At 46.7% G+C, this 219,818-nt stretch overlaps 5 protein-coding genes across 17 annotated transcripts; 3 read left to right on the top strand and 2 right to left on the bottom strand.

Moving 5' to 3' along the window:
- The first annotated feature begins 27,191 nt into the window (after positions 1-27,191).
- On the top strand, positions 27,192-44,405 carry LOC309881944 (high mobility group protein HMG-I/HMG-Y-like). Its single transcript, XM_082768506.1, has 6 exons — positions 27,192-27,457; positions 34,847-35,056; positions 35,245-35,331; positions 35,799-35,846; positions 38,954-39,038; positions 41,468-44,405. Exons 2-6 carry the CDS (start codon positions 34,967-34,969, stop codon positions 41,551-41,553), a joined length of 396 nt encoding a protein of 131 aa, XP_082624632.1. The 5' UTR covers positions 27,192-27,457; positions 34,847-34,966; the 3' UTR covers positions 41,554-44,405.
- A 726-nt stretch (positions 44,406-45,131) lies between these two features.
- On the bottom strand, positions 45,132-56,656 carry LOC309881873 (uncharacterized protein C3orf18 homolog). Its single transcript, XM_082768374.1, has 5 exons — positions 56,617-56,656; positions 53,791-54,197; positions 52,355-52,380; positions 50,569-50,698; positions 45,132-48,152 (listed from the first exon to the last, which is right to left on the bottom strand). Exons 2-5 carry the CDS (start codon positions 54,022-54,024, stop codon positions 48,072-48,074), a joined length of 471 nt encoding a protein of 156 aa, XP_082624500.1. The 5' UTR covers positions 54,025-54,197; positions 56,617-56,656; the 3' UTR covers positions 45,132-48,071.
- A 207-nt stretch (positions 56,657-56,863) lies between these two features.
- On the top strand, positions 56,864-88,344 carry HEMK1 (HemK methyltransferase 1, mitochondrial release factors N(5)-glutamine). Its single transcript, XM_082768330.1, has 11 exons — positions 56,864-57,150; positions 57,827-58,266; positions 58,740-58,831; positions 59,645-59,738; positions 76,522-76,677; positions 78,748-78,812; positions 82,246-82,295; positions 83,685-83,790; positions 84,785-84,880; positions 86,682-86,795; positions 88,211-88,344. Exons 2-11 carry the CDS (start codon positions 58,012-58,014, stop codon positions 88,251-88,253), a joined length of 1,071 nt encoding a protein of 356 aa, XP_082624456.1. The 5' UTR covers positions 56,864-57,150; positions 57,827-58,011; the 3' UTR covers positions 88,254-88,344.
- An 862-nt stretch (positions 88,345-89,206) lies between these two features.
- MAPKAPK3 (MAPK activated protein kinase 3) lies at positions 89,207-218,290 on the top strand. Of its 13 annotated transcripts, none has more exons than XM_082768311.1 (15): positions 89,207-89,343; positions 109,736-109,812; positions 119,151-119,411; positions 120,060-120,189; positions 123,936-129,917; positions 168,515-168,850; positions 202,578-202,717; positions 203,551-203,615; positions 205,711-205,790; positions 207,940-208,066; positions 209,573-209,648; positions 209,827-209,951; positions 212,027-212,112; positions 214,863-214,943; positions 216,451-218,290. In XM_082768311.1, exons 6-15 carry the CDS (start codon positions 168,626-168,628, stop codon positions 216,607-216,609), a joined length of 1,164 nt encoding a protein of 387 aa, XP_082624437.1. In that variant the 5' UTR covers positions 89,207-89,343; positions 109,736-109,812; positions 119,151-119,411; positions 120,060-120,189; positions 123,936-129,917; positions 168,515-168,625; the 3' UTR covers positions 216,610-218,290. The 13 variants fall into 13 exon arrangements, with proteins under 13 accessions (XP_082624437.1, XP_082624438.1, XP_082624447.1 ...); XM_082768312.1 differs by having other exon boundaries at positions 119,151-120,189; positions 123,936-126,914; positions 129,681-129,917; XM_082768321.1 differs by having other exon boundaries at positions 119,151-120,189; positions 123,936-129,239; positions 129,681-129,917.
- CISH (cytokine inducible SH2 containing protein) lies at positions 153,294-159,848 on the bottom strand. The gene is made up of 3 exons (XM_082768331.1): positions 159,348-159,848; positions 154,661-154,887; positions 153,294-154,183 (listed from the first exon to the last, which is right to left on the bottom strand). The coding sequence occupies exons 1-3, from the start codon at positions 159,392-159,394 to the stop codon at positions 153,681-153,683; spliced, it is 777 nt and encodes a 258-aa protein (XP_082624457.1). The 5' UTR covers positions 159,395-159,848; the 3' UTR covers positions 153,294-153,680.
- Positions 218,291-219,818: the final 1,528 nt, after the last annotated feature.

Below are 219,818 nucleotides of genomic sequence, written 5' to 3'. Positions count from 1 at the left end.
CCAGCACCTCTGCCCTGCTGCCATCAGCCTCTCCTGAGGGTCTGGGTTACTGGGAAGTCCCAGGCAGCTACTGCAGTTTTCCAGCTTCCCTTCTGCTTCAACCAAGGGAGAATCACCAACAGTGCCATGCAGGAAAAGAGAACATCTCTGGCAGTTTCTCTTCATGTAGTGCTGCCTGCCATCTCCTCCTATTTTCCTGCTTAGTAAGAAGGGCCATTCTTTGAAATGCCAGGAACTCTCCTGCTGTGACAGTAATTAACAGGGATGGAGATGGAGCTGGGAAGTAGATGACAGGAGTACTAATACAGCGTGTAGCCCATTGAAGATGAAGAATGGTTTGGGTCACTCCATGAGTCCCTCTTGCAGAGCTGTGGACATGCTGTCTCCTTCTCTGTGCCTAACTGTGTGGTGTCAGGTCCAGGTCCCAACAGTGCTTGGTGCAGGCTGCCCGGGTCTGGGCACTGTCCCTGGGTGCTGTGTGGGCACAGAGCACCACGGGCTGAGCAGCAGAGGTGAGAGTGGTCTGCTGGCACCTGCCAAGGGACCACGAGAAGGGGTCCGGTGGCCTGGCCTTGTTGGCACGCTTGATCTCCTGATGCCAGGGTGAACTCTGAGCCAGATCCCTGTAAGTTTTTTGCTGTAAGCTTACTTGCAAGCCATTTTGTGCTAAAGAATAATATTTTTATATGCTGTGTGAATGATTCCTTGTGACTGAAATGGCTGCAGCTTCCAAAGCTAGAAAATTATGCCAGAGGTGCTAATATTCAGATGAATATACTGAGATTTACAAATGTAGCTCTTGTCACTGCTGATAGCAGAATTGTATCTGAATTCCAGGCTTACTGGGTCAAACTTCATGTAATCAAAGGATTGTCTTCTTTCTGCTATAGTTTCTACTGATCTCTGCCTGGCTCTCTATCGCAACCCATTGCCTGTTCTATTGCTGGCACTGAAATGCAGTCTGTTATCTTCATCTGCCTGCCTTTGGACTTGAAATGGCAACACAGCTGATGTTTGTTGATCTAATCCACTGGCGATGATCTGCTCTTGCCAAAGAGTTATGAAGCTGGACACATGGCGTTGTGGCCAGTGGATGTTACAGACGGCATTGCCGGCCAAAGCGTGGATCGCATCTGAGAGAAGGACGAGGTAAATTTGTCACCCTGGACCAGAGCGACGAGCTGTAACACTGCAAGTTAGCAAAGTGGTTCTCTGAGGGTGCAGCGCTGCTGGTCTCTGCTTCTGTGCCTGTTGGGAATTGCTGTACTGCATCTTGCTTACTTCAGGCAGGATTTGCAGCCGTTAGATGTGGTCTGCTTTGCCTTTCTTCCACCACTTTCAGTTCCCTCCTACAAATGCCAGCTCTGACTGCAGTTCTCTGCAGCCGCACGTCTCAGTAACTGCTTAACCTAGAAATCCATTGCTAAAAAGATCTGACACCATAACACCCTGGAAAAGACTCCTCTCTCCTCCCTCCCCCTACTCTGCTCCTTCTCTTTTCTTTTCCCAGGATATATGAAAAGCTGTAACTACCAAATCAAAATCTATTTGATTTTTGTACTCCCTTGATAACCGGGCAGCTGATCTCTATCACCTGGCTAAGGCTTATCTGCTGCCTCCAGCCTCCCTGCTGCAGCAATTGGTTCCTGCGGGGACAGCGCTGGGTTATAAAGTGAGACTGATATCATGGTCAGGGCCCTTTGCTTTCTGACTGTGACCATTGTTGCAGAGATGTTCCTGAGCAAGCGGCTTTTTCTGGGAAGAGTAGAAGGAAGAACTGGGCCTCTGGGATTTAGAGGTTCAAAGGTATATTTTTATCTCGATCTTTTTTTTCCCGTTTAAGTTGTGAAGTGATGCTAGGGAACATACAGGGTCAACAGCATGAGCTAGAGCCAAGGTAATGGGTTGGTGGTTTTGCGTTAGCTCTTAAACTTCCCAGGTGAGAGCCTGTTCTGAAAACAGTTTTTGTGGAAAAAATGACAGCTGCTGTACTTAAGTATAATTCTGTCCATTTTTAACTCTAATTGTATTTTTCCTGTAACTCAAGGATGAGGTTAGCAGGGTGGTGAAGAGGCTATAGATCCTTATCTGCACAGCTGGATTCAGGCAGCTCACCCCAGCCATGTAAAACTAGCAGGATGTGGGAATGAGAGTGATCCCATCCCTTCTGGCTAAATCACGTCCTAACTGTAGTAATTTGGTTGTCTGGAGCCACTGGTAAGGCTGTACCCAGGTAAGCACCTTGTAATACCCAAGGTGGGAGATGAGGAAGCAGAATCCACCACAGCTGTGTTGATCTTATGGTTCAGCTGTTGGGTGTAATTGTATTTCCTTTAATAGAGCACTAGTTCAGGGTGAGAGGGATTAGAGTTAAAACAGATTGCCTTTCTTCCCTAGAACTGAGCAGTCTGGAGAGCACATGCAGCTTTTTGGCAGTTTGGTTAAAGATCTTTTGGCAGTGCAGCTGCAAGAGCATTTTGCTGCCCCAAGAACAAGGATGCTGCAGGGCAGTCCTTGTAATGTGTGGTGACGGAAACAAGCTGGGCTAGCTGGGGTGGGGCAGCTGATAAGCCTCAGCCAAGCCCCAGAGATGAGCTGCAAGGAGCATGAAAATAAAAACATGAGGTAGTAATTATAGCTGCTTTGGAGAAGGGCCTTCCCTCCACATGCTCCTTCTCAGAAGCCACTCAGGGTTTATAGGGCTCCAAGAGAAAACTGGGTCTGCTGCTTGTCGGCTCTCCTGTACGGCTGTAGCTCTGCTGAAGCATTAAGCCATCCCTCCACCCCTTGTTCTGCAATGCTGTCTTTAACGCTAGCACAGCCAAGCAACAGAGTGTGCTAATGTGGCTATGCTCAGGGAGGAAGCTCAGGTGGAGGCGTAACTCCTCTTTTCAGCTTTGCCTTCTTTAGATCTGTTCTAGTTGCAATACTGTCACCCATTGCTACCAATACCCTGGTGCAGCAATGGCCAGGCACTGGTTAGTTGGCTCCATTTAGTGGCATCTGCTTGATGTGACTCCTCTCTTTGCTAGGGTGGCCTGCCATGGGCACACCCTTAAATGCTTAGGTCACAAAGCAGCTCATTTTTGAAGCTATTTTGACTATATCTAATAACTAATAGAAACAAAATGGTGTAAGAACTAGCACGTTGAGTATTCCCAGACTGGCCGCTTGGTGTATCAGGGTGTTCACCCTGATGTGAACGTACTCAGCTGACTTATGAGCCCTTCAGCCAGGCTAAGAAATACTGCTTTGGCATTGCTCCCAAGCACTCACATTGACCACTGAGATAAATGTAGGGTTTCTTTGCTTTCAAGTGAACAAAACTGTTCCGGTTAGCGGTCTTTGTTTGCAACAGCCTAAAGCAAGCCAAAGTCCTAATGCACTGTAGGATGCCATAGTTTGGCTCCAATGCAGCACTCGGACACCCGACAGCATCAGCTGGATGCACCCGAAACGCTGCCTGCTGCTGAGCATGTTACTGTGCCTCTTCTTTGCACCTGGCAGCTGGACACAGAGCCCTTGTGGCCTTGTGGTTTGGTAAAGACTGGCGGTTTTATGGGATGAAATGAATTCAGGAGTAGGTGTTTGAAGCAGTACTGTATTCAGGGAGGAAAAAAAAAAAAATCATAGGCAGTGGTTGTCCATAGTCTGGGTAGGTTATTTTATACTCCAAGGCTGTATAACTACGAGTGGTCAAGATACCAGAGCTCAGCTGCAGGCAGTGGATGGCCATGGGCAGTTATCCTCACTGAGCAGTGAAGTGCTGTTGTTCGAACCACCAGAATGAAAAGCAACTACCTTCATACTGAGTGAAGGTAAAATGTTCTGTTCTGCATTAGAGTTTAACTAAAGGAGTGTGTATAACGTGCTACCTCAGCCCAGCGGACATATGCTAGCTTGCTAGCCAAGGAAACTGCACTGTTTGCAACCACACGGCCATGCCCTGCTTGTCCCCTGCTTGAATTAAAGTGGTTTGAGCACAGCCGCATAAAACTGAAGTCTAAAAAGGCTTTTAAAATGCGGATGCTTGTATTTATTTGCATATAACAGACCTTAACAATTAAAATAAATAAAAATGGTGATAGAATCACTCTTCCCTGTGTGAATATTTCATAGTGACTGAGAGGAGGAAGAGAACAAGCACTCTTATGGCTTTGACACAAGGAATTCCCTGTTATAAATCTTGCTTTTCTGTGCAGTAATGCTTCTTAAAATACCACTTTTCTTCTCTTCCCACTCCTAGCAGAAACAATATTCCTTTATTCCTTCTAGAATACATGCACACAATTTTTCTTGCAAAGTGTGCAATCTTTCCTTCCCCTTACTAAATTGAAATTCAAAATTTCAGCCTGGCTTCCCAGAAAAGGTGGTGATGCTCAGTATAAGACAGTTTATTCCATCTGATGGCTTATTATCATTATTCACATCACTTTTTTCCTTTATATGAAAGCAGTTGTTAAAGGAACCAGTACACACTTACCACCAGTTAGCAAGAAAACTCGAGTCTCTTCTTGAGAGACTTCTTTGGCCGCACAAGCTTTGCTAAGACTCATTCTGGGGCTGTGTTTAGAAGAACTGGACATGTCATTGGTTTTGGATACTAACCAAAATGTATTTAGATACAGCCTGTATGTGTGCTCAGAACAGCTGTGCAGGGACATCCAGGTGAAGAGAAAAGGACTGGGATAGTGATAAAAGATCTGTAGTGTGACCCAGTCAGTGGTGGGTGCAGAGTTGCAGCTCCTGACAGAAATAGAGGGGAGCTAAAGCATGGGAAAGGTGACACCCTGCTTCTTATCCAGATGAAAATATTCAGGACACTACTGTTTTCATGCTGTATGTGTGTTCTTTCCTGCCTCCTTCAGTAGGATGAAATGCTCAGATCATTTCCTAGATAGAGGATTACTCTGTGTGTCTGCATGTGCATGTGTGTAAATGCATTATCAGTGCATGAACACTTCCAGTGTTCAAGAAATAAAATAAAAGTAAAAAATGTTACTCAGGTAGCAGTGATGGATTCTGGATTGCATGAATGAAGCTCAGTAGAGCCTGCTGCAGCATAACCTTCCCCTCGGCAGGGGGGAAAGCTGAGCAATGAAGATGAGGTGACTTGCCTGAGACAATGTGAGGCTGAGTTAGGAACAGAAATCAGGAGATTTGTACTTAAGTCTAGCTTTCTGACAAGGTCACCTATCTTTCATCAATGAACTGGAAATGTGTGAGCTGTGCATTTGTCTTTAGGAAGAAGAGATTTAATCCAAGTGGGTAATTTCAGTTTGGTCTGAAAGGCTTAGGTGGCAGGTGAGAACTTTCTGCTTCCCATCATCCAGCTCTTAATTGCAGTTTTTGTTGTTGTTGTTTCTAGTTTGATGCTGTATTCTGAATCTCAATGGCATGGTGACAGCAAGACCATATAAACATTGCTCTGCTGCTGTCTGGTACCAGATTTGTTTTTCAGGATGGGTCCATCACAGTGTGAACTGCTGAGCCTGACAAAGTGTCAGGGCTCGACTGCAAGTGACTGGGGACGTGGCATAGCCAGAGGTGTGTCATGCCAGGACTCTTGCTGCGTGCAAAATGGGTGGCTTTAGGCGTGTGTGGCTACTGCCCTGTGCTTTCAAGGAGACAGGAGGTCACATCCCCTTTCCTTCCCTCTCCACAAGTGAAAGGAGGTTTGAAATGCAGGTCCAGGTTTGCAGTACAGTCTGTCTGGCTGAGTCAGGTCCTCTCTGACAGAAAGGTATAATAAGGAAGAGCAGAATGCAAGAACACTTCATTGATGATTTGGGGAAAAGAGAAGTAACGGAGAAGGAAACAAGCTGTTCTTACAGCTACAGGGTCTGTGCGGGTCCCACCATGGCCTAATGCAAGCAGTTGCTTTGGATGCATTTGCTGCCTTATACTCCCTGAGAAAACAGGAGTGATCCAAACAGCAGCAGTCTCTATGCCTAATAAATGCTGAATTCTTTTTGATCCTGCAGCCTTTGTCTTCTCCATTCCTCATATGCTCTGTGTTGCTCAGTGGGACAACTTTTCTGGTCAGTAAAAAATGGGGTGCTCCTTGCTAATGCTGCTTTTGAGCACAGGGCTGCTGACGCTAGATACCCCACCGGTGGCTGTGTCCCTGCTGGCTGCTCAGGGTCCCTTGGTGTTCCTAATCTAGAGCATCCCACAGTGAGACGGGGCTAATCTCCACATAAAACAGATTTTAGGGTTGAAGCAGCTCATTAAGGGAGCCTGAAGCAGCAGCAGGGGCCCTGACTCCCTGCCCTGCCCCAGCAGAAGCTGGTGAAATGTGCAGTGGCTTCAGGAGAGCTGGCCTGGCCCCAAGGACTGCCAGGACGCTGCTGTAGCCTGAGGCGTACAGCTACAAAGGAAGGGGGAGAAAAGCTGTGATAGAGTGAACGGGAGGAAAAAGGGTAGGAATAGGGATTGAATCCAGCTCCTTCTTCTACAGGGGAAAAATTAACATTTCTTTTAAGCCAACGAGATGGCAGAGCCTGGCTGCACAGAGATAAGTGTGTACAGCAGCTGCCCAGTGGGATTGTACGGGCTGACAGTGTTTAGCATGCTGCACGGAACAGCCTCGGAGCCAACTCTGCTCAGAGAGATGTCCCGGGGTGAAAAACCCACGGCAGGCAGGGGGGTGCAGGTGCTGAGGCCTACAAGAAGCAGCTTCTCCACTCCGGCCTGATGAGCGCCTGGATGAAAGAAGAGGTGAAGCAAGTGTGTGTGAAGGACACGTAGCTCGTATCACTGCTGCCTGCTGAGGTGACAAGGAGTTTAATGAGGATGCCCTGACCACCGAGTGTGGCTGTGCTGCCTGTGCAGGTAGGCTGGTGCTGTCGGGGTGGCTGCTGTGAGTATGATGGGGCCAGGCCCTGAGGAGGAGAAAGAAGCTCATGGTGAGCAGTGGTGAAGTCAGCTTACATATTCCTGCCTTATTGCTGGCCATGTCTCACATTGCCACACTGCAAGCTGGGATGCTGGCGTGGTCTGGCTTAAAGCAATGCTTTTCTTGGGGGGCTAAGAGCAGAGTTATTCTGTGTTCTCTGTAACATCTGGAAAGTGGGCTTTTGTCTTGGTGCACCTGAGGTGGCTCTTCAGCAAGGAGCTGGCACAGACCACTTTGAGCACATCTCCAGGAATGGCCAAGAATTCATCATGGAAGCTTTCAGGAGGAAGCTGTTTAATACTGAGCTGTAGTTTAAACCTGTTTTATCACTACTAGCTTGCTGTGTAAGGAAATTACAAGATGAGGAACTACCTGCTCAGAGTAAAATAAGAATATTTTGCATGTGCTTTTTTTTATACAGAACTGCAGGGCAATATTGACAATACGAAGTTAGTCTGGGCAGAGGAAATGAACCATCAAATCTCTGCAGAGAGGATGAGGACTGTAATGCTTGCTGCTGAGAGCAGTACAAGATCCCTCTTGAATATCAGTGGAAAATGATGAGATATTTTCACAGGGTGGATATGCAAGACAAAATAGATACATGGTTCACGGTGAAACACTGGCAGGACTACCTTGGAATGAGGAAATCATCTTCATATCTTCTGGGATTCTCCTAAATTAAATGGCTGATGTTTTAGAAAATTGACATGAGTTATTTCAGGGATGTATCCCCCAAGTTCTTATTACCATGCTGTTAGGAGAATGTCCTGATTTTCTGCAATTAAACAAAGATAGGTAACTGTTTAACATTCTGTGACTGCAGCCAGTAGCTGTATTAAATTAGTGTGTGTGCAGAGACAGATAGCATCCGTAGGAATGCAGTTGGCCAAAATAAGATAACAAGGAGGAATGGAGTGGCTTACTACCTCTGCTAGATTAGCAGCCAAAATATTTGAGGAAGAAAAGGACCAAATGGCATTTTTTTTTTTTGCTTTAACATTTATAATCATAGTACTCTTTCTTAGCATCTTACATCTCAACTCTTTTGTCTCTTCTTTCTAATTCTCTTTATGTGTAAAAATGCCTTGTATAGTCAACAACTCCATTGCTCTTTAAAAACAGGTACCATGTAAAAGGGACTTGTTAGTCTGTTCTGCTGCAGTTGTTAGTGCTGAAAATGTGGAATTGTGTTTCTGGAGGTAACGGGCAGTCTGGATATTTCCCTGAGACAATTGCTCCTCCTGAGTTGATGTTCGTTGCCTCTCTGCATAGCTAAAAACAGATCTTAGCAGAACTTAGTAGTATTCTTCCAGTGTTGGTCTGCCCGCATACATGATCACCAATAATCAGCTGCACAGTAGCAGCTTGTTTTCTGCTATCTGGCTTGTTGGAGATGATATATGAAGTATAAAGAATACTGTGAGATGTTTTTCTTAAGCTACGTTAAGCCCACTGTGCTGACAGCAGCAAAACAGAACTTGTTTTGACAGGGAGTTGAGCTCATGTGACACATAAGCTAAATGCAGGAAAGATGAGGATCTCTATCAGACCCTGGTGATTTTTTTCTTTTGTGGGTCATTTTAAAAAGCCTTTCCCCAGTGCTTTCCTAGCCTCCCAGCACTTATTTTCTGAGCTGTCACCTTCTCCACAATGTGAAAGACACTTTTTTTCCCCCCGTTGGTCTTTATAGCTTGCAGCACAATTCAAAGGCTCGAGATTTATTTTAAGATTTATGGATCATTACAATATTGGTAGTGTTGCATCTTTATATGGTGGTGATATGTCACCGTGAGTTGTTGCTTCCAAGGAAACTGATGCAGTTCGACAGCAGGAAGACAGTGTCGTGTCTCATGACATGGTTCTTCTGCACCAGGGGGCACTTCTGAGGAGTTAGGACCCCAACACAGATGGCGTAAGCCTGTAATCACTCTGTCGTCTCTGAGGCAAGCACCGGGAATTCAAATCATCTTCAGGGCATGGATCAGATGGATATTTTTTTTCCTGTAACCATCAAGGGGCAATTGCTACCCCAACAGGTCATCGAGCCAGCTCACTCTGCCACAGTCTGAAAGATAGATTGCTTTAGGTCTGGCGTTTATTCATGCCGAGATGGATATGAATAAATCCTGTGCTCCAGTATGTAAGCTGTTTGCATAGCAGGGGTCGGAAAGGTCCCATTCCTCTTTTCCCTCTGTACAATGTTGCATTATGAGGGCTTTGCATTCTTCTGAAGGATGAAATATTTGAGGTTGCAAAAATCAGAGTGCTGAAGGTTAATGGACCCTAAGGGTCTGACAAATATCATTAATGCTCCTCCATTAATCACCTAGACTGGGGGAACCTACTGGTCTGTGTTGGGTTTCCCCCTGGGCCTGCCCTATTTCCCGTACTAAAGGAGGGGTGCATGTGCTCAAGGTCTCTTGCAAGCATGATGCCAGGAGGCAGCCATGGTCTGCACCCTGTAACCAGGATTACAGAGTTTACCTATCCCATGGTTTGGATCTAGTGGGTTCATTCATCAAATAACTGGATTTCTTGTTTCAATGGGTGTTTCCTGCTGGGTTGTCCTCTGGATAATGGGCTTGCTGCTGCTGTGAATATAGCAGAGAAACCACAATGGTACATGGAGCTTGCCTTAACAATAAGGAACTGCTCAGATGTTTTCTGGTAGGTGAAGGTGACTTGAAAAACTGCTCACTCATAGAAGTGTGCTGCCAGAAGTCTTCCTCCTGTACTTGTTGTTCTGTGACCAGCCACCAACATGCAATAACTAAAAACCAACATTACCTGATAACTGTGGGGTCAGATGGCAGTCCAATTTCCAGGGGCCCGGTAACAAGTGGGTGTTACATCAGGAACTGGAGCCCTTCTCCAGGGCTGCATGAGCCATGGAGGCCTTGTGGAGGCCATCCTGGCCGTATTGCAGTGAGGTGGGATGAGCTGGCAAAGTTCCTCCATGTGCTGCATCTCTTCTCAAAGTGCTGGTCCAGCAAAATACTAAGTAAAGCGATGAGCACTGGTAAAATACTCTGGGACTGGAAGTTGGGAGCAGCATTAGGGTCATCAGAAGAATTTAGAAAACTCTTTGACCTTCCTAGTGCCAAGCCTCTGATTTCATTGAAGTCAGCGGCAGAGCTCGCAGTGACCTCATCTGTGCAGGACAGAGTCAAGAAACACAGCACTTGTCTTGCTGCCTTGCCCATGGCAATGTCACCAGCTGTCACCAGCACTGAACCTGGTCCTGGCAGGTAGATGAAGGATGAAGGAGTCCCTTAATATGTAGGAGAAATGATTAATAAGTTTTCTAATATGTTGTTATAACAACCAGCTGTTTGCTTTTGCCTCTGCTTGTCTATGTGCTAGGGTTGAGCAAGGGACAGAAGTGAACAGCACAGTGCATGCAGCCCACAAGGTGTTTGTGCAAACCCCTTTTGCTCACTGTCACCGCCGTAAGTAGGATCTGGGGAGAAGCTGAAGCCTTGGGGAGCCAGGAGTAGGGTGGCTGCAGAGAACTGAAGGGCTGTGGCAGTTGCACTGGGATGTGGCTTAAATGGTACAAGGAAATACAGCCAGGGCTCTGCTTCTGCAAGCGGGGCCAGCTCTGTAGATCAGTGAAGTGCCAGCGATTTACTGTAAATGAGATATAATATGCTGCAGTGAGTGTGTAGCCTGAATGCTACCCATTATTCCCCTTGAGAACCTCAGAAGGCATCACAGTCTCAACTGAAGAGCTAAAACAGGGAGGAGTGTCAAATAGCCCTCAATGGTAAGTCTTGCTGCTGGTGGAAGAGCCAGCCTCTTGTGCAAAGCAATGTGTGTGTACTCCATTTGGCTGGAGTCGGTCTATTATTTTTCATTTTGTACCATTTACTCTGCAGTCGTACTTTGTAACACATCATTCTGGTACAGTTTTTATTACAGAGTATAGGAAGTGCAGAAAGTAGTTTATCTACTTCTCTCCATCTCTAGCCTAGCAGTGATAGCATAAACAGAGATGTTTCTCACACACAGGAGCTGTGGGGACAGGACTGCACCCTCACACGGGCAGGGCTCAAGGCAGTATTGCTCTAGACTTTGCACAAGCACATGGATATGCCGTGTTTGGGTAAAAGAAAACATGTTCAATAAGATAGAGATCCTACAGGCCATCACTTCTGAATGCAGGAGAGCAGCTAATGTTGCCATAATGGCTCGAGTCGGGTAGCGGCTCTTCTCAAGCTGCGGGTGTAATGGAGATGAGTGTCAGGCACCGACACTCATTGTTACAGGCGAGGGACCTGCATCATTTGAGGTGGCTGACTTTGAACGTCCTCTGTGTGTGTCTGAGGAACTAGATCTGCTCTGCAGACTTCTAAAGGACTGCTGCACCCATCTGGTGTTGCCCTGCATGGCATGTAGCTTACATGAGTGGCCGAGGTTTATCTCTGCCCCTTGCTTCCCAGTGTGGTAAGGGAGGGCATGAGATGCAAGGCACTGGATCTCCCTGTCAGATCCTTGTGTGCTCCTCTGTGAAGGATCTCAAGTTCAGGCTAGAGACGGATTATTCCTCCTCTGTGGCTATCATAAACCCATCAGTGGCCAGCATAGTCTTATATTTGATAGTTGCTGCAGTATCACACACAGTGTCAGTGTTCTAGTCAGCCAAAAGCCAGGTGATAAGATAGGATGCTCTTGGCCTCTCTTTCAAAGAGACTTCTGCCCCTGTCAGAATCACTTCAATCTCCCAAGGCACTTTCAAACAGCACCTGTGTGCATGAACAGAGGTGCTGAGCCACATCTCCAGTCTTGCTGAGGGCTACTAGCTGCACACTGGAGTTTGACACTGTAATAATAAATTTCTTTTGTCAGATGAAATTAATCTTGGATTATCTGCTTCACCAATCCAAATACAGGCTTCTACATTAGCATCCACTTTCCTTAGGCTTGAATCTTTCAGGAAATAGATGCAAATTGGAAAGCCTACGTAAGTTAACCAAGGTTGTAAATCCAGCCACATCACACGTGAGCCCGGGAGGTAGAGAACAGCTTTCAAACCACTTCCCACAAATTGGGAGTGAGCACTGCACTCTCATACATCTTATTAAAGCTGTGGTGAGAAACAGGCTGCTAATACAGTGACCCTGTGCTTGAAGCAACCACTGCCATCTAAGGAACAAAAAATACTGTCACCTACCTCCAGCCAATACAATCCAGATTAATTTCTACCCCCTGAATTAACACACCAAAGCCTTGTAATGAGCCCCTCAGGGCTGTGCTCAATAGATCTGCCCCAAGCCTGCTGTGTGAAGAGCTCTGTGGTAAATCAGAGGAGCCCTCTGCCATCACCTGCCTCGTTTGGGTCCCTGCATGCATCACCTGCACCTGTGAGATTTGGGTGTCGGATTTGGCAGGTAGGTTACTCCTAGGGAAAAGGTGTGAGAGGGTGCACAGTGGCAGCAGCAGCGCTGTGCAGTGAGGAGGTGTCTGAGCTGGCAAAGAGCCATTTGCTTTAGGCCTGGAAGCAGGATTGCCAAGGGGAGATAATTACATCACAGCATCCTTTAGCTGAGGGGCTCAAGCACAAAACTTTCTGGACTGGACCAAGCCAATATATGGAGGTGTCCTGTGCTGTGTGGATGTTAACCCCTTTGTCTTTACCCCAGTTGTTTGACATTTCATTTCAGGAAACACTTTTGTTTTCTTGTTTGTTTTGTTTCAGGGTTTTTAGGTATTTTGATTTTTTTTTTTCTTCCCAGAGTACATGCTTACAACTGAAGTATTAGAAACCTCAGAATTGTAGTCAAAGCATAATTTAAAAACATGCTAGGAGTGGAAATGCAATTAAGGTGCCTTAACGGCCTTTACTCTGCCCTGCAGCAATGCAAAGGAAAACAATTTGTTTTTAAAGGTTATTGTAATCTAGAGCTTTAAAACCTTACATGCCTTGATCATTACTAAATGGTTATTGGAGAAGTTTACCTTCCTCAGCCATAAACAACTGCTAAGTAAAACGTACCCTTTACATCTTCACTAGGCAAACAGCACAAACAATTGTCACTGTGGCCATTTCATAAAAGACTGAGCCAAATATCAGCAAATGAAGCCATGTCAGGTCTCAGCTGACTATTGAATAGCAAGGGTCATACCAAGCACAGCTGTGGGCCTCCCTACCTTTTTTTGGCTTCATGTGAAGAAGCAAAAGCTATTTATCAAAGCTGTATTTCCATACAAAAGGCATGTTTCAGTCTGGTCCTGCAATCACCCACTCCGGTGCTTAAATTGATATTCCTGGGGACTACTCACACATTTCATGTCGAGATTGACATTTGGTTTTCTAGCATGAGGTCCTGTTTTCTCAAAGCTTCAATTTCCTTGCATCTTGAAGTACAAAGATGAGGGGCAAAAGAATGATCTTTGTCAGGCGTGCAGCACAAATGACTTGTTCTGACCAGCAGGACTGTGCTCTGGGAAACTGCTACCAGCCTGTCCTCACCTGGGCTTCCACCATTTTGCCCCTACGATGTGTTAGGTCATAGGGGACCACAAAAGAGAAGTAATCTGCTCCTTAGACTGATTTATCTTAAGGTGATGGAGAGCTTGGAGTACTTGTTTTTTCCATTTTTAAAATCTTTCAAGATGAAAAATCTGCTGCCTTTCTCAAAGGACACTTGCAATATTTGGTTGAGCAAAGTACAATTCTTCATACTGTATGAAGGTTTTTATCTCTGTGTGCATCTTTGCCGTTATATATCCTCACGTGAGCCATAGGACGAGGATTTCAAAAGCTGTAACTTCTGTCTTTTCCTCACACCAGAAACTACAGTAAGGTTGAACCAATCAGGTATTTGGACATTTTCCACTTTCCTGGGAAGGGATGGGCAGGATCCTCTGTAGACATGCATAGTAGCAAACCTTTCTGGCTGTGTTTGAGATGGACTTGTACATCTGCAGCTCAGCTGTGCTGGGCACAGGGGTTCATTATACACTGCCCTGCTTATCAGGTGCAGTTTAGAGTTGCCATAATCTGGCACTACATTTGGAAAGCTATCGCTGTCCTCTCCTGACAGCAGTCTGTGATCCATATTTTTTTACGGCTGGTATAATCTGAAAATCAAGTACTTCTGGCAGTTTTTGTAGCTCCATATAGTACACTACATTCATCTGAACAACTGTCATTTGCCTTTAATCTGTCCAGATCCAATTATTTTAAGTATTCACAGGTGAAACATTAGAGACCACATGTCCCTTTTTAAATAATAATGATAATTTAAAAAAAAAAAAAAAAAAAGGAACTTTGTTTTCTCTGCTATGGCTGAAGGTGGCAGCTCTTTACCTGGTCACCCACTGGCCTGTGATGTGACAAGCACTTCACTGTGCCTCAATTCCCTTGTAGCTGCAGTAATCCTGCACCACTCCTCCATTTAAAATATGGTTTGAAGTCTACAATGTGTTTAATGTGAGCAGGAGAGACTCCTTCTCCTGAACCCTGTCACTTGTTCAGTCCAGTTTCATTGGAGAACAAACATTTATTCGGTATTATCTTCCTCTTGAAAGTAAAAGCAGTGATACTGGAGTCTTCTGTAGCAGGAATGGTCTGAGCTATGACAATGTATGAAAGTGGGGAAAAAAACAGGAAAAAAATGGTTGTGTTTGTTAGCTCAGTGTTTCTCAAATGTTTCATGTTGCCGATGCTATCTGAAGTGATAATAAAGTCTAAGCTTTCCCCCCTTACACTTGCTGTGCAAGTGCACAAAGGTACTAGTGCTGGCGGTGTTATGCCAGCGTAATTACTTTATGTTGTGTTTTAAGAGGCTGGCAAAGAGCTCTTGGCTGTAAAGGGTTAGGGTGTGCAAGGAATACAAGAGCAAGATTTCTTTAGCCTGAGATCACAGCTCCATGTTCAGCATCCCACTAATCCTCTTTTCCTCCCTGGACTGTGTTTCTTGAGCTCCTTGGAGGATTTTGATCCATCAGTAGAAACCCCCAACCTATTACTGAGCCGTAACTGCCTGTGGAAATACACCAAACCCAAACTCTATTGCCGGCACCTCGAAAACCTTCGGGCAGTCAGGATTTGAGAGAAGGTGGGTTAGGATGTGCTGGGGCTCAGTGGGATGGGGATGTGGTGCTCACAGCGCAGAGGAGGCATCAGGCTCACTATCAGGCAGGGAAGCAGCTCCCTGCTGTGCTGGGACAGCTCTGTAGTGGTGCTGGGGCAGCGATGCCCCTTGGAAAACACTGGCACTTCTCTGTGAAAGTGGAGCGAGGTCCGGAGAGTGACACCCAAGCAATGGACTTCTTGGCATGGGCCCCTCACCAAGAGTCACTGCGTACTCTTGGCTGGTAGTGGATTCCTCTCTGTAATGCCTGAGCTAGCAGCAGTTAATTCTGTCTCTTTTGGGAATATTTGGTGATATTTAGCAAAAAGGTTTGTGTTCTCAGATCAAGCCAAATAGGCCATTTACCCCATCGCAGAGCTGCTGCCACAGCTTCTGGCACCAGCAGAGCTCTCAGCCAGCACCTCTCCCCTGCCCCGGCTATTGCCTAGCAGAAAGGAGCCACCTGCAGGAGCTGGAGGATGGCGAGGCAGCTGCTGGACACGCTGCTGCCTCCCTGGCTGTCCACGAGTGGGCACAGCAAGTCCCCGATGTGGGCTCCGGGCTGGCTGAGGGCAGCACCCTCCTGCCCAGAACAGACAAGGCCCATTAAGAGTTAATGCCTGCAATTAGAAATGAGCCGCGCGAGTTGGAGGTTTCAGAAAGATGACAGTGGGTGTGAAACGCTGTAACGTTCCCATTAATTTGAAATGTCTCCTTTCTGGCCAGAAAGAAATGCCCAGATTTTTTAGTCAATATTAATTTTACACTTGGCACCACAGGAGAGTGTGAACTGCTGAGTTCACAAAGGGTCCATCTAATAAACAGACAATAGAAAATCAGAAAAGCGAAGATTGAGTTCACTTGCCCAGGCGATGAGAGTATAATAACCATGAGGGCTGCAGAGGGCAATGGAAAATTCTGAGCAGTAATGAGGAGCCGCAGCGAGCGCCTGCACCTTGGGTCTGTGGTGGGCACAGGTGGGAACAGAGGGAGAAGGTGGGATGGAGGGGACCTCAATCGGCAACAAGAGACAGAGGAGGAGGAGGAGATCACATCAGCAGGGTGCTGGAGGTGTGGAAGAGCCAGAGAAGGAATGCCAATTGTTCCCCTGCAAATGGATCCCATGCCTGATCTCCACATGATTTCCTTTAGGAGAGTTTGAAGTTTTAGATGGGCTCCCACATGCACACCTGCAGCCTGGCAGGTTGGCTCTGCCCCTCCCTGTTTTGATTGCCTCTCCTGCTAGATTACTTCGTTAAGCAAGCCATCCCATCTCCTGGCAGCCTGCACAATGTGAGGCATCAGGCTCTGGAAGGTGTGGGGACTAGCCAAGTCAGTACTGCAGGAGTAAGAGATGATCTTGGTTCCAAAGAGCCAGATGCTACCGGCTTCCTAATAAACCCAGAGGAAACTCCATGAACAGGAGATAATTATCAGAAAAACAGATTGCTTTGAGGGATATGTTTGCCTGCTTTCTTCAGCTTTCAAGCAGTCTCCTAAGCAGGTTTCTTTTATTGTCTTGATACCAGCACGGGACTTTCCAAAGCCAGAATTGCTTAATTTCACTCATTCATAGGCACTTGGAGTTTACAGACATCCTTGTGCTTCATGCCTTGACCTCTGCTTTCTTCACGAGATAGCAGGGTCCAGACCTGGTTAACATCCTGAAGACTCCATTCCCTGCTTTAGCTGAGATGATGTTTCAAAATAGACAGATTTTTCTGCAGGATTGTCCTTTTAGTCCCCTTCCCTTTTGTTCTTAACGAACACTTTTGATATATGTGGAACCTGAATTCTACCTTGATTGAAACCATACCCCAGTATCAAAATTCAAAGTTGAGGTGAGCCTCGGTATCACCCCAAGCACTGAAATCACTCAGAAGCCTGGCACTTAGTTAATTCGAACATCTTGGGGAGCCCAGAGACTTTAGTTCCTGTAACACTGTTAGCATTTTTAATCTGGCCATTAAAGAAGCAAGGTGAAAGAGTAAGGAAGCACCTGGCTCTGCATTATCTGTCTGTGACAAGCCAGCAGTGGATGCATCTGATTATCTTTAATGCTCAGGACTGGTTTCTGGACAGAAAACTACAGATTTTGTTGGAGAGGGAAAAGAGGTTCAGCCTTCTCAGCATAGGATGCAGATGTGATCCAGGCACTTTAAGATTTAAAAAAAAAAAAAAAAGAAAGAAAAAAAAAAAGAAAGAAAAAAGCTGGACATATTAATTCCTTGTCAAGGGGGTAACTTCAAAGCCCAGGTGAGAAACTGCAGAGAACGAAGTGCACTTAGACTAAGTGTAGTAAAGGGAATATGTGTGAAGTGTGAAGTGCATGTGTTGAGAGAGGAGAGAAATGGGGCAAACAGAGTCCTCTGGAGGAGTGAAGAATTTCCAGAGCCCCTGGTGTGAAAAAGGGACAGGAAAGTTTGCAGAGAATCCCTAAAATACAAGGAGGCTACGGATGGGAGGTGAAGAAGGCCCATGGGGGTGTGGGAATAGAGTAGCTGGATGCAGAGACCACCTGCAGAATGAGAAGTTGCCTTCTCTCAGGGGTGGCACAACACCAGACACAGGAGAGGAGGCCTGCAGGTGGGCAACGCCAGCAGCCTGTGTGAACACCACGGACAGATGGCAGAGTAAACCAGGTCCAGGTCTATGGACTTAGCTGACATTGCTGCTCCTCAAATCTGTTTGTTTTCAAGGCCACGGGTGTATTGCTGAAGTTTTCTAGGCTACAAATCAGAGGTGAAAAAATCTCATGCAATCCAGAAGTATTATTGGGGTTTTGCTCAAGCTGTAAATATTTTAATCACATCTTATAAGCCTTTAACATTAAGCTCAGTGTTTTCTGTTCTTTTGGCACCCAAATCTGTAACACCGGATACAAGCAAATTGCAACATCTGTTCTGAGGTATGCATGAGTTTATGCATCCCTCTGCAGGTGTCCTGCAGTGGGTGTGTGCCCTTCCCCTGCTTTCTGCAACCCAGGAAACTCCTCCTGGAGCCCTTGGGGTGTGACAAGGCTTGGACCTACAGCACTGTGATCAGGAGAAGTGGGGGTGCAAGCCATTTTGCCCCTGGCATACCAGCAGGGAATCCCAGTGTCAGGAGCAGGGTGCAGCACGGTGAGACTATGTTTTACCTTCTTTCATTTCCTGTTAATAAAATACCTGCATAAAGATGACTATTTTGTACCATTGACTGTGGTGCTAGCTGTGCTGATAGCACCTATATCGGGGGGTGATGGAGGCATAAGGAAGGCCAGCAGAGCTCAGTCATTGCATCTCCTGTCCCGGCCTTCTTGGTATCTAAGTGGAAAAGGTCTTCCCATCCATGTTTCTGCAGTGAAGTACCTCCTCCTCTTTCATCCCTTAATAATGTGAATGCTTCACAAACACAGCCTCTGTTATTTTTTTTTCTTTTTTTGGAACATGCTCCTGTGTTCATTCATCCAATCAACCCAGTTTGGTGGTTAGCAAAGACCCTACCAGGGCTCTGCTGTCTGATGGTCAGGTGTCCTTGATCAGGCTAAATGGGTTAACCTGAGTGATATGCATCTGTTCCAAGATAACCACCCAATTAGTAAAATGCTCTGTTTGGCAAATGGATGGACAATTAAACTACTTGAAAACATATCCATTTCCTGAATCATGAGTACATAGCAGTTACTAGTGCAAGATGGTCAGAACAGGAGCTCTTGGTACGGATTGGTACTGGAGAAGTGTAATTTAGCTTCACTGTTACTTCTTGAGCACAGTGATCATTGGTATGTTTGTAACGAGGCCACCCTCCCATGTAGGTTTGTGAGAGGGGTTGGTGTGGGAGGATGTGCGTGTAGCTCTGTATCCAGCTCTCATAAGCCTCCTGTCCTTGAGCTCTTTCCCCTGGCTGTTTGGTGAGGATGTTGAGAGCTCCTTCTTGTTCCTCTACGCTGTCATAGAACATAAAATATTGGCAAAACAGACTTGTGATTTGGATCCAGAATTGAACATTTAAGCAGTCTTGAGCGCTAATGAATTGCCAGGACTGGAAGGTTTCACCTGAGGTCTGAGGAACTCAAGGATGAAATAGCTGAATTGCCAAAGGCAGTGTGTAACATTTCTCTTAAAATTTCTTGGCACCTGAAGCATGGAGGGTAGGTAAATATAACATCAATCTTCAAAAAATGGTTTGGGGAGGATCCAGGAAACTGAAGGCTTGTAAGCTTGGCATATATAGTATATAAACTAGTAAAAGGTGTAATAGAAATAGTCAACAAAAGGATAAATAAAATCCGTTTGGGGAAAGTCAACATCCCTTCTGTAGAGGCAAGAGGTTTGACCTGCAAACCTCTTGGAGTTCTTTGAAAAGTATGTAGATAAGGTCAATCCAGATGATACTGGATTTCTATAAGAACAATTTGCCAGAAGCCTTAACAAATCAAGAACTTGAGCAGGCATTGCCTAGGAGAGACAGTTTCAAGATGTATAAGTAATTGGCAAAGAGGCTGGAAGCAGAGGGTAGGAGAAAATGAGAGAAAAGTTACCTGAGTAGAAGGATGTTTCCAGGGGAGTTTCAGGCATCTGTGCTTGGATCTGTACCATAGAACATGGTCAGAAATGAACAGTGGGCTTCAAATTTTGCTGATAAAATTTGTTATTCAAGACTGCAAAGATAATGGTCAACAGTGGAAAAACTGTTGAAAGACTTTGAGACTGAATGACCAGACAATAAAATGACAGATGAAATTTCATGTGAATAACTGAAGTGAGGCATGCAGAGAAAAACAGTCCTTGTGCATATAAAGTGATGGGATTTGAGTTCCTGGAATGGCTTCGGTATAGGACTGAATGAGAAGTTGTTTTCAGCTTGGAAAAGACATGACTGAGAGACTATACTAAGGATGGAAGAGTGTGGGTTGGGGTTGACTGTCCACTGCATCTCAATCAAAACGAAAATTTTCCAAAGAAAACCACAGCCTGAGCTAACATGAATGTGCTTCCCTCATATGTTCTAGAGTGATTCTTCTTATATAGAATGGAATTGCCTCTCCTAAGGAATGTTGCTCTCCTACCCAAGCTTCTTTCCTGAAAAGGGTAGGCAAAGTCACCCGAGGTAAAATCCTATGTGATAATTGTTGGAGTCACTATTCCAGCCCAGCCTCCAAACAGAGGTTTGGCTCTGGAGAGAGCTCCCTCACCCAGCTGAATTGCTGTCACTGGTGTTTATAGCGTACACACATGATAATCTTTTTGATCTCTGTAGGCATCTGGAATTCTTCTGCTTGGGTAGCTGGCAGCTAGCCTAGCTCATCTGAACTGGCAGCTGCAAAGGTGGAGACTGATCAGAAATAGCTGGAAATTGATAGGACCCTTTCTGGAGACCCCTCTTCCCTCTGCACCTTGAAGGTACTGCATGCCTTACTGCTGCAATTCACTGTCACTTACAGACTCACCTTTCACTTTTGTCAGCAGAGCACAAGGCCTTTCATAAGGGCTGGGTAAATGGGGGAGTGAGGGTGGAAGCAGGAAAGGACAGGGCTCAAGGCAAACTTCAGGGCATTGCTTGGGCTACAGGTATTCAACCTTACTGGAGGACAAATACACCTGAGTTGCTATCTCCAGCCACCCAAAAATACAATCTATGACTTACAGTTGGGGGAGAGTGTTGGGTAGACAGCTTTCATCATGAGCAGGCAGGCTCCTACCTGCTGTAGCACGTGGCCCCATCCTGAGATCAAGCAGGAGGGCAGAACAAGATTTTTCACATCATGTAGGATTCCTCTCATTTGTGTGCATCAATACAAATATCAGCCTTGACACCTTGTCTCTGTGCAGAGCATGCAGTGGTTAGGTCATAAAGATCAAAGCCTGTGTTTGTCCCCAGGACCAATTAAGAAGAAAAAACAATGCCAATCAGGAAAGCTGGGGTGAAGGGCACTTTTCCAGCTCATCCCTGCTTCTCCCTCACTCTGCCTTGCCTAGTGCAGTTTTCTGCCACAGTCCTATCCAACTCACCATTCTCACCTTGAATAAATCCGCGTGTGACTAGTAGTGGTGATTGATTTGATGGGTGTGTGTTTTCCTTGGGAGTCTCTGGGGCTCTTCCTCAGGGGAAGGCAGGGCGAATAAATGATTTGCCAGAGTTTATTGTGGTGCTGCCCCAGTTGCGGAAGACAGAAGTGGCATGAAGTGCCTGAGATCTCGAAATGGTGAAGCCAGACAATTGAAATGCAAGGGAAGGGTGTGTAGAGAAGAGGGTGGGAGGAGAGAAAAAATATATTTAAAATAAAATCAAATCTTACGAGCAGATTTACCAGCAATTTTAAAATCCAATTTTCCTAGTATTTGGTTTCTAACAGCTTGTAATCAGCTAATATTTGTTTTGTCGATGCAGGTGTTTGACCATCTCCGCTGATTCCGAGCCGCATGTGTTTCTGTTACCACTGCTTTCTGAAACCCGTCTGCTCAGTGCCATTTACACTCACGGATACGTTGATAATGGGGTGGGGGGAAATGCAGTTTACCTCTGGGAAATGTATGGGGAGAGTGCCACTGTGTGGTAACACAGAGAATTTCACCTGCCCTTCTCGGAAGGTGTAAAGAGCATCTCTGAGGTTAACAGCATCCCCGATTTCTCCCCAGGACACGGGTTGTTCCTAGTAAAGGAACAGGAGCAACCCTTCAGGCACTTCCATTTTGCTGTCTTTTTCCTCCCCTTCTCTCTCTCGGTAGCTTTTTGACATCGGTAAGACAAAATGTGTCCTTCTGTCATACGTGTTAGCATGCCTTTCCTTGAGGGAGAGTGAAATGAAGGGTAAAAACAGGACAAACATGGAAAATACACAGTGCCCTGCAATTCTTTCTAAACAATCTGCTGCAAGCTGTGTCTCAGCCATGGACAACACAAGTTGCTTTCTCCATCTGTTCAGGGAGTTAGGGCTGTGCTGTCTTGCGCCCATTATGACGATGGGGCCTCACCGTAATCATCCTTCAAGTACAGAATGCATTCTGCACCCAGCAGTTGTAATGCTGAGACTAAAGCCTTAGTCCCCTGCCCTGGCATCCTCCTAATCTGGTCATTTGGCTTTACTCAGTGGGTCTCACACTTTAGTGATTGCTTCTCGATGCCTTTTAGCTCTAGGTCTTTACATATTACACCCGTGGCTAGCAAATTTGCTTTGGTTCTGTTCTGGGGAAGGGAATGCTTCCTTCTGAAGCTCAGTTGTTTGTTGTAAGATTGAATAGAAAAAAACAACAGCAAGGACCTTGCCAGGGGCATAGCCTGCAGGCTGTCCCTGTGCTGTGCGCCTGGCACTGGCTCAGCAGCCAATCCATCAGTATGCTCCTTCGTTCTTTGCAGACAGCTTTCCTAAGGATCCTGACTTCATGAACACTTCAGCCTGATCATAAGAAAGTGGGTGACGTTCAGTAGTGTATGTGAGCTTTAGCTTCTTTCAGTCACTTAAGACCTAGAAGGACTCCAGTAAATGTCTTGAAGCAGTATACAGGATACCCGCTGCAAAATCAGGGAAGGGAGCATGGTGCACGCTGCTGTTCTCCTTTGGTGTGAATGTGCTTGACATAGTCTGGGACGTAAATCTGCTTCTCTTGCTGGGACATGCAAGAGAACTTTCTGATAATTTTCTATGGAAACCTTGGAAAAAGGACACAATCACTCCAGGAGTCCTCCTGAGATGAATGTTGCAATCTTCTGGCTGGCCCTTACTCAGTCATGGAGCAGATGGATTTGTCCATATTACATCCCATCTCTCTTAGAGGAATCCAACCCTTTAAACTGGAAAACCAGTAAAATCCCATTGCCAGCAAAGCACCTTTGGGTAGCCATAGGTATCCATTCATGAGGATACTTTCCTCGTTCCTTTCAAACATTCTGCCTTGCTCCTTGGGATGGGCACCAAGGGGATAATTTTGGGTCTGAGCTGTCTCCCACACAAACATGCATCTCCCTCCATATGTATGCCTGCCCCCCAGGATTTGGGACACTGCTTGCTATGCCTGCCAGTCTGCTCCTCAGCCATAGCCTTTCTACTCTACCTCTTAGCCAGGGGGTGGTCCTCTGATACAGACAGCTTGCTGTGGAGTCCTCTGGTGATGCTCTTGGTTCCCTTTGGTCAAAAATTAGAATTATAGAATTATAGAATTATTCCTTTACTTTCTCATTGTGGTCCGGTCTTCATTCATACTCAGCTATTCTATGATTCTGTGATCTACTGGCAGAAGGTTGATTTTTACAGAGGCCCTTTGAGGCCATCTCCAGGCCACCCTTCACAATGTCTCCATGTGGCTGTACAGAGCAAGGTGGGAGCTCTTTCTAATTCCACCTGTACCTTCCTTGCCTGCGGCAGAGCTGCTCTCTCTTCACTTCTCATTCTCACCTCTCATTTCTAGGCCTCTGGTTTTTGGAGGCTTTCCAGCAAGTCCACAATTTTCTCAAAGTCAGATTTTGCAACCCTGCATCATCCAGAGAGTTGGAATTGCTGTTGAACATAATATAAAAGAATTATGAAATATAGCATTATGAGGCACACTTCCATTACAATGATAAAATAGGGCATAGCAAATCTATTTATTATCTTGTGGAAATCACAGCTCAGCCTAATCTCCATTTAAAATATTCATTAATACAACCTGAATAATAAGCATATATAGAACAATTACTACGAAACTAGTTTTCATTATGTTTATAAGATACAGGTTTGTGCACATGAGAGGTTCTGACAAGATCAGGATAGCAGTGAATGAAACTCTTTATATACACCTGTCTAACAGAAAAGGATTATACACAAATGAATCTACAGCTGGTGTTAGTCTATGTATATCGTACTATACCATGGTGACCAGCCTGGTTTCTGGAAGAGTGAAGATAAGGAATAGGAAGGCAGGCAGAGACTTGCACTGCATTGTGGTGAAATCTGGATGGTTCCTAGAGGAAACTGGGAGCTATCTCACAGACACAAGCTAGCCCTCGTGTAGGGCAAGTGTCACTGCAAATGCACAAATCCATCTCAGGACGTGCATATCTCAGCAAGTCACTCAAGAGTAGAAACCTTGCTAATTTTGTTTCGTTTCATTTTACCTCTACGGAGAGGGAATTTGAAGGATTCTTGTCCTCTAGATTTGGCAGCTGCTCTTTTTCTGCTGATTGGTTCAGTTCACGTTCGTTCTTCCTTTATGGGGCCTCTGCAAGAGAAATTTCCTCAGAAGGTGCTGTTGTGACCGTGCCTCAGCCCTCGGCCAGAAGCTGCACTGCTCTGTAGCAGCTCCTACAAGGAGTTCCAGGTGAAGCAGGGTGGACAATGTCCCCGCAGTTCTGTGCTGCGTCTGGTGACCAGGATCCAGGTCTCTGTTTTAGCACAGCTCTCTGCTTGTTTGATGTATGCTGAAAATAGGGAGCGCCAGTTTTGTGTTTCAGAGCTTACCTCCTGGCACTGAGGCTGCCCAGGGGAAGATACCCTGGGATCTGAACGCAGGGGTAGAGGGAACAGGGACCTGATCTGCCAGTGTGCCCAGGGGAAGCTTTGATGGGATCCTCACGTACCTAGCTGGATGGAATCAGCACGTGGTAAAACTGTTTTGCTGGCAACTTCTAACTTAGCTACTGATATCTAAAATACTGATCTTAATTCCCCTGCCCCTAAAATATACGACTACTATCATATCATATGGCAGTGGTGAACACAGCAGTTAATTGGTTGTAAAGCCGTTAAATGGTGGGATAAGGATTGCCACTAAAAAGTCCAGGTCAAAACAGATAATTCTGCCTTCTGAAAAAGGGTTGCACAGTGTAATAAAGAACTGGCCAACAAGGGTAGAAAGAAACAACAATGTTAACTGGGTGGAAGGGACAGCCTGTGAAGTGGGTGGGAGTGCTGCAGAAAAAATCATGCTTTATGTTGCTTAAAGGGCTTGTATGATCGTTGGCTGTTAAACCACAAAAGTGGTAAAGGGGAATTAATTTTACCTCTGGTTTAATGGGGGTCAAGACAGCTACCAAAGGAGGGCATTCTGCTTTGGTGTCCTCCTTCTCAAATGGTATTAATATTCGAAGTTGAGGTAAGGGACACAAAAATGATTTTAGGGAAAAGAAAAAAAAAAAAAAAAGAGAGAGAGAAAAAAAGAAAGCTTTACAATGTGACACTTGAGAAGCTCACTCAATTTAATTTTTTTGGGGGGAGGAAGAATAGTGAGTGGACTTGATAACAGTGTAGGAGTATCGCTGAGTAGGGGAGGTAGGGAATAGGTAGGCTGGGTGGTTATCTGAGAAAAGTATGATAAGAACCAGCACCTGCAATCTGAAAGCACAGGAATCGAATTGTAAATTAGGCATCCTTTTTAAAGGGGATTAACCACTGGAACACATGTCCAAGAGTAGTGGCACATTCTCCATCCCATGCTGTCTTTAAATCAAGAAGACATAATTTTCTGGGAGAGATGCTTCAGTCAAATACAAAAGTTTTGGACTCAGGCCAAGGTAATGATGAAATGACAGTCATTTATATACAGAATGATCTAATTGTTTCTCTTGGCCTTAAGTGCTAATGAAATTATGAAGTGTGGATATGAAATTAAAGATGCTATCATCCAATATATGCTCAATAAGGACGAAGTAGAACTGCATGTGCCAATTTAGTCATCTGACACTTTCTAACTAGAAATTTAATCGCTACAATATTAATAACATTCCTTAGCACTGTTAAAAGTGGATGGTCAACTGTCTCTGGTTTAGTGCTGTAGGATCAAGTTCTATATTTCCTTGCCACATAAAGATTTTTTCATTTCATACAATGGATAACAATTCAGGTTCTGTCATAGTTCTTGTGGTTGCACTATATTCATGCAGTAGGCATTCAACTTTGTCTCTAGTGATATATATATTAAATAAATAATATTAAAATTTAAAAATAAAATGTATGTTTCAATAACAATACAGTAGTGTGTATGCAGTAAGATTTTGGGTAGATTTAAGCATATAAAATAAATAATAATTTTCAGGTACATGAATATGTATACTAGTTTGATTTTTGGATTTAGCATTGTTGTAAGGGGGTGGTCAAAGGCTTTTCTTAACATCTGTGTTGACTTGGTTTTATGAGTGGCTAGGAGCTATGACTGAAGTCTTGAGCTACTTTTCCTAAGACCTGTGTAACTGCATCTCTTCTCCCCAAAAATGTTGTCTGATTAAGCAAAATGCTACCTGGTTTGTGTATTATCCCTGCATTGCGTGGAAAATTGAGTGCAAAAAGAAGGTGACTTTCCTGAGGTCATGTAGGAAGCATGGGGCAGCCCCAAGAACTGGACACATTTCCATGGCCTCTGTCTGTTGTTAACCAGGACATGAGCATTCCCATGTCCGTAAGGTTGAGACTGATATTTTCCAGACTACAGTTAAGTGATATAGGTGCCTTATGTTTTCAGAAGTTACTTAGGAACTCAAGTCATTTTATTTTATTTTTAATATATGGGTGGCTCTGAGAAGAAAAAAACAAACAAACAAACAAACAAAAAAAACAAAACACTTCAGTTTATTTAATTTTACTGTCAGTATATCAGTATAAGCAATTTACTCTTTGATACAAAGAATCTCAGACTTTTGTCTCTAAGATGCTGTAATGGGTTTTATACAGGTAGAGACTGAGATATTTTAATTCTTTGTTTTTGCTAATAACAATATGCTGAAAACCCCGATATGTGCGTCTGAAAAATATTGAGTCAGTCATATGAAAAGTCTGTGTTCTCCTCTGCTAAATAGTTTTGGGGACTTCTGCCAGCTCTAATGATTGTTCGTGTAATTAGTCTAGAATACCGAACTCAGAGCCATGCAGCATCTCCTTTCTAAATGTGCTTAATCTCAGCTGAAGTCAGCTTCCATTTTTATTTGTGGCTTATAGTAAATGCCCCAAGCATACTTTGCACTCACATTAATAACCACTTTGTCATCACAACCCTTCCTGAGGCTACCTGTTTCTGTGGGTTTTGTTCGTGCAACTGTTTTCACAAAACAGAGCCAAGCATGATTCTTGCTAGCCTCTGTAAATAGGGAAAGCTGTGAAATGATCTGTCCCCTTTATTCAGATCATTCGGAAACCGGTTTTATTTTTAGTAAGCGGGGCAGTGGTACAGCCTGCCTGTTGTAAGTGGTCTGGTTTGGGACTTTTTTTTTTGTTCTTGCCAGTTCAGTGTGAGATTCCAGGCAGGCTGAAGTGCGCTGGGTTTCACTTGCTGTCAGTGCTCAGGACTGCCATCAGAAGGAGAGCGCTGGCAGTGCTCACACTGCTTTCCATATCACTAACTGGGAGCGCAATAAATAGCGTTCGGCTCGGTGTACGGCTCCTGAAATGAATGTGTGCAGAGGCTTCGGTTAGCTGCTTCTCTCCCGTGCAGAAGGGGTGTCACTGCTGGATACCTCTGTCTTTCTCTCCTGTCTTCATTGCTAGGTCTGCTGGGGCCGGGTCAAGTGGCGCTGCCCAACTTCTCACCAGGTAATCGCGTTCCTTTCCTACCGCATCAGCAAGCCTGTGTTTCAAACGTGTATGCAGAGCTCCTCTGCAAGACACTGGGGTTTGTTCAGCCACGGGGATTAATAATCTTGCTAATTGAGACCTTGTTTGAAAGTAGGTTAAGGCACGGCACTTGCTTGCCTCGTGTATCCCTGTTTTGGGTTGCCGAAACGCCTCTCCTTGCCAGGAAACGCAGAGGGCTATTTCCTGGTTTTGTGCATGTGGACAGTGTTTTTTGGCTGTCAGTAGCCAAACTGAACATGATAGTAATTCTGCAGAGTAGTGAGGCTTGATGCTATCTCAAATAAGACATGACTGTGATTTGATTTTTATTTCAGGAACCACGCTTTTCTCCTTACCTTCCTACTTCCCTGTAAATACTGCTGTTTTTCTCCACTGTTTTGACCCTGCATGTCTTGGGAGCTTTTTTTATTATTATTATTTTTTGGTGCTAGGGTCTGGACAGAAACTTTAAGAGACAGGAGAATGCTTTAGTGAACATTTGGGGCTTTGGACAAATTCTCTAAGGCAGCATCTTTACGTGTTCCTCGTGTGTAGTGTTAGGGGATCTACAATCAGCACGGAGGCATTAAGTGTCACTGTAGCTTGATAGCTTTGGGAGAAGTGCTGGAGGTGCATTTAAGGCTTTAGGCCTGGCCTCAAGACTTGGGGTCTTGATTTTGGTACATGTTTCCTTCGATGGAGACAGCAAGCTGGGTCCTGTATCCCCTACCTGCCTGGTTTGGGACTGTGTGAGAGCAGCGTGCAGCACCTCTGCAGAGCCCCAGCTCATGCTCAGGTGCTGCTCTGTGCCGGGGTCCCAGGGCAGGGAACTGCAGCTTGGGGTCAAATCAGTCCCACGAGCCTTCAGCTTCCTGGGGAAAGAGGGTGGAGGTCTGTTTTGGTGCTCAGCAGGATGTGGCTAATCCTGGGCTGTATTTCTTCAGTTGTGACAGCCTCTCCCTTGTGCTCCTGAACGGCACATCAGCGAGTCGATAGTGCCGTGCCCTGCTCTCTCCTGCTGGAGGTTCTTGGTGTTGTTCTACAAATGGGAAGGTCCTCAGTCCTTCCACCTCAGGCTGAGGGCAAGCGCTAATACTTCACATTTTCTGTCTGTAAGATTATGGAATCATGCTGGAAGTACGGGAAGACTCGCTCAGGATCAGAGGCAGGACCAGGCTCCAGGCCACTTGTTCTTGTCTGCTCTTGGTATCCAGCTGTGCTTTCTGTGTCCTCTCTGGGCTGGTTTAACTGCCTCCTTGCTCTGCCTGCCATGCCCGTGGCTTCTTGCCACGGCTTTGAGACTGATGGCCCTGAGGCAGGGCTGATGCCAGGCCTTCCACTATGAAGCTGTGCAGCATCCCTCAGGGCAAGGCTGAGGGATGTGAGCGGACGGGCCCACAGTGCAGCTAGGGTGTCACATGTGGCCTGACTCACTCCACAGGCCCCACTTTTCAGAGGAAGGAATGAGACTTTTTAGGCTAGCTACGACACAGCTTGGTGGTATTTCTGTGATTTGTTGTGGTATGGATTAGGGCAGTCAAGGTGCCTCTCAGGGTAGTATCTGGCTCAAGTATCTGGACACAGAAGGCAGGCACTGCAGCAAGCATAGGTTCTTTATGAATACCCTCTTGCAACGTGCTGACACTGTGCTGAGGATGGATACTTCGGATCTGAGAAATGGGGAACAGAGACTGTCCATGTCTGCATCATTGCCTGAAACTTGGTTATCAACAACCCTCTTCTCATGTGGCTATGTGTGCCTCTAATATGAAAAAAAGCTTCTGATATTGTCTCATAGTACATAGGTCTTAAGCCCATAAGCTCTTATTCCAGCTGGAAGCACCTGCCTTGCTTGCTGGCTGTCCCAGAAGAACAGGCACCGGGGGGCCTCTTCCTGCGTTACTCAGGTTTTTCCCTTCATCCTCACTGCCAGCATATCTAGCAGGCAGGGAACTACGCACCATTTTGTGGGTGCGGAACTGAAACACATGAAGGCACTTTCATTAGGGCTGCAAAGAGAAATCTGTAATGAAGTCGGAAATGTAACTTTAGACAGAAATACAGAAGTTCCCGTTCATGCCTTGAGCTGGTCTCTAGCACTGATGTGAAGCATGGAAGCCTGTATGGTTCCTGTATTTGTTGTCCTCTGTAAGCTTAAATACTTTCTGTCTTCTGAGCTGGATATTTTAGCAGTCAAGATATGCTGGAGGAGGTGGTGGAATGGCTTGCTGGTCGAATCAGTCTGGAAATTCATGCTAATAACATTACACAGGAGCTGATTTTTTTTTTCCCTTCCACTGAACTGTCCTGCCCATGCTTCTCAGATAGGTGAGTGGTTAAGTTAGTCAGCTGTCCTCAGTGGAAATGTTTTTGAGTAAGAATCTTTTCATATTCAGAAGTGTTGAGCTCAGGTTGGAAAAGATGAAAATGACAACCAAAATTATCAGGAGAAACAATCACATGCAGAGAAACTGGAAGATTTTACTTGTTCAGCCTCTCAAGATGGAGGAGATCTGGTTCATCTGTGAAAATACATCTGGTTGAGTGGGCTTAAAAATGGAGGAGAGAGAAATACTGCTGCTGAAGGACTGTTGATGCGAGAATAAATGACACAAATTGGCCATTAAAATGGAAAATAGCGGGCTTTAAAGCATAAGACCAAAGAAGGCTTAGACCAGACACCCAAAACAGTTAGGGAAATAACCTACAGAGGTTATTTGTGTTTTAGATGTGATTTATGCGACTATGACAGTTACCTGCTGTTGCCACAAGCTTGATTTAGTAGCCCAGAAGTTCCTCATTTCCACAGAAAAATCTGCCAGATAAGACTTGCTTGCCAGTGCGTTATTGCCACTGCCCTTTCCCCAGGGAGATGCTGCAGCACTTGGCTGTCCTGCCTGCCTGGTAGAAAAGTCCATGGAGAAACATGACAAGCTGTGGTATTTCTTGATCTGCTGCGAGATCTGAAAAGACGTGAGCATTTGATTTCTCGGAAGGTGAAAGTAATTTCTCATAATGCGAGCACAGATCGTTACTGCTACGGTTATTGGAATGAAAGGTTTCTCTCCGCCCTGCCTTCTTAGTCCCCTTCTTTAGATGTCTTTGCTAACAGCCTGTTATCCTCCTCTGCTTGATGCGGGGCTCAGGCCAAATTCTTCCCTCCCTCCTGCACCAGAGGGACCAAAGAGTGGCCACGCTGCTGTCAGTGAAGTAACACTGGCTTCACTTTGTCACATGTGACAGCAGAACAATAGCGCTGTGCCACTAAGTGGGAGCCGTGCTTTGTGGATGGTTTTTCCTATTATTTTAGAGACAGCAGCAGTGTTAAGTCTACAATGAAGGGTCTCATAATCACACTCTCATTATGCTTTGAAAAAGGCTTTAAGCTTTGTATTTTGTATGTGGGCACTGCAGCTAGACGCTCATTCGCTGGCAGCATTTGCTGTGAATCATGCTCACAGCTTGAGGCATCGCACTAAAACCCCCAAGCATCCCCGTGTCATATGGCATTTCTCCCAAGGACATAGCCAACAGTTTATCATCCCCAAGGAATCAAGGGGAAGGGGATCTGCCATTTAATTTTCCTGTCGAAGTCAGCAGGCCAGCTCCCTCTGTAGTAATTAGAAAGGGAAAAGACCCTCAGGTACATTACTCAGTACTCTGTTAGTCTACAACTGCATTGCCATCAGGAGGAGTTTTTCTCTCCTGAGAACGTGTGTATGGTAGAAAAACTGGATTCCTACAACTTAACACGTAAGTTGGGTGCAAAGCATTAGGCAATCAGTATCACTGGTCCTCTGCCAGGTGCCGGGGAATGCTTCTGGGCCATGAGGTGCTTCGTTTCAGGAGAGGGCTCCACAGCTTATGGGTCTGAATACTGCCAACATCATGTTTTCACATATCTGCATCATTTTCAAAGCTGCATACACAGCTGACATGAAGAAAACCTAAGGCACACGGACACTTGGATGGCTTTTTTTTAGATTATTTTTTTTTAGAGTTTCTTTTTTTGGATTTATACATCATCCCTTATGGATGGTATATAGGATGGATTTCAGCCTTGCTGGCTGCACTCTAGTAGTGAGCACAGTGACCCTAGAAACATGCTTGGTGTTTGGTCAGTGGGAGTCAATATTGATGTGTTTACACATCTATCTATCTATATATATGTAAAGCTATCACTGAAAAGTTTGAAGTAGAACCTCAGTGTGTGCTTTTCCTTTGTACGTTCCTCTACATTGAGTCACGTAAAGCATACAAAAGCTAAAAGGACTGATACTAGGATCGTTTTGCTTGCGTTTTTCTCCTTCTGCACCAGGCTCCAAGAAGTGTGTACCTGGTGGGTGACAGAAGGGAGACCTATGCAAAGACACTGATATTTCCCAGCAGCCTCTATATGTTTGTGTCCAGTCTGTGGAAGGCTTGCCAGGTATAGGAAAGGCATTGCAGAGTTCATCAGTCTAGCATGGTTTAGAAAATGATCATCATGCAAGAACTGACTTTCTCTGCACCTGGGGAACAAATAATTCTGCACACAGTGGTTGCTCCCACTTGATTATTGTCACGTAAAACTTTGATTTAATGCAGGCTTCAGTTAGAGCAAACTCTTGAGAGAGGCTGTGTCACTAAGAGCAATGGCTTTGGTGTCTGTCATGACCGCATATGTTTTGTTAAAACATAGCACAAAGGCTGGCAGGTTTTTTGCTGCCTCTGCCAGTGATGTTTCCAGATTCTGCAGTGTGAAGCGACCAAGCAGACAGTACAGAAAAATAAATAACCAAAACACTTAAGTGTCCTATCAGCACAGCGCCGTTAAATCATCCAGATGCAACTCTGTGTGTTATCTTTGACGATACCTGCCATACCCCATCATTCATCCTGCCCCTCGTGCTTTGGCAATACCTGGATAAATGGGGGCCAAAATGCACATCTGATATTTCCCAAGGACGTGTTTGTTTCCTGCGTAACTTTTCCACACGTTAGCATTACAACCTGAATTCAAAGAGGCACTGAGCCTGCTTTCAAATGACTGTGATCCAGAGGTAGAAGCCGTGTCAGAGCAGCCTAATCCCCTCTCAGTGCACTGGTGAGGACGGCACTTCCACGCTTGTCTGTTCTTATGGCAGCGTCTGCTCCCTTTCTGCAGACATCAGGGGAAGACGGGCTCAGGAGGCATCAAACCACCCACACAGCACCCTGGGCTCTACCTCAGCCATGTCCACCTCTGAGCTGCCCTTGGGAGGAGGTACCGAGGGTCCTCAGCTCCTTGGGCAGTCTGGGGTCACTGTACTGCTGGGACTCCCTCCCAGGTGCCAGCACCAGCACGAGGCCATTTGAGGCCTAGGTGTGACTGGCACAAGCTGGCAAAGCAGAAAACAGTAGGACCAGAGGGCAGAATGTTTGTTGTACCTTTGTAACATGAACATCTGATCAAACTACAAAGCTCCAGCAGCGGTTTCTAAAAGCACAGCTCCTCTCTGAAAGAGACTGCAGAAGTGTTTCATGTTCATCTGAGAGACTTGATGGCAACTGTGCATGGCTTGCAAGTACAAAGAAATGTTTTTTTTTCCTAACTGTCTACCCTCCAGATGCAGCCTGAACTCAAAACTGAGCTACGGTCTTTCCATCACTCTCTGATAAGAGGTTTTGATAGAAAAGCTGAGTGCAGCAGCCTCTACAAGCTGGGTCCCAGCAGCATACCCAAAAGGACTTCCAGGGGTTCACTAGCTTGTGTGTCAACTGGAACTGAAGGCAGCTCCTGCCCTCCACCATTAATTTGGAAATAGCCACTCTTCTACATGGGGTTGCTGTGCCCATACTTACCTTGATGCCCTTACCGCCTCAGGCGGAGCCTGCTGGAGGGACTTGGGCACCCAGCAGCACTAAAGGCCGATGGGACAAAGCCCCATGCATTGTTACAGAGCTATTTAAGGATGTTGCTAAAGTGAGGAAGGAGAAATGAACAAGGTGGAAGAAACAGCTGCAAAAATGGTCCTCAGGTGGGAGTAGAAGAGCTTCTATAGGCAAGTCGGATTAGGCTTGCAACCTCTAGATGAGAGGAGAAGACACGTGCTTCACACAGAAGGTAGAAATGCATTGTTCATGTTCATATCCCTGCTTTCCTAAGCAGGCAATGATGTTGCTTTCCCAACCACACTGTTCTCAGATATTTGTTTTGTGGTAAGAATTACAGACAAAAGAGAATTCAGCCAGCTCTGCCAAGCCCTGTCTAGCCAGGCTCAGTTCCCTCAGTGCCTCACACCTTCTTGAGCCCTTCCTCCTTCTGTGCAAGAAGAAAGGGAAGCCTAAGGTCTGGGGGAGGTTGTACATGCATTTTCCAAGCAGATCAGCAAAATGGGAGCTGTACACAAATCACTGGCTGGGGTTTACTTCAAATGCAAGGAAGACAAATGACTCCACATCCTGTAAAGTGCCAGCTGAGCTTTTGGTCAAGATCTCTTCCCTCCTGTTCCTGCTCTGGGATGTGAAGCTGTAAAGCCTTACAGTCAGACTGCCACCTTCTCTGGCAGCAACACCAGAGGAACTTGCAACCTCAAGCAGAAGCAAGGAAAGCCATTGGTTTCCTATGTACCCTCAACAGCTCATGATCTTGGTTATTTCTTAGAGCAAACAAGGCAGATCAGGGCTTGTTCCAACCACAGCAGGCACTAAATAGGGCATGGGGACTGGTGATCCTGCTCACGCGGAACTTGTGTTAGACAAACCAGTGCTCAGGACCAAGCAAAATCCATGTCTGGGTGACTTCTTCTACCCTATAGGAAATAGTGAGTCTTGTGCAGGACCAGAGGCTGTATGCTGAAATAGGGTCAGGCCATCACTCCTGTGGTCCAGACGGTGCCTGTTCAATTGGTGATGGGGAACAAACTCTAGAGGAACAGCTCCAGGGCCAAATTCACTTGTACATACTCTCCTGGTATAAGGCTCTCTTTGCTGTGGATTTGGTTCTCAGGATTAGCTTTGGTATCTGATAATATAGGAGCTCTAACTGAAGCTTTACCCTTGACTGTGGTGTTTATAACTCACTACTACCATTTTGTCTTCCTCCTCAGACAAGGGAAGCCTCTAAAGAGGGGAGTTCAGGGAGCTGAAGACATCATCTTGTCAGCTTGGATAAAGTTGGCTAACGAGAGAAAGGTGGATGCAGATATCAACGTGCTTATGCACCTGGAGCAATCAGCTCCTTCAGCTAAGAACCTCAGAAAGCTGAGGAATGGGCTGTGAAAAAGAATGGTCCATTAAGGTTTATAAAACGTAATTATGCTTCTGGATGTCTGCTGGGTCCCAAGCTCTCCCAGCTGATAAAAACAATAGCAAGCTGTCATACCTGATTCTTTCTCATCATTCTAGACTTGCAGGTGGAAGAGAATCTGTAACAAGATTGGGAAAGAAAGAGGAGACAATTTTTTTTTTCCATCCCATGGGAAAATAACGTGTTGAATTATCATCTGGAAACTGGGAAGAACCAACATGAGCAACGAGAGGCCAGTGAACCCTAGTTCATCTCCACTGACTGAGGGCCTGAAGAGAAAGAGAGGAAGACCAAAGAAGCAGCCACGGGTAAGTGTGCATCATCCAAAGAGTCTGCCTGAGGTTGCTGTGATACTAGCAGGCAGTAAAGAGCAAGGGAAGGGAAGGCATGCTGTGGTAGTGCTGCCTATCTTCTAGTTTGTTTCAGCATCTGGAAAAGCAGAGACAACCTAGTAAGTTATTCTGGGGATCATCCTGCTAAATTTTCTCTCTTTCAGGAGGAAGCTGGGGGACAATTGCTGGTGAAGAAACCACGAGGAAGGCCAAAAGGAAGCAAGAAAGTGAGCACTGTAATTGGACAAATGGTGAGAGTAAATGGCTTATATGCTTTTATGAGGAGGAAGAGAGAAGCTGGCTGTCCCTTCTACGAGCATTACTAGAAGGACAGGCAGGGAGGGCTCTCTTAGATTAAGGATAGGCAATGAAATTTGCCCCTCATTCAGTTCAGTTTTAGTTGCCACTGTTGTTTAGTTGTCACAGTTATCATGGTCTTAGTCCTAATTCACTTTCTGGCCTTCCTGTGCTGTCGTTGCCTGTTCAGCAGCTTCCTTCTGGAGTTTCTCCTTTGCCATTGCAACATAATTACAACCAGCACAGTCTGGCAGGTGTTTCCTCCTCAACTGTCTTCCATCCCCAGCTTTAGTCACCTTCTGCTGTTTGGCTCACAAAACCTTTATGCAGAGGTCACTTTGGGCAGGTTCAGTGTATTTAGTCACAGTGTGCAGCAGATAGGAGAATTGAAAATACTTTTTTTGTATTGCTTTCAATATAGGTAGAACCTCCCGCTGGAAAAAGGCCAAGAGGGAGGCCCCGCAAGTGGGTGAGTACAGCGTTCAGTCCTTTTCTTATTCTCCATCCACAGAGCCCAGGCTGGAAGGGAGGCTTCTCTTGCATTTGTTCTCAGGCTCTCTGTTGGCAATGACATTCAGCCTAGCTGGCCCAGGAATCCAACACATTAGGGAAGCTCTGACTGCCCTCCCAGTACCTCATTCCCAAGATTCAGTTCTTGAAACATCCTGGGAGCCCAGGAGAGCTGCTATACTTAAGACGTATTAGTCTTCTACAGTCCTTCCCAGGCTGGGAGGTCAGACCAGAGTTCCCATCCATTCTCAAGCAGAGAGATTGTCTTCCCAAGAATCCCGACGAACTGGAGTGATTGCTTAGCATGTCAGTTTGCCTCAAAAGAAGAAACTTAGAGTTTAGCCAAAAATAAATAAATAAATAAATAATTGATGAATGACAAAACTTTGAATCCTGCCAGCAGGAGGCTCTTACATGCAGCAAACAAAGGATTAGTAAGAATCGGTAGTTAGAAGATGAAGATAGAATATTTCAGGACTTGACAGAAAAAGTTTTAAATCAATAAGGGTATTCACTCCTGCAAGTAATTAATGGCATGTTATATATCATTAGGGGTGATTAAAAACAAGCAAACAACCAAAACAAACTAACAAAAAAACAAAACAGACAAACCACAAACTGTTATTTAGTGTGTATTTGTTGACACAAAGAATTCTAGACCAATCCTAAGCTGTGCACTTACTGCAGGAATACAAAGGTTTGCCACACAGCTGCAGTGCTGCAGGAACACTTGGGATGGAAAGAGCTGGATCAGCAGAAACAGAGGGATAGTGCAGTCTGTGAGGGCTACAGAGGAGGCTTGGAAGGAAATCTTCACTAGGGAGGGAGTACCAGCATGTGAGAGAGATGAAAAGACTTTTCTGACATGATAATGACCTTGACAGACAAATGTTTCTTGGATGGAAATGGAGGGAAACTTGCAAACCCTCTGCAGAACTGAATCTCAGAAGAGGGACTGGGGAGAGCAGAGCAACTTCAGGCAGTGTACTCACCATGTAAAAGCAAGGTCAGGGACTGGCATCCAGGTGGTTGCATGCAGACTAGCAGACAAAGACTGGTGTTAGTTGTCCCTGGGGACCAGTGGAAGTCAGGGTTTGGTAAGTAGCTTGGAAACAGTCTGGATATTGCTGACTTTGAGACTAGTATGAGGGATATTCATCTGCAGATGTGGTTTGACCTGGTCAGGTGCTTGACGGGAGGCAGAAATTCGGAGAGGAGGAAGACCTCAGGTGATACAGAATTGAGCCTTGGTGGAAAGTGCCTGGTCACCAGGAGAAGGCATGTGAATACACAGGCCTCTAAATTTCCAAGGGGATGCAAGATAGAGTAATTTAAATAAATTATTTCTTAAACTGGTGGAGCCTACAGCTATCACCTTGTCTTGGACAAAGGTACAAACTGATGTGTCCTGTATGTGTAGCTGTGAACTCCAGTGGGTGAATGCAAATGCAGAGGCCAAAGGACTCCAACTCTCATGGAGTTTCTGGTATTGATTTATGCATTCCTCGTACAATCTGAAACAGGCAAGTTTAACCTTCAGGAGTGCTCAGTGCCTTTCAGCTGTCAGCCTGGTAAGGGAAAGCAGGCAAGGAAGTTCTGGGGGAGGAATAAATTCAGTCACAGCTTCTGCTGTTACCGTGATGCAGTCTGAACTGTGGTAGGGAAGCCTTGGCTGCGAAGCGCTGTTATTGTAGGGTTTACAGTGGAGGAGGCAGCAGGAGCAGCCAGGCAGCGTGATGCACGTGCTGCCCAGCATCTTTCAGGGCACAAAGACCCGCGTGTGTGTTGTCAGAAGCTAATACCTGAAATAAAGCTAGCTGGAGTAGGTTTCCTCACCAAGCTTCCCTTCTTTTGTTGAAAGAAGATTCATTAAAAATAAATAAATCTTTTTTTTTTTTCCATGGAAATTCTTATTTTTCAATAATAATAGCCTAAGTGAAACATTTCCTTATAAGTTCAGTTGGCAGTTTATTCTTCCTTGAGACCTTATTGATGCACAGAAGCAAGCCAACAGATTGGAGCATCCTGATGGTTCTCAGGATATACAAATAGTTGTGTCAGGTGTCCAGGATTCCTTGGTTCTGTGTGTGCCTATGCTCCTTTCCTTTTTTAGAACCACAGAGTAGTTCAGGTTGGAAGGGACCACCAGAGGTCCTTTAGTGCAAACCACTGCTCAAAGCAGGTCTAATTAGATCAGCGTGCTCAGGGATTTGTCCAGCCTGTAAACATCTATAGCATTCTAGAAATCATTTACAGCTATCTGTCATCTCTGACAGGGTACAAATGAGGTCAGGAAAGACTCTTCCGGCCATTCTCTGACGTTACAGATTGCAGTAGCTGCCATTCTAGGGATAGGATAGAGGGTTTGTGGTTAAATTAATTAAGTTGTGTGCCAGAGCTGTAACTTAGGTGTTTCTTGTTATAAACAAAAGAGATATGTAGCAATTTGTAAGAAAAAACTTTCTGCTTTGTTACTGCCAGTTTACCGAAGCTAAAACTTTTTGCACACTGACTTTTTTTGTTATAGAGATTCAAAATATTTCATCCTCACTTTGGTTAATGAAGCATTGTGATGCTTCAGTTCAAAATTTGTTCAACATCTGAAGAGTTTCTGGGGGGCAAAGACGAAACAGAAGAAACGGAGCAGATCCTGGGATTTGAATTTTCAATGGACAAAATGTTTTGCTTTTCAGGACAGGAAACTGTGTGCTCAAGGATGAAAAAAATCTCTGTAGCTGCATAAAGGGGAGGTTTTTCAAGATGTGGGACTCATGTCTCATAAAAGACTGAAAATGTGGGGGCTTATTATGTACTCTGACAGCCATTCAGAGACTCTTGTGAATACACATAGGCACTACATGCACTGGCACATGCTCTTGAATGCAGTTGGACACAAGAAGTGGTGGCAAGTCAGCATAGTTTCAGCACTGCACGGTCTTATGTAAATAACATAGATGCCAAGCCAAAAGCTTTTAATCAACTTTGTGCATTTGCAATTTTGTCTCCTGATACTGATTCCATGTGGGGGATTTTGTTTGTTTCTGGTGTTTCTCTTCATAGCCCCAGCTAGCGATCCGAGAAGGAACGTCTGAGGAAGGAAGTCCTCAGGGAAGCAGTGACTTGAATTTGAACTCAGCGCCTGCCACACAAGGTTTGAAATTAGATAATTGTAATTACACTGGGCTAAACTGTGGAACCATGCTCCTAGCAAACCATGCATGTACCCCCAAGGCTGTAGCACTGGCTGCAATCTTTCTGGTAAACCCTACAAATAGAGGAGTGTTTGGAAGGCTTCCAGAAACACAAGGAGGAGTAGCACATTGCTTCCATCTAATTTGGTGGTGGCTACTCGAGCAGAAGCAGAGGCAGAAAAGAGGGGTGGGAGAAGAGTCTATATATTTATCTTTATAAGATGCCTTTTATCGGAGGTGATAGTTGCTGTTACAGTCTGAGTGAAACTCATACAGTATGAGTGAAACCGCCTGGCTGTGTTACGATAGTGTATATTCACTTTCTGCATGTAGGTCTTACTTAAAACTGTGAAGAGCCCCTAACATTTGGGATATGCTAGTGCTGATTCCAGCCTGCCTCCGGGATAGCCTTGCCCTCTCCTCCCTGGTCGCACCCGATGGCAGCGCTCCTTGTTAGTGGCTCGCGCCCTAGCAGTGAATGACGACACTGGCAGGTTTCTATATAGGGCTGCAAAGCTATCTAAGCTTCTCTGAGATGAGATAACAAATAGCAGTTATCACTCACGAGAGCATGCAGATGCACCACCCACAGCTCCGGTAGCACTGCAGATGCAGGAAAGTGCAAGTTCTGTGTCACGTAGGACTGTTCCTGAGGTAGATGCCAGCCAAACTCGTGTGCAGTCGAGCCCGACCTTCAGTGAGTGTTGTAGGAAGCAATTCATTACAAAGATTCCCTTGAGCGGGAGGTGGAAGGGGGCCAGCAGCCCCGGAGAGGCAGATGTTGCCTTGTTTTGCTGTGTGGTCAGCACAGCTGCTCCCTCGTCCCGCTGCCGTTAGCGCTGTGGAGCATGGTGTGCGAAGCGACCTAACTGACACCGGGCAGCCGAACCCAACCTCGGGTTCTTAGAAAGTCCCTGGAAATGCCACATGATAAAACGCCGGAGCAGTTAACCTCAGCTGCTCGATTCAGTTTCCTCTCGGGCCCCTGCTCCCGTATCACTTCCTGCCACCACGCTGCGCGCTCAGCTCAGCAGAGCCGCAGGCCCGCGAGTGACGAGCTCACCTCCAGCCCCCCGCTGCCTCCGGCAGTGCTCACGAGCGTCGCCCAAACCACAGCCCACGTGGGCACTTTCTTCTTCCTTTTGCTCTGAGTGGGACCCGGGGCGGTGACATGAGGAATGTTTCCCTCGTGTCGCAATGAGGTAGAGCCAGACGTGACGGGAGCAGCGGATGCTGCGGCCGGCAGGAGACAGCTGTGAGGCACACGATAGTGTGGCATCAACCGCCCTGCTCCTGCACCCAGCAGTGCCAGGACAGAGAGGGCAGTTTTACCTGGTGTGCTGCTGTAAAGGAGAAAAGCAGCTAAAAATCAGTAGGGATTGCAAGCACGGTATGAAACCTGGCAGTCCTCTGGAAAACTTCATAGCCGTTGTTACTCACTCACGTGCTTGAGACTGGGTGGTGAGCTTGTCTTAGAAACTGCTGGGTGAAAAGGAGAAACGAATTATTCTGGAAACTAGAGGTCCTGTGGCTTGTTTGGAAGTGAGATGCAGCTGTGGCAGCTTTCAGATGGGAAGTTTGTGGATGAACCCGTTCTATGGGTCTGGGTTTAACTTATATATTACGGCTTTTGTGCTACTCATGTAGGAGGCTACAGCTCTGAGATTTGTTAGCAGGAGTCTGCAGTCACATAATGATCTTCTGCTATGGGCACAGCCAGAGCTTTTGATTATTGTGGGGTTGGTTAGTTTGCTTTTTCCTTTCAGGTGAGGATTTTTGAGATTCTGTGCTAGTGGGAGGGCATAGGGGGGACGCATGTGCTTGGTCATGCTGCAGGTTGTATTCTCTACAGTTCTGAGTGGGAAAGGCGTCTGCACTGGACTTCATGTCTGCAGTATTAAGAGAACTGCTGAAACGGACAGTGACTGATTCCTTGCTTTTCTGTCAGCCCTGTCTGGGGAGAATAAAGAACCAGCAAGAACTGAAGGAGAAATGTGCCAGACTTGCAAGCCCGCCATGGTGCAGAGAAGAGAGGAGAGCTTCTTGAAAGCTACCTGTATATTTTTCCCATGGCCTTTGTAGCTGGGGATCCAGCTCTTCTTTTCCCCTGTATGTTTGCATTAGCAGAAGCCAGAAAAGTTCACACAAACTATAGCTTCTGGGCCCTCAATGGCCCCATTCTGAGGCATGCTGTCAGGGGAAGCTGTTCATGTTGGCTTTAGTCTGAAAGCCAGTACAAGAACAAGAATCTTGCTGTGAAGATCTTCGGGTGTCTGGGAAGGACCTATGCCTTCTTTTAACCTTGCACTGACTCTGTAACTGGGCATTTGGGCAGCAAGGCTCCTCGACGCAGAGCTCTAACTCTGTCTCCCATGATTTCTCCCTTTAGGCATCACTGGAAAAGACGGTTCCAGGCCCAGCAAAACTACTGGTCTTAGGAAGTCTCTGAGTAACATCCCTGCCACAGCTCAGTAGTATACCACCTGCTCATGTCTTGCTGAAGCCAGAGGACTGGAAAGCAAATAGCATTCTTATTGTCATATTTTGAATTCTTCTTTTGTGATAATCTTGCCCAATCTTTCTCTCCTGCTGTCTGCTGGCTTACCCCAGCCATCCAAGCAGGGACTTAAGGGACAAAAAGAAAAATGCTTTCTCAGGGAGTTGCCTTTGACAGTTTGTAGTAGATTTTTTGGTAAGGATATTATCTTTTGTATCTTCAGTAACACGGTGCCTCGTGCTGCCACAGATAGCAATAGTTCAACAGAAAGACAGTGTTGACTCAGTAATACAGATACGGGAAAGGAAATCTATTTATATAGCTAAATTCTGAATTTATGCCATACCAACTCTGGTAGATGATGGAGTGGTCCCAAGAGTTAAATTTTGCTCATTTGCTCACAGGGACTCTATCTGAAAGATACTTTGAGTCCTTCCCTCCCTGTATCGGAAAAAAAAGCCTTCATGGCATTTCCAGCTTACATAATGTGGTCAGGAATTTGGGTGCTTTAGAGGAAAGCTCACACCATGGCATCTTGAGGACTGACTCTGAAATTTTTATCCTAGTGCTATCAGCTCAGGCCATCTTCCATTAACTAGCTTTTGGCCTGCTGGCACTCCCCATGAATTTGATAGCAACTCTGAGTGAACAATCTTTACAAGCTTAGTCACAACCACTGGATTTCATCACTTCCAAGGAGTGCCTCTAAAGAACCAAAGTAACCACAGGTTGCTTCCTTCAGAGCTGCAGGATTCAACTTAAATCACTGTCGTACCTTCATCTATAATGTGCGTTTGTGGGGTCCTCTAGTGTTGCAGCTATGCAAATAAAAGCTTGCTGATACAGTTTAGTTTTGGGAGACAGCAGTGTCCTGTAGCTCTGGGACAGGGACTGAGAGCAGCACATTGTATGTCAACTCTACTTTCAGCATCGGAGCTGATCTTCCTGAATTCTGAGGAATGAGGGTATTTCCATTACCCACTTGCAAACAATGAAATCCTGTGGTTATTTTCCATCTGGTGGATGCTCTGCCTGCCTATTAAAGGGACAAAGTGGGTATTTCAATTATCTTTGACAAGATGTAAAATTGGCTAGCTTTACAGTGTTAAATATTTAACCAGAACATAATTGGCTTTAAATTTATGGCAGTGCATAGCAGAAACCCGTGAAATGTCAGTATATATTGAGCTCATTTATTATCCTTTCATCAGAGGTCTGTTTCCTTAGCAGGCATGTATTTAACACAAGAAAACGTCTGCAGGATTAAGAGGAAGGACTGACTGGAGAAAGAAAATAGAAGAACTGTTTTTTCCTCCTCTAGATCATTTTGTCCAGTCTGCCATTTAGTAGCGACCAGGGTTCTTATTATGTTAATTCTGTGTTGTCAGGTTTGCCCTAACAGTAGTTTCTTGTACATGGACTTTGGTGGTCTCAGCAGAAAAACTGCATCATGTTAACCCTTCTTGCCTCCTCTACCATGTATCGGAAAATCAAGGATTTAATGGATTGGATCACAGGGTCTGACTTTATGCTGTAGAATGAGGCATGCTGGATAAATCCAGGTGGGACACCATGCATTCAAGTCTATAACTATCAATAGTTACAGGAGAAGATCCAACTGGTGTTCCTCCAAGTTCAGGTTAGGGCAAGACGCAAAATTTCCTCTTTATCATTTTTTTAGACACAAAATTTCATCTGCAGTTCACATCTGCATTCAAAGGGCACCCCAGTGACACACTAGGATATTTCACCAACTTCAATACCTGATTTGTGAGTGGATTGGCAAATTCAACATTTTCCTTCAAGACTGTACTGTAGATTTAATTGAGTCCTATTACCTGAGAGTAATAGCTCTTACCATGTGAAACTGGAATTTCAGCTTCTTCTAAATGGATTAGGCATGGCATCTGTAAGAGTCTTGAGCTTTTCTTATGACACTAGTGAGTCCTTTCTCAGCTGGTAACATGCAGTAGGGATGGAAACTGCCTCAGTTAAATAGTAACACTGCTGACCTAAATCAAATGGATTTCTTCTGGGATATGCACTCAAAGTACTCCTCTTAGGGGGGAAAAAAAAAAAATCTAGTCTTTGCTACCTCTTAATATTCTATTGGGAAACCACAGCAGAAAACAGATTTCTGTAAAAAATGTAACTGCTTGGGAACAACCAGAATTCCACGCTATTATGAGCCACTCTGCATGTAGTTGAAATCCCAGTCCACCAGTCCATAACTTCAGCTTCCACTTTTATGCAGAGACTTGGAATGAAAGTCAATGTCTATTAAAAGCAGACAAAATTCCAGTTGTCTTCAGAGAGCTAGGCTGGCTCTCATGCTAGTTTTTCTTATTTGAGAGAGAAACACTTCTTATTCCTCATACCTTTTCTGTGTAGCCAAATCCTACCTCTAAACAAATGCGTTTCAAATGTTTCTAAGCTTAGGCAGTGGGTCTGAGTCAAAAAACAGGTCACTGCAGTGGGATCAGAACAGTGGAGATGACACGGTGTGTTTCCTAGCAAAGTTTGGAAGATTCTCATAAATGGTTCTCATTTTGGTGTAGGCATAAACAGTTTTGACAATTTGAACTTAGCCTCAGTGTTTGTTTTTAATAAAGGTATAAAATGTAGCACCTCAGGCTTTGGCTTTGCCTCCTCTATGTGCAACAACCTGAGATCACACACATCTCTAGGCTCTCTAGGCAAACATTTTTCTCTTTCTTTACTGGAGTTAAAAAAAAAAAAAAAAAAAAAGTTTTGGACATTCTAAAACACAATTTGGTCACTCAGGAGCACCTGCAGACCTATGTGAAAACAAGGAGTAACAAGCCAGGAAAAAAAACAACAACAAGTGTTGGTACCTAATAGTAGCCTCTTGTGTATCTTACAGTACCTTGGAATTGGCTTGACTACAATACAGGCTAATTCTGCTTCATGTCTATATCTAGAAGTCTCCACAGTGAAGTCTGTATGTGCCACAGCTTTTTGTACAATTAATTCTGTTCCTCTGTATAGCCTCTTCAGTTCATCTGACAGCTTTCCTAACCAGTCCCAAGTTATGGGTTTGTGGGCCAAAAGGTGAGTTAGAAAGCAAATTTGTTTTCTGAAACAAAATATCACCATGGTGCTGCCCACAGTGTTCCCCCAATGTGGGTGAAGCTGTCTTGGACAGAACTGCAGGTAAGCCAAGAAATCCAGAGTTTGTCTCAGAATTCAGCTGGTTTAAGGAAAATATGGCCAACAGACAAGTTGAAATTTGTCCTTCTGCACTCTGGCTGCCTGGGATGTGCTAGGCTGGAAGCGCCTGCCTTCTCTGCTAAGCCTTCCCATACGGCTCTGAGTTTCCACACAGAGGAATACTAAACCTTTAACTCTGCAGAGCTTGTCGTTTGAAGTTTTTGATGCTTGCTTCAGACTTTGAAAGATTAGGGGAATTCACTGTGTACAAAGTTACCAACAGGTACCAAGGGTATACTCCAGTTTTCCCTGGAAAATGTAAATAGTAGGGAAAAAAGAAAATCACACAACATTTCATGTAAATACTTTAATTATATTTAAATGCTTAAGACACAGAAACACTTGAATTAAATTACATCATAATGCTTCTGCTAAGTTGTACATATACGTCCAAGAACTGTGAGTGAAGGTGCTATTGAACTAAAAGAATACTCCAGTACAAGCCCAGCAAACACCCGTAACATTCTTTTAGTCTTATTGTCTGTACTTTTTTAATCTAAGGGCAGTCATCACATGACAAAGCCTACCATTGCAGGAAGAATGGTTGAAGAGAATTCCTCTGCAGGTGTGTTTGTTATATGAGAGATCTCAGCATTAACGTGGAACAAGGTGCCTGTTTTTATACCCGAGCTGGCAGATGCACTGCTTGGCAGCTGCCTGTGCAATACATGGAGTGGTCTGAGGCAACAGCCAGCTTATGGTTGCCTTTTATAGAGTGTAAAATGACGATAACAACAAAGTTCAAGTACTAAGAGTTCTAGGGGTTGAATGCTAGCAGCTTAGGGCATGCACCATTGCCACTGCTTGTGTCCTCATCCTGCTGCAAAGCACAGGAGCATGACGGGCAATGATGTGTCAGCTGCTGAAGGGAAAAATCTGACATCTCTGTGGCTGGCTGTCCTCAGGGAGCACGCAGAGGAGATAAAGAGAAGGTAAGTTGAGGCAGGGGTGGGCTGGGGGTTGCTTTTTTTAGCTGGTCATGTAAGCATAACCTCTGGGAAGACCCACAGATGGTGGCCTCCAAATTCTAAGGACCTACACCAGGTAACACCAAGTATTTGTATCCACACCCCCTTCCAACCGTCTCCCTGGAGAGCAAACCTCAGCAAGCTGGGAATGCCTCCTGCCGTATCTACCAGTTATAAAGGATGGGCCATTTTCTACACGTGCTGACACTCCTAGCCTTACTACACTTTCAGAATTCTCTGGTTTTAAAAAGGAAGAGGGATACTGAAAGAATAAAACAACTCAGTCCTGCAAAAATGCCATGAGGGAAGCTGTGTAGTGAAGGCAGAGCTGGTGAGAAACTGTTCACTGCGGCAGGGGTCAGTGGCATGTACACGGGAAAGTGTTTGCATCTGTAAATAGCAAAAGAAAATCACAGTGGGAAGCAAAAAAACAAGATCCGGGAGAACAAAAGCTAGCTAGCAGGCCCAAACTTGCAACAAAGCACATGATACCTGAATTGCCACTCAGTGAAATACTTCCTTGCATAAAGCTCACCTTTAGATCTGCATTCAAATTTTGGCTGGCCCTCATTCCCTTTTAACTGGTGCTGTGGATGGAATAGGATTTGACAAATTCACGTGCTGCAGAAAAATCAGTAGGCAAGTAGTATACAGCCGGGGACTGATGCTTGCACACCACTACCACAGCAGTGAGACAGTTTGATTTGTGCGTTCACCTCCAGGGATCTAAAGCCACCACCCAACCAGGAGTGAGGGTCGATCCCTGGCAGCAGGTTAGCAAAAAAGAGCACCCTTTCCCCCAGATCATGATGTCTGAACAGGGTGGACAGACGCACATCCCTTCTTTTGATTTTCCCTGCAGTTTCATGGCTGAGGAATGGGGCAGGGAGGATGGGGCACCTGCCTGGTGCTGTGGTTGTACTGGACCCTCCTCTTGTCCTTTCTGCCATGCTCTTGGTTTGCAGTGTGAGAGACCAGCCTGGACCCTGCCACCAGCCCCTGGCCACTGTGCTGGCCAGCAGCACTCTAGGCTGGTGGCCACCAGAGGCTCTGAGGAGGACAGCCCTCATGCTGCACTGCAGCATGCCAAGGTGCCCAGAGACCCCTTCACACTCTTCTCTCCTGCAGCCCTGAAGGATGTGCAGGCAGCAGGGGGCTTCAGGGTTACAGTGGAACTGCTGGCTTACCTGCCCAGACCCACCTTCTGCACTAGCAGGTAACACGAGCAAAGGCTAACACAAAACTCTGTTTTCTTCAGCAGGGAGAAGACTGCAGGTCCTAGCAGGTAAGGAAGCAACCAGATGTTCAGCCACCTCCAGGCACACCTGTTGTAATGTGGAGCCAATACCTGTTAATCCTCATTCAAAAGGAAAAAAAAATCAAGGCTTAATCTTCTCTCTGCACTGTAAAAACTTCCCTGAGCTGAAGCCCAGGGGATACGTGGTAGCAGAGCCCCAGTTCTCTTCAGTGCCCAACTCCTCTCTCTGGCTCAGGTACTGGTGTTCCCAGGTCAGTGGCAGGGAGTCATGTAGCTAGATGTGACAGCCCTGCCTCTAGCTGTGTGAAATCCCCTCTCTACATATGGCAGCCCTGATTTGGGATATTCACAGATCATCTCCTCACTTAAGAAGTTACCAGCCAAATGTTCACCATTTCACTTGTTAGAGCTAGTGAATTCCCCAAGCTGCAACATCAGCCCAGGCTCACATTTATCAGCATCACCCGTGCCACAATGGGATAAGCCCCTGGTATGCGTTTTCCCTTGTGTGCCCCAGATCACCGCTCAGCTAGGAGAGTCAGCTTTCCCAGCTCAAAGAGGCTTTGCCACCGGTCAGCCCTCCAGGATCTGCCAAAGCTGCACAGGGAGGCTCATTCACCACTTTTCCGGCGATCTGGTGGCACAAAGCCAACAGGGAAGCCGTGTGAAACATGCACCTCTCCTCTCTCCCTGACCCAGAGCGCTCACACGTGTGCTCCGGTAAGTTACGCTACAACGAAGTGGGCACTGATCCTAAGCATGCGGCCTGGTAGATGGTGTCAGCACCAGCCCAGAACCCAGAGCATGGCAGCTCAGAACCCTTCAGTAGTAATGGACACATCGAAAAATGCTACTGCCATCACAAAGGGTTTTCTTCCCAAAGTGACGACTGTTCCCAGTGCTTGTGCCCATCTGTGCCGCACACCAGCAGAGTGACCAGCTGGGCTCCGGGACTCAGCCACGCTCGTGAGAAGTCAGTGGTTTGTTGGCTCCATCCTCCCCAGTCTCGGCACAATCCCAGAGCAGGGGCAGGTATTGTTCATGCATTGATGGCATTGGCAACGTCTGTGAACACAAGACGGCTGGGTCTTTGGAGGGCTCCTTGATTCGTCAGCAGAATCTGCATTGAAGCAGTGAAAGATGAGACCCAGCAAGTCTGCTTTTTCTGGACCCTGGGCACAGACTGCACAGTATCATAACTACATTCAGCCTCTTACTAAGGGAAGCAAAGCTGGTAGAAGGGCTGGAAGGCATGTCCTGTGAGGACACCTGGCTTGTCTGGTTTGGGGAAAAAGAGGCCAGGGGCGACCTCACATCTCTCTGCAGCTCCCTGGGGAGGGGAGATGCAGGGGGCAGGCGCTGGTCTCTTCCCCCCCAGTAACGGATGTCAGGACGCGTGGGAATGGCACAAAGCTGCAGCAGGGGAGGCTCAGACTGGTTATTAGGGAACATTTCTTTATTGTGAGGGTGGCCAAACACTGGGACAGGCTTCCTGGAGAGATGCTGGATGCCCCGTGGCTGTCAGTGCTCAAGAGGCATTGGATAATGCCCTCACTAATACGCTTTAATTTTTGGTTAGATCTGAAGCGCTCAGGAAATTGGACTCAATCTTTGTAGGTCTCTTCCAAGTGAACTATTCTGTTCTGTTCTATTCTATTCTACTCAAGGTGGGGCTGATAGACTAACATGATACTACCAAGGCTGCAACAGAAAAATACAACAAGCCACAGAGCAAGTCAGCACAACCATGCCAATTTAAAATCCCCACATCATTGGATTACAGAGTGTAGCTTGTCCAAGACTCCACAGATTTGCCATGTGTAACTCACTGTTTTATATACTCAAGGCAGCATAAAAAGGCTTGAAAGCTCAAGAAGGCCTGGAAACATGCCACAATCTGATCTTTGGCTGCTGGCTTAGACTCCCTCTCATGTTCCATAAAATCTTTAAACTCGCGTACTTTCCAAGCAGAGGTGTCTGTGCATTAGCAAGCTCTGGAGGGATCTAAGGTATCCTGCTGGCCAGTCACTATGTAGAAAGGATGCACTTTTACTGTGCTAAGTTTAACTTTGGCCTTGTCATTTCCCCTCTTTATTACCTGAAGGGAAGTACTCAGTGTGCACTGGTAGAGGGCTCTGATGTATGTGCTGCTCAGAGAACAAGATCCTTTGCTTTTATTCAGCATTATTTCTCTACTTTCCCAAACCAGTGTATAGAATATGCTGATTATCATCCATATTCCAACACATCTGCTGTGTGCTCTTTGTCAGGCTGGGAAGCATCCTTCAAGGTAAATATTTTATAATTGCAGTTGTATTTATTTTCTTCCTTTCTGCCCACACCAAGCTTGCTACAGGTTATCTGAAGGTATAAAGTGTATGGAAACCAAGACATGTTTGGGAGAATTCATGTTCCTAGAGCTGGAAAAGCAATGGCAATATAGAACAGCTAGAAAGGAATTCAAGAAAGGAGAGATGTCTACTCTAAGGGGAGGTTGCATCACGGGCTAAGAGACGTACCTGTTCCAACCATCCTTGCTGGCTCTGTATTACAGAAAGGCTTTTTGTGTGCAATAGTGGTGACAAAGGAAACAAAGAACACTATGAAACTGGCTGCAATGGTGAGAAGCCCTTCTTCCCTATTTCTCCTTCCTCTTGGTACAATGGGGAAGGTGACAGCCTCTTGACAAAGACCCATCTGGACCATTAACCAAGAACAACTGGCATCGAGCTCTCTCCTAACTCACAAATGTAGGAAGCCACTGGTCTCTGCCGACTTTATCATTTCTCATCACACTCCATGCCTTTGAACACTCAGAAGTGGTCAAAGCCAAGCCTTCCTCTCTTTTCCCCAAATTCAAATAGAGAACTCTCCTCCCTTTTCTCTTTTTGAGCCATGCCTGCTCTGTGCCCAGCCAGGTTGGCCTGGAGGTGCTGACAAGATCAGATGTGCCAAGCCACAGCAACGCACAGGCTTTCTGCCTGCCTTTCTCAGGGCTTGCAACACAGTTCAGTGTTAACAACTACAGGCTTTCCCTTCACAAGACCTTGTTTCACACTCATAGCTTTAGGCAAAACAGATGCCTTAAAATTGGGTGGAAATGTTTTTATGTTTAGGGACAGGATGAGGGAGCCTTAGCACCTTGTGAGCATTGAAGCTCCTTCTCCCAGAAAACAGCATTGATCCTACCATTCCCCTGTGGTGCCCTAGGTGGTAAACTGTAATAAACTCACCCTTAATTGCTGAAATTGCCCTGTTCTCTCTCATAGCTGAGTAGTGACAGCACTTACCCTCCCCAGGCTCTTTGTCCTAGTTGCCTTACTCTTCCTAAGCACTAAGGATGTTCCTAAACACCCTAAGCTCTCCAAAATGCTCAAGATGACTGTTTCCAGGGCTGGCTGAGATGGGGAAAGCCCTCACAGAGTCTCGTATGGTTTCCTTACAGTACAACCCTACAAAAACTTCTTAGCCCTGTAACAAAAGCAGTGCAGGTGCCACTGGCTGTGATAACAGACTGGCTGGCCACTGCTGCCTACCTTGCTCTGTGATGCCTGGGAAGATGCTGCATCTCGCCCATGTTCAAGCAGCTCCTGCTCCAGTTCATCCTGCTCTTCGGTGGGATCAAAGTTGTACATTGGCATGAGCTGGTGCCGTAGCTTCTCCAACCTGCCGCAGGAGGGAAGGCAAAGGGTTGGAAAAAAAAATAATAATCAAAAGACAGAAGGACAGACGCTCAGGCTGCCTTCCCTGCTCCACAGATAAAGCCTTCTGCATACTGTTTCTCATTCTGTATGTGGATTCAGCTCTTGTTGCTGCTTTCTGGATAATGGTCATGTCCCTGTCCTGTGGGGAGGAGGATAAGAACCTACTGCACTACAACTGGAAGATGCCCCGAGTGCAGATCCAGGGATTAATTGCCTTCACTAATCTATGTTGGCAGGCATTATGCAGGCAGGAATCAAACGGGGATTTTAAGTACCTGCAGACCTAATAAAGCTCAGAACAAGCTTTATTTCATGGGAAAAACAAGAGGGTGGAATATACTGACTGGGCATTTTGCAACTCCTCCCCCTGCCCCTCTGCCATGACAGCCAGTCCTGCCACGTCACAGTATGCCTGCCAGCACAAGTCTGCTTTTAGCTCCAGCGGCCTAAGAGCAGTACTTCAACTATATTTGTCAAACCATATACTTGACTGGAAGTATATGATAATAAATAGAAAATAGTAAACAGAAATATAATAGAAAATAGGAAAGAGAGACTCGTGGGAGGCTGATGCATGTGGACAGGTTGTTCTTACTCTTGTATTGTTGCTTCAAGTGACAGAGCTATAAAGCATTACCACAAAGGGTCTCCCTAAATAGCAGGTAGGTTAGCGATGGAGGATGGATGGGTGGCCATGCTCCTGTGAAAACACTTAGGCTGTAGCTGAGTTTTGGGGGTTGGGGAAAGGAAAAACCCGAGCTCTTACTGGCAGTGTCACCACAAATATCTATTTTGGCAAATGTTAGGATGACACATTCCCTCCCTGCCTCTGTACAGGTTTGCCAACACAGCCATTATCTCCAGCAGCACTGTTTACGGGCCAAGCTTTAGCTTCTCTTGTGGCAGTACCCAGATCTGGGCTGCATGGGTAGGCTTGGAAATTTCATAGTGGGCAGCAGCACTTCTTGAACATCTGTGGCCCTGCCACAAGGAATCAGACAGGGATCACCACAGCTAACAGATCTTCAGTGCCTCTGCTGTCAGAGATGGAAAAATTGAGAAGTGCATCTCCCTGCATGCTGCTGTCTTCTCCACTTTCAGATGGGAGCTTAACAAGGAAATTAAGACACTAAGTCTCAGGCTAGAAAGCTGCATCTCTGCACTATGCTGCTGGCATTGCTGTGACTGCAGCTAAAGAGGCACTTGTAAGGCCACTGTCATTGGCTTGGGCTATTGGAAAGCACAGAGATCTGGGAACAGTTGAAATGTGAGACCCATGCCTCTCACATCAGTTTCCAGCTTCTTTATACACTCCTGATCCTTTCCTCTTTTTTAGTGCATTTCACAGATGAAGCATGAAGAGCTTACAGGATCTCCAACATCCTCCTGCTCAACAATGTTGTCCTTCCCAAAGCTGCAAAGGAGCCTTGGAAGCTCTGCTGTTAGAAGGCAGAGTGCAGAGTCCCTGCTCCTGCCTCATTCACGTGCAGCTGGCTGCCCGTATGCTTGCTCTCAGACAGCCGTTCCTTATACTCTCCCCATCTTCTGCTCTACTTCCTAGCCCTACCTGGATTTTGAAACACTGAATTCCCTTCAGGTACCAAGAGAAGTTACTCACCTCTTCCTCTTCCTGATATACAGAACCTGAAGGAGAAAGAAAACCATCATTACAACAGTCCTAGTGGGATGGAGATCAGCTATGGCGAGATAATTTTGGTACAGGGCACATAGAAAGGAGGTGTAGCAAGTCCGGTGTCACTGTGCACCAAAGCAGAGGGAAGGGAGAAGTGACAGCTGAAACTGACATTTCATATACATCAGTGTAAGCTTGGCAGCACATCCAGCCTGACACTGAGTGCTCGAGTGGCCTTTTGTTAGGTGTGTTAGTAGTAGTCAAGAGTATTAGGTGTATATTAAGTGTAGCTTAGCACGTTTCTGGTGGCTGCAGGCTATATGTTGCAATTTAAGAGTGAATGAAGAACCTTCCATTTGTGGTTTTCATCTGCAGAGTCCTACAGCACAGAAGCATCGTTACCCCCTCCCCAGTACAAAGGGAAGAAGCAAAGAGGGCATGCTCAGTGACTTGCCTCATGTCAGCCAGTAAGAGTGGCTGGGCTGGGAGGAAAGCGAGGCTTTTGGCCTCCAGAGCCTTGTTCTGAGAACTACGAACGCTGGCTGTTGCTCTCGGGAACTTATCACCGTTTCCAGGATAATGTTTCCAGGTTCTCTTTAGGGGCTTTTGGAGAAACTCCTCCTTGGGCCCGCAATGAAATTTTGCAGTAGTCCCTTTCCATAGGCTCCTCTGCTGGTTGTATTAGTGAAGCTCTTCCTCATACGAGGAATGGGAGCTTGCTGCTACCTTCGTTCTCTGTTGGCAGGTAAACGATCTGGTTATATATTGAAAGAAAACTGCAGCACGTGCATTGTCTCTGTCAGGCCCAGAACTAGTTTCTGAAAGCTTCTACCTAAAGCACTGATGGCAACATTAGTTACATGCAGCAAATCCTGGAGGACTCTGCTCATACCCAGCAAATAGAACCTCAGAAATGCGGTCTAGAATGAGACAAGTTAAAACGAATTTAGGCTGCCTTAATTCATAAAGCCATGTCCACAGAGGAGATTAATGTGGTTCAACAGTCTGCTTTACAAGTTAAGTTGGGTGGACTTCCTTGTGTTGACAAGGTTTAAATCAATGCAGCTGTTGCAGTTAACAAGTCAGAACGGACTGACTTGTTTGTCAGTCTGCTGCTGCTTTGTGTTCTTTTAATTGAACTTCCTCTTGCTATTAAAAATAAATACCAATGCTATATATGGATTCCTCTAGGCCTGCTGAGCAGCCGGCTCGGACTAGACCCCAGGGAGACTGCAGAAGTATTGGAGCACTGGATTAAGGCCTTAAAAAGAAAAGGATCTTGGGAACTATCAGTTCCCACCAGTTCTGGATGAGCCTTTAATATAACACACAGACGTTATTCAACCCAAATCAGTCCTAGAGCCCCTTTGATACCCCCAACCCTCGACAGACAGAGAAATATTTAGCAGGGTCTCTCTTACCATAGCTACAGCCAACCCAATCACAGTAATGATCCCAAAGGACAGCAGCATTGTGCTCATGCCAGGTCCACTGCTGGCCACATCTGGGATTTTGGTGCTGTTGAAACTAGCAGTCTCAGGGCTTACGGTAGCTGTTTCTGGTACAGTCACATCCAGAGTTGTTCCTGGGTCTGGCTTGGCCGTTGTGGTGGCGCTGTGATACAAGTCAGGTACAGAGGGTGAGCTGTAACTCATCCTGCCAGCTCCTGGTAGCTTCTTTTACCAAGCTGTTGTCTCCAGCCACTCAAAAGACAGGTTCCAGCTACAGTAGTGGAGAGCTGCTCCTCATTTCAAGGACCCTCAAGCGAGACCTATCCTGGAGCATCATCGCTGATGGCTTTTCTTCATGGAACCACACTGGTTTCTGCCTTGGAAAGGAAGAGAGCAGACACATAGTGCAAACAGAGACAGACACCTTTCCCAAAGCCTCCCAACTAACTAGCACAAGTTTTGAGAGCAGCTCAGAGATGCCCACTCAAAATAAGGAAAAAAAATCAACAAACAAACCATTTTCCCCCTGAGAGAGTCTTCAAAGTCCTGCCTGATTCAGCTGAAGTCAGTGATATGCTCTCCCCTCACTACTTCAGCTCAGCTCCTTGCAGGCACTTGGCAGATCTGTGTGGGACCAGCCTCAGAGCCTTTGTCTGCTCCTGGCTGAGCCAGGTGGCCTCCATCCATAATAGAAAAACAGCATCTTCCTGCTTCTCTTCTGTCTCTTGCTTTCAGTTTACAGGAAGTTACAGAGATCCCCTCAAGTTTACCAGTGAGAACGGATCCAGTAAAACAGCAATCAGCTCTGAGGCATCCATAATTTGGGGTGTTTTTCTATTGAATCCGAAGCAGGGCTGCCCTGTTGCAATAGTCACTGCTGACTGGCAAATCCCTGCCCTGTCCATCCACCCACTGTCCCTCAGCCCACGGACCCTGGAAGGCAGCTTCCTTAAAGCAGTGGGTTGCACTGGTGCCCCCATCTGCTGCTAGAGATGGTATTTCTCAAGTCCCCTGTGAAAGCACCCACTCAGGCTTAGTCATGCACTGCTAATTATTGGTATTAATTCTAAAATAGGTCCCATTTGGGATTGCAGTTGTGAAATCTGACAGATCTATTCATGCTGAAAACATGAAAGGCTTTAATTGTTTTCATGCTTCTATTGTGGAAATGATCAGGAGTTGCAAAACACCATGGGATGATCCTATGGGAAGTATCTGCATAACTTTGTTTATAAAAATCACTGCATAGAGCACTAGTTCAGCAATTGCTTCAGTGAAAACACAGCTACCTCTGGAGCAGAGTAATACTGATCCCAAGAACTACAGTAGCAGTCCTCTGATAATTTCTCTGTACTTCAGCAGACGTTACATCTCTGAACTGGAATGCAACCAGGACATAGGGGTTAATGAGCTCTGAATAGAAAAAGATGTGCTTGCAAAGAGAAATGAGCCATTGTTCAGCTCTACTGTTCTATTCTGGGCAAGGTTATTGCGCAGTTCCCATTACTGTGATGCCTTGCTGCTGTCTGTAACTGCGTTAAGCAGCGTGATTAACATCTGTCACTAACAACTGAAGCAGAGAAATCACACCAGGCAAACAGCTCCAGGCCTCCCTGTGGTCTGCCAGCAGCCCACCTAGCCATCACAGCACTTGTCCTGCATCTCCCCGAGCATGCAGACCTCTCACCACACATGCAGACCTGGTCTCACAGTTCCCAGTGACCAACTTGGTGAAGCAGGAGCTGTCGGAAGATTTCGAAGTGCCTGGGAGAGTTGTGGAACGTGGCAAACTCCCGTGAGTGTCTAGAGAAACATGAAAGTACATGGCACTTTTGGCCTGCATCACGCTGAGACACGGGTTCCCTGTGGCTGAATGGCAAAGCGTCCTCCACTGACCACCAAACCGGACAGCACCTGGATTCCACCACTGACTGCAGTGGAGCTCAGGGGTGGGGGACACCCAGGCCCAGAGATGACAAATCTGAAAGCCGAGTGCCACAGCAGCCATGGCCCAGCAGGGGAAGGGAGGGAACTGTTGCGCAGGTATGGGGTGGAGAGAGGGGCTGCTCAGAGAGAACCGTCGATTTCTGCTATTCAGAGAAACCCTCCACAACGATCCTTGATGTTTTATAAAGCCACAAGCAAGGAAACAAAAATTGGAAAAGGAACCGAAGTGAAAGCAGTGGAGCAGGCCTCAGGGCTGCTCAGAGCACAGATCCCAAAGAGCTGCTGACTTCTGGAAGCTTAACAGATCAGCCTCTGCCTCAACTCAGCATCACTTCTGGAAAACCACTTGGCTGGTGAAGCTGATTTCAAGCCTTGGGGTAAGGCCCCCTTACAGAGGGGCCAGACCTGGTGCTGCTGTGCTCCGAAAACAAGTTGAGTTAAAACTAGCTGCAAATCTGCTCGGAGGGGGCTGGGGGGCAGCATTTGTGCCCTCAGCACCTTGCCCGTGCACGGTGCCGGCTGAAGGCTTCCCAGCAGGGCTCGGACACCCGCTCGAGGCTGTTTCAGCCCCCAGCCCCTCCTGGCCCACACTGCGCCTCCCCCCCCCCCCCCCCTTCCTCTCCCCGTTCTCATCCTGGCGCCGGGAGCCTCGTCCCGCGGGCTGGGCACTGCTCCCACGGCTGCTCTCCGGGGCCCGGCCACGGCTCCCACGCCTCCTCCACGGCTCCCGGGAGCTCCAGCGGCCGCTCCTCGGCTCCGGGGGCTGCGGAGAAGGAGGGCACCGGGCGCGGAGCCGCGGCCCTCAGCGCCCCTCACGGCCCGGCCGGTCCCTCCCCCCCCCCCACTTACTGAGCGCTGCCCGCGGGGCGCCGCCGCCGCTGGGGCCGGGCCGGGGCCGCGCTGCCCGCAGGAGTGCGGGGGGGGGGGGCCGCGCCCGCTAAACCCCGCCCCCTCCGCTCCAAGTCGCAACGCGATTGGCCGGCGGCCTCAAGGCTCGGCTCGCGGTTGGATGGCGCGGTGTCAATCACGCGCGCGGCGGCTGAGGCGGCCGGTCTGCCGCTGAGGGGCCGCTGAGGTAACGGCGGGGGGGGCGCGGCGGAGCCCTATAAAGAACGGGGCCGGGGACCCCCTGCTGCCGCCCGGTTCCCGTCAGGAGCGCGGCTCTGCCCCGCAGCACGGGCAGGGCAGGCCCCGGGCTGCTCCTCGGGGAGCTCGGTGCCGGCTGTGGCCCGGTTGGGGGCTGAGCCAGCCCGCGCCTTGCTCGGCCGGGGACCGCTGTGGGCGCGCTGAGGCGGGAGCAGGAGCTGAGGGGACCCGCGGGGCTGTGAGGCAGCAGGGTCACAGCGGGGAGATGGGCCGGCTGCTGTTAAAAGGCAGCTTCAAGTGCGGTGTTTAGCTCGTGTTTTATAAAGTTTGGTCTCCTGGTGTCTCAGTGGTTGTCATCTTTTTGCGTGGTTATGTGTTTTTTTCCTCTCTGGCCATGCTTCTTGAAGAGGCTGACTGCCCTTTGGCTGGGTTTGCCGTCGTGGCTTTCAAGTGTTTCTCATCCCTCTGATTGCACCTTGTGAGGTTTTCTCCTTCCCTTGCTCTGTACCCCCCTCGGATGGAAACAACGTGGAAAAAACACGACCCGTGAGCTCAGAGTCTTCTGTGAGAAGCTTGGGGGCTTTGAACAGGAGAGGAAGAAAAGAGCTGGGAGAGACTGGAGGCCTCTGTGCAGGGCGCTGGGTGACCTGTCCTGGGGATGCAGCTGAGGGGCATGCCTGTGGCTTGCTGTAGGCACGCTTGCTGCTGCCTTGCCACAGGCACAGACTGGCTTCTTGTAGCTCTGGCCTGTGGGGATGGGCAGATGCTCTAGGAAAGGGGTTCCCGTGGCACAGCTGTTCAGCTGCCACCTGAGGTTGTTTGGGGGTGATCCTTTGCTTCTCTTAGGGTGTGAGTAGCTGCTTTTGTACCTGTTGGTGGGAGTCAGGCAAGCAGTCTGTGTTCTGTCAGAAGGGAACCCGTGACTTTTTGCTACCCTGAGGACTCAGGCCAGACTTCTCTCTCCTCTTTCTAGGCAAGCAAATCTGCAAGCCAGGGCCCTTTTCACTGTGCCCTGAGGAGAATCCATTGACTGTGACCAGCTGATGCTTAGCCGTGGGGGCTTGTGCAACACCAGGTGTCCTGTGAGTCTCATCAGTGATCAGATCAGCAAACAGAAAGGAGGAACCCAGGTGGAAGTCAGGAGCTGACTTTGCAAGAATGAGGTGCCTCAGCCAGCCACTGCTCAGGAGGTTCTTGGGTCTTTTGCCTCAGTGTGTGCCAGTGGGATTGAGTCAAAGTCCTGTCCTTGGCCCCAAGCAGTCATCTTTGAGGCAGAGCTGCAGTGCAAGACCTGGGCTGGTGACTGCCATTGATGTGGTCGGCTACTGGCAGAAGGTGTTTGAGACAAACGGGATCCCTGAGGCACGAGAATCCAGCGAATACATCGTGTCATTTGTCCTGGGAGCAAAAACAGTTAAGTAATGGAAAAGGGTTAAGGTCTGTGCGGGCTCTTGCCTTATTGTTTTGATCAAATCCCTTGCCCTTCTTTTTATCTCACAAATAGGAGGTGGAACAACTTTTTCCTCCTTCAGATGGCAGTGCGGGGTATAGTTTATTAATGCCAATCAAGTAGTTGGGATCTCCTAAATGCTTTCTTTGTAGGGAATGAAATGTAACCCATTGCACATACACTAGCATTGTGCTCTGACTTCTTTGGTGGAATGAATCTTAATTTTGCCTGTACTTCTAACCCCAAAAAGTAGCAAAACAGTGTACAGGTTTGTTTTTAAACATACAGGTAGGCTTTCCTTGGTTGTTCCGGGTTTCCAAGAGTCTCAGCCATGTGTGCTTGGCAGTGTGCTGGGTCTGCCTGGAAGATGCCATTGCATCAATGCAGACAATGCCTAAGCTGTACAAATGGGCTGGTTTTAAAGTGCTGTCTTCAGTTTCAGAGCTTGAACTCCGAAAAACTCCGTACTCCACTTACAGCAGTGCAGCAGGAGCAGATCCAGCAGCTGTGTCACAGGCGACTAGAAAGGTAGGGGAATCCTCTTGCCTCTGTTCCTGTGGAGAGTTTCCCTCAGGCTTAATGCAGCCAGAAGAATGGTAGCAGAGGGAGGGCTGAAGACCGCCAGTAGCTGACAGGTCATGTTACAGCTAGTGTTGCATCAGTTTCTCATGGTAACTCAAGTGATAGGCATTTGCTGTTGCTGTCAGGTAGCAAGTCACCTGTGCTGGGTTAGGGTTAGGGTCATCTGTCCTGTGTGGGAGCACAGAGTGTTTAAGAGATGTTACAGAGGAGCAGGAAACTGGCAATACTGACTCTGATGCCGGTATGTTTTCATTAAGCCCTTCTGTGCTTACAGAATTTAACCGTGGCTTTCTCAGTCTCTCCTTGTATGTCAGGTGCTCCAATCCCTTAATCATCTTAACGGCTCTTTGCTGGACTTGCTCCAGTGCATCCATGTCTGTCCTCTGCTGGGAGCCCAGCACTGGACACATACAGGACTCCAGTTGGCCGGGAGTGACTTTCCCTTTGTAAACCCATGCTGTCCTTAACGTGTTTGGAAACGATCTCCAGGATTATTTGCTCCATGAGCTTCCCCATCATCGAGGTGAGGCCAACTAGCCTGTAGTTCCCCAGGTCTGCTGCAAACTGATCTGTGGAAATGGAGCTCCTACAACTCCCTTAGAGAGAGGGCGTGTACATGTTGTACATGCAGTTGAGAGCCTCAGGGCTGTCTAGATACCCACTCTCAGAGGGGTTACTGATGAGGTAAGCACAGTACTGAGAACTTTTCTGTGTTACAGAGCATAGTTGTAAAGTTTTGTTTGCTTTTGCCTGCCACAGAATGCCAGTGCAGTATGTGCTTGGTGAGTGGGACTTCCAGGACCTGACTCTGAAGATGAAACCCCCAGTATTTATTCCTCGGCCTGAGACAGAGGTATGAAAGTAGGGAACATAGGGGGGACTTGAATCTGGGCGCCTTGTTGCTACAGATGTGCTTGGTGGGGTTACATTGTGATGAAGAGGTCAGATCGCTTCTAAAACAGGGGCATCCTAAGCTTGTGACCTAGAACTTTTGCCATCTGGCTCAGAGCAAGAGATGTTGCAAGCTAGCATATCCCTTGATTACATCCATTGATGGAAGGACTTGGCTTGCTTTCCTTATTTCTGCTATGGGAGTGACTCCTAGAAGTTCAAGAACTTGCCTACTATATCTCAGTGGCTTAGTACTTCGATATGAGGTCAAGAATCTCAAAGTTGTCCAAAGTTTGTTAGCGAGATCCTGCAGAAGCAGAGGGGTACTACTGGAAAAAGATATTGGGCTCCAGAGGGCCAACTTGTCCTCATGCAGATTAAGATGGTACAGGCTGGTAGGAAATGGACCTGCTGCTTGTCTGATGATTCCCCAGTGGTTTCTGGACAAGCACTGGATATTGAGCTGTAGTTTCCTTTCCTAGGCTGGCACACGGTAAGTTCTGACCTGGGCTGGAGTTAAATGTGAACGTCAATTGTAAAAACACAAAGGATATGATATGATCAAGTTAAAACTTCCTTTTACCCGGTGTCCTTGCTGCTAGGGAAAAGCATAGGAAGTACATGGTGACATATTCCCAGATATTAGCCTAGCTTTCAGCCCATGAACATCCTAGTGACAAAGTCTTTGTTTACTACTCCTCAAGAGTTCTTGGTTCTTTTTTGTTGTTTGCTCCTTTTTTTTGGTTTTGTTCTGAGAATTGGTTTTAATTTTGCAGTGCATGCTAACTTTTGGAGATGGAGTAATTTCCATAGTCTGTGCAATTAGGAGTCCCAGAAGCTTAAGGCTGTGTCAGTTTAATTGTCATTTCTCTGATTGTTTGACTGCTGTTTGGTGACTGGTGCAATGTACTGGTGCCTAGGGGACAGTGCAGTAAAAAGAAAGCTGTGTTGGGTGTGTTAAACACAGAACAACCAGGTGGTCAAAGGAGGTGATTCTTCCCCTGTATTTAGGGTTGCTGTGGCCTCACCTTGCAAACGGTGCTGGGCTTTGCGATGTAAAAGGGATGTTAAGGTGCATGAAAGCATCCAGAGGAGGCAGCAAAGCTGGTAGAAGGGCTGGAGGGCATGTGCTGTGAGGAGAGGCTGGGGACACTCTGGTTGTCTGGTTTGGGGAAAAGGAGGCCGGGGGTGACCTCATGGCTCTCTGCAGCTCCCTGAGGAGGGGAAATGCAGGGGCAGGCACCGGTCTCTTCCCCATGTCAGGACGCGTGGGAACAGCACAAAGCTGCAGCAGGGGAGGCTCAGGCTGGTCATTAGGAAAAATTCTTTATCATGAGTGCGACCAAACACTGGGACAGGCTTCCTGGAGAGATGCTGGATGCCCCGTGGCTGTCAGTGCTCAAGAGGCATTTGGTTAACGCCCTCAGTAATGTGCTTTCACTTTGGGTTAGCCCTGAAGTGCTCACACACGTGGCCTTGATGATCCGTGTAGGTCCCTTCCAACTGAACTATTGTATTCTTAAATTAAAAACATTAAGGGATCATTCAGACAGAATGTCCTCTACTGATAATGTCAGAGGAGATGCCAAGGACTGAGTGGACTTTGGAGACGTGAGGCCCCCAGTCTGCTTTTTCTGGGGAAGCAGAAAGAAGTATTGAGGAAGTTTGAAGAAAGGAGCTGCTCACTAAAGAGATGATGCAGTCTGCAGGGTCCTTCAACTGACACCTCTAGTGATATAAAAGTAAAAGGCAAAGAAAACCAGTGCTCTGTTATGCTCATTGAGGAAGAGGTTGCTATTGAAATCTGTGAGTGGGTTCCAGCCAAAACCACTGAAATCCGGTCATCTATACCACTGAAATCCTGTCGTCAGCCTGTGGAAGGCTATTCGGAACATGAGTCTTGGTTTGGTGTGGGGTGCCAGCAGCATCTCACTGAGAAGCTGCTGGGCCCCGAATTGTGGTAGTGACACCTTGTGCCCGGAGGAGGTGTGAGCTCTCTGTGGTGGGGTTTGGTCACTGTGCTGATGATGTTTGGAGCTAGGGCTCTGAGGAGCACTTGCTGGTCGGAGCCCAAGGTGGTTGGTGTTGTTCTTACTGACAGTATTTCTACTCCGGTTGATTCAAGAGTGCGTTTCCAGCCTCTAGCTCCCCGTTCATTCCTGATTGCAATGTGAGCACTAAAAGCAAAGCGAACTTGCATGTTGTGCAAGTCAAACCATCTGCTGACAAGGCTTCCTCTGGTGCTGTGCTCTAATTCTCGTTACACAGGGCCAGGCTTCAAACAAAGGCTTATTGTGTACCATGGAAGCCAGGGTTACTAATGCCTGTGAACATGGCTAACGTTGCCCACATGTGGGATTTTGGTAGAAGCATCTCTGCTGGCACAAACTGAAATGCAGCTCTGCAACACGCTGCGTCTGAAACCACTTAATGTACCCCGGGGCGAACATCCAGCGTAAACAGCTTAACCCAAACCTTGTGTTTGTGGGCAAACTTTATCTGATGTGTCATGATACTTACCATGAAGGCGCGTTTTTAGCTCATTTATTATGAAAGGCCGGAAGCATATGATGATAGCTCAGGAATGAAGCTTCACTGTGCATTGACTTGACAAACAGAGTAGTTCTGCCTCAGCAAACCATCTCAGCAGGCAAGACACTGGAAGCGGGAGGTTAGCAGATGTAGTACACCTTGGCCTTTTTCACAGGGAGCAGAGGAGGGCTGCTTGGTTGGGAAGAAATTAGCCATGTAGCAAGAGAGAAGGAATGGGGAAAAAAAGCCAGGGAAAAAAAGGTGAAAGAAGAGCTCGTCTAGAGCAAAACAGAGGTGAAAGGGGTGAGAGCTAGGAAGGGCTGGAACAAGCAGCCCTGCAGTCTAGGCCTGTGAGCCCAGGCCGGAATGGCTGCAGGTCCTGCATCTGGTGGCTTCTCTTCTGCTGCACTCCCAGCGAATTCCTGCTCCTGTTTTCCTTTCAGATGATGTAGCGCATCAGGAAAGAGTCACCTGGTCTTGAGACCTGTGCAGTAGATAAGGTACCCTGCATTAGGATTCCAGCAGGCTTTTGAGCAAATGGCTAAATGTGTTTGGGTTCCTGCATCGCTGTAGTGCTTTTGCTTTGGCTACTTGTGCCCTTCTTCTGGTGTCTAAGGACCTTTTCATGGAAGCACAGGTGGTTGAGGCTGGCAGCAGCCTCTGGAGATCCTCCAGTCTATTGTATGTGTAAAGCAATGGGGCAGGGTCTTAAGTTCCACTGGGATGTTTTAAACTTTCCAGGTGGTACAGAGGTAACCAAAATCAGCCACTCTTAAACTAAGCCACAAACTTTTCTGAAAGGATGGTGTGAAGTAATGGAGGTGTGAATTCAAGAGATGACCACTCTCACACCGGCTGCCTGCAGTTCCTAGTGCTTTTAACAGGGTTAGGGAAACTCACTGTGCAAGTTCACAGGCAGGATGATTCCCTGATGTAGCACCATGCAGGTGAACAGTCTTATTCCAACAGAACTGTTAAATTCAGACTTCTAGGTAGCATTAGGAACATTTTATATGCTGCTAGTGCCCCAGATGCTTTGGCACGTGCCTTCTCAGCAGCCCAACCTTGGCTGCATTCCTTCTTACACTGATGAAAAATACATCCCACCTAACCTCTTCTTAGGGCCGCTTTTCTACTGACACGGTTCATCAAGTTTCTGAAGCTTTTGTCGCATTTCCTGTGAACATCAGTGAATTCCTCTGTGGAGAGATGTGTTGTGCACTGGTGCCAAAAAAAAAAAAAAAAAGATCTCAATTTCCCAGACTTACGTGGAAGGCACAATCACTGGCATTTGTCAGAGCTGGAGGTGAGGGATGTAGAAAGTTCTGTTGGTTTGAGAGAGGGCTGCAGAGTTGTTTGCTTGTTTGTTTTTTCCACTGTGTTGTTTAATCTAAAAGTAGATGTGGATGCAGCTGATGAAGCCTGCTTATGATTGTACAAGGGAAAGGAGTAGAAAAAGGATCAGACTTCTGTTTTTTTCTGGACTTAATCATCATGGAGGTATGGTGAAGAATTCTGTGCTCTGCTCCATATTTCATGGGTGTGTTTTGCTTTAGGGACATACCTGTGATGTCTTCAATGGCGTTAAGTAATGTCTGCAGCTGGCGATCGCAAAGCTGTTACACTGATCTTCATCCTATTTAGGAAAAAATATTCACAGCACAGCAAACCCTGGGGCTTGGGATGAGTCGTCGTCACCACACAGGGAGCGTTCTTGTGATCTGGTGTTGGGGAGTTTTCTTGGACAGGAGGAGCATGGGGCCAAGATCCAGCTATCCAGCAGCACCTGGCAGGACACTGCTTTAGACATGTGGTGCTTCCAGGAACCGTGTACTGTGCATAACCGGTTGCACAAAATGGAGCTGGTGTCCAGATCCTTGCCCTCTGCTGCTTTGGTCATCTCTGACTCACAGCTTTGTGTGGTTCTTTGGGTTGGGGTTTGCTTGTGCTTTGTTTAGTAAGAGTAACTTCTCCAGATTTTCCTGAACTTTAAAACTGTAATAGAAATATCTCCTCTGCAAAATAACGAAGTAAGTTTCATCTGCTGCTTTCTTTCTATTTGAGATTTGTTTGCAGCATTCTTAGGGCCTCTAGTGCTGAAACTCTTAATCAAACAATAACAGTAAGTAATGCGTGTTCTTTAGGAAACAGCTCATTACCAACATTGATATCTCAGGTTCAAGTTCCTTATCTGTGACTGCACACACAAGCTGCATGGCACATCTTGTCCTTGGCTGAGTAACTGTAGCTCCCTACGTTGACTTTTCCAGTGCAGGTACACAAGCAGCTGCAACATTTGCCTTCGAGTTACATTTTTGTAGCTTCTACAAATGCTCCTGTCTGCTAATTCAAAGACTAAAAGGATGAGGAGGCATCTTTCTCATGCATTTTTTATTCTGTGGTTAAAACAGAAGGGTTCTGGCTCTTGCTATGAGCTCCTAGGCATATGGATAATGCTATGAAGGCAAATGCAGTATGGCACAAACCACCACCATTGTTTCTCTGGACAAAGAGACACAAGCAGAGAGAGAGGCTCGGTTGTCTGCTTTAATTTTGCCCTGTGTGGAATTTGCCCCTTTGCAGTCTGTTTATCTCTCTCTCTGGTAGTTGAGCCCTCTGCCACTTGCTCCCCCAGGGATATCTTTTTCAGCACATGTGGCTCTGTTCCATGGGAATTGGGGTGGGGATGGGACAGGGAGCCCAGAGTGCAAAACTAGCAGGTCTGTTGAAGAGCGTGATGACAAAGCTGCGAGGCTTGGGGGAGAGTTGTTGCACATTCCCCAGGCTCACCTTCCTCCAGCTACCTGGCCCTCTGTGAGCAGAGCTTTGGGCTCGCTGCTGCCAGCGCTGGGGGTTTGCAGGGGTGTGTGGGGCCCAGCGTGTGCCGTCTCCCAAGGCCACCAGTGATGACTGCAGGGGACTCTTGGGGTAACTTCCGTGGTGCACCCAGAGTCACCGGAGCCAGGCTTTTGCTGTGTGTGTGTTCAGGACAAAGTTTCTGGTTGTGCTCCGTCTCGCGAGTTACCTTGGTTATGCACTTATTGTTGTAGTGTCAAGGGATCCACGTCTCAGTGCTGTTCAGTCACTGTTAATGCAGAAGAAAGCCCTTTTTCCAAAGCGACGCCTTCTAAAATTCAGGCCAAATTACTGTCACAGCAGCCTTGTGGATCAGAGAAAAATAGGACAAAGAAGAGAACTCAGTGAGCTGTGGATAGATGAGTCCTTTTTTTTTTTTTTTTTTTTTTTTTTAAATCCAAGTAAATAACAGCTAAATCAGTCCTCACCATGACTTCATTAAGGAAAGGTTTATTTTGGTCCAGGATTTCTCCCAAGGAAGTTGTTTGGGATATGCGGCTTATCTGCTTTATTACCCCTAGAGGGCACTCCAGGCTTAGGCTCACAGCATTCCTGTCGGTTTTGTGTCCTGTACGTTATTATAGGGTGATTTCTGGTGCCTCCTGATCCCCTCCTCTCTCAGATGTTTTTTTTTTTTTTTTTTTTTAAAGCAAATGAAAGCTTATTCATTGCGTGAAACAGAAATGGTCTCCTTTTATCCCCTGCCGCTACTGTGTGGGTAGAGTCAGGCTCTTGAACGTTGTGGTGGTTTATTTGCTGGGAGGAAAGCTCCCGTTGTGCTTGCGAGGCTTGTCACTGCCCTGCCTCCCCTTCTACCCCTCAGGCCACCCGGGAGTCCCCTGGTGACACCTCCTTGACCCGCTGTGATCTCAGCATGAGCTCAGACCACGCAGATTTTTCCATCCTGGTTTTGTTGTGGTGACTGCCGTGAGAACAGTGTGTTGCCCTGCAAAGGGAAGGGGGAAAGCATGCTGTAGGGTGCAGAGGTGTGATCAGCCTGGTTGACATCCTGGGGACAGAAATGCCGAGTCTGTTCCATGCTGAATGCTTTTCTTGGTAATCATGCAAAACTGTGGCTTCAGCCTCCTGTCAGATCACGGAAGGTCATATTAAAAACATGAAAAAAGGTTTACTGGGTCAGATTATACTGGTCTGTTTAAATGAATATACCGTGTCTCACTGGGGGTTGTAGCAGATGGTAGGAACAAAATTATAAGGAAAAAAATAACCAGGCGGAAAAGGATCCCCCCTCCTTTTGAGAGGCAGCAGTGAAGGGCTGTTCTCAGCCAAAGCTGGATTTGGGGCCGTTCTGCTTCATAATCACTAATGGATCTGTCCTCCATTAGTTTGTTTAATCCTCTTTTGAGTCTGTCTGTCTCTGTAGCCTCCACGACATCGTTAGACAGTGAATCTTTCCAATTTGGTACTGTAAATGGGAAAAGTATTTTCTTTGTTTTAGACGCTGCCTGCTCTTTTAACAGTAAAGAGCTTTGAACTACATAACACGTGCAATTTTTAGTCTTGTCATGCCTTAATCCTTGTTCCACCCGTGATTTTTAAATTTTTAACTTGCTTCTCAAGATAGTTTCCTTTGTGCCAGCATGCTCAGCACACTGAAACCTCTGCTGTTTACCTGCCTCGGTCAGCTGAGCAGCAGGCGTTGTGCTGGGGTGTTCTGTGAAAGCACTTGAAGCAAAGGTTTGCTCAGAGAAACCTTTCATGAAGTTGAACCTGACTTCTAGCTAAGCATAATCATTAACCTTTCAAGAAGGTCAAGCATACAGAGAGGGGAGGATTTTTGCTTCCTGACATCTATCTGCAAATACACCGATCCCCCAGCGGGGGGCTTCCACCAGGTCTACGCGTCAAAGCAGTGCGCACGTCAGCTGGTTTAATCAGTGCTACAGGAAGCTTCTGATGCAGAAGCACCTTTCATTTCCCTAATTTCAGTGCCACAGATGGTTCTGTTTCAGAAAGTTCAAAAGGTCACAGGGTCTTGTGAGTACAGCCATGGGTCAGGAGACTGGTGGGAGTTTTGGGGGGGGGGATGTTTTCATGGTTTTGCCTCTGACCAGTGTTCTCTTCAAAGGAAAGCCACTTCTCGCTGTATCTCTGGCTTCACAGTTTGGGAAATGAAAAGGATGATAGTGTCCTCATACATGATTTAGGGTCCTTTCCTGAAATATCATTAGACTCCTAGAAGGTGTATTAAACAGAAATGCAATAGAGCATTATTTAATGGATCAAAAATTAAATGCCATCTATCAAAACATAGCTGTAAACAAACATGCTGAAGTTGTAGCATTTCTCTTGTGGCCTCCTGGAGAGCAGATTTTGCCCACAGGTAATATTTTATCAGTATGTTTGAGGGAAAACAATATCTTCTGAAAAAGTGGACTGTGGCCCAGAGGCCGAGGAATGGGAATTACAAAGGCAGCCTGTTATTGTTGTAAAGTAGTCAGAACTGCCCTTTGAGCTATCATCATAGCAGCTCATATACAAAGAGAGAAATAATGCAGCCTGTGCCTTGTGGCAGAGGGGCTTCATCTGGCAGAAGAGCCTGGAGAAAGATGTGGGGAGGTACTGGGGAATGGCTCACCATCAGCATCCATTTCCAGCAGGCTGCCCAGCAGGCTGATGTGATCCTCGCGTGTGTTACTGGGGGACTGCCAAGTACAAGCAACAGGGTTAAATAATCTCTGCAAACTGCAATAAAGGAATAGCTGATGAAATAATACATCCAGTTATCTTACTGACTGGTTGAGAAAGAAGTGGAAAACTAGGTCAGGAGAAGAAACAGAAGGTGGATTGGCAACTGAAAAAAATCTGCCTTGTGAAAGACTGCAGCTCATCAACAATAAGCTCAAGGGTTAATTACGTGGCAAAGAGAGCAGAAATTGGTAGCAGAAGTCTCATCAGTTTCACAGACAAGTGTATAAGAAGCACTATAAATGCTAAGAGAAGAAAAGGTGTATGTTGTTAATGGAGGGTATAATTATCTCCTAAGACAGCATAGCTGGTACCTCTCTTGCTGGCTTCTTTAAAATCAGGACAAGATGTTTTGTCATGGCAGATTTCTTCTCGTTCAAACGGAAGTGTAGAAAGAAACAGTTGTTCCTGGCTTAACTGGCCAAGAGGGACTATGGCAGTAGTTTCTCCTGGGTTCCTGTGCAAGACAAAAAGGCTGTGACAGTGCAGAGTATTGCCTCTAAGCTAGTGAGTTCCACAGCAGACTCAGAAATGTAAATACAAAGCTAAAATCCTTGGGGAAAAGCAACAGCTTTTTTATCTTTCCCCCTCTAACTTGTGCACAAACCTGTTCCTCAGGTGAACTCACACAGGCTTTGCTACCACATTCTCACAGATGTGTGCTGTTAAGGCCTTGATTGCCCTGACAGAACTCCCCAAAGTCTTCAGCTTTCTGGTCTATCTGTTCTGATTGAAAAAGGGCCTCGGTTCCCGAGGGTTTCAGCTGAGAAGCTCATCAGTGGTTAGAGCAAGATCTAGGACTAGAACTGGAAAAACAAACTCAGGAATGGCTAGAACAGGATGGCTGGGACTCGAGAGGTTTCCCACATGGACAAGGAAAAAAATCCGTTTGGCTCCCCCCTAGCCCCTGCCGTGCCTTTCTGACACCCACATAAATGGGATTTCAAAGCTAGGGACAGCAAGCTGGACCCGAGCATCTGTCCAGATGCTGTGTCTGTCAGCAGTCACTGCCAGTAACTGCAGGGAAAGAAAACATCTCAGTTCTGCAGGGCTGCGCCTGGTTAGAGAGCCTTGTGGTGGAGGCGTGAGGAGCGGCGCTTGGCAGTGCCCCTGGCCCTTGCCTTGCCCCTGTGGGGCATTGCTGAGTCTGGACGTGGCAGCTGCAGCAATTCCTGTTGGGTGCTAGCACAAATGGGTGGCAAAGGCTGGTGCCTTTTGGTGAATTCATTCCTGGGTGCTGTCACAGCCTCTCCTCCAACAGGCAGAAGAGCGCTTGGCATGTGCCCGGGCCCATCAGGAGCTTTTTCTGTTGCGTGGCAGAAGCCAACCCCTTCCTCAGCGTTAGATGTGTGTTTAGCTGTTTGCCATCGCTTCAACCTAAAGCCACCTTTTCTTTCAGGACTGATGACTTCTTCACGAGTCATTCCAGTGTTTCACTTCCTATACACATGCCTGTCTCAGCGGAGTTCTGCAACACCCCGAGGGGAGTTGGACAGGCTTTGTGCCATATTTTCTTTTTACTGCTGTGGTGCCAGGCAGCAGAGCCCAGGACATGCACGCTGTAGCCACAGGTCTGCCCCTGAATCCCTGGGCTGGCTTGGTGGCCTGGGTTTGGACAGAGGGTGTGTGGCAGTGATCTTCTGTGGCCATTGCCATGGAGGTATGTTTGCAGCTTGGCTTCCTGGTGTTTTGTCATGTGCTGGTTGGCAGCCAAGTGGACAAACAGGAGGGGAGGGGTGGTTTGGTTAATATCAGATCAGGCTCTATGGAAAGTCCTGAATTCTGAGAACAGAAGTTTCTGGAAAGCACACAAATAAGGAAAACATTCCCAGGAAGTGTGCGAGAGCAGAGAGAAGGTTACCCAGGTTTTCATGGGTCTCTTGCTTTCCTTGTCCCCTCTGCTAACCTTGCAAGTCAGCGCCTCTCACCCCGGCCAGGCTCCCACCCTTGGGACCTCGTCTTCCCTGCTTTCCCCGGAGTGTGCAGGGGAAAAAAAGGTGCTGGTAGGGAACACAGTGTGAATTTGTGAGCTCCATCCTTGCCTTTTCCCCTCCCTCCCATCCTCTTGCTTTTGTTAGCCCTGTACTTCTAATCACAGAAACATCAGACGTCTCGTTTGCTGAAGCTGGCCCGCGGCACGTGATTGCCTCGCCTCGGGACCTCCACGCAGCTCTGTAGCCGCTGCTGTGCAGCGAGAATCTCTGCTGTTTCCTCCCGACTGTCTCCGTGCTGAAAGCTGCCTGACCCTGTGCTGTCTGCTGGTTGGAGCTGTGCAGCTGTGGAGCTTGTGGTTTGGGTGCTGGCAGGCACTGTCCTCACGCTGTCTCTGTGCAGCTGCGGTTCCAAGAAATACAGCGAGCTAGAGACCTGGCCGCAGGGAGGGGGAGGCAATACCAAGAACCTGTCAGAACAGGAGTGTGTGCTGGGGGGGTGGGCAGGAATGGGAGCTGTGGGTGGAGGGGTGAGGCAGAGGCTCACGGGAAGCTGGAGGTGTTTGCAAAGTTTTGCATTTATTTCGCTCCTCAGAGAAAAATGGGGGGCAGGGGGGGAAGGGAGACAACAAATAAATGACGGTGTGAACTTAGGGCAAACCTGGCAGTGAAGCAAGGCTTCCTGGAATAGCAAGGTGAGAGCAGGCTGTGAGTGGCTTGGCTGAGAGACAAAAGCTTGAGAATCTCTGAGGGCTGGAAATTAAGTAGGATGGGAAGCAAATATTTGCGTCCCCTGAGTGGAACTGCAGGTAATCGGTCCCTTCTGGTCTTTGCAAGCTGCACTTCTGCTCTTCAGGAACAGAAATGCCCTCTCACTCACAAAGATGCCCTGCCCTTCCCCCTCCCCCTCACAGATTTTTAAATACTCTTCTGGGAAAGGTACAGAAGGCCTAAATAGCTGCCACCTTGTCCCCACTCTGTTAGTGCTAAGCAACAGTATTTATGTCCCTGAAAAACAAATCGTTTGATGTCTGCATCACCTCCAGCTCAGTGCAATGTAAAAACCCTTCCAGATATTTGGCTTTGCACTTAGCTTACCGTCCCTGTGAATGCACAGGTTTGAAAGTAGCTGGTGCTTTTGATGTCCTCCTGAATATTTGTGTAAAATCCTATAAAATGGGGGAGAAGGGGAAGTTCCTTTTGCTGTATGAGGAAATTTGCAGCACACATGTTGGGATTTATTCACACCAGTCACTACAGAGCTGTGAGCTGGCCCCGTTCCTGAGCCTAGCCTGTTGCTCAGCCTGAATTGATGTCTACCTGTAGCAGATGACAAAAGGGCCCTGGAGCACACCGAGACTTGCTGGTGTACCCTGGAAAGGTGTGTGGCAGCCCTGCAAGCTGCGGGGGAGAGGACAGCTGTGGGGCAGTTCTAGCTCTGGCTAAGCTTCGCTGCAAGGGAAAGCAGTGGCTCCTGAGCTCGCCTTTCCTCGTGATTTTTGGCTTTTCCTCTCGGCTACTGGAGCATCTGTATGCAGCCATCCATTGAGTGAGACATGCAGTCTGCCCCTGCAAGCAGGTGCCAACACTCCGAGGCTTGTGGGGGCTGTCCCAACCGCATCCAGTCTACTCCTTCCCTTCTACCTTTGTGCTATTGCTAGTAAAAAGAGAGGAGTTTAATTTCTCTAGTTCTGTCTGGCTGCCATTCACTCCCTTCAATCCTTTTAAAGCTAGCTAGTTGAGGAAGGAGCACAGACTGGGGAAGATCTTCAAAATCTTCTATGTCCCCTCTCTAACACTTATCACGCTTACACCTTTGTTCATATGCACCAGGCTCCAGGGCAGAAGTAGTTGTGCCAGTACCTGTAGCACTGGTTAGCAAAACTTTCAGTGTGGGCTGTGTTGTTACTGACAATAATGACACACACTGTAAGCAGCACTCTGAATTTTAATAAGCCCACAGCTGAACGTTCATCCTATCCAGTGGTTAGCGTGCTGTGGGTAAACATGAAATCAGGTCATGTTTCTGAAATCATTTCTTAACTTATAATTTCACTTGTTCCTCAAAACGGCACTTTGTTGGTGTTTTAATTATTTTTACAGTCTGTATATACCACATTCGGAACAAAAAGGCAATTTGAGAGCAGCCAAGCACTGATTGTTTAGGTGATGTAGGAATCTGATTCTGATTTTTCCGACTTCTGCTTTTAAGCAGGGGGTGAGCTGCCCTCACACTGGACACGCCAGCTGTAGGTCTGCCCCTGTCTGGAGCCTGGGGGACCCACTTCCATCATCTAAAGCAGTGGCAGAGGTGCAGATGAGACTTCATAGTTCTACTCTGCCGTAGTCCTTCGTTGGGAATTTGGGATGGTCGCTGTTCTCTGCAAAACAGGAGTTGTGAGGATGAATGTTAGAGGCACTGAGGTGCTCAGCATGTTTCAGAGATGAGGCACCTCAGCAACCAACTCATTTGTCTGTCTTTAGATGCTATAAGGCCTCAATGATCGTCAAGTCTTTGTTTTATCAAAAACAGCATTTTTCTGTAGCGAAGGCCATTTCTCTGGTGTATCGAATCCTGTAAATGGTGTCTGCAAGTAAGCCCGTTTGAAAGTCCTGCCATTTCAGTTTAGAGTGACATGTTGTGGAGAATTTACCCAACATATTCCAAAGGTTAATTATCTAGGCTGTCAAAATGTTTTCTCTTATTTTCCATTAGAGTTTCTTTAATTTCATGTTAATCTTTAGGGCTGGTAGCTAAACTGAGGGTTAAGATTGCTTTAAGCAATGATGGAGTTAGCAGATGCTTGCTGTCTGAAACTCATCAGTCTGAGATGAGGCAGTGTGTCCTACACAACAAAGATCACAGCCTTTGGACATCTGCTGTTGTCCCAGTTTCTTTGTGCCTGGGACTGGCATCTCTTTCTAGCACCTTCTGCCCCTGTTGCTATTTGCTAGCCGTGGCGCTGGTCAGATTCTTCTACAGGGGTAGGGAATGGCTGTCTTACAGGGCGTATTGTGCTCTGTGTATGAGCGCTGCAATGCGTGGCCAGAAGTACTTCATCTCCCAAGATGAGGTTTGAAAGTGGTTCTGCTGTGCTCTGCTGTAATTTGTGCTGTGATTTGCCAGTTTCCAGTGGTGACATCTTCAGAGAACCGGGGAAGCACAGTTTTTCACTGGATTGCTTCAGAAAAGATGGAAAAATACCAAGACTATCTGAAGAACACTTTCAAAATGACTTTGGATATCTCAGTCACTCCTGACTTCTGGAAAGGAAAAGTCCTGGCCATGGCAGTGGGCTTACAGGACCCACTGTGTTGTGGTTCTTTTATAGGTGTCGGCAAAGTTTGGTTTTCATGGGAAAGCTGTAAATGAAGGCAAGGACAGCTAATATCACAGCCAGTTGATGCAGATTTATGAAATGTTTTATTCCTGTGCATTGTTTTGTGTTTTCTTCTTGTTTTTAATACACACATAGTTACAAATTCAATTAAACGTCCAATTTATACCAATTTATTTTCTTTTTTTTCTAATGTGCCCGTTAGGGTATACATTCTATTTTGCTTGTCAACGAAATTTACTTCCAAAAAGAACTTAGTTTCATAATTATAGATCTCTCTGATTGTAGAGAGATACTAACATCTGGAGGAGGAATTAGTTTCTCTAGGTCATCACATAAGTTTTAATGCTATCTTTTAATTTTGAACTACTACAATAAACGTGCTGATTATTTGCCTCCAGAAGAGGTGTATGAAGTAACCAAGGCAATGTGGCAAGGGAGTCAGGAAGCAGGATATAAAGCTGAAGTAATACCAACGTCTCTTTTTTAATATACCTGTGGCAAAAGCAGAAATCAGTTGTACTTAAACAAGAGCTTTGGCAAGCACTCTCAAAATACTTCCACTGTGGAGCGCATAAAGCAGAATTTCTCTAATAACTCCAAGCTTGAAATTGCTGGTGATAAACGTTAATGAAGTTAATAAATGCTGACAGTAGTTCTGCTTTAAGGAAATTGCATGTGGACGTTTGTAATCAGTAACTTGTGTCCCTCTGTGACCAGCCCTGGAGATGGATGGTTCTGAGCTAGCACAGAGATTTCCTGGAAATATTTATACGTGACCAGAAATGGCCAGCATTTAAGAGAGCAATTTAATGTCCAAGCAGAATTTTTGGGTGGTTCTTCTCCTGTGGTCTTGGAATCAGCAGCACCTGTTGTGGTTGCAGTCTCTCTGTCTTTGTTGCAGAAGTGTTTTCAAACTGAGTCATCCACTTGAAATGCACAAGCCACTTTCACGCGAGTGGGTAGATGCGGTGTTTATTTTTCCACGTTGTTATCTGAATGCTGGTGGTCCTCTAATGGTTTCCCACGGTCTTGTTTGGGAGCCGATGAGAATGTTTTCCTCCATGGTTCTCTAGGAAAGGAGTCCCAGAGCAGCAGCAGGGAGGAGGTGATTTTTGTTAACAAAACTCCCTTGCGAGTGCCGTGCCACTAACGGGGCGGTACCCAGGGCAGGGCACTGCAGCACAGCCCCTCGTACCTGGCTGAGAACAGCATGAGGCCCCAGAATGAACCTCGCAGTGGAGAATAGTGTCCTCCAGCCTGTGGGCTGCTTCTCCTTTGAGTTTGGGCAGGAGCCCAATGAGTGCCGCACTCGTTGCTGAGGAGCATGGAGAGCTATGGGAGGCGGAAGGCGTGGGCTGGAGAAGAACAAAGGCTGGTTTTGAGTGGCTGGTGGGCAAAGACCTGGGTGGTTCTGGCTTGTTCCAGCTCAACAACTGCAGGAGATTTGAGAGAAAGCAGTGCAAACAGCTGAAGGAGCGTGTTGCTAAAAAGCCCCTGCAGACCCCGGAAGGCTGCAGCTGTGAAAAAGAGCCCAAAGAAAGTTGAGGAGTCGGTGTCTCCCCAAAGTTGGCATGATGGCAGAGCCATGCTACTGGAACAAGCAACAGAGCCAAAAGCAGCCAAGTTGAAAATAGCAAAGGCTCAGAAAAGTTGATCTAAACATGAGTTAATGTTACCAGGAGAAATATGGAGCATCTACACATTCAAATAAACCAAATCTTTCCTTTTTGCACGTGCTTTCAGGCTCTTTCAGCTGGAGAAATCAACAGGCAAAGGGTTCTACTAAAAGGAAGCAGCTGAAAGCTGCCTGGCTTTCTTAGGGCAGGCCAGCGCTGACATATGGCTGTTTCCTCATTCAGGACAGAAATAGCACAAGCTTTGTTCCTGTGAAGAGTCACAGTGTTTTATTGTATTGAAGAGCAATCCACATCTTGTGTGCAACAAAAATGCTATCTGACAAATCAGCCCATGCTCAGGGACTCTGGGGATGTTTCCACAGAAGCTCCTCTAACCCAGCTCATTTTCACACCTGTTGGCAGCCTCTCTTCCTGCTTCCTGCAGATGCAAATCAGCCTAGAATGAAGGAAGACCCACAGCGACCAATATCTTCATAGGAACTCCACCGCTTTGCACAAACCATCTGTTACTTTGGACCCCAGTTTGGTTGATATATCCAAGGAAGGGTTGTGCCCTTATGTGTAAGCATGCCTGGTTTAGGCTCCTGGAAAAAGCCATTACTTTACTACAGAGAACTGGACCTGTCTGCTAGGTTGCGTTGCTTTTAGATATTCCTGCTTATGCCAAGAACATGCAAAATGTCTTGTGAAAATTGTAAGACCAGTAATTTTCCTGGTAATGTCTTTCATTTGTGCCTGTTGGTAAAATCAAGCCAATTCTTCTTTGCGAATTTTGTTAAGCTTCCTACATTTACAGGAGAGATTCAAGAGCAGATCTCTCAAGTAAAATAGCCTAGCCATTGTGGGAGCACCTTGGGCAGTAAGGGCTTGTTTCTGTACAGTTGTGCCATAAAAAGAACAGGGGTCTCAGGGAGTTGTGAGCAGCTGCTGAAGCAAGGTGTCTAATAAGGGCTTTCTCTGGTGAACAGCAAGGGAAGTTCATGCTGCAGTCTGAGGGAGGTGTGTGTGTGTTCTGTAGCAACTAATCTCTCATTTTCACAGACCTTGGAACTGTGTATCTTTAAGACTTCTCCTGCTGTGTTGGTTTTTAAATGAAATTGCCAAGGGATTTCAAAACTAGACTGATGGGAGGGAGGAAGCAGTGGTAGCAGAGATGCATACGGCTCAAGAAGCATGGATGAAAGCCTTTCCCATGTGACTTTATACCAGCAAAACGCAGTAGGAGTCCACAATCTGAAAGCCACGCAGTGACATTTGGGTCATTTAGTAATTCACTGCTTTTGCTTTTCATCTGCAGGTTGGATTATGGGTTTAGTTGTTGTTCAGAGCCATATGGCTGTCTCCAGATTATTTAAAAGTTTGGAATTCTTAAGTTTTGTAGCATACAAATGCTAAAGGCTAGAATTTGGGGGTAAATAATATGCTGTTACAGAAGATAATGTGCTCCAGCTGTTTGGTTATTGTTTTTGTCAGTGCTAGAAGACCTCAGAGGATCCCTGTGAAACTGCATCCTGAGGATTTGGTTACTTGTCATAGCGCCCTGTGGGGGAGATGGAGCTGAAATGACTTCTTGTGTGTCAGCTCCATTGCTGTCATTTATGTTTTAAAAATAAGCAACAGAAATGCATTTTACTGGGCTACAAACCCAATAAATTTAAATTCCTTCAGTCCTCAGAACACAAAGGTGAGAATCAAAACAGCTTAGAAAAATGTTGATATGATTTCTTTTGTTTTGGTAGGATCTCATCTCCTTAGTTCTGGAGGAAGAATCTCGGAAACATAAGGAGAAGAATTCAGGCCTCTGCTTCTCAGTTGCTGTCCCACATCCTGTTATCCTGGAGATTGGCTGTGGCTCTGGAGCAATTGCTCTGAGTCTCCTGTGCAAACTGCCTCAGGTGAGCTTTTTTCAGTGCCCGTGGTAGAAGAAATGTCCGTATTACAGGACAGTCCCACTCCATCAGACTTCATTGAGACTTCCCAGGCAAACTTATTTGACTTGATGGGTCTTAGCTGCTGCTTTAGCAGCTAAGGTCTTTGACAATCAGACTCTGTAAGTTCATTCTGGGTAGAGGGAGGGTATTTAGGAACTTCTCTCCTTAACTGTCTGAAGGACTAGCAAAGGTGTAGTCAGAATGAAAGAAGCAAATGTGCTCGTTCTTCAGCTGTCACAGCTCGCTATTAATCACCTTATCTTGAAGCTGTGGTGGGTGTTGGTTTAAACTAATATCCTGGGTTGTGGACTAGATTGACTGAGGCATGAGCATACACTCCACTAGTCAAACATGTGGGACAGTCATCTGAAATCACCTTGCTGTGAATCAATAGACCTCATCTCTAAGAGTCCAAAGAGACCAAAAGAATATAGGAGAGGGATTCCCACGGAAGTCTCAGTAGTTAGGATCCATATGGCAAGCAGATGTCACACTGCCACAACTGCCAAACCACTTTTTGAAAGCCTTGTGTTCCCTGATAACAACCCCCGACCTTTTGAACAGAATGGAAAGAGCGGGAAGGGAACTGAGATGGGGCTGACCAAAGCCCGTCTTGCCCCTGATCATTATGGCATGAGACAAGGTTAGCAAGATACTGTTGGTAAACGGGGGGAAAAAAAAAAAAAAAGAAGAGAAATGAAGCCAAGATCTCATCACACACAGATTTCAGCAAGTCCCTTCTCGTGAGCAAGAAGTGCTGTGGCCAGCTCTTCCTCTCAGAGGGAGGAGTGTGAGGTGTGGTGTGTTATGGTTATGGAGGTCAGTGCCTGCGTTCCTCCTCCCATCGACCTGCTAAGGTTAATGCTTGGGCTTCATGACTTCCAATAGAGTTACTCTGATTTCCCGGGCTGTGCTTCATGTCCTTTTCCTTTCCTGTCAGGTTAAACAACTGTGCCAGTCTGTCCCTGTAACTGATAATAGGCCTTTCCCTGCTGGCTAACACAAACTGCTGTGCCCAGAGACATAAAGAGCCTTGACTGAAGAGAGTGAACAGGAGCCACACTGACACCTGACTTGAGTTTACATTCTGTGTGATCTCTTTCAGTGCTTGAGGCAGAATTTGGCAGTAGGGTATCAAGGAAAAGCACCAGCAGCTTTTCATTTATGGTTTCAGGCGTGTCCTTTACCTTAAGGCTCTGCTTTGTGTGTGGGGGTGCTGGTCTCAGGCTGTGAAATGAGCCCCCTAGGAATGATGGTTGATTGCACCACATACTGCCATCATCTCCAGATGCAAAGTAATCTCTTTGAGCATGTTTTCTCTGTGTAAATACTTAGCCACATCTATATTTAAAAAACAAAGCAAAGCAAAAACAAGTCAGGCCTTTGCCTGCACTTTTCCTAAGGCGGGATGGAAGGTCAAACATATCTCTAACCATCCTATCACAGGCTGTTATACCGGAGGATTCCTAAATACTTGACACGCTGTCAAGTACCAGCAGTCAATGCATATGGTGAATGTAGTGTAAGCACTGTAAGGACTGCAGTGGTGTAAGTAGGCAAAAAGTGCATATGGAAAATGCCAGAACTTCTATCCAAGCGGTTGTGTTAATGCTGGCATTAGAGTGGAGAAGCATCGGATGTGATCTTCTTTTAACCTGTGCCCACCTCAGCCTTTGGTGTGCTGAAGCGTTGAGTCTCACACTGCTTAGGAGCTATGAACCTATCAAGAGATGTGAGTCAGTGTGGCTCCATGCTTGTGAGCTGAGTTGGTTTGGTCAGAAGCCTGTTTTGGTGGAATGCTGGTTCCACCAAAGTGTTGCAGATTGCCTTCTGTCATGTTAGTTGGCTTACTAGAAGTGAATTGTGATTCCATCAGTGCCCTGAGAGGCATTCATCATGAGCTGTTCCTTTTGGGAGCTGAGAGGGAAGAGTCAATTGGCAGGTTTTATCTTGCATGTCTTTTCTGGCAGAGCTTGTCTGTTCAGGAACCCTGATGTTGTAATGCTTTTGTTTGTTGTTGTTTTTCTGTCCTAGAGCCGGGTAATAGCTGTGGATAAAGAGGAGGCTGCTGTGGATCTCACCAAGGAGAATGTGCATAGGTACAAGCCCACATATCACCCATTTCTTGTAAATCATTGCTTGAGGAAGACCAGGAGTCATCAATATTTAGATGTATTTATCACCACTAGAAAGAGGGGAATTTTTTTAATTGTTTGAGCTCCCAAAGTGTGTAAGAAGTTGGAAAAAAAAAAAAAAAAAAGGTTTATATTTACCAGGATTTTTTTTTCCTTTCACTTGTGAATGCACTTTGCATAGACAGCAGCCTGAATGCTGTCTTCCAAGGGTTTTCGAAGTGTTTCATGGTCACTTCTCTTGTTCTTTTCTATAGACTTCGTAAACTTAGGCAGCAGGTGGTAAGAATGCATATGTCACTTAGCAGATTAAGGACAGGTATAGCCTGAATCTAACTCTACCTGGCTACCTACATCATTACTGCTGTGCTTGCTCCTCTGGATATAAGCTTTCACACTTCACTTCGTGTTGGTTTGGTATCCCTCAGTGTCCTCCTCGCAGCCTGGGGTTTTCTGAGGACAGCGCTGCTGAGTCCTTGTGCCTGAAGGCAGAGCAGCTCTCAGGAAAACCTTGTCCTTCCTAGCAGCTCTGCTTCCTCAGCTGGTTCTGCTTGACCCAGGCTGTTCTGGATTGTCATGAGCATAGTGAGCACCAGAGGTAAATCTCAGTATGATTTTGAGTCTAGGAGCCCAGTCTTTGTAGACGCTGTGAAGGGTACAGAGCTCTAGTATGTATTCACGTCCTTTGAAACCTCTGGGCCCTGAGTTAGAGCAGTCTTGGGAGGGATTCCTGTTGATACCTCTTCTGGAGTCTTTTACAGCTGCGAGTTGTAAAAATGATGCTCGTTAGCTGACATTACTGTTCTCAGGGCCCACATACCCTTTTCTTCCAAAGCTGCTGCCAGCACAGGGGTTACAGAGACAGGCTGCTCCTGTTTCTGGCAGCACTGCGTGGCATCTCTCCACTTCTTGCAAGCCGGTCCCAGATCTTATGTGAGTCTGAAGTGATGGGTAGAAACACAAACCCTTCCTGCACTTTTACCTCATCAGTAGCCTTTGCCTCCTATTCCAACTATAGGGAACAGGCAGCAGAGATTTCCTCCTGATGTGTGAGTATCAAACCAAGTTGTCTTGCAGTTTTAAAGAAACATGATAAAAGCAAACAAGATCTTTGCCTCCTTGGTAGAGTAGCACTCTGGCATGTGGGAAAAATTGTCATATTATCCTTGCTGGTTGGCTCAAGAATGGCTATGGGGAGTGTAAATGCATTGCCAAAGAGCCTCATATTTCTCCATGGATATTTTCATTAAGGGATCTTGTCCGTGGTGCCCTGTAGCTCTTGGGAGAGAAGCCAGTAGGATAAGCTGAATTACTGCTTGACTGAAGCCAGCTTGGTTCTTGCCTTCTTTTCAGAGCTCCCTTATCACAGCTGTGTTCCCTGGGGGGAGGATGCCTAGGTGAGTCTTGGCTGCACCAAATCAATAGCAGTGCCAGATTAGCTATCTGTGCACACTGCAGATAGAGGCAGGAATCCCTCCTTTTCTTGATGCCTGTGTATGGTGACGAGGCAGTACCATAGGCCCTCAGCAAAGGCAAACAGTTTTTGAGTCTAAGGGCTTTCCTGCAGCACGCTCTCTGAACCCCATCAAGTAGCCCCTAGAGCGTTACACTAAAGAGCCAGAAAGAAAAATCTGCCATTGTGGTGAGTCTGTCCTGGGAGGAAGGAGCATACTGGGAAGAGCTCCAGTTTTGTCAGAGGTTTCTCTAGACACCTGCTGCAGCAGGGGACAGGGCAGATCCTGTCTGCCACAGTGTGCTGCTGGTGGTCAGGGAACGGCACCTCCTGTAGGAGGCTTGGAGTCTTTCTCCATCAGCAGTTCTTGACCAACCTTGTCTCTCTGGCTCTGCAAAATGCCTTCTCTGTTGTTGCTCAAATGTCTTCTCAAAAGCCAGAGGCAAAGCTTGTGAGAAGAGGTATTGTGATGGGTGGATCATACAGCTGAGGAATTAGGGCTTATGTTCCTCCCTTGCTGTCTCATGCTCTCTGCTTCTGTGCCCTCTCCTCTAATATTAGGCTGTAAACAACTACCACATCTACTTTTAAACTGGCATCTCTTTACTACCCCAGTAGCATCAAGGGAGCTTTTCCTAGGATCCCAAAGGTTTAGGGGGGTCTCTGCCTACTTCCCCCTGGCAGGGAGTGTAATCTGGAGTGAGCTGGGAGGTAGGGATAGATTTTGCCAGGTTGAACCAGCCTGGAGTATCATGCAATGGCAGCTTGGCTGTCTCAGGCTGTTTTACTTGGGATTGAGTCAGTAAATAGGAGAGATCAGAGTCTTGGCCAAGATTTCTCCCTAAGAAATACCAAGGTGTTTAAAGACACATTTCTTAAAAATAACAAACCACTCTGCTTACTTGTCACAGGTAAAGGGAGACGTGTTTGTGTATTCTTGGACCTTTGGGGATTCTGCTGGTGTGAGTGCCCTGGGGAGGTCTGGTTACAGATGAAAGGCACTGAGCAAAACATCTCCTGATTAATGTGCACAGATTTGTCAGGGATGAGAAGGATCATGAGTTAGAGAGTGACATCTGAGAAACCCTAGTGTGCTTTAAATACATTTTACTGAGCAATCTGTGGGTGTCCCTAAAGGGGACAGCTCCCCTCTCTACAACTACCTCAAAGGCAGCTGTAGTGGGGTGAGGGTTCGTCTCTTTTCCCAAGCAACAAATGATAGGGCTATAGGGAATGGCCTCAAGTTGTGCCAGGGGAGGTTTAGGTTGGATATTAGGAGAAATTTCTTCTTCACTGAAAGGGTTGTGAGGCATTGGAACAAGCTGCCTAGGGAAGCGGTTGAGTCAACATCCCTGTAGGTATTTCAAAGACATGTAGATGTGGTGCTTAAGGACATGGTTTAGTGGTAGGCATGGCAGTGATAGGTTAATGGTGGACTTGATGATCTTAGAGGACTTTTCCAACCTAAATGATTTTATGAGTCTGTAAAGGACTCCCTTCTCCTGGCCTACGTCTGGCGCAGGGGTTCTGCTGCACTGCGTGTGCTGGTTTCTTGGTGCAGCATGCAGTAAAATCTTGTCACCTTAACACTCATGTGAGATGAAACATGACTCTTTAAAGATGCCTAAGAAAATACACTCAGATGACAGAACACTGTTAAGGTCCCAACTGTAAAAAAAAAAATAATAATAATAATAATAAATAAAGTGTCTGGAGAAAGAATGTGACAAACATGAGCCTGTTGACTTCACTTACAATATCAAGTTTATATATTTGATGCTTTTAATTGTGTGGGTTTTTTTTTTTTTTCAGTGGGGTTGTATATACACGCATATTATGAAAGGTGTGATTATTCAATGGTCTGTTTATTAAATATGCTCTTCCTGAATCCACGCAGATGAGCTTTCTAATCTTCTTTCTACTTCACATCTGAAATTTTCTCTACAGGCTGCAACTCCAGGACAGGATCCACATCCTCCACCACAATGTTTCATACGGTAATTCTTTTCGCTGATATAATTTTTTGTCCTTCTCCCTTTTTACTTTGCTGTTGGGCATTGGGCATGAGAGACATCAGAGGGCCACCCCACTGGGATACAGGTGAGGAGGGTATTAAAGTAATAGAGGAAAAGGTCAGTAGGAAGCGAGCCCGTGAAGCTTTTCCCATTAGAGATTTCTAGGCCAAATTATCAGCTGAGGGAAATCTATGACTTAAAATCAGGAAAAATTCATCTTCTGATTAGGTGTCTAAAGGTTGATTCTGAGCTGGTAGTCCAGGTGCTGTCTGCTGTTAGTGGGGAGAGGCATATACACAGAGTAATTCATTCCATGCTGACATGGGTGCTCTAGATGAACAGGTATGTGCTTGTCCTTCCACTGATGTTAGAGGGAGCCCAGACATTTAGCTTACATTAAGTCCCCAGCCTTTATCCATTTGAAATGAGGTGAACTGAAGCATAGGATACCTGCTGTTGTTACTCTGGCCTTGGCTGAAACTTCTTAAAACTGCCATTTGATGAGGTTTAGGTAGGTAGTTACATGCTCAGCTGTGCTTGGCTAGGAGCTCCAGAGCCAGGAGCTCCAGCGTTGCAAATTCATTAATGCACCTTTCTGATGCCGTTGGCTTTGATACTATTACCTCTTGGGAATGTGTCTGCAGTCTTCTACCTGCAAATCTGAGCTCGTGCTGGCTGTACTCCAGCAGTAAGCCAGCTAGCTGCAGTCCTAAAGCTGTGTGGCTGTGCTGGCCTGGCACCTACAGGGGTAAGCTCCGTGCTGGGAGCCCGGCCTAAGGACAGAGCAACACTCCCAGGGTTGTGGTGTCTGGTCCAGAGCTGGTACATATCAGTCCAGACAGCAGCACGAGCATAAGCTGAACCTTGTTGGCAGAAAGGCCACCCTTTAAAAGGTTGATACAGATGAGGGCTTAGCTCTTTTGCTTATTCGAGGTCCTTCTGCAGCTTTGATAAGAGGAGGGATGTACATCCTGACAGCTAGCCCAAGCTCTCACTTAGGTCTGCGTGGTCTATCAAGTTCCAGTTGTTGCTTTAGATTTCATTGGGCACAGGTCTCTCCGGAGCATCCAGGTCCTGTGTACTGTAAGATATTCCACTAAGCAGGGCTGTGGATAGGAAAAAAAAAAAAAAAAAAAAAAAAGATACTTTGCCTGTTCTTAGCTTTGTGTCATTCTTGTGCTCAGGGTGGGAGAGTGACCAGGCTAGGCTATCCCAAAAGATACGGGATAAAATTCTACCAGAGAAGCAAAGCAGAACCAAACACATGTGCAGCTGTCTGGAAAGATGGTTTTCTGGATAGGATTTTGGTATTGAGCTTAGAGGAAGGGTTGCTGTGGTTGAGAAATGGTTGTGATTCTTTTTCTTTCCTAGGTTCTGCCAAACAGCTTCTACTCTGGGGCCCCATGGACTTCATAGTCAGTAACCCCCCATATGTTTTCCATGAAGACATGGCTTCCCTGGATGCCGAGATCCTCCGGTAATCAGATAAATAGATTTTCCTTCTCCCATTCCTTGCTGCAAGGTTTTCTGGCTGCCTCCTTATGTTACACACACACACTTGCACAGAAAGTAGGGAAATGTAGTATACACATACATTCTTACTTGTAGGTGTGTTTATATATAGTATGCAACAGTACAGCATTACTTTGATAATGCTTACAGGTCTGAACCAATATCAAAGTATTTAAAATATTTATAAAAATGGAAGAAGCACACATGTTGAAATTCCTAAGTTTCCAATCCAAAACTCTTTTAGAACATTTTTCATGCTGGATTTTTTCATAAGTGGTGTGAGTGTATGAAAGAAAGTAGAATTATTCTGGGTAGCTTTTTGTGATTAAAAAAATAGGTGGAAATACCATGACCCATTCTTGTCACAAGTCATCTTTTAAGCAAACAAACCCACACACATGAAAAGGCTCTTCTGGAATGTGGAACTGCTTTGTGTGTGCTGGTCTTCCTCCGGATTGATTGTCATGCATGTCAGGACAGAGTCCTATACACACCCCTGTGCAAAACGTCCACAGGAGCAGATTCTGTCCTTGAAAGTAGCAAAGTTCTCTGCATCCTAATTTGCTCTGCTAGGTTAGAAAGCAGTCCAACCTGGCTATTGGCACAGCTGAAGTAAAGCAAGTGCTCCATTACTGTGCAACTTACTCTTTCCCTGTCCAGCTAGCACAGAGAGAACATACCACATGGTGGAACTGTGTAACCCTGGCTGCTGTTGACTCAAAATGTTCAGGAAAAGCTCAAGGAATGTATTCTGCTTGTGTTCAATTTGGAGTTTCTTAGCCTAGAGATGGCAGCCTTCTTATTCCCAGTATTTCTCCTAAAAGCTCTGAAAATGCTCTCACTTGCTGTAGCCAGGCTGGAGTTCAGGTGTTAGTTGCACCTTTCTCTGTGGTGTCAGGCAGTGGCTCAGTGGCATGGCTCGTGCCACGTGGTAATGTTGTCTTGTTCCCAATCCCTAGCTATGAGGACCTTGGTGCACTGGATGGAGGAGCTGATGGGATGAGAGTTATCAAAACAATTCTGGCTCTGGCTCCTTCTCTTCTGAAGGATTCTGGGTAAGTACAGTTGTCTTTCTAAGTTTCATGTCTTCTGTCCATTTCTATAACTGCCATTTGTGTTTCATACAGGGAGATACAGAAGGGAAAATAATTGCAAAAATGCCATCTAGTAATAGCAGTTAAAGCATATAAGCAAAATCAGCTTAAAATCAGCCTGGTTAATACAGGGATACAGGCCTTCCTTGACTAGTGATGATGTTTCGTAGTCATTAGTGAAGTGAGAATCTTTAAAGGTTAAAGCACTAACAGAAGGAACATGAAAGAGAGCAACAGAGTAAGAAGGAGCACAAAAAAAGGAAGCTTACTTACGCAGAATAATTGATGGAGGGAGAAGCAATACAGAGCTCTGTGAGGATGGGTGTAGATCTCTATTTCCCTCCCACCCTTTCTTTAGGGGAAACTTGTATGTTGTGCCGGGATGCAATGCTGAATATCCTGGGAGAATGACGGTAATCAGCCAGGGATAACTTCTTAAATGTTAGATTTCTTCACTGTGAATTCTTGTGGCTGGTTATTTCTATTTACTACGTAGGATCCATTTTGTGCCTCAGCATGGACTGGCTGATGCCCAAATGTCTTGTGTCGGCACATTCCCATATCCTGTTGAAAATTCCTCACCTTTTGGTTAGCATAGGAGAGGACATTGAAAATCTGCTGTTTTGAGAAGAGGAACAGGAGTATCGAGAGGCGTACTGAGAATAATTCATTGCTTATGGTTTGTATGACCACAAGAGCAGGAGATGCTCCCCAGGGCTTCCCAGCAACAGACGGGAACCCCGTTTCCTGTGGGGTTGGTTGTTAGAATTTTTTTCCTACTTCCTTTTTGCTTGTTTTATAAGGTGGAGCTCCTATTTGAGGGGTCCAAGTTTTTTAAGGTCAGGAATGAGAACCACACCCAGCTAGTAATTAGTTTGGTGAATTAATAGGGAGTGTTCAGTGTGGGTTGTTTCAGGAATTCCCGGGAGAGTGTCTGGCTGGGGCTTGGCCTCTGTCCTTTGCCTGTGAAACTTGTATCCTGCTGCACTGTCAGAGGCTGGAATCCATTTCCACGGGCCTGTAAGCAAGGGGGATTCTGCCTTGTTGTGGGAGCAGAGACTCATAAATGGCAGTGTCACAAAGCCCAGCTGCAGCAAACATGGAAATAGCCCTCCAATGTGAAGCCACGTCCTGGTGCGTTACCTGAGGCTGTCTGACAAGTTCCATCGTTCCTGTTGCACTCTCCTTTGTACTGTCCTGTGTGCAGGGCTGTATGGCCTGAATCCTCGTGGTGTTTTCGTAACTGATCTACGGAGATATTTACTATGGGGAAAATGTGTATACTGACTTGTATTTGACTCTCACTACAGGGACCTAATGTCACCCCATTTATACAACGAGGTGCCAGTCCAGTATTGAGTATTCATGCATTTGCATCATAAAATTTTTGTTCTGGCTCTTTCTCAGCATCCTGCTCCACTTTAAATCCTTGTGGGCCTCAGAAAGACAGAGCTGGTGGCATTCCCACATGAGGTTCAAAAGGGATCCTTAGATCTTAGTACCAGGGTTTAACTGCTCACGTAGAGGAGTACCATGAAAGCTTCCCTTAAGATCAACCTTTTGTCCCCCTGAAGGAGGCAGTTGGAAGCTGCACCTTATATGGACAATTTCAATCTGTTTTAAGATTGTTGGTTTGCAGTGTTTTGACCTTCTCATTTCCTGCACTCATAGGAATCTTCCAGGAAAGATCTTAATTTTTATCATCTGAGCAACCTAAATATGTGCATCTCCCCACTTCCTACTCCTATGTATGTCCTTTCAGAAGCGTGTTTCTGGAAGTTGATCCCAGACACCCAGATATGGTGGAGAACTGGCTACAGGCACACCCGGACTTACTACTCACCCTTCGTGCTGTTCACAAGGACTTCTGTGGCAAGTGAGTTAGTTTTACCTTCAAAGTTTTGATTCAAGTGTTGGTCTGTGTCATGAGTAGATTGGATTCCTGTACTCTGATATGTTGAGTGGAACACAGCAAGAGAAAGTCAGCAGCTGAAGCCAGCCTTTAATAAAATCACAGAATCATTAAGGTTGGTTGGACCAGATGATCCTGAAGGTCTTCCATCCCCCTACCACCAGTGTCACCCACTAAACCCTGTCCCCAAGCACCACGTCCAACCTTTCCTTGAACACCCCCAGGGACGGTGACTCCACCACCTCCCTGGGCAACCCGTCCCAATGCCTGACTGCTCTTTCTGAGCAGAAATGTCTCCTCATCTCCAACCTGAATCTCCCCTGGCACAACTTGAGGCCATTCCCCCTCGTCCTGTCACTGGGTACCTGTGAGAAGAGGCCGACCCCCAGCTCCCCACACCTTCCTTTCAGGTGGTTGCAGAGAGCAATGAGGTCTGCCCTGAGTCTCCTCTTCTCCAGACCAAACACCCCCAGTGCCCTCAGCCGCTCCCCACAGGACTTGTGTCCCAGGCCCTGCAGCAGCTTCGCAGCCCTGCTCTGGCCACGCTCCAGGGCCTCGATGTCCTTCTGGGAGTGAGGGGCCCAAAGCTGAACCCAGCACTCGAGGGGCGGCCTCACCAGAGCAGGGCCCAGGGGGACGATCACCTCCCTGGTGTGCTGGCTGCACTACGCCTGACACAGCCAGGATGCCGTTGGCCTTCTTGGCCACCTGGGCACACTGCTGGCTCGTGTTCAGGCAAGCATTGACCAGCACCCTCAGATCCTTTTCCTCTGCACAGCTTTCCAGCCACTCTGCCCCCAGCCTGTAGCGCTGCATGGGGTTGTTGTGGCCAAAGTGCAGGACCCAGCACTTGGCCGTGTTGAACCTCATCCCATTGCCCTCTGCCCATCAACCCATCCTGCCCAGGTCCCTCTGCGGGGCCTTCCCACCCTCTGGCAGATCGATACTTTCCCCAACTTGGTGTTGTCTGCAAGCTTACTGAGGGTGCACCCAATTCCGTCATCCAAGTCGTCCATAAAGATCTTAAAGAGGGTGGGCTCCAAATATCTCAACTTTATGTCCTGAGATAACCTGGGAAGTGTTCGAGTCAGAAATCCTGACACAGGTAAATGTTTCTGATAAGGTGACTGGCTCTGGTGAAATTACCGCCACTGGAAAAATGCTGCTTTGATGTGATGGAATTGTAACCATATTCTCCCTAGCAAGACTTAGTTCTGCTCATTCTTTCCCCCACAGGCCTAGGTTCCTGCACATCCAAAAACAAAGCAGATGACAATAGTGCTGGACATAACATTCCTTGCAGTGTGCTTTTTGCTGTTGAGCCCTGCTGAATTGAATGGCTTGTTGAAAACTACAAGAATCTTCACTTTGTTTTCCAGTGCACTGATCTCTCCATGCAGTGACAGACCCCTCATTTCCTAATACAGACTTCATCTTGAATTTCAGAGGTTCAACAGAGTATTTAAGTGTTTCATCTTCTTCAGAGATCTACATGTGACTCTAGTTTATTCTGCTGAAGTGACTTACTAATCTCAGGACCAATATGGAAGAGTTCACAGCTCCAGGTATTTCATTGCAAATTTCAAAGAAATACATCAAAAATACACTTTCTCAACACGTCAGATCACCCACTTAACCTGGAAGGATTTTATTTTTTTTTTTACCTTATTTAACCTTGAGGTAAACTTTGAAAGAATATGACTGGATTGGTTGATCTATGGATCAGTCTGCCCCTTCCTTCGGAATCTGCTTGTTTGGAGTAGAAGGGAGAAGCCCTTTATTTGGACAGTTGTGGGCCACAGCTGACAAAGCATCTCTTCCTATCATACATGTTTTCACTCTGTATTCCTGGCTACATAGGTCACTGGCTCTACAGGAAGGAGCTCTGCTGGTGTTGGCTAAAGCCATCTGAATCAACAGCACCTGACACTCCGTGGATGCTGCCAGAAAGAATCAAACCACTGTACTAAAGATAGTGCTGTGTACACGTTAAACTTAGTCTTACAAGAAGTGCTGTGAAATGATGCTTTCAAACGTGCTAGTGGGTATGAATAAACATCTGGGATCTGTACATTGCTTCTGATAGTAAAGCTTAAATTCCATGTAACGTTTTTAAATGTGAGACTACAGAGAAGGCCAGAATCACTACTCCAGTTTCAGAGATGAAGTCAAAAAAAAAAAAAAAGTGAGGTGAGAAGACAACAGGCTAAGTTTGGAGTAGGACCCAGTCTCTTGACAGCCATGGGAATAACTGAGGTCTGTTTCTTTGTCCGGGAAGAATGACTCAGAGTAGGGCTGCCTGCAACAACACTGAGAGAAGTCTCTGAAATGAACAGTCAAGATCATGACATTATAAATGCTGAAAAGATTAAATCCAAGCTGCTGCCTGTTGCTATTGTTTCTAGTGTTGCAGGTTCCCTTCTTGACCATAGCTAGCCAGAGAAAGAAGGAAAGAAAACAAATCGAAAGACCTGGATCAGTCTGAATGGAAGCACTTGCCGGGCCAGTGGAGGTGAGCATGTGGTAGGGAATAGAAGTGCCCAGACAGTGACTTTTGCAGTCTGGGTGTGCCACGGATGTGCCATCAGGCCATCTGTGCATGCTGAACTGGGAGTGCATAGCCAGAAATGGTAGGTACTGCATCAATGAACTTGGCATCTGCTTGGAAGGTGGCAGCAGATTCAGAGGGCTTTTCAAGTCCCTTTCCCTCCTACCTTTGCTGCTCTCCACAATTTCATTCATTTCAGAATGCTGGAGCCTTCGCCCTGCTTTTTCACAGGTACATCCTTCTGATGTACCAGTGCCTGGGTTTCTACTTAGATCCTCTCCTTGCCCTCTGGGTTTTTACCGTTCAGCTCACAGACTGACCCTTCACCCCATCCCACCACTCCGTTCACCCCAGGAGTCTGCCTGTAGCACTACACACTCCTTACTTGAAGTTATAAGCCCTCACTGCCCTGGTGAATTGTAGTAGAGGAGATGGAGGAAAGGGCAGAAAATAAAAGGTTCAGTTAAAGTGCACTTGATCTTAGGTTTGGAAATAAAATTTCAGCACGGTTGACTTCTGGCAGCAGTGAGTACAAATTGTAGTCAAACAGGTATTGTGTTTTCTCATAAATAATAACAACAATGGATTAGTCATATTCTTTAGCTCAGTTTGTTGGACATAGGTCTTTAAATTTGATTTTTAAAACAGCGTGCCCTGATTTAATCTTAACATTGATAGTGTTTCTTTATGAAAAGCAGAGAAAAGAAGCACAGGGCTCTTTAAAAGCTGGATGATGTACTGGCTTATGAGAGCATCAAATGGCATCATGGTGCGTTCGTCAAGGCGTAGGCCGCTTCCCTGCAGCGGGCCAGGGTTAGGTGCCCCTCTGAGGGCTGGTGGCTGAGCTGCAGAAAGCAGCCTTGCCTTTCCTCAGAAGCAGTCACTCACCAGAGCACAGAGCAGGACACTGTCCCTGAGATGGACTCTTGGTCTAGTCCAGTAGGACAAGTGTTAAATTCCTGTATTTATAGCTAAAACAATAAGAAAAATGCTTGCATTTCTGTGGGTTTGCGCTGCATAGTGGTTACCCATCTCGGGACATCACATGGTGCTGCAGACCTTCTCATAAAGGCAAGAACGGAGAAAAATTGTTCTTCCTCCCAAGAGGCGGGATTTATTTGTCAGACTCACATCCGAGGGAATGTGCTGGTGTAGTACAGCATGTTCTTCAGCGCTTTACACATGTTGGCCCAGGCTCGTTTTGGTACAGAAGCTCTGCAAAGTGCCATTGATGTGGTAGTTTTAAGAAACCACAGGGCTCCCAGTGCCCTCGCACTGACCGTGTCTGTGTCAGCTCTGGCTGCGAGCGCGGGGCCCTGCTGCTGCCAGCAGTGCCCTGTGCACGTGGGCGCTCTGCAGCGCTGCAGTCGCTCCCTGAAGGCACCCAAGGCTGACGCTGCTGTCGACATTTTACGTAATCCAGTATCCAAATGCATTCAATTTTCTGGGACCTTAGTGGGTCTGTGGAACTGGATCAAACAAGTGATTTGTTTCTGAGGTGGTGCTTTCAGAGAGGCTTTGTTTTCCTGCAGGACCTTGAAGAGTGTGGTTGTGTGTGCTCAGGTGCGTATTTCTGGAGCAAAACCATTGCCAAGTATCTCCTAGGAAGGATCCCACTGGCCTTCCCTCAGGAGTTGGTAGCAGCTCGGTGTTTGGCAGAGCCCTGCAGATGGTGCTGTGGTCCCAGCCAGGCTGTGTCCGTGGTGGATGGAGAGCAGTCTTGCCACTGGCGTCCCCAGCACAGCGTGTGTCTGCTGGCAGCGTGGCAATGTGTGGTCCCCGAGTGAGAACCTGGGTCAGGAGAGGGCTTCCCCATAGGTGCAGCTGCAAAGTGGGGCTTTAACCTCCCCATGCTTCAGCGTGGGGCTGCTGTGGGGAAGTTGGGGGGGGATCTCGTGGCTGTGACATGGTCCCCTCAGGGCTATATTAATCCATGTTTTGGGACAATCCGTGTTTTTGTTCCAGTGTAATTTCCAAGTACCCTGAAGTGCAAGCTCCACCTGTGTTTTCAGGCTTCCACTCAGAAGGAAAGGGACTTTCTGAGGACCATAGAGCCTAAGAAACGTTTATCCCTGCAGTGCTCCCAGTCGAGAGAAGATGCAGCAGGGATGGGGCTCCCACCTTCCCAGGTGAGGAACTGGTGGACACAGAGTGACTCAGCCAAGGCAGCACAACAAATCGGTCTCTGGGGACCCTGATGACTGAGTGTGTGTGGATTACTGGCAAGCACCCAGATCTGTGACACCGAGCCATGTTCCAGAATGGGTTGGGAGAGAGCTTGACATTCACCTACCATAACTCCTTGTCCAAAAGGATAGGCTTGGCTTACATCAAACAGGTTTGCCCAACCTGATCTAAAAGGCTTCTAATGACGATCAGGAATTTTGCACACAAGTTGTTCTCTTGCTTCATTGTTCTTACAGCTGGCCAGGTGTCCTTAGCACTTGTTCTTCCTTACTGCCCTTGAAGCTGGGTACTACTTCTCTTGTCCTGAGGCGTAGAACAGCTGGCTCTTTCCTTAGAGCAGCTTCCATGGGTTAGTCTGTTCTCATGCTTCCTCACAATTTGTGTTTCTGAGGAAGCACCAATATATTGTTGGTTTTGTGGACCTCTTGCACACCCTTCCCTCCCTGCTTGAGAGACAAAGGAGCACAGGGTGTGCTGAAGGGTAGCTTCCTTTGGACATGCTGAAGGAGATGCTTGTGCCTGTGGTGACTGGAACAATAGAGCTGCTACAGCTTATGTTATTGAGGGGGAGGAATTATTTCCCAAGCAGTGAAGACCAGGCCAAAACTTGCATTAACGTTTTGTTTGCCTGGGCAAGTTTTCAAAAGCTGTATTTAAGTTTATTAAAAAAACACTTTTTTTGTTGTTGTTCTTTTTCTTGCTCAGGGTTACATCCAGAGGGACAAACACCCAGTGAGAGAAGGCTTCTCTCTCACAGTTGAGATGATGATGAGATACTCAGAAAGACTTTATCAAGTTTCTCCAGCCTATTGCCTCTTCCACAGATGTTTTGATATGCTTTTAGTGAAGTGTCTGAAGCTTCAGCTGTTCCTGCTGCCTGTGGAGGGTCATGTCGCAGCCCTTCTCTGCTTTTTTCTGCCTGGCAGCTGCTTGCAAGTCTCAGCATGGTCCATCCAGTCCCTGGTGAGCACAGTAGGCTATTTACACACTACCGCCCCGCAGCACTGGGATCACGGCCAAATCACACTCAGCATTCAGCTGCTGAGATTTGGGACAGGTAGCATTAGCTACTGTAACCTCAAGGATGTGCTAACAGCGTGCAGTAGTTGCAGAATCAGCCCTGTAACTGGCTCGCTCCTACCTTGCAGTTGCTTCTTTGACTGTGCCAGTTGGGCTTAGGCTGATGAGCCCGGGCTTCAGAATGTAACTGCTGGCAGTACTCGCCCTGCAGGCTGGGGGACTTCTGGAAGTGTGCCTGTAAGCAGGTGGCGGTGTCTTGCAGGATGCTGACCTGCGTGGTGCAAGGTGCTGCACCTGGGTTGGGGCAATCCCACACATGAGGACAGGCTGGGAGAAGATCTCACTGCGAGCAGCCCTGCAGAAAGGGCTTGGGGGTTGTGTCTGGAGAAGAGAAGGCTCCCTCACTAAGGGAGACCTCATTGCGGCCTTTCAGTACTTAAAGGGGTCTTATAAAAAGGATGGAGATGGAACTCTACTAGAGTAGATAATGATAGCACAAGGGGGAATGGTTTTAAACTAAAATAGGATAGGTTTAGCCTAGACGTTAGGAGGAAATTCAGCAGGAGCAGTGAGGTGCTGGCACAGGCTGCCCAGAGGAGCTGTGGCTGCCCCATCCCTGGAGGTGCTCTAGGCCAGGCTGGGTGGGGCCTTGGCCAACCTGATCTGGTGGGTGGCGTCCCTGCCTATGGCAGGGGGCGTGAGGTTGGATGGTCTTTAAGGTCCCTTCCAACCTGAGTCATTCTGTGATTCTGTGGTCTCTGCCCCTGCTCAGTCTGGTCTCACCTGTCACTACCATGGTGCGTCTGGCGAAACAGAAGTATGAGCAGTTTGCTCTATTGCCTACTCACCTCAGTGCAAGTTATTGGTCCCCTCCAGAGACAGTATGTAAGATTCGTGTTAATCCCTAGGTAGAGGAATGGAGCAGACCAAGGATCATGCTATAAAAGGTGTGATTGTGCTAACCTATGTGAACTGTGCAGGGCAATGCTGAAATAAATGCTGTGATGGTTTTCCTCCTGGGCTGGGATCTGGGAACAGGCCTTTGGGTGATATGGTGTGTGCAAATGCACTGGAGCACTTGCAAAATCAGATGTTCTTGGACGGGTGTCTCTCTGAGTAAATTCCCATAGATTTCTTTCCCTCAGACCTGAAGAAGAAAATGCCCCTGCCTGTGGATTTCAGTGTGGGGACAGAGTGGGTTGGGATGACAAGGAAGGAGGAACTTGGTGGCATCAGTTCCTGCCCATGAGCAACGCCCAAGTAATTCCAGCTCTGCCCCAAAGCAGGTCTCGTTTGCATTCTCTTCTGCATCCACTCTTACCCGGTCAGACACAAACAAGTTGTTGTTCCACGTTGCTCACCCTGGGAAGTTTACCTCTGTTTGCCAGAAACATGGCAGTGTTTCAGGCCTGCACTAGGATTTGCCAAAACAGGATTCGGATCCCTGCTGTGTGACTTTGGGCGTATTATTGCAAACGCTGCTCCCTGCTGTTGCAGTTGGCATAAGATCGTTTTACTGTCTCAGTGTATTGTAAGGGTGCCTTGTATAGAGGCTGTGGGGTAGTCAGTTGCTGTAGAAAGGACTGAGCCTGTCCTGTGGTACCCTCCTCAATCATACCCAGGCAAAGAAAGAGCCAACTTTGATGAAAGTTGCATCTGTTTCATCTGCTGCTTGGTGGCAGGGCACACCACCATGGCACAGCACAATAAATTCAGTTTGTTTCGCTCATTTTTAGTGATGCCAGTGCAAAACCAAAGGGCAAGGAAGTAAGCCAAAGTACCAATGCTAGATTTTTCTGCAACAAGTTCATCTGTGAGTGTAATGAGAGCGTGATGCACAGGCAAGCAGGCCCGCTGCAGGGTGCTGAGAAAGTTGGGTCTGCATCCTGTTCGCAAGAGCCAGCGGAGCTTTTTGCATGAGCACTGAATATGTTGTTACTGCCAACGGGTGGAGAGAAGTGCAGCCACGTGCTGTGGTCTCCATGGTTCATCTTCCTTACATGGCTGATGTCAGAACTGTAACTTTAGAGCTAGAAGTTGCAATTTAAAGATTTTCTTTTCCTTCTCCCTTCACCAGCAAACCTAAATGGTCTCTTTTCTGTGTCTTGAGTGCTCATGCTATCTTGGAGAGAGGGGGCATCAAAAAGAAGTCATTTCAGTTGCAGCTGCCCAGTCAGTGTTACGATGATAAAAGTTGGTACATGAGCGAGGTTACCGCAGGACAGAAAGCCTTCAAACTACACCCAGTGAACAAGCTGCTGCTTGGGGAACAAAGTACCTCATCCCATTAAGGCATCTTCTTTGGTTTCAGCTTCCATGAGTAGTCTTGGGCTTCGTACTTCCTTGTGACAGCTGGGATGTTCTGAGATTCCTGCCCGTGGCAGGGAGCATCAGGAGACAGTGAGGGCATTCTCAGCTCCAGGCTGCAATTTACAGCATGATAAAGACGGGTTTGCCATCTAAGTATCCAGAGCCAACACAGTGGCAATAAACTGAGACACAGCAAAGGAAGAGGAGCCATGGAAGAGAAAGAGCTCAAATGCTCTAATAGTAGTTCTGGGAACCTAACTGTACTCATTTCTCACTCTACTGGTCCTGGTCCTCTTGTAAACAGTACGGGCATCCAAGCTGTCAGCTGGGAGGCTGGTAGTGCCTCGAGAGTAGGAAGCAGTTACTGCTATTTCCTCTCTCTGCATGAAGATAGGAGAGTCTGGCTGGAAAAAAATGTTTGATTTGGAGAGCCTCAGTCTTGAAATCTGGCATGAGGGCAATTTTCATGGTTTGTATCACTGGCAGAGCCATTGCTAAACATTGCTAAATACTGCATGAGCTGGACATGCGTGAATGCTAGATGTGATGGGCGAGGAGGAGGAGGGAGTGGTGACCAAGCCACTGTAGGAGGCTTCTCTAGAGAAGACAAGATTCTTGAGAAAGGGTGTGTTAGAACAAAGCCGGGACTTTTAGGAGGGATGGCCTGTGCTGCCACATTCCTGCTCTACCACTATGAAATGATGAGCAGAAGCGTGGGGCCGAGTGTCTGTAACGTACAAGTTGTGTACAGGAGGCAGACTCTGAGCATCTCTACGTAATGCATGTGCTGCAGAGTGAACAGAGCCCCCCTGCAGGGTGGGTGGCTTTGTGGTGGACCACAGGGGGTGGGCAAGCAACAGTGAATGGAGCACAGCGCTGGGGAGCCTCATGCCATTGAAGCAGAGCTCTGCTCTGTGTGATTCAGGAAACTGCCACCAGCCTGAGTTTCAGTAAACACCAGTTGCAATGTTAGGTATGAGTGCATGGGAGACAGAACGTTTTAGTGGGATGTCTTGAGCAGTTCTTACGTGGGAGATTTTGATTTCCGCTTGGTTAGTTGGTGTACGTCATTGTAGCTGCTTATCTGCTCTGTCTCTTTTTTCCTCGATGGCTAGCTTGTCTCCTGTGTTTTGAATACAAGCAATAGCACGGGCACTGTGGGGCACACTGTGCCTGCTATCAATTTGGGTCCTGAACCTGGCAGTCTGAGCCACTACCAAAGTAGTGCTCAGCAGAGCTGGCAGAAGGGTGCCTTCTGATGGCAAAGCCCTCACTTTGTCTGAAACACTCATCCAAGACTGTCTAGCTCATGAGCACAATTGCTTGGGTTGTTGAGAAAGGTTTGAAATATTACAAAACTTCTGGCCTGGTGTTTGGCTTATGATTAATGGCTTAGGTCTGTGTAGTGCTTTGGTGTTCCAGCTCTAAATCCAGAGTAGGCGGTGAGAGCTGACCTCAGTGAAGTCATCCCATGTGCTCCACTTGGGTTGAATTTGGTCACCTGGTGACACGCAGCCTTGGTATTCCGTGAAACAAGCGTCGCCTTGTTGATTTAAGCCTTTCCAGGGACTGCGGGCTGCTAAGCTGATACGTCTTTTCTCCCTTTCCACGTTGCTCTGCCACTCATCTGGGGGTGACCTTCTCACTATCCCTCCTGACTTTGAGCTTGCTGCTTCCCTGAAGTCCTCTGAACCATGGTTCCTCTGAGGTCATGGTGCATTTGCATTGCTGTAGTGCTTAAAAGCTTTTCTCACAGGTTGCTCCATCTCTCCGAGTTTTCAGTGCTCTTTTCCCCTGCCAGTATCTTCTGGTGTTGTGTAACTCTCCCCCGGCCAACAATGTTGGCTTCCATGGACAAGTTTCTTTCTGCTAGATAATTTGGAATAGGCTTGTGACAGAAAAATCGTCTTCTACAAGGCAGTTTAGTCCTGCGTTGCCCTTCGTGTGATTTTGCTGCTGAGGGGGTTTGCTGGGGTGGGAGTCATGCTGCTGCCATGTGCTTTGCTTGCCTAAGAACAGCAGATTAAGGATATCCTTGGCTCAAACAAGGCTTCTTCGTTTAATGTGTATGGGCAGGGGGCACTCAAGCTGCAAGTGTTTTTTGTACTTTAGCTTCCAGGTCGGTGAGTTTTTTGTCTCGTGTGTCAGCAGACAGTAGCCCTTTGTTCAGTGTCCGAACTTTTTCCGCCTCAGCAACGCGCGTGCACACGCGTACGTGATGCGGATCCTGAATTGGGCAATAAACTCCACGGTTAAGCTCCATAAGCCTAGCAAATATATCATTTGTCTTACTTCAAGGATTGCCTGTATTCCTTATTGACCAGCAACAAAGCCAAGATTGTGGAGGTGTTTATTCATTTATTTCAGATTTTCCACGCATCATTGCCTATGTGGGAAATAAAAGGGACATAAATACTTCGAGAGTGAAAATCTTGTCTTTGGCCAGGTTGCCTTTGTATCTGCTAAAAAAATGGATAATGAAATTAGTTAAGTATTAAATAAATTACTTAATTTAGTAATTAAGTAACTTTGTTACTAAGTAGGGCCAGGATTGAGGCCAGGATAGGTCATAAGCATGGAAAGTCATGAGTCACGGGCACGAAAATTAAAAGATGAACATGTCTGGCTGACGCAGTTATCCTGACTGCAAAGTAACTGCTTGAAATCCGCCGTCTTTGCCATGGCTGGTGCTTGCTAGCACCCTCTTCTGCTCAGGCCAAATTTGGAAAAGCAAGAAGCACCTGGGAGGCACCATCCTGCTGCTGCTGACACGCTTGTTCCTGAGCACCCCTCTAGGAGGTATCTGCGTGGTGAAGAAATCCGTGTGGGCGCTCAGCGTAAAGCCTTGAGCATCCATTTATGGGTGCCAGCGTGCTCCCCGCGGGAGCGTGACACTTCTCCCTCAAGGGCTGACCTGCTGCTTTTCTGGAGACAGTGGGCAGAAGAGAGAGGGCAGCGCCCTTTTTCCGTGCTCGTCTAATCGGGCAGCTCAGTGCTCCTCCACCAAAGCTCTGCTTAGCCCTGGAGCGCTCACACCCAGCTGCGCCTGACCTCCCGTAACCTCGCTGTTTGTACCGTGGGTCCCTGCAGAATTCCCTCCGTCCTGATCCTCTTGGACTTCGTCCCTAGCAAAAAAAATCCTGCTCGGGCTTCTCAGAATTAGCACGCATTACCCTAACTCAGAACTGCCATTTCCTGGGAAGTTCTGACACTGTAAAGCTTGTTTGTTCTTTTTTTTTTTTTCCCCTCTTTAATCAGAATTAAATAGTTTATTTTTAAAATTTCCTATGAGGACACTGTGTCCCAGATTTTGATTTTAGAAATGTCTTGCTCTGGGATTTCTGAATTTTCATTTTGAATTACGTGCTTTTAAAGTTCTTATGCTTACTGCTGATTTGCTAAGTAAACACTAGTAGTAGATCACAGTACGTATATTATATAAGAAAACACAGTAGGCAGTTGTGGGTTTTTTTAATCGATAAGATCAGCTGCTACTTAATATGGACTGAAACATCTTATCTTATTCTGTAGAACAGGAAGTCCTTTGTTTGCAATATAATGAAAGTTTGGCAGTGCCATTACAACACCCAGGAATGACTTCCATCTAAGAAAGCAAGTAACGTTTTGTTCTGCAGCACAATGTGATTCATCTTAATCATCTAAAAAATGATGTAATATTTCACCACTACTGTCATGTTAGGGCAAGGCAGTAAATGATGTATGAGGGATAAAAAGCTTTAAGATAAAATACATACAATTTGGAAGTTCTGAAATAAAGCTTCTGGACTGCCAGAAACAAAGCTGTTCCAAGTAGCCTTGGCAGGAACTCTTTATCAAAATCAATGCTCTTTCCAAAACCAAACTAATCTATTGCTAAGAGATTCTCTTCTTGACAATATGTTTGGTGGGTTTTTTTTGCTATCTGTCTCCCTGTGCCAGCGAGGGCACTGACTGTTGGTTATGCCTCTTTGCACTGTGAGTACAGAAGACGCGGAGCTTTCTTACTAGGACTTAAATCCAAGTCGCTGCAGTGGAAGTCCTAAAAACCTCCTTTGCAGGAGCTGCCCTTGCCTGGCTCCCACACAGGCATGTGCTGTTCAAACAGCTGCTTCTGCGCTGCCCCTCGCACGGGGAGAGGACAGCACGCTCTGCCTGCTGGGCCAGCCCCAGCTCCCTCCCGTAGTGGACAACCAGAGTCATGCCTCTTTCTCTTTTCCAAGGAGCTGCCCAAACAAGCAACACAAATGTCTTCCAAAGAACCACGAGATGGCCGCAGCAGGGGAGCATCGTGCACAGGACCGGGAGGCTGCAAAACTGAGGGATCAGATGTGTCCTTTCCTGCCGTGCTTTGCATCATGATTTGGTGCCCAGTGGGTGGCTCTTTGCTGCCCCGGTGGAGGAAAATGTTTCTGGGGCTGGCTCAGCAGTCAGCGCTGCAGGTAATGGTGAGAAGCGACAGGCCAGGGAACCAAACTGGAGCCTGGCTCGCCGCATAGGTGAAAACTTTCAAATCCATGCAGCTGTTGTGCCATACAGTTAAAACAACCTGACACTGTAGCAGCAGCTTGCTTGTTTGTTTTAAGCAAATGTTTGGTTTGAGAATAGCATCCAGGGTGGAAGAGCAGGTCTGGGCTGTGGCGTGGCAAAGGACTGCAGTGGCAACGCAGTCATTTCTCATGGCAGCCCATACACAAGCCAGGCAGCAGTAGTTTTAGTAGATGTAAAGTATGCCAGCAGAGAAGCGTGAGACAGTTAGCACTATGTTGCCAAAACTAGTCTGCTTTTGGCAAGATGTAGCTGCCACGTTCACCCCGCTGTACCGGTTTAAAGACTTTGTATTTTTCTTAGTGGTACCAGTGATAAGAAACCCATACGTATCAGGGAAGGCTAAGCTGTCCAGAAGTCAGAAATAAAAATGCTGACAGCTTTGTTGTGAACATAGAGATGGAAAGAGGAGTCTAAGTTCTTGAGTTAGTGTAGAACAGGCGGGTTTTGTGAGCTGGTTTCTGCTGTGCAGCCTAACGGCTGTTACTGCTGCAAAGATCTGGGAGCAGCGTGTGAGTGAAGGCAGGGTATGGGGGCACCATCTGGAACCACGCCACTGAAATAGCACTGGCCGAGTTCCCATGGGTGTGCTCATCTGAATTGCATTTCCACAAGGCAACAGATGTCCCCGCTTGCACCAGTTCAGAGCTAGATTGAGGGTTGGAGAATGGAGGAATTCTTTGTTCCCTAAGCAAAGCTCTGGGTTTAGCTATGTCCAAATTGATTCTTTATGCAAGAATGAAAATGCCTTTGCCTGTTCTCCATCTGTATTCTCTGTGCCATTTTTGATGTGTCCGGATTTATACTGAAAGCGGTTTTGGAAAGGCCAGACAGAAAGGCTGCAGTCCAGGAGACATCACAACTCAGTGCATGGCACTAGAAGGTACAGGGAACCCCCAGCGTGATGAAGGCAGCAAGAATTTTGCCTATGAGCAGGGAACTGGTGATTCATTAGCAGGGAAGCCTGAGGAGAATTGGCCCATGTTTAAAAGTACAAAATAAAAAAGGGTGATCCTGTTTGTGGCAGCAGGGGGAGGCTCAGTGGATGTATCTGGCCATTTTGAAAGGGTGATTCAGCTGCATTTTGGAGCTCGTAGGGGCTGTTACGGGCTGTGTACTTCTGAGTAGGACAGAGGAGGATTTGAGGGGGGCTGTGTCCTTCTGTCACTGCTGGCTGACCCGCAGAAGATGCAGGGCTGAAAGCCAGACAGTGGTGACCAGAGAAGCCTACCAGTGAGGGGAGGAGGCCAAGGAGGAACAGGACCAGGGGAATCTTCTGTGGGAGCGTGATGCTTTCAAAGCTGGGGAGCAGAGCAGCTGACGGGTACCTGCAGCGCGTGGCAGAGCCCTTTGGAGGGGCAGGGAAATGGGGACCAAGTGCTGGCAGGTAGGAGGAGGGAATGAGCCGAGGGCTAGGGAGCTGCCGGGGCAGCAGGGAACGCTGACAGCAGCGACAGGAACCGTGCGGTGGAGAAGTGTCAGGGCCGATCGTAGGATAGCTTCAAGGAGATGGTCCTGGTACAAACAGGGAGGTTTCAAACCAAGATGCAGGAGTGCCAGGAACACTGTGTACGACTCTGTCAGGAAAAAAAACCACTCGCACAGGAGCAGGTGCAGAACAGGGCTCGGAGGATGAGTAAGGGACAGAAAGCTCAGCAGATGAGGGAAAACTGAAAGAGATCAGTTTGTTTTGCCTAGCAAAACAAAGACCAAGAGAGGAATGTGATGTCTCTCTGTAAACACTTCATTGCAAAGTAAATACTAGAGGGGAAGAAAAGGTCTTTGTAATAAAGATCAATGCTGGCACAAGGACAAATTGGTACAAATTTGCTATTAATAAACTTAGTCTGGAAATTAGATTTTCAGCCACTAGAGGAGTGAGATTCTGGAGCAGTCTCTCAAAAGGAAAAAATGGAGACCAAAGGAGCTTTGTAAAGGGGCCTGCAGGAGCAAAGGGAGGGTAAATTAAATCCCTGACATGGTCTCTTGTTCTATACGTGTTGGTGCTATAGGCAGCCTAGGCGGGAGTGCAGGCTGCAGCAGAGGGAGGAACCAGCAGTCACAGCCCTAATTACGAGCTGACAGCTAAGTTCGAAGTCAGCTGCAGGGCAAGGGGAGCTTCAGGATAGCCGAGCTATGCAGAGAGCCAGCTTTGGCAGTATCATAGTGTTCAAGTAAAGACTTCACCAAATTGGCTATGGGTAGAGCCTTTTGACAGCGCCTTTTAGAGCCCAAGCCTGCTCAGTAGGACTCTGTTGTAAACTTTCCCTCCCCAGTTCCCAGCTGCTGCCATTTTCTGCTCCATCCTGGCACAGATCTGCATTGGCTGTAGGAAGGTAGCTTTGTCTCTGTGTCCATTATTCCTTACATCCCGTATCTGTGTGCATTTCCTTTCATAACATATTAGGATATGTTTTAGGACATATTTCGAGACTGCGTCCAATTTTGTTGGAAGTTTCCCAAGATAGCCTTTTGGCATGAAATTTTAGAAGGAAGCTCTGTAGAGCTGCCTTTGTCAGAGGAGATGCTAGGATCCTTTTGCAAACCTTCTTGTTGGGTTTTGCTTGGAAGTGTGGGGAAATGTTTGGGCTAAGAGAAAATGAGGTCATTTCCTGAAAGTATTTTCAAAGCTATTTCACTCCCCTGGGTTGGAGCTGAGGAATGCTCACCTATAGGACAAGCTGAAGTTTTCAGGTTAGAAAATGAGAAGAAAATGCAAGTAGTAGGAAGCCAAAAACCAACCAACGAAACCAGAAACTTCCACTCTTAGTGGTGGTATACAGAAAGATATTTCTAGAAACAACAACTCTTTGGAATTGGGATAAAGAATGCAAGAAGAAAGCAATAATTAGATGTCTCTGTACAGAAAGATGAGTGAAAGAAGGGGTGGTAGAGCACACAGAGCAAATGTCTTTTTCAGCTCTTACTGAGACATAAGCATTCAGAACAAAGAGACAACTTACTTCCCATTCCTTCTGGCTGCAGATCTGGACAGCGTCAGAGTGATGGGAGAAAGCTGGAGGAGCACTATTGCCTATCTGAAAAAAAATAATAATCTGTTCCTCCTTTGAAACTTGCCACAGTATCCATGGTGTAGCTCTGCTGAGTTTGCTTTTGTGTAGCATTTTTCTCTTACTAATAGACTTTATTTTCTTGTTCCCCAGCATGATCCTGGCTTGGCAGTAAAACTAACGTTGGAAAGTTGCCATTAATGGATGGAGTCAATGCATTGCAGGGCTATGATGAATATAATTCCATTTCCCAGAACAGGCTCGTATCTGATGATGTGGCCGGTCTCTCTTGCTTCCAGCTCATTAAAGCACATGGTCCTTGCATTTTCAAGTGGTCACAGGACCAGCAGGGAATTTTGGTAGGGAGAAGGGAAATTGTGAGGGACTGCCACCAGTGTGACCTACCAGTTGGTAAAGGTTCTAGTTCTCTGCCACCCAACTTGACACCTGTAGTCCTTCTGCAGAGCCTTGAGCTCTTAGCTTACTTCTTTTCAGTGTTTTTGGACCACTTTGCCTTGCTTATGGTGAAGTTTATTGTCCGGGGCACGTGCTGATTTATCTTGTTTTTGTATTCTTCTTTTGGTGCCCAGAAATGGTGTGATTGAAGGCAGGCCTCAGGGACACACGACCCGCAGTTGCTCTGGGGGATGTTCCTCCCCATTTGACCTGACAAGTCAAGAGAGACAGGACTGAATTCTGGTGTTTTCTACTAGAAATAAAGGACGAAAAGTTGCTCAAGACCATATTTGAACGTATCCCGTGTAGAAATGGGAGCAATCTTACCCTTACTGCTCACAGCACTATCTTCCAGTATTACAATAACAGCAAACCACATTCGATGATCAAAAAAAATGTTATTGAAGGATTGGCACAATAAGCAAAGAATTATCAGCTGAAGGTTGTCAATTGTAGTTTGCTTGGTTTCCAGAAATTAAAAGCTGTAGTTGGATCCTGTGAGACCTAAATCTGTGGTCTGCAGGAAACAGGGATTTTCTTTCTCTTCTTTTTTCTGTAATATCTGCTAATGGAGTTAGACACTCCTTATTCTGTAAAGATAAAAATTTTGTGCTGTTTGTTGTCCAAACAATGCTCAGCTACAGCAAGAGTACCTCTCTTCTAAGCTGTCTGAGAATGTTTGCCTGAACATTAGGGAGGCATCTGGAAGAAGTCTACCTACATGCTGAGTAGCTCACAATCTTTTCTTTAGGTGAATAGAAGAGATTAATACAACAAATGCTGCTCATTGAGAGCATGAAAGCTTCAAGAAAACATAACTAAGATGAATCCCTCTTCTTCTAAGAACTTCCACCAATTCTCTTATACTCTGTCAATTCTCTTATACTCTGTCAATTTGACATAGGGAGTATAGGGGAGAGTGAAAACAATTCTGTACCCTTTTGTTTTTTTTCCTTCCCCTGCCACTCCATTCTTCCTCTTCTTTCCCTCACAACTTAATTGAAACCAAATAAGGTGTTTGATAACTGTTGTACTGCTTTAATTCCTTTTCTTTCTAAACCTCTTAGTTAACGTAAGAAATGTTTGCACATTGAGGAGCTAGGCTGTATGATATTAGTTCCAGCAAAACAGCAATAATGGAAAGGGCTCAAGTCTCATTTGCCTTCCTTTTTTGTCACTATTACTCCAAACCAGCACAATGCATGTCATTACATTGTACATAAAAGAGGACAAAGAATTCTGAAAATTTTGTAGTTGTAAGCTTGTGAGGTTTTGCCCTGACTGCACGCTCAGTTTTTAAACTCTTTTGCAAAATGTTTGAGCTTAAACTGTGGGTCCAAGTGTGTGCGTATTCCTGTAAATCACATTGCTAATCTGTCTGTTGTGACCGTTCCAGAACAGCAATGCCTTAAAATAGTGGAACTGTTTGGAAAGTGTCATTTGTGTCATTGGCTGTGTCATTTTAGCCTGTGTCACAGCCATTTTTCCTATCTGCTGCATGTGCAAGTGAGCTGCAAAATCATCTTTATTTCGAGTTGCCCAACCAAGGGCTGCCCCACAGACGTGGGAGTTGTACAACCAAACAGTAGGTGTCAAACCCCACCCTCAATCAGATGGAGAAGCAGACATCCGTGGAGCAATGCAGGCAAACTTCTCCGATAAGAAAATGAAGTTGAACAATACTCGCTACTTAGCAGAGAGAGCTGGATTGTAAGAAACATCAGGTGCTTCTTCTGATCAGGAGTGCTTTTTCCACACACAAGTGCGGTCATACTTGTCACACTCAGCATGTCCCTCAAGGTGATTTCATTCTTTCCACTTATCTGTGCCAGCACTGAGGGTCGTTATAGAGAGGTGGCTTCTGAACCTGTTCAGCTCTCATTGCATTAGCTTCAGGCTGGCAATAGGTAGCATAGGGTGGAGGATGTGACTCCCACAGCATGTGCGTAAATTCAGACTGAAGAAACTGGTTGAGTTTGGAACATGTTGCACAAGAGGTATCGAAAAACCTAGCTAGAATTTCCCTGTAACGTGAATGCTCCTATTCATGGTTGTCAAGATTTTTCCATTAAAAGGATAAAATCCCTGCACCAAATAATGGAAGGTCTTTACCTGAGACGTAAGATTCTCTGCTTGTGGCTCGCTGAGGGCATTGGAACAGCGCTAATATAACAGCCGTGCCGTCTCCTGTCCTAACCTCCTAGCACCCGTTCCCGTCCCTACAATTAGCTTGGCAGCTGGGGTTCTTCTTCGTGCTGGTGCGGCATGTTCACTTACACTGAGCCCGTTTCCTGCTGCCGTTAGCCTAAAAGGTTAAGGACTAAAAGGAGCTCTGCCTTCATCCGTGAGGCATGAGGAGCCCAGGGCCGCTCCTGCCTCGCAGGATTCCAGCACCTGATGGACTGGACCTTGCGGCCTTCCTTGAAGGACAAGCGAGCTACGGGAAACTTATAAATACCCTTCTGTACGGCAGACAGGGAGAGTAGCAGGACAGAACTTGGTGCATCCCTGTGGCTTGGTTCAGATTCAAGGGATGCAGGCCTCTTCTTGAACCAAGTCAATTGTAGTGGGTGCAAAATATGATGCTGCAGCACTGCTTTGTCTAGAAGTGTTTGAATGGGCAAATCTTTGCTGCTTGGATATAGAAGGGCCTCCCATGCTCAGAAATACTCCATCGGCGGTTGCAGTCTCGTTGTAAGGATGCAACAGATCAGTTAGGCAGATGGCATTAGAGAATAGATTAAAAAAACAAAGGTGGTCTGCAGGAAGTGGGGTCTAGCCCCATCTTTCCCTCTTCATACTGTCTTCTACAGTCTTTGTAGGAGACCATATGGAGCTCACTCAGTGATTAGCCAAGAAGCATAATCCAGTTACTGAAGTGGATTTAATTTTGAACGTCCACTTCTCTAGCTAGGATTACGGACAGTGCCACTTCTGTTTAACATTTTGCCCAGAGGAGCTGTGGCTGCCCCATCCCTGGCAGTGCCCAAGGCCAGGCTGGATGGGGCTGGGTGCAGCCTGGGCTGCTGGGAGGGGTCCCTGCCCATGGCAGGGGCTGGGATTAGATGGGCTTTAAGGTCTCTTCCATCCCAAAGCATTCTGTGATTAACATCGAAATGCAAGGCAGCCTGCATTGTATACTGTCTGCTGCCCAAAGGTTAGACTGAAATGCAGCTGATGAGGCAGGGAACAGGAGGACAGGATGCTGGCGTGAAGCTGAAGTCTGTGCTCAAGGCAGCAATGCCAGGAAATCTCTAGGGGAGGAAGGAAGCTAGCTGACATCCTGCAATGCCCTGAGAGAAACCTGTACGTGTCGGGAGCTGCACTGCCCTCAGTGCTGGCTGTCCTGTCCAGTCACGCTCTCGTGTGCTGCTGTTGGCCAGGAGGAGCAATGCTGAACCCCTGCAGGCGGTGAGATGTTCGCCCTTCATTTTCTGTTCGGTTTGCTGTTGCTGGAACATGAGACAGGTTTGTTGTGCAGCCCATGTAAGGCACATTTTGACCACCTTAGAGCTTCACCATGCTTGTGCCATTCGAATTGACACCTGCTGGAAGCATTTGAAAGGCAGCACGCAGAACGACCTCTACGCAACCTTGGTCGACAACACGGCTGTAACTTTCCACCTGAAACCCTGATGCTGCTGGGAGGAGTTAGCGGCAGCGTGTCTCATGGCAAGTGAGTCACGACCTGCCTGTTGCTTGCCCAACTGTAATAAAATCTCTGCAAAGAGGGCTTTGGAGGATCACCTGCTCTGATCATACTGGCTCACGTGGGTGCTTGTTTCCAACCTCTTCTCTCTGCTGGCAGGCACCTTATCTGAAGTCAGCTGCTCGCATCCTGTCCGTGGGCTTTTCAGTGTGACACTGGCACAAGGATCTCCAAGAGCTGTATTTACATTCGGGCATAGGTTTAGGAGTGTCATGTAGTTTGGGGTTTGTTTATTTTCATTCTCTGAAGCGACAACAAAACCAATGACCGGGTTATTTGGAAGTGTTGTATTTCTGAAGTGGCTGTTGGGTTCTGCCACTGCTCCATGCTGGGGATGGATGAGCTCCGTGAGCTCTGTGGAGCATTTAAGTGGCTGCGTCAGTGACTGGGGGACACCTGTGACAAGTGACCTTCCTGCCTGGCCAGTGAGGGCTGCCGAGTGCTGTGCTGCTTCATGTGGGTGCCCCTCAGAACCAGACAGCAGCGACTCAGAGGCTTGTCCCCTCCTGAGAGCAGGCAGAGCAGCTCGGGCACTGGTCTCCCTGCAGCAGTGTTCTTCACACGCCTGGCGGAGTGAAGGTGTCTCAGTGTGGGCACGAATTACTGTTGTGTCTGTTTGGCCTCCTTTCCTCGCTGACAGAGTAGCAGAGAGGCCCTGTGCCACAAGAACGAAGCAAATTGATCGGTTCTGATCAGCATGACGGCAATGATGAGGCTGTGACACGTGCTGAAAAACTGTGGTAGGGCTGTGTTAGCTGCACACCAATTCAGTCCGAATCGTAGCACTGTTTGTTCCCAGGCAGGTGAGGAAGGGAGAAGTGGAGAGTTGTGCTTAATATTCATTTCGGTGTTGCAGTTAATTGCAGAGTTCTCTGAAATGTGAATATATTCCCTTTCCTAGTGTTTCCACCTCTGTTAAGCTAAAATGCGTGAAATCATTGGTTTCCCAACTGCATACAAAAGCATAAGAAATGGGAAAAATAACCATAGTCCCTAAAAATGCTGGGGGAGAAAATTATTTTTCACAAATTGCAAATATTTGATTTGACTAAAAAGGCCATTCTTCACAGTAACGTTCTGCTTTTTTTATTGTTACTATTATTATTTTAAAACTGGGATTGGATATTGTTTCTGATTTGTAGCTTGACTGCTGCATTATGCATTGTGCTAACTGGAACGTGGCTCTTGCGGCTTAGACCGTTCAGCACCCTGCTTATCTGCATGTAATACCTGCTCCTCGGCCTGGTTCAGGCTTGCAGTGGGCATTTATGTTTGTTAGATAGCTGAGATGAGCTTTTTATTCTTCTTGATGCAATAAGAGGTATAGAAAAGGAGGGAGAGTGTATGGAAGTAACAATATGCTTGAGTACGGCTTTATAAATAACAAAAAATTGTACAAGGATGACAGTGGTCTGCTCTACAGCAGGCATGAAAATGGGCATTGTGACAGCTTTGGGAAAGGAAAAGTGGCTGCAGAAGAAAGCAAGCAAGGATTGTATGAGAACGTTGCTGGTTTTTACTGCTGTGGCAGTGGAGTGGTGACATAAACTGCCATTCCGTTTCTTTGAACAACACTGCTGGGTTTTAAGAGACGAGTACGGTTTGCTTAGTGCTTGAAATCTGGGACTACCCATCTACGTCAGACAGCTGTGCTGAAATGAGGGCCTCGGAGCTGCTTAGTTCCAATTAAATATTGCGGCCCCGTAAACCTGGGCAGAGTCATTCTTGTGCTAAGTGAGCAGTGCTGTGACTCAGCATTGCTCCTGAACGCAGTCCTTGCTTGGCTTGGCAGTGGTTTAATTGCGTTGCCTGAAAGATGGGCTGTGATGTAAAACCAAGAGGACTTGGCGTCACATCTGTTTTCAAGGAAAAGGCCTCTTCATGCTGCAGGCTGCGTCGTGTTCAGCGGCATTCATGCTCAGGTGCCCAGCAGCGAAGCTGCTCCCGGTGAGTGAGCCAGCCATGGCCGAGCTGCTCCTCTCCTTGTGCCAGCGCCTGCCCCGTGCTCACGTTTCCCCAGAGGTGTCCGTAGCTGGGCCTGGCATCACGGTGGTTACCCGAGGCTCTGTTCCACCACCAGGCACGTCTGCAGGGTGTGTGTGAAAGAGGGAAGTGAGGAAAAGCAAAGCGCCCCAGCAGTGCCTGGCTTGTAGCAGTGCCATGGTACAGAAGGCACTGACTGTACCTGCACAGCCTGTCTGTGTGCCAGCCAGCGGCAGTCATGGCTCCGAGCAGGGGGAGGCTGCTCCTCGCCGTGCCTGGGGAGGTGCCAAGTACAGTTTGTCCTCTTAGGATTTGGTCAGGGCCAGAATGAGGGGGAAGCGAAAGCTGGGGGTGCTGCTTCCAAAAGCGGCGTGCTTCCCTCTTCATGCCTCATCAGCAAGGTTCTCACCATTGGTGGCAACAGTTCGTGGTTCCCCCTGAGGTCCTGCAAGGCCAGGAGCTGCTGCCTCACCCAGGAGCAAGGCTTCACTGCTCCTTCCTCGAGGAAGAAGCAAGGAAAGTGGCCTGGCTTTCGGAGTGGGGCAGTGGCCATTATCCAGATCACACAGCAAATTCGTACCCCTGCTCAGGAGGCTTTATGAGCTCTACAGAAACACAGAAGCAGGCAGTGAGCAAAGAGCTGCTGCAAATGTGTGCACCTGCTGTGGAGAACAGAGTCAAAATGGGATTAAATATATATATAAATATATATGTAAAATGTATTTATTTTTTTTTGACTAACAGGACAAGGAGATCAAGCCCTTTGCATTTGATCCTTGAAGGGACAGCAGAAGGAATTTGGTGGAGACAGAATGCAAGCCTAGGCACCTGAGAAACGCTGGGTCTTCCAGCAGAGCAGGCTGGGCACTAACACAAGTGCTAGTCAGATCCAGGTTGGATGCATCCTTCTCTCACCGTTTACCTCTAAAGTCCCTGTTCTGAGAATTTCAGTTAGGTGTCTGCTTTTGGCTGAGTCAATATAGGCAGCAAAGGCTGCTGTTGGATTGCTCTTCTGCTCATTAGTCTTGTGAAGAATTAGAAAAAGTAAAAAAATAAAAATAAAAAATCTGAAAGAAGACATTCCTGAAGAGTGAAATTACCTATTTTTATTTTTATTTTGCTTTCTTTAAAACAGTTTCAGTGGTGTGAATGGAGCCAAAGTGGTGTGCAGGCCTGGGCAGAATTATCCACGGGCTGTGAACTTCAGTCAAGGTAAGTCACTTCTGTGCTTGGAGATCTCTGTGCAACCTGGGCCTTGGAATAGGCCCAGATAACAGCGCGATAACAGCAGGAAACCTGCCCTGCTGGGGTGAGAATGACTCTTTAATGTCTTTTCTATTCTGATGGGCCCAGCAGGCCTAGGGTTACCTTGGGGTACTAACCCAGTGAAACAAGGCTTGGGGCGAGCTCTGGCTGGTGGAGATTGCTGAGACTGTTCTGAGTGTGGTCCAGGGGGTTTGCAGCTCCTGCCCCATGTGCTGCCCTCTGAGTTGGGGCGTGCTGGAAGGGGACTCCTGGGAGTGCCATACAAATAAGGGGATGTCACACAGGGCAGGAGGGTAGAGATGCCCAAGGCTCTCCCATTCCCTTACCCTGCGTGCCAGAGGAGTTGCCTTTGGCTGATGTCTCTTGCTTTGTTCTGTGTCTGTGTTTTTTATAACTGGTTTAGTGAGCATGCATCCCTCAGAGTTTTTTCCTGTTGTTATGACAATGAAGTAAAGAGTTGTGGATAAAATGCAGCTGTTCCATTCAAAGCACTATTTCTGCGCACAGGACAACTCGAGGCAGCAGCAAAGTGTCACAAAACCCACAAAATACTGGTACTATGGTATAATTTCAGTTGAACAGCAGTTGTTGCTAACTGCTGGCTCTTCAACCACACAAACACAACCAACAAGTAGTTAAAAAAAAATCCAACTGAAAGCTGAAAAGAGTTTTAAAAGCATACATATGTGATTGGCTGGGATTATGACTGTTTTTCTGTTTGTTGTTGTTTTTCTGAGAAAAGAATCAATTTACATTTAGTGAATCTGTTTCCTCACCTTGTTTCTCAAAATTTAACAAATTCTGTGTGCATGTGTGAATTTCCAAAATGAAAGTGTAATGCTCGCTTGAGGATGCAGTTCATACCTTGAAGCTGTAATAGCCGGGCAGTCATGGGTAGCTTGTGAACAGTGGCATAAATAGGTCACGAACAAAAATTAAGAAGCTGCAGCTCACAAGGCTGCAGAGCTCCACGTGAGCCGGATGGGTTGCTGTGTGACAAGCTGAAGAAATGGGCCTTCTGGCCTTAGCCTAACTTCTCAGGATTAGTTAGTGAATACTCCTTAAAGAGGCTTCCTCTTCTTGGAAGTTAGACGTTTCACATTGAGACTTAATTCAGTTAACGTTAAGTAATTTTAAAGGAGGAAAGGACTGTTACTGTCTGTGCGGAAAGCTAGAAGTACAGCTAGAGCAGAAACAGTCACGTCTCCTAAGGGCTGTGTGCTGTGGCTCAGTAAGTTCCCACAAAACCCACCTTTTCTCATTAACGGCTCTTTTTTCCCTGACTTCTCCTTCCTGAAAGCTTGGGTAAGTAGGAGACTGCGGCACATCTCGAAGTTTTTCAGGCCCAGTTTCTCAGAAGAGAACAAGACGTGCTGCAGAAAGAAGGGTAAAAGCTCTTGGATTTTCTCAAAGAGGCATTCCCTTATGGCAAGCGTGTTCACACCACCTCCTCCATGACCGCTCACAAATAGCGAAGCCCAACACAATGAAGGGAGCCTAACATGGCACTGAAGCCAGCTGCCTTTCTCCTGGATGAGGTGTCAGGGATCTAGAAAAAAGATCTGCACAGGCTGGTATTTTAATCCGGGCAATTGCACAGGATTCCAGAATGTCAGCAGTGTTTTATTCCTGGAGATGGCTGTGATCTATAACTAACTCTTGGTGGGTGGTGGAAAAGGCAACGTGCTTTGTGATTTTGTGGTGAGTTGGACCAGTGGTGAAAACAGCCCCTGGAGTCTTTCAGAGGAACAGCACAGCGAATAAGGCTCTATCATAAGTAACTGGCTAACCTGACTTCAAGCGGTGGTTGATTGCTAAACCCAGGCTGTCATCACAGCCTCAGATTTGGGGGGTGTTGCGTTTTTTAAGGCTTTGGCACAGCGTTATTTGTTCTATCTCAGGTAAGAGAGGCTAAGAGAGACACAAATGACATAAGCGTTCCTCGTGGTGCTTATAACTGAAAGTTTCCAATAGGTAGGAACAGTCCTGAGTACTATTATTTCAGATACAGCTGGAAGAGCATAGAGCTTTCTTCGTGGGCACTGGTACTGCCGCGTTCGTCCAGCTCCAAGTCACCCTGCAGCAAAGCGCTGAGTACAGGACCATACACTGAAATCACTTTTAAACTGGAGGCAACACAAAATAAGAGCTGCTTGTTCAGCACTGCGTCATGGAGAGAACATGTGGCAACATTTTCTCAGAACTCATGTTGGCTTAAGTGGTATCAAAGAGGAATTCAGCCTGTGGCTATAACCTGTGCCAGGGGTTCCCAGACTCGTGTTGCTGTAACGCACAGGCAGCAGCAATAGCAGCCACGGGGATAAGCAGCAGGAGTCAAGGGCAGACCACGAGGCAGCGGTCGCTAGCAATGTGCTGTCTCACACCTGTAGGAAGAAGGCCTCTACTTTCCTCGTGCACCTTCTGGTCATACACTGCCATAACCCTCAAGCTACCGTAGCCCTCCCCAGCAGGACCCGTGCTCCCTGTCCTGAGTCAAGATGGGCACTTCAGCTCGCCTTTAGTACAGCCCATCTCCATCAGCTTTAGCAGCACTTGTAGAGACATTTGCATTGGGGCCCAGGTAGTTCATCTTTCAGTGACTGCAGTAGCACTGTTTAGGAACCTCTGGCGCATGCGCTCATGAACTTACTGAGATCTCTACTTTGGGAGAGTACTTCCTCCCTTGCAACAGCTGGATCCAGCTGAGAGATGTTCTCTAATAATAATAGTAATAAAAAGCACTGAGGGTTTTACACAGATCCTTTCAGACAGGATTAAGTTAGGAGGCTAGGCCATTGTTGAGAGACACTAACCACTGAGTGCCAGAAACATACCCCTTGTAAATTGCATTGAGTCAGTAAGGAATTAAATTAATTGTTGAAGTATTGAAACAGTCCTGGTTGGGTGAAATGTCATTTGTGTATGGAAAAGACAGTGGTGAGTGAAAAATCTTCAAGATAAGTCATGCTGATGGCCTTTTTCTGATTTTCTAGGGCCATTTTGTTCTTCAACAGCTTGGTTAGGACTATACAGTTGAGCTGACTCCAGCCTAGAAATTAAACAAAAATAGCAGACACGCTCTGATGCAAAGGTCATAAGAGCTTTTTCTGTTTGTTTATGTTCAATCCAGTTAAAGATGATTTCAGTGAGGGCATTTAAGTAACTTTAGAAATTGTAGAAAAGCAACTACATTTAGTAAAACATGAAAGAATTACAGGAAATAAAGCAGAAAAGTCCATCTCTATTGTTCCAGAGCAAGACCAGGTCTTTCCAGATACAGAATCACAAATATTAGATGTCTGATCTCTTAACAGCCTCTGGTGCACAGGTGGCAAGGTCTGAGGACAATATATGAGTGAAAAACCATTGCAAAGCAGGCTCCTCAGAAGAAAAAACACCTGCAGCTTCAAAATACCACAGGATCTCAGGTGTCATTGTGCTAAAGTAATCCTCGTTTGCTCTTCAGGAAGCTCCTCATGGGGTAATATGCCTGGCATTCTTGCCTCCAAAGGTAGAGCAGTGGAATATTCTTCCCAATTTTCTTTTTTCTCCTTTTTAAGCTTACCTTTGATAATGAAGGCAACCAAGCTAGAGAAAAGTAATGTTCTGATAACTTGAGGCTACAAATGACATCCCAAAAGAACCTGAAGTTAACAGAAAATGACTGCAGGGCACACGTACAGCAGGATGCTCTTTGTGCGGTGAGTGAACGCGCTCAGCTTCCACCCCACAGATCTAGGTGAACCCTGCGCAGAGGGGACTGGGTGCTTTATCTTCAGCTATACGTGATACTCTAGTTAGCGTGGTGAATTAAAACATCAAAGGAGAGTCCTACCTCTCTGCATCCGTGGTTTTGATAGCTCAGAGTCAGACTGCAGTGTCACTAAACATGGGCTTATTTTCCACTGAGTCCTTTAGTTAAAAACAGCAACAACCAAAACAAACTGGGGAACCTGGGCTCAGCAGGTGCAGCCTTTCAGAGTGGAAGGACTTGCGTGGCTTTCAAGAAACCAGAGTGGCGTTTGTACAGACCCAGCACATCTGGGAGCGAAGGATTTCAGAGCTGGGTTGGTAGTTGTTGTATCTGCATAACCGTGACCTTTGTTATAGAAAATCTAAACAAGAAGACTCAACCAGTAATGTAACACACAATTTATCTGAAGTTAAAGGACTTTTTGATTGGAATTCAGAGAGAGCTTTATAGGAATGCTAGATTTAGACATTCTTTAAGAACAGTGAATTGTATGGAAAAACTGTGATTGTGCCCTTGGGAAAGAGGTGTCTGCGTAAAAGCTGGTCGTTGTTCAGTGGTGAAGACAGCATTAGGAGCAAAAAAGTAAAAGCGGCATGGAAGGGGAGGGAGAATGGGCAGCAGTTAATATAAATTAGAAATGAAGTGTAGAAAACTGGAAATAAAAAGGGAAATGTAAAATTATCCTTGGCTGCTATCTTCAAGGACAATAAAGAATTTAAACAATCTGCTTGAAACAGAAAATTGTATAATGCCTCTTTGAAATTGAAATGGTGCAATTGTTAATGAGGATGAAAATTAAGTAGAAGCATTTAGTAAGTATTTCTGATCTGTGTTTGGATGACAGCAGAATAATATACTCGAATCACGGAAGGATTAATTTCTAAATTATTAGGCCACAAGGAAAAAAAATATTATAAAACACTGATTAGGAACAAGCATTTTAGAAAGTGCATGTTCAGATAACTTGCAGGCAGAAGCCTGGCAGACGTGCTACGAGTATAGGTGGCTTGCAGGTGGTAATTTTTAATAGTGGGGAGATCAAGGACACGGCGGCTTCAATATGCCAGAAGGGAAAGTGGATGGCTGGAGCAAAGCCACGGTGTAGAGTTTGGAGTGAGGGGCTTCCTCCCTGGCTCCTTATTGCTCTGCAGGGTAACGGACCAGCCCTAGGGGGAGAGGATCCCTTGGTGTTCCTGCTGGGTTTAAGGCATCTTGTGACTCCTCCAGGACAGAGCAACGCTTCTGCTTCTTTAGGAACAGCTGGCTTGAAGCCACCGAGTCTGGAAAAAGGCTCTGGGTCCAAAAAGGCCACAAAGTGGTGCTGGTTGAGAGGGAAGGGAGCTCGGTGAGGCTTGGAGCCATCATCCCCCAGAGCAATATCAGGTTTGGATTAGATGTCAAGGGAAGGTGGGAGCTCACTGGCTTACTCGGATATTCTGTCCACCAGTGACTTGAACTCCTGTATACTTAGGAATTGTTTCCTCTGAAAACGTTCTGAGTGGCGATGCCAATGCTGACGGGGTAATCCCCCTCTTGACAGGCTGGGAAGGGAGTGTGGAGGCTGCGTAGCATCAAGCCTCCCTGCTGAAGGAAAGGTGTGCTCAATGTTGAGCTTTTGTGCCTGCCCTGACACTGTCCAGCTGCAGGGCTTGGATGCTCCACAGACGGCGTGCCTGGGAGCTGAGGGAAGTCTCCCAGCTCTGCACCCGCTCTGGAGCAGCACGTCTTTGGGGAGGAAGGAAAGGCAGGGCCAAGGGCGAGGCAGTAAATTAGTTCGCACACTGATTCTGGGTTTAGTTGTATGATAGAAGATGTTTATCACCCACAGGCCTGTGCAGTCCCCCAGCTCCCCACCAGCTGTGCCTCACAGCTTCTCCTGCGCCCTCCACTGCAGCTCTGCTGTCCTTGGCGTGAATGGGTTCACCACAGAGGCAGAAGCGCTAATTCCACTTCTTGTTCATGAATATGCCCTTGGAGGAAGGCAGCCTGGCTTTTCTTAAAAACGTGGGAGCCAGGAGTGTGTTTCCTTGAATTGCATTTGATGTGTGTTTTTCAAATGCACTTATGTTTCCAGTGAGTGTTTTGTAATCTAAGAGTAAATGATTTCTTCTCATTATTCTTCTAGGAAATGCTCATATCTGTGAATCTCAGAGAGGCTTTGGGGTTGTTAGGTTAGCTTGGAGGTTTTTGCACTCTGGAGCTCTTTGCAGTTTGCACCTGATGTGAGTCACTATGAATAAGATTCTCAGCCTATTTTTTTTTTCCTGCTGTCACGCTGATATCTTTAATAAGGATGTGAAAGCAGTATTAATTCTTAGATTAATGGAGGAAATGGGACTAGAAATAGAATTCAAAATGGAGTTATCAATATTAACGGCAGCTTAATTATGCTATAATGTTTTGTAGAACTGCATTGGGAAAGATCTGCCCCATACAGGGCATGCTTTCCCTGATGGGGCTTTGCATAATCAATTCTCAATAGCTGGAGCTCAGAGGGAGGCACTTCCAGATTCAGCTTCAGAGCCCAGGCAGCTTTTCTGCTGCAGGGAGGGGAGCAAACTGTGCCCTTCCTTCCCAGCTGTCTTGCCTCTGGGTAAACCAAAGTCACAGTGGCTGATTTATGTTAGTGTTGTGTGGTTCCCTTATCCGATTTCTCCCCTTATTTTCTCTGCTTCCCTGCCCTGTGTTCACATCCTGCCTCCCACACTAGCAGGAGAATGCAGTAAATGAAACCAGCACAGGGGGATTCTCGGCCTTTTCACCTCATCTGCCCAGCTAGGAGAAAATTGCCAGAGGAGTCAGTAGCTTCTGCCTGGAGGAAGTAAACCCAACCTGAAGATGTTTTGGCAGAAGCTGTTTGGAGGGCATTTGTAGGGGCATGCTCTGCGTGTGGCAGGCTGCTCCGTCCACTCGATGGGGAGGCACAACTGGGCTCTTCAAGGGGATTGCCAAAGCTAGAAAACGCAGCTCCAAAGTGTGTGTACCTGCCTCTGACTTAGCACTTCATCAGTGTCTGTGCAAGTCCTAACCAACACCTAACCAGCTTTTGGTGCTGCTGTTGTAGAAATGCATAAAAACGAAGCTTGCTTTCATTCAGCATCGGCTGCAAGCTCTGACAGTTTCTGAAGTATTTCGACACTTCTTAAATGTCTGGCTGTATTACTGCCTACAGAATATTTTCTTTGTCTTACTCCTCTGGCAATTCTTAGGCTAGAATGAGGAGAGGGGTTTATCCTAATAGTAGTTTGAAAATCAGTGACAGAACTTTTTTCTCTTTTTAATTCTTCTATTCAGCCTCCCAGCAAAAAAGTAGATTAAGGAAAGGCTGGAAAATGGAGCCTTCTAGTTCATCTTGTCAGACCTATTAAAGTGCATTAGAACGAGAGCAGAGCTGCAGGCTCCTGCCTCCTTTCCTTGCTTTGTTGCTTGGTGCTGCCGTGCTCTGCTCGTTGCCCATTTTGTGCATTTTGCAGTTTGTGCCCTGGGTTTGTCTTTCAGACTATCCTTTCTGTACCTGGTGCCGCATGCCAGGGCCATGGACAGAAACAGGTCAGCATTATGGCAGGGGTACCTCAGACCTATCATTTTCTGCATCTGTTACGGATGGGGGCTGAGTGCGGTGAATTATTGATCATTGGAGTTGTGTCTGCTCGGTAATTCCCTGTGCACAGGCTGTGCCCTCTGAAGAGTTCCGTGCAATCCCTGGGCTGGGTCACTGTGAAGCCACATTTAATTTAAACAACAGTACATTCAGCTGGCCAGAATGTATGTTTGGACTTCAAACTCATGGTGGTTTCCTTCTGTCTCCATGGGGCTGATTACCACACATTCCTTTCTTTTAATTTCAGCCCTCGGCAGTTCTGGGAAAAGGTCCTTGATTAAGTACTGAGAAACCAGTCTATTTGCGAGGCTAATTTTGTTGCTTCAGTTACGTTACTGTATGCTAAATATAGGACAGCACTAAGCAAATCCCAGTTCCTGGGCTGAACAGGGTGTTCAAGAACACTGCTCAAATTTAAATTGTGTGGCTTGGGCCTCTGTTTAATTAGAGCTAATGAACCAATTTTTCACACAGTCTAAATCAGCACATCTACGTTGATTTATGGGCAAGTAGCAGCTTTTGTACAACTAAAATTGAGCCTGGTGCCTGACTTTTCACTTCTTGTTCCCAACCAGGGGTAGCAAAGATAAATGGCATGGCATGTTGGAGGAGTTTGGAAACCCTGAAGGGACAGCAGGGTGCTTAAGGCTCTTAGCTGGTGTCCGAGAACCTAAAAACCAGCAAGTGGAAGGTGTTCAACAACCTGTAAACCAGCCTTGTAGTTTGCTGCAGACTCTGCGTTGCTTGCCGTGCTGTTCCCTGTTCCTTTTATAGTCCTGAAACCCATGGAAGATAATGACAAGTCAGTCTGCTTGTCTTCTAGAACACGTGCGGGGAACTTCAGAGTCCTGTGGAGCCATGCAGGTTTGCATTTTCCTTCTGTTCAGCAGGTTAAAAAAACAAACAAACAAAACACAACAGCAAACCACAGCATTTGAAGTGCACGAAATGCGTGTAATAGGTGAGAGGTGAGAGACTGCTTGCACTGGAGGCAGAGATCTTATCTGCTGCACAGCTACCGCACATCTCAGGGAACAGCTTCTCCTGCAACACCTTGGTGGCAGCGTGCCATGGCCCTGTCCTGGGGTGACCACTCGTTAGGCTGGGCCAGTGGTGGCCCGCTGGCCACCGTGCCTGGCCGGGGAGGTGGCTGCAAGGGGCAAGGTGCTGGGTGCTGGCGTGCTGAGCTTTCAGTGTGGCCTGACTTAAATCTGGGTAAAAGATGGTGCAAGTTCTCATCCAGCTGAGGTGCTGAGGCTTGCTCCCTCTTCTCCCTGCTCAGGGCCTTGTGTTTCAAGGGCAGCTTGTGGGCAGCCGTGAAGCCGACTGGGTTTGATTCCTGTTTTCCTTTTTTGTGGGCCTTGAGGCTATCCTCACATTCCTCGCAGCTGGTGACTGCTCTAGTTCCCTGAATCTCATTCAGAGTACTGCACCTACAAGCCAGATACTTGTCATCTCTAAAAGATGTTTGTTTCCACAGAAGAATAGCAATGAGATTACTGTCTGCTCCCTTCGCAGTCAGCCAGGCTGGGAGAGGTCCAAATATCCAATCATCCCTTGGAATTCACATTGCATGAAGATACAGTAGCCAAAAATAGTTTCCGTGGATTGGATGGTTCCGTAGCTTTCTGTGTTTATCTAACAAAAATGTTAGGAAGTACAGTAGGTCATGCACTAAAATGGTGGGGCACATCGGAGCTCGTGGAGATGAGCTTATCATTTATTTATTTCATTTATTTAACCTCTCTCGGCTTGAATGCCGCCTGCAGCTTTCGTGCGTTGCTCTTACGCTTATTTGATAAAAGGAAAAACCAACCCAGCTGTACCCTGAGGAATTAGAGATGCTGAAAGAGGCTTCTGGGGAGGGGAGAGGGAGAGAGGCGAGCTTGCAGAGCTCTGCCAGAGCCTTATTTTTTCCTGCCTTCCAAGAACAGGGCTGTGTTCCATCCCCTGCCGCCCCCTCAGCTGGTGCTGGGAAGAGCAGCTGAGTTTAGCTCACTGTTCCTGGAAGTCACTGAGACACCGAGCATCGAGAAACCAGCATTTTCTGTGGCAGGATCTGCCTGAATGGAAAAGATGAGCTGATCTTCATCCCTCTTGTTTGCTCGCCTGAATTAACCCTCACCGCACCAGAGGAGGCTGTGCTGCGATCCTTTGGAAAGGAACAGAGGCTGTCTTCGTTCATGGCAGGCAGGTGCTTGGAAGCCAGTCTGAAATCCTGTCACATCACCCACGAGATGTACCCCCGCTGTAACCCAGGTCCAACAGATTTATGCTAGGACCACCTTCAGTCTCTTTAATCTCACCTCGCAGAGCTGAAACCACAGCAGCTGTTAGCCAGCCAGGCTGCTCCAGTGGCCACCTCCTCCCCAGGCCCTGCTTCAGTTCGGGAAATGCCTTTTGGAAGGCAAAGAGCTTCCCAGCCACACTCCCCCCAAATCATCCTGGTCAAGGTGCACCACAAAAGGGTAGCTACAGCACAGCGCCGTGCACTGGTGCACAACGTGTTTGATAATATGCTCCTAGCAGCACATAAAGGCTCTGTGTGCCACAGGGCAAATTCCATTAAGTTAAATGAAATCACTTACATGGGGTCTGCGTTTGTGTTACAGGTAGGGAGGAGGAGCTTTTCATTTATAATTGTGCGATTTGGCTTCTGTTTCTTGCTGTATGATTGAGGACGAGCACTGTTCTCCCTGCCTCAGTTTCCCCTCTGTGTAGTGTGGGATGCAGGGGTACTGGGGGGGTTTCAGTGCCTGTGGGGCCCCCAGGCAGAGAGCTCTTTGGGAACACGAACCTATTACTGGGTCACACTGGTTCATTTGCTTCTTTCTTCAGGCTGCCTCAAAGCTGTTACTTCACAGCTGTGACTGTCACAGCCATGGCCCCCGTGCCAAATTTATCCAAGTTTGATGGCTGTGGTGACTGATGGGACCCAGAAAACTTAAGGTGACCAGAATTAAGAGGTGTAAGTATTTCTGTTGTTATTCCCATGGCTGCAGTTAGCCAAAGAGCAGTCCAGAGGCTCTTCTGCTGCAATGCTTTTTGCTTTCCCTGTTCAGGAGAGGAAGAAAATGCCTGCCTTTCCCTCTGTGCCTAAAACTGACCTAAATTTCCACTTGATGCACATCATCAGGTTGATACTGGTCAGGTTCATTTCTCAGTCCAGCTTGCAGGATGTCTGGCTGCTGCTTTCAGCTCCTCAGTGCCTTCATCCAGGAAAGAAGACAAAGCCACTGGGAATGACAGCAGAGGCGTCTGTCAAAGTGCACACAAAGGAGGAAGGAACGAGAGGGGCTTCGGGTAACTTGGGATGTCAGATTCCCTATTTGTAAGCTGCTGCTGGTAGCTGCATGTAATGAGCTGACCTGATGAGATGTTTTGTTCGTGGAAGTGGCTGGTTCTCTGGGCACAGAGGATGGAGAAAGAAGGGCTGAAGCACTGGCATCTTACAAGCCACCGTGGAAGTGCTGCGGTTTGCTCGGGTGCCTGGATGAACGGTGGCGGGGAGGGTTTTTTGAGCGTGCCGGGGGTGCTGGGGGCTGCCCGCCACCTCTGCTGTGTGCAGAGGTGCTGAAGGTGCTGCTGCTGCTGGCGGTTCTCTGCCGGCGCTGAGCAGCCCTCCTGTTGCGTGTGGTCTCATTCTGGTTTGTGCAAATTCTTGCTACAGCGTGGGAAGTTGCCGGAGCAGTGATATTCGTGCTGCTGATGAGCCTGTAAAAGTTTCTTTGTTTGACTGCCTCAGTTCTTGGAATCGATCTAGGCCAGGCAGCGTCTTGAAAAACAGTAAGCAGAAAAATAGAGCCTTCCACCTGGGGCTTTCCTATGAGCACAGGTTCAAAGGGAAAAGCAGAGCTGCTGCAAAAGAGTGCAGGCATCCTGTGGGTGGGGAGCTCTCAGCAGCTGAGTCAGGCTTGCAGAGCGTCACAAAAGCCCTGCTGGACAGAGCCTCATCCCTGTTCCGTGCCCTAAGATGGGAGAGCGTTTGCAGGGGGCAGAATAACTAACTCGTGATTAGAAAGTGTGATACCGATAGTTTCTGCCCTTGCACCGTGGCCTCGCAGATAAAACAGCTACAGGAACAAAATAGCATCGGCCTCTTTCTAAGTAACAGACTGATCACCGGAGGTGCAGTCCATGGTCTCACGGAGCCCGTGATAACAGTCACAAAATCTGGCAAAGCTTTCCAGCAAATTGGTTTCCCAGCAGCCTTGCGATTTCACAGGAATTGTTATTTCCCTTGATTTGGGTTTTATGATTGAAATGTTACTCTCTTGTTACCAGAAGCATCAAGCTGCCTTCTCACCGGCACGCAGTTCCAACGCGCAGCTCTTCTCCCCAGGCCTGGTAGCCCTGGGACATTAGGTCATATGAGCTGTGACATTTGTCCTAGAAATACCAGCCATGAACCTTAAAGTGCTCATTATTATTTCCATTACAGAACCATTTAGCATTTTGCGGTCTGGGATGCATTTAACGTTGCAGACATGTACTGTCCAGCAGCCCCCGCCTAGAAAGCTTGGATTTGATACCAGTGGGGCAGAAAAAAGGGAGAAAAGGGACGCAGAGCCCTAGGGCATGCAGTGGTTTGTCCCCAGGATAGCCAGCAGGTCGGGACAGAAGTGGAAGTAGGCTTTAGGTCTTCTGAGTCTCAGCCAGCATCTTCACTGCCCCTGAAGCTGGTGCTGTGTCCCTTCTGGCTCCTGACTCTAACAGCATGACAGATTTGCAGTCGAAAGGTGTTACGGTATTTTTAGTGCCATATTGTGTGTGTGTAGGACTCCAAAACAGTGCTTGAAATACAGTTTAGATCTTCTTCAGATGAACGGACCCCTCTGTGTTCAAGCGTGAAGCTTTCCTGGTAAGAGCAGAGCAGTCCCTCCTGGAAACAACACTCCAGAGAGAGTTTTCTATATAAACCATCCTTCACTTCCCTAACTTGTGCCTTGCTCGTTATTGTTTTGTGGGTTTTGACATCAGTGAGGTGGGACAGGACCTTTCCTGACCCTGTGACAGTTTCTGTGAAAGCCCAGGAGTGCTCCTGGTGCATGCGCGCTCCAACCCTGCCCGTGCTGGGGCAGCGAGCGCCTTTCCTCAGCTCCCCTGCAGCAGCTGAGGTTTGCTTGCAAAAGCAACCCTGTAGGCATGCTTCCATCTGTGGGGCACAGAGGGTGGCAGTTCGGAAGTTCAGCTGGCGTGCACGCTTTGTTTGTGCAGTAGAAATTTCCAGAAGCGTCCCAAGGTGCTGTGGCACCAGGCTCTGTACAAACACAGGCAAAGTGCGGAGCGCTGCCGGCTGGGAGGCGGTGTGAGCGCTGACACCGCTCCTGCCTGTGCTCACGATGAGGAAACCAGCCCGTATGGGTCAGGGAGGGCAGTTTGGTGATGTTCCACCTGTCTGCCTTACGGCTCTGGTTGTTTCTCAGGAAGGGCCCTTACCCCGATGACCAGAGACCCCAAAAGGCGAAACGTGGTGCTGGTGGGTGCCAAGGATGCCTCTTCCCCTCCGTGCACATCTCTCTCAGGCCCAGCAAGGTTTTTTCAATACACCTTCCTCATCACCCCTGAGTGACTCTCCCTGTGATCTTTCCTCCATCCTCTCTCTGCCCTCCTGGTTCCTCTTTCAGGCTTCCCTTGCTCGACCCCCACTTTTGGCTCCGTTCCCCCTGGTATCTCACTTGCCTCTCCCCCTGGCTGCCCCTCGCCAGCCCGCCTGACCACGCAGACCGTCTCTTCCCCTCCTGTTGCCACCACCTTTGTCCTCCTCTTCCTTCCCAAATTTTCTGTGTCTGAAATCCTTCCCTCTGCTTTTTGGCTAGTTCCTCTATGGTTTTCAAGCACTTAGGTCCCTATGCTCTCTCTCTCTGAAAGAACAAATAGATTAAAGGAGAGGTTTCTGCCAGGTCTTTGCTGCGCCCCTGATAAATTCGGTGCTTCGTGTAGCTCCTCGTTCTGTCAGCTCGGGCAGGGAGCCCAGCATCCCCCTCCCACGCGATGAGCTCACAGGGAGCTGTCACAGTTTATTCTAAGAAATCAGCTAATGTACAGTACTCAGCAGAGGCACCCCTCCCCTGGGAGGATCAGCAGAATTAGGATGTGCAGCAAGCTGTCTTGGGGATTACACAATCTTATCACCTCCTCCAGGGCAGCGGGGAGCGGCGAGCACCGTGCGCTCTGAGTCACACTTCCCCCTGCGCTGAGGTACAGGTTTCCTGACTCACTTCCTCCCTGGACTTCTGTTTCCTTACTTCTCTGCCCCAACATCGCAAACAAAAGAGCACGACAGACGGAGAAGTTGAGGCAGCCACGGCCTCCAAGCACCGCGCGCTGGTAGCGCCTGCCCCGTGCCGCCCGTTCTGCCATTGTCACCCGTTCAGTGTTGTGTTTGTGGCTCGCTGAGACCTCCAGGATGCAGCTGAACGTTTTCAGCTCTCTGGCCATTTTGTGTTTTCGAGCTCGGAAATACCCCACCGTACCTCTGCAAGTGCAGCTGGACTCGAGTATGGGATGCAGGGGGGGAGGTGGGAGAGGGCACACTGGGACAGCACGCGTCCTGCCTTGGGGGCCCCTACAAGCAGGTCTTTCAGGTGGTGGCCGTGGTCTAGAGAACCATTTCTGCCTCGCTGCAGGCTCTTCCCGTTTTTCTTTAACCCCCGGCTTCATAATTTTCCCTCTTGATGAGATAAGAATCTCAAATTCTCTTTTCTTTTTCAGAAAAGAAGATTCTCAGTCCTTGTAGTGACAGGGGGGAGCCTGCAAAGTGTGATTTTCTGCAGGCTCAGCAGTCTGAAGGCCAGTAACTAGCCACACGCATCCGTTCCACCCCGACACCCTTACTACCAGCCTTTCGGTTATTGATTTCTGGAGACCTGACTCACGGGTTCAGCGCGCTCCGGATAAGCCTCGTGCCGCTCGCTCGCCTCCCTCGGTGGAGTGGGAGGGCAGTGCTGAGTTACAGGAATAGCTGCCTCGCCAGTACCTGGAAATAGGCTCTGTGCATCACAGCCTGGTTTTAGAGAGCGCCGTGCGACATAAATTGAGTTCAGCTTGCCAGTCATCCCCAAGGCTTAATTTTGTCAAGCCTTTCTGTTAGAGAAGGGCTCTGCGTGAGGCCTCACAGAGCACCGTTTATCCCCCCGGTGACCTGGCAGGCAGCGTGTGTTCCCAGGGCACGCTGATAGGAGGTCGGCCTGGTTTGGTGCCGCGCTGCCTCGTGCAGAGCCCCGGACGTGGGCTGGTCCCCTGGGAAGTTTGGCTTTCTGTACAGCCCAGTGGGATGGCACGGGATGACCAGGCTCTGCTGGGATGCAGGCAGCTTGTGGTCCCTTCCTCACAATTAACCCGTTATTAGGAATGAAGCGCCTTGGCCTAGGCTGAGCAAATAGTTTCCTGTCCTTCTGACAGGAGAGATGATGGACAAGACTGTTTTTTTCTCACTAGCAGAAGCATTTGCTGCTCATCTTGTTAGCTGCTAAGAGCCTAGGAATGCCAGTGACAGCCCTGTTCTTCACTTGGTTACAGATACAGAAAGCCAGCAGCAGCACTCATGCAAAAATTACGAAGTTAAGTACTAGTCTGAGAACCTTACAAGCAGGGAAGATATGAAAGGTCCCCAGCTTTGAGCTTTCAGAAGGAGAAAAGGGAGGGCCTGAAGCCCACCTGCCTCCGAAGGGGTCAGCGCCTTGGGCTCCACTTGGGATGGGTTCAGGAGTCTCGGCAGCAAGGGAATAGGAGGGGGCCCTTGGGGAACATCCCAGCGAGGGTCAGACTGGGTGCTGTCAAAAGGAGGGATTATGAATGTGGTCAGATCTTAACTCTGAGCATGTGAGAAGGCTGGCATCTCCTCTCGGAAACACGCGGCAGCTGATTACCGGGCCTGGTTTTGTGCGCGTTACGTGACTGTGTTTTTTCTATTTCTTCTTGACTCGTATTTATTTACCTACAATATTCAGCCTTTAAACACAGAAGCTATGGGGTGTAACAGAGTGTTGAATTTATATTAGGGGTGGCACAATCTTACAGTGGCTGCTCCGGCTGCATCTTAAAGGGCCTCGTCAGCAGGAGAAGCCTGGCCTAGCAGCACCGGCTCAGCTGCAAGCCCCTCTCTCCCTCTTCTGCCATGGGGTAGCTCGTGTTTTGGGACAGGTGGCTGCGTGGGGCGAGGAACAGCTTGTGGGTGCCCAAGTCATCGTGACTGGTCGACAGAGGCTCCTCTGCTAGCTTGGGAAGACCACCCGTTTGGCTGTAGTTGTCGCAGGTTTAGAGAGGTGGAAAGATTTCGTGGTAACACCTGGCCTCGTTCTTCCTTCCCCCTCAGATATCCCTGAGCACTATTCTGGAGCTCCAGAAGCCTGTCCCCCCGTCTCTGTGAGGATTTTCTCCAAATACATCTGATAGTTAAAGAAGTAGATTTATAGTCTTGTCACATGCGTATGGAAAGAGTCCTTGCTTGGCAGATCTTGTAATCTAAATAATGCAAGATAAAACCACAAAAGATAAAGCATGGTGCAAGTCAAAGGAAAGGTTAGCAAGAGGACAATTTCGACGTAAAACAATTTCGACGTAACCAACTCAATTTTCTTTCCACTGGAAAGGGTTGGAATCGGTAATGCAGGGAGCGGACTGTCCTTGGAGGCTTGCGGAGAGCTGGCAGACCTGGGCAGAGCGGAGCTCTCTGCCGAGCCACTTCAGCGCCTCAGCCTGCTCACCCTGCAGAAGGGGAAAGTCTGCAGCAAACAAAAGGCAGCGCTGACGTCAAGACCTGGGACCGTTGCCCTGACACTGGGAGGTGGAGCGCAGGAAGGAATCCGCTGCTAATAGGCTCTGGACTGGAGTGCGCTTTGGCAGAGGGACAGCTACTACCCCTTCTTTCCAGGAATAATATTGTTTATTTCTATCTCTCTCTGGCTAAAGTTACCCGAGTCAGCTTTCACTTCACCTGTCTCCACCATGAAGTCATCAGAGCCCAGGAAAAATCTAACCTGCAGGCTCCCCGTCCTCCAAACCCCCATCCCCAAAGGGCTGTGTTGCGCAGTTGTTTTCTTTGCTTTGACGATTTTGTGACCACGACTTTCTTGTAGGAAAGCTTTTGCTGGTACAATTCAACAAACAAAAGCAGTTTGCTATGTTTGTATGTGCCTGCACACATGTGTAGCTGTTTGAGGACACATCTCTCCTGCCTGCTGAGGAATGATCTCTGCGGCCGTGTGTATACGCACAGAGCTTGCTGCTAGCAGCAGATCTCTCTGCTTTGTGTAAATGGCTCTGTCCTGCGGACAAAAGCTTTGTTCTGGGAAGTTTCAGGATGTTGCAATGCAGCACAGTAACAACCTGAAGTTCAGTGGATTTGTTACATGGTTTTGATTGGCTCTGGCTTTGCTTAAAAAAAAAAAAAAAAAAAAAAAAAGACTATTTTTATATCAGTTTCAGGTTGCCAGCCTTTCTTGGGCAAACTTTACAGATTGTTGAGTCATGAACTAAACCTTTAGTAAACTGTCCTGTCTTTTTACGTTTTATTCATCTTTCCTAACTCCGCAGCTCAGGTCAGTGGATGTTTGTCGCCCTGTACAGTGACTGTGCACAGCACCGATGTATCCTCTGCAGCCTTGGGGAGCTTGGGAATCTGCAGAGGATGGCAAAGGCCCCCTCGGGTGCAGATGTATTTGGCTGTGTGTGAATCAGGAGGAGACGAAGGTAATGTCCTGACCAGGGTTGGAAAGCTTCACTCAGTAAATCAAATGCAAGTTTGTCTCAGTCCAATGAGTTGTAATCCCAGATCATTTGTTCTTTAAATTGGCAGCAGGAATCGACGTGCAAATAAGTGCTCCCAACACTGTACCAAGCACTACTCTGACAGGTAGAGTTGTGGCTTTTGCACCAGCTCTCACCACTTCTGAGATTTCAGATCATGAAAGAGCATTGCCACCCTTTTTATGTAGTCCTATGAAATGAATGAGAAGTATTGAAAAGAGATCCAAGAGGCATAGTAGTATTAATGGCATGAGAGTAGAGCTTATAACTCTTCTCGGGTTTGATATTCTTTAGATAAATTCACCCTTTTAAAATACTAGACTTCATTTTTTCTGTTCAGGGTCAGTTATTCCAGACGCTCCCTTTTGCGACACGAGTCACTTCGCTGTGTTGGCAGGCATTCGCTCCCCACTCTCACCTCAAAAGTCAAGCATTAAAATTGTGGAGATTATCTACATCAAATAAAAAGTTTAAACAGAGTTCAGCAGCTCCTCAAGGGTGGTGTTGTAGGTTTATTTTTTTCCCCTAGCTCCTAGTATGAGCCTGTTGCTCTCATCTTATGACATGCGCTTGAGGATCTGCAGGTTTTCAGGCTCGGTTCAGAGCTGTTTCCGCTTCTCTCTGTACTTCCCTAATCTGAATTCCTCACTGTGTGCATGTTGTAAGAGTTTCTTTGTGTGTCAGTCTACACAGAAGCCAGATCCCGAGAAGCAGTAAAAACTTCTCCTTTAAAAATGCGTTTCCTCTTACAATCTCCTGCCCCTGCTGCGTGATCGGGTGGCTGGCAAATGAGAGATTCTGCTCTTGTCTTGTCTGATTTCCTGGAAGAGGCTGGCTGAAGTGGCCGTGGGGAAGAGGATGGGAGGGACTGTCCCGCAAAAAAAGCTGGTGGCAGATGAGCGTTAGCTGAGAAGAAAGAGTTCTTGGACCTAGTTTAATTCCTCCAGCCTTCCTGGGAAAGGGAGGAGAACAAATGCGGCACTCCAACGCTGCGCTGTTCCAGCTGCCTTCTGCTGTTCCAGATAGGCACCAGCTCAACGTTTCCATGTTAAGCAACAAAGATGCTCCAGGCTGGCCCCAACACATCTGCATGCTTTATCTTATACCGAGGTTTCTTGCTCTTCTTTCCACTGTGTTTTAGTTGTGGCTCATGTTGCCTAGAGCTGTAATCACCTCCTCAGGCTATGCTGAGAGAAGAGAAGCGGCCACCCAGATGTTTCGGCAGCAGAGAAAGGCAAGGTGGGGCACCTGGAGACAGAGGAGGGGACTTGAAAGATGAGCACACAACCGGGTGTTTCTGATAAACTGATTGGCAGCGAAGTAATTAGCACTGGCACACTGTCATTGCTGAGTATTGATGCAATTCACTTGGCTCAGGCTTTCAGGGTTTTCTGCCCTAGTCTCGGTTGTAGAAACCCCACTGGTGAGCTGTAGATTGCTATGGTGGAGGAGAATTGGTGTGATAAATCGTGTGGCTGCCCTGCCATGATAGATGTAGCTGGAGGACGAAGACAGACAAGTGGAGAATTTCTGAGTATTGATAAAGGCAAATCCTGGCAATCAAAACCCCGTAGGGAAATGAGCTCTGTGGGAAAAGGCTTTGCATTTTCTGCTAATGGGGCAGAAGCAGTTGATGGTGCTGTGTGCAGAATTAAGCCCTGAGAGGTGAGGCAGTGACATGAGTGCTTTGCTGGAAATATGCAGCAGTGGCCTTAGCAGTGCCTGAAGGAGTTAACTGAGAAATGGGCTCTGTCTGTCCGGAGAGATTTGCAGTTGGCTCCGTGGTCAAGTGCAGAGAACCCCAAAGAAATAAAGAAGGAATGGAAGGAAAAAAAAAAGTTAGTGTTGTTGTTGTTGTTGTTACGATTTTATATATTTATTTATTTATTTTTAAATCACAAAGAGTTATAAAGGAAGGCAAGTGACTGATCACATTTGCAGTGGCTGTTCTAAATTTAGAAGTGTTTGTGCATTTATGTTGTGGCCAGAAGGCGAGGACAAAGAATTGGGGGAAATAAAGGGTATTGGAAGTCCTCTGTGGAAAATGGGTAAGATAGGGAGGGGATGTGCGATAAAAGAAGTGGGAAGCTGAGGGCGTTTGTGAAGTCTAGATACCAACTGAGGAGCTACTTTAAAAAAGAAAGAAAGTGCTGCTGCAAACAATGCAGGGAAAGAAAAGGGCAAAAACAGCAATTGTGAAAGAAGATGAGAGTAGAATATGGCCTGAATAAAACAGGAGGATGGAAGGCAACAAAAGCATGTGAATTGGTATGTTTTTTACATTTTGTTCTCTATTTTACTGTATTTCCATGGCACCAGGTAAGGTCTGACTGCTTACTCCTCTCTGCGCCCTATGTTGGATGCAAATGTGCAGGGCTTTTTTTTGACAACTGCCCGGCCTGCAGTACAACAGGGGTTACTTTGACTCGACGAATATTTGCAACACCTCACTGTCCTTGGCAGGGCTGGTGAGGATGTGAGCAGCTCCGTCCTCAGTGCTGGGGATAAACTTTTCACCAGCTTTTCAGGAATTCAGGGAGTGGTTCCTATAGCCTATTACAGATCTGTGCTTCTCTCCCTAAATGCATCCTAACCCTTCCATCACGTGGGGCATGGTGTTGAGAGGCCGGTGTCCGATGCTGTAGCAAAAACAAGTGAGTTTAATCACCATCTTGAGAATTTGGTATTCTTCATTGTTTGTGCTGTTAGGCCTTGTTGGTGGCAGAAGCAGTGTACCTAGGACAAAGAAGTAAGGAAGGAACATCCTTGTTCAGCTCATCAGCTGTTCTCTGAGAAAACACAAGGGCTCGTGGTGGAAGCTCTGCGGTCGTGTCATAGGCAAGAGCAAAGGACAGTGGAGAAGGAATGAAGGACAACCATTTCCCAGACCTGAGTCTGGCTGCACGTGCAAGTTAGCAGCAGTGATGGCCCGTTACGTGTTAAGAGGTCAGTACGTGAAAGAAGAGTTTTGTGCTGGTTTGTGCAGTTTTGCATCCTGGAGGGTGGAATCACATCGGTTTTGTTTTTCTTAAATTTTGCTTCTGCGACTCAAAACTTCACTGTTTCTGCTAGGCAAGCAGGAGCGAAGGGTGAGGATGAAAACCATCACATTTTCTAAGTGAAGGGAAAAAATGGTTTTCCTGGAATACTTCCCGCATCTGTCCTCTCTCATGTCAGTAAAACCACCTAACCCATTTTGCCTAAAAGAGACTTAATTTATCTGTAGTGTCTGTAACTGAATTGTTGAAGATACAGCCACAGTAACTTAAACTGCAGATTGAAGATATTTTCTATGGAGCTCTATGGCTATTATAAATAGATTTGTATCTCATATGTTGTACATTACTATGTAACAGGTAGGTTTCTCCCAGGTTCATCACAGTAGAGCTGAGATGTCCTTAAAGCTTTGCACAGCTGGGGTGATGCTCTCCTGCCACTCAGAAGGGGATTTCTGCTTGCGTAATTTTGGTGCAGTCTGAGGGGGTTAAGCACATGATTCAACTTTCCATGTATCAGCTTCAGGGGAGAGTTTAGGATCTGTCATATCGTACTCTCAGTTTTAGAAATGATTATTCAAGGAGGTTGCCTGGAACTTAACAAGAGGAGCTAAATTAGGAAGAAGTGAATGTAATTCGGTACGCAGGTGGGAGGAGGAAGAGCATCACCTGTCAGCCCCCACCCAAGGCATGCAAAGGCCCAGAGAATCTATTTGCAACTCATCACCTAGGGAAGTGGTTGTCACCACTTTCACATAACTCAGAACTTGCCATCAGAAACGTCCTCCTTGACAGGATGTTTCCTCTAATTAGTCATCTTCCATGGGGCTCGGCAGTAATCCATGGAAAGCCCAAACTTCTGAGGACTGCAACTAGAGAACCGCTGATGTAAGACAGCTTGATGGTGCCTCTGGTGATATCAGTCTGTGTTTTGTCATCTCTCTTCTTCCCTTTGTTTGTCAGGAAGGGGCTTGAACCTGAGGGCAGTCGGGTGGTGTGTTGCAGCGTGCTCACTGTAGTCGTCACCCTTCTGGGTCAAAGGCAGCACAGGTTTGTCCAGAGACAGTGCTGGGGGGATGTCAGCACCAGCTCATGTCCCCTCCCTGGTGTGTTCTGACCTCCTCAGATGTCTCAGGAGCATGGATTTTTGCCAGTCACTCTCCACGGGGGTGGGGTGGGAGAATGGGCTTTGTGGTTATTCCTACTGGATAAATGCGACCTAGCTGTGGGCCAGCGTGAGGCTCCCAGTCCTCTTCATTTCCACCTCCCTGGCCACTACAAACAGAGAAGGGGCTGCCACCAAACAGACCACGGAGTTCAGGGATGTGGAGCGTAGGACAGACCGCCTGTTGGATAGTGCGCATGCTTGATGGCCTGTTTTTACAGACCGTGGCACAGGGTGTGTAGTACACGAAGTTCCAGCATGTTGAGGTTTCCAGATAAACTAAGCTGATAAGCCATGCCAGCAGTTTTTTTTGGCTCCCATGGAAAAGGCAGCATTGCACATGACTGGCAGCTTCTGCCTGGCTATTTAAAGCAGCCCATGAGTAGCCCCAGGTAAGTTGTCTGTAAAATTGTAAGCGTTGCTGGGATTCTTCTGCAGAGATCAGCGGGAGTAACTCCCTGGACGTGCCTGACTCGTCAGGGGCTCAGGAGGAGCAGCAGTGTGTGCTGGGAACATCGTAACCTCCAGATCTTAATAGCTGCTGCTTTTTCCTCCTGCATTTAATAAATACATAGATTTTAAGAAGCTGTTGAGAAGGATGTGGAGTGACGCTGAAAGCCTTCTCTTCTCCAAGAGCCCCTTTGAATGTATTTAAATGTCAGTAAACATTTTTCATTACTACTGTCATACTTGGTTTAAGATCACGAAGGTGAAAGTCCATAGTAAACTTTCTCTGCTACCCAAATATGCTTCTTTGACCTTATGAAAACCAAATAAACACACTCTATAGTGACTTTGGGGACAGGCCAGGAAAAACTCTGTAAATGGAGCAAGATCATCACCTTCCCTCACAGTGCACAAGAGTGAAGGAAAAACGTGTGCTGTCGGAGCAGGGAAACCCATTTAGTTTGTTTGCTTTCTTTCAACTCCCAATTTTCATCCACCATGGGCCATGTTTTCTAGCTGTCATTTTTCAGTCAGGTACTCCGGGAGCTTCCTTCTGAAAATCCTGTCTGCAGCCAAATGCTGTGCTGGTGAGAAGCCGGACCGCGGGCCGTGTTCTTTCTCCATCACCTTGGCACGGTTTTCCTGAAGCAGGAGGAATTGCATGGGATTCGCTGAGAAAAGGATTTGGTCCCAGGCAGGCAAGGCTCACACTACGGATGTCTGTTCCCTAGAAGTAAATTTGGTAGCGAGGTGTGTGGTGGGACGGAGGTGTGTGGTGGGACGGAGGTGCAGCTGCTTTGAGTGGCGTTAGGAGCCAGGCTGGCTGCCTGTGGATGCTCAAGAAAGCCGTGACATGAAAAGGAGGACACTGCCACAAGCGTGGTGACACAGTGGCACGAGCACGCAGCCTTCATACAGCCACCACGCGGGGAGCTGGTAACGGAGCTCGCTCCTGGCCAGCAGCCGGCATTCGGCTCAGCCTGGTTTAGACCTCGGTCTTATGGCAAACCTCCCTCCGAGTGGGATTTCCGCTCGTGTTCCTGGTACGAAGTGTGCTGAAGCTTGGAAGGGGGTTTCGGTGTGATGCCCAGGCATTGCTGCCACCCCTCACAGAATCACTCTCCAGTCCGGGAGCCAGGATTTCTGGACAGAAAGCCGAGGAGCCGGGAGGCAGCGTGGGTCAGGGGAGCTGCTGCCGTCAGCTGCCCGTGCAAGCGGGCCACAGCGGGGCTCACCCCACATTCCCGTGCTCTCCAGCACTTAAAAACAAGGTAAAAACAAATCCTGCTGGGATCCACGTGGGAAACGAAAGCAGAGCGTCAGGAGTGCTGATGGCTCTGCGCGGCGCGGCCTCTTCCCCGCCGTCCTCCTTCCTCCCCCTCCTCTGCCTCCCGGCCCCGCCGAGCGAGCGGAGGCCCCGGCGGTTCTAGGAAGAGCTCGAGCCGAGTCAGCAGCCACCAGTTCTGGGAAGCACGGCCCCGGGCCCCACGGGACGCTTCAGGGAATTCTGGCTGCCATTCCAAGGATGGCAAAAGAGCTCGTCCAGTGTCCTGGGGCTCCCCAGCGGCAGGGGGCAAAAGTTTGGAGTCGCGCCACGGGGCTGGGAAGATTACCAGAGGCAGAAGGGCCCTGAAGATTTATGCCCCGCTCCCAAACTGTACTACAGTATGTTGTTTGGCTTCTTGGGGGAGCGAGAGAAAGAATTTGCTACACAGGAGATACCAGGGGTGACCACAGGAATTTAAAAAAGGGATATGGAGTTAAAAGGTCAAAATGTCCCGCCATCAGTCATCGTCTCCTTGGTGGAGTGGGAGAGGGTGCCAGCAGCTCAGACGGCGATTTCAAGACCCCGTAACCTCCCACAACCACATGACCTTGAATAAATGAAACGAGGAGCCATAAATCAAGGTTGAGCTTGGCTCGTGCTGCTGTCCCACACTTTCTGCTGCCTGGTGCCGTTGCTCCCGGCGGTCATTGCCTGTCCCGGGCTCAGACGTGCTCCTTGTTCCCTCCTAAAGCAGGAGCCAACGGGAACTTTTCTCCCAAGCCCTGCAAGGAAAATGCTCAGCGTGACACTGACAGATTAATGTTATTTTTGCTACCCATTTACAAGATAAAATTATTCCAACCACTGCTGGCAGCCTGGGAGGAGTGAATTTCTCCCAGCGCCGGCCTATTTTAGCACGTCCTTGCCATGCGGTTACCGAGTTGCTCTGGCTTGGCATCCAATTAGCAGAGGTTTGAGGGGAGGAAATTTTGAAACTGGATATTGGCTTCCAAGATACTTTTAGAAGTCACTGCAGCGATGTTGCAGGCTGCAGATAGTGCCTGCTTTTTCTATTTTTGCCGATGGCACGCGCGGAGGGCTGGCTTTCCTGGAAGAGGAGGTGTAAGGCTCGGCGCGTTCGAAGCAGGAGGCAGGCGGTCCCATTTCCTGCCTTCCTCCTGGGCCAGACCAGATGGGTCCCTTAGGCCTTGACATCATCAGTGCCGTGAATTTTATTGGGGTGTTAGCATTCTGCACATTATTTCGAGGCTAGTCCTATTCTGAAAAGTCCTGTAAACTCTGTTCAAACTCTGACCCCGAGTTTCCTGGTCCTTTTTTTTTGACTTGAGCTGATACAGCTCTGGCACGTTGTGCTCCAGCCAGCAAGTGCAGTGCGTCGTCTTCTGGGGCTGTTCCTTGAAGGCCATCAGCTTTTCCCTGTACGTAATAGCAGGTTGTTTCTTTTCTTCCACATTTCATGCCTTTCTAAAGTATCAGCACCCAAACCTCTTTTTTTCCCAGGTACTTACTGTGATTCTGCTTCTCGGTTTGATGAGATTTTGCGATACCGCTTTTGTACCTCCCTCTTTTCCATTGTTTGTTTTTTCCTGTGCATTTTTTCCACTGTGGAGAAAATTCCATAAAACGGCAGGTAACAAAATCTTTTCAGCTTGTGTATGCCCTTGGTTTGGGAAGGAGCACTTGCTGGTTTTCAGGAGCAGCAGGGGAGGCAGCTGTTCTTGCTCCTCACTTAAAAACCTTAATAGATTCACAGGATTATGCTGCTGAAGTAGCTCTTCCATCAAAGCCATAGCAACTTCCTTGCTGGCTTTCATTTTCTTTGTCTGTGAGATGTATTTGGTTTCTATGAACAACTAATTAAAATGCATAAGAGTAGCTCTTTATTAAGGTTTTATTACCATTTAATTTGCTATTTAGTTTTTGGTAGGAGATCAAAAGGCTTAGCTCTTTCCTAGAAAGCTAACAAAAGGGCTGCAGTGCCGTGCCAGGCTAATCTCCCTCTAATAACTTCATGTGCTCTGGGCAGACACGACAGAGCTCCTCGCTGTCGGGGGCACACGAGAGGAGGGTGCGATGCGGCTGTGTGGGGGCAGCCAAATTGGGACCCAGGAGCCTCCTGGTGCAGCCGACTGCACCGAGAGCATCCTTAGAGCATCCTTCCTGCCCATGGCATGGAGGGGGTCCTGCACGTTTCTTTCTCACCTGAAGCATCTAAAGTCCTGAATTCAAGCCCTCCACAGCCCATCCTCCATCGACTCATCCCGTGTGCACTGATTCCTCCCTCTTGTGCTTGTATACCAGAAGGATGAGCTCAGCAGAGAGCGATTTCTTGTCACAGCTTCTTTACGGTCTCCTGAGCCTCTGCTGGTGCGTGGTTGATGCAGGCTCTGCTGCAAATGAGAGTGCACACGCTTAGCAGCCATCTTTCAAAGACTGCCTGTAGACTCTTCACCTGGAACCTTCCTTTCTCTTCTAGCAGGCTCTTTTTTTGTTGTTGTTTTGTTTTGTTTTCTTCCAGTGGTAAGCCTAAAGGGATGGGGGGAGCAGCGTATTTGGGTCATCGGTAGATACCCGGCTTTAATGGAGTTATTCCCTGGCCTTTTAGGGTGCCCTCACTGTGCATGAACATAGCTAGAACACAGTAAGTCACCTTTTCTTTCATGACTCCGTTTCTCCTTCCTTCACCAAATAGTCTCCTTTTCGATGAAGGCACGTGTGTAAGATAACACTGGACTCCTTGATTTTGTGACTTGTTGCTTTGCTACAGCAAAGAGACAGGATGGAGCTGAGGGAAGCCAAGAAATTCCACACCAAGTAAATATGTATTTATCTTTATTGTTTCTCTCTTTCCACTACTCTCACTGGCGCAAATAGGTGCAGGTGCCACATGACATTATTACATTATTAGTGAAATGCAATGTCAGCTGCTGCTGCTTAGGTGGCCAGAACCCACATTTTAGATGTTACCTCCAAGGTACAGGTGGTGGTGTTTTAAAAAACTGAATGCTTCTTGTTGCTGTTGCAGATGAGCGGTAGAGAGGTAGAACAGTTCACTTGTTGTTTGAGGGATTCTGGGTCAGCCCATTGTTACGTTTCGTAGAACCACTGAATGGCTTGGGTTGAAAGGGACCTTAAAGATCATCTAGTTCCCAGCCACTGCCACCGTGTGATCTAGCCACACACTACGTCAGGTTGTCCAGGGCCTCATCCAACCTGGATGGTTTACTATTTACTTTCCTTTTAGGAAAGTTTGCACACAACTTATTTACTGTGTGCATCTCCCAGAGGTGAAACAAGATTTAACTTTTCTGGCTGGCAGCTTTCAAACAACTTGTGCTATGGTCCCTCAGAGAAACTATCAATGAGTTAACTTGCCATGAATTTGGTACCTAATCTGAAGGTGCAGGGAGATGATGAGCTTGCTTTTCTTGTGAGAAACTGGTATCCTAAATCAAATGGATCCTACCCCTCCCTAGACACACACACATTTTGCTGTAATACTTTCTTTATCCTGTTAATGAAAAAAAAAAAAAAAAAAAAAAAGAAACAAAAACCCTCTTCCAGATGTTAAATGCATAGTTATTTCCTGCTTGAGAGCTTGTGAGGTCCTTTGCAAGTGATAAGCAATTCCGGGGATTGAGAAACTGAGCATGGCTGCATCCTCTGCAGCTTGCACTGTCTATCCGTGGCACTTGGGCTGACTGAATTATGCCACATGCTCTTTTGGCTCCTAGTGTACAGCAGCTTTTGCCCTTCCTCCTTCTGGGCGTTCTCTGTGCCATGTTGTCATGCCAAGAGTTGCAGTGGAAAATCCTGCCTGCTGGACTCCCTGCAACCTGCAGGCAGACAGCGGGCGCTGGTGCAGCGGGGAGCTTGGAGCAGCTGGACAGAAACGGGGATAGTTGCAGCATAATGTCTAAACCCGTGCCTGTCTCTTTGCAGTGACCTAAGAACAGTGCAGAAGACGTGAGGATCCCCATTTCTTTAGCCGTAGGAAACGTCTCTCCGATCTGAAATTAGCAGGATCATTAGAAGAGGCTTTTCCTTGCAAACTGCCTCTCAGGTGGGGCTTGGGGATAGCTCGTGCAGATTTCTCGCTCAGCAGCGGATGAGAAGCTTCCGAAGGCATTCTCAGCACCATCTGGTTGCAACATGGTCTTGTGCCAATGTATTTATTCCCTCCTGCATCTCTCTCCCTCTTTGTTTGCCTTCTCATTTGTTAGTTTTTTCTCCTGCTGCATGAGACTGTCTGGGAGGAGACTGGAGGGAATGCAGAGAGGTGGGAGTTTTAGGAGCAGCGCAACATCCTAGAGTAACGCGTTAGCAGTTGTCCTTATTGGTGCTTCGCAGTCTGAAGGGCAAGTTTGAGCAGCTCGAAGGCTGTGAAAACAGTGAATCACAGTGGGAATGTCCAGTCTGGGCTGGCACAGGCCCCCCTTACCCCACAGCTGGAGGTGCAGGATGCAGGCGGCAGGATGGCCTCGTGCTGCTCCAATGACTGGCAGCTGTCGTTGTCCTGCACTTTGGCCACAACAACCCCATGCAGGGCTACAGGCTGGGGGCAGAGTGGCTGGAAAGCTGTGCAGGGGAAAAGGATCTGTGGGTGCTGGTTGATGCTCACCTGAACACGAGCCAGCAGTGTGCCCAGGTGGCCAAGAAGGCCAACGGCATCCTGGCTGTGTCAGGAGTAGTGCAGCCAGCACACCAGGGAGGTGATCGTCCCCCTGGGCCCTGCTCTGGTGAGGCCGCCCCTCGAGTGCTGGGTTCAGCTTTGGGCCCCTCACTCCCAGAAGGACATCGAGGCCCTGGAGCGTGGCCAGAGCAGGGCTGCGAAGCTGCTGCAGGGCCTGGGACACAAGTCCTGTGGGGAGCGGCTGAGGGACCTGGGGGTGTTTGGGCTGGAGGAGAGGAGGCTCAGGGCAGACCTCATTGCTCTCTGCAGCTCCCTGAAAGGAAGGGGTGGGGAGCTGGGGGTCGGCCTCTTCTCACAGGTAACCAGTGACAGGATGAGGGGGAATGGCCTCAAGTTGTGCCAGGGGAGGTTCAGGTTGGCAATGAGGAGACATTTCTGCTCAGAAAGAGCAGTCAGACATTGGGACGGGTTGCCCAGGGAGGTGATGGAGTCACCGTCCCTGGGGGTGTTCAAGGAAAGGTTGGACCTGGTGCCTGGGGACATGGTTTAGTGGGTGACACTGGTGGTAGGGGGATGGTTGGACCAGATGATCCTGGAGGTCTTTTCCAATCCCAGTGATTCTGTGATTCTGTCTGTCCCGTGCTCTGCTTTCCTGCTCCTGGGTCTTCCCAGAGAGAGCAGACACATCTGCAGTGGGCTGTCTGTAGTGATTCCTGCTCAGAAATATTTGGCTGTTTTCTAGCTGTGACTGCTGGAAGCATTCGATAGAATTGGTGAACCAGCAGTTAAACCCACTTGAATGTGAATTTACTCCCATAAATGGAAGGTATCAGGGAGACCTTGGAGATCTCAACCCCGTTCATCTCTTGACTTAGTGATTGTTGGCCTTTCGCGTTGTGCCTGCTTCACTTTGCACAGGATCAGAGATCATCTGTTCAGATGGGAGAGAGAGATGCACTTAGAGGCAAAGAGCCCAAGGCAATAGACTGTAAAAATGTGAGCAACTGTGTTTGCATCCTGTTTGGCCCAGGTTCATGGATAATCCCTTTCATTTCCCTGAATTACCTGGGAACACTTCCTTACTCCCAGTGCCAAACTGCAGTTTGGGGGTGCTGCTTAATAATGAATTGCTGCCTTTGTTTTGTGGGATGGAGATGTATGAAGTAACTCCTATATATCCCTTAGTGACTTGGGCATCAAGATGTAGATTAAGGATAAGTTAACCGTGATAAAATTAACAGCCATGCTGAATTTGGCACATTTTCATAAAGCCTTTAGGAAACTTCAGATGAAAACCCTGTAGAAAGCCAATCTCTGTAAATAACTGTGGTATGTCACCATTCTTCTATATCTTGCCATTGCTTTCAGAGTTACAGCTTGTATGAGATTTCAAAGCTTGCTTCCCGCTGCTCCATCTTGATGTAAGCAGGATGTACAGCAGTGAGCGATCTCTGCTCTTCCCAAAGTCCAGAGAAACGTTCACAGACAGTGACAGGTCACTGCAGAGATGCTGAAGCCAGAGCTGGTCTGTGTCCATTCTGTACGTGGCCGTAGCTCTGCCTGGGAGCAGCGCAGCTCTCTGCTGGACCCCATCCTCCTGAGCTTGCAAGATCCTGGCCAGCGCTGGAGCCTGGGTGAGTGCCTTCCCCAGCGTGCTCTGCTGCCTTCGTAGATATCGCCGTGCTTCCACCTCCTCCCCTGATTAGGTGGGAGTGGAAATATTGGAGGGATCATCTTGTGCATCCCCTCAGGCTTTCTAGGTAACCAAGTGTAACTCTCCCATCCTTGCAGCGCTCTGTGACCTTGTAAACCCCGGGGCTCCATTTCAGAACCGTGGTGCAGCAGGAAGAGGGGTTGCTGTGTGAGTTGCACATGCTCTCCGTGCGTCCGTGGCCTTACATCTACCCCCGTAGAGTGCTAATCACTGCTAATGGGTCTGCGTCGTGGAGAGCGATTCCTGTCACGTGGTGAATTCTGAGTCATTTTTTGCCCTGCAGCTCACACTGAAAGGTGAGTAAAACTGCCGTCCTGCTGCGTCTGCAGGCCTTGATCCGCAACCCAAGGCAAGGGCTGACAAGGCGTGAGGTGCAGGCGTGGCTCTTGATGTCCTGTCCAGACACCAGGGAAATTTCATCAGCAGCGTTGTCTGGTTCCCTGAACGACATTTCCAGCTGATCCTGTGCCTAGCACCTTCCCCCTGGGTTTTCAGTGTTTCACAGAATTTGCCCATAGAGCAAAGGTGTTTTTTTTTGTTTTTGTTTCCATTTTTCTTTTCCTTTTAATAAAACATGCTCAATTAGCTTCCTTAGAAAAACCTCCCTCGGCCCTCTGATTGGGTGCCTGGCAGAGGAGGGACTGCTGTCAGCATGTCTGAGTTCCTGGAAGAGCTGAAGTGCAATAAAAATGACCCCAGGGAGCAATGGGCTTTCCGCAGAAACCGACAGGCTGGGGGAGGGCTGACTGAGACTGGATGGTTTTAAGAGTTCCTTTCCTTTCTGCAGCCTCACTGAGACATGGAGGGAGGGAGGGAGGGAGGGAGGGAGGGAGGGAGGGAGGGCGCTGCACACAGCTTTGACCACATCATTCAGCAGTAGGGTCTTCGTGCTTCTGCGGCATCGTGCTTGGCGAGGGCACCATGCCATCCTGCGCGTTTCTGTGTGCCGCAGGGCACCCTGCAGGTGCCGTCAATGTCTGTGTTATTTCTGGAGACCCAAATGCTCAACAGAGGACGTATCCACGCCTTACATAATAGATTTTTATCTCTACATCACGCTCCCAGTTGTATGATGTTTTCTTTCACTATTTTACTTGTAGTACCTCTCTGCTTTTCAGGAAACAAACCTTGACTTGCAGATTTCGTAGCTGCAATTCGGTCTGTTCCTCAACTTGCACCTCAGTGCTGATCTGGTGACAGGGCCCATTATTATCTTTCCGGATCATTGTTATCCTGCAAACACTCTGGTATTTGCAGAGCTGCTTCAAGCCTGTATCTTCTTTTGTCTGAACCGAATGTCTTCAGCCTAGAGTTCGAGGGCATTCAGGGAAGAAGGGAGCAGGCGTCTGCAGTCCTTACAGTAGGGGCCTAAAGGAATTAACATCCAATGAAAAATCTGCCTATGATGCAATCTGGAAATAAAACAGCAGTGAAAATGAAAGATCTAGAAGTTTCTTTCCACCCTAGCTTGCTTGCCTCTGAGTGCAAAGAAGACTTTCCTCTGGGTGTGCAGCCCGCGATCTGCGCACGCAGGGGAAGGTGCTCCTGCCTCAGCGCTCTCAAGCTGAAACCACCGTACAGGGAAATGTCTGCACCTGCTTTGCATGAGAGCAGGGCATGGTCACCACGTGCAGGGTAGCAGGAATGCAACAAACTCCTGGAGCCTACAGCTTCAGCCCCCTGGAGCTCCGGAGCGGGTCTGTATCAAGAAATCTGCGCCCTAAGGCAGCGCGTGGATTCACGGTGTGCTCGCTGCTGTCCGTATCTTCCACGGAGGCTGTGGCTGCTGTGCGGCACCAGTCCTCTGCAGCTCACAGTCAGTTTGATGTAACATAATGACTCGCTGGAATAATTTAATTGCCCCATGCCTGAAACCGAGACCAGAACCGTGAGGGACCTGGGTTCTGCTGCGCTCCCGCAGGTGCTGCCAGACTCTGAGCATGCCGAGCTATTGCCCTGGAACAAAAACAAGAGGAAGATCAAGTCCAAAATACAGAACCTCAGTTACAAAATATTCCTGCACCTTTCAAAGGAGGAAAAAAAATACTTTTTGAAGTGGAGCAGGTTGAGCACAATTAAAACATTCTCCTCCCAAGCTCCTTTGGTCTGCCGCAACAAGCTCTGGAGACTCAAAGAAAGTATACACATAACAAAGGTACTTGACATTTAACAGCTCAGGGAAGTGAAACTAATCAGATATGTTGTATGAAGACAGCAGGAGGGAAATGCTCTTTTGTAGCTGGTTTCTTTCCAAACAAATCATCTTAGTCATCTTCTGTCGAGCAAACACAGGGTGGAATACGTGTTTGCCCTAAGAAGGGTGTAGCTAGGATGTTAATCGTAACAGAATCCAACTTTCCATGAAAAGCTCATTAGCAGACGAGAGGCGTCAGGCCTGCTTGGGTATTGTAAAGTTTCACTGCACCTGCTGCACCCGGCCGAGCTCCCAAAGAGCAGTTGTGATCCACTGCGAACCCACAGGGGTGTGGCCAGCGCACGAGAGGTCTCCCCTGAGCATTTTTCAGCGGAGAGGGAAAGGAGCAAGGGAAGACCTCTGTGGTTATGAGCCCAAGAGACGGCTTCGCTTCCTGAGCTTGTAAAGCCAGGCTTAGCAACGTGTTTTTTTCCTCTGCGTGGGGATTCACAGCTGATTTCCCCAGGGACGAGAGAAAGGATTGAGCTGAGCCCCTCGTGCACTCTCTGAGCCGCGCTGGTGGATTTGTCCCTTCCTGGCCTGCCGGGCAGAGAGGAGCTCGGGCCACCGCCAAGCCCGTCGTGCCTGGGTCTGCGGCCGCGCTGCAGCGGGAGCCAGCACGTCGCCTTTGTACAGAATGGCTTTGGGCCTGCCTTTCCCCACGCTGAGGTCACTCGCGTCGCTTTGTCCTCACGGCGGCGGCGCCGGACACCGGCCCCTTTGTGTGCTGGTTTCTCCAGAACTGTTTTGGAGGTTGTTTATCAACTGCGCCGTAGGAGACCCTTCAGGCTTGGGTAGAGCCGCACTCATTTGGACGATGGGCGTTTTGCCCACTGCTCGTAAAGGACGCTCCCGGCCAAAAGTGAGGCTGGGGCTCTGCAGGAGGCTTCCAGCTGAGGCTTTTGGTCCGAGCTCCTGCTGCAGGAAGGATGGGGGGACGCCTGACCCACACCGTCCTCTCCAGGCCACCCCTGGGCACCCTTTACCCTGTGCCGTGGCGTGAAATCCACTGACCCGACCTGGAGCGCCATCGTAGCCCTGCATCGTCTCTGGGGGCAAAGGATAGATCGGAGCACATCTCTGTCTCATGGGGTTTGGGATAAAGTGCAGGGGATTACTTTTAGCTTAAGATAGCACTGGGAGCTGCCTGATAACCAGAATAACTGGTTTAAATGAACACAGCTATGGTCTGTCTGTTTTGAATTTGATGCTGAAGAAATGACCTACTTTCTGCAGGGAGAGCTGTCATTTTAAAGCAAATGTTAAATTGTTACTTGGTAACTGTGTAGGTTTTGAAGTGCCTTTAATCGTCCCACTCCGTCCTCAGCTGCTGAGTTTTGTAGCTCCCTTTGTGTGTCTCGAGGTCAGGCTGGTCGCCGCTGATAGTTCTGTATCACTCAGATATTTTCTGATGATGTGGAAACAGATCACCAGTGCTGGGAGCAGAAAGAAGGAATGACACGAAAATGCAGCTCATCCAGACACTTCTATCAAGTACCACGGAGGAGATGCACATTCAGTCCTCGTGTCCTCAGCCTTTTGGTTTCTGTCTCCCCGCAGGATGCTTGAGGCAGCTGCAGAGAGGACACGCAGAGCCCTGACATCTCTCTGCCCCAGAAGAACAAAGGAGAAAATGTTTCTTATTTGCCCATTTTTGTTCTGTTCCCTGGAGGTGCACATTGTTCAGCTGAGAGAAACTGCAGCTGCTCTACAGCTGTAAAAAAAAACAACACGAGTTGCTAGAATTCATCATGCCAATAATCAAATTTCATTTTATTTTAAATCCAGAGACTTTTCTGTGCAGATTGCTGATGTCTTTTCATTTTGCTCTTCTGACTTTATTGCTTTGACTGTGCAGGTTTGCTAGTGTGCCCATACCCCTATGCTTTCTTTGTTGCTGTTAGAGTAACACAGCCACCATTCTTTTTAGAGTACAGAGCAAGCTAGGAAGTTTGTGTCTGCGGAGAAAGGCTTCAAAACACGTTTCTTGTTGGTTGTTAACTGAACCTGGACAGAAGAGATCCCTGTCAACACCTCAGCATACATTAATGACCCTAAGGTTCCGAAACTGGGCATGGAAGATGAACCTACATGAACAGTATGTGATTGCTGGGGTTCTGTCACCCCCACCCCTATGGACACATGCAATTTTGGGGTGCCTTCTATAAAGAGCTGGGCTCTTTCTTTGGCAATGGTTCCAACTGGCTTGAATGCCTTAGTGCCAGAGATGGTAAAGGGCCTGCTTCATTCCCCTTTTCCTCTGGTTTATGCCACAACATAAAAATCTCATTTAACTCCAGCTCTCTTTGTGTCAAAATACCATCTCTACAAGGCAAAAGGTACGTGAAAAAATCAATGTTTCCTGGCATAATTTGGAGTGCTTCTTCTGCAGGCTTTAATAAGCAACTCCATCCAAAACAACTCTGCTGCAGTGATTGTATCAGCCATAGTAGTGCTTGAGGGCAAGTGTAAAATAAATCAATTCCTTTATACTTTGTTTTCCTGAGATATTGTCTTTTGAGGTGCCCACGTTAGAAAGCAAACATACTGGAACAGCAAGGCACTGGACTTATTTAGATCTGTGGTTGGTCAAGGTAAACCCTGTGAGGAGTGTTGACCTCAGCTGGCTACGTCATCTCGTATTTGTTGGGTCATCACATGAGATAGCTGGCTACCTAGAATCAACCAGTGTCACGTAACATTTTTCATGAAATAATTTGTTTTGTCAATAACTTCAGATAGAGTTTTGAGAGCTTTCAGCTTCTGCTCCTGGAAGAATTAATGATGCTGGGTATAGGGCTCACTGTAGGATGTTTATTATTTACTGTAAGCCTTCGGGGTTTTAGTTCCACCTAAGTAATAGGCAGAAGAGGGATGCTAGTTGCTGCTGCTGTGGGAGTGGGAAGAGAGAATTAAGAAACAGCCTCTTTGTCAGGTACCTCTTTTCCTTGCCCCAAGAACGAGAAGATGATGTTTTGGCTCACAGGAAACCAGTTGTCTTTGGTTTGAGGAGCTCGTTGACAGCAGTGTTGCTCTTCCATCAGCTAATGCCTGAAGAAGAACTGTGGCAGATCGGTAGAGTGATAACAGGACAAAAGGAAAATACAAATAAACTACACGTTTAACATTCAGAATGCCTGCTCATTGCCTCCTGCCAATGGGGTAAGAAGCATAAGCAAGATAATGTATTTATTTTTATTGTTTATTACTCAAGTAGGTCTGGATTGATAACGTGGGGCAGGGGTTGTCTGCTATAGTGGGCCATCTCCCTCTGAAGTCACCTCTCTTCCCTTCCGAAATGGAAAGGCGCATTTCCCCTAGTTGTGACGGACCCTCCCTTTGAAACCACGATTGTTGTTTGTATGAAGAAGTCATGCCAGCATGATGTTCAAGGCATATTTTCTGTCAAAAGCTGCTAACATACCCAACGTTCAGAAACAAACAGGAGCCAGCATGTGACATTTCCACTGGCTACGCAGCTCCGCGCCATGCAAGGGACTTGTGACACTAATGCGAGCTGTTTTGTTTTCAGCTGCGTGCCAGATTTGCACCGTTCTGTGCGCTACATGCTCGCCTCACCACATAAGACAGGCTGTGCTATACAGGCAGGCAGGAGTGAGCTGAGGGACGTGGCAACAAACAGCCTTCACCTGCTGCCCCGAGCAGGAGGGCAGAGCTGCGTCCCTGCCAGGCCCACGGGGACACGCCTGCCCGAGCCCAGAGCCGAGCTGCGGGTTGTGGGCAGCCTGCGGGTGCCCCAGGAGCTCAGCCAGCAAATGGTGAGGATGAAGAGAGGTGAGCAGAACTAGCAGGCAGTGGGAGAAGCAGCAAGGCAGTCCGGTTTGTGTCATCTACGTGGTCTAGCCGGAAAGTGAAAAACGCAGCTATTCGCTTTGTACCAATCATTGACTCCTGCAGCAAAGTGTTTCCCCACTAAATAATGACCAAACTCTTCCTCCCTGCTAGCTTGCAGTATCCGGAGCGCTGAGGTGTTACGACATTTGCATGCTCTTGCTTGGAACAGCTGTTTGTGCATCCCCCTGAGTCAGCAGCCTGGCAGGTCACAGCAACCCCGTTCCTCGCTCCCGAGGATTTGATCAGCAGGAAAAGGTTCTGCATGCACAGGGAAGCCTTCAGTCTGTATTCTAGGAATGGAATGAGCCAGGCAGAGGCCCCATATTGGCCCCATATGCGGTCTGCTCAGCCCCCAGCTGACCCAGCAGTTCTGCAGGGCTACGTGGCACAAGTTACTCCCAAAATGTTGCCCAGCACCTCTCAGCCAAGATGGTTTCGTAGCACAGGGTTGGGGCGAAAGGAATTAAAGAAGGGTGAATTGCAAAGAATCTTAGAAGAATCTAAATAGTATTCCAAAAATAGTATTCCAAAAATTTCAAATGCTTAGAAGTGGAGGAGGCATTTTCAGAACGTTGCAGAGATTTTCAACAAAGTTCCCTGGAAATACTGTTAAGTAGTGTTTTAGGCTTTTTGAGAATTACATTTTAATCTTAAAGTGCCTTTTTTGACTACTTAACCATTTCAGACAAGTGCAAACACATAGCATGTGCACTGTACAACATGTTTCTTCATATTTACAGGCTTGGAGGTAGTGTTTTGAACTCTGCCTCTGGAGTGTTTGGCAATGACTGCTATGACATTTGCATGATGGGAAGAGTTGTTGCCAAGTTGGGTAACTCTGACAAGTATAAACACAGCTCTGCCTTCTGTAAACTAGATTTCAAACCATATTGCTGTTCCGAGGAAGAGAAAGTCCTGACATTAAAGCATATGCAGTCTTTCTGATCAGCTATTAAATCTTTCTTTTGCTGGCTCACAATGAGTGTGCCTGTAAAGAGCAAACAGCCAGAAATGGTGGGGTGGGGTGGGGTGGCATGGCATGGCATGGGCATGGGCACATCTGGAGCTTAGCACTGTGTCTTGCTGTCTCTTTGTCACAAACATAACCCAGAGCTGTTGTTTTTAGGAGCTGTCATCACTGAAAGCCCGGTGTTAGCCGCTGTGAAATGAATTTGCTGAGATCAGGCAGGATTTGCCTGGTTTTCCATGGGCCGATGGTTGCATCCCAAACTGGCATTGCCAACGTACCGACTGGTGTAGTTGTAGTTGGAGGTGAATTCAAGAGAAGCCACCATGTATTTGTACAATGAGCTTGCTTTCTGCTTTCAGTGAAGAAATGCCCAGGCTGGGATTTATGCTGGTGGGGCAGTGTGTAAGGAAGGCTTTTCTTGTATGACAAGCTGCACTTCAGCCTTTTAGTTTTCTGTACAATACTTTCTTCTAATGCCAAATTCATGTCAAAATTCCACCAAGGATAAAATCCTTACTTGTAAAGCCTGGAATATCAAGTGGACCAAATTCAGCCCTGAAGTAACTGAACTCCCATCACACTCAATGGGAAGTGAACCTGGGTTGAGCCCGTTTTGTTTTGCAGGTTTCTCAGGCAGGGCTGTGTCAGCGCGAGCAGCGCTGCTCCAACAGCTGCAATCAGGAAAGCTGCAGTACCTTCCAGAGCAAGGCAATCACATGATGGAGTTACGCAGGCTGCCAGGCTGGAGTCCAAGAAACTCAAGTCCTGGCTGAGCTCAGCCACCGATTTTTGGTTGACCAGCTCATCCTTTGTCCTTCCATCTGGCATATTTATATCAGAAGTTTTTGTGAAATACCAAGTCCCTGATTATATGTTTGGACATTCGAATGCTGCAGTAGTCAGTATTACTTGAAGTTCTCATTGTTACTGTAGTTGCATGGGGTACAAGAAAGCAAATGCCTTTCCTCTATAGATAAAGTGCTCTCAAATAACCATTTTTACAACTGCCATCATATTCATGTTTGCAACTCAAATTGAAGCTGCTGCAATGTGCAGTTATACCACAGTTAGGAAGTAATGTCACTTCAGGGAAAAACCTTGCAAGTAAGGGCTGAGAAAGAGGAGCAAAAAGGGTGAGAGTAGTTCCTGATCCCAAAAGGAAAACCCTTTTCTGCAAAGCTAGAAAGGTCTGTGGGACTGGAAGCAGTTCTGACTGCATCCTTTACTCTGCTGGGGCAGGCTGCTTTCTTTGGTAGCTGTTTTTTTCTGTGCTTAAGCTTCTGAGATGGTGATTGTGTAGGGATACAAGACCAGCTCCATGTGGTGCTGACCTGGAGCCCAGCAGCCCTTCCCCAGCTGTGACCAATACTGGGTGATTAAAAGGAAATCGTGAGGATTAGGCCACCAGTGGTTTGCAGTAAAATCTCCTTTTTCATCAAGTCTCGTCTTCATCTTTAATGAATGTTAGCTGAAGTTCTGAGGTTTTGTTGTATTCCTTTCTCTTTCCTAATCAAAAAGCCCTCCAAATTATTACGCGAGCTGTTAAGTTATTATGTAAAATCCAAACCATGGTTTCCTTATAGGGACCTGTTTCATAGTTTCCTTTGGAAGTTTATTGCCCAGGCTAACGGTGAAACTGTTAGAATGATTTTTCTTCTGTCGGGTGTATATTTTGCCTGCCAATAACCTGCTTGGAACAATATAATCTTTTTTCAAAGAAATAAACAAAAACCTAATTCTTGCTAAAATTCAGAGCAGTATGTTTGTATACGCTCATCAATCTACGTGATGCCACCGGTGAAAGCCTCTAAGCTAATTTTATTCCTTGGCCCAGTTTGTCATTTTTCTTCAGGCTTGTTTTTTGATGTATAGCGGAGGTGACGACGGATGTCTGATTGATGTTGCAGCACTACGCCTGCTCCCAAAGGCCACTCTCCTTATTTGCTGGCACAGCGCATAGCACAAGCCACGCGATCGCCGTGCTCCACAGCAAGCCGAGTGGAAGATCGAAACGGGGCTCACATGAAACAGCATCAGCCTCCCTGCATTCCTGCTCCCCCCACACTCTGGCACAGGTGCTTATTAAAATATATATATATGTAGGCAGGGCTGGGTGTGGGCAGAAAATTGACATGTCTCAAAGGAAATGAGTCTGAGTCTCAATGTGTTATCAATGCACTTAACGACGGTGCAGCCCTCTCCTTGCTGTCATGCCGTTAGGCAAGGCTGGTAGGACCGGGTTCTCCAGTCCTCCCTCTTAGAAATTCAATACTAGGCTGCTGAAAACCCAAAAAGCCAAAAGGATGAATATTTCTGCCCAAGGACAGGGCAGATCTCTTGAAGTAATGTCTCCTTTTTACCTTTGGCTAGTTTATTTCATATGGAGCTGCCTAGTCGTGTGATTTTTTTCTTTCATTTTCATATGGATGACGGGAGGGGTTCACTGAAAACGAGACGTCGGTGTTGTGACGATACTGCTGGGACTGAGTGAGCTGGGAGATGTTGTCTGGCATCCAGAGTTGCAGCTTTACCAGTGAGTGCTGCACCCCGTGCTGCAGACCCTCCAATGGCCATAGGGGTGGGGATGAGGATGGTGCATTTCCACAAGGATTGCAAGTGTTTCAGCAGCCGTTTGCGAGAAGAGGGCTGTGACTAAGTGGCTTTTGACAGATTTGAACATGAGAAAATGATTGGGCAGGGCAGAAGAGCCATACAGACATTGTCCGGTTAATTTTGATTATAATTCTTGTAATTTCGTACATAGCAGATGAGTCTGACAATGGAATTTGGACTGGAAGTGCCTTGTATCAGTTTGACTGGTTTAAAGCACCTGACCATGTCTGTCGTAAGAGAATGACTTACACTGCTGATTCACTTTGGTTTTCTGCTGCTTCATCTGGCCTGTATGAAGGGAAGTTGTGCTCTTGGGAGGATCTCAGGAGAGGAATGGGATTCAGTACATTTGAGAGGCTAGGAACATGTGTATGTGAGCGGCTTATTTTTCCCTTGCATGTGTTGCTGATTCAGAAAGCTGATTATTTCAGAGAGCAAATGTTACCATATGTGCCTGACGAACTGCAGGGTGTTGCTGCTCTGGCAGTGAGCCACGCTAGCATGGTTTCAGTCATGGGCTGGGATTTCTATTCCCTGTGCTATCAGTCTGCTTTTCAGGCTCTCGGCAAGGGCTCCACATCCCCATGCCTATCTGTAGACAGAAACTGCAAAAGAAGAGAGAATCCAACCCAACCGCCCTGCAGTGAGCACACCATGCAGGCGCTGCCGGGAGAGGTGTTGCAGCCATACTTCAGTGACTAGAAAGGTCGGTCTGCATTTCCACGAATGTCCCTATTTCCAGAGGTGTGCAACTCAACAGTAAAAATCAGTTCAGTCTGCACGGAGGTTTGGCACAGGAGTTCTCAGAAAATGAACCTGTTTGCTCTAACAAAATGTGCTGAAGATGCAGGAGTGGGAGTTGTTAAGATAACAGCAGTAAAACCACATGTGATTGCTGTTCTGTATGGGCTTGACTCATGCCCATCATTTCTTCCTTGAACCTGTGGAAAGGGAGCAACAGGGGTTCAGAGATGTAGGTAGGGTTTCATATATGTAGTTTAGCCCAGCTAAGAAATGAATAAATCACTGAATAATGCATCAGCAATGCTGCATCTTTCTTTTCAGTATTTTCTGGGGTTTTCCAAGTACCCTTTAAAATGAAGGTGCAGCTTTTCATTCCTTTTGGTTTGGTTTTGTTTTGTTTTTTTTTTCTCCCCCCTCTACCTCACTTTCCACATTTCCCATAAAAGCAAGAGGGACATGATTGTTTTTGTTTAATGACCTAAACCCGAGCAGGATGTTCCGTTTGCCAGCATTTCCTGGTCGGTGAGCGATGATGAGGGTCTGGAAACAATGGTTGCTGATGAGGCCAGCCCCACAACCAGCCCAGGAAGGACAGCACGTGCATCGGGAATACGTGAAAGCAACAGCTTGAACTTTGAACTGGATTCAGAAAGGGAGAATGATGGAGAGGGGCTAAGTGAGATTTCCTTTTTTTTCCTGAGCATGTTTTATTGTTTGCACTGGCTGAGAGCTCACTGTGCCTTGCCCCTGGCAGGCAGAGGGGTTGTGGCATGGGCATCTCTCCTGGGCAAGGAGTGTGGAGGGGCGAGTGTGGGGCACGGGATGGCAGCGGGGTTCCCCCAGCACACATCCTACGTCTGGCAGCGCCAGGCAGGTGGGGTGGCCTCTGTGCCACTGCAGGGCAGATCCAGCTCCCCAGTCCCTGCCCACAGGGAGAGACCGAGGCCCAGTGGCCGCAGGACGTGGGCAAAACGCTGATGCCATGAGTCTCCCATCCAAAGCATGGTCTGCGCCTGCTGAACTCCTCTTTCAACACGACCATGAGCAGAGTTTTTCTTTGGGGCCAACGTCAAGCCTGCTGTAAACAAATTGCCAAACTTCCAGTTACGTTCCATCTCCTTTCCCCTAGATTGTAATGGTTTTCTATGGCACACAGAAGCGACATAAAAAGCGTTCCTGTGTCTTTGTACATTGTTTTAAAAATGTTCCTTCGTCCCTTGGTAGCATGGGACTCGGGGTCTGCCACTGCTCATCTGTGTGCAGTAGAAACGAGGCCCACACCGCTGTTGATTTTGGTGTTAACTCTCCCAGTATCTGAAGGGCTTTTCTTTTTGATGAGGGTTTTTGTGTCTTGTTTGGAAAAAAATGGTCAAGACTTTGCCCAGTCTTCTTGGCGAGGATTTTTGTGACTAGCAAGTGAATTCATCCACCAGGATTTTACCAGACTGTTACATCAATTGGCTTTAAAATATATTTAAAATGTTTATTTAAAATCCAAGTCAAATGATTTTTAACAAACTGTCTCAAGATAGAAGAAACTGACTTTTTGGAGTAACTGTATTGTTTATTCTTTGTATTGCAGTAGCACCTAGAGAACCCTATTGTGCTAGATGCGGTACAAACATACAAGAGAGGTGGTCCCTGCCCAGATGAGCTTACAGCCTTCAGCTTAGCCCCTGCACTGCCCTGCTGGTGGATTTACCAGGCATTCATTCTCCTTACGTGTTTCTGCCGGCCTGGCCGGACCCTCCTGGGGCAACAAGGCCAAACCTGCAAGCTTGATTTCCTCATTACCCCCAGCAGAGGAAAGATCAAGTAGGAGGGAAGTTTAGAGCTGAACTACTTGCCCTTTCCTGCTGTACAACTCTCAAACTGAGCTTTAACATGCTGCAGATACCAAGGCTGTGGCCAAGCCATGCGGGCTTCCTGAGATCACTGCTGCTCCTTGAAGAGCGGTGGTTTCCTTGTTCCCAGTGTCCTCAGGCAGACAGAGGTGTTTGGATAAAAGGAAGCCTTTTCAGTGGTTTATGTTATATATTATTTTTAAAAATGTTTTGTTTTGCCTTTTCAGTCCTCATTCAGTGCCTTCTCATGGTTGCTGCCATATGGGGCAAGGGGGGAGGGATACAATAAAAAGCAAACCTGACATCACACGCTGTCAATCATCGAAGTATCAAAAACAAAGCTTTCAAGAGCACAAACTTGTATAAATGGGGGAGAAGGGGGTGGGAAAAGGACACTGACTAAGCACATCAGGCCATCTTGTTCCTTTGGGCGGCTTTGACTTAGGGTGGAAGGAACTCCACGCACCGTTTGAGCTTGTCCCCTGGGTCACCATCCCATCCTTCCTCACCTCCTCTCTCAGCCCTCAGGTACAGCTGGGATTTGTCTCCTCTGAGTTACAGAGCCTTAGAGAGAGTCCCTCGGAGGGCTGAACAAGGCATCCTTCAATCAGTTCATGCCTCGCGAGGGCATGGGGTCTTGGGAGCAAAATAAGCCAAAGAATAATTTCTCTAGTCTGGTCTGTTCCCCTCTCTACTCTCACTCAGTGGCATGGACTGGCTTCTCCAGGCTGGGGAGGTAACAGGATCATGCAAATGAAGGAGAAGGAGCAACCTCTCTGTCTGTACTTGTTTTGGGGTAGGTCCCATCTGCTCTTTGTCCCTCCCATCTGTAAAAGAGCAAGGGAGAGCCATTGTGCTTCATTTGCAGGGGTGTGAAAAGGATGGGGTATGAGAATTAAACCCAGAGCAAAAAAATCTGTTTAAAGATAACAAACATGCAAGTCTGAGAAAGGGAGAAGAGAGGTCTGGACCTTGGCAGAGAGAGAAGTTAAATTGTGGTTTCCAGTGTGTGCTAGAACATCGCTCTGATTGAAGCCACATGGCTTGTGAATAATGCTGGCAGAAGCAGAGCAACTGGCAGTCTGGCATTGTGTTCGCAGGGGGGAAGGACAGCTCTTTCTGCTGAGGTGCGTGCAACTTCTTCTCCCCCCTCAAATAAATAAATAAATATCCTGAAGCTGTGTGTCACCGGTGCAGCTCAGCAGAGCCGTCTCTGAGCCCCTGGTCAAGGAGACACTGTTCCTGCCCCATGTCTCGCGAGGCAAGGGCAGGATCAGGGACACGAGCCAAATGCAGAGTGCTCTGAAACCAAATCCTTCTGCCTGCAAATAAGAAAGTTGGCTTTCTGATTGCTTGTTTCTAAATGTTGTGTCACAAACTTCCTTTCAAGATGGAGAGGATGGAAAAATGGGATGAGTGCTCCCTGGCCCAAGCTCAGCACCCAGAATCTCCGCTTCGAGTCCTCAAGGAAGAAAGGCTTCCTCCGAGAAGCCTCCCCTCCCCAAATTATGACCCAGCGTGCATCTTTTGGAGGTACACAAGCTGCTACTGATGTGCTTCGAGGTTACGATACCCAGCCCCCTGTAGCTAAGAAAGAAAGAAAATATTTTGTACAATGTAGAGGTGGGTCTAGATGCAATCATCTGAATCCCACATAGCCAACAAGTCTGCGGGAGCTTGGATGTGGACTCCGGTGACCTGTTACAAGGCAGGCTCAAACATGTACTGTTTGGGTGTAAATCCAAATCCAAATTCCCACAGATTTTTGGCTGCCAGTTGTCTGGGAGCCTTTAATCTATCTCTAATTCCACAAAAGAAAAAGAAACGAAACAAAACAACAACAAAAAAAAAAAACAATAAAGTAAAAGGTGCTTTTAAAATACCATGAGGAGAGAAACTGCCATGGAAATAAATAGCGAAAATAACAAGGTTAACATCTCCGGGGTCACAGCAACTCTGAAATTCAAGTAGTGTGCACATGCCTACAGCACTTTCTCACAGCCGCTGTGGGCGCAGCCTGAGGTTCAGAGCTTGGATTGTGTCCCATTGTTCACTGAAACAACCAACTCCTCCCTGGTGCTGGAATGGATGTAGAGAGAAGGGGAGAGGAAAGGCGGACGCAGTCTCTGCTGATCATCAGCTCTTCGCCGTGCCCACCCGATGCCGTGCGGTAGCGGGCCAAGGGCACGTCAGAGTTCTCTCATTCCTGCTCCCGTCTGTCGTGCCTGAGACGCAGCGGCCGCGCTTCAGAGCTGGAAAGGGTATTGCTTCAGATAGTCCCCCATCCGCCTGGGCAGAGGGAGCTGGTCCACTGCGGCCGTGGACTTGTTAATCCGTAGCCGGCACAGGTGCTGCAGGCTGGGGATGGTGTCTTTGCGGCCCAGCGGCCGGATGAGTTTCAAGTGTACTGCTGCTGCTGCCATCTCTTTCTGCATGGGAGGTAGAGGAGACGGAGGCGGGTAGGGAGCCTCGCTCTTGCTTTCCATTGTGCAGGACATGACGTAATGCTGGATGAGGCTGACCACGTCTGGGAAGGCCAGGATACGAGGTTTGGACAGGTAGTTGGAGTCCAGCCGGAATTTGCTGTCAGTGTACTCGATGCGCACGTTGGTGGGACCTCGATTCGTCTTGACAGAGAGTGTGAACAGGTAGCTGGGGTGGGTGCTGTCCCGCACCAGGAAGGTGCCCTCCGGCATCTTCTGGAGATGCTGCTTGGCCTCGCTGGCTGTGATGGATCCCCAGTACCAACCTGGAAAAGCATCCCAAAAAGAACTTGTTAGGAAAAGAAAGTCTCAAAGGACGGGCGGTGCATTTAGGAAAGCCTTGAAGCCTGCTAAGTTCAGGGCCTGGAAAGTAACCAGGTGCAGACTTTGTAAGACCATCAGGAAGGATGGCAGTGTCGAGTGCCAAGGGTTTCCCACCCATGCTGGGGCTTGGGTGAGTGCTTTTGCAGCTACAGGAGTTTACAGAGAAAGAGGGGCTTCTCTGTTCTTTCTCTGGATACAGTTGAAAGAGACAAAGATTTTGCGTAAGTTAGTAATAAATTACTTCATGCTGAGTTTGCAGAGAATGAAAATACTCTTGCTGCACCCACATCTGGCAGCTGTGCCTGTGACAAGACCCAGCTCCTGTCTGAGTGGGACCAGGAGATCCCTCTTGGAGCTCCGACCGCGTGGCTGGCTCGCTGCTCCCCCCTATCCCCACGGCTTTGTGAGCTGCCCCTTACCAGATTCCCGCAGGTAGGAGAAGGTTTTCGCGATGCAGAGAAGGTCTTCTTCGGGGTCTCGCGTCTGAGGTGGGTTGTTGTCTGGAACCGGTGCTGCAAAGGCAGGCGCAGACTCCTCCTGGAAGGCTGTGACTGGGAGAGGCTGCATGATCTGCTCCGGCAGATCCACCGCAATGCCCCTGAGTGACAGTCGCCTGATCTTCTCCTCCGCCAGCAAAGGATGAGGTCTGAAACAAAGGGCATACTGTGCTGTTTTTCCTCGCCTTGAAAGAGGTTGCGATGAGTGTTCAGAGCGTGCTACGTTGTGCCACAGCGTGTTCTGCTCTACAAACAGACCTTCAGGACCAGTAGGTGTCAGACTGGCAAGGGGGAGAATGACACAGCTGAAGAGCCCTAAGAAAGGACAGACGCTGGCTTCTTTCTCCTTGGAAGAGGTGGCCTATCTTGCAATTTGGGTTGATAGGAAATCTGATGGTTTAGATGCTGCCTTTTAATATCTAGTTTCAGAGGCAATGAGGTTCACAGCAGCATTCCAGCTCCACTTACATCATTATGGAGTTGGAACATTTCTTTTTCTGTCACTGGGTTTATTAGTCATTTACTGTTCTATAATTAGAAGCAGAAGTGGCAACAGCCTGGGTTTTGTCCTACCCGCTCTCTACTGAAGGTTGACCCCATCTTAAATGTGCCTGTTAGAACTAAGGGTGAGCTGATCTGCTAGCAGAGTAACGGGAATACTTGCTCTCACCAAGCCCCTACATTCACAGACCTGGCATTCAAGGGCACAAAGGAGATCTCAGCGCGACCGTGATCCCTGCAGGATTACAGCAGCAGGAGGTTCTGCCACGGCCGGGCTGCTACGAGCAGCACTCCCCAAGCGTTAGCGTGGCTAACAGCAGGCAGTGGCTTCGTGCCCCTGGAGCCCTGGTGGGTGCCAGGCGCTGCTCTGCAGCAAGGCAGAGCTCCAGGGACAGGGGTGGGTGCCCCGGAGTTCTCCGTGCCCAGCCAAGCTCCTGAGCAAAAGCATGGGACTCTGTCTTCTCCTTGAAGCTCTTTGCCTTCTTATGTTCTTCTCCCTGTTCTGCTGCACGTCCTGTGTTACAGCCCCCACGCTCTCACTTGCTTAAGGCATTCTTTCAGACACTCCGAACAAAAGAAGGATGAGTTTCCAGGGAAATGCAACACAGTCCTCCACACGAGGCTGTCCCAGCACCACAGGAACCAATGGGGACTACAGAGGCGGCCGCCACCTCCACCCACATCGCTGCAGAGGAGGGGAGGAGATTCCAAAGTTGTAAGCTTTTCCCTTCCCCTCTTCTCCTCCTCTGTGCTTTATAGAAACAGATACGCTTTAGGTACCCATGCAGAAGTGCTGTAAACTGATCTTCACCTGATCACCACCAAGTCCCAGAGATGGGACTGGGAACCAGAAGAAGGGATTTGGGAGAAAAGTAGGCTGGATAGAGCCTGAAAATGATTTCATGATGATTTGAGAGTGAGAGCCAGTCCGCTCCGTGAGCCTGTGTTTCTAATAAAACCATGTAGGTTTGGAGTAAGGCTTTTGTAAGCCAGTGGTAAAAATGAATCTACAAAGAGTGACTCTTGCCCACGTAACACATGGCAAAACCCCACTATTCTGCTGGGCCTTATAAAAGAACCTTCTTCCTTTTTGCCATGTGTCAAACTGTGTTCCAGAAGCAGGGCATCTACTGCTTCTGCATGGCATTTAATCCTCACGTAGTAATTTCTATTTATGGCTAGGAAGCCAAATGTGATTGCTGTCCCTTATCTCCACCGGGCACCCTTGGCCACCAGGAGCGCGTTTGCAGTTGTGTTGGCAGCACGGTGGATCTGAACACGCCCTGGTACCTGGCACCAGCTGCTGGGAAACCTCAGCTCTCTTTTAAGTCTCACCTGAGCTGCCTTTGCGGGTGACGAGGGCTGCATTTTACAGATACTTAGATGTCTCCCTCTTAACGTGATGGTCTTCACGAATGTCACCTGCGCTCCTGGGGAGATTCCCAGTTCTCCATTCCCCTGTTTGGAGCAGGGAGGGCTGCAGGCCGGGTCCCTCCCTGCACCGAGCCCACGGTGGGAGCTGGCGCTGTGCTGTGTGGTGGGCACATGGGGCTGCTGGCAGGGCAGCATCTCACAGGCGTGCTGCTCTCTGCCCGTTCACAGAGCTGCCAGAGACTGAGTTACTCAGAGCCCGTCCCGCAGCCCTCGCTGCCCGCTCTCTCCCCCAAAGCTGCGTACTGCAGGCCAAGTTCCAACGCTCTCCTCACTTCGTTTCGCCTGGAAAGTTTTTTCTGGCCTACCCATTGGGAAACCATTTCCCACACAAAGAAAGGTTTTCTTGTTCCAGGCACGGAACTGCTCTTTTTTTGTCTTTCTATAAACCTGCTTTGGAGAGGCGATTAGGAATCGGCTAGGTGACTGGTACGGGGCAGGAGAGATAGCAAGGCTACGTGGGGAGATACACTCCAGTTTCATTGCAGAAAGCCATTAATTCCAGTCTGTGTCCAAAAGACACATCAGCTGCATGTATTTTCCAGTAGGCTTCTTTTCCAGAGCCACTGGTCACCCCTCTGAAGGAGGACCCATGTGTGCAAGGAGACAAGGCTTCCCTATGCTCTCTGCTACCTGAAGCTGAAGGAGCCCCAGCCCTGGGCAGTCCCAGAGGAGATTCTTCCACTGCAGCCAGGGAAGGACCATGCTAGTGCTCCTATTTTCCTTCCACGTGCCCACCTTCTACCCCTGACCCTCCCTACAAAAGGAATCACAAAGGAGCTTGGTGGAACGCAGGGGGGATAAAAAATTCACCCAGACCAGGAGGTGCGGGTGTCTTAAGCGACTCAAAGTAGTCTGAAGAAAAAAGAGCTGCTGCTGTGAGCTAGCAGAGCAGCTCCAAGCACAGGAAAGGGAGGGCAGAGGGATCAGGGAGTAATGGCTGACTACGGCGTTTATGGAGAGGGGTACAGTCAGAAGGAAAGCACATTTGCGAGAGGGACGAGAAGAGTTTGCTGCCATAAGGACGTGTTGAATGAGGTCTGCTGACATGATAAAGTCAGCCCTTTACTAGGGACAGAGTGAGTATTTGAACATAAATAGCACTCGTAAGAAAGAGAGAGACGCACGCAAGATCAGCGTGAATTGTTAGTACAACAGCTGCGATGAGGAGGAAAACAAACGTAAAAGATTTGGCAGCTCTGGCTGGTACGCCGTGTGGAGTCTCGAGAGAAACAGCAAATGAACTTCCAGTGCTTTGGCAATTAGTGCTTCAAAAAGCCTTGGAAAGCCAAGAAAGTTCAAGAGAATAGATAAGTCTGATACCATTTAGTGTTAGCTTTGCAGTTACTTTGCTGATAAGTCCTTTGTAGCACAGTACAAGTAGTACGAGAAAAAGTGAGTAGAGCTGCTCTGCTTTCTGTGAGCCACGTCCCAGAACTCCCATGGGAGCCTGGTCTGACTAGGGGGGAGAGTATGGAGGCTGGGAGATGTGAAATCCTGTAGGGCAGTGAAAATGGAACAATAAATGCTCACAAAGAGGATATTAAGAGACAGCCATCTACACATCTGGCTACGTAACATGCTCTTGGTGGGAGATGGGAAGCAGTAGCTCCAGCACATTAACCCTGGGGGGAAGCTTCAGATAAGGGTTTCACAAAACATAAGCTGAAAAATGAATTTCCATTGCCGTGGCTGCAGGAACTGCAGCAGTACACTGAAAATGAGAGCAAAAATGAGCAAAGGAAAACCCACTCGAGTAGTAGGAAAGTATTGGTAAGCACGAGCTCCGTTGGCCTACGGAACGGATTTGGGGGGAAAGTGGCAGAAAAGTCCCCGTGCTTTAGTCATTTAGAGCGGACAAGGGAAATGCGGTGACTGAGGAAAATCCGCTGCGGGCAGCAGGGGTGGGCAGCACGGGCATTTCGGCTCAGACCGGAGCAAACGCCGGCACTTCCCAAGCACACAGCGTGTGTGAGGGCGCGGGGTGACTCCTGCAGCCCAGGTACTCACACGGGCTGGTGACCATGAGCCAAGCAGATCCTACGGACACCGAAGGGCCGACACGGCGCTGCCGGAGCCCAGTACCAAAGAAGGGGCTTTGCCGCTTCCTATTTTACTGAACCCATATTTCTGTGATGTTACTGTGTATGTGCCTCCTCTGGCTTTCCTGTTGGCAGCGTGCTGTGTGTGGGGAAGTCTGTGTATATGCACTTACATTTAACACCACGCAGAAAAGCAACAGAGAAAGGAAACCATGTGTTCAGCAGAAATATTTACTTAGGAGCAGACATGGAGGTCTGAACTCCGGGGACGGTTCTCCCCGCGGGCAGTGTCAGAGAGCCCGGACGGTCTGGGTCTGCATCCCCGCGGGTGCTACGCACAGCGCACCAGACAGCGCCCGGGGTTTTACTGATTTTGACTCCCCAAAAGACTGGGAATACTGAGTAACTTTTCAGCAACAGAAAGCAGAGAAATCAGGAATACTTCATGGCCGCATGATTTTGGCCACGGAACCTCCAAGGCAGACATACAGGACCCACACAGAACTCAGTACTCAGCCAGCCTAAGTCATCCCCATCCCATTGTAATGTCACACAGAGAAAACCACCCCGGGGAGCCTACAAATCCTACAAGGATCCCTCTATGGCTTTTAAAAGAAGGCTGCACGGTGTCTTACCCCTGAACACAGAGGATCATGTCACTCCTGGACCAAGGGAAAAGCATTAAGTCTTCAGGAAGGTGGCAAATGCTTTCTCCTCTTCCTTCTCGTCCTCCTTGGCTCCTTTTCCTTTGCTTCCCAGACGGACCAAGCTCTTTCCAGCCTCGGGTCCGGGCTTCCCAGGAGGAGGCAGCGGGCACGTCCCGGCCCTGCTTCAGCCCCGCGTCGGCTTGGCGGGGGACTCGGCGGGGCGGTGGAGAAGAGCGAGTTCTCGTGCCGCTTTCCAGAAAGCGGCAACGGCAAAGTTTTAAAAATAACCAGAGAAAAGGGAGACTGCGTCCGTCTGGAGAGGACCTGATCTTCCTCCGAAGCAGCCTCTTAGGAGAAAATGATAATATTCAGAGCACGCTGAAATAATAATAAATAGGTAGGAATAAATAGCCTCTCCCCGAATGCATGGGAGAGGGGAGCCGGGAGAGCAGCAAGCAACCTGCTTGTTCACGGACTCCAGAAGTAATGAAGCTCCGAGAAAGAAAAAAAAAAAAAAAAAAGAGAAGGAAAAAAAAAAAAACCTACTAAGTAATCTTTTGTTTGCCCCTTTTAATCTGTTCCAGGAAGTGAGGGATTCCTGGAATCGCATTGTATTCGCATCACTCTTCCGATATCAACCACGCGAAAAAAAAAAAAAAAAAAAAAGAGAAAAGGAAAAAAAAAAAAAAGAAAGAAACCAGCCCCCTTCCCCCCCCCCGGCAGGTATAAATAGCCGCGAGCGGAGCGGGCGCGCTGCTGGCAGTGCCGGGGCTGCGGCTGGGGGGCGAGGAGCGGAGCGGGGAGAGAAGAGAGGAGAGGGGCCGGGCCGGGCTGAGCTGAGCTGAGCTGATCTGGGCCGAGCCGGGCTGTGTTGGGCCGGGCCGGGCCGGGCCGGGCGCGTGTTCGCGGAAACGCCTTTGATCCATTTCCAAGAACTTTCCAGGAACGCGGGGCCGCCGCGCCGGGCGCTGCCAATGGGCGCCGCCGCCGCCCCCGCCCGCCGCATGCGCGGGGCTGAGGCAGAGCCCGGGCGGCTTCGGGCACCGCAAGGCCCCGCTCCGGCCCCGCTCCGGCCCCGCCGCCTCCTCCTCGGCCTCGGGGAGCTCCGGGACCCTCCGTGGGGCCGGGGAAAGCCGCGAGAAAATCGGCAACCGCGGCACGCAGCCGAGAGACGGCTTCATACCCCCCACCACCACCCTCCCCCCGGGCTGTCCAGAGCTGGCAGAGGCTGGCTGGGCAAAATGGGGTGGAAATAGCGCGTTTGGGGTTGTTGGAGGGGTTGGGTTTACACGCAGCACCGGGTCTTGCTTCCCTGCCACAAATGGGCAGGTTCGTCGCCTGCTGGAGGGGGGAAGGAGTGTGCCAGGCGTGCTGCTGGGCACCAGTTGTGTGGGGCTGTAGGGAGAGGGGTCTCCTCCTGGGTGGGCATCAGCCCCTGACAGCCTTTTGCTCCTGCCCTTCATCAGTGATGGGCGCTGTGGCAGCAGGGAGATGCTCTCAGAGGGGTGAGGGCACCCCAGGGGTGTTGGCACACAGGTCCCCTCGGCCAGTTCGCTTCTGCTCCCACCACGGGCTGCGGCTCACCCTGCACCTGGGCGTATGTAAAGCCATGGTGGAGTGAGGGGACAGCGGGCCTTCAAGATGACCATTAAAAAAAAAAAAGCAGCTAATGTGTATGAGAATTAGTGAAAGGAGCTTTCACCTTAACCGGAAACGTTTTAGGGGCCTACCTCAAAAAATGGGTCTAGCTAATGCCTGGCCGGTTTTACCTACAAAGTCAGTATCACTGACCGCCTAGAAGTCAGGACTCAGCAGCACTTCAGCACTCTGCCTCTTTTCGGTGCTCTGTGTGAGAGCTTTGCCTCTCGCCACTGTTCTGCGTGTCACGGGAATGCCCGAGGTGGGAGGCAGGACAGTGTGTGGGCCTTGCCAGTGCCCTGGGCTTTTGCAGCTGGGCACAGACAATAGAAATCATCGCCATCCCAACAAATGAGTTCCTTGCGCCCAGTTTATACCGATCCAAGTGGCTCCCAAGGTTTCAGATTTGAGGAGTGAGGACAAGGCAAAAGCAGCTACAAGCGGTATTGTTGGGTGATAGGACTTGGTTATCAAAGATTTCAAGGAAAGCTCACAACGAAGTCACCGAGGCAAGAAAGTCCAGAGCTGGTGAACCACAGGTAGTCCCCTCGGAACGTTCCCAGCACAACAGCACCATCTACTGCTGAGCCCTGCTGCAGGAGCCGGCCGGCCACGGTCCCCTCTTCGCTGCGGTCAGTGCGGCTCCCTCAGGTTGCCATCATCCTGCAGAATTGGTGTAAATGAAAATTACATCCAAAAATCGTAATTCTAGAGCAAGATCTGTGTGTCCGGGGACTAGATTTACCTCTTATTATAAACTTGTACGTGGGAGACGAAAAGAAATTTGCCCCTCTGTCCGTAAAGCCATCTCTATCCCATGCTTACCTGTATTATAAAGTAAACAGCATGTAAGCGAGCAAATAGCAATAATAAACATCTATTCCCCATTTAAATGTACCATCTCACAATCTGGGTAGGTCCCATCAATTTTTCTTGAATCAGCAGCACACAAGAGGGTGATGAGCTTGCTATCGTGCTCTGGATTTCCGAAGCCAGTGTGGAGCAAGGGCGCTCCAGGTGGTGGGCGAGCCGTGCCGTGAGTATGAGACATGCAGAAGCAGAATGTGCAGGACAACAGCGGACCTTATTCAGGGCTACAAGGAAATACCTTGGTACTACTGTAAGCATCTCACCACATTTGTTGTCCCTAGGCTTGCTGGCATGCAGTGACCTAGAAAACAATCACAGTGTGGCATTTGTTAGGAGCTTCTGTGCTTGTATCAAATGCTGTGGCTCTGAAAAAAAAAAAAATGCATTCCTGAGTGATCTGGGTGGGCACCCCAGGGCTGTCAGACAATGCCGTTATACCCCTTGGTTGAGGATCCCCTTCAGTGAAAGAGATATTCATTGCCTGTGCTCCACTGCAGCAGAAAATGAAGCACTGTCTTCTGTAGACAGATTTGAAGATTTATGATGTTTTAGATTTATGGTACGTCTAGAAAGAAAAAAAAAAAAAAAGTATTTTCTTCTTTTTTTAATCTCTCTGCTGAAATAGAGTTGTCCAACTGGCATCTCTATCTCTCTCCATAGATAAGCCATGTCTGAGTGCTGCTGCTGCTCTAGAGATCCCCAGACCGCAACCCTTAGTGGAGGAGCAGGGATGGAGCCTCCCAAACCTTCTCACCAACCAAGACAAGTTATCTGTAAGAAGGTGTCTGGTTCCAGGATTATAAAATAAACTGTCCTACCCTCTTCTATATTTCTCTAGAAATATCCCTCTGCTGAGGGATACGTGTGCTGACAGGGAGGAAGTTCCTTGAGGAACTAAGGCAGGTATTAGGACACATCCTGCAGATTGTATGAGGCTGATGATCTTCACAGAATCATAGAACGGCTTGGGTTGGGAGGGACCTCAAAGATTGTTCCAACCCCTGGCCATAGGCAGGGACGCCACCCACCAAATCAGGTTGCTCAGGGTCTCTTCCACCCTGGCCTTGACACCTCCCGGGATGGGGCACCCACAGCTTCTCTGGGCAGCCTGTGCCAGTGGCTCACCACCCTCTGAGGGAAGAATTTCCTCCTATCCTCTAATCTAAATCTCCCCTCTTTCAGTTTAAAACCATTCCCCCTTGTCCTGTCATTATCCGACTGAGCAAAGAGTTGCTCCCCATCTTTTTTTTCAGTCCCCTTCAAGTACTGAAGGGTTGCAATGAGGTCTCAATGAAGTCTTCTCTTCTCCAGACTGAACATCCCTGGCTCTCTCAGCCTTTCTTCACAGGAGAGCTGATCCAGCCTCTGATCAGCTTTGTGGCCCTCCTCTGGACCCGCTCTAACAGCCCCACATCCTTCTCGTGCTGGGGGCCCCAGGCCTGGACGCAGCACTGCAGGTGGGGCCTCAGGAGGGCAGAGCAGAGGGGGACAATCACCTCCCTCCCCTGCTGGCCGCTCCTTGTGACACAGCCCGGGATGCAGTTGCCCTTCTGGGCTGCAGGTGCTCACTGCTGGCTCATGTCCAGCTTCTCATCCACCAGAACCCCCAAGTCCTTCTCTGCAGGGCTGCTCTCAATGAGCTCTTCTCCCAGTCTGTCCTGTCTGGGATTGACCCGTCCCAGATGCAGCACCTTGCACTTGGCCTTGTTGAACCTCATTAGGTTCATGCGGGCCCACTTCTCAAGCTTGTCCCGGTCCTTTTGGATGTCATCCCTTCCTTCTGGTTTATCAACCACACCACTCAGCTTGGTGCCAGCTGCAAACATGCTGAGGGTGCACTCAGTCCCACTGTCCATGTCATTGGTAAAGGTATTAAACAGCACTGGTCCCAGGACAGGCCCCTGAGGGACACCACTCATCACCAGCCTCCACCTGGACACAGAGCCATTGACACCACTCTCTGGGTGCCACCTTCAAGCCAACTCCTTATTCACTGAATGGTCCACCCAGAAAATCCATCTCTCTCCAATTTGGAGACCAGGATGTCATGTGGGGCCACACCAGAGGCCTAGCAGAAGTCCAGGCAGATGACATTGGTTGGTGTTAGCTTGCCGACCGATGCAGTCAGTCCATCACAGAAGGCCACCAGGGTGGTCAGCCACGATTTGCCCTTGGTGAAGCCGTGCTGGCTGCCTCGGGTCACCTCTTTGTCCTGCATATGCCTTGACATATTGAGACATCCTTTTCCTTCACTAGCAACTGGCTCATAGCTAGAGTTTGTAATTTTGCTTAGAAAGCATATTATAAGCTCAGGTGACAACAAAGCGTGCTGAGAACAAGGAGTTGTTCTAGTTTACTGGTCACAAAGCATCAGGTTAACGTCACTGCCTGTGAAATAGCTCTGTAAACCTGGTCTTTTCTCAGCAGCAGAGAGAAAGGAGCCAAACTGATGTTTTTTTCTAATTTTATGGGTAATAGCAATTATTTCAGTTTCTGGTTTGTTATTGTTATTGGTCTTATTTTTCTTCTTCTTTTCAATAAGTCTGCGGCAGACACTGCCAGAACAAAACTGAAGGATGGGGGGAAAAAACATGTATATAGCCTCTGTTCCAGAGCACTGTGTACGTGACAGACTAAACTAAAGATCATATAGAAGTGTCTTTTCTTCTCCCACGTATCACAATATTGTTCTATAGAGCTTTCCTTTCCTTCTTTTAATATCACAGACACAGCAGTTTTTGAAGAACATCCTGAGAAATTTAATAAGGCTGCTGCAACCTCCCAATCAGGCAAAGCTGTGTCCTCACTTCAACCTGACAATACAGAGCGTTTTCTCTTCGGTGACATCTATATAATGCATCCCAGAGAGTGGATTTTTCATAACACAGGGAAAAAAAATACAGCTGTTACTCCGGGGAAGCAGTGTTTCAGAAAAAAAAAAACAAGTCACTATATTTTCAGTTGATGGTGGCATTTTCTTTATTGCCATTGATATTGATCTCCACAAGACATTGCTATCAAAGGACTAGCCCCCATACAAATCATTTTTGTCTCTGAATAAACTCAGATAACTCTAGCATTCAGACAAGTATCATTCTTCCAAAACATGCCATCTCCTAAAGAAGATTTGATGACCTCAGATTTCCTAGCTCTCCATGTGACAACAAACTGAGATTCTTTTATTTTTTGATTTTTTTAAGAAATGGGATATTTGACAGTCTGAAATGGCTCCGATCCCAGATACTGCTATTATTGAATTGCTACAGCACAGGAAAAGGGCAGTGAAAAATACCCAGTGAGATAGCCAAAGTTAACCTTCCATATTTAAACAACAGTACTCTATTTGTCTAGACGAGGTATCTGTGATATTCAAGACTTGATAAAATTGATACAGGAATGGCATATCCAAACCGCATGCTGGCTGAAATACCAAGCTTCACAGGGTTAACATATTAGCTTAGAGACATGGGGCTGCTGCCCCACAGCTTATTGCAAGACCGAGGCTTTACTGAGCGGTAATTTCCTCTTACAAACTACTCTTCTAGTGTCGGGTAAGCAGGAGAAGCTGAGCTACTAAATTATCTCTGGAAATAAGTTGTTTTGTGATGTTGCTGTTGGGGATTTTTGGTTAAAACAGGATTAATATTTAATTTACAGTTTTAGGGATTTTTGAGAGGATGAAAGAACTTTTGCCGTATTGGGCTCTTATCATGTAATAGTACTGTTTTTTTAAAAACTTCAAAAAGCAAACATCAATAAATAAATAAAAACTTCTTTCTGAATGAAAAATGTCCCCCGGCACAATAAGCTGCAGCGGGCCTGTCAGCATTTCCTCTGTCAGCATCTCCAAAGGACTGTAACGCGGCTCAGCCTGCCATGAGCACAAAGAGGAGCTGCAGGATCCGCAGTGTAAGTTTTTGATCTTGTGAAATGTAATTCCCAGCGAGATCTAAGCCTGACATTTGAAAGCAGGCGCTGTGTGAAATGCTCCCAGAGCCAGACGGGGGGACAAGTGCCACCAAGATGACCGCGCCGCACTTGCTGCCTTTACGTTGTCAGAGGTGTTGGGGTTAAATGGTTAACCCACTTGTTAGCTCCAGGATGTGCCTGGCCTCAGCGTGCTTGTCGGAGAAATTATAAAACCTTAAGCAGCTTAAGAGGAGGATATTGCACAAATGAATGTTCCCGGCTCTCTGCAAACGGCGCGTGGGTTGCAAAAGCTGGGATTTACAAAAGCAGGAGCTTGCAGGTGGGTGCTCCCACAGGGATTTGCAGAGGCAGTCACGCCAAGACACCACGCCAGGTCACTACGGCAGAGACCTCTCTCTGGTGGAGCACCTAAAAGAGACTGCCTTTGGACTGCCCCACGTGGCCAGGTTTTTGTGTTTGGTGTTTGTGTTTTGCCTTTGCTTTGGAATAGAGATACACTTTGTGCTCGGACAACCTATCCAAGATAGAAGAATGAACACAAAGAACAAGGGGATGTATTTGCTTTTTCTCCCTCAGCTGTGGTCATCCTTGTCTACTGCAAGGCTATTTGATACTTGGGCTGTGCTGCAAAGGCTTTTTCAAAGTTTATGGAGGGTGAAATTAGCAGAGGGTTTGTGTAAGGCCTTATTAACCATGATTCACATGGGATTTTTAAGGTCTTTGCTATGTTTAAGCTTATTACTGTCTGCTGGCAGAATGGTGAACTTTGCTAAGAGCATATATAGACAGTATTGAGTAGTGAACCCAGATAAGCGTAGCTTTCAAGAATGCATCACTTCAGGCAGTGATATGAAAACTGTCTCATCCTGCCAGTTGAACTCTTCCAAGGAACCTTCTCCGGAGGCTTCCTAACAGATGTGTAGAACCAGCTACCCCCAACCAGGAGAACCCTGCCTTATCCCCTCATCTTTCCTCCTCTCTTTCCATGCAAATCTTATTTTGGAGCAGCTCATTCTTGAAATAGTTAGGAGGAGTCATAATTTCTTAATGAAATTCTTAGCTGCAGACACTGTGAGAAAGCAGCAACTCCCTCAGTAGACATCTGCTTGGATTTTTGGCAGTTTCCCACGTCTAATGTTTTCCCTGGCTTTAACACGCCAGTCACTGCAATGACTGCTTGCTTTGGTCAGCCATAGACCCTGTAGGAGTTGCATGGGACGGTAAGAAGTGGGCTGTGAACGGGAGCAACAAATCAGCGTGAGCGAGAATAGTCCTGAAATTACAAGCTGAGAGACTGATGTGTTTTCTGAAGGGTCTGGCCCCCAGTGCCTGTGCACACAGCTATCTACTGCAAAGAGGAGGAAAGCACCATCCAGGACAAATAAGCAGCAGAGGCAGAAGCTGTGGGAGGTAAAGTAGGAGCAAGCTGCAGACTACAGCACGGTGTTACTGACGGCTTCCAGCCTGCCAGCCTGCGGTTATGCACGTGCCTGAGACTGCACTGCTGGAGGTGGTGCGAAGCCCGAGAAGGCTGGAAGCCAAACCTTGGAGGGTGAGGATGGAAACGGCCGCGGTCCCCAGGGGGTGACCGGCCCCAAAGGGCTGAGCTGGACGGGGCACCGGGCCCCGCAGAGCTCGGCCGCAGGCCTGGAGGGGAGGCCGAGGCCGGGTGGCGCTCGGAGAAAGCGCTCATTAGAGCTTGTAATGATTTTTCTCCTGCCTGCAAGACCTCCAGAGGCCGTGACGTAAAGCGACAAAAACGTATTTTTAACGTATTTTTAACACCGAGGGCACCGGGATGTGTGGCCCCCCGGGGCCGCTCCAAGCCCGGGGCGGCCGCACGGGCGCGCTGCGGCACAAGGCCGCAGGCGGGAAGGCAGCCGCGCCTCTCCCAGCCCTTTTCTTGTTCCATTTATTATTTCATTTTCTTATTTTTATTTTTTTTAAACCCGCTCCTCCCGGGGAGGAGGCCTTCACACCGCGCCTCGCCCGCGGGCAGCCTCAGGCGCTTCCCCCCCGCTGCCTCAGGGTTCCCCCCCTCCCCCCCCGCCGCTCAGCACCCCCCTGCCCCTCGCCCTCCCCGGGGACGAGGCGGCGGCGGCGGCTGCCGAGCACCCCGCACCCCGCTGCCTCCCGGGGCTCCCCCCGGGGGCTGCCCCCTTCCACCCCCGGGGCCGGGCTCCCCTCAGCGGCCCCAGGGTGCGGGGAGGCGGCGCGCACCTGCCCGGGGCGGGCGCAGGCAGACGCCGCCCTCCGGGACTCCGCACCGGGAAGCCTCGGCTGGGGCCGCGCCGCCACGGGCAGGTAACGACCTCCGAGCCCCCCCTCAGCCCCCTGCGCCTCGCTACCCCTCAGCGCCATCCCGCCCTCCTCCTCCTCCTCCTCCTTCTCCCCTCAGCATGGGGCTGAAGGCTCCGGCCCCCCGCGGGGTGAGGCGGCCCCGAGGCCCTGCTCGTGGCTCCTGCGGGGCACGGGGAGGCGGCGGGGTGGCAGCGAGCTCCTCGGGGCAGGCAGCGCAGTGAAAGCAGCGAGTTGTGGTGGGGAATGGTGGCCCTGTGTGGGGGCAGCTGGGCTGCAAGGGTGTGTGCCCTGAGGGGAACCTCCCCGCGCCTTTGGGTTCCTGGGTGCCCGCTCACTTTGCTAGGGAAGAAAGTGGTTAGGTGGCACCCAGTTCACCTCCGCTGCTATTACTGAAGCTCATTTCCATTTTTATTCAGGGCTAAATGGCGAGCCAATGGACTATTTGAAGCATTTGGTTTGATCACCAGGAGGGACCCGGCAGAGGATAACCCACAGGGTGTCTCGGTAGCCTCAGACTCATCCCTGATATGGAACAAAATGAAGGCGAGCAGGAAGGCCAGCCAGAGAGCCACATGGAGAGCAAGACCATCGTGAAATCCTTGCCTGGGGGAGCAGCCCATGTCAAACTAGAGATAAAAAAGCATGCAGTTACAGACGACTACAAACTCTCCAAACGGGTGTTAGGGTTAGGAATCAATGGCAAAGTACTGGAGTGTTTCAACAAAGAGACTGGGCAGAAATGTGCTCTGAAGGTATGTAGGCTCTTTTTTTTCCCCCTTGTTTATATTTTGGAGGCTAGGGTTCACTTCTAAAGCCCCAGAAAAGGTACTTGTTCTGCTCCTCACATTGCACAAAGAGGGCTCCATGAAGAACTCCAATACGCAGGGACGTTTGTATTGCTTACAGCACAGTGGCCCAAACCTGAGTCTTTTCCAGAAAATTCTGCATGAGTTTCTGTTCTGTGAGAAAGCTTGCTGGATTTTGAAGGAATATATTATGCAATACTTGGGAATGCAACTGTTTTGGATCTTGTGCAATGAAATAGGCCTCAACTGGGAAGTATTTAAATATTCGTTGGTCTTTAGGCTTTTCTCCCTTTGAAGATTTTTTGAAGGGCACTATTAATTGTAGATGCAAAGCTGGTAGAGGCAGACTCACAAATATTCAACTTTGGAAGGAGGATCTCTTTTGGCTTTTTAAGGGGCATTTCCAGTTTACTCTGTTGCTCTCCTCTTTATCTTTGTGATCTGATTCCAGAAGGGCATTACCTGGGAAAACACACATAACAACAGTATTGGCAAGTACGTTTAGCTGTTAACTGAAAATGAGAAGGAATTTATAATGATATGCATAACTTAAATAAATGGACCAGTAGCCATTAATTAGAGAACATTAAGCTCACCTGCCTTTCGCTCTGCAGCTTTTAACCTGAAGACTTCCTTGATGATTTTAGACTGTATGATAAAAATTAAAAATAATATTTTTTTAAACCTAACCCAAATGAGGACCAGCTTGGATATATGGCAGAAATGAAAACCAGTCAAAGTAATTGTCATGAGAATGTTTTAAGAAATGTTACTGAGTTCTTGCTGAAGTTGATGTGATTAGTTAGGATATTTAGAAGACTTTTGGGTACCCTTCTGCTTCATAAACCTCATGTTCACATTTGCTGCCAGCAGGACAAATCTGTTACTGGGCTGCCAGAAGGCCTGCTGGAGTCTGGATGTGCTCTTCCCTTTATCGAGCTAGAATTGCCATGCCCAGCAGATTTCTTGCACTCTGATGCAGGAGGCTGGAAGTACCTGGTAGCTTTGTATATTAAAAATAATTTTAATAGGTGAAATAGAAAAGGTTATAATACAGTAGCATGCTGATTAATGTGCGTGTTTCCAGCACTCTCATTTTTTTTTTATCACTGTTTGTGTATCATCTACACGTAGCTGACTCACAAAGGTTTATCATCAGGGAAACTGGAAGTTTTGGCAAACAGCCTGGGAAGTACTGGGGTTTCACACCTGCCCAGGGGAGCATTGGGTTTTGCTACTCTGAAGTGTGATCCATTAATCAGATCCTTCTGCTAAAATATTCATGGACAAGTGAGTTAACTTGAAGGGCTATCAACATTAATTTCCATACTTAGCATACTGTGATGAAGGATAGTATTCCTTCAAGTTAATATGGAAACTGTTCTGCTATTTCTGAAGGGTTTAGCAGGTTTGCTATTGTGGTGATTTTACCTTGCTGGGCAGCTGAATTCTACCACCACCACTTTCTCACTACCCTTCCTCAGAAGAAGAGGAAGAGAAGAAAGTATGCTGGAAAGCAAAAAAAGGCTCATGAGTTGAGATAAGGATACATTAATTAAAGGGAAAAAGAAGAAGGGAAAAAAACAAGCAAAGGCTGCATGGATGCACAGAGAGAAAAGAGTCCTCTACTTCTCATCAACAAGCAATTTTTGGCCACATCCTAGGAAGCAGGGTTTCAATACTCATAGCAGTTGTGTGGGAGGACAGACGTCTTCCTAACGAGAGCCCCCCCCCATCTCCTTCCCCTTTCTCACCTTTTATTGCTGAGTGTGACATCACAGGGTGCGGAATAGCCCTTTCTCAAAAACCTTCTGCTCTGTTGCTCCACACGATGATGTCACTGACATATTGCAGGTGTTTGGGAACGCTTCCCTGTCTGGATCAGTCCGTGGCGAATGGCAGGGCGGTGTTTCCATCCCTGGAACAGTCGATTCCAGGTGGACTGGACGCCCCTCCAAGCGAGAGCAAACCGGCCTGCAGTCTGCTGCCAAAGGGATGGAGAAAAATGCATTAGTGATGTCAGTAGCTTGGCTGCCTTTGACTCCAGTTTGTATTGAAGTTCTAGCAGAAATTATAGCAGCAGTTTTCCTAGGAGAACACCTTTTGGCTGCTGTATTTCCTTGCAGTTCACGTACCCGAGCTGCTAGGGTTAAAATAGGTTTCACCATCCTGCTTCCTCATGTCTTCGCCATGGTCATGCAGATACAACCATGCGTTGTGGACCCCTGGTACTCTCTCCCTCGAGCAGGAAAATGCTGACTCTTAATGGACGAGATACTGCTCCATCCGGGTGAGGAGGAAGGCATATGTTCTTCACGGTGCTGGACCTGTTGGGACAATTTCTCTACGACCGAGATGCAGACCCGTAGTGGGGCAGAGAGATTTTCTTCATATTGCTGAGGCTGGCTGGACACAACATCCACTGTTGGTCCCATCCCAGCTTTCCAATTCATTGCTGCCAGTGTGCTGGTGTGTGATGATGGGGCAGGCCCTACAGACTTCTGCCACATGGACCACGTGTGCTGGACTTCTTGGGATCTCTGGTCATTGTCCAAATCACTATAAACCATCTCCAGCATGGCTCATTCCCTCAGATGCTGGGGACATATTATATGCATTCATACTTCAGAGGTTTTATGGAAGCATTTTAAAATAGAAGTTGCCGTTTGAGAGCACAATCCAGTGGCATCAGGTGTGCTCCAGAACAAATTTTGTAGCTCTCCAAGGGGAAATACATTCCTTTGGATAGTAGCATCTGTAAAACGTTTTAATTCAGTGCTGAGAGCTGTGCAGGGGGAGAGGAGAACTAAAATTGCTGTGCCATGACAGAATGTCCTCTGCCAGATGGGGAGGAGGAACCTGTAGTAGATCCTCTGACATCAGCTTCTGTTTAGCATTGAGTGACTTGGCCAATTTTTTTCAGAACTCTTAAAATATGTTGAAGACTGAAGTTTGCCATTGCCAAACTGGAGTTTTGTCAGTGATGGTTAATATATCACTGAAATTGTGTTACGTATGGGTGTCGTTCCCCCAGCTGTGGAATGTGTGCTCCTGTCTTCCAAAATGGACAGAAATATGAAGATGTTTATGAGAGCTCTAGAGAGCTTAAATGGCAGATAATACTTCACTGCTTGTGTGTATGTATTCCTCATTGTTATGAGTTTAAGTGCTGAATAAAAAGTTAAATATGCAATTAAGCAAAATTGCCAGCAGCCCAGAGAGAATCTGCTATTCTCTCCAAAAATGGTCTAATGAGAAGATTACCCAACAAGGAAGGATAAAAACAGTGCTTGGTTAATTGGCAAGAATAGAAAGGTCTTTTTCCTAGCCCTGAAGATATTTGCAAGGATGAAAATGTTCAGAGAAGTTTCCCGTTGTTTCTCGTGAAACCTGAACTGGACCATGCAAGTCCCGAACCTGCTCCAGGTCGAACTTCAGAACAAATCACCATGAAAAAAAAAAAAAAAAAAACACACAGGAAACTTTGGAAAAAAAATCTGTTGAGAGACAACTGCAGTGCACAGCTCTGTGTAGGGACAGTAGGGCCTTGGTGTTTCAGCCTTGCAATCGCTCACACTTCTTAGGTGCGATGTCTGGGTTATCATTCACTTGCAGGAATAGAAAGTGGAGGCTGTTGAAGCTGTCACAAAAGAAAACCCTGGTCTGACAGGTAAAGAGAAATGTAAAGATTGATTTGCAAGCTGAGCAGAAAAAAACTTAGGGCTGCTAGATGCATATTTTTTTTCTTGGAGGTTTGCTTGTGCAGTATCCATTGATATCTGTGTATATTTGTGGACAGATACTTCAAGTGTGAATGTGCTCCCTGTAACCTGCTCCCAGGAAAAGAAGAACATCACTCCTGCTGCTGAAGATGAAGTGTGATAGTCTGTTCCCCTGCACACCAAGCTTGTCCATTAAAGAAGCTTCTGACTTGGCAGATGGCGCTGCTTTCTGCCTGCAGGTTTTTTTGTTTTGTTTTGTTTTTTTTGTATGGGAACAAAGCCATCACAGCCAGGATCTGGATAGAAATTATTCAATGGAAGGAATTTTAACTGAGGTACTCAAGAGGAAAGGGCTCAAATAGGCAGAGACGTTCATCTCCAGAGCCATGTGTCAGTCGAGATCTACATGCTGTAACTGGGAGGTCCTGCTGTCTTCTTTAGTCCGTGTCTGTAATTGGAACTAGTTAGAATTTCACTAATCATTTTAGAGTGGTAAAACACAAGACATCCTCCCAGAGATGCTGCGGGGCTTTGGTTATTTTCCTAAAGTATTACGTGGCTTAGCTTACTCTGCTTGGCATTATGATTTGCTACACGCTTTAAAAATGTGTTGTCAGCTTTGTTTCTGTTAGATTGAAATGCCACACACATTGCTGTCCTGCTACAGAAAACCTAATCTGTTTACTCAGACACATAATGACATTTTGGCTGAACAGCAGTGTTTGCAAATAGGGAGAACACTGGGATTTAGAAGGGTAGAAGCATAAACAAAACTGGTCTGTGGGACTGGCCTTCCAGAAGGCGACTGTGTTTTGGTCCATCTCTTCCTTGCAAATAGAAAAACTCGTATCTCTTTCTGTATTTGATCCAGAAATAGCAGTCAAGTGAAGTCAAGTCACTTCTATTTTTATCTTTTCTTTACCAGCCTGCCCTCTTCTGTTCACTTTACCTTTGGGGGCTAAAATTTAACTCCTGCTTCTTTACCAGTGTCATCAGCCTGAGTGTTCTGTGCTGTTTTTCCCCACTCCTCCCTCTTCAGGGAGAGGAAACCGGAACAGCTGACTACCTGTGAGGGTAAATGTGGGCTCCTGGCCTTGTCTTCCCATGGAAAAAAAATCCAGCTCTTTGTTCTTTCATTTTCTCTTCCCTCGTTTTTTCTTTATTTGAACAAATTCCTGCTAAGTGCTGTCAAAATAATGTTTCAATGCATTTGGCCTACCTTATTTTTGCGAAAGATGGTAGAAAGAGCTCAGAACGGTGGGATCAAGAAATGGGAGCTAGAGACCATTCTTTTGCTGGGTTGTTGGCGTTTTTCTGCTTCTGCGGTTTTCAGGATGTTTCAGGATGTAAGAAGCGTTACATGTTGGCATTCTCTTCAGCTTCAGTAAACAGATGTTGCTTCTTTCCAGAAGAAAATGAAGGTCAGTTCAGGCATAGCAGCAAAACAAAGATGGAACTTCAGGAAAACAAAGTGCATTGTTTTATGAGTAGTTTGATACTTTTGATATGAAAACTCACATGAATAACAGTATTGTAGTTTCACAAGTTGCTTCTTCCCTAAGCACAGTGCGTGCATGCCATTTACTGTGTCTGTCTTCCAGTCATTCTGAGACTTTCAGATTAAGGTAGAGTAGATATGAATGGGCCTGCTCGTACACAGGTCTTATCCTCTAGAACAAATAGTGAGTTAAGCAGTGACCTGCCTCATGGAAAATGTCCTGTGCTGCTGAATGCTATCAATGGGTACGTGATTTGCTGATTTGAAGACAAACAGGTGAAGCCCAGTCATTAAACAAAAGAAAAAGCAAACACTAAAATGAACAGGCTCCTTTTCTTTTAGCTTTAAGGTACTTTTGGTGAATGATATAAATGATAATAATAGAGTAGGAGTCTCTACTATAATCCACAGGAGTATTAGCATAACTTTGTACTCAAGAGGAAGCAGGTAATAGAGAAATTTTGCAAGAAATCATTACCTGTAATGGATCTTGGAAACCACACATAGGACTATGTAGAGAATGTGGTTCTGCTTTCCAGAGTGGAATCACTGAGGAGAAAGATAGTCCTTGATTTCATTTAGTTTTGTGAGCTGTGTTTTTGCCTCTCACTCAATTTTCATGTTTCTGATTAAGTTAAATAATACTACATTACCTAAGCTAATCGCTGGATAGTCTGTTTTCAGTTAGTATACCCTGAAGTCAGATCAGGGTTGCTCACAAACAGGAGACTGTACAGTCAAATGGTCTGTTTTGCAAGTTATCTAGATGGCTGGTACTTTTAAAATACACTGCAGGCAATGCATATAGAGAAAGTGAAGGTTATTTTAGGCTGATGATTGATTGTAGAACAGGAAATGTTAACAAGCATCTTGGATGCTATAGATTGCATTTTTAGAAGAGAAGAAAATTATGCCAGATCAGGAACCAAACATTTCAACATTTCAGAGCAAGGAAGAATAATGTTGTGCTAAGCTACAGCTGTGCTGGGAATTCAGGGGAACCAAGTGTAATTGTTGGTTAGGTTTTGTGCAGGATGAAGGAGCTCTTGCTTTACTGAAGTGACTGTGTGTTTCAGGAGGAAATTAGTACTTTAAGTGAAATATTCTGTAGTTCCCTCTTACCTACCACGTTTCCTGCAGCCTATTTATACTGGTTTATCTCATGCTACAGTAAATTCAGTGTCAGTAACACAGCTGAGTATGAGTAATAAACTCCAGGAGCTATGTGTTGGTAGATCAAAGCCAGAAACATTGTAAAATGAATATGAGTTCAGAAAAGTTCCAGTCAAATGGCAGCCCCCATTGTATGGAGGAGTACCTAAAATATGGATAGCATGAGACTGGTCCTTGAATTTTATCCTTCAGTGCCAATCTTGGTAGGGATTACGTAAACATGCACAAAATACCTAAAATAACATCCAGTCAATTAAAAAGTGGGTCATTTCTGCTGCTACAAGAATTGTTTTTAAACCAGTGAGTCATTCAAGACCTGAGTCTTTCAGCACTTTGTACGTATTTGGGCCAGAATGGCACTTTCCAGAGTGTCAGTTGGACTAGTTAATTAAAAAAAGGTGGACTTCATCAATTTACTTTGATGATCTGATATTCTTGACTGGTCTTTCTCCTTATTTGAAATATAGCAAGTAATTAAAAAAATAAAAAATAAGATATTCTTGGTCTGTAATAATAAAACTATGTGTAGTGAATATATATTAGGTTCAATAGCAGTTCATAAAGTGCAAACAGAAAGGTAAATGCTGTAAAACCCTTAAATAATCTCACAAAACATACCATGTAGCTGCAACTTTGCAGCTATGTTCTCTTCCAGTTGACTAAGCAAGCTGGCACAAGTTGTACCCTGACTTGTGTAGCAGCAAAGCTCTGACAGATCAAGGTGTGTTCCCCTGTCTTTGCCCAGAGTCAAAGATCTCAAAGTGTTACAGGTTTGTGTCTTATTTCAACCATGAGGAACGTGCTTACAGGCAGTTTGTGCGGGGTCAGATGCAGCTTATTGGCAGACACCCTCTTTAGACTAGAGGACCCTTCTCTTTTTCTTTCCCTCCTCCCTGTAGAGTCTAAATCCTCCTGTTCCGTTTGACTAAAGGAAAACCTTGCTGATTCATACTAGTTGGGACTTTTATTCCAAATAACTGGATTTTGCAAATTAGTTTAAGTGCAAGAGAATGATAAGGAGGAATTTTAAAGTTCATCTACTAGTCAAGTGACTTTAGCCTCATTTACTTGTAGTAATACCATGGAGAAAGATGCTCAGACTGGAAAAAACTGATAACATCTTCTATAATTGCAGAAGAATCAAGGCTGCACCTGGGTACCATGGTTTATGCGCATCTTTGTTTTTTTTTCCTTAGTGCATTTTTGTCCATATGCAGTAGCACCCTGTATAAGAGCAGTCTTGTCTGCAAATAAGTGACTTGTCATGGTAGCCTGCTACCAGTTAAATCTCAACAGGAAAAAAAAAGAGATTATCTTCATGCTGTGTTAAATTCATGGGAAGCATGAAGGAGGCTGCCACTGTCATTGGGAGAAGAGCCAATGTGAAACTAAGAAACTTATTAAATGAGTCTTGTGCACACGAAGACTCTTTTGCGCTGATCAATTCACTGTATACAGCAGCTTAAAAAGTAAAACATTTATTTATTTACATAATCATATATACCATGTTGCATCCCCAAATGCTTTTGTAGCTACTATTTGCTCGACGCTGAAAAAGTTCCCGTTTCTCAGATGATGTGCATATGTTTCCTTGTTGTGGAATTTTCCATGTCAAATATTTCCTTTGAATGCCAGATTTAAGGATTGCCAGTAATACTCAGATGTGGCCGGTGGTGGAGATGGGCAGGGGGCTCTGTTCAGTATGTGCAAGGCCGTGAGAACAGTCGGTCCTCGCCAGAGTGCGCTGCTGGTGGGGTCTGTCTGGATGAGAGCGTAGAAATTGTGTGGATTGGGGTATTTTACACAGACTTCCTAAGTATTTAAGATGATTCAAAGCTCCCTAAATGAGATTAAGGTATAATGCTCCAGCGCTTTAATACCCCAGGAGTGAAGGGGGAGAGAATTCTTGCTCAGCATGTAAATTACGTGGGGCCTCCTCGTTCCTGAATCCTTACAGTACACGGCATTTTGCACAGAAGCTTCCGTGACCTATTTTAACAGGAAAAGTAAGTATTAAAATTAAGTTTCCCACTAGAAATGTTGGTTTGCTGAACATAAAAAAGAAACAAACCAAACCACTCTAAATGTACTATCTCTACGAGCAATTTCAGAAGTTCGAGCCAAGGAGCCAATCTTATTAAAGCTGCACAGCTCACAGATCTTAAATCTTGCCAGTTCAAGCTCTGGCTCTTCTCCATGGGCTTTTTCCCAGGATGATTTTGTCTCGGGTCCTCTCTAGTACACTGGCCCTCCAAGCAAAGCCCTGAGGCAGCCCCCTGGGCCTGAGGCAGCTGGGGTTGAGGATGGATTTATTAAGCCAGGTGTAAGGGGAGGGCTCAGAAAAACTCTTTTGTTTGTTTGTTTGTGTGAACAGCATTTCTAAAATACATAAACTCTTTGGAAGCGGCAGGGTATGGAGTGACTCATGCGCTACATCCACTGAACTTTCTTGTGTGGGGAAATTTTGGCTGGGGCGAGTAGTTTGCCTAGGTGTGAATCAGCTGTCAGCCCTTATGAAAGCACCGGGGTAGTGATTTGTAACCGCAGTCGGTTTCTATTTTGCTGGGGGTTGGATTTGGGTTTTGGTTTTTGTTCTCAAGGGAGAGTGGTTAAAATCTGGATGGGGAGCAGCTGCCTCGCACACCTGCCTTCTGCATAGGACCAGCGAAGGCCTGTGGCCTGCTTTGGATCAAACCGACCGTGTTTCGGGGATGCAGGGGCCTTAAAATCTCCCTTGCACTGCCACAGGACCCCGCTGCCGGTACAGCTGTAGCCACCACAGCGTCCTTCTTGTTCCAAGGGTGAGCAATAAGCACTCTTCCCTCGCTTGATTTTTAACCAAAATCGTATTTTTTGGCTGCTGTGGATGAATTCCCCTCGGGGCTCTCCTCCCATTCCCACTGTTGCTTTCAGCCAGCGTGGCTTTGTGGAAATCAGCCTGGTTTCCTCAGCAACGGGGCCGTCACTGCCAGGGATGTCCCCGCCGCGCTGTGAGGCAGGCGGGGAGGCCCCGCGCGTTCCCGGCCTCGCTGCTGCGGCGCAGGCCCCTTCTCCATCGTCTTTGTGAGGAGGAAAAGCCCTTCATTTTCTTCTGCTCTTCCCCTTCCAACCGATTTACGGTCAAAGTTTGACGCCTAGGCAGGGGACGGGGCTTGGTTGCTTGGAGGCTTCCTGTTCTTTCAGGCCCTTTCTCCTTTCCTGTGACCAGAAGAGCACTCACGTACACGCAAAACCTGCAGTGGGATGTTTGTGGGGAGAGTAGCACATCGGTCTTTTTGGCTTACATTTAATGTCTGCTGATGAATGATGAATGTGAAGAATGGTCTGTCCTTTTACCTCACCCACTGATGTGAAACCAAAGGAAAAGCTGCTCCAGTGGAAGGACTCATGGTCTCCTGAGGCAGCCATCCCCTTAGGATGGTAACTACGCGTTTCTGTTGCCTTGAGAAATCGCATTGTTTGAAGGTATTTTCTCATACATAGAAATTCATTGCCCCAGGAACTGAGAGACAGTGGCACTGTGACGAATTTGAGAGAAAACAGTGCTTCTCTGAGCATTGCAAACGGAAAGAAGAAACCCACAGTGTCAATACACTGCACAAATCCAGCCATGGTCTTCTAGATCCTTCTGCTACAACTTGTAATTACAAAGCCATCAGATAAGTAAAGAAGCTCTGAGCTTGAGAAGGCATCTTACTGCTCATCTCGTGCTAAGTGCGTTGCTGCTGTAGGTGTACGGTGTCCTCCTGTCCAAGGAGAGGGAGGTGGAGATTTGGCCTCAGCTCTGAATAATGCCATTCACTTGCATAATAGTTTCATGTAGGGTGTGTCTTCCTGGACAAGTTGTTCTTGTCTAAACTAGGGTGTAAATGTACAGTGCAATACATTTTCACAATGCCTATTCATATTCAAATCTTTTTTTTTTTTTTTCCTCTTGTGAAGGTCAGGGCAGGAGAACACTTCTATCGGTGTGTTGGCCCGTGGAAATGCAAACAATATAATGCTGCTGGAACTTTTTTTCAGGCATTTTCTGCTGCTTATTTTCACCTTTAATAGAAATTACAGTAAAAAGCAATTGCTGAAGACAGTTCGTTCCATTTAACCAGAAGCTGAAACTTCAAAGAAATTGGAAGTTAATGCTTTAAACAGGCTCAAATACATGATGAAAGCATGTATCCAAATGCTGATACGGTTTCAGTTCAAATTTGGGGTTCCTATTAATGGCTTTTAAAGACTAAGCTGCAATTTAGAATAGAAGTGCAACCTGCTTTTGGTAGCTAGTTGTATTCTTGTTCTTTATTTCTGTTACTTTCCTTACCAAGTAACTGGCTCTGTGGTGGAGCTTGTTGTGCACAAGTCATTCCTACAAAGGGCAAAAACTTTAGACTTTGTTCAGCTTCTAGTGCCTTGTCTACTGGAATTAGATATTTTACCAGGCCTATCAGGATTAGTCGGGTGGGTTTCCAGGTGACTGTCTTTGTCTGGAACCCAACAAAGTGACTTCTCACAGGATTTCCAGCACCAGAGTACAGGGAAACAGACCGATAAAGTGAGAGTGGTGGATGAGGAAAGGTTAATTAATTTAGAAGCAGTTTCAGTTCTGGTTGATTGGCATCAAGTGGAATTTTCCTCCAGTCCCTCAGCTCTGTAATAGCTTTTTCCTGATGCTGAGATGCTGTGATTAAAGGCCTCTTGAAGGTGGAGGGAGTGTGAGAGTGGCTTTTAGTTCCAGTCACACTTCAGAAACCCTGATTGCCAGGCACGCCTCTATTTTGGCAGGTGAGTGTGACTGCCTTGACTTGAGCTGGGGCCGTGTGCCTGTTACCGTTGAAAAATGGGGCATTGCACTCAAGATCTGCAAAAACTAACCTCTTACTGCAGTAGGGAGGAGGAGAAAACAGCAATATGCATTATTGATAAAAGGCTTCATACAAGAGCAATTAATTCTGAGTCTTTCCCACCTCTCTGCTGTCTGAATCACTGTTGTGGAGGTGTGAGGGAGGGTGAATGATTGCAGTGTTGTATGTTTGTGCACAAAAGCCAAGTCTCACAGGGGAAATCTGGAGAAAGTTCTCAAAGTGTTGGTCCAACACAGCAATAATAATTTTTTGTTAAATCAAAATATTCCAAACTGGTAGTTGGCATCTATGGCAGTCTTGACTTTGGCAATATGAGCTAATAACCATGTAGGACTGTAGGACTGCTCCATTTACAAACAAAAGCAGGATTTTGCCTGCATCCCACAAGCAAAGGAGTGTGTTTCACAGGAGGGCAGTTTGGGAGTAAGAGATGGGTTCGAGCTTGGAGCGCAGGTAGAGCCAGCGTGAGAACAGGCAGCATGGCAGTCCTCAGAGCAGAGGATGGGAAAACACCCACAATGCTGGAGTTTTTCACATCATCTTTCGCATCTATCACAAGCATTGAAGGTTGTGAAGAGGTTTGTGTTCTATTTTTCTGTTCATGCAGACATTTCAAACTTGAACATTTAAGCCCATTCAGCGCACTGTGACTTTGTAGTGTGTGCTGAACAACCATTTTCTAACGCAAGTCATGCATGTTCCAAAGTGTGATTTTTTTCTTCAGCTCTGTTTCTTAAGGATGCTCTGACTTGCCTGGTCCAAAAGGGTCATTGCTCTCTTCTGAAACCAATCTAGTGGCCTGCATTTGAGCAAGTTAGAATAGGGATGGCCTCAGCTGGGGCCGGGGGAGTTGTTAATGTCAATGCTAGTCTCTAACTTCTTACGTGCGCATGGCACCCCAACTACATCACAGAGGAATATTGCACTGTTTTATATTAAAAAATGAATAACAGTAATGTGTTCTGCTTTGACTTGGTTCCCTACTGTGCAGAGGATTACCAGTAGACAACTGCATGTCATTACTCCCTTCATTATGTGCACAAGAGCGTTGTTTGCTTATTTTCTTTGGTTGAGATGAGCCCTGCTAATATATTATTAATGTGAATTAAGGTTCTGTTTTATGGTTACTTCTTATTACCCAAAGGTTCCTCATTTTCTCTGAAGGATGATATCTTTCAAAGCTCCCTAGTACATCAGTTCTACAAAAGAGTTTAGCAGAGTAGAGTTCCTTCTATTTCAACTACTTAACTCGAAGCAATGCAAAGGAGGCACGACTTTTCTGATGGGGTGACCCTGCTGAGAAATCAGGCTGTACTGTTCAAGCCTTCAGATAACACTTATCTTGATTAAAGTTAACTCTTATTTTTGAATAAAGTTAATTCATGCTTTCAAACCACGATTTAAATCAGCAAGTTTTTCATCTTGATACCTTATACTTTTGCACTGTAGTCAATCTTTAGATTACTGCATATGTTTTGCTGCAGAAATCTCTGCTGATGTTTCACGTTTCAGCCTGCATCTGCCCAGGGTGGCTGGTGTCCCTGCAACCAAACCTGTGGGGATTTTCTTTTTCTCTTTGCTTTTAGAAATGGTTTAATTCATAAAACTTCTTAGTAAAAATAATAATAATATAATAGTATAATAATAATAAATCCTATACAGATCCTGAGCTATGTATTATTGTGTATTGGTTGCTAAATATTGCTTCTGAGACATTAGGTACAATGATCTCTCTTCTAGTTCAGTAGGACCGGTCACCATGGATGGTTGGTAGCTGACTGCTTGTTTTGTAGGGGATGTGCCTGGGAGGGCCAAACTCCATATTCTAGGGACCTCTGTCATCACTCTCCATGCCTGGGAGAACTTCATCCACAGATAACCACAGCTTTGTTCTTCCATTCAGTTCATTCCATGCTTTTTAATTTAATTTTTTTTTTTTTTTCTTTTCCTGTGTAATCAGGGCAGAAGTTGATTCTCTTCCCTGCCACCCCCATATTCATTTTCTGGAAGGATTACATTTTAACTGCTAAATGTCAGTAAATGTCAATTTTCCCTACTACCCCTAAACTTCTATTTCATTACTTTCCCTTCATATAATTTTTATTAATCTGTGAGACATCCCTCTTTGCTATCTTTCCCTTTTTTTCCTCTAAGATCCATGTATTATTCAATAAATAGAAACTCAGTTTGTGAAGTATGATTAAATTTCTTGTTGATCTTTTTCCAAACCACTAAATTTGAGGTTTTCAGTATCTACTTTTTCCTTTAATAAGACATACATTGAAGGAAGAAGTAAAATGCTTTCAAAATAGAACAAACGTTTGCAATTGAACTTCTTCTGAGTCCAGGTATCTGGTATCCATATCATCTCTGTACCCAGCTTTCTCCTTACAACTGATAAGCTCTTCAATTAGATGTTTTTTAAAGATTCTTGTGTTTGTTTGTTTTACATTAGTTATATAGAAATGTAGGCTCTGGTATTTGATTTGCATGTCTCCTTTTTTTTTTGAAATCATAGAGCTTGCAGGATCAAAATAAAATATGTTATTCTGGCCTTTTTTGCATGTTTGACTATATATTTGTGTGATCACAAGAGTCCAAATTTGTAAAAATTGGGACAAATAAACATTAATTAATGGGAAGTGTAGCCACTAGAGGATGGTTACTAACCACAAATACATAACAAAGTCAAACTGGTAGGATAAGTAACTAAAAAATATTAAGATTCCTTTCTGCCTTTTTTCTGAAAAAATCTGTTGGAGTCTGGCTTGAATTAGGAATTCAGTTTTGGCCTTACATCTATTTTCTCACTGGCTATGAAAATAGAAGTCAGTAAGCATTGCCATTTCCAGGAAGTCATCAGGCTCATGTGCATAATATAAATCAGGGATATAGGAGAAAGTCCCGAAATAGATGGCATGCTGCTTCTGAGATTCAGCAGAACTGTTCTGCATTTGGGCTGCTGGGCACCCCACAGTAACCCAGGTTTCTGCAATTTAACATCAGACCCATGAAGCATACGTTCCAATTCTAACATTTATATCCACAAAGATGTATAGTTTACATCTTAAATTTGCCAAGTGTCTGAGGAGAAAAAATCGGATACGTGAGGCTTTTACTCAGCAGAATATACTGAAGTTTCCATAGCTGTTTTGTTTGATTTAAATGCTCCGATGAGAAACTTGGAGGAGCTGTGGGGCAGCTTTGCCCAGTACTTCTGCTCTTTGGCTGAAATACTTTTACAGGCAATTTGCAGGCTTGAAGGGCATTGGGAAAGAGAGTCCTGTGCCCACTGCCTCCCGGGCTGCACTGCAGGTATGTGTGTGCATTGCTGCCTGCCTGCAGAGCTGCTGGGGGATACAGCACGCAGTCACCGCCCCAGCACGACTCCCTCTGAGGGGCAGACTGAGTGCACGAGAACAAGAGAATCCTCCGGGACTTCTGTATCTGTTATTTCAGTGTGCGTGCTCTTCATTAATCTGATTTTTTCCTTAAGGCATAGTCAGATCTCTGGGACAGCATCTCCCTTACCACCTCCAGGTGGCCTCTCTGGCGACGTGAGCCAGAGGGGGGAGCAGGTAAGCTCGAGCTCTGTCCCCACGGGTGGTAAGGATGTGACCGGCTCCAGCTCTTAGCGTGAGGGCTCTACCCTGAAATTAAATACAGGTATCAAAAGCTGCAGTATCCTATAACCTGATGTTACAGCACTTCGTTCTGCGCTAGCAGTACCAATTTATATGATGCCTGTAGCTAGCTGCTTGAAAACATGAGCCAACTGTTAGCACTGCCTTCCAGGAAGCTTGGCTGCTCCAGGAGCTGCTTCAATGCATCGTGCATCAGCCTGCTTCCCTTCCCTGCTGCTGTTAATCCGGGGGCTCCTGCAGCAAGACACAGGTATTATAACAAGCCTCACGTGGAATCTTCTCAGACATCTTTAGCTTGACTAGGTTTATTTAAATTGTAATTTGTTGTTAATTGCCCCAAAAGTAAAGAAGCGTGAAATAAATGTCTTCTAACTTCACCCATTTTATTGTTAGTTTGAAACAGAAGACTAGGAGGCAGCAGATTACTTATCCATAGACTTTGTACGACAAAGAAATAAGGCATGCAAATGATCTAGCATTGCCCGGTGGAACTGAGGAAAACAAAAACAACTAAATGTACCAGAATTGAAAGACACAGAGATAATAACCATTGCTGAAAGAGGAGAGCAATCAGATAAATGAGTCTAAGAATTATTGATTTGTCTATTTAATTAATACAAACCAAAACTGGAATGGTAGAAAATTATACATAGTTTTTAAAAAGCAGTATAGTGGCACAAAGTTGTGTGATATAATGGTGAAATACAGATAATGCCTAGTTGTGATTATTGAGTGGGAAAGTTTTTTCGTCAAGCATTTTGGTCTTTACTACACCCAGTGTTCCAGGAAAAATAGGGAACTTCAACAAAGTTCCTAGAAAATGAACTCGAACAAAGCAGATAATGAAGTTAAAGCAAATGGTAAAGTAAAATATGCTGGAGGTTGTGTCACCTCTTTGATTCCTTTGTTTTTTGTTAATGTCAAGTAGAAGGAAAAGATACAGAATAGTAACAGAGCAAAGTAGTAAATATGTTGCTATGCAATCAAAAGGAAGAAGATGTAGCTCTGGAGAAGGTGGGAGAAACAGGCAGAAATAAAATACTAAGATTGATGCAACTGATACTTGGGTACAGGGTTACTCCTTTGGGGGATTAATTAATGGCAGCACGGCAGCATGTCAAAAGTTAAAGAACTTTCTGTGCAGCTGCACTTGGCCACCCTCAGTTATATTTGGTGCATTAGGGTTCATCTCATTCGCTGCTGAATAGTGCTGGTGTTGCAACTACTGAGCGTGTGGATGTGAGCACCATCTGCACCCTACGAATTGCAGCATCGAGTGACGGAGATACCACGGATCGAGGAGGACAGGAAAACATCAGCTATCTGAATTGTTCCAAGAGTAGAGCGTTCTGGATAATTAGTGTTTGCAAGGGTGAGTGATGATGAAAGCTAAATATACATGATTTGAGGACAGCATCAGGAAGAGGGATCTCAGATAAAATACCAATTACTTTCCTGATGTCATTAGCTTCTCAGGCGGTATCAGAGTTAATTGTAGAATGAGGCAAAAATAACCAACCAAGTCAGTGTCTTTGCTCAGGCAAAATATCTGTTAAGTGAAGAGAAGGGTTTATCTCAGCGAAGACATCAGGACTGTGACTAATGTCATAAATCTTGTGTAAAAAGGGGAAAAAAACCATAGAACTCAGGAAGAATGATGATCTGGTCAGGTCAGTGCTGACCGGGGGATTATGCTGTGCCTCTGGAAAGATGCAGAATTGGGCTGGATGAAGCACGCCTCTGTAGGCAGGGCTCCGAGCTCAGCTTCCTGGTGAGATGGCCTTGATCTATGTGCTCTCTCTCTCTCTCTCTCTCTCTCTCTCATCATAATACTCTGCCAGGCTTGAAGGTTCAAATTTCCTGTGCAAAAATAGTTTTGCAGGAGATGTTTTGGCACAAATTGTTCAACCATTTCCAATAATAAGACTAGAAGAAAAAAAAATGCCTACATAAAATACAAATTACATTTGTAGCAATCTGCATGTTACTTGGATTTGAGGTTTATCGAGGGATGAATTTTCGTCTAGGACTGTCTTGCCCTGTCACCTTTAATCATTCCAAGTTCAGCCAAATCCCACATCTCGAATGGTGAGCCAGGATGTGTTTGGTTGTGACAGCTGACTCCAGGGCAGGCTGGGTGCAGAGGTGGGAGAAGTAAGTGTGGGATGGGGAGCGGAGGGGGTCGAGGCTGGGTACCAGAAGAGGTCTCTGGGCAGTGAAGCTTGGTAGGAGAGGACAGTAGGATTGAGGCAGAGACGGGACCAGCAGGGGGCTGGGTTTTGCAGGAGATCACTAGGAGGCCACCTGGCACAGTGCTCACCCCTGCAGGCTGGACTGCGACCCAGAACCTTCATGTCCCGTGGCTTCTGTCCCATCACTGAGTAGCTGGGAAAGCCACTGGTGTAAAATGCTTTAAGCCTTGTTTATCCCTGCCTTTATGTGCTATGTCATTGTCACTACTGTTCTGGCTAACTGGCAGAGGTCTTGCAGCAGACATGTGGGCTTTAGCCCTGCGGGTAGGTCATGGGGGATAGCAAAGAGAGGATACATAAAAGGGTTTGGTATTTTCAGGATTGGTTTGCTGGTGGAAAAGAAACAAATCCAAACCACTAGACAGTCTCTTCCACATACACTTGAACTCCTTCCTAAAGCAGCAGTTTGAGGTTGGGGTTTCTTTTCTGCTCCTCCTCGGAGTACTTAGTAGCAGGTTGTACCTCAGCTTCGAGCCGAACTCTGCTGCAGCTGGGACTTCCCGATGCTTTTGCAAATGAGACTGCAACTCAGACTGGTTAGAAACGAGGTGCTGGCAGTTAGTGACTACCTGTTTGGCTTGGATGACTTTCTGAGCATTGTGTGAGACATCAGAAAGGGACAGGAGCAGAATACATATTTTAAGAGTAGCATTCTGCCGTGGTAACCACAAGACCTTTCTCTTTCCGAGCTCCTGCCTCTCTTATATTGCACCTTCCAGTTTCTATGTAAAATGCAGAGGAGGTGGGAGAGGCTACAGACAGCAGTCCCCATCACTCTTCGATCCTTACTTGCATCCCAACTGAGTCCAGGCTGTGCTCTGCGTGTTGTAAGGATGAAGTTGAGGAGGGAGGAGTAGTGTATAATAAGGCATTTAATGCATACGTGCAAAGGAAGCAATATTGAAGTTACTCAAGCAGCCTTAATCCTAGAATTCATTAATGTTAAAATGTCTAAAATGACAATTTAAATCACGTTTTGTTTTTAAGTATTACAGAGGTCTGTTGATAGCAAGAACAAGATGAACAAGATGAAAAAGAACCAGTAGTCTATCTGCAACGTTTTGTTTATTACAGTTTTATTGATGAGGTATTAAATGGTTCAAAGAGAAAACAATTTAGAGAAACAATAGAATGATGAAATTACTAAGTTATGCTGTATGCACAGAATTTATCAGCATTTATTATAGCCTCTTGTCATCTCTGTGTTTTCAAACAATTTGTGCTGAAAGCACAGTGCCACAGTAAAACATGAGGAAAATGACATCCAAAGAGGGTTTTGTCCCAAAAGAAGTCTGTGCCAGACCTAGGAAACAATCTGAGAGCCTGAGTCCATTCTCTTAATGGTAAGAGCCTAACCTCTTAACTGTGCTGCAACACTTCGTATAGGCAATATATGTAAATTATTCAGCCAAAAAATCCGTGGTGTGATCTGTCAGGCATTTCCCAGGGCCTTAAGTCGCGGGTCACTTGCAGTCCACACAACATGTAAAGCCTGGATCGTACAACAGCTCTCAATAACTACTCTCAGAGATTTAATTGGTGGCAGGGTTATTTTTACTTCTGCTATCAATCACTTCCAATAAAGCTTCACCATTCTTCTGCTCTTTCACTGAGGCCTTTTCAGTGAAAGCTGCAAGCTGCGCCTCTGCTGCCTTACTGCTAATTTTTGGTCGGGAATGTGCAAAGTGGTGGATTCTGCTTTCATTCCTTTTTCTTCGCTTTGTTTTGCAGAAGTTTCCTCATTTTCTGTACTGCATCAGAACTGCAGGTCGTGGCACTGCCTGCGGTTTGTTACAGGAGCCCCTGGGTGCGCGTAATGCTGCAGGTCATCCCGGAGAAAACATTAGCTGTATGGGCTGGGTATTCCCTTTTGATTTTCAGTGGCATGGTTTTGACAGCTTAGCTATGTAAAAGGATATTAATAGTGTCGGAAAAATCTTGAACTCGCGTGGTCCGAACAGTGAAAGGAGCCCATATTAGGGCCTTGCAGGAGATGTGGGGTGGGCTGTGCAGCGTCAGGCCTGCCACGGGCTGGGATGGAGGGAGGGCAGCGGCAGGACTGTGTGTGGGGTCTGCTTTCTGTCATGTCGGTAGGGCTGCCACGGTGAGCTTCTGTGCTAAATTTACCCAACTAATAATTACTGAGAGACAGGATGTCTGAGCTAAAGGAGCAATAAATATGAAACGTACACTGAGGACAATAGGTGCTTGATAATAAGGAAATCTGGTAGCAGCATTCACAGGCTAACAGCAGAGAGATTGGCAAAGATAGGAAAAGGAATGGAGCTACTGACTGGGTGATAGTGTCTGGGGAGCTTTTTGTCGGTTTGGTTTTGGGTGGTGGTTTTTTTTTTTGAAGGCTTACCTAGTCGAAGGAGATGATGTTATCCTATGTGGCCTAGATGAAATCTGGGCTGAGGACTACTGCAGGAATCTACACAGCTACAGACTATTTGTCATCTAGAAATCTGTGGTCTTTAAATGATGCGGTGTCTGTGCAGAACAAACCTTTAAAGTTCTTCTTCAAAGTGCCAGAGCGCACTGCTGGATCCTGGGATTTAAATGTGTTTCTCCCTTTGGCTTCTGACAGGTATTTGTTGCTTTTGATACCTTCTGCAAAATATCTAAGCCAACTGGGTGGGTGTATGTACTGGAGAACAAAGCTGTTGCATGTATTGCAAAACAACGGGGGATTCGTGGCTCTGTTGTTCGTTTCATTTGATGCACACTCTTGGATTGGATTTGGTTTAGTTTATCTTCCATAAATAATTGCTTAATTCAAATATGAACCTGTATGCTCCCTAATGTTTAGTCAGACTCGTAACGTGGGTGAGCATGGATCTCTTTCACTATACCGAACCCATCGATAAGGCTGCTCGCTTTTTTATTTTTTGTATTTTTTATTTCATTGTGGTATAGGCAGAATTGGGGTCATGACAAACATGCACTTACTTATTTGAGAAAACATACAGACTTCAGTCATGCTGCTGCAGCCAAGCCTAATTCCATCTTTCTCAAAAGGCGAGAGAATTTTTCTGTCTGCTGCAGAGGCTGAAAACCCCTTTATTAGAACTTGCCTCAGTAAGCTTGTTGCAGAGTTATGAAAGGGCTCCACCTTCATACCCGAAGCCCCAGGTTCTTGCGGTCTCCTGACCTGAAGTTCACGGGGGTAAATGAACCAAACAGGCACAGTATTTATGTAGCAGTCCTTTGGGAAATGGGCAATAACATTTTCTGGTAGCGCTCTCATGTTTTAGAAGGGAAGTGCAGCTGTCGCATGGCATTCCCCAGGGACGCTATGAGGGTCCTGGTGTGCAGCTTGCCAGTAATCCCAGTGCTCATGAAACTGGTCTTTGGGGTGTCTTGTTTTCTCAAGCTCTCTTCTGACCCCCCCTCACCCTGTTGTGTAATGACTGTGTGCACCCCTGAGGAGCTTTTCTTGCTAAGGTTCACCTTTTCCTTTCTTTTGTGGTAACTGTTTTTAGAAACACCTCCCTTAGAGCCGAACAGCAAGTGGAATTTTGCATGAAAACTTTGTCAAATACGAGCATTTATATTCCCAGCATTTAGAAATGCCTGGGGACTTTCAAAGCTCCTCCTGAGAAGGAGAGTAGCCATGCCCATCCCAGACCAGACAGTGCTTGCTTCCCACACTCAGCTGGGGTCTGAGAAACTCAGGGCTCTGTCCCTGCTTTGCTAATTCATGTTTTAGTAGTAAAAACCGAGAGGACCTCAGCACACTGTGGACAAGCCAAGAGCCCTGTCTGTGGCAGCTGCAAGGACTCAGGCAGTGAAGTGAGAGACCCCAATTTAATTCAGGCAGGGCAAGAATCAGAAAGTGGATGTCTGCACCTAGGCTTAATAGATGTTGGTATCTGATTTGTAAAAGCAGGGTCTCTTCCTGAACAGCAGTTCTGTCCAGGACCTAAGGAAGCTTTTGTACCAATCTGTCGTATATCTTCCATGGAGACTTTTAGTTTTGACTAAAATAGTTCTAATTTTGCAGCCAGAGATGCAGCTAGCGATGGGTAATTATGAATTCTGGCAATGCACCCCCCTCTCCATGTTCAGAGTCACAGCTTCTTGGTTTAGAATAGTCAGCCGCTAAGAAGAAACCGAGACTTCAGGAGTTTGAAGTTTAGTGCATTATGGTTTGAGAAATGCCTCCTGATCCTGCAGTGGTTGATACTATTTAGTATTAAGTGTTTTGAACGTGATTGCATTGGACCTGGTTGAGCTTGTGCTGTGTAATTGTGTGATCAGAACGGTGTATCACTTTTTTGACATTCTTTCGCCAGATCTTCTGTCACCCAAAACAGAGCAGAGCCCAAGCAGCTTGCAGCAGGAGGGATGCTGGGTTGCTCTTGAGAGATGGTTGTAAGAAGCCCTTGTAATTCCCATTAGTCACAAATGTGCCAGTGACCTTGGAGAAATAATCCCACCTCTTCATCTCATGACACGTCAAATGGTGAAGACAAACCAAGAGTTGGTTTCGAAAGGCATTCAGTGGTGCCACTGCTTGGAAGAGTGGTGAGTGGCTGAAAGTGAATAAATACCTGAGTGTTTTGGAGGAGGATTAACACATGAAAGTTGAAATTGCCAGCACCTGACAGGTCTTAGACAAAATCCTGCACAGTAGGCAGGTATGCTCCAGGTTTTCTGGAGTGTTGTCTGATGTCCAAAATCTGCAGATTTCTCATACCCTTGCTGTCTCCATTTGGGGAACTGCCTTCCCGGCTGATGGGAAGAGCATCACGGCCGAGCGCCTTCTCCCCGTGCCGCTGCCTGCTGTGAAGCGTTCGGTCAGAGACCAGCAGCCGCACTGCTCAGACAATCTGTTTTGCTGTTAGCACGGCTTTAGTGCGGGTGTGTTTCCCTGGTTCCCTGCTGCGTCATGTCTAGGAGAATGATACCGGATGGCACATCACTTCTGTGGAATCATCGCCTTGAAAGTCATTAACGCTTTCAGCAGGCAGCTGCTTCCACGCTACTAATGCTGGCTGGAATCAGGCAGGTGACTTTAAGCCAGGAAGATCTTCCAAGTCCCTTTTCTCCATTGCCCCAGCTTTCTCCCACCCGTCCCTGAAGCCAAATCTGTCTCTTCCAGGTATATTGGCTTGTGGAAATGAGCCAGCATTGCAGTGCACCCCGAGTAGCTACGGTTGCAGGGAGAGGGGGGGAAAGGACAGCATCGTACAAGAAGGAAAGGGATATGCCTTCCAGCTTGGAAAGGTGGAAAGGATTGAAGTTCCTGCAGTGATCTTTGTTCAGCAGTGCTTTTGCTAAATCCCAAATGTTCTGAGCCCCATGCAGTGTGATGGTGCTTTATCGGAGGCATCAAAACCTTAAACTTCCAAATATTGGTGGGGTCCTCCTCCTCTGCCTCTTGCATGTATAGTCATGAGGCAGCCAGCACTACCCAGGAGAGGAGAGGAGATCTATTCAGAAATGTAAAGGAAATGCTCTCGGTTTGGGAAACAAACAAACAAACAAACAAAAAACCTCCATTTAAGCTGTTCTTTTCTCCCTTTGCAGTGTCTGACTGCTTTCCTGTCATCTGGGTACAGGGGATACAGAGCAGTTTTCCTCTAGCATCCAAAAAAGAAGCAGATAGTGGATTTTTAGGGCTGGAGACCTCTTCTCCTGCCTCTCACACATCCTGGTGTAAGGCTAAAAATGGGCTAAAAATAGAAATAAAATGGGCAGCAAAACCACCAAACCAAAAACCCTGCTGCCTGGAGCTCAGGGGGAATAAAGACTGTGTGCTCGGGGGGGCTGGGAGCAGGGACTCACCAGGTGCTGAGGGCGCACCCCGGGGGTTGCTGCTTGCAAAGTGCCGGGTCCTGCACTTTGGCCACAACAACCCCATGCAGTGCTACAGGCTGGGGGCAGAGTGGCTGGAAAGCTGTGCAGAGGAACAGGATCTGGGGGTGCTGGGTGATGCTCACCTGGACACAAGCCAGCAGTGTGCCCAGGTGGCCAAGAAGGCCAACGGCATCCTGGCTGTGTCAGGCGTAGTGCAGCCAGCACACCAGGGAGGTGATCGTCCCCCTGGGCCCTGCTCTGGAGAGGCCGCCCCTCGAGTGCTGGGTTCAGCTTTGGGCCCCTCACTCCCAGAAGGACATCGAGGCCCTGGAGCGTGGCCAGAGCAGGGCTGCGAAGCTGCTGCAGGGCCTGGGACACAAGTCCTGTGGGGGGCAGCTGAGGGCACTGGGGGTGTTTGGGCTGGAGAAGAGGAGGCTCAGGGCAGACCTCATTGCTCTCTGCAGCTCCCTGAAAGGAAGGTGTGGGGAGCTGGGGGTCGGCCTCTTCTCACAGGTAACTAGAGATAGGACTAGAGGGAATGGCCTCAAGTTGTGCCAGGGGAGGTTCAGGTTGGAGATGAGGAGACATTTCTGCTCAGAAAGAGCAGTCAGGCATTGGGACGGGTTGCCCAGGGAGGTGGTGGAGTCACCGTCCCTGGGGGTGTTCAAGGCAAGGTTGGACGTGGTGCTTGGGGACATGGTTTAGTGGGTGACATTGGTAGCAGGGGGATGGTTGGACCAGACGATCCTGGAGGTCTTCTCCAACTGGAATGATTCTGTGAAGGGGGCGAGGGGCAGCTCATTCTTGCAGGTTTCTGGAGAAGACGCCTTCTGGGGCAGGACTGTTAGGTGTATCAGGTGGTTCCCCCCCATTGTGCCCCAAGAAGCCTGCGTTCCCCAGCAGCCCACGTGCCTCAGCACCAGCTGCTCCAGGTGCTGGGGGGCTCAGGGGGAGCTGGGGGGCCGGGCTCGGGCGCTGCGCTGGTGAGCAGAGCAGTGACCCTGGATGGGCACCGTAGTGCAGTGAGCAAAATGAATCAAGGAACTGCAACATAAATAGCATTTTACTGCACCGGTACTTGCTTATGTTGACTCCATCTGTTGAATTCCCCCTTCCCCCAGTTTATTTCCTTCCTATTTAATAGTTCGCTTGGCTTTAGAATATATGTTCAGACAAAATAAGCATAAGAAGTCTTTGGAGAGGAATTTACTTTACTCTTTCTCCTAATGACTTCCTTTGCATTTCTAGCCCCTTCTGAATACTGCCAGTGTTGTTTCCAGTCAGTCACACCACTCTGTCATATCTTTGCTCTACACAATAAGCAGTTCCAGGGCTCTTCTTGCCTGATGCACATTTAAACCATCAGCCTCTGAGCTACCCACTGAGTTATGACTTAGAAACAGATATAGATCTTTGCTTGAAAATGCCAACAGCATAGCTTGCACAAATGTGAGCGTGAAAACATATACAGCAGCAATTTGAAGCAGTAGAGAAGTCTTACTGATGTCCTTGCTGAAGGTTTTAGAGCTTTATTTTTGAAGACAAGTCAAGTCCCCACAGGGGATGGCTTTCAGGAGTAAGCATTTGGCATTACTCAGGCTGGAGCTATTCCAGTTGGGTTCCCTAGGACTGGATGAAATCTCAGTACCTCATCCGTGAGGGGGGTGAGGTGGTTACTGCCATTGCTGTCGATGTCTGGGGCATAGCAAGTGTCCCCCTGGGGTAACGCTTGAAAGAAGTAGATGAACCCTATGGAATAGGAAAATTTAAGAGCTCCTCATTTATTTCTGGGTTCTTGTGTTGATGTAGGGTGGTTTCGAAATACTTAGGAGGCGTGACAGAAGAGAGAGACACTGCTTGGCCTGGCAGGTGATGTGACAAAGCACAGGTGTGGGTGTAGAGAAAGGAAATGTGAAAGAGGGGGGAAGAGCAGCAGTGTATGAAAGAACTGGCCTGGGATGGCGCATTGCCAAGCTTTATATGGATGACAGCTCTAAATTCACATGAAAGTGAGGGGAAGTTGACCCAAAGGGCATTCAGGTGTGCAGGCAGCAGTATGGGAGGGCGGGAGGATCGTTGTGATTTCTCTGCCAAACGGTGGGGCTGGAGAAGAGATCCCCGCAGCTGAGAGTGGGGGAGTCGTAAAGGTGGGCAGTTGGAAGGGGCTGGGTGCACTGCAGGGTGAAAAGTCAGACACATGGAAAGCGTCCACAGCATGAAGCCAGCACACGCCTCAGAGAGCCTCAGTGTGTGGGGAGGGGATGTCAGGTCCTGCCGGGGAGTTAATCTCCGTGACCGTAGTCACACGTGCAAGAAATGGGGAAAGGCTGAGGGGCAGCACAAGCTCCTCTTGGAGCTACTGTTAACCATGCTTAATCAGATTAAATACGTTGCTATTTCCTGCTTCTGTCTTGTTCAGTATTATCACTTCTGTGTTAATTTTGATACCATTTATTAGCGGGAAGACTAAGAAAGGAAACATCAAACCTCGATCTTCTCTGAACTTTTGTTGTTGTTTGGACTGTGCTTTCTGCTGTGTCCTGCATGGTTGTGCAAAGTGCCTATATGTTTTTGGGAGTATTGCTGTATTACAGTCACTGCTCAGGAGAAAGGCAAAGCTAAGGAAATAAAACTGGTGCTTGAAAAGGAAGTGGGCGAGTTTTGTGATGGCCACCGTTGTGGCAACCTGTCTTGGGCTCAGGTAGGCCTTCTCTGTGGTAGGGCACGTCTCATTCACAGTGCATGGCTCAGAGAGTGGAGGTCTTAGACATCTAGAAGATCAAGATTATAGCCTTGAATTTGTTTTAATGTTCTGTGAGTAGTTTAAGTCAAAGCAGAGGGAAATTTCCAAGGGCTTATGATCACCTGCACTTCTGAGGAGATGCCACGGCATTTTGTGTAGCTGGAGTTTGCTGAAACAGTGAAGTTTCACGCACGCACAGGCTCTATTACTCATGACCAGCCAAGGACTGAGATACATGAATTATCAAGGCCAAGCCACCTGAATCCTTATCAGAATTGACACACTCATAGCTGGCGGGAATGAAATGAAGCTCTTGTTGAGGACTTTTTTATTTATTTATTTTTTAGTTCTTTTTCCCTCCAGAGGCAAACCTTATACCGGGCCCTAGAGTGGAACTATAAAGTGAAAAGTGTCATCATTTTCAGGACGGATTTTAATTTCCTTTTCTTTAACTCAGAAATTTAGAGTCAAAGTGATGGTAGAGCTACACATCTCATTTTAACCACAGTCCCCAGATGTGGTAGGTGTTCATACGATAAGAGGCTCTGGGCAATTTGGCGCTGCGCTGGTGCCCGGGGTGTGCTCCAGGCAGAGTGACGCCGTCACGTCAAGCTGAGCATCCCGTGTTTGGGGGCGCAGCCAGCACACCCTGCACAGCGTGTGTGGGGCTGGAGCCCTGCTCCAAGGACAGAGACAGTGGCTGGCTGGTGGTGAAGAGCTGCTCAGCACAGAGCAAAGCCATGGCAAGGTCCCTGCAGTCCAGAGACCAGACACTGAAGAAGAGCGTGAACACGAACGCCGTGGTTTGCCTCTCCATCCTCTGATCCTGCCTGTTGCTTGAGGAAGAGGTGCGAAGGGAAGGGTGGAAAGACCACTAGAGAGCTTCCCAATGCTGTTTTTTCTCCGATGGTCCCAATGTGCGTGTTAAAGAATCAATACAAAGAAAGGGCATTTTGTAGTGTGTCTCTCAGAAGGGGCTTTAGGCAGATGCTGCCTATTGACTTCAGGTATTGAAGATTGCAGTCTGCAGGTGTTCTTTCGTAGACATTGTCATAAGAAGGTACAGAGAGGAGCTGATCTCCAGGCCTTCTTGTACGAGCAGGCATTTTAGGGTGTTCTTGTCTGGTAACAGCATGTTAGTAGCAATTGGCGATTTATTTTTCTTTAAAAATACGGTTGTGGTATTTTGAATAATGCAGAAGCCCCATGTAGCTGGTTTGTAGCCTGTCACAGCTGAGAGTAACCAGAATCTTAAGGTGCCAGTAAGAATTATGTTTCTGTCCACACTGCAGAGCAAGTGCAATATTAAAATGCAAAGTAGTCCTATGGTTGTAGGAAAACACAGCATGCTTTCTGTTTAAATCTATGTACCCGGTAGTATGAATGTACAGCTGCGTACTTTGGGCACTGCAGCTCAGATAGATGAATTTGATATTATCAGATTATTTGGCAGAGCAGTGCCTTTTCTTTATGGGCATTTTTGGCTTGTTTCCTTAATGAAGGAATGTTGTCAAGCAATACTTAGGCAATTTTATGTGCCCCCCTTTTATGCTAACCTCAGACATGCATGGAGATACCTTTGAAATGTATCCCGGCCCACTGCTTTGCCATTTCAGTTGTGTTTGCCACATCCCCACGAATGTTTATGAACAAAGGCAGTTGACCTTTGCAGAGTGAATGGCTGGGTGCATATGTAATTAGAGAATTAAGAGTGGTATGTCTGGTGTATTTACCTCAGGTTGTGGAGCCCTATTACTGAGGGCCTGGTTGTGATTTGAATACCGCTGCAATAAATAAAATTCAAAACCACACTGAAGTTGTTTTCTGAGAGACCTAGTTGATTCACTGCAGGAGAGAGGCTTGGAGCAAACTGATATTTATACAGCCTGTGCTCTCTGGGGACGGAGGAGCAGGAGTGCTGCGAGAGCTGAGTTCTTCTGCCTGTTTGCTGCGTGTCCAGTGTGCGAGCTCTTACAAAGAGCAAACCCCTCCGTTACCTTGTGCTTTTTATTTTTGTACATCCCAGCCTTCCCTCCTAATTTCCTCTTAAAATGCGTGTTGAAGAAACTTGCAGCATTGCATGTCAGCAGGAGGCCGGCTTTGGAGCGTGCCTCTGGCAGTGCACGCAAGCAGCCCTCTGTCCCCTCCCTTCTCGCTCGTGCTGGCAGGACACCAAAGAGCTGTGGCAAAGGATCCGAAGAACGGAGTAGAGCCTGGAGGGTTGGAGAGGAGGTGGGCAGAGAAGGGACCCTCAGCACCGGCACCAAACCCCTGGTACTCACTAGGCTGAGTGGAAAGATGAGATGCCACGGTCACACGTGGTGCAAAACGGCCCTGCCTGGCCCTGCTCTGCTCTGAGCAAGGGAAAACCACCCCTGTGCCTGATCATCTCCCCAGGCACCAAGTGGGCGCCACTTCATGGCAGCTGAGCGGCCCTTGGACAGCTCTGCTGGAAGCGGGGTGACAGTTTCAGCGAAGCCTCCAAGCAGATTTAATTTCCCGTAGCCTAAACTGGATTTGGAATAAAAGCAGGAAGGTTTGGTGATGACCCGCGCGACCTTTGCCTTCCCTGGTTTTATTCCTTGTCTGCAGACCGATGCTTCAGCACCAAATAATTCTAGCAGAAATGTGTGAGGCGTTTTTTATTATTTTAAGAAAAGGAATCATTGCTTTGTTTGAGATTTACATTTGTGCATTTCCCTGCTTGCTGGGCTGCCATTGCAAACAGACACAAGCTCCTCGCTGCAGCTTGACTGACTGGCAGTGCTGATGCATAGAGAAGAAAAACTAGATAATTTCAATTCCTTCTGCGTCCTAACACAAAGGATGGCTTTATCCCTTACAGAGAGATCTGAAAACAGGTAAAGATTAACATTGAATTAATAGATGTAATGCAAAAAATCAGGACATAATAAAAGACAAAACATCCAAAGCCATAGTGATAACTCTTTTTTTTTTTTTTTTTTTTTAATTCATAGCATAGGGGTGGGAAGAGATGAAAGAAACATTATCCAAGCTTCCTTTTGCCATCAACCCCTCTCGAATAAAGAATGACTGGAAGAGCTGCTCTGCAGCAAATGGTGTAGCTTCTGTGCATCGGCGTGAATTTAAATTCCAGGGCTTATTTGTAGGGTTCAGCATTTTTTATAACAGCTACATGCAAAGAGGAAAGAAAGTAAAAGAAGTTAGACGTTTGCCCCCTTATGCCTGAGCAGAAACTTTCTTCACCCAGCTAGAAAAATACAGCTGTAGTTAAATACATACAGATCCCTATTCCCTCTTGAGGATCCCAAAGGCTGAAAGTTTCTTCCCATCCCATTCCTGTTAATAATGGTCATCCTTTCTGTGAGAAAAGCAGAGAGTGGAGGTTATAAAACAGATCATCTTTTGAAGGAGTTCAGATTCTGGAGTTGTTGCAAGTGAGTAAAAGGTGCTGCTTAAACACAGAATGTGCGCATGTGTGGTTTAATTCAAGCATCACAACTGTTTGGAACCAGGAGAAGTGGCTGAAATTTAAAATACATAAAAAGATATATGTAAGGGTCTTAGTCCCCTGTGTAGGGAACAGAGAGCAGGTGTAATAGTAAAATATCTGCCTAATCTGCTAGTGCATATTTAAGAGAAAGTCACCAATATGTCATTGCTTCCTGTCCTCAGCCTGTTTCATGCAGGTGCCCATGGATATCTTCTCTCTCTGCTGGTACAGTTGCAGCATCCAGAAAATCACTTGCTGCTCTCGGGAGTCCTTAGAAGGCTGTTCCCTGTGTAGATCAGGCTATTAAGGTACGAGGGTTCCTGCTATCCTTCCTTGCTCCCACAACACCAAATCAATGGAAAAGCAATGAAGAGATATTGTGCCACTTTTCTGTCTCTGTTTTTTTCTTTTCTCCCCCGTCAAGAAATTCCACACAGGGAAAAATTACCTAGGGCTGGCCTTCCAAGCTGTGGTTCAAAAGTGATTTTGTTTTGTAGGTACAACTTCACGGTTTGAGGAATCCCCACTGTAAGGTCCTGGCTGGGCAGGGCATCCCAGAGTGCCCACCAGTCCCCGCTGGTCCCCACAGACAGCTGGAGCACACCATGGGGCGCTTCCCTTCACTTGCTGGCTTTTCCTGGACAAGTTCCCTCTAGAGCTCTCGTTCTCCCTTGCCTTCCATCAGCCTGTGGTTTTGGTGATCTCCCAGTGAAGAAATTTTAATATTGGCTTCATCTGCTTCTTGCAGACAGCGGGTCAGTAATGCCGAGCTCCAGCAGGAACGGTTTTGTGCTGTGCAGCTCCAGCTCCAAGCTGTGCTGCCCGTCCTTGGACGTGGGCATCCCTGTGCTGTTATGCAGAAGCTGCTGTGCAATGGATGAACAATCTGGGAGATGGGGCATGTCTGGGGGGTTTGCCTTGATTTGGAATTAGGGTGGTTCATCATCCTGCCCACAGCCCGTCGTGACAAGCTGTGACTCAGCTGAACTGCCTGGGAACTTAGGGGGACGACTGGAGGCTCCTTGAGCTGGTACTGCTCTGTAAAGCTGCTCTTTGCTCCAACCATGGCATGGACCAGCAGGGCTGGAAAACTTTCTGAAACTCTGGGTTTGTTGATGATTACCTCTGTAGTATTATAGCATAGAGCTAGAATTCCAGACTTTCTAAATCATCATCATCTAAATTTAGTAGAAATTGGTGCCTTTAACCCTGCTTGGCTTTCATTTTAGAGATCGCCTTCAACTCTGAGACTTCAGAAGAGGTATAGCTTATGGTTTCCAATTTTAGATGTAAGATTTCATTTATTTTTAAGGCTCAGAAGGAGAAATTCAAAGGTTAGTGGTTGATTGATATATCAGATGTTGCTTGGTTTGTATCACTTTTTTGAGTATCTGCTCTTCATTTTTGCATTTTCCTTTCTCTGCTTCTCCAGGTGTCATCTTGACATGAGTACATTTGAGCTTGGCACTATGGAGCATAGGAAACTTGCTGGTAGAGTCAGAGAAGAGAAGCTGCAGTGTGCTATGTATCAAAATGCTTTGTAAAAGCTCTTCAAAGAGTGAGAATTGAGTGAAATAATTTTCATAAGCACTCAATACAGACATGAAACCATCTCTGCACACTGTGCAAGCACAGGTACAAAGCTTATAGTGCAGTTAACATTAGTAAAGGTAATGGTTATGTCTAATTAATAGCACGGGAAAAGTGAGAGGATTTTTGCAGTGTTCTGCTCAGAAGTGACACTAATCCAGTAATATCCAAGCAGTAAGCCCCGTAATGCTTTTCTGAATAGCCTGGTTAATCCCAAGGGTGTTTGGGCTTTATTGTTGCACACGTAATTTAATGAACTTTTGAAGAGACCTCTAGGCAACAGCCCAAACTCAGAAGGGCAGAGAGGAAAATGCTGATAGACAGTCCTACTGAACTAGAACACAGTGGCTGTGAAGGAAAAGCTGCTGAATGGGCTGCTGGCTGAAAGAAGTGAAGCAAGTGCTCTTGGACTTGCTAATGGGCTCTTTGTCCAAACTGGAGCCACCTCTTTTTTTTTTAGGAAGTTACTTGTGTTGGAAATGAGGCCATCGCCAGGCTGGGAGAGGAAGGAAGAGGCAGATGGTGAGTGATCTCCAAGGGGTGTGCTCCGGGTGCACAACACAGCTGTGGAAGAAGTAGGCTGGCTGTGAGGACACTGAACTTGGCGAGAGCTCCTTGCAGTGCTCAAAATCAGGCATCGTGCTGGGGCCACCGCGCCTGTGGAGCGGAGCTGAGGGGACCCCAGGGCAGTCGTGGTGCTGAGGCTCCTGCCCGCCCTGCTCAGGCAGCTTCGTGCCTCCCACAGTCACTCTGCACTTCCCAAAAGCACAAAAACAGATGCTCAGCAGAGCAACTCTTATCCTGTTCCCGGCCTAGAAGAGAGGAGAAGCCTCTTGTTCTGTCCAGTGGTCTCCCAGTGCTTCCCCAGCATTTTGTGAGGGGTCGCAGGCCTTCCCTGCGGTGCTGTCATGTCTGCTTTGTGGAAGCAGCGAAGAAGAATAAGCTTTTTTGCCCAATGATGCAGATTGCCTCAGTTGGAGTCAATACAGAAAGTACAGTTTGTGACCTCCTTCCTCCGACCTTTAAATCATGCTTTTTCCTATAGCCAAAGAGATGCCTGTGACATCGTTTGAGCCTTGGGAAACGTGGCAATCGGATGGAGAAGCAATCTCATTTTCCTGGGCTGATTCACAGGTCCCTAATGACAGGTTAGGTGTTAATACTTGTTTTCAGCAATTATCGTGAGGTTGTGTTTTGACTGGGACCTGATAGCAAGCATGAGTGAGAAGAGCTCCAGGCTAAAGCCTAATAGTGCAGAAGTGGCTGGTTTTGTTTGCCTGTTTGAAAACAGTTCCTGCACAGTTGTAGTCCTTTTCTGAGGTGAACAGATCAGAGGTGATTGCTCTTCCCTTGTTTTTTATTTCTTTTTCAATGCTTTTGATGGTGCTTTATATGGCATCGGTTTTGTTGCTGCTCCATCGTTACGATTCTGTATGAAGTACCAAACTCAGATCACAGCCGTATTGTGTGGGATCCATATAAATGTGCAGTAAAGAGCTTCTCACCAAGCATTATGGATGTCTAGAGAGATGAGACTGAGAATGGGCAGAGAAGAAAAGGCATGATTCAGTGATGTGCTGCCACTGCACAAAAGCTCGGCTGCAGAGTCTGATGCAGCACAGTCCTTCAAATGGGAAGGGACACGTTCCTTGTGTATGAGGTTCCAGGCTCGGGAAAGATGAGCTCTGCTCTCTCTTCTAGAGATTAACACCTTTAAAATAACCTGACCTTATATGTGACAGAGCGAGGTCACTGACCTACGTAGTCAAAGGTCTCGTTCTGACCCTGATGTGGTGAGCAATCTGCGTAGTGCTTAAGAAGCACATTCAGAGTCAGCATGAAAGTTCGTATTGTTTTGTATCTCACTGCACTTTAAGGATTTGCATCACACCTAGAAGCCCTTTCTCCTAGCACCTGGCAGGTGGGAGCGTAATTGCCCTTGGCAGAGAGAACTGAGTGAGAGGACCAGAGATGCTTTTCTGTGGAAGAAGATCTCATGCAGCCTCTCAATGCTATTACCTACTAAGGCTTTAACCCTTAGGCATGCACGGGTGTGCTTAATTGTCCTTGGTCCACTGAAAGGAGATGTCCTGAAAGGCATCCTTAAGGCAAAAGCTGGGAGGCAACTGAGCATAGGAAAACTGGTCATAAAGAGGAAATCACTTTTGCTCCAGACAGGAATTAATCCTGAATTGAAGACAGGATTACTTTCCCTAGCTTAGGGCAATTTTTTCTTGATCTGAGTGGGTGTGTCCTGAGGCTGCATCTTCTCCCAGCACATTTTTTTTCCCTCCAAAAGGGAGATGGGATTTTCATAGGATACTTAGTTTCATGTTCTCGTGGACCTTGTAGTCTATAAACCAAAGCTATGGGAAGGAGGCTCTGCCTCCCTCCTGAACTTCCCTTTCTTTTTTACAGTTATGGTACACTCATTTTTTCCTACTTGCTGAACAAGTTTCCGTTTCATCCAGAAAGTGGGAGGCTCCAGCTCCGCTCTGCTCCATCTCCACCTGGCTGCACAAGGTTTCTGCTTTCCTTGCAGGAGTTCCCTTTACACACCTTTTTCTCCATCTGACTGCAGTGCAAGTGCTGCAAACAAGTAGCAAAAACCTGCAGTTCTGCATCCAGAGAGAGATGAGATGGGTCTGTATCCATCTCAGCCTCAAAATCTCTCCTCGCTGCCACTCAGGGTCCATCCAGCTTCAAGAGACCTTCTGTATTCTTCAGCCTAGGAAGTGGGGCAGTTAAGAGCTGGTAAAAGTCCTGTGATCGGTTGGCATCCTTTGGCTGGAGAATGCGCTCCGAGTAGCACTTGTCATCATCTTTGAACTCGAAGGCTAGTTGCATGTAGGTACCAAATTAAAGTCAAATGATGCAAAGTGATGACGTTGCTTTCTCCTATTTCTTTACAGCTCCTGTATGACAACCCAAAAGCTCGTCAGGAAGTAGAATATCACTGGCGGGCCTCAGGGTGTCCACATATTGTCCACATCCTGGATGTTTATGAGAACATACATCATGGAAAGAGATGCCTCCTCATTGTCATGGAATGGTATGGACCAGCAGCAGCCTCCCACCAAGCATTGCTCTTTGAGGGGGTGGAGGGAGTAGGGAGAATATGTTGGCTTACGTAAGAATGAAGAGAGCTTCCTTAGCAGCACAAGTTTAGTTTGCACAGCAAACCTTTTGTTGTCCTTATAGAACTGGTAGGTAAATGTATAGCTGCTCCACTCAACTTGTATAATGGAAGAATGGGGAACCTTAAGCATAATATAAATTTTCCTTGTACTCCTTTGCAAGTATCCTGAGGAAAGCTGAGCAATTAATACAATCTTGAAAGATACTTCTCTACAAATATGATGCACTTTGTCTGTGATTGGACTTCACATGCAACTCCAATGATCTAACAGGATTGTTTTTGCTACTGTTTTGACTACAACTTCTCCTACTCTCTCCGTGATCTGTAACCACAACTAGAGTCTTCACTGGAGATGAATGAATAATCATTTTTGGTATCTTTGCTTCCTCCTTTCTTTTTTCTCATCTTTAACCCTTACACAAAACAAGGTTACTGTCAGCCTCCCTGTGCCAGCGTATCTGACTTCCCAACTGTGCATGTCATGTTCCTTATGTCAGTGTGCATTAAATTGCAAGCATCAAAACTCCTTGGTTTTGTTTTGTTTTCTACTTATTCTGTATCACAATGGTTTTGTGCATTGATTCAAACAAGTGTGATGTTTAGGAAGCATTGGCATAGGAGGCGGTCTGTAATCTTTTCTAATCCATTCCTGCCATGGTTCACAGATGCACAGTCAGGTGTTAATTTGGTCTTTCTTGCTCATGTAAGTTGTTTTCTTGTTTTTGTGTGTGTGTTCTTTGTTTCAGCTTGGAGGGAGGAGAGCTGTTTAGCAGGATCCAGGAGAGAGGAGATCAAGCTTTCACCGAGAGAGGTGAAAAATCACAAGTTTAAAATTAAAGTTTGACAGATCGCTTCTCCTTTTCTTTGTCCCCTTGCTTAGCTCTCTCTTACAGGATTTTTTCTTTGGCTTTATTTTTTTGTATGTTTGTTTATGCTTTTTAACTCTGTATCCAACACTGTAGTAAACAATTACTTTTAAAGGTTCCTGTAAATGAGGAGTTAGCTGACTGTGCCAAGTTTAGGCATGATATGGAAGCTTAGAGGAAAATTCCTTGTACAAAGCCACTCAGCTTCTTCATTTATGAACCACCACAGCCTCTATTACTCTTGTCCCTGGTCTCCTGCCAGACCACAACATCAGCTCAGTTCCTACTGTGATTTTTCTTCTGGCTGTCCCTCAAGTAATGTCCCTGTGCACAGCTATACTGTGAGGGGATGAATATAATGAGCAAATCACGTTTGATGAAACATTTCTTACTCAAGGGTTTTAAAGTACTACTTGAAAGGAAGTGTTATTAGCCACACGGTAAACAAGCCTGCTCATCTGTAATAGGGACCGTGTGCATGCTTAAAGACCTGCTATGAGTCAGTGACAGAGCTTGTAATAGAATAGTCTCACCATTTTTATTGTCATTGCTATTTATTATTTGCAGAGTACCACAGGTGTGCTTGACTGTCGTTCTCCTTGCCCATTCACAACAGAGGAGGTTATTTCTGCTCAAGAGGGAAAACATTAGTGTATGTAACTAGCATCCTGACAAAATGATTTGAAGAGGAAAAATGTATACCTGAGCTTGTAAATTACTGTGTTTTCTAAGTCTGATATAGAGGCTAGGTTTTCCTTGATCCTGTGTTTCCTGGCCTCAGATGAATCCTTTAAAGTGGTAGGAGAATTGTGTAGGAGAATGAACATTTTCAGGTGCTTTATTTGTTTCTCCCTAAAACAAAAGATTCCAGAGAGGAAACTGTTTCAATTGTCCTTAGTGATTCTGCTATGCTAAAAACATGCATTAAATACCATTGTATAACATTCTCCATACTTACTCAGAAACCATTTGGGAGTGTTAAAATAGAAATATACTTTTATTCATTCTTGAGATAAATGAGCCCTGTTCCACGTGATTCTTCATCTCTGCTGGCCCGTCATATATCTGCCACAACTCTCCGTTAGGAGCCATGGTTCTTGGCCTGGGCCAGGAAGGAGGAGGTTGTACAAGGCTTTCTGTGAAGGAGATGATTGTTTCTGCTTTTCTGATTGTTTTTGCCTAAGATTGCATAATTTCAATCTCAATTCTAGGTTACAGTACAACAATTTCTCTCTTCTACTGCAGCTGAGGTTTTCACCTATGCAGAAAAGAGCAGCAGGTTAAAGCTGCTCTTTGTTTCCCCGTTAGTGAAGATGTAATACAATGCTCACTTGCTACAATGGGAATGTAACCTCCTCCCTGCTCTGAAACCTCTCCCTGTGTACCTGCATTCGTCCAGATCTTGAGTACTGCTCTTGCAAGGCAGCTCACCACCACCAAGAATTTACCACTGGGGTACATGTTAAATTTTGGAAACCTCTTGTTTTATAGCAGGTAGTCTAGGCTTTTTAGAATAGAACTGTTGACTTTGTTTCTTCTGAGGAAAAACTTCTAAAGACAATGAGGAACAAGGTGTGACCTGTCCTAAAATTACAAAAGCTGTCCCATTACTCCGGAACTAGAAGCTGCAGGTTAAGCTTCTGTCTAAGATAACCAAGGTCATGTACTGGACTGCTGGAGATATGTCCTGGCTGGGAGTCCTTTCTCCACAGTCTTGCACATTGCTTGCATACCTGCTCTGCTCTTGCTGCTTTTCTGGTGAGCAAATTTAAGCACAAATTTATAAGCTCATAAAAAGCAGAAGTCTCAACTGTTCAATTGCTGTGCATGCTCAGGAGGAGGGCTGAGCAGCCAGGGAATTGGGGGGTATGGTTGCCCGCAAAACCAAAACACAGCTGTTAGGGCTAATTTTAGATTTTCTAGTCTTGACGCTAGCCCTGTATTCCAGCAAGCTGTTTGTAAGTCATAAGCATTCCCAAGCATGTCCCTGAGTTACAGTGGGAATGTTAATGTGACCTTTCTCTAAAATTGTATTTATAGAGGCCTCTGAAATAATGAGAGACATCGGAACAGCCATCCAGTATCTTCATTCAATGAACATTGCCCATAGAGACGTCAAGGTGAGGCCTGAAGGTGTGTGGTCAAGGAGAAAAGAGTGTAAAGCAGAAAAATTAACAGGTAGTGTTGGTTTAAATTAGAACTAGGAGTGCAATCAGATGATCAAAGTGTTCCTATTCCTTTGCCAGTGTGTGAGCAGGGATTTGTACACAACTAGCTCACATCTAGTCCAAGGTCAAAATATTCATGTGTGCTAATGCCTTCCAGTTGTGTAAAGAATGCAGAAGAATTGAGGTGATAATCAGATGGCTAACTGAATGGGTACTACCAACTTGGAATCCAGTTAGTTAACAAGAAAATAACACTGCCTGAAGTAAACTTACACTAGGTACTACACCTCTACCTACAGTCTTTAACAGTTATTACTTGTTTTCAGAACCATACTTGTATTAAAAAAAAAAAAAAAGGTGGTTGGGGGTGCTTCAGAAACAGGAGAAACTGCATATATGGGAGGAATAATGCAATTCCTTGTATCCAACCCATGTTAATAGTGTTTGTAAGTATTTGGAAAAATTGGAATTTCTCAGTTATTGCCATGTGGAACAGTGTTTTACTCACTAAAGCCTGTACCTAAATCTTGTAGAGTTTTGATGAGGTATTGTGTTTTATATATATAGTATTGTGTTTTGTTTGTATTCAGTAAAGCACACAGCATAAGCAAAGACAAGATAGCTGCACCAAGGAATTCCTAGCACAGCAATAGGGCAGTGTGAGATGCAGTGTGCTAAAGAGCAGGCCATGCAGTGATGCACCGAGGCACCTGCTTGATTCCACAACTTTGAGTGTATGAAGTTTCTGTGGATGCTTCTGTGTATTTATCTGGAGGGAGAACTGACATTGAGTGGTGTCACTGAGGAGTACGTTTGGGGGCTGGAGATGGTCCTGAGGTAGGAACTGGAGAATGGCTGAACAGCTGAGAGACAAAACAAATCTGTTCGCTTTTGTGGAGCTATTTGCCATTGCCTATAAACAGCACAGAAAATGAATTGCTTAGCCCCAAGTGCTCCCTACAAGCTATGCTCAGCGAACTAACTTAAAAATGGTACAAATTATTCAATAGGTACTCGATTCTATTTTCTTTCAATCCCTTCCTTCTTCTAGATGTCCCTAAGTATTAGCATTAAATAGTACATAGATTCCTTATGACTGAGAAACCGGAAAACAAGTCCAATTGCTTGCAGATTCTGGGAATGTCCTGTTGCCCATGCTGTGCACGAGAACTTGTACCTTCTCTGTGCAAATTCTGTTTCTGAAGAGCCTTGTGAAGGTATGTGGGACAATGTGATGCCCATCTACGAGAAGGGCTGGAAGGTAGACCCGGGAAGATATAGGCCTGTTAGTTTGACCTCAGTGCCAGGGAAGCTCATGGAGCAGATTATCTTGAGTGTCATCACACGGCACTTGCAGGACAGGCAACCAGGCGATCAGGCCCAGTCAGCATGGGTTTATGAAAGGCAAGTCCTTCTTGATGAACCTGATCTCCTTCTGTGACAAAGTGACGTGCTCAGTGGATGAGGGAAAGGCTGTGGATGTGGTCTACCTTGATTTCAGGAAGGCTTTTGACACCATTTCCCACAGCATTCTCCTCAAGAAACTGGCTGCTCTTGGCTTGGACTGGCGCACGCTTCATTGAGTTAAAAACTGGCTGGATAGCCGGGCCCAGAGAGTCGTGGTGAATGGAGTCAAATCCAGTTGGAGGCCGGTCACTAGTGGTGTCCCCCAGGGCTCGGTACTGGGGCCGGTCCTCTTTAATATCTTTATCGATGATCTGGATGAGGGGATCGAGAAAGCCTTCAGCTACCTGAAGTTTTACAGAGTACCATCACGTCAAATGGTGCTGGTCAGATGGAACAATCCTAGTCAGTGCAGCGAACTAGAGAGAGGTTCAGGAACCCAGACTCGATGCCCATTGGATCTGATGGGAATCTCACCATGTACTCTCACAAATACCATGCAGAGAAGGATGTTGATCCCTAGTCTGAGTAAAGCTGCTTGCCTGTTGGGAGGGAACTTTCTGTGTGGTGTGATAGACCGTGAGAGAGGACTGAGATGCTGGTGGTGATCCAGGCAAGCGGGAATGGTTTGACTGTACATCTTGTTAAAGACTTCTCTTCATTGCTCTGCTTATCCTTTCTCCCTGTGGTCTTTCAGCCTGAAAACTTGCTTTACACATCTAAAGAGAAGGATGCTGTACTCAAACTCACTGACTTCGGCTTTGCCAAAGAAACCACTGTACAAAATGCACTGCAGACCCCTTGTTACACTCCTTACTATGTGGGTGAGTTATCCAAGATGCGTTTCATCTGTGTTTCTTATCCCTCCCATTATAGAGAGTCCATGGGCTGTAGGAATGGATGGCAAATCCTCTCTTGTGGATACAATGCAAAGAGGGAGCCTGCAGAATTTAAAATAAGATCTACCCCAACCCAAAACCTAGTCTGGTTCCAGACCATTCCTCCTGCTTTCTTCCTGGGTTGCAGAGGAAACAGCCTTAACAGAGGATGCAAGTGAGGATCAAGGAGAGAGAACGTGTTGCTTCTGATTACACCAAAGTAAACCTTATGTTTCCTCTGGATGATGCAATAAAAGCCACAACTTGAACTCAGCTTCATAATTATTTGGGTGTTTCCTTGAAAAACTTCCCATACCTTAACTAATGCAATAAAAAAACAAGGAGAGTATTTTCTCAGCTGTAAGGCTTCTTAAAGATGGCAAATGGATGAATTAATAATAAAGGACCAAAGTGACTTAATCACAGCTGAATTTTTGCCTGCATTTTGTCCAGTGACAGAGCACTGTGTAATGAATGCCACATTAGACTGTCCTCTGTGCACTCTTTAAAGTGTGTCCTTTTCAGTCATTGAGTTAATAGTCATTCACCATATGGTATGACCAAGGCAGTCTGTGCTTGGAATTTCTTTGGAGGAAAAAGGGCTTAATTTTCTTTCCCCTTCATCTATGTAGGTGTTACGTTATTTTTTTTGTGATGAAAGATACTGTTACTCATTTGTTAGCAGAAACCTATGATAGCAATATTTTTTCCTGATGCTTTCTTCTCTGTTTTCTTAAACTGGGATTAGTGATAAAATATTAAAGAATTTTCGCATATATGTTTTTCTGCCTTTATATTTGTACATAAACAGGGTGACATTTCCCTTCTCAACACCTTTTTCTTTAAACCAGCAGGATTGCTCATTTGTTTATAGAGCCATTTCCTTACAGAATCAAGCTCCATGCCAGATCGCATGTCCCAATGAATATCCCCTTTAAAAGTATCTCTGTAAAATTTTGTTACTTAATGAAAAATAGAGTGCTCTGGAGGCCAAAGAAAAATACAGTGCTCTGTAGTTAGGAAAGCCAAAGACACTCCACCTAGGTACTGTTCAAAATTTTATCACAGCTCAAGTGGGTCCTTTCTGTTCTGCTTTCTAGAACATATGTTGAGGCCTCTTTTAGTACTGTGTCTCCCTGTACACATTTAGCTATAGCTCCTTCTGCTTTTCTGCAATCTTAGTACTCTCTTGAGCAGACACTAAGGTGAAGAGTATAGGGCATTTTGCCAGCTCCATTCCTCCTCTTTAAAGCTACAGAGATGCATTTAGGAACTTGTCAATAGAAAATACCACGCAGTTCCTGCAGTGAGTCATGGTGTATTTTTTGTTTTGTTTTGCTTTGTTAATGCTTCCCATATTTGTTATTGAAGTGTGCTGCTACTTAAAAGGTGACGAAAATGAGAGAAAATATCTGTTTCTCTGTTAATTTCTGGTTTTTCTTTCTTCTTCAGCTCCAGAAGTCCTTGGTCCTGAGAAGTATGACAAATCATGTGACATGTGGTCTCTGGGTGTCATCACGTATATTCTGTAAGTATTTGAAAAGAGTACATATCAACAGAAAAAGGCCAAATTTATTAAATCTGCACTTAAAAGTAATTAATCATTAGGATCATGCAACCTCCGGAAGTGTATAAGCTTTCATGGGGCTTCTTAAGAGATTAAAGTTTTTTTCTAGTTGTAAGACTTATTTTGTCCATTCTTACAGCCTGTGTGGCTTCCCTCCATTCTACTCAAACACCGGACAAGCTATTTCTCCAGGGATGAAGAGAAGAATTCGGATGGGGCAGTATGGGTTTCCTAATCCAGAATGGGCTGAAGTATCAGAAGAAGGTACCAATGCTCAGTGTTTCTGATAAATATGTGCATGGTGTTGTACAGTGAAGGAGTGTTTACGTAAGACTATTTTTAAAATCCTGATTTGATGTTTATTTCTATTTTTTACTTTTGTTGTAAGGTGATACAGAGAAGGAATGGGAACTCGGATACTAGCCAGCAAGCTAAGTGCTATAGAAAGCAAATAACTACTGAAAACTTTCTTTCAAATTCCAACAAGTGCTAGTGAAAGCCCGGATTAAACCCTCAAGAAACAAAAGTATTTAATCATGAGAAAGGAGACTGTCAGGGCAGCTGCAATGCAAGCTGAGTTGGAAGAAAGGCAAACTCTTTTAAGAACTCATTCAGTCTTTGCCCTGCCTGGTGATACAGCCAGCAAGGATGGCAACTTTTCATTCTAGCTTTTTGTGATAAGGAAACTTGCCAGCCACCACTTAAATGAAGGTCAACAATTTGCTTTGTATCAGTCATTGACCAAAAGCTGCTGCTGCTCAGCTGTGACCTGGATGGGCTCAAACCAGTGTCCTGAAAGTGGATGGTTTTGATTCTCTGTTATTTTGACAGTCTCATAACCCGTAAGTCTCATCTGCACATTGTCTTAGAGTGAAGGGTCAGCAATCTCTGAGCACATCTTCATCTAACAAGCCCTTTATGTTGCTACTTTTAATATCCCGTTATGGTCTGCTGCTAAAGCAGTAACAAATTACCATTGGATAGCACTGTAATCTGTGGTATTGTAACCCCTCATTGGATCCCATGGCTGTGTATACAGCGTGAACTACTTCACATTAGTAAGAAAGATGTTTTAGTTATGGGTGTCTGGCTTAATGATGTGTCACTCTTTAGACTTGTTCGTATTTTACAGCAGTTATTAGAATCCTAGGGGAGCTTGATCAGAGAACATTCACTTTGAAAATGTGTAGGGTTTCCATATGCTTGCCTGGGTGAAGATAGATGCCCTCTACCTTTGAACCTGCTAAGGGTAGGTAGCTAATGGGCATTCTTTCAGGCTGACCAGACAGTGTCAGCAATCTGCCTCTTTTTGCCCTCCTACTCCTCCCTACTGTTCTGTCATGGTTTCCCTTTTCTGATCGTTTCTTCATTGCATCATCTATGGAGACTACCTCTGAATTTCCCACTAGTTTCCTATAATCATCTAATCATCTTAATGGACTCTGTTCATGGTTTCCTCTTTTTTTTTTTTTTATTTCTTATTTTTATTATTTTGTTTGTTTACCTCGTAGATTTTAGACTCCAGGTAATCTTTACTGTACACCTCCTTTGTGGCCTCCATCAAACTAAAGTCACAACTTTTATCTGTTGCATCTCCTTAGAAACATTTAGTCGTCTGTCATACAGTGTTGCTAAAAGAACTTATTTAAAATTTTGTCTGTGTTTTCCTCAGGAAGTTATGTTTAAGTATTTCTGAATAATGTCCCTTGGGTGTGGTGTTTCCTGTCCATTCACATTACTGAAACTCACGTTCAAACTCTGATCATCTCTCATCTCAGTTACGTAGTACTTCTCACTTTGGTCAATGCCATGTTCACAGAAAGCTGCTGCAAAGCCTGTTTATGTAAACCATTTCTTTAACTTTTTTGTCCTTTTAGTGGCCTCTCAGTTGTCAGAATTTATTGCCTTTGTTTTCATGGCTTGTGCTAGGTTTTGTCTTCTATTACTCCTCAAAACATCAATTCATGCATTCATTCAGCTAGGCTTGTTGCCATCTTTTAGACAGGTAGCTTTCTGCTCCTGTGTTGCCCTTTTTCTCAATTTCTTGCTCTCAGAACAGTTGGGTTTGTGAAGTAGAGAGCACAGTAGATTGAAGTAGGATCTCCAGTCCTTTATCTTTCCCTCTTGCCTTTTTTTGTTTTGGATGTTTTCATGTTCTGCCTCTTTAAGCAAAATAACCTCCCACACTATACATGGCTTCTTAACTTGGGAGCAGCAATAGTTAGGTGTTCTGAGTTCTGCAAAATTATCTTTCTTCATTCAGCAGGTCTTTGTGTTCTCAAGGATTTGGGGGAGCACAGTAGTAGACTACAACACACCATGTTGGTCCTGTTTTTCAGCCAAACAACTGATTCGCCACTTACTGAAGACCGACCCAACAGAGAGGATGACAGTTTCTCAGTTTATGAATCACCCTTGGATTAACGTGAGTTTCATATAGCTTTTTACAAGGAAGCAAGATGAATTCCTGCATGCAGAACTTAACGTGTAGCTCCACGTAGTACATCAAGAGAAAGATGATGATTACAGCTAATAACTTAATTAACCTACTGTGCCCTTCACAGAGAGGCATTTGCCTGTAGAACCACAATTTTTCTTGGTGTTACCAGAGGACACGCAAAGAGAGACACCCACAGTAGCATCCTTTTAAGCAGAATATAGCTATATCTTCTGAAAGCAGGCAGTTGCTGTTGTCTGAAGCACATGCATGTGTTACTCCATTTAAAATATATAAAAATAAACTGTACTTACCTCATCAGTGCAGGATTTAAAGAGAGCTATTATTAGTGGTCTCAGGCACCATTGTACATAGCTGTGTTAGTGTGAACACAGTCCTATGCTTAGTGGGAATTCTCATCCTTGGCAGAGTTTGGAAGCGCCTGGGAGAGGAGCAAGGGTTTCGGCTTAGTGCCCTGTAAGAGATTACCAGATAAGGTGGTACACAGAGCTATTAATGGTCCCAGTTCAGGTTTCATTCTGCAACTTGGCTGAGTTTCCTTTTCCTTCTAAATAAATAAATAAGTAAATAAAGTGGGGGTTGGAGGGTGAGGACCAGTTCATAATGCAATATTTCAAAGAAGAGACAAGAATCCTATGGGTTATCAGGCTGTTTCAGAATATCATCTCTGCTCTAGGTTTCACTCAAAATAATAGCTTATACTTCTCACATTTGTGCCTGAAAAGAGGACCTGTGTTGTTTCTTACTGCCCAAAACATCATTGGCCAGGAACAAAATCACTTGTACTGTAGAATGCTCTGTTCTCCCATAATGCTTTCTCTGTGCTTTTTTCTATGCTGTTTCTCAGAAGAAGGGGCAGAAACAGAGGCATGACTAATAGTCAGCATTTCTATAATGCCTGCTTGAAGATCTGAAAGCCCCTAGAATCATCCAGTAACATAGCTTTATAACATCCTGCTGAAGGAGTTAGGTATCTTCATTTAGAGTTGTGGAAGCTGAGAAATTAAGGTTACTAAGAGTCTGTAAAACTGGAACAGAACCTAGGCAATGTTCCTAAGTGTTTTTTTTAACTGAATAAAAATGTAATTGCTGTTCAGAGTAAATACCTCTAGCTTAAGTGTTTGAAGACCAAAGAAAAGGAGGTGTTCCAGAAGTCAGCAGGCAATGAATTTCACAGAACGAGTGCCTAATATCTAAGGAAGCTACCACCTACAGCAACACATGTTACTTGAAATATTCATATAACCAATTAATGAGGTGGAGATTAAAGACAAGGTCTATAGACTGCTGCACCCAAGAGCTGTGCTAGAATCGTGGAAGAATGCACTAGGAGCAGCAGATGAGCATTTTTTCTGCTGAACCTATTGTTCCCATGAGGCAGAGGGCCAGAGAGGGAAAGACCAGCACAGCTAATGTCAGTGTTCTTCCTTTTCTTTTCCTGTAACCCTAAGTAGGAACATGAGTAGGGAGATGCCTCTCACAAGAAGCAGAGTCTTTGTGTTTCTCTCTTTATTTTATTTCCTTTTAGTTGAGGCCTGTGCAAAATATGTGTCCTTCATTGTTTATAATACTGTAGCTTATGCAAAAAGTGTCAGTTCAGGTGAAGAACATAATCCTCTAGTTAGCTTGTAGCTACCATTTATTCAATAAGAAGTAGCTGACAGCAGCTAGTAGTGTACCTTCAGCACCTGCTCAGGGACGCCACAAGAGCTAGTCTGCTACCTTTCCATTTCCCTTTTCCCATCTGTACCTGATAAAGCTGGGGTACTTTTCCAGAGGAGGTGGGAGTCGTGAGTTCTGCTTCCCCTTCTGTAACTGCTGCAGAACTTGGTACAGTGGTGCTGTTAGCTTAGTGGAGTATAAGCACTGCTTCCAAAGTAATGTTTGTTACAGTGACATATACAGGGATCTCCTTAGACTCTGCTGGCAGGCAGCTACCTCCAGTCTAGGATGCCACAGCAGTAGACAACAAGTTTGGATAGAAAACATAAGGAATATAGACTATCGGAATGAAATTATGGTTTGGCTTATGGACTGGCAAGAAATACATTTCTTGCTGAATTTAGCTAGGGAACTGTGCTTTAGAAATTGTACCTTACTCTAATTTAAAATATCTACCAATCTTTCATGTCAGGTGAACGTAGATCTCAATTTTATGTCGAAGAGCGTCTTGAGCAATGCTCTCCCGTCTTCTGAACTGTGCCAGAATATTGAATCAGTCTTTACTCTGAAAAATAGTACACTTCCTTCTTCTGAGCACATTTATGATCTGATGAACTGGTAATTTCAGTTAACGTATTTCCAAGAAAATTTCTCCTACTGCAAATTCCTAGAAGAAAAAGGTCAAAATAACTACTTTGAAACAATGATTAACGAACAGTGAAATGACAATTGTTAAAAATCTAAAGTGTTCGTAAAAAATTATCTAACCCAGGGATATTGGTTGGACTGGAAGGGAGCAGAGTGAAGTAAATTCAGCATTGATTTCTCTCTCCTTTTCTTCTTTAAAGATACTGTTGTACAGGGACTGTAGTCCTTCTCTACACAGGACAGCTTTTATGCACTGGTTTATGGAGTGATAGGAAGCATGAATAATGGGGGCCACTGAAGGAAGATAGATAAAGCTTTATGCCCTCCATACACACAGAAGAGCAAACAGTCACTTTCCAAAGCTGATTTTTCAGAACACTACTTTTGGTATTTTTCCCTTTTCTCAGAGATCAATGGCAGTGCCACCAACTCCGCTCCATACTGCACGGGTCCTGCAAGAGGATAAAGACCACTGGGATGAAGTTAAAGTGAGTCAACTGTAGTTCAGATTTCTTGAAGTCAATCACATAAGAGATTAGATGAGCTCTTTTCTTTGTGGATGCTTATGTCCATGGAGATTATGGCTGTTTTTTGTAAACAACCGTGTTAAGCTTAAACAGTCCTGGTTAAAACTGTAGTGTATACGATAACTGTTTAAAAAAGAAAAATGCTATCTGAGCTTCATCTGACAGTCTTACAGCTGTGCAAAGTATCAACAAACTAAATGTTTATGGTCAAAGGTATTGATGATGCTACCTGCTGAGCCTCTGTATGTAGCACAGAGGAGAACGGACAGTCTTGAGGGAGTTTGGAGTTTGTTATGGTGAAGTAAAGGATATGTTGAAAATTAAGGGGGACAGGATGGAGAGGGAGGTGAGCTGCATTCTGTTTTTCTACTCTGTTCTTGTATAATAAAACAACATTAAATAACCTTAGCCTTGTCTTGTTGTGACAGTTTTAGTAAGGAGGAGGAAAAAAGAAAAATGTACCTGTCTTTCCCTTAATCTAACCAAGTGCCTCACCTACTCGTTGTATTGATGACAGTTGAATGCTTCCTGCAAAGTGAAACTATAGGGCAGACTAAAAGTTATTTGCAAGCCTTAACTCTTTCCTGCTGGCCTTTATCAGGTTGGCATATTTTTTCACAATTAGTTCTGAACTTTGTGCACTTATAATCCTTGGCATTTTGATAATTGCAACATTCCTTTAAGGTATTCTACTGATCACTCGTTTTATTTAAATTACCAATGTGCAGTCGCAGGTGTTAAACTATGTTAAGATAAAATTTGACAGGACCTAGGCAACATGCACCTTCCAAGTCAAAGGAATCAGATATCTATTTTCACTTAGCCTTCTTCATTTCCATGTTTCTGAGAGCTTCTTACACTTGTCCCAGAGGTATTCCCTTGGGCCGCTAGCATTCCCATAATATTTAATCCTTTTTCCTTTCCTGAACTAAATGCACAGGCATCCATTGACCTAAGCAGATGTTCACTCACAGCCTTATTAAAAAGTTTAAGATTTGTCTGAACTTAAACGCTAATTCAAACTAAGGAAGCATGTGAATTTGAAGTGCACACTTTTACATAACTTTGTGTGGACTCTTTATTCTACTTCCTGCTAACCTAGCTTGGTGACAGAGCAAGAAAAACAGTGCTCTCACTCTGTTACAAGAAGCCCAGATTTAGCAGCTGGTGAAGGCCCAGAGCCAGACAGTAAGAAATGCTGGGCACAGGGACATGGTGGAAATCGGGCCAGAGGAGTGTGGTCCTGTGTTGCCCACATGTGAAACGCTGTGAATAGTTCCTCCTGAATGAATCCCTGAGTAGAACGAAGCCTTTAGTCATAGTCCACTGCAGCAGAAAGGGCTTGACTATTCCTGGCTGTAGCATAACAGAGGGTTCTTTTCTGTACATTAATCACCTGGCACTAGTGTGGGATGGCTGTGCTCTCTCTGCCTTGGGGTGTTCAATAAATTAATTGCTTGGTTTCCAGGAGGAGATGACCAGCGCTTTGGCTACCATGAGAGTGGACTATGATCAGGTGAAAATTAAAGACTTGAAAACATCCAACAACCGCCTTCTGAACAAACGCCGTAAGAAGCAGAAGCAGGCAAGCACCTCTTCTGCAGCCCCAGGGTGCAATAATCAATGAGAAGAGAAGCGGAGGACCTGTGGGTGGAGGGTAAAAGCGTTAAAAGGAACAATTTAAAATGAGTACAATCAACTCAGTTGACTGAGTACCATGAATGCACATAGACTGCAAAGAAGTTATCCTGCAAAGAGGGAGCAGAGGGAAAGATTACATTTTTGTAACTTGAATCAGGGCTTTGCTTTTAAAGGCTAATTTATGACATGATTCGGTTGCATATCGCTAGGGAAGGTGTAGCAATACCAGAAATGTTATCAGGTTTTGTTTTGGCTTTAAGTGTGTTGGAGGAGTGGAGAGAACAGGAAACAGTCACAGCATACATACTACCGCACTGAGGCTTTGATAGCCATGTAGAAGAGTGACTTCTGCTATCATTTTAAGCTAGGGAATATAAAAATGTCAAGTGTTCTGCTTGGAGTGTTTTAGGAGTTCAAACGTGAGTACTGAAAAAGGAGACGAATGTCACTGCTCTTTATACGAGTAGCGCAGGTGCAGGTCTACTTTGGATGCATGTGGCCAGTGTTTCCATCCTAGAATAGGTAAGAATAGTCAGTGTTTCCAAACTTACCTCCTGTGGTTACAGAATATCACCTAAGTAGTAAGCAGTTATTCCTGTTTTAGGAAAAAACACCCGTACATTTCCATTTTCACAAAGTCCTTCATGTAGTCCTATGTGAAGATTTGGCTTTGTCGTGGTTTCTCATTTAAAAACATGTTCATTTTATAAACATAACCGTTATGTTATGTCTACGCCACTGTCAGATTCCACTCTAGTAATGTTCTTAATTTAAACAGTACTTCATGCAAGGAGTTTTAATTAGGATTTAATTAGTCAAAAGTATCCTGCAGAGAATATTGCTGCTCCTCTTGGATCTACAATGTCTAGGTTGTACAACTGGACGTGCAATTATGTATGAGAGACTGCTCTAGAAGAGAGACTTCTGAAATTCAGGAAGAAATGGCAAGTGCATGTTTTCTGTGTGGACTCCGCTGTCTGCCAGCATCCCTTCTGGTAATTACCTCAAGATCCTGTGCCTGAGACATGCTGAACGTGTCAGATTTTGGGGTGTTGGGGTTGGTTTGTTTCTGGGGAGCAAGGAGGGAAAGATTGCAACTTTATCTGTGGTGTTTTGACAGTGTTTCTGGATCCAAAGATTTCCACCACCTAAGGGAAACTACCTATAAGGATATCCACTTTTTTTTTTTTTTTTTCCTATTCTAATTCTTGTTTTATGGTATTTTAGCCTTGGTTTGCTAATTTGTTTTACTTTGTAATCAAAGTATTTTCTCCCACTGTATTATATATATAAATATATATATATATATATATTTTAAGTTGAGGTAAAGCAAATGTTTGTGAAAGTATTAACAAAGTTTAGAATGAAAATTATGTGCTTCCAGTGACACAAGCAAAAACTACTTTGTGGTAGGCATACACAGTGCTGTTGTGTTAATAAACTAAGAAGCAGCTTAAAAGATGAGGGAAAACAAGGCTCCATCCAGAGAGGATCTGAAACTTCAGATCTGACTGCCACATAAATCGTGTTACCTCCAACAAATATATGTCTGATGATTCAGACCTTTTCTGGAGAGTCCTGTTCCCATCTTCAAAGCATTGGATGAGTACTCTATTCTTTGTTAACTGGTCCTAGGGTTTTATAAACTGATTTTAATAAATCATGTTCCAACATTCCTTCCTCTTGTCAACCCTGTTTTACTTGATACTGCAGAGTTCATATTGCTTTGCGAAGTTTGTCTGTGTTTGAGGTGATGGGAAAGGGGAGAAGGAAATGTTCGATGATGCCTACTTTCAAAGGCTACCTAATTTTAAGCATTTTTTTTTATTATTATTCCAAGGGTTTTTCTAAATTTTAATCTCTGCAAAGATGTATTTTAAAAATATTTTATGTTTATCTAGGTATCTTCATGATTATAGCATGTCCTGTACATATTGATTTTTTTTTTTATCATATTACTCCTAAGAGTTAGGCAAATATTATTCACCTCCTGTAAATTATAATGCAACAGGGAGCTGTGATGTGCCCAGAGTTCAGCAGCAGAGTTCAGCAGCAGATCCAAATCTCTGACCCTTTATCCAAATTTTAGAGGATGCTACATCTGCCTTGTCTGCATGTCTGCCTTGCCATCTCTGTGCCACATCAGGGTGATACTGGTGCCTTCTATCCAGGTTAGTAGGGCAATCTATGTAAAATGCAGTTGGGTTCTGGCTGCCTTGGGCAGAGTGGTATTGAAATTGTTGTAACCCAAGTTTTTTTTCCCCATCTTGCCCAAAGCTTGAGCTCTCTGCTTCCTGCCGGTGCCTTCTGGCTTATTTACAGCTTGAAGACATGTCTGTTCCTGAACAGTTTCCCATGGGGAACTGTAACGCACATTAGGGCCTGATTAGTTCCTGTGGGATTCCAAACTTTACCACACCGCAGTTCAGCAGCTGGAGTGAGGGTCTGAGGGACTTGGGCACAGCACCTTCAGCTGTCACTCCCTGTACAGTAGGACTCCACCGCCTCATTAAATTGGGACTAATAGCTCTTGCATTCTGCCCTGCAATGACAACATCCAGGAGTACTGTAAAGCCCAGGGGAACCTGAGGAGGGCCTCAAAATGCTGACCACGAAAGCATATGCAGGCACTGTACTGCATTTGGGCTCTCTTTGCAGAGGAAACTGGGAGCCGGGAGGCAGCTGACGTGCGACGTGTAGAGCCCTCACTGCTGTCCCACAGCAGAACCCGCTGGTGGCACGGCTGCCTTCTGTAAAGCTCCCAGGACATTTTAACCATGTCCTAATCGACAGAACTGGGCGAAAACGTGCCAGGGACCTGCTCTGGCTGAGAACACCCAAGCGAGGCCTGGGCACGCTGAGGAGCGGGCCCGGCTCCGAGGCGCCACCTGCTGCCCCCGGCCTCCCTCAGAGCCCCCCAAGAACAGGGGCAGGATGCCGGGCTCTGGGGTACCAGAGAGCTCCCGGCAGGCGGGCCGTGAGCCCATGAGGAGATTCCCCTTTCTGGCTGCGGCTCTGCTCTGAGGAGCCCGTCTTCTAGCTGCATTCACAGACATAAAGAGCTCTGGTGTGCTCGTGGTGGTATCTGGGGCTTGCCTCTTCCCCCAGCCATGTAGTATAATAGTCTCTTTAGAGCGGCCTTCTTGGGGTCCGAATTTATGGCCTGTTTTTAGAAAGGATAGGCTATTATAAAAC

This window comes from Aythya marila (genome assembly GCF_965140915.1).
Source record: "Aythya marila genome assembly, chromosome: 10".
NCBI classification, from domain to species: Eukaryota; Metazoa; Chordata; class Aves; order Anseriformes; family Anatidae; genus Aythya; species Aythya marila.
The sequence above is the reverse complement of the archived record's forward strand: the minus strand, read 5'-3'. Positions and strand labels throughout refer to the sequence as shown.

What these genes read in the sequence shown, in the direction of transcription:
- HEMK1 (XM_082768330.1), top strand. Translation starts at nt 58,012, where the DNA reads ATGAGGTGCCTCAGCCAGCCACTGCTCAGGAGGTTCTTGGGTCTTTTG. An exon ending in TCCTGTGCAAACTGCCTCAG is followed by an intron (nt 76,678 to 78,747) that starts GTGAGCTTTTTT and finishes TTTCTGTCCTAG; the next exon opens with AGCCGGGTAATAGCTGTGGA. An exon ending in CCACCACAATGTTTCATACG is followed by an intron (nt 82,296 to 83,684) that starts GTAATTCTTTTC and finishes TTTCTTTCCTAG; the next exon opens with GTTCTGCCAAACAGCTTCTA.
- LOC309881873 (XM_082768374.1), bottom strand. Translation starts at nt 54,024, where the DNA reads ATGAGTTACAGCTCACCCTCTGTACCTGACTTGTATCACAGCGCCACC. An exon ending in TTGGGTTGGCTGTAGCTATG is followed by an intron (nt 52,381 to 53,790) that starts GTAAGAGAGACC and finishes TTTCTCCTTCAG; the next exon opens with GTTCTGTATATCAGGAAGAG. An exon ending in CCCAGGCATCACAGAGCAAG is followed by an intron (nt 48,153 to 50,568) that starts GTAGGCAGCAGT and finishes GCTTCAATGCAG; the next exon opens with ATTCTGCTGACGAATCAAGG.
- LOC309881944 (XM_082768506.1), top strand. Translation starts at nt 34,967, where the DNA reads ATGAGCAACGAGAGGCCAGTGAACCCTAGTTCATCTCCACTGACTGAG. An exon ending in GAGGGAGGCCCCGCAAGTGG is followed by an intron (nt 35,847 to 38,953) that starts GTGAGTACAGCG and finishes TCATAGCCCCAG; the next exon opens with CTAGCGATCCGAGAAGGAAC. An exon ending in CTCAGCGCCTGCCACACAAG is followed by an intron (nt 39,039 to 41,467) that starts GTTTGAAATTAG and finishes TTCTCCCTTTAG; the next exon opens with GCATCACTGGAAAAGACGGT.
- MAPKAPK3 (XM_082768311.1), top strand. Translation starts at nt 168,626, where the DNA reads ATGGAACAAAATGAAGGCGAGCAGGAAGGCCAGCCAGAGAGCCACATG. An exon ending in CTCCTCATTGTCATGGAATG is followed by an intron (nt 202,718 to 203,550) that starts GTATGGACCAGC and finishes TCTTTGTTTCAG; the next exon opens with CTTGGAGGGAGGAGAGCTGT. An exon ending in ACCACTGGGATGAAGTTAAA is followed by an intron (nt 214,944 to 216,450) that starts GTGAGTCAACTG and finishes CTTGGTTTCCAG; the next exon opens with GAGGAGATGACCAGCGCTTT.
- CISH (XM_082768331.1), bottom strand. Translation starts at nt 159,394, where the DNA reads ATGCTTTTCCCTTGGTCCAGGAGTGACATGATCCTCTGTGTTCAGGG. An exon ending in ATGATCCTCTGTGTTCAGGG is followed by an intron (nt 154,888 to 159,347) that starts GTAAGACACCGT and finishes CCTTTGTTTCAG; the next exon opens with ACCTCATCCTTTGCTGGCGG. An exon ending in CTCCTACCTGCGGGAATCTG is followed by an intron (nt 154,184 to 154,660) that starts GTAAGGGGCAGC and finishes ATGCTTTTCCAG; the next exon opens with GTTGGTACTGGGGATCCATC.